The 213,956-nt window shown below is 44.5% G+C and overlaps 1 protein-coding gene across 5 annotated transcripts; it reads left to right on the forward strand.

Moving 5' to 3' along the window:
* The first annotated feature begins 70,762 nt into the window (after positions 1–70,762).
* On the forward strand, positions 70,763–202,809 carry SLC8A3 (solute carrier family 8 member A3). 5 transcript variants are annotated; one of them, XM_027568794.1, is made up of 8 exons: positions 70,763–70,862; positions 88,851–90,696; positions 183,695–183,801; positions 191,227–191,244; positions 195,193–195,317; positions 195,861–195,960; positions 197,662–197,937; positions 200,329–202,569. In XM_027568794.1, exons 2-8 carry the CDS (start codon positions 88,913–88,915, stop codon positions 200,703–200,705), a joined length of 2,787 nt encoding a protein of 928 aa, XP_027424595.1. In that variant the 5' UTR covers positions 70,763–70,862; positions 88,851–88,912; the 3' UTR covers positions 200,706–202,569. The 5 variants fall into 5 exon arrangements, 4 of the variants coding, with proteins under 4 accessions (XP_027424595.1, XP_027424593.1, XP_027424592.1 ...); XM_027568792.1 differs by lacking the exon at positions 183,695–183,801 and adding an exon at positions 186,310–186,413 and having other exon boundaries at positions 200,329–200,705; XR_003515529.1 differs by lacking the exons at positions 70,763–70,862; positions 183,695–183,801 and adding exons at positions 186,310–186,413; positions 202,612–202,809 and having other exon boundaries at positions 88,913–90,696; positions 200,329–202,099.
* Positions 202,810–213,956: the final 11,147 nt, after the last annotated feature.

The following is a 213,956-nucleotide window of genomic DNA, read 5'->3' on the forward strand; positions in this document are numbered from 1 at the left end:
ATGTTGCCAAAAAATTATAAATCTACCCGCCTCTTGCCCAATCAAGATCACTATTTTCAGTGGGTTAGTTTTAGCAAAAGGGAAACCATGCTGATTATCTAGTGATGATAAATCGTAATAGAAATAGAGATCTGAGAGAACAATTGGATTTCATGGGCCAAGAAAAATAATAGACCTCCACTTAAACATCGCTCCATGTGCAAAAAGTAACTCAAAATGGATCTAATTTAAATGTAAAACTTAAAACTTTTGGGAAAAGAAGGCAGAAAGTCTTCAGGACTTAGTGTATAGTTCTTAAAAAATAGTTCTTAACAAAAACATTCATAAAAGAAAAACTTGGTAAATTGGATCTCATCAAAATTAAAAACTTTTGTTTTCCAAAGACCCCATTAAAAAATGAAAATACAATCCAGACTGAGAGAAAATATTTGCAAACCACATTTCTGCTAAAAGATACATATCTAGAATATATAAAGAATTCTGAAAACTCAATAATAAAAAAGCAAACAGTCCAATTAGAAAATGGTCAAAAGACACAAAGTGACATTTCACTGAAGAGGGTATATGAATATGGCAAATAAGCACATGAAGAGAATGGTTGACATCACTAGCCATCAGGGAAATACAAATTTGGACTACACTGAGAAATCACTACACCCTTATTAGAACAGCTGAAATAAGTGACAATTCCAAATGTTGGTAAGGATGTGGAGAAACTAGATCTCTCACACATTTGCTGGTATAATGTAAAATGGTACAACTGGTCTAGAAAATTGGTAGTTTCTTTAAAAACAGCATACGGGCCTTCAGTTTCTGGTCCAACATGTAGGAACCTTGGAAGTCACACCTCCCATCCTAACAAAAAGAAAAAGCTGAAAACCTGAAAATCAACAACTATTCTTTGATCCATGAGAGAATTGAAGACACGGGACAAAAGCACCACCTGAAAACCTGAGATAGACAAATACAGAGGATCACAGGTTACCTGAAGGAGAAACTACCCCAAAGCCACTGCTGGAGCCAGCATCAGGTAGGAATGCTTGAAGGGTAATTGACTAATTACTGGAGACTGAGCATGGACTAGCTTGAGTTAAAAACTCCTGGAGACCAGGCCAGGGGCACATTTTTGTGAGCTTAGTTCCTGGAGCCCCACCAGTTTCTCACTCTGAATATTAGAGAAAAATCTTGTGGTTTCAGCAGGAGGGAGGAGAAATTAACCATTCTGAAATATATCCTCTAAATTTTGTTCTCCTTAACAAAAAGCCTGGCCTCAAAGGAAACTTTGCTAGAGACTAATCACACTGGATTTTACCAGAGCTTAACCAGCTCTCGGGAAGTGAACTACCCAGCTTCAGTCCCTTCTAGCCTCCTGTTTCATGTAAATGAGGTGGGGTGTGGGGAGGAAGACTTGAGAGGTAGTAGTGAAAGTCATGTGGGACCATGATCACTAAAAGACTGAGACCTAATCATAAAACTATAGAATGTTCCCTCTCCCTTCACATTACTACCACTAAAGGCTGTTTAGTGTGGGGAGTTCCTTTTACCCAATTCAGCTGGGTATTATGTCCAACTTCGAACAAAGAAATTACAAGGCATACTAAAATACAACAAGCACAGCTTTAAAAGACTAAGCATCAAAATCAGATTCATATATGGCAAGGAAGTTGGACTTATCAGACTGAGAGTTTAAAATAACTATAATTAATATGTTTAGAGCTCTGTTGGAAAAAGTATACAACATGAAAGAACAGATGGGTAATATAAGCAGAGAGATGGAAATTTTAAGAATCAAAAGGAAATTATAGAAATCAGAAAAAGTGTAACAATTGCCTTTGATGGGGTCATCAGTAGAGTGGACATGACTGAGGAAAGAGCACGAGAGGAAAATGATACCAGATGGTAATTTAAATCCACAAGAAAAGACAAGGAGCACCAATAAAGGCATTAAGGTAATTATTTTTTAAAAATTACAATTACATTTTCCCCCTTTCTTAATTCATTTAAGAACAAATAAAACACTTCTATAAAATGTATTTTGAGGTCTACATATGGAAATATATTAGACAATAATAGAGCAAAAGAAGGGGTTGGGAATGCACCTTTATTGGAGCAAGGAAATAACACCAGATGGTAATTGCCACAGGAAGCAAAGAAGAGAACAAAACATGATAAATAAGAAGGTTAATATTTAAAAGTTTATAAATAATTTAAAAACTTCTTTAGAGGTCCTTGGGTGGCTCATTTGGTTAAGGGTCCAACTCTTGATTTCGGTTCAGGTCATGATCGCATGGTTGTGAGATTGAGCCCCGTGTCGGGCTCTGCGCTCAGCCAGGAGTTTGCTGGAGATTCTCTCTCTCCCTCTGCCACCACCCCCGAACTTGTGCACATGCACATGCACGTGTTCTCTCTCTCAGTCTCTCTCTCAAATAAATGAATATTAAAAAAAAAAAACTTCTTTAAAACACAGAAGAGCATAAATCAATAATCATAAAATGTTGGGCTTGTGACATGCCTAGATGTAATATGTATAACAATAATAGTACAAAAAAGTGGGGAAGGATCAAGCCAAATAGGAAGAAAGTTTGTATATCTTAGATTAAGTTAGAATAAATCTGAAGTAGATTTGGGTAAATAATATATATTGTGAGCCCTAGAGTAAGCTTTAAGAAAATCACTCAAAAAATGTAGTTAAAAACATGGGGCCCCTGGGTGGCTCAGTCGCTGGGCATCTGCCTTTAGCTCAGATCATGGTCCTGTGGTCCTGGGATCGGGCCCCGCGGACCTGGAATTGGGCCCCACCGTCCTGGGATCAGGCCCTGCGTTGGGCTCCCTTCTTGGTGGGGAGCCTGTTTGTCCCTCTGCCTGTGCTCGCTCTCTTTCTTTGCCAAATTATTTATTTGTCATTTATTTATTTATTTATTTATCATTATTATTTAATAATGATAAAATGTATTAAAAATCACAAAAGGAATTAAATGGTACACTAGGAAATATCCTCTTAATACAAAAGAAGGCAGTTAAGGACTAGAGAAAAATACAAAAGACGTAGAAAATACAAATAGCAGATGGAAGTCCTACTTACCAGTTTACATTAAATATAAAAGAATTATATTCACTCATTAAAAAGCAGAGTTTGACAGAATGGATAAAAACTACAATCCAACTATATGCTGTCTATAAGAGGTTCACTTTAGATTCAAAGACACTAAGTTCAAAGTATAAGGATGGAAAAATTGACACCATGCAAATGGTAACCAAAGAGAGCTGCTTTGGCTATCTAATATCAGATAAAGTGTACTTTGAGGCAAAAAATTATTACAAGAGACAGGAACGTTTTAAAATGATAAATGGTCAGTAGTCAAGAAAACATAACTGTTATAAAACATATATATAACTAACAACACAGCCCAACAATACAAAAAGCAAAAACGTAGAAAAAGGCAATTTTATAATAATAGTAGGAGACTTCAATACCCCACTTTTAATAATAGAACAAGTAGGCAAAAGATCATCTACCTAAGTAAACAGAAGACTTGAACAACACTGTAAAGCAACTGGACCTGACATCTGTGGGTTACTTTACCCAACAACAGCAGAAGACACATTCTTCTCAAGTGCACATGGAACATTCTCCAGGGTAGATCTTATGCAAGGCCATAAAACAAGTCTCAATAAATTTAAAAGGATTTCAACCATACTAATTTCAAACATGTTCTAGGACGGTAAGAAATCAACTATAGAGGAAATTTTGGAAATTTACAAGCATGTGAAAATAAAATTAATTGAACGTCCAACTGATCGGAGAAGAAATCAAAAGTATAGTAAATACTTTGAGGTGAATCAAAATGAAGATACAACATACCAAAACTAAGGGATGTATCAAAACAGTACTTAGTTGGGAATGTGTAGCTATAAATACCTCTATTGAGAAAAGATTTCAAGTTAGTGACTTAACCTTTCACCTTAATGCACTTGAAAAAGAAGAGCAAACAAGACCTAAAGCAGACAGAAGAAAGTAAAGATTAGAACAGAAGTAAATGAAGGAGAACAGAAACACAATAGAGAAATCAGTGAAACTGAAAGTTCTTTTTTTTTTTTTTCTTAAAGATCAACAAAATTGGGGCACCTGGGTGGCTCAGTTGGTTAAGTGACTGCCTTCAGCTCAGGTCGTGATCCCGGGGTCCTGGGATCGAGCCCCACATTGGGCTCCCTGCTTGGCTGGAAGCCTGCTTCTCCCTCTCCCTCTCCCCCGCTTGTGTTCCCTCTCATGCTCTCTCTCTGTCAATTAAGTAAATATTTTTAAAAAATCAACAAAATAGACAAGCCTTTGGCTAGATTGACTAAGAAAAGAAAAAGACAAATCAGGAATGAAAGAGGGGACATTACTAGCAAACTTCAAGCAATTAAAATGAACTATAATGGAATGCTATAAATTCTATGCCAATAAGTTATGTAATTTAGATTAAATAAATTCCTAGAAGGACAAACTACCAAAATTGATTCAAGAAGGAATATAAATCTGAATAGACCTATAACAAGAAATTATACCCACACACATACACAAAAAGCCCAGATGCAGATGGCTTTGTTGTGAATTCTACAAAAGATTCAAAAGAAGAATTAATATCAATTCTTTACAAACTTTTCCAAAAAAGTAGAAAAGAATGGAACACTTACCAACTCATTCTATGAGGCTAGTATTATCCTGATACAAAAACCAGGCAAAACATAAGAAAATTACAGATCAATACCTCCTATGAATGTAGATGCAAAAATCCTTAACAAAATACTAGCAAACTGAATCCAATAACATATAGAGAGGGTTATACATCATGATCAAGTGAGATTTAGCTCAGGTATGCAAGATTGATTTAACATTCAAAAATTATTATATAATATACTACATCAGTAGAATTAAGAACAAAAACCACATAATCATATGGATGCAGAAAAACACTTGACAGAATTCAACACTTCTTCAAGATGAAAACACTCAACAAACCAGGAATAGGAAGAAACATGGTTCAACTTGACAAAAGTCATCTATAAAACAAAAAACCAAAAAACACCTCACAGCTATCAAACTTAAAAGGCAAAGAATGAGTGCTTTCTTCCTCAGGTCAGAAAAAAAGCAAGAAATGTCTGCTCTTACCACTGCTATTTGACATTGAATGTGGAGGTTTTCGCCCAGATGATTAGGAGGGCACAACACGAAATAATCCAGATTGGAAAGGAAGAAGGAAAACCAACAACCTTTGTAGATGACATGATCTTGTACAGACTATATTGTAAGAAATCCACTAATAACTACAATAAATGAATTTGGCACTTGAAGGGGAGTGCTGTTAGGATTTGGTAAGACTAAGCCTCTAAGGCAGGGAATATTTCTTTTTAATCCTGCCTGATCTCTCTTCTCTCCACAACAGCAAGGACAGTGCTTTATGAACTGACCTTATGTCTTTCCTGGTCTTTCCAAGTCCTTGGTAAGGAATGAACATACCAATTTAAGACATTGAAGTCTTGTGCCTTTGGGAATCCATTTGAGCATTTCAATTTACAATTCAGTTGATGGTTATGTTCTATCATTGTCCTTGAGTTCCCTATCAGAGGGAAAACTCAGTTTTCTGATACAAAGTATTAGTAATCTTTGTAAAATTTACTAAAGATTTCATAGAGAAGAGAGAAATCCCCTTATTAAATTTCTCTTTCCCACCAAGTCCATCATGGGCACCCCATCCTTTACTCACTTGGCCATTTCCTTATGTAAGGCCCAGCCTTGATGGATCCTGTTTTTCTGTTTCTGGATCTTCTCTTGCTCTTAACTCCTTTCCTTCTCTCTGTCCCCCACACTCATTACTTTCATATGCACAGTAAGTTAGCTTTTCCCCAGCTCCTGCAAACCTGCACACCCACCCCCCAATCCTCTGCAAATAAGCTCTTTTCCGTCACAATGAGGAACCATAGTGAGGAACATTACACTCTACAAATTAAATATACACTTATTATCTTGGGAAAATTATTTAACTATTTGGCTCAGTTTCCTCATGTGGAAAATGGGAATAACAGTAGCGATGTAATAGAGTTAATGTGAGTTAATTATGTAAAGTTTAGAACAATGGCATAGAGAAAGTACTCAGTAGATGTTAGCTATTATTATCAAATAATTAGGTAAGAATTATTAGTGACAACAAAATTCTTATCAAAATGTCACATCTAGGGGCACCTGGGTGGTTCATTCGGTTGAGCATCTGACTCTTGGTTTCAGCTTGGGTCGTGATCTCGTAGTTGTGGGATCCAGCCCGGTGTCAGGCTCTTGAGGTTGGCTTGGAGTCTGCTTTGGATTCTCTCTCCCTCTCCCTCCTGTTCTCTCTCTCTGAAATAAATAAATAAAATCTTTAAAAAATGTCATATCTAAAATAGTATTTTAATGACATTGCCCAGCCATCTATTAATAGCAATTAATCGTGTGTGGAAAGCTCTGTCTGCATGATCTTATATGTCTCTTCTGCAAACGGCAAAGTTCAGTGGGAAAACACACAAATTGATAAACCTGAATTGGAATCTTGTCAGTTTGTCAGATTATAAGCCGTGTAATCATACACAGATTACATAACCCACTTCAGTCTCAGTTAACTCACTTGTGAATTGGGAGTTTTGTAGTTGTCTGTGTCAGTTAACCAAGGTGACTAGGTATGCCAGGCACTCAGTAGCGAACGAGGCAAAGAAGATAGGTGATAAAGGAGTGGCCGTTATTATCATTGACTAGTAGATGAAAAATAATTTGCTTACCGATGATAGACATTCCATCCTGTCTTTGCTTCAGATAATTCATTAAAAACTTTTTCCTGTTTGTTTTCAGCCTTTTCATCCTTAAATAGTGTTTAACCTGCTGGATGTCTCAAATAATGGTGGGGGAACGTAGACAAGAGATTTCTGCAGTGGGATTTTTTATTTCCTCTAGACTGTGAGAGTGGAGACTAGACTGAGGACAAAAAGGTTGAGAGGCATAACCGGTCTGTGATGCTCCCAACAGAAAGCCTTAGGGTCACTGCCTAACACCACCAGAGGGCGTGCGAAGACCACACAAGACTGAATTTGCCCCCCGCCCCCCCCCCCCCCCCCCAGGTGAAGGCCAGCTCTAGTGTAGGCCTGCACTCTCTACAGGGGGTCATATAATCATGAATCCTGACTTGTTCTGTCTCTGCATTCTCCCTTTAGATACTGTGGGGCCAGGAAATTCCAGGCTGTGTGAATTGCCTTGGCAACCTCAGCTACTGCATCCCCTTTGTGCAGAGCTGCTTCCCCAAAGACTGACTGATGCCTTTAGCCCAGCAGAACCATGTAAACCCTGTACTCCACAACAAGGACACAACAAACCACAGATGAGAAAATCTTCCACATCTGGTGCTTTGAGGAGCTGCCAACCAGCTGGGCTCTACTCTCTTTCTTCATCTATTTCCTCTGCCTTCATGCTTCGGGCTCAGCTTTCTCCTATTTTTTCTCACCTCCCTTTTCCTTGCCAACGTGGATTAACCATAAGAAACCAGGGCTCCTGAGCATCAGCTGCCTCTAGGCAGTAATAATCAGTTCTTCCTGCTGGTCCATTGAACCTGCCTCTCCACAAACATACTGACACACACATACACATACACACATGTGCACACAGCCAGGTGTGCCAGCTGATCCCCACATGGTGGGAGCCTGAGTGGGAAGGTTCCATCTGGGACAGTGGCCCTGGAAGGTAGCTCTTGAGGCCTGCCCTCACCATAAGTTGCCAGTCTGTATCATATCACCAGGGGGCATGTTTCCTCCTATGCTGTGAAGGGATGATGTCCTTGCAAATGCATTTTCCTTGACCTGGAAAGTCTCTTTTGGGTGAATCAGAGTTTTCCTGAGGCATTGGGAGAACAAGAAACAGTGCTAGGTGAATACATGCTAAAAAATGTTTATTGAATGAAGAATGTTGAACAGGCTCCACTTGGTGTAGTTCAGGCTCCTCTAGTGGGAAGTACAGAGCCAGAAGCTTTAATCAGCTTTGGCCCACTCTAGCTGCTTTTTTTTCCAAACCAGGGAAGAAACTGCCTTTGAACAAAGTATGCCTCAGAACTCCTTAACAGTACCAACTTGATCAAGGCACCAGCATAGAAGACTTTTATTAAAATAGTCTACATCATCATTAATTCAATGAACATTTATTAAACACTTGCCATACACTAGGGACTTGTATGGATGTTGGAGATTCAAACAGTAAGACTCTTCTCTTCATGTTGCTTATATCCTTATATACATTGACCCTTGAACACCATGGGTTTGAACTGTATGGGTCCATTTACGTGCTGATTTTTTTTCAGTGTAGTACTGTAAATATTTTATGATTTTCTTAACATTTTTTTATTGTAAAAATACAGTATATAACATATAACATACAAAATATGTTAATTGACTTTATGTCATTGGTAAGGCTTCCAGTTAACAGTAAGCTATTAAGGGTTTTTTTGGGGGGGCAGTCAAAAGTTACATGCAGATTTTTGACTACATGGGGTCAGTACTCCTAGCGCCTGTGTTGTTCAAAGGTCAACTGTATAGTGAAGGTACTGACTCTCTCCATTAAAGATAATAGACTGTGATAGGTGCTTTGTGATATATATGAGTCATAGGTTCTGAAGAGGGATTAATTCAACACTGCCTGCAGAGTCTGGAGGCTTCATAAACCTGGTTTCCCTGGAGGTGCATTTTGTACTTGTGAAAGTTCACAGAATACTCAGAGAATGGTGTCTCCCTCTAGATGGAGTATGGAGTGAATACTAGGGTATACAGGCAGGAAGGCAGCCTTTGACCTCAAAGTTATAGTACAAAAGGCTTGAGATTGCATGCTAAGAAAATCAGGATGAATGCTGTAGGCAAGGGCAGGAGAATCCCCACTCTCTTTTATATCTTTTCGGTAACTTCCAGCAATGTCAAAGATGGACTTGAAAATCACAGTAGCTTATTTCCTCTCCCCTACCCCATATTTGACCCTGTAGTCCACTCATGCGGACATTAGTGTTATTGGAGCAGCCTAAAAGCATTGGAGACTGCTTAGGAACACTTTAGTAGGTGGAAAAATAATAGGGGATTAAACCAGGGACGTTTCAGTGGCAAGAGAGGCAAGTACAGATGGAAAGGTTTCAGGGATAGCATGGGAAATGTTACTCCATGTCACCTTCACTCTATACTATCATGTCATCTCAAATAGTACTTGATAGGTGAGGCTTTCTCTGACTCCTCCTGGCAAATGGTACATGTGGGGGCTGTGCCCTAAACTGTCAAATGCACACATTCATTTGTATGCCCGTTTAACTGCCAGCTTTAATCTGTTTTCATCTCTGTGTTCCTTTAGCCTTTCAATGATCCACAAAAAGGTGTGCTGGAGGGTTACTGAATGAGTAGAAAATAGATTGATAAATGACTGGATTACAGGCCATCTGGCAGCAAAAGCACTGCTATTAAAGGTCCAATGATAAGATATTACACTGATTACCATTCGACCTAACCATTCATAGCACTTAAAAAAAAATATATATATATATTTTATTAAGCTGGCAAGCTCCCCATCCCACAAATAGCCACAGAGCCTAGAGTACTGGCTTCAAAATAATTTTTTTTCTTAGATGATTTTATCGAGTATCTATGTGCAAGGGAGTGTTCTAAAAAGACGTTAGTCCAGAACATGGGGGTTTCCATATCAGATGACGGCGAACCCAATTCAAGTCTCTAAATCACGAGTACTGGCCGACGCGCCGGAACCAAAGCGTTGACGCTTGAGTTTCCGGGCGGAGGCGCCAGTATGTTGCGAGGGGCCGATTGCTTCCGCCTGGCGGAAGGCTATCAGGAGAGGACCGCGAACGCCGGGACTGCGAAAAAGCGAGGAGTGTATGACGTCCTCGTCGCCAGGGAGCTTGAGCTGCTGAGATTCGGGAGGCCACGCTAGCTCTGTTGGGGCGACCAAGCGAGTTGGAGAGTTCAGTCGTGTTTGTACACGCGCCGATGCGAGTCCCCTTGTTGATGATGGAGAGGTGAGAGCAGAGAGACCTGAGGAAGAAGTGTGAGGGCGGGATTCTGGAAGGGGCGGGATCGTGATGCGGAGAATCTGTGATTCGCGGGGCTGAAGGCAGGGACCCTGGCGCTCAAGGAATGGCCGGTGGATTGGGAGTCTTCAGGCAGTCCTCGTCGAGGGTGATCCTTGCGGGAGGTAACAAAATGATCCTACGTCAGAGCCAGATTCTAACCCAAGTGTGGAGCCTGCGTACTGCGGTCCCTGGGACGAAATGTAGTTCCTTAATTGTGCGATTTTCGGAATCTCGGTGCGTCAGTTTCTTAGTTTGTAAAATGGACTTAATTCCTATTTCACATAGTTGACTTAAGGATATATAAAGAGTTCAGCACAATGTCTGCCAAATGGTAGGGACTCCAAAGTAGTTACCGCCGTGTTACTCTGTTTACTTACAGCTCTTTTTACGTACCTTAGTATATTACTGCTCACATGATACTCGTTTGTGTTCTCTACGTGTGTTCCCTTCTACACTGATTGCCCTGAGAGTGAGGACTTTGTTCCATTGCTCAAGGGAGTACAAGTTGACTTTGGTGTAACAATGGAAGGATTAGGTCTTGGAACCAGTTAGACCTCAGTTGGAATCCAGACACCTCCTTTGATTTGCTTAGTGACCTTGTACAGGTTGTTTGCTTTTGCAATCCTCAGTCTGGTCCATAAACACAATAATTTGGATAAAGCTTTGGACTGGGAGGTAGGCCTTCCAATCTGAGTGAAGTCCAATTATACTAACGAGGCCACAGACAAAGGCCACTTAATTGTAAACACAAAGTGGTCTGTGTTTGGGAGGGATTATAAAATTTATCTCTGGTGGCCTGTGATATATACTAATTGCCCTGTTGGCCCAGTTGGAGTCAGACAGAAAATACTGGATTCAGTGCTCTTAAACCCAGCAAAATTACTGGAATGAACTCAAGTAATGCATCCTCTTTCCTTGTAGCAATGTTATGTAAAAACAGCATGTTGTTATATATATCCCATAATTACTATAACATCTTCAAGGTGGATTATATCTTCTGATAAATATTACTAATCTTTATAGAATAGCATTCAGAAGAAGGTTTTAAAGTAACACGGATACACTTAATTTTCTCCGCAGATAATGCTCTTGAAAAAATAATGAATTTGATGCTTCAGATTCTCTGTCTGTTCCCTCAGTTTCCCTTGCTGATAGCATCAGTGACCCACTACTTTCTAAATCTAATATTTTTTCATCTTTATCCACCCTGACTGTTCTATAGTATATGCTACCAAAGCTGACTTCCTGCTTTTTGGAAACCATGTTGTCTGTTGTAAACCCATTGTGCTTGTTTGCTTCTCCACCCCCCCTCCTCTTCCTCTTCCTCCTCCTCCTTTTTTGTTAGTCCTTTCTCATTTTCCTTCATGATTTTTTTTTTTTGGTCTGTCCATTAATCTGTATTTTTCAGTACTCCCTCCTACATACTTCTAATTCTACATGTCCAAAACCACACTTGAGTTATTTTTCAAGCTTTGTTCTTCATTCTACAATATAATATATAATATATGATATTCACCTCTATATATATTCCTCTTCCTCAGCCCCCACTACCAGAATTCACTAAAATCTTAGTTTGTCTCTTAAATGTCTCTATTCTATCACCTAATAATTTTTTCTACTACTTTGCTTTAGTCCTCAGTCATATCTTATATTCCTACTCATATTCTCATATTTCCTACTCATTGGGCAGGAATTATGAATGCCCTGGGACTAGGATTATCTTGAGGCTTCGTCATGCACATACTTAGCTTCTAGCCTAGAATGGCTGTCATGGTATCTACTCATGGCCCCTCCGGGTGGCCCCTCCGTGCTTCTCATAGCATAGAACATTCTCCTAAGGGAGTTTTCTGAAAGAGAATATCTGGAGACTGAGTTCCAAGTCAACCAGGTAGAAACTACTTCTACTACTACCACTACTATTACTTCTTTCTTCTTCTTATCTATCTAGACTTGGAAGTAACCCAGGTTCATTATTGTTGCATTCTGTTAGTTACATGCAAACCACTAAGGCCAGCTGAGCCCAGGTTCAAGGGGAAGGGAATTAGACTCCATCTCTTGATGGCAGAATGGCAATGTCACCTGGCATAAGAGAATGTGGAATGGAAGATATCTTCAGAAAATATCATCTGTCAGATATATGTAATCCACGTGTATATATTTGTGTGTATACCTCTATATATACACAGCAGTAGTTTTCCCCCCAAAGAACAACAATATTAGTAAATTGGTTTAAACTTGTTTTCTGTTATTTTATGGTAATCAGTGTATATCAGTGTTGCTTCTTTCTTAGCTCCCTATTACTTTTGTAGTAGTGTACATGGCTGCTATACACAAAAACATAGCTTTAGACCAGGTAGCCACTGTGCAGGCAAAATGATGGTTGCCACTATAAATACTTGGAATGGTGGGTCTACCCAGCTTTTTACCTTTAGTAAGTCAACCTTCATAAAGAGGAAAGTGGTGGGGCTTCTCAGCCCTCATCACTAGTCACAGAATAGAGAACAGGTGTCTTCTTTCTCCCTGTAATTTCAACATGATTCATGTAATTTCAATTTACTGGGGTTTCCCTAGAGCCCATTAGCATATTACCAATCCTTTTTTATAGTGCCTTATTTCCGGGATTTCAATGAATAACCACTCCCATGTGCTTTTCACTGTTGGAGGAACATTCCTGTCACGTGTTTAAAATTATATTGATTGGTAGTGAGGTGCAATTTTGAATTTAACACAGGGACTTTGGAATTGCTATGGTCGTCTCCTAATGTGGGCCTACCAGGGCCAGAGAGAGAAAGGTGCCTCAGTCTGGTTAACCTCAGTTTGCCATACGTGGTTAGGTTAAGAGAAGGTTTCAGCAATGAATGACATTTCTCATTTTGTCTACCTCCTAGGTAACCCTACTTGTGACTGGCAGTTGCAATTCCAGACATACACGTGTCTCTTAGTATCCTCTCGGCACACAGTGCTTCCCAGACTCTGTCCCACTTCCACATTTTTTGGTAATATCTGTGTGTCATTTTACTATCTGTATTAGTTTTCTACTGTTGTGTAACAAATTACCATAAACTTAGTGACTTGAAACAGTACAGATTTATTATTTTACAGCTCTGGAGGTCAGAAGTCTGACAAGAGTGTCACTGGGCTAAGATCAGGGTGTTCTCAGGGCTGCACTCCTTTCTGGAGGCTCTCAGGGAAAATCTGTTTTCTTGCCTTTTCCTGCTTCTAAAGTCCATCTCCATTCCTTGGCTTGTGGCCCCTTCCTCCATCTTCAAAGCTGGCAATGGAGGGTGGTGCCCTTCTCACATCTCATCATATCACTCTGACCTTTTCTTCTGCTGCCCTTTCCCACTTTTAAGGATGGTGACTCCATTGTGATCACCCGGATAATCTACCTATTAAGGTAAACTATTCGCTACCTTCATTCTATCTGCAACTGTAATTCCTTTTTGCTCTGTAAGATAATATATTCAATTCAGGGCGCCTGGGTGGCTCAGTCGTTAGGCGTCTGCCTTCGGCTCAGGTCATGATCCCGGGGTCCTGGGATCGAGCCCCGCATCGGGCTCCTTGCTCTGTGGGAGGCCTGCTTCTCCCTCTCCCACTCCTGCCTGCTTGTGTTCCTTCTCTCACTGTGTCTCTCTCTCTCAAATAAATAAATAAATAAATAAAATCTTTAAAAAAAAAAAAGATAATATATTCAGTTCCAGTGATTAGAATGTGGACATCTTTGGGAGTGGTGGGGGATTATCCTGCTTACCACAAGGAGATTTTATTATTTTGGAGAAGTCCTATCTGAGTATGATAGGAAAAATGTAGAAATATCTCACAAATAACAATCATCATCATCATCATAATCTTTCATTAAAAAAATAAGACGTCTTAAATATGTTTGAAAAGCAAATGATAAGCTTATGCATATATATCAACTCACTAAAATAGTTAATGATATAAAACGATACACAAGTTACTACTTAAACACAAATTCTTCTCAAACTTAATAATATCCAAAGAAATATGAGTCAGTGAGAATTTAAATAGTATTTTCTGCTTGTTGGATTGTCAAAGATTAAAACACTAATGTGCAGTTAGTAAAATGATTAGTGAAAATATGCACAAATATGCACACTCATTCATTGTTGGTATTAATAAGTTTGATGTGAATTTATAAATTTATCAAAATTTAAAATGGGTATCCCTTTGACCTAACATTTCCACCTCTGTGAAGTAAATATTCACATGTTCTTTACAATGTTATTTGTAATTTTGAAGAAAAGAAAAAAGGAGGTAGTTTATATGTTTAAACGAAAGCTTTGACATTTATGTATTTATATATGTTAGAAAGATGTCCATCGCTTTAAAAATGTATGAGTAGAGGACTTCTCGTTCTGGCCAAGATGGAGTATCCCCTAGTACTCCCTCTTAACTGAAATCCCTGGACATAATACAACAAATACAGGAAGATTCTAAACAGGGGAAAAGAAGATGACAGACTGCCTAGGAATCTCATAAAATGCAGTTAAGAAATGAGATGAAGTAGTCATCTGGCTTTGGGATATTGCATACAGATCTTTTGGTAAATAACAAAATATATTAAAAAAAATTATGGCAAAGTCAGACCTTCCTAGGCCTCTCCAGAGTTACTCCTTAACTTTTGGAATTGATGCCCTGTGGGCAGGATGGCTAAAACCAGATGACAGTCCCTAAGAAGTCCCATGCTTCTGAAGAAACACTCTTATAAAAGCTATTTCTAAGTAGGTAACAAATCTCTAGTTGTACTTGAAAGGCATTGACATAGAAGTTGTTGGGACCTTTGGCTCACATAGCAGCTTCTGAGGAAATCCTTCTGAAAAGCAGTGAAATTTAAATTGCTCAGAACATGATGACAGGGAAGGAATTTGGGGATTCTGGAAAAGAGGAGTGTGTGAAACAGATCATAGTCTTCTTGAGCAGGGCATGCCAAGGCAAAGAAGAGGAGGGGTGGGGTGATTACAGTGGAATCTATGTTTCTGGATCCTTTTATTCATTTGTATCATCTACTCAGTCTTTGGAAATGTATTAATTCACTTTGGAATGACCCTGGGAATCAAGAAAACTACTCTCCAGTTCTGCAGGATTTCTATTTCAGTTTTTGAAATACTGAAAATAGATTGAATTTCCTTATCAATTCCTTTACAAAACCAGTTTTCTTCAAAACATCATGTCCTTGTTGTGCCTTCTCTTCCTCAGCTTTCCCCAGTCTTTATTTCCGTCCCTTTTCCTGTGGGTCTTCCTGTTCAGCAGCAACAATACCACTGCTTTACTGAGAAGCAGATGTGGTGTTGGTGCCCAGGATCCAGTGTTGGTGGTATCCGTCATATAAGCTGCTGTGTCTGGGCCTGTCAGTGGCAGTGGCCATGTCTACCCTGGACCCATCTGTGGAGCTAGGTATGCTCTGGCTTCATGGTTACTAGACTTGGCTCTCTGGCTTTCCCAGATTGTGTGAGCAGCTTAGATCACTTAGAATCTGTTTCATACTAGAAAGCAATAACCTAGACTGATGTAAACATTTATAAAGCGTCTGCTTGCTGACAGGATCTGGTGCTACAAAATGACCAAGATACGGTCCTTTTCCTCAAGGAATTTGCAGTGGAGTTGGCGCAAACTGACAACTAAAGAGAGAACTACAGGACCTCTAGTATCAATAGTGATAGACCAGGTGATTCAGATCAAACTCTGAGAAAACCAGAAAATCTAAAATTTACAACAAAAAAAATCTACTTGAAGGCATAAAAGATATAACAAGATAGAGAATAATTAGCAGGCTGAGAATGGAGAGAAAAAAGGAATCTAGAGAGCTGAGCATGGAATTTGGTGTTGTTTTTCCCCAGGAAGTGTTTCTGCTGTAGGCTGAATGTTTGTTATCTCTCCCCAGATTCATGTTGAAACCTAATCCTCATGATGGGATCAGTGTCCATCATGGGACCAGATGATTAGGTCATGACAATGGAACCCTCATGAATGAGATCAGTGCCCTTATAAAAGAGGCCCCACAGAGCTCTCTCCCCCTTCCTGCCATGTGAGGTTACAGCCAGAAGACTGAACAAGGAAGTGGGCTTTTACACTGAATTTCTCCAGACCTTGATCTTGGACTTTAGCTTCCGAAATTGTGAGAAATAAATGTCTGTTGCATATAAGCCACCTAGGGTATCATATTCTTTATAGCAGCCTGAATGGACTAAGTCAGTTTCTAATTTTAGAAGTGGTAGCTGAGGTGCTAAGAGATTATGCAGTACTTATGACATTGTTGGAGGTATAATAATAAAAAAGTTGGGATCCAGGGCCCACCAAAAGGGGTACCTAGTAGACTATCATGGCTTTGGATTGGACAGTTAGAGAGCTTCACTGACTGATACTTGGAGAAACATCCTAGAGTCCATTCACCTTGAAAATAGGTTGGCAGTTCCTTAAAATTTTAAACACAGAGTTGCCATATGACTAACAGCTCATATACCCAAGAGAAATTAAAACATATATCCACATAGAAACTTCTACACAGGTATTCATAGTAAGTAGTATTATTTATAATAACTAAAAGTGGAAATAATCCAAAGTATATAAGCTGATGAATGGATAAACAAGTGGTATATCCATACAATGGAATATTATTCAGCAATAAAAAAGAATGTAGTACTCATGCATGCTACAGCGTGGATGAACCTTGAAAACATGCTAAATGAAAAAAATGCAGTCACAAAATGCCATGTATTATATGATTTCTCTTTGTATGGAATGTCTAGAAAGTGCACATCTATGGAGACCAAGTAGTTGAGTGGTTGCCTAGAGTTGGGCAGAGAATGGAGAGTGAGTACTAATTGGTATGAAGTTTCTTTTTGGAGTGATGAGAATGTCCTAAATTTAGATAGTGGTAAGGGTTACAGAGCTCTATGAATATACTAAAAACTCTTGAATTGTACACTACAAGCAGGTGAATTTTATGGTATTCTCAGAAGCTCTGTTTAAATTTTTTTTTTTTTAAGATTTTATTTATTTATTTGACAGAGAGAGAGGGAGACACAGCGAGAGAGGGAACACAAGCAGAGAGAGTGGGAGAGGGAGAAGCAGGCTTCCCACTGAGCAGGGAGTCTGATGCGGGGCTCGATCCCAGGACCTTGGGATCATGACCTGAGCCGAAGGCAGACGCTTAACGACTGAGCCACCCAGGCACCCCTCAGAAGCTCTGTTTAAAAAAAAACAAAACATTATCTCAGTCCCTGAATTTGGATGAAGGTATTTTGGATTGCTGTTGCCTCTAGGCACTGGCAGAAAAAAAAAAGTGAAATTCTCTCTGGAGAATGAAAACAATGTCTTAGGCCACAAGTTAATTAAATTTGCAAATGTAATGTTAAACAGAATTTTAAAAGAAATAACCAAGCACACAAAGAGACAACATAAACAAGAACCAGTAGAAACAACAAGTACTAGGTTCATGGGGACTCAAGCTATTGAAGTTACCAGCCAAAGACTTAGAAAACTGTGCTTAATAGATTTAAGATAATAAAAGACAAGATTTTTAATTTTGGCAAAGAACTGGAAACTAGGAAAGACTAGTAAATTTGAAAAGGAACCAAAAGATATTCTAATATGAAAAATATAACAAATATTTAAAACTCAGGTAAAATAATAAGAAACAAAGCACAGCTGAACAGAAAATTACCAAACTGAAAGAAAGTTCTGGAAAAAAATATCCAGAATAAAACATGGAGACATGAAATGATGAAAAATAGTGATGAGAAGGTAAAATACAAAGAAGATACCATGACAAGGTCTAACCTACATACAATCAAAGTCCTAGAAAGCAGGTATGAAGTGAATGGGGCAGAAGCAACGTTTGAACAAACTAATGGTTGAGAATTTGCCAAATCTCATGAAAGATATCAAACTGCAAATTCAAGAATTGTTACAAACTACATGTAGAATAGTAATAGCAATAATAGTAATAAATGCACATTATAAAAAATTTGCTGAAAACCAATGAAAAGGAAAATAACTATAAAAACAGCAATGGGGGGTTGCCTGGGTGACTCAGGCGGTTAAGCATTTGCCCTTGGCTCAGGTCATGATCTCAGGGTCCGGGATGGAGCTCCACATAGGACTCCTGCTCAGTGGGGAATCTGCTTTTCCCTCTCTCTCTGTCCCCTCCCCTACTCATGCTCTCTCCCACTTTCGAATAAATAAAATCTTAAAAAAAAAAACCAGCAAGGGGGAGTATTTTTATTGTCTAGCATATTAATAATAAAAATGGAGGGGAAATTTTTTATTCTGATGCAAGTTTATCTATAAAAAGCCTGCAAAATATGTCGGGCTTAATTAATGGTGAAATGTTGAAGTCATTCCCTTTGAGATTAGATCAAGGATTACCACACTATCCCCACAATTACCACTTATATTCAACAATGTACTGGAAGTCCTAGCCAATCTAGTAAGGCAAAAAGATGAAAATAATTGGTGACAGATTGGGAAGAAAATTTAAAACGTCATTATTTGAACGTGATTGAAGAATCCAAAAAGCTCCACAGATGAGTTTTCAGAATTAATGAGTTTAACAACTTTGTAATTTAAGATCTGTAGACAAGAATCAATTGTATTTCTATAAAGCAAGGTAAAAAATTGAAAGTTAATTTTAGAAACAATATCATTTATAATATTTTACATATTGCAACCCCAATATTTTGCATCAAATAAAAGGTATTCAAGAATTCTTCACAGAAAATTAGAAAATTAAAAAGAAAATTAGAAAACATTGAGGTTAAAAGTGACCTAAAATAAAAAAAAAAATGGGATGCCTGGGTGGCTTAGTCAGTCCAGCGTCTGCCTTCAGCTCAGGTCATAATCCCAGGGTCCTGGGATCGAGCCCCACATTGCACTCCCTGCTCCGCGGGAAGCCTGCTTCTCCCTTTGCCTGCTCTGCCTGCTGCTCCCCCGGCTTGTGCTCTCGCTCTCTCTCTGACAAATAAATAAAATTTTAAAAAGTGACCTAAAATAAAGGTAATGATATATACCATTTCATGGATTATAGGATTCAAAATCATACAGATGTCATTTCAATCCAACATGATCTATAAATTTAATACACTCCAGTGACAATTCCAACAACTGTTTTGTGAAATTTGAGAAGATGATTCTAAAGTTTATGTTGGAAATTCAAAGGCCCAAGATTTGCCCAAGACAGGTTAAGGTATATGTGCAAGGATAGATGAATAGACAAGGTAAAAAATAAAGATTAAGGAAAAAAGACCCATACATCTCAATACCTGAGTTATGAAAAAAAAATTAAAAACATAGAGCATGATGTAAAGGAAGATTTAGATATATAGCTAGGACAAAGAAATATGCACATGCCCCAAAAATGGAATCTTGATTCTTATCCCATACCACATGAAATCGGTATTCCATTAGCTGTATGTCTCCATGTAAGAGATTTTAAAAATCTTAGGTAATATTAGATAATACATTAATTCAGAGCAGAAAAATAATTATTAAATAGGAAATAAAATAATTTACTATAAAAGAAAAAACTTTTTTAAAGATGTATTTATTTGAGAGGGGGTGGTGGGGCAGAGAGTCTTAAGTAGCTCAGCACAGAGCCTGACAAAGGCCTCAGTCTCACAACCCCGAGATCACGACCTGAGCCAAAACCAAGAGTTGGATGCTCAACTGACTTCGCCACCCAGACGCCCCTAAAGGAAAATATTGATAAATTGGACAATATTAAAATGAGGAACTTAGGTTCATCAAAAGATAACACTAAGAAAGAGAAAAGACAATCTTTAAACTGGAAGGACTTTATTGCCACACATAAAGTCATTAAAGGGCTTGTGTCCAGAACTATAAAATGAACTTCTTAAGAATCAAAAGTAAAAGGAGAAAGGCTTCACAAAGGAGGATATCCAAACTGTCAATACAAATGTGAAAAGGGCCCAGCCTCATTAATCAGAGAAAGAAATGCAAATTAAAACCACAGTGAGATACCACTGCATGTCTAGCAGAATGGCTAAAATATTTTTAAAAAGAAGAAAATAGTAGGAATTGGCAAGGATGTGGAATACCTAGAAATCTCACACGCTCCTGGTGGGGTATAAATTGGCACAATTAATTTAAAAACAAGTGTATGCCTGTGCATCAAAATACATGCATAAGATTGTTCATAGCCACATAATAGCATGAGTCATAGCAGTAAAAAAATCAACCAAAAAGTCCATTATCAGTAGAAGGAAAACACGTGAGAAATGGTGAGGTGCTGACTGAGGCAGGGTAGAGACAGAGCAGAACAGAGAGGGGGAGAGAGAAGCATGATTTGAAAAGGAAACTAACCATAGGAAGACAGATTAGAAGGAGCAATGAGAAAGAGGCAGAAACCTCAGTGAGTGATCCCAAGATCTCAGAGTTGTGCTGGTTGCCAGTGGGGTGGGGCCGGGGGGTGGGGGGACAGAAGACAGAAGGGGTTGATCTCCTTTTGTTCGTTTAACAAACATTACTGAGCACCATTTATATCCTAAGCACTCTGCTAGAATTTCAAAATACAAATATAAGAGTGCAGTCAGCTGAGTCTTCATTTGAGCTTTACAATAGCCTTTTGAATCCAGACAGTCATTTACATTTGACAGATGGGCTTTTGTGGCTCCGAAATGTCCTTATAGTTAATGGTGAATTTGGGACTCAACTCATGCCTTTTTGCCTCAGTGCTTTTTCTTCAGCCAAATGAGGTGAGATGTGGATGGGAACAGTGTGTGAGGCCTCAGAGGAACACATTTCTCCACCCCAGAGGTACTTGCAACAACCAGAGACTCAAAGCACGTGAACAAGCTTATGTTCAGTGTAGCCAAGCCAGGGTTACAGGGTGACCAGCCAGCTCTCCTCTTCCATGGGCTTCTGTAGCAACAACCATCAACTTTTACTACTCTTCCTGGCCTGGTTCATTCAAGCCTTGATTCAAGCGTTTCCCATGTATTATTTGGGTGGCTACTAAATAGTGGACACTGAGCAACTTATCAGAACCACCACACACAAACACAAACCCAGACACATTCTGTAGCCTCAGGGAGCTCTCAAAACTCTCAACCTGGTAGATTAAGGCAGAGCTATAAGCCAGTGAGGGGAATGGAGGGTTTGGGAGCTTTGAGAGATGTAAGGGCATGGCATTGGGAGCACAGAGGAGGAAGTGGTCAATTCTGTTGGGATTTAATCTTGAAAAGCGGTAGTGTTGCTTTTAGGACAATTAAGCAGATACTCAGGAAAGATAATAGCTCTAAGCCACAGAGCCAACAGTCTGTTGTGTTTTAGGAAACTTTCTGAGATCTTGCTGTTCATGTGGTTATATTAGTAAGCAGCTGATTATGTTGATATATAAGGCAAAATCAATATTCTTAAGGTGGCAGTATGAAGAGGATAGAAGACAAATGAGTATATGCTTCAAAGGAAGCTAGGTAGAAATCAGAGTAAAAACAAAACCCATATAGGTTTTATCCTGAATGGCATCATACATGGAAATCAAGGGAAAAAAAGATTTTCAAGAAGAGAATGTTCACCTGCATCAGATGCTTGAGACTTTATGTGAGAAGAGACTAGAGGACTGGTTATTGTGTTTGGCCACATGAAAGTCACTTCAGAGGAGGATTGGGGATAAAGCTGAATTGGAATGGATGGAAGAGAGAATGGGAAGTAAGGAAGTGGGAACAGGTAATGTGGAAAACTTCCAAGAAGTATTTTGCAGTTAAGGGAGGTAGAGAATGGAGTGGAAGCTAGAGAGAAGACTAAATTGGTTAAGGTCATATTATGGAGAATGTTTTTCACATTGGCGGTGGAAACCCTTGAAGATTTCAGAATCATAAAATTCATTGAATGGGTGGCGTGGAAGGGGCAGTAATAACTTGGAGAGGGCGAAGTTGATAGACCAGTGAGCAGAGAGTCCAGGAATAAGGGGGTAGGGATATGAACCTGGGTGGTGGCCACCAGGATGGAAATTAACAAACCGAATGAGGGAATTTTAAGATTTTTATTTGAGAGAAAGAGCGTGCACGTGCTTGAGCTGGGGGAGGAACAGAGGAAGAGGCAAAAGCAGACTCTGTGCTGAGTGTAGAGCGCAATGCAGGGCTTGATGTGGGGTTCAAAACCAAGAGTTGGACGCTTAACTAGCTGAGTCACCCAGGCGCCCCATAACTGAGGGCTGTTTTAGAATAGTGATCTTTCCTGAAAGATGTTCAACAAAATGCCCAAGTCACTTACTTAGAGACAAAAGTATGGAGCTGAAAGGAATCTGAAAGGAATCTAATCTTATAGAAAAGGAACCTAACACCCAGGAAAGGAGTTAAAGCATATATCTTACATGGAAAGAAATTATATTACATGTACCCACATATGTTTATATATTTATGCATTGAGAACATAAAATGTACCTGAGGACACCCGGTTAGGGGTCCTGGGTAAGATCATCTGAGTAGTTTGCTCCTTGGTTTTCAGCCCCATCCAGCAAATGGTAGGACCTTAGGCTTTCCTCATTCATGTCTCTTAGGTGTTCCCAAAAGGGCAGGGCCATGGTACACATTAACAGAAGTTCTGGAGGACATCAGTTTAGGCTGCTGGGCTCATGGGGTGTTTGCTCTGCACTTCTGTTCTGTGGCCATCTTGGGTCTGTCACCTCTCACCCTCTCCTGTGCACATGTGTGGTCCTCAGTCGGCCAACTCTCCCAACATTCCTGTGGTGGTGGCTTGTCCTCCAATTCTGGTTACGATTTGGGCACCTGTCCTCCATATTGCTGCCACTGGAGCCAGGTTGGCTCCTAGCTGCTGCTAAGACCTTGGACAAATTAACTTCTCTGTGGCTTTTGATACCCACTTGGAAAATGGTACAAATATTACCTCTTACCTTATAGGTTTTCCTTGAGTATTATTAAATAAATTAAGTACTGTAAAACACTTAAATATATTAGTATTTAGAGAGCTTAGAACACCACTTGGTACATAAGTATTTTTACAATATTATAATTATACTCACCTGATACTATGGATCAAACTAAATGTTGTGCTCAGGCTCTCTTAAGAATTTTCTTAAGCATGGGTATTTCCTTCTTCTGTGAGCATTTATCATGCAATAGGATACAGTTTCTAATGGTTCTCATGTATTCTTTAATACTGAAGTATGTTGAAAGCAGCCCGATGAATTATTTTATCATTTGAGCCATCAATCTGGCTGTAGCTTTTCTGTAAATCCAGATTTTCACACCTTAGACTGCAAAAGTAATACAAGAAACTGTGAGCCCCTAAAGAGCACAGATTAAATCTTTTCCATCTTCATGTCTGCAGCAGTACCCAGTAGGTGTCTCAAAAATTGATGTACACTTATAATTCATTGTCTGTCTTTTCAGTAGGAATGAAATACTTTCTTTGGGGAGAAGTCTTCAAGCTTGGTACTTATTTGCAGTTAGTCAGTGTAAGGTTGCAAAATTTCTTCTCTACCATGGTGGTAAAGCAAATGATTCCTTTTGGGCTCAGCTCAGGTGCCAGAGAGACCCAGCTGATATTTATACTACTGCATAATCCCAGGAACTTTTAAACATCATGAACAATTCTCATTTTTTTCACTCTACAGGACTTGATATCTAACTTTATGTTACTGTAATAATTCCTCTTGATATTGAGTTTCTTCTGTGGAATAGTAAAGAATTTGAATTTTCTACCAACCATAGTTACTCCTCTAGTGGTGTAATCCTCGGAGAAGAATGGGAGAAGTGGTATCTAAAAGGGAGAAGTAACATTCTTTTCTCTGCAGACATAGTACTTCAATCACGGCAGATATCCCTTTTGTTTTCTTACACAGTTTTGTTTAAAATATTTTTGTAATGAAGAGTGCGACTCTATTTTTTGATGTTTAACTGACATCTTCTAAGCCTCATCTCTCCCTCTTGGCCGTCTGTCCCACATATGGGCAAGCTGATAAGAAAGCCTGAGTGATCTTTCCTTTGTGCCTGTGGAACTTCAAACCATGAGGAACTTCAAACCCTTGCTGTAATCACCTTCCCTAGTCACCCTAAAAACCTCACACCAGTCTTTTCCTGCTCTCTCAAGCCATTTTTGAGCCTGCTTGGGAGCTACCCTGTTCTCCCCAGAAAGCCTTATTATATGATTAATAAATCTTTTCATACCTTCCTGGTGTCTCTGTGCACATTTAAGTCAGATTTGAATAGGGGTCCATCCAGACCCAACAATGTATGTGCAACAATTTTACTAAATGTTTAATGCATACAAAAGAATGTTTTTATGTTTAAAGTATAAAAGCAGCAAATTTTAAAAAAGTTCTAGACCTAGGGGCGCCTGGGTGGCTCAGTTGGTTGGGCGACTGCCTTCAGCTCAGGTCATGATCCTGGAATCCCGGGATCGAGTCCTGCATTGGGCTCCCTGCTCAGCGGGGAGTCTGCTTCTCCCTCTGACCCTCTCCTCTCTCGTGCTCTCTCTATCTCAGTCTCTCTCTCAAATAAATAAATAAAATCTTTAAAAAAAAAAGTTCTAGACCTATCACCCAACCTAAGAAATAGAATGTTACCATTAAATTTTGAAGTGCTTTTCCCTGATTTCAGGCCTCACCCTGCATAAACCAGTTCCCTACCCTAACTCATCAAGGCGTTTTGGATATTTGATTATCACTCCCCTTATTTTATTTTTGCATTTTAACTACAGATATACGTATTCCCAAGTTATATATTGTCTTGTATTATGTGTTTATTTACTTAATATAGATGAAATCATGCACTATAAACTATTTGGGTAGTTTTTCTTGTTGATATTATGTTTGGAAGTTTGGATTCACACAGCTGCATGAATTTGTATTCTCTACTGTATTATATGTCCATAGTGTGAACAAATTACAAATAATTTATGGATTCTTCCCTTATCTTTTGATCTTATGTATAATATTGCATGTAAACCTTCTTGTACATAAGCTCTGGTGAAAATGTGCAAGGGTTTCTCCAGCATGTATGCCTAGGAGTGGAATTTCTTCATCATACCATATCCACAATTTAACTCTATTTGATGATGACAGATTGATTTCCAATTTCATATCTAACTATTTGGATAAACAATTTTTATGGCACCATTTATTGAAAGGCTCTTAACCCACTGATCCGATCCATGTTATCACTTCTGTCATAAATCAAGTTTGCATGTATGAGTTCTCTGTTCTGATATATCAATCTGTTTTTATATGTTTCCAGACAGGTACAATTTGGCCTTATGAAGATAGTTATAAGCCTTGATATCTAATAGAACAAGATTCCTACTTTATTCTTTTTCTTCAGGAGTGTCCTAACTATTCTTGGGCCTTTGTTCTTCCATAGAAGTTTTGGAAACAGCTTCTTGAGTCACCAACCAAGAAAACAAAAAAACACCCAAAACTTCTTAGACTTTTAACTGGGATTGAATTGAATCTATAAATCAGTTTGAGGAGAAGGGACATCTTTGCAGTGTTGGGTCTATGTATATATAAACATAGCATAACTACCCATTTATAGAAGTCCTTCAAGAAAGTATGACCATTTTCCTCAAGAAGGTCCTACACATTTTTGGTAAGAGTTATTCCTAACTACCTCATTTTTATATACTATTGTAAATGTAAATCTTTTTTCTCAGGTTTTATATTTTAAAAGCTATGTTTTGATGGTGTATTTAAAGGACTTGTATGTCTTGATTTTGATTCCAAATACAGTAACTGCACAACATTGTCATTCCAGTAATTTATCTATAAATTATTGTTTTTTTTCTCTACATCTTTGAATAATAACAGTTCTGATTCTTCCTCTCCAATCCTTGTAACTTTTAACTCTTTCTCTTGCCTTTCACTGGCTAGAACCTCCTGTACAGTGTGGCTACCTAGTGCTGGGAATGAGACTGCAGAATGGCTATAAATGGACATGAGGGTTTTTTAGGGTAATGGAAATGTTCTAAAATCAGGTTGTGATGATGGTTGTACAACTATAAATATAATAAAATTAATTTAATTATATACTTAAAATGGGTGAATTTTATGGTGTGCAAATTATATCTCAGTGAGGCTGCGTAAAAAAAACAAAACAACAATAAAAGCAGCTGATGTTCCATGACAGTAATCTGACTGACCGGCATCTGAACCTAGACCATTTGGTGTCAAGGTCCTGACTGATTAGTCCCTGCATATGAGGCTGCTCTGATGCTTGCATAGCAGGTAGGATAGTAAAGGGGCAGGAGACACGTGCAAACAAGTCACTGAATGCCTGCCATCTACCCAGACTGCAGTGCAGGTACCAACCGGCCACAGTCATTGGCCACCACAGTACTGAGGTCATGGACTCGAGTGCAGTAGCCATGGTGGCACAGATGAAGGCTCTGCGTGGGCACAAGAGCATGGCATCCCTCATCAAAACTGACCTTGCTGCTGCTTCCACCCTCCCTGTCAACCACAGACACTGACGCCGAGCCCTTTTAGTGTGTGACTCTTTGAGGAGACCAACCAGTCACTTAGTGGCACGTGATTACATCAGACCCCTTCATGATGGGGCAGCAATTCATTCTGATTTGTTTTCTAAGTGTGCATTTACTTTTCCTGCCTGTATCAACTTGGTCAGTACTTCTATTCAAGGACTCACAGGATATCTGATTTACTGACATGGGATCTCCCACCTGTCACTTCAGATCAAAGGACCCAATTTATGAAAAAAGAAGTTCTGCAGTGGGTAGATGCCTGTGGGATTAACTGGTCCTGCTACATCCCACATCATCCATAAGCTGCTAGCCTGATAGAGCAATGAAATGGTCTCAGAAACACAGCTGAAGCAACAGTTTGGAGGTGATATCCTACAAAGGTATTCCTTCAGGATGCCGCATATAGATTAAAGCAGAGGTTGGCAAACTGGTTCCAAGGCCAAATCAGGCTTGCTGCTGTTTTACAAACATAATATTATTGGAATACAACCACACACATCATTTATGTATTGTTTGTGGCTCCCGTCATGCTACATCAGCAGAATTAAGTAGTTGTGTCAAAGACTGTATGGTCCACAAAGTCTAAAATAGTTACTGTCTGGCACTTTACAGAAAACGTTTGCCACTTTTTCCTTAAACCACTGATGATTGTATGGTTCTGTGTTACTGCTGGGAACCAAGGAGTGGGAAGGATGGCTCTGTTCCAGCAACCCACTTGGGAAGCTTTGGCTTCCAGTTTTGGAAACTTCAGGCTCTTTAGTTGAAGAACTAGAGGTCTTGGTTTCTAGAAAGGGGACACTTCACTAGGGGAAACATTAATAGTTCCACTAAACTTAAGGCTGTGGCGGCCATTGATCATTTTGTGCTCATTGTACTGGTAGACTGGCAAGAAGAGAAAAGAGTTACCATACTTGAAGGGGTAATTGACTTTGATAACCATGAGGAGGTGGGGTTGCTGCTATGTAATGGTAGTAGGGAAGAATATATTTGGCACACATGTGAACTACTGGGTTATCTCCTGGTAATCCGAACCTCAGTTTTCACTGTAAATTGGCAAATAGAGCTCAACTGTGGCCAGACAACAGCAGGGTAACCAAAATCTCAGACTCCTCAGGTGACAGACAGTACATGCAAGCCACCCAGACCAGCAGAAGTGCCGGCACAAGGTGAGGGGAATATAGGCTGGGTAGTAAAGAAAGGAAATGATCGGTGTCAGTTCTGACCTCAGAACCAACTGTGGCCGTGGAGGCTGTAGTTTATCGCACTAACTTCTCTTTTAAGTTTTCGTAGAAATTGTGACTAATCAGAATCCTGAAGTTGCAGAAGAATGGAGTGAACCTAATGTGTAAAGCAAGTGACCTGAATTGTGCACGGGGGTAGAGCACAGCAGACAATGTTGGTGCTCTGTCCAGATCTCCTTTTGTTGGCTCGGTGTACTCATTCTTCTCCAACTGCCGCAAGTGATGCTACTGATGCACCCGCACCATTTTCAAGAGGCTTGCCTCCGGGAGATTGGAGCAGCATCATCAGGAGATAGCTGGAAGTTACGCACTACTTATCCCCCTAGCAGCCTGTAAGGCAGTGACTGCCTAATGCGTGAGATGGAGGTGCAAAAACCTCATTCCCCTGCTCTGAGGTGGGAAAGACCGTGGTGTGGTGTATGCGTCAGAGCTCCTGGAGATTTGGGGCTGAGGCTAGACCCAGCTAAAACCACAGTCTTGCTTTGCTTCTGCCATTGGTCTCTTCTGTTGCCCCTCATTCCCTTACAGATTTTTTTTTTCTTTTTTCTTCTACAGTTTTGAGTTTGAACCTTAAAAGATGCTGTTGATACGTGGATTGGTCTAAAACAGGCCGCCTGGGGTTGTGTTTGGGCCAAGATTTCTCATGTAATTATGTAATGTCTCTCTTAATAAAAAACTTGATTATATCTTTTCTGCTTTGTAAAGTTTGTTCTGTATTTTTCCCCTAATGTCTAAGGTTGCAATGCTTTTAGTTCATTAATTTTGAGCCTTTTGTGTGTACTTAGAAATATACAATTACCCATTTTCTTCAAAGTAAGACTTTAGCAGCCAGCATCTCACAAGTATTGAATATGACATTCTTTATCATTCAGTTCAGAGAATTTTCTGATTTCCATTATGACTTTTGACCCACAAATTTTTAAATTTTCAAACACATGGAAGTATTTTCTACTTGTCTATTATTGATTTGTAACTTAATTTTATGGTTGTCAAGTATGTGTTCTGTATGATACTGATTTTTAAAAATTTACTGACAGTTTTATGCACTATCATAAATATTGTGTGCTTGGAAAGAATGTACATTCTGCAGCTGTTGAGCACAGTATTTTATACACATGTGCACACACACACATAGACATATATGCTTTTCATTAAACTTGTTAATTGTGTTGCTCAGATTCTTTATATTCTTATTTTTTGGTCTATTTAATTTACTATGAGAAATTAGTTAAAATCTTCCTCTGTGATAGTGAAATTGTCTATATGTTTTGAGACTATGTTACTAAGTACATAAAGTCTAGGATTGTTACATTTTCCTGATGAATCGAAACTTTTATCATTATATAGTGATCATCTTTATCTCTAGAAATGCTTTTTTGCTTTAAAGTCTATTTTGTATGGTATTAGTATCGCTATACCAGATTTCTTTAATATTTTCCTAGTCTAGTTTTCCCATGCTTTGACTTTCACACTTTTTCTGTCCTTTGTGTCCAAAGAGCAGAGAATTGGATTAGTTTTTTTTGCCTTTTTATTTTTATTTAAATTCAATTAATTAACATATAATGTATTATTAGTTTCAGAGGTAGAGGTCAGTCATTCATCAGTCTCATATAACACCCAGTGCTCCTTACATCACGTGCCCTCCTTAATGTCCATCACCCAGTTACCCCATACCCCCAGCCACCTCCCCTCCAGCAGCCTTAAGTGTGTTTCCTGTGATTAAGAGTCTCTCTTATGGTTTGTCTCCCTCTCTGATTTCGTCTTGTTTTATTTTTTCCTCTTTGAGAATTGGATTATTTTTAATCCAGTCTGACAGTCATTGACTTCAAATTGAATAGTTTAGACAATTTCCATTTATTTGGGTCAGTTTTATATTTGGTATAGTAGATAACATAGTCAGTGACCCTTCCTAACCCCCTCCTTACAAGCCTTGTCTCTTCTAAGCCTATCCCTATTGAAGTATTATAACCCCATTGACATCTAAGTCTATTAAGAGACTTGGCCTTAATGATGATGATTTTTTTTAACCAATTAAAAGTGAGTAGAAATAAATGTACTACTTCTGAATAGTAGCTTGTAGAGTCACAATGTTATTCTGAGTTTTTCTGTGTTCACCATACCTGTAGGTTCCAGACTGAAGCCATTCCTTCAGTCTTGGTTCCAGAGTGACTATCGAAGGCCAAAGATTGGCATGCAGTATGCGTGAGAAACAGATTCCATAAGTCACTGAGATTTGGGGATTACTTATTAATGCAGGATAACCTTACAAGATCTGATGCTTGAACAAAACAGAGTAAAAAATCTGCTATAACATTCACTCCCCCAAAACTTAACTACTAATAGCCTACTGTTGACCAGAAGCATTATCAATAACATAAGCAGGTGATTAACATATATTTTATATGTTATATGTATTTATTTCTTGAAGCTAGAGAAAAATGTTATTAGAAAATCATAAGGAAGAGAAAATACATTTACAGTACTGTGCTGTAAGAAATCTGTAGATAAGTGGACACATGCCATTCAGACCCATGTTGTTTTAGGGTCAACTGCACATTTAAATTTATTTCTACCCTATTATTTGCTGTCCTTTATTGCTCTCTCTCCGTATTCCCTTTTGTCTTCCATTGTACTTTCTTCATGATTGATCTTTAATTTTTTCATTCCTTTTCTCCCCTAAGAGTTTAGAATTATAGTCTATATTCTTTTATTTTCCTATATATTTTAACTTGTATACCAGTGTCCATTAGGATAGACTATATTATGGACTTGGAATAAACCCAGATTCTTAGTGCCTTAGAACTATAAAGGTTTCCATGCTCCCTCTGCACTATAGGCTGATGGAAGATTGACCATTTGAGAGCATCAGTGATAGTAGCAAGATCAGAGAATGGACAGTTTGTGGTCGTGCTTAAATACATCTGCCTTGGATCACTTCCCATAGATCACTGGACAAGAGTTACATGACCACACCCAAATTAGGGGGACCAGGGAAGTGCAATCCTCTTATGTGAGTAGAAGGAAAGGAAAACTTGAAATACTGGTGAGAAGATATAATGTTGACCATAGTTTGCCTTTCTGCTTACCAAATGTTTGGGTCATTCTTTCTCTCATGTAAATTAAGCTTACTCCCACCTCAAAGGAGAGCCGCCCCAAATTCCCATTTAGTCAGAAAGTTTAGCTCAGGACCAGGTTTCCTCTATATTGTAGGGTAGCATGGATACACAACAATCTCTGCAACAGATCTGGATGTGCTTACTCTTGATACAAACCCTTTGAGCCAAAAAGAAAAATTGGGTTTGTTACATGTTCCCAGTATACAGTGATGAAACAGGCGTGGTATAAATAGAAAAGTACTTCCATTTGGAAAAGACTGTGATACATAGCAATCACTGGTCCATAGCAGTTTTGAAATTCTGGTGGGCACATATGGTTAAAGCCCTCCATCTTTGGGGTGGGAAGAAAGTGAAGGGACTTCTTTCCCCATTGTTCTCTGTGGCCCTGACTCTACCTTCTGGAAATTTCTTCCTTTTGTATTATTCTTCTTGGCCCCATTTGAAATAGAGGGCAGTAGAATCTCCTTGTGGGCCATGCAGTTTTCTCAGCCTTTTGTTACCCTACTTCCTCTGGCAATAAAACGCCTCAAAACTTAATAGAGTTTATTTCAGTCAGCTGTATGTGCCAATATCCATATCTGCATTTCTTTATCAGTGCGCTTTCTTAGAGTGTTATATTTCTCATATCTGACATATATTCCCATGTCCCCACCCCCTTTAATATCAGATAACTTGAGTCTATTGGATGTCACTGGGAAGAACACATACTTTTGCTATTTACTCTGAGTGATTTTATCTAAATGAACAATTTGCTGGATATCACACCCTTAATTTGCTTTTTGCCCTGAAGGTCTTAATCCATCCAGTGGTTTTCACAAAGTTATAATGAACACTGATTTGACCTTTGCTTCAAGGCTGAGTTATAATTAGCCTTTGTTGCTCAAAGATTTTCTTACATTTAGCTTTGACATTTTAGGGTGGTGAGGAAGTTTTCTTCTCCATCTCTGAAAGTCCATGAGTTTTCACATTCTCTCTACTCCCTTTTATTCCTGTTTGTAAACATACAAATTATTTCCTGAACCCAGGAAATGGCCAAATGCAGCTAATTACCAACACTCACTCGTAAAGTTTGTTTTCCAACTTCTTCCCTTAGAGCCACATATAACTTTATTAGGTACATGGTAGGTCTCCCAACTTAGGGCAGATGACTTTTTACCAAACATTTTGATACTACATGTTGCTCACCTTCAATACACATTTCCCCACTGCTTTCAGTACTAGTGCTTGTTTCTTTTGGGATAAAGTATATTGTTATATGAACAACCCTAAATTCCCAGAAAGAACCAAGACTTCATCCTCACTCATGGCCCACAGGCTATTGAGGGTTCAACAGGAATAGTCTAGTCACTGGTCACAGCAGCAAGGGACGAGAGAATGGATACTCAAACTAACTTATAAATACTTCCTGGAAGTGATACTTTGTCCATATTTCATTGATCAAAGCTAGTTTCATGGCCAAGGCTAACTTCCAGTAGGCAAGGAGGTACAGGCCCCCAACATTCCCCAAAGGAGAGGAGAATCATAAATACTGAGGAGTAGCATTACTGTCTGCAACAAAATAAAAGTTATCTTAAGCCTCTTCTAAAATAATATAAGGGCATTAGAAAACTTTAAATCTGATTTTCCAAACATATATTTCCCAGGATATTTATTTTTTTAAAAAATGTTCTCCCAAATTAGATATTATTTTAATGCTGTTTTCTCCAGTCAGTATTTATTTAGATTCATTCATATATTTACCACTTTATTCTCCCATATCACATTTTATTAGATTCAGTTTCTTTTTGTGTGTGTGACATACTTTATAGAGTCCTTCAACTGAGTCTGTTAGTAGCAAATTATTTTTGTTTGTCTGAAAAGTTTTATTTCATCCCTTTTCTTCTAAGTGAGAATTCTCTTGCATACTCAGTACTAGGTTTTCTCAGATTTTGAAGGTGTGATTTCCCTGTCTTATGGCCAGTACCACTGTTGTTGAGAATTCAGCTGTTTGTAAAACTGCCAGTACTTTGTATCTACTCGCCTTTCTTTCTAGCTTCTTTTATGTTCTTCTTTTCTTTTCCCTCCTGTAAATGCAGTACAGTGTGTCTCAGTGTGGAAGTCTAATTTATCCAGTGTGAGATTTGGAAATCTTAATCTGAGCTTTCTTATCTTTCATCAGTCTGGAAATTTTTCAGCCTGCATCTCTAGAAGTATTCCTTTACCAATTCTGTCTGGAAACTCTGATTAGATATAAGATAGGTCTTCTTACTCTAATGTCTAGGGGTTTTTCACCTACCTTCTAGTATTTATCTTTTTGTCTTTTACTCTACTTTGGTCTTGGATACTTTCTATTACTTTCTTGTTAGGACATCTATATGCATATAAAAAGTTGGGAGGATTAAAAAAAACTATCCAGGTGTTTAATTTAGTTTGCAATGTGAGCGTGGAACTGGATATATAGTTTACCATACTGTCAAGTATGGAATTGAATTTTCCATTTTTTTTGCTTGCTTTCTTATTTATTCTGTTACTTTTATTTATTTTTATTCTTTTTTTTTTTAATTCTGTTACTTTTAAACAGATACTCTAGAAAGACCATTAGAGAACTGGTGTTTGTTTATGACCCTTTAAACTACAATGACCTATCACTGATTGCCATCCCATATATAGAATCTTCAGCATTTTCTATTCCAGGCAGTTACTTTAGCCCTTTCCTACTTTGTTTTTACTTCTTACTTGAATCCAGAGTATATTCAGGTTCTGACCTTTATCTTTATATCTCATTTTAAACCCAAAGTTGACCTTTTAGACTTGAACACAAATTTAGCCTTCTGAGTTTTTGTATCTTAGAATTTGCCTTTTGTTCACATCCTTGCCCTTTCTACTTTTTTACTGTCATAACTGAATTATTACACTGGACCAGATCCTACACTAAGCATCCTATGCTATTAGCCACCTGACTTGTGCCCTGGAAAAGTATGTCCCCACTCGAAAAAGAACAGAAAGGAAAAGATAACCTCAGTTCCACCTGTGACCACTCTTCTGACAGTGATCAAACTTTGGTACTTAAGCCAAATATACTCTAAGATTTTGTGTTTTACTAGTGGCTGTGTTGGTATTAATATGATGGCATATGTTATTATGTACCAGGTATTGATTTGTTGACCTCATGTTTAGCAAGTGTTCTCTGCTATTCCTAGATAGCTTGTTCATAGGTTATTTTTATGCACACAGATTTTCCAGGCTTTAGAGTTGCAGTTCATTTCAGTGCTTCAAACATGGCATCTAGTTCCAAGGAAACATCTTCCCTTTGTGTGCACATTTTCATCTCAAATAAAGTACTGTGGACAGAGGAATGCATGGTTCTCAGAGAGGCTCGTGGCATGTGAAAACTCCCAAAGCCAGGAAGGGGTTTGGCTCTATGCAGGTTAAAAACCCCAGTGGAAAGAAGTCATGGTGCTCTTACCAGAATAAGAAAAGATGGATGCAGAGGGGAAAAAAACAAAAAAACAACCGGAGATGTTTACTACCATTTATTACTGTGGGTTGGACAAACTGACTACGAAAGGATTTCCACTCCTTGACCTTTCTTTTCCTATGCCTTTGAATAACTGATTGTATCTCTTAATCCTCTCCCTTGCTCTGTGGGTTAGACAAGCAGCTTGGACCTTGAGTACCTTGAAGGGTAGCCATGGCATCTGTTCCCTATAAACCTAGCAGAGTTTCCACTTCTTCCCAAGCCCAGTTCCATTCCTCGGAGTTTTCCATTCTCTAGATCACCACAAGGTATAGGAGGCCTAAGCAATGATGAGTATAAAGAAGAGAGACTTAAGGAGGGCACTTGAAGTAATGAGCACTGGGTGTTGTATGCAACTGATGAATCACTGAATTCTACCTCTGAAACTAATAATACAGTATGTGTTAAATAAATTGAGTGTAAATGATTTAAAAGAAGAAGAAGATGAAGAGAGACTAGGTGAATTAGCCAGTTGATTAGTCCAAGACAACCTTGGCTCAATTTACCAATCCTACCACATGGGGGCAATAGGAAGCAAGAAAGAAGGAGTTATGCTAAGACCTTTTAATACACCATGCCTACCAATCAGTAACTGCCCCAAACAGAATCCCAGAATTTGACAAAATATTAGCAACTCCCCCTCAGGATTGGGGAAGAGCAAGAAGGGAGTGTGAAAGAAGGGAATAAAGATTTTTTTTCTAATTCAGTATACATTTTCCCAGTTATTTTTCTAAGCATAGGGGATACTGTTGTTTAGTAATTGTTTTTTTTTTACTTAAGAGTATAATTTTCATGTCCTTAAATATCTGATAGCACATAATTTTTTTTTCTGATAGCACATAATTTTTAATCACTGGATAAGTTTCCAGTCAAAGGACATAATATATCTAACCAAACCACTATTTTTGGATAGTTAAGGTATTTCCAGATTTTCTATATTATAAATAATGATGGTATAATTAATTTATATAGGGTTAAATCATTATCAAAAATTATAGTTATTTCCTCTGTACAAATTATGTAGATGAAAGTGCTGGATTAAAATGAATATAGATTTTTGAGGCTAAATATCGCTAAATTCTTTAGGAAGTGTGTACCAATCTATACTCCACAAATAGCGTACTAGTTATTTATTTCTGTCTTTACCGTGCTGACACTTGGTGACTTTTTAAATCTTTGTCAAGTTGATTCTCTGTTTATTCATATTTCTTAAATTGTAATGAGGTGAATATTAGCATTATAACATTTTATTTACATAGTTATTGTTTTTTAAATTTATTTTTTTTGAATTTCCCATGAGTATCTTTGATCTAGACATACTTAGCTTTTCCGTCATTTTGGTCTGGTCTGGTTATATGGCACCCCTGTCAATTCCCAGGACAAGAAACCATTAGCAAAAAAAAGGAATTTGTATCATTGTGTTTTTGAAAAAGCACTAAATTTCTTATGCTGCAGTTTGTTTAGGTTCTCTTTTTCTCTCCCACATCATTAACCTCCTCCATTCTCCACCCCACCATCAGTTTCCCCATCACGGGGCTGCTCCTTTAAAGAGTTTGTGGAGACATGGAGATCCGCCCCGTTCAGAGTCCTCACAACAGGAAATTGAGCCCAGCACTCTGCTACCTGATAAAGCGTCCTTTTCTGACCTTTCCTGGTCTTCTGGTTTGTGATACACACAGGCTTTCATTCAGTTTCCTGCGCAGCCTGTTCTGATGAATTCACCACAGAGTCACTTTCACTATCACTGGATCCATCATATTAAAGTAGTCCTTCAGAGCTGGGTGAGGCAGTGAGGAGGAAGAGAAGAGAAAGAAGAATGAGCAGAAAAGAGAGGAGGGTAAGGCGGGAATCCTGATGCTTGATGGGAAAAATTTAACTGGACTGCCCTGGAAATAGACTCCACTTATTTTTCGATCTCTTCTATCTAGTCTATTTGACAGCTGCAGTAGATTATTATCATTATTATTATTATTAATTTTAGGATTTCTTCCTCTTTATGACAGTTATTTTTAGGAATGATCATGAAATGAAGTAAATAATAATAATGGCCAGGAAAAAATGTAAATGGTGAACATTTTCTTTTATTGAACGTCATATATCATGTCAGTAAAAATAAAAGTAAAAATTCCATTTCAAAAAAGGGAAAAAGAGAGTGGAAATTTTCTTTTATTGAACTTCCCATATGTCATCATACAATTGAAAAAGTTTTAAAGGGTGAAATATATAGGGCAGTACAAAAGACAAAGAGTAGTAGGTTAACACTTGTTAAATGCATATATACATATACACACACACACATATGTATGTATTTGAAAAAATATAGTAAAACTTATGCCCGCATATTGGATAATCATAGTAATGAGTAACAACATTACAGTTTCTGTTTGAGCCTTAACTTCTGCAGATTTGTCAATGGCTTTATCGGAATTCATTTTCACATGCTCATGTTTAATGGACAGTTTAGCAAGACCTGTTATTAACTTTTTATTAATTTTAACTTCAAAAGTTTTAACATGAAGCCAGATAAACTAGTTAAGAGAAGTTTTAAACAAAAGGTTAAGCAGAGATTCATAAGAATCAAATTTCATAGCAAAATCCAAAAACCAAAACTGCCTGTGTCTTTATTTCTTCAGGATCAGTTCTAGTAACTTTGAGATATCTCTATAATCTAAAATTTTAAGTGCAAATAAAAACTTCATCTTGTCACATAGAGTGACAGAATTGAAGTAATGGGTCTGTGTCTTTATAATCACTGTGCTATCATTATTTGAATTTTTTGTTTAAACACTAGAATGTGTGGTATCATATGAATTGGAGACACAAACTGCACCCAAACTTAGTTTGAATGATTATGAACTTTTACAAACTTACTCTTAAAATGATTCCAGGTGGCTAAGTCTGAATGCCTAGGGCCAGAGCACTCATTATTAACTTCCATGTTTAGAATGTAGTGTTTGCAAAAGAATAAGCAACAAATGTGCTCACTTGAAGGTTATATATATATATAATTAAAAACTTGGCAGTAGTCATGGCAATTGTTTAGAACCTAGTCCAACAGAAAAAGTATTTGAGGAGGAGTATTTATCACTGACTTCGTTTAGAATTATAAATTTATAGTAATAATAAAAAGTGGGCAAACTTTTACTCAGTTGTTTTTTAACTCTCTCCAGATACTATATTCCTTTATTACCTGCATCTGAGGCAGACCTGTAGCCCCGACCATGGTACAAAAACTAGAGCAAATTCTCATAAGCCCAGCAAAAAATAACACAAAAGTGCTACTATTTAGTGATTGGTCACTTACTATACTTCAAAGGCTATGCTTTCCAAATACTATTTCTAAATCCCTATGCTAACTATGAGATTAAGTGTCTTGATTATATACACTTTACCAGCAAGACAACTGAGGCATAAAGAGGTTAAGTAACATGGCTAAGATTACACAGCAGCTGAAAAATAACCCAGTGAGCCATGACTAGAACCCAGATCTGTCTGATGCCAAAGTCTGTAGTCTTAATGACTCCATGTCTACTAGAAAAGCAACTTCGACTTCTCTTATCTGCCGCAGGATTTTCATGTTTGTAGTAATGAGTAGTCTCTTGTGACAGCTGGTTGGGGAAAGAAGGAAGCAAGAACAAAAATGGGGTCAGAAAGGTATAACTTAAACCAGTGTGAAGAATACCAGACTTGGAGTCACAGTACCTTTATTTGATTTACCTAATGATCTATGAAACCAATAGTATTGTTAGTATTTTTGCAGGATGTGGTTCACAGTAACAGCACAGTATTTCTTTAAAATACATATTCTTACAGCTTACTGCAGACCTGGTGAATTAGATTCTTGAGTTGGAACTTAGGAATATGAAATACATCGAATTTTAAGTTAAAAAGTCCACAAGAAACTGAGTACCTGGGGGAAAGATGTGACAAACAAGATATGGCAAACAAGCTCTTACAAATCAATAAAATGATTAACATCCCAGTAAAAATAGGCATTTAGATAAAGATGAGATACAAATAAGCAAGTAATACATGAAAAGATGCTCAGACTAGGACTGTTGAAGGTATGCCTCAGTCAGTGTGTGGAGAAACAACTCTCAAACTGATAGTTGCTGTATAAATCGGATAGTTACAGTATAAATTCCCAAATTGGAAAGCTAGCAATTCTGCTTCAAAAGAAAATAATAAGAAGGTTTTCCATTTTGGACAGTTTGGCCAAGTAGACATGGAATAACCCTTTTAGACTGAAATAATTAAAATAATAAATTTTTTAAAAAAATTTTTAACAGTAGATGTGGGGAGACCATTGAGAAGCCATAAAAAAGAAAAGAAAAACTCTGGTTTCTGGTCCAGCATGTGAGGAGCTTGGAAGTTTCATTTTGTCCCAACAACAAGGAGAAAGCTGAACAAACTGAAAAATTAACAACTTTTCTTAGATCCATTAGAGAAGTGAGAGGTTGTGTATGGGGGTGGGGGGCAGAAACAGAAGGTATGTGGGAACTCTCTGTACTGGATGCTCAATTTTGCTGTGAACCTAAAACTACTCTCAAAGTCTATTAAAAAAATTTTTTTTTAAAGATTTTATTTATTTGACAGAGACACAGCGAGAGAGGGAACACAAGCTGGGGGAGTGGGAGAGGGAGAAACAGGCTCCCTGCCAAGCAGGAAGCCTGATGTCGGGCTTGATCCCAGGACCCTGGGATCATGACCTGAGCTGAAGGCAGACACTCAACGACAGAGCCACCCAGGCACCCCCTATTAAAAAATTTTTGTTTAAAGCTTTTCTGAGTTGAGACAAATGAAAGGATTCACAGAGGCCAAAAATAATGCTAGAAGGAACTCCCAAGAATTAAGAGAGAACCCAGGTCTGCTTTCCCCCTAATGGTTTCTCCTAATCCCTGGAGGTTTTGATCTTTGGGGGCTTGAATGCCTGTATTATGCAAGGAACAGGAGGTAAAGTCTTGGGCCTCAGAAGTCTAACAGAGGATCTCTTCATAAAGCCAGACCCCAAGGGGAAAATGAGAAACAAACCTGCTACAAAAAGGAGGGAGAGGATAATTACTTGTCTCAAACTTGTAACAAAGGAGAGGTGGGTAATCTCCCATGAAAAAGTTATAATAACAGGCATACCCAAAGTAGGTTTGAGGCCAAATTCATACAATCTATGTGACCCCTAGAAATCTCTAAAAACTTTCAATAGAGAATTTAAGGTTATCCAGATTGGTATAGTGCCCTTAGGCAACTAGTAGAAGCAAAAACAAATCTTTGTAGGAATGCAACTTCAACCAAATCCCAAAGCATTCCCAAAGATTCTAAACTGAATGAATGAATGAATGAATGAATGAACAAATGAACAAATAAATAGCTCTAGGGAAAACAGATCATAGGGCAGAAAGAAGCCCCCATAAGTGACAGCCAAAGAAACAACAGTAGTATTAGGCCCCTAAAGACTTAAAATATTCAAGTTGTCATATATAGATGATAAACATGCTTAATATATTTAAAGAAATTTTTTAAAGCTTAAAATATATTCAAAGAATAAAAGAATTTGAAGAGGGACCACTAAGATTTGGAAAACAACCAGCAAGAATTTCTAGAAATGAAAAACATGATAATTAGACTGATAAAACTCAGTATAGTTAAAACAGTTTAGAGAAATTAGTGTACTGAAAGATACATTCAAAGAAATTGCCCAAAATTCAAATTATCCAGAAAATGGAAAAATGAAATATTAGGCGAGGAGGCTAGAACTACAGGTTCTAACAAGTATCTATTCAGAATCTAATACAGAGGGACGCCTGGGTGGCTCAGTCAGTTAAGCATCTGCCTTCATCTCAGGTCATGATCCCAGGGTCCTGGGATCGAGCCCTGCATTGGGCTCCTTGCTCAGCAGGGAGTCTGCTACTCCCTCTCCCTCTGCTGCTCCCTCTGCTTCTGCTCGCTCTCTCTCCCTCTCTGTCAAATAAAAAAATAAATCTTAAGAGAAAAAAAGGAAAAAGATAATCTTTAAAACAAGCAGAAGCAACTCAAAATATTTGAGCTCATGGATGTATATCAAACATTGCACTCTAAATTTGGAGAATTAAAATTCCTTTCAAATTCACGAAACTTCTATGAGAATTAACCATACTATCACATTCTCCAACCACAATACAATTTAGTTAGAAATTTTTTAATATGGCAAAAACATTTAGATATTTTAGAATATATATACATACTTCTAAACAACTCATTAGTCTATATTTAGATATTTTAGAATATATATACATACTTCTAAACAACTCATTAGTCAAAGAAGAAGTCCAGAGAGTAATAAAAATATTTAGAAATAAATTATAATAGAATATTAAGTGCAATAAAGGTCTTACTCCATTGGTAATGTTTGCCAACAATTTTCAGGTCCCACCGCTCCTTCCCAGGCTGTCCTGCTGCTGGGCAAGCAGATAAGAAAGCTTGGATGTTCCCTCCCTCCTCTGGTACTAGTAAGACATTGAAGCCACATAAGCTCCAGTCGACATGAGGGAGCTCTTACCTCAATGCCACTCCTTAACTACCATAAAATCCCAAGCCAGTTGCCCCTTCCTGCTCTCTCAAGCCATCTTTGGAGCTACTTTGAAGCTTGCCTTACTCCTCAGAAAACCTCATTATGTGAATAATGAATCTTTTCATACTCTCTCAGTATGTACATGTGTGGTGTCATCAGTCTCAACATCAAAGCCAAATTTTGGGTGAATCCTGCATCCCTCCTCTGTAGGGGACTACATGTTTATATATCAAAGCTTTCTCTGTAAGTACTGCTGGGCTTACAGGGATATTTATAGTCTTAAAAGATATATATATTGGAAAAGAAGGAAGGTTGAAAATTCATAAGCTAAGTATCCAATTTAAGAAGTTAGGAAAAGAATTGAGAACAAACCCAAAGAAAGGCAGAGAAGAAGAAATTAATAAATGAATATAAAATTGAAAGACATCAAAGATAAAAACTGGTTATTCAAAAAGACTTATAAAATTGGTAACTTTTGGAATGCCTGGCTGGCTCAGTTGGAAGAGCATGTGACTTTTGATCTCAGGGTTGTGAGTTTAAGCCCCATGTTGGGTGTGGAGATTACTTAAAATCTTCTTTTTAAAAAAAGGTAACTCCCATCCAAGTACTAACTAGGCCCAACCCTGCTTAGCTTCCGAGATCAGACAAGATCGGGTGCGTTCAGGGTGGTATGGCCGTAGACATAAGATGAAACCAGAGAGGGAGGCAAACCATAAGAGACTTCTTTTTTTTTTTTTTTAAAGATTTTATTTATTCATTTGAGACACAGAGAAAGCATGAGTAGGGAGAGAGGCAGAGGGAGAAGCAGGCTCCCCGCTGAGCCAGGAGCCTGATGTGGGGTTCCATCCCAGGACCCCGGGATCACAACCTGAGCCGAAGGCAGACGCCCAACCATCTGAGCCACCCAGACACCCCACCATAAGAGACTTCTTAAGCATAGGAAAGAAACGAGGCTTGCTGGAAGGGAGGTGGGGGGGGATGGGGTAACTAGGTGGTGGGCATGAAGGAGGGCACTTGATGGAATGAGCACTGGGTGTTGTATGCAACTGATGAATCACTGAACTCTACCTCTGAAACTAATAATACACTATATTGTTAATTAATTGAACTTAAAATTAAAAAAAAGGAAACCCCCCCAAAAAATTAAAAAAAAATTTTATAAAAGGTAACTCTTTAGCAAAGATTACCAGGGGAAAAAAGAGAATAAACAAAATAAATAAAAAATATTACAACTACAGAGATCAAAAAGACAACAAAATGAAAACTTTTTCATAGCACATTTGAAAACTTAGATGAAATTGGGGTACCTGGGTGGCTCAGTCGGTTAAGCGTCTGCCTTAGGCTCAGGTCATGATCCCAGGGTCCTGGGATCGAGTCCTGTATCCGGCTCCGTGCTCAACGGGGAGCCTGCTTCTCTCTCTCTCTGTCCGCCACTCCCCCTGCTTGTGCTCTCTCTCTCTCTCGTCAAATACATAAAATCTTTAAAAGAAAAAGAAAATAAAAAACTTAGATGAAATTAATAAAGTCCTAGAAAATTGAACTTGCCCAAACTGACTTTAGAATAAATAGGAAGACTGAATAGTCTACAAATGATAAGAAAACTGAATGAGTAGATAATTTCCAGTTCATGTAAGATGGTGTAGATTTGTTTCTCCCTGCTCCTTCCCACTTAGTACAACTATATACCCTGGAAATAACCCAAAAGGTAACCAAAGGAGAACTCTAAAAGGTTGTAAAAAGGAGCAAACTGGTTTGGAATCTCAATACCCAGCAGCAGGGCATTTTACATATACCTCCCTTAACAAAAGAAGGCAACTCAGACCCAGTTGATTCCCAACACCCAACTTAGCAACAAAAAGTAGGCTAGGTTGGCTCATTCACCACTTCCCATGCCCCCCTCTACCAGTATCAAACATGGAAACACCATCAAGTGAGCCTGGTGCCACTGGGAAGGAGCCCTGTAGTGGTTAGGAATAGCACTTGTCTGGGCCTGAGATTCACTTCCCCCACCAAGAAATCCTGGGACAGCTGAGCGGCACTGGACCCTTGACCCCCATCACAATATGCATCCCAAGCAGGAAAGCCTCTATCTTTGTGGGCCTGAGACTCCCCTCTCCCAGTCAGAGAAACTGGAGAGGCCACATACCCTGAACAGGAGAGACACTATTAACAGTAGCAGGGCATGGCAAGCCTTTTTTCCTCCATCAGCCTGAGATTTCCCTTCTCCATCCAGAGCCACTAGGGTGGCCAGGAAGGAGGGTGGGAGGAGAAGTGATCAGCGAGAGGTATCCTGCCACAACAAACTTTCCAGCCAGGGAAGCTTCTTTGTCCATGCAGACCTAAGACTCCCTTCTCCTTGCTGGGGGACACTAGATGGTACAGGCTGCAGAAATCCTTCTGTTTTCTCAGGCAGCAACGGCAGGAACAAGTTGGGAACCCAACTGTCACCTGAAAAGCAAGTAGACCAAAATAATACCATAAGGGCTCTGAAAATTAAAGTGTCATTGGAACTACAACCCACAAAAGTTGGGTAGAACTTGCACGCTAAACCTAAACAAGGTAAATGCCTGCTAAAATAAAGTATTTAAATAGGGACCAGGAATTTTTTTTTTTTAACATAACGGACAAAATGTCCAGGTGTAATTGAAAATCACGCATCATACCAAGAACCAAGAAAATCACAACTTCAGTGAGAAAAGACGATCATCTAATATCAATACATAAATGAATCAGATGTTGGAATTATCTGACAAGGACTTTTTTTTTTTTAAGATTTTCATTTATTTATTTGCCAAAGCGAGAGCGAGCACAAGCAGGGGGAGCAGCAGGCAGAGGGAGAAGCAGGCTCCCTGCTGAGTAAGGAGCCCGATGCGGGACTCGATCCCAGGACCCTGGGATCATGACCTGAGCCGAAGGCAGACACTTAACCTACTGAGCCACCCAGGCGCCCCATGACAAGGACTTTTTTTTTTAAGATCTTATTTATTGGGGTGCCTGGCTCCAGTCGAGCCCCACATCAGGCTCACTTCTTAGCACGGAGTCTGCCTCTCTTTCTCCCTCTATCCCTCCTCCCGGATGCTCGCTCTCTCCTCCCCTTTTTAAAAAAAAGATTTTATTTATTTCAGAGGGGGAACACAAGCAGGGGGAGTGGCAGGGGGAGAGGGAGAAGCAGGCTCCCCACTGAACAGGGAGGCCGATGTGGGGCTTGGTGCGGGGCTTGATCCCAGGACCCCAGGATCAGGACCTGAGCCAAAGGTAGACGCTTAACTGACTGAGCCACCCAGGCGCCTCTCTGATAAGAATTTTTAAAGAGGCCATTATAAAATGCTTTAACAATCATTACAAATTCTCTTCAAACAAGAAAAAAATCTGAGCAAAGAAATAGAAGTTATTAAAAAAGAAACATTGAAATTATAGAACTGAAAAATGCAATAAAAGAATTCTTTTATATTGCTGGATTAAATAGTAGAATGGAGATGACGATAGAAGTAGTGAACTTTAGCACAAATCAATAGAATTTACCCAGTGTGACAAGAAGTAAGATAGGCTAGGGGGAAAAGAAGACTAGAGCTTCAGAGACTCAGGGACCTCTGAGACAGTGCAAACATTCAAATTATCAGAGGCCCAGAAGAAGAGGAGAGAGAGTGGGACTGAAAGAGTATTCAAAGAAATAATAGCTGAAAACGTCCCAAATTTGGCAAAAGACACAAACCTACATATTCAAGAAGCTGAGTGAATCCCAAACACATAATTCAACTTCTGGAAACTGAATAAAAAGAAAAAAAAATCTTGAAAACAGAAGTTGTTACCAGAATCCAAGTTCAACTGCCCATCACTTGAAAAGCTAATACTCAAGAGACGAATTTTGATTGGAAAGGAATATGAGCTCTATTCAGGAGGCCGCCACCTAGGGAGAAGGTGGACTCTTGTCCAAAGGCCAACTTAAAGGTTTCTGCCTGGCTCAGGGGTTTTTAAAGGAGTTTAGGACAGTTAATCAGTAAAGGGAGTGCAGTGATCCATAACATTTCTTGATTATGTACAGACTCAATGGTGCCAGCTACAGGCGTTATCTCAGTGCTTGGAGGTTGTGCAGGGGGGTCTGGTTCCTTGGTGCCTGGGGTGGGAGGGCATTGTGCGAGAGAATTTGGTGATCTGCAGAAGGGCTCTGTTTGAGGAAAGAATGCATGATCTACAGATAAACAAAGAAAGGTTTAGTTAATCACAGGGGCTAAGGGTGCCTGCTTGGAAACTATAGGTTGGCCAGAGGGGCTAAGGCGACTTCAAAATGATGTGCTACCTATAAAGAATACTAATTCCAATGGCAGCAGTTGTTTCATGAAAAACATGCAGGCCCAGAAGGCTGTGAAACTACCCTTCAGAAATGAAGAGGAAATAAAGACACACTTGAAGGAAGGAAAAATAAGAATTTGTCTCTGGCAGACCTACCCTTAAAGGTTAGCTAAAGGAACTTCTTCAAAGAGATAAGAAATAATAAAAGAGGACTCTTGGAGCATCATGAAGGAATAAAGAATGATGAAAAGAATAGAAATATGGGTACACACAGTAGACTGTCCTTCTCTTCATGAGTTTTAGAAATCATATTTGAAGATTTTATTTATTTATTTGACAGAGAGAGGAGAGAGCACAAGCAGGGGGAGGAGCAGGCAGAGGGAGAGGGAGAAGCAGGCTCCCTGCTCTGCTCCTCTGCAGGGAGCCTGATGCAAGGCTTGATCCCAGGACCCTGGGATCATGACCTGAGCCGAAGGCAGATGCTTAACTGAGCCACCCAGGCGTCCCTAGAAATCACATGTGATGACCAAAACAAAAATTATAACACCATCTGATACTCAAGACAATGATATTTAAAAGTGGAGAATGTAAAGAGACCTAAATAGAAGTAAAGTTTCCAAACTTCACTTGAAATGCTCAAATATCACTACTAGTAGAGCATAGGTCACATATTTATAATACTTAGAGCAACCAGTATGAAAAGGATACAAAGAGACACAAACACTATAAATAAGATAGAATCCTAAAAAAAATGTTCAAATAACCCACAGAAAGGCAAGAAAAGGAAACGAATGAGAACTAGAGGAAGCAGAAACAAATAATAAAATTGCAGACTTAAGCATTAACAATAATCACCTTAAATGTAAATGGTCTAAATACACCAATGAAAAGACAGAGATAAGTGGGGTGGAAAAATAAACATGACTCAAAAATATGCTGTGTACAAGAAATTCACTTCAAATTCAATGAAATAGGTAGGTTGCAAATAAAAGGATTGAAAAAGATTTATCTTGCAAACATTGATCTAAAACCAGGAGTGGCTACATTAATATCTGATCAAGTAGATTTTGAAGCAAAGAATATTACTAGAGACAAAGAGGAATATTACACAATGATAAAGGATCAGTCCACTGGGAAGATATGTTAGTTCCCTAAGACTGCTGTAACAAAGTACCACAAACTGGGTGGGTTAAAATAATACAAATTTTGGGTGCCTGGGTGACTCAGTAGGTTAAGCATCTGCCTTCGGCTCAGGTCATGATCCCAGGATGGGGGGATCAAGCCTTGCATTGGGCTCCCTGCTCGGGAGGGAACCTGCTTTTCCCTCTCCCACTCCCCCTGCTTATGCTCTCTCTCTCTCTCTCTCTCTGTCAAATACATAAATAAATAAATCTTTAAAAAATGTATAAATTTATTATCTCACAGTTCTGTAGGGTAGAAGTCTGAAATTAAGATGTTGGCAAGGCCATGCTCCCTCTGAAACTTGTAGAGGAGAATCCTTCTCTTTGTCTTCTAGCTTCTGGTGTTTGCCAGCAATCTTTGGCATTCCTTGGCTTGTAGATGTATTACTCCAATTTCTGCCTCTGTCATCACATGGCTCTCTCCCCCTGTGTCTGTCTGTATCCAATTTTTTTCTTTTATAAAGCCCTCCCTAATCCAGTATGACCTCATTATAACCTGATTACATCTATTTCTATGTGAGGTCACATTCACAGATACCAGAGTTTATGACTTCAACATACCTTTTGGGGGACACAATTCAACTCTTAACAGAAGATATAATTATCTTAAATATGTATGGACTCAACAACAGGGCTTCAAATTACATGAAGCAAAAACTGATCCAGCTGAAAGGAGAAATAGACCAACCACAATTACAGCAAGGGACTTAAACAGCCCCTCTCAGAAACTGATAGAACAACTACACAGAAAATCAACAAGATCCTATTGAATGATTGTGTTGAATTCTACCTAGCAATCAAGAAATAGATAATCCCATCTTAAACCAACTCTTCCAGAAACTTACAAAAGAGAGAATACTCTTCAATTTATTTTTAGAAACTGGTATAATCATAATTAAACCCATGAAAGAGAATACAAGAAAGAAAATTATAGGTAGGGCTCAATAATGAATACGGATTTAAAATTTTTAAATAAAATATCCACAAACTGAATTTAGCAACATATGAAAAAGATACTACATTATGACTAAGTTTAATTTATTCTGGTAACCAATATTGGTTCAACATTTGAAAATCAATTGATATAATTCACTACATTAACAGATTAAGAAGACCATATATCCAGGTCAAGTTATACAGTTACTACGTTAAATTTCAACACTTATTCATGACTTAAAAAAAACCTTGTTAGCAAACTAAAAATAGGGGCACCTAGGTGGCTCAGTTTGTTAAGCATCTGCCTTCGGCTCAGGTCATGATCCCAGAGTCCCATGATTGAGCCCTACATCGGGCTCCCTGCTCAGCAGGGTATCTGCTTCTCCTTCTGCCCCTCAACCTGCTTGTGCTCAATCTCTCTCTCTCTCTCAAATAAATAAAAATCTTTTAAAAAATTTTAAAAAATAGGGGTGCCTGGGTGGCTCAGTCATTGGGCATCTGCCTTTGGCTCATCAAGCTATAATCATCAAGACAGTATGGTACTGGCACAAGAACAGACACACAGATCAATGGAACAGAATAGAGAGCCCAGAAATTGACCCTAACTCTATGGTCAACTAATCTTCAACAAAGCAGGAAAGAATGTCCAATGGAAAAAAGACAGTCTCTTCAACAAATGCTTTTGGGAAAATTGGACAGCCACATGCAGAAGAATGAAACTGGACCATTTCCTTACACCACACACAAAAATAGACTCCAAATGGATGAAAGACCTAAATGTGAGACAGGAGTCCATCAAAATCCTAAAGGAGAACACAGGCAGCAACCTCTTCCACCTCAGCCACAGCAACTTCTTCCTAGACACATCGCCAAAGGCAAGGGAAGCAAGGGCAAAAATGAACTATTGGGACTTCATCAAGATAAAAAGCTTTTGCACAGCAAAAGAAACAGTCAACAAAACCAAAAGACAACGGACAGAATGGGAGAAGATATTTGCAAATGATACATCAGATAAAGGGCTAGTATCCAAAATCTATAAAGAACTTATCAAACTCAACACCCAAAGAACAAATAATCCGATCAAGAAATGGGCAGAAGACATGAACAGACATTTTTCCAAAGAAGACATCCAAATGGCCAGCAGACACATGAAAAAGTGCTCAACATTGCTCGGCATCAGGGAAATCCAAATCTAAAACCTCAATGAGATACCACCTCACACCAGTCAGAATGGCTAAAATTAACAAGTCAGGAAACGACAGATGTTGGCGAGCATGCGGAGAAAGGGGAACCCTCCTACACTGTTGGTGGGAATGCAAGCTGGTGCAGCCACTCTGGAAAACAGTATGGAAACTCTTCAAAAAGTTGAAAATAGAGCTACCATACGACCCAACAATTGCACTACTGGGAATTTACCCCAAAGAATCAAATGTAGGGATCCAAAGGGGTACGTGCACCCCAATGTTTATAGCAGCAATGTCCACAATAGCCAAACTATCCACTGACAGATGAATGGATAAAGAAGATGTGGTATATATACACAATGGGATATTATGCAGCCATCAAAAGGAATGAGATCTTGCCATTTGCAATGACATGGATGGAACTGCAGGGTATTATGCTGAGTGAAATAAGTCAATCAGAGAAAGACATGTATCATATGATCTCACTGATATGAGGAATTCTTAATCTCAGGAAAGAAACTGAGTGTTGCTGGAGTGGTGGGGGGTGGGAGGGATGGGGTGGCTGGGTGATAGACACTGGGGAGGGTATGTGCTATGGTGAGTGCTGTGAATTGTGTAGGACTGTTGAATCACAGATCTGTACCTCTGAAACAAATAATACATTATATGTTAAAAAGAAGAAGAAGATAGTAGGAAGGGAAAAATGAAGGGGGGGTTCGGAGGGGGAGACGAACCATGAGAGACGATGGACTCTGAGAAACAAACTGAGGGTTCTAGAGGGGAGGGGATGGGGGGATTTGTTAGCCTGGTGATGGGTGTTAAAGAGGGCACATATTGAATGGAGCACTGGGTGTTATACGCAAACAATGAATCATGGAACACTACATCAAAAACTAATGATGTAATGTATGGTGATTAACATAACATAATAAAATAAAATTAAAAAGAAAAAAGTTAATACAGAATGATGTATAATTTCAAATAAACACCTCTTTTCCAAATTTTTTTGTTAAAGTAATAAAACATAATTATGCTAATTATGATTATATATCATATATAATAAAGTTATTATATGCATTTATAATATAATACATACTATATATTACATATATTTTAGTCTGATATGGCTGATAAAGTCCCAGGTTGGCACTTTAAAAAGTTGGTCACCCCATTTAATCCCCCAAACCCTAGAGATAATACTGTTTTCCCCTCCAACTTATGAATGAGATAAACGGAGGCTCAGAGACATAAATTAATTTGCCTAAAATGACAACATAATAAATGGTGGAGTTTTTTTCCTTCCTCCCATCTAAGTTTCATCTACTCAGCTCTCTCCTTTTTGGGGGATGATTGAACATGGAAATGTCCCTTCACTTTAATACAGGGTTCAGAAATTACTGGTCCATGGTAATATGAGCGTGCACGTACACACATGTGCACATATGTGTGTGTTTTGGCCAGGAGTGTACTCTAAAATTAGGAATCCAGGTTTCTGTTTTCTCTTGAGAACTTGGATGATGTGGAAACACTGGGTCCACCTTCCTCCACAGTAGCAGTGGCTAACCAGTAGCTGTCTGTCCAGGCAGGACATTCATCTCCAATTTGCCCCATTCCCCTTCTCCCTTTTGCTTATGTCCAGCCAGCTTCATTCAAGGACACTACACTCACTTCAAAGAGGCAGCAGACCATAATGTAAGAGTCTGACTCTGCAGCCAGACGGGGGTTCAAATTCCGTCTCTGTTACTCACCTGCTCTTTAGCTTTGAACAAGTTCCTTAACCTCTCTATGTATACGTTTCTTCAGTCTATAAAATTACACGAACAATAGTGTCTTCTCCATAAGGTTTTTTGAGGATTTAAAGTGATAATTCAAGTAAAACCCTTAGAACACTCTTCAGCATGCGTGTTTTCTATTATTGTCATTACGGCTTGTCACCCTGTAACCACTTCAGTTTGCATCCCCTGCTGGAGGGGAAACTTCATCCCTCCACCCTCAGAGGTGTGGCCCCAGCCAGACAATGAGAACAGATCACAATAGTCCAGCAGCTGTGCTTTCTGGGTTATTGTGTCCTAAGTAATTCCACACATGGACATCAATCATCCGGCCCACGATGAGCTAAACCACGGCCAGTGGTTTAGTTTTTATAGTCTCTATTTTATAGTCTATTTATAGTCTCTATTTTATTACTTTTTATAGTCTCTATTTTAAAGGGAAGATCCTGTCTCCTGTCCTTCCTGCAGTTTTCCATTTCCCAGCTCTAGATATCCTGCACACGATTAACCAAAAAGGAACAAGCAACACTTGGCAAGGCAGTGCTCGCTAAATTCACACAGGTAGGCAACAGCATTTTTCCCACCTTCACCTTGAACCCTACCCCAAAGAAGTTAGAGTCTCAGAGACAGCTCTGATGCAAACACACTCGAGAGGGCCTATTACCAAACACAAGACTGGCCACTCCATCTAATCATCTGAATCATGTTAAAGGTGGTACCCCCCGAATCCCCCCAAAGATGTGAAATCAACTCTCTAACCTCTTTGAGTACTGAAAAAAGGCTGGCAGTTTATAAAGATTCCTAAAGAATTTTAAAGGTCTGGCTTTAAATAATATCTAGATATAAACTTAGATTGTAAATATAATTTTAACAAAATAGATTCTACTCTCTATAATATCTTAGCATCTGTTCTTTCATGTAGCACTATACTACTAATATATTTGGTGTCAACACATTTACTTTTACAATGCTATTTTTATTGGTTTTATGGTATTCAGCTGTACGAATGTAATCAATTCCCTATACTCAGACATCTGGATTGTTTCCTCGTTTTCGCTAAGACAACAATGAGGTGATAAACACCCTTGTGAATTAAATTTAGACAGCAGCTTCATTTGTTTAACTGGGGAATTTTTCCTAGATGTGGTACCCCTAAGTACTGCCCACTTTTAGAAATAAATCCATTTGTCAGGGGAAAAAAATGTTAAAACATCCTAATTTGTATATTCCATCTATTTCTTATTAGACCCTAACTGACAGAGAAGCTATTAGTTATCAACATCTACTATGTGTTCTGTACTTTACATTCTTTACCTAAATTTGTGATGGGTATTATTATCCTTATTTAGGAAATGAGGCTCAAAGGAGTAAAGTAATATGTCCAAGTTCACAACTAGTTACTAGCAGAAAATTTGAATTCTTGTTAGTCTGACTTCAAAGTTGAGGAAATTTCCTTAACACCATATTCCTGAAGAGATTCCATAATTCAATTTTTGTACAGACCCAACAACATTTTAGATGCTGTGAGGAAGATGACCATTTAAAACTGTCAGTGAATGAATTTGCAAAATGAATAACCACTCACTAAAAACAGATGGAAACTAAGATGTTTTGTTATAAAGTAGCTGAAATCAAGAGGTATTTCTAATTTCCTTTGATCCTGAATACACATTACTTTGTACCATTGGCTCTGGGATAAATTCATGCTCAAGCTAAATCTCATGCTGTTCCTTCGTGCCCACCAAACTGTCTGAGAGGTCTGTATTTGTGTGTCTGATTCCCGGTTTGCGTACTATGTAGGTTAACTTTTCTCCATTAGGTGTTGTAAAAAACATACATACTAATACCAACATGTTTTAGGCTTAACAGAAAACACGTTTAAAAAGTATGCCACGTTAACTGTACTCAAGGATTGTGGAATATAGGTTCTGGATGATTCCTTTTTGCCCACTCCCTCATCTTAATCTGTCCATCTTCCGGAAAGATCAGTTTCCACAAGTTGAAAGAAAAATGCATCTTATTCACCCAACTGGTCAACTCCTGACATTGAATTTGTTGGTTTGTAGTTTAGCAGTTACTACAATATTGACATGGCCTTTCAGAAAAGTTGAGCCTCTCATGCCTTGGCCATCCTTGGCATGTATCAATTAGGATAGGTTCACCTGCAAGAAAGAGTGCCTTAAACCATAAGAAATTTTCTTGCTTCTTAAAGATTCCCAAAGTGGGCAATTCTAGGGTTGACTAGCAACTCAAAAATGTCATCAGGGATCCAGTTCCTTTTCACACTTCAGCATCAGCATCCTGAGCCTGGTGGCTTTTCACCCTCATGCTGTCACCTCATTGTCACCAGATGGCTAAGCTACCACAGCTCTAGGCATTAGGTCTTCATACTACATTCAAAGATAAGAAAAAGGAAGCAAAGGAAAAATACCTTTCCTATTTGTCAGGAAGGAAGTCTTTTTCCAGATTTTTTTCCTATGCCCATCATGGGAACTGGATCACATGGCCATCTCAAGCAGCAAGGGAGGCTGAAAAGTGAGTATTTGGCAAAGGGGTTTAAGATTCCCATGACTGGCTTAGACCAGTCACAATTTATATTTATTCAGCCTTTTTATTTCTACCTTTTCAGGGCTTTTTTGGCTCTTTCCCTCTTACTGTGGTCAAGGCTGAAGAAGGAGGAAATGACTGTTGGACAGGCAGCTAAGAGTGCCTGCTCCTCATGTGATAATGGTTCCTCATGTGACCCTCTGCAGTCTGATAAGTAAGCAAGGACAATAAAGTTACATACATGCTATGATTAGGGCTGGTCAAGAAGTGGGTTGGGCTTACGTTTGGCTCCTGCTTTAGCTTTGCCACAGTAAGAATGAAAAAGATAACAAAGACACCCAAATTGCAAGAATACAAAAGCTGATTAAAATTTTCCATAGGCTGAACTCATGACAAATACCATTAAGAGGCTCATGTGGGCCTAAAAGCAGGAGGCAGATGAAGTTGTGGTTCCAAGTCGGGCAGAGAACAGTTCTCTGATAGTGTCTTCACCGAAGACAGCTCTCCTTATCACTTGCGACTACGTATGGGCCAAGTTCCCTGGTTAGAAAGGCCCACTTACTAGGGCAAATTCAGGATATGTGCCATGATATGGGTGGTCAAAAATTTTTTTAAATGCCATTTGGGTGGGTGTGTGTGTACATTCCTCAGCAATGTATCAGGCATAGCCCCAAGTCTGACTGACAGCTACACACCAAAGAAAATCATCTGCTCTAACAACCGGTCCCTGTGCCTCTGAGTCTCTCCTGTTCTCTTCCTATGACATCCTCTTATGAATTGGGGAGGAAAACCGGGAAACGACCAAGGTTGTAACATTACGGTGTTTACCTCAGAAAACAACCGCATGGGATAGAATTTTGGCTTTTGCCCACCCCAGCCTCTCTCTGCCTCATTTCCCTTGGTATGGCTGGAGACCGTCAGTGGGAAAGCGATTGCTAACTAATGCTAAATTTAAAATTAGGATACAAAACTGTAGCTACCAAACGACCTCAGGTAGACCCAAATATATATTAACTGTATAGTTACATAAAATTAAAAACCTTAATAATAGATATCTCTAGGTGGTGACATGTGGGTGATTTTCCCTCGTACTTTTCTGCATGTGTAATTTCCCAACTGCAAATATTGTCCTTATAATCAGGTAAATAGCATTGCGTTTCTTCTCTCTCTTTTTTAAATCAGCATCCCAGAGGAAGATGCTGTTACAACAGCTGGTGCAGTCGCCATCTTGAGAAGGAGCAAACCTTTCAAGAGCTGTTTTCTTCACATCAAGAAGTGCAAAGGGAGAATAATCGATAGAACAAGACCAGAAGTTTTGTGACGACTTCTCCGGGAAGAGACGGCCCCGGGTGCTTGGGGCCTCTTCTGTCTGTCTCCCTGCCGCTCCCGGCTCTCTGCAGAATTTAGCAGATTAATCACTGTGCTCCATCCCAGACTCCGTTATTTTTAGCTCTGTTGACTTCTCAAGTGTAGGCAAACCACCATGCAATAGGCTAAGCACCTGGCAGGTGGGCGCCGGAGCCCCAGAGGGAAACAGTCCTGCGGCGGGAAGAGGCCGGCCCACCCCCCAGGGGAAGCATGGCCCGGTAGCTCAGGGAGGCAGTATTCAGGGAAGATCAAGCTAACGGCCCCGGGGTCTCCAGGCGGCCTGGCTCCAGGGGCCCGGACGCCCCCTCCCGCTTCCTTCAGCCGGCGCCCGGCTGGCCGGCCACGCCTTGGAAGTCGCTGCTCTTGGAGCGCCCGCCGCCGAGGAGCCCAGCGACGACATGGCGGCCAACGCGTCCCCGCCACAGCCACCCTCCAGCCTGGCCCCTGGCTTGAGTCTTCGTCACACCGCTTATTTTCATCCGAAGTTTGCTAAGAAGGCGCTGATGATGCCCCTGCGGGCTCTGATGGAAGCACACGGAGGGGAGAACCTGGGCCTGTGGGCCGGCGGCCGCGTGGCCATGGCCTTCAGTCAGTAAGTGCGCCACGAGTGACGGAACGGACGAACCCTCGCGCTCGCGCTCGCCCTCGCCTCAGCTGTGAAGGTGCTGTTGTGGCAGCTGGACCGCCGCTCGCTCACGTCCCGGATGACTGCCTCTGGCTTTGGTCACGCCGGCCCGGCGCCGCGGCCGCCGCACTTTCACGCCGCCGTCCGGTGCTTGTCCTCAGCCTGTCCTCGCGGGATCGCCTCAGAGCCTCAGCCGTTCTCGGGGTGTCTCCACTGTGCTCTTTATATTTAAAAAAAAATTTTTTTTTTTGGCCAGCTTTATTGAGGTGGAATCCACAAATAGAAATTGTACATATTTACATTGTACAATGTGATTTTTTAAGGTGTACGATGTGATGACTCAATATACGATTATGTTTTTCAGTGGTGAGAACACTTAAGATCTACTCTCAGCAAATTTCAAGCATACAATACAGTATTATTTACTGTAGTCACTAGGCTGGACGTTAGATCTGCAGAACTTACGCTTCCTATAACTGAGTTTGTACCCTTTGACCGACATTTCCCTCTATCCCCCCGCTCCCAGCAACCACCACTCTACTCCCTGGTTCTGTGGGGTCCACTTTTTAGGATTCTGCATATAAGTGAGATCATACAGTATTTGCCAGCACTTAGAGTAATGCCTTCCAGGTTCATCTACGTAGTGGCAAATGGCAGGAATTCCTTCCCTTTCGCTCTTTATCATAACAGAAACATGTTCTTTCCCATCTGGACCTAGCTTCTGAACCTCAGAGACCATAACTAGTGTCCAAAGGCAGTGCCCGGGAAAAGCCCACAATGGCAACCTCATGGCTGCAGGAGTTCTTGTGAAGCCCAGTTCATCTCTGACACTTAGTTTGGCAACGTGACAACTTTTTCTCCCCTAACAAAATGGAACAGGTAGTTCTGAATTAAACCCCCTTACCAACTGTGGACCTTTGGCTACCATCTCATGATCCTAAAGTTACAAACATGCCAAGGACAGCTGAACAGAAATTACAGAAAGTTCTCCCATTCTTAATGACATTGCTGAGCTGCTAAATTACCCTGAGATCACTTTCTTTGGGGCTTCTTATGGCTTAAACTGCTGTTGGGTGGGTACTCTATTACTTATGGAGGGAAAAAATCCTAACAGGGTGTGGGATTGACCAAGGGTTTCTTTAAGGATGGAAGATACTTGCACATCTAAATCCTTTTATTTTTTCTTTTGTTCCATTATTATTGTTATATTGTTATTTACAAACAGATAATTCTTTATCAGATTACCAGTGTACATTTGGGTTTGCCTATAATTTCTCTTCATATCAGTTCTATCAAAATCAGGAAGAGGAAAAAAATGCCTATTATTTCTTCTGTTTTCCACATTGTTTTATAAGTTTTAGCCAATACAATAAGGAAATAAAATGAAACAATTACTATAAATATTGGTAAATAGTAAAATTTTCAGATTAGAAGATTGTTTTCCTAGAAAAACTAAGAAATTCTACCTTAGGCCTCAGTTTCCTCATCTGTAAAACTGATATAATAGTATCTAGCTTTTAGAAATATTGAGGATTAAATGAACTAATACACATAAAAACCTTAAAATAATGCCTAGCCCATTGGTAGTTCTTGTTATTGTTATTAAAATCATTGAATAAGGTGGAGCGCCTGGGTGACTTAGTCAGTTAAGCGTCCAAGACTCTTGATTTCAGCTGAGGTCATGATCTCAGGGTCATGAGATGGAGCCCCACTTGAGATTCCCTCCTTCCCTCTCCTCTGCCCCCCCCAACTAGCACACACTGTCTCTCAAAAAAAAAAAAATTGAATAAGGTAACTGGACACAAAATTAAAATACAAAAATTAGTAGTTTTACTTTTAATCAACAGAAATTTGAATGTCAGGAGGGAGGAAATCCCATTTTTAATAAAAAACCAAACTGTAAAATGTCTAGAAGTAAAATTGACAAGAAAGGCAAAAGACCTAAATAACTAACTATAAAATCTTATTAAAATGTGAAAAAAAGATATCTAAGTGGAGTGACAACTAAATGATAGAGGGATGTCTGGGTAGCTCAGTCGGTTAAGCGTCTGATTCTTGATTTCCTTGATTTCCGCTGGGGTCATGACCTCAGGGTTGTGGGATTGAGCCCCCCATTGAGCCCCACATCTGGCTCCCGGCTCAGTGGGGAGTCTGCTTCTCTCCTTCTCCCTCTCCCTCTGCTCCTCTGCCCCTCTCCTCGCCCATGGTTGCAGGCTCACATGCTCTCTCTCTCTCTCAAATAAAAGATAGTTTATTTAACATAAATAAATAAGTAAAAAAATGATGGGCTTGGCACAATAATAGACAAAGAGATCAATGAAACAGAATCCAAAATTGATTCCACTAGATATGAGTCTCAATATTTGACCAAGTGGAAAGGGGTAGTTTATTTAATAAATTACACTGATAGAATTGGCATCTGAAGGAAAATAGGTTAGACCCGTGCAGCATACCGTGTTCGAAAAAATTCTAGATAAATTAAAAATCTAAATGTAGAATATAACATTTTAGGAAATCAACTTTAGGAAAACATTTGTAGTGGGGAAGTCTAAAAAACAGAAGGTCTAGAAGTCATAACAAAAACGTGGGCATTTTATGCATGTAAAAATTAAAACTTTCACATAAGAAAAGATACCATAAATAACATTTTAAAAGGCAAACAGGCTTTGGGAAAGTATTTGCAACATATGTGACAAAAGAGGGGTTTATATCATTTATTATATTGAGTATTCTTACAAATTTGATAACAGTAGGAAAACAGGCAAAGGATAGACGCAAGAATTTTCAAAGGGGTATATGCACATGGCCAATAAACATATTTTTTAAATTCTTTAAATATCTTGGAGTAAAATTAAATACATATTTCACATAGTAGATGGGCAAAAATTGAGAAAGTAGTAATGTATTTATGTGGTTAAAAAAATAGAAACCACTTGAATCTAGCAACAGGAGAATGATTTAATAAATATGACATATATATAGTATGGAATATTATGCACTTATTTTTCTAAATACATTTTTTATGCATTGATGGAATTCTAAGTAAAAAGCAAATTGCAGATTCGTGTATGCGTGATACCATTTTTTTTTTTAAGATTTTATTTATTTATTTGACAGACAGACACAGCGAGAGCGGGAACACAAGCAGGGGGAATGGGAGAGGGAGAAGCAGGCTTCCCGCCGAGGAGGGAGCCCGATGCAGGGCTCGATCCCAGGACCCTGGGATCATGACCTGAGCCGAAGGCAGACGCTTAACGACTGAGCCACCCAGGCGCCCTGCGTGATACCATTTTTATAAAACAAACCCAAACTAATTGTCTTTAGCAACCTCTATATTGGTATATGTGAGTATAAAAAAAGAATGGAGGGATACTCAGCAGACCTTAACATTAGTTACTTCAATAAAGGAGACAGATTGGGAAAGGGGATTTATTAAACTGTTCCTTGTATATGTCTGTATTATGTAATTTTTTGGAGCAAGCATATATTTCTTTTGTGTTAAAGAAAACAACTAAGCAATCTGCACTTCTAGCTATGGTTGATGATAACAGAGCTATCAAGGCAGTAAGGACTTGAAGCATTAAAAAACCAGAGGAGGGGCACCTCGGTGGCTCAGTCGTTAAGCGTCTGCCTTCGGCTCAGGTCATGATCCCAGGGTCCTGGGATCGAGCCCCGCATCGGGCTCCCAGCTCAGCGGGAAGCCTGCTTCTCCCTCTCCCACTCCCCCTGCTTGTGTTCCCTCTCTCGCTGTGTCTCTCTCTCTGTCAAATAAATAAATAAAATCTTAAAAAAAAAAAAAAAACAGAGGAAAGGAAGGCATTGAGAAGTGAGCTGAAATTCTCTAGTGCATTATTCCTCGAAGCACCTGCAGACCCATAAACTCTGGTCTACTGAAAAGCTAAGCAGAACATAGCAACTAAAAGATGGAGATATTAAGTAGAATTTTGAGCAGTCTAATCTATATGGAGACAAAAAATTTGGGATTGTGGCTCACCATGGAGGTGAGCCTTGGGAAACAGAGGTGACCAGAAATAGACCACTGCTGCAACAGCATGGAACAGTCTCAAATAAACTCACATGCAGACAAGATTAGGATAATTCATCTCTATCCTAAAAGCCTACCCAAACGAAAAGTAATTCCCTCTAAAAAAGCTAATATTATCTAGAGACTCAAATTGTACACTCAAAATGTGTACGATTCTTCATACATAATGCTAGCATTCAGTCCAAAAAAAAAAAAACCAAAACCCAACACCAGGCATTCCCAGAAACAAGAAAAACAAGGGGGGGGGGGCGGGGAGAGGGAGGGAGAGACAGAAAGTGAGGGAGGGAGGGAGAGAATGGGAGGGGGAGGGGAGGGGAGGAGGGAGGAAGGAAGGAGAACAGATCTAGAAATAGACCTACAGGAGATCTAGATTTTGGAGGTATCACATCCAGACTGGAAGAGAGCCGTGATCAATAGATAGTAAGATGGCAATTTTCAACAAAAACCTGGAATCTACTAAAAAAAGAGCAGATGGAAATTAGTGATCTGAAAGGTCAGTATAAAATACCTACACTAAATCATAGAGATGAAAAAGAAGAGGAAAATTCAGACAAGGGCATATAAGAAATGTGGGGCATACTAACACAGTTGAACATTCCTGTAATTGGGGTTCTAAAAGAAGAGGAGACAGACAACAGGACAGAAATATTATTTAAAAGTATAATTACTACAACGTTTCCAAAATCACTTAAGGACATTAAGTGATATGTTCAAGAATTTCTATAAGGGGCGCCGGGGAGGCTCAACTGGTTAAGCATCCGACTCTTGATCTCAGCTCAGGTTTTGATCTCAGGGTCGTGAACTTAAGCCCTGTGTTGGGCTCCACGTCCCCATTATCGTAACTTGTGGTTAGAAAAGAAGGTGTAAGTGTCTAGGGGGAGAGGGCAAAGAGAATGCTTTAATACTGACATGCTATTCTTAAAAAAAAAAAAAAAAAAAGAATCTCTATAAATTCCTAGTAAGATAAACTCAATGAAAGCCATACCTAGGCACATAATAATAAAACTCATAGGAACCAAAGGCAGAGACAAATTTAAGAGTAACAGAGCAAGCAGATCCATTAGCTGCTAAAGAGCAGCAACAAACTGACAACTGACTTCTCAACTGCCTAATTTATATTAAATTAATAAAGCATGGGTACATGTTGTAACCTCTAGGCCAGGGATTAGCAAAATTTTCTGTAAAAGGCTGGATGGTAACTATCGCCCGCCTTACAGGTCATAACAGTCTCGGTGGCCCCCACTCTGCCCTGCTGTCCTCGAGCAAAGCAATTGTAGACAGTACATAAACAAACAGGCCTGTGTTCCAAAAAACTTATACCTGCAAGACAGGTCACAGGCCCGGTTTGGCCCACAGGCCATAGATTGCCAACCCCTGCTCTGGGATAATCATTTAAAAAGGAGGAGAAGAGTGTGTAACTAGCTCTACACATTCTCCCTAGGTGTTCTCATCCGTTCCTAGGGCCTCAGTGACCACCTGTGTGCTCCCAAATCTTGGTTGTCCAGCCAACCCTGACTCTGAAGCTTCAGAGGCGTCTCTAACCACCTCTGAGATTTCCTATTTGAACATCCTGCAGGTTCATCAGGTGCAAAATGACACCTTCCTCCTTGCTCTCCCAACGTGTTTTCCCTTTCATATTTCCTAAGCCGGTGCTGCCCTCCATCTGGTTTCTCAGGCCAGACACTTGGAAATCGTACTTAGACCCCCCTTCTCCATCATCTGTTAATCAATCAGCAAACGAGGCCTACCTATTCCACCATGGAAATACTTTCTCTCCAACAACTCACAGTCTAGTAATAAAACCTTCACAAATAAATGTAGAAATTATGTAAGAGGTAAAAGGATGTGTTGCTGGATATTAGATGAGGTGCTTATCGCTTCTTAAGAAGATCGCTAGGGGCTCCTGGGTGGCTCAGTCATTGGGCATCTGCCTTCAGCTCGGGTCATGATCCCAGCGTCCTGGGATCGAATCCCGCATTGGGCTCTCTGCTCCGCGGGAAGCCTGCTTCTCCCTCTCCCACTCCCCCTGCTTGTGTTCCCGCTCTCGCTGTCTCTCTCTCTCTCTGTCAAATAAATAAATAAAATCTTAAAAAAAAAAAAAAGAAGGTTGCTAAATATCCAGGAAATTATTGTAACCGATGGCTAGAAAAGAAGGTGTAAGTGTCTGGCAGAGAGGGCAAAGAGAATGCTTTAATACTGACAAGCTATTCTTTTTATTCCACGCCAGCTGTCGTCCACCTGCCACTGGTAGAAACAGCGTCCAAGAGCAGCGCTTTCCACCTGGCTGATGCTTCCCACAGACATTTAGGGAGGCCCATTTGGGATGGAAGAACACAGCAAAAAAGAGAGAAACTTCAGAGGCATGAAAATCGGGGGCTCCTCTTAAAGAGACCTGTTCTTCTGCTTAGAAGATGAACTAAGTTCTTCTATCCCCTTGACTATTCTCAAGGTCATGATGCATTGGGAGGGAAGAGAGAAGTTGTGAAAGCCGAACTGAGACCAAGAAACCTGGATGAATAGGGATCCTCATGACCAAGAACACTATATGGTTCTATGAGAAGACAAATTTGTGAAAAACATCAGACAAAGACATTACAAGAATGGAAAATTGCAGACCGATCTCTACCATGAATATAGATACAGAAATCCTTAACAAATTGTAAGCAAACCAAATCTAATAATATACATAAAAGGATAGTACATCACAACCAAATACCTTTATTTCAGACATGTAAAGTTGGTTTAACATTAGCAAATGAGTCCATAGGGGCACCTGGGTTGGCTCAGTCAGTTAAGCGTATGACTCCTGATTTTGGCTCAGGTCATGATCTCAGTCAGGGTCATGGGATCCAGCCCTTTGTCAGGCTGGATCAGTGGGGAGTCTGCTCTCTACTCCGGATTCTCTTTCTTCCTCTCCCTCTGCCCCTCCCCCCATCTGCGTGTGTGTGTGTGTGTGTGTGTGTGTGTGTGTGTGTGCACACACTCTCTCTCTCAAAATAAATAAATAAATAAATAAATAAAATCTTTAAAAAAAAGAAAATGAGTCCATATAATTTACCACTTTAACAGATTCAGGAAAATTTTCATACAATCATCTCAATAGATGTAAAGAAAACATTAGATAACATTCAATGCAAGTTTATGATTTTTCAAAAAACTTTAAGAAACTAGGAATTGAAGGGAACTTCCTTAATATCATAAAGATTTTCTATGAAGAACATATCAAACCTCATATTTAATGGGAAAATATTGAAACCATTTCCATTAAGATAAAGAAAAAAGAAAAACAGAGATTCCCACTATGTCCACTTCTATTTACCATTGTATTCGATATCTTAGCCAGTGCAAAAATGAAAGATTTGAAAGGAAGAAATCTGTAAACATGATTATGTATAAGGAAAATGAGTAAAAAGGCAAAATCTACAACTATGAGAACTAAAAATTTTAGCGCTGTCACTGTATACAAAGTACACAAAAATCTGTTGTGTTTTATTTCCTGTAAAAACAATTTAACATAAGGGCGCCTGGGTGGCTGGGTTGGTTAAGCAACTGCCTTTGGCTCAAGGCATGATCCCGGGGTCCTGGGATCGAGTCCTGCATCGGGCTCCCCCTGCTCTGTGGGGAGCCTGCTTCTTCCTCTGCCTCTGCCTGCCACTCCCCCTGCTTGTGCTCTCTCTCTCTCTCCCTGTCAAATAAATGAATAAAATCTTAAAAAAAAAACAATTTAACATAAAATTTTGTTTAACAACAAATTTTTATTTAACAACAAAATGAGAACAATACCACTTACTTGGTATCAAAAAACCTAAATACCTAGGAATAAATCTAAAGAAATATGTGTGAGACCAATACATTGAAAATTTTAGAACACTACTGGGAGAATTTAAAGATGACCTAAAGAAATAGATAGTCCATGTCCATGGGTCAAATGACTCAATATTATAAAGATGGCAATTCTCTTTAAATTGATCTGTAGATGCAGCGCCATCTTAATACTCCAGCAGGCATTTTTTTGTGAAAACTGATGAACTGATTCTGAAATTTATATGTAGTTGCAAAGGGCCAAGAATAACCAAGATATTCATAAAAGAACAAAGCAAAAACACTCACTGCACTAAATATCAAGATTTCCAAGCTACAGCAATTAAGACATATGTGAATAAAAGAATAGAAAAAGAAACCAATAAAACCAACTAGAGAGTCCATAAACAGACCCAATACAATACAGAAACACTTGGTTTGTAACAAAAGGTGATGCTGCAGGGGAAATGATCTCTTTTCAACAAATTGTACTGGGTCATCTGTATGTCCATATGGAAAAAAATGGAATTCCATCCCTTCTTCACATTAAATAAAAAAAGGTAATTCTACAGACCTATAAATACAGAGAACAAACGGTGGTTGCTAGAGGGAAGGGCAGTGGGTGGGCGGATGGACAAAAATAGGTGAGGAAGAACGGGAGGTGCAGGCTTCCAGTTATGGAATGAATAAGTCACGGGAATAAAAGACACAGCACGGGGAACATAGTCAATGATAATGTAATAGCATTGTATGGTGACAGATGGCAGCTACCCTGGTGGTGAACATAGCATAACATATAGAGAAGTTGAATCACTATGTTGTACACCTGAAACTAATGTAACATTGTATGTCAAATATACTAAAATAAAAACATAAAAAAATAAAATTCTAGAAGAATTATAGATCTAAATTTGAAACATAAAAATAAGAATTCTAGAAGATAACACAGAAAAATATCTTGATGGCCTTGGATAGACTAAGGATTGTAGAGCACTTAGGATAAAGAAAAAAGATAAATGTGCTACATTAAAACTAAAAAATTTTATTCATCAAAGACACAATTAAGAGAATGAAAAGGCAAGCCACAGACTGGGAGGAGATAGTTGCAACACATGCAATGACAGAGGACTCGTATCCAGAATATGTAAAGAACACTCACATGGTCAATAAGAAAAATAAGAAAAAGACAGACAACCCTCTAGAAGAATAAGCAACAGACTTGATTGGACACTTAACAAGAGAGGATATCCAAAGGGGAATACATATAGGAAAAGTTCCCACTTCACAGTCACTAGGAAAATGTAAATGTAAATGAAAGCCACAATTAGATACACACCCACCAGCAGGGCTCAAATTAAATAGATTGATAATACTCAGTACTGCCAACAATGTGATGCAACAATGCTGGGAGGGGAAGGTGTCATTGGTACAACCAACTGAAAACTATCATTATCAATTAAAGCTGCATATTCACATGCCTCACGAGCCAGCAAGTCCATCCCGAGGTACAGACCCAAGAGAAGCGAGTACATATGTGAACCAAAACACATGCATGCAAATGTTCATAGCAGCATTATTCAAAATAGTAAAAAAAAAAAATAACTGGAAACAACTTAGACGTCAATCATGAGCAGAATAAAAAATTAAATTGTGGCGTATGCACCCAATGGAAACACTACAGCAAAGAAAAGCAACAAACTGCTGCTACACACACTTTGGATAAACCTTACAAACACACTGTGAGCAGACACAATAGTACATTTTATGCTTCCATTTATACAAAGTTCAAAAATCACATAAAACTCAGGTAGCGGTTCGGAAGTCAGGAGAGCAGGTATCTTTGAAGAGAAGGAGGATGTGTCTGGTACCTGGGACACTAGTAATACTTACTGTTCTGGGTGATGATGATTCAATGAAATATAATCACTTTGTGAAAATTCTTTGAGCTTATACTTATGACTTGTGCACTTTTCTGTATGTGTGCTCTACTTCGATAGACAATTTTAATAAAGGAAAAATAGAAAAATAATTAAGTGAAAAATTTCGGAAATACAAATTATAAGAAGGTTAAGAATTATATGGACGCCTGGGTGACTCAGTCGATTAAGCGTCCGACTCTTGGTTTCGGCTCAGGTCATGATCACAGGGTCCTGGGATGGAGCCCCGTGTCAGGCTCCGGGCTCAGCTCCGAGTCTGCTTGAGATTTGCTTTCTCTTTCTAAAATAAATAAATAAATCTTAAGAAAAAAAAGAATTCTATAACCCATAGGGAAGAATTATGTCTTACTAAACTACCCTATTATCAAACATTCCTTGTGAAACTTCTCTCTCTCCTCCAGAGCTGCTCCAGAGCTTACTTTAAGCTTCAGCTTGATGGTCTGCTTCTGCCTCTCCTCAACTGCTCTCAGATTTTATAGTCCCAGGGCCCTGGAAGGCCGGCACCTGGGTACAGCGATGCCTGTGACAAGCTGAGCTAAAGGCAGCAGGGGCAGGCAGGGCTGCTCCTGGTGAAGTGCTTGAGGCCCCACGTCTGGAGAGGCACCAACTTGTGCAGCCCTGGGGCATAATGGTAAATAATGGGGCCTAACAAAGAAGAAACCATGAAGAAACCACGTGGAGGGCTCTCCATATTCACCCCATCTGCCCTATTGTGCTATCAGCCTCTGGAGAAAGAAGGGCATTACCTGCTCTTGTCTGGGTGACCTCATGGGAGTGACTTCTCCCACTTGAGGTTTCTTCTTCTTCAGATGAAGGGATGCTATGCACCTCCCAACGTGGACTGAGGTCTAAATAACATAATTTTTCCTGAACAGGTCTGGCATACTCCTGCTTAGGAGTCTCGGAGTTTGCCGTTCTGGAACCTTCTTCCCTCAAGCTCCCTCCCCCTCCTCCTTTGAGTGCTCACTCAACTGCCTCTTTGTCATTGAAGTTTCCAGGACAAACTCCCCAACTCTCTTCAATTAAAAAGCCTAAGGATTTCCCCTCCCTCCCTTGGCAACCCCTTACCCTTCTCCTCTGCTTTATTATTTCTCCACAGCCCCATGTATTTTGTTCATTCATGTTTATCATCTGTCTCTTCCTCTAGAATGTAGGTTCTATGAAGGCAGGGATTTTACCCTCATTGTCTGTAGCTGTGTCCCCAGCACTTAGAATTGGGCCTGGCACATAGAAGGTGTTCCACAAACACTTAAAGAGTGAAGTAACACACATAAAAGGGCACAGCACCCTGTCACAGCAGGCTTTCAGTAAAACCTGGTTTCCTTCCTTTTTGTTAAATTCCAAAATCCAGGTTGTTTCAAGGTTCCAAATAACCTGAAGGAACTCCTTGAAGTTGGAAGAGAGCAAACCCTCATAGAATCAGCCAGAATGCTCGGATTCTGTATGAGTCTGCTCTGGCCGCCATAACAAAATACCACAGACTGGGTGGCTCAAGCAACGGAAATTTATTTCCTCACAGGCTGGAGGCTAGAAGTCCAAGATCAAGGTGTCAGAAGGTTTGATTTCTTCTGAAGCCTCTCTCCTTGGCCTGCAGATGGCTGCCTCCTAGGTGTGTCTTCACATGGTCTTCCTGCTGTCTACCTGTGTCCTCGTCATTTTCTTATAAGAACACCAGTCATGGGCGCCTGGGTGGCTCAGTTGGTTAAGCGACTGCCTTCGGCTCAGGTCATGATCCTGGAGTCCCGCATCGGGCTCCCCGCTCAGCGGGGAGTCTGCTTCTCCCTCTGACCCTCTTCCTTCTCGTGCTCTGTATCTCTCATTCTCTCTCTCTCTCAAATAAATAAATAAAATCTTAAAAAAAAAAAAAAGAACACCAGTCATTTGATTAGGGCCCACCCTAATGACCTCATCTAACTCAATTATCTCTTGGCCCTCACATTCTGAAGTACAGGAGGTTACCATTTCAACCTACGCATTTGGGGGTAGGGGGTCCCAATGCAGCCCGTAACAGACTCCAACCGGTCCTTGCGGCATGAGCTCTGTGATTGGCTTGAATCCCCCCACTTCTCTGGCCTCGGTGTCCTCCTAACTTGGAAACGAAGTCTGCGGGTCTTGCTCCTGCTGCTGACAACAAATAGCCTGCGTGCTGGCTCTCCTGTGATCTCCTTGAGTCCGACCACAACCAGAAATTAGGGAATAAACAATGGCAGAAACTGAAGGCACACTGTCATCAGAATCACTGTTGTTGTTGTTGTTGTTTTTAAAGCCTGCATGCATGTAGTAGAGAAGGGAAAAAAGTGGGACTCTGTCCAGTGTTCAGAGGAGACGGTTGCAGAGCTTCCAGTGGGAGGCAAGCAGGGTAAGGGGGAGAAAGAGCGAATTAACATACATTTCAGAATTACTCTGTATCAGAAACTGTAATCTCAGGGAACCCTCACACCAACCGCAGGAGTGGATTCTACTGTTGTTACTATTTTTTCTTCCACGCTACTGGTGAGGACACAGAGGCTCGGAATGCAGAACTGGGTCTGGTTCTTACAGCCCGCCCAGAAGTCGGATAACCCCCGCCAGCCACTCTGCCTCTAGCAGTGGTTGAATGGGCTGAGCTGCTCCCCTCCCCTCCCACCTTCCTGCCTGGCCACACCCTGCTACAGGTGAGAAGAAGATGAAGCACCTGTCAGTTTTGGGTAGTTCTTAGAAAAAGGACAAGACCAATTCTGTGTGTACTGTCACTGTTGTTGTTTTAGTGAATGGGTAATGGTCCTTGAAGAAATAGCAAGAGCTATAAATAGACACAAAGAAGAAAATTCTAGAAAAAGCAAACCTAATCTACAGTGACAGAAAGCAGATCAATGGTTGCTTGAGGGGAGGAGGGATAACTGCAAAGGGGCTAGGAAACTTTGAGGGCAGATGTACACGTTCTGTATCTTGATTGTGGTTGTTATGCTTGTGTGTACTACTGTCAAAACCCATCAACCTGTACACTTAAAACAGGTGAATTTTAGGGGCGCCTGGGTGGCTCAGTCATTAAGTGTCTGCCTTCGGCTCAGGTCATGATCCCAGGGTCCTGGGATCGAGCCCCGCATCGGTCTCCCTGCTCAGCGGGAAGCCTGCTTCTCCCTCTCCCATTCCCCCTGCTTGTGTTCCTACTCTCACTATCTCTCTGTGTGTCAAATAAATAAATAAAACCTTTAACAAAAAAAAGAGATGAATTTTATTGTATGTAAATTATGCCTCAGTAAAGTTGATTTCAACAGATCTCTCTGTCAAATAAATAAAATCTTTAAAAAAAGAGGTGAATTTTATTGTATATAGATTACGCTTCAATAAAGTTGATTTCAACAGAAAAATAAATCACTAGGAATCCCACCACCCAAAGATAACTACCATTAGCATTTTGGTGTTTTTATGCTACTAGGACACATACACACACACACAGAGTGTCACATTCTATGTTTTGTTTTTTCTTCTCTCTCAATAATATATCACGCAACCTTTCCATGTCAATACATGGAATGCTGCACCAGCATTTTTTAAAATAATTTTTTATTGCTATGTTAATCACCATACATTACATCACTAGTTTTTGATGTAGTGTTCCATGATTCATTGTTTGTGCATAATGCACCAGCATTTTTATAGTGGTAGAATAAACCATTATGTCATGTAACACAATCTACTCAACCAATTCTGTTTGAAAATTAAGATGTTTCTAATTTCTTGCTATTATAAACACTACCAGGACTATCTTTGTAACTAAGTATTTGAGCACATTCTTAATTATTGCCATAGAATAAATTTCTACCTGTAAAATTACTGAGTCAAAACAGGTTCATATTTTTTAAGGAATTTGATATATCTTTCAAAAGTGCCCTTCCTAAAAGTGATACCAATTTATGCACCCACCAGCCATCTCTTGGTCTTGACTATAGACCAATCAGCCTTGTGGGTCTCCATGGAAACAGATACAAGGAAAGTCCCACCAATGACATATCCTGAAATCCCAAACTTTAGAAGTTATTGAAATCTTACAGATTCAGTGTTTCGGCCCTAACCTTAACTGAACTCAAGGGCCATGAAGGTTCAGGGGTCTGAGATCACGAGGCTCAGTTAGGAGCACATTCAAGGACTCAAACTCAGGATGGAAACCACCACATGATTTGCTGAAGGAGCACTGAGTCAAGGGATCAGGAAAGAACTCACATCATCCCAGGCTCAGACGTTTTCTAATTCCCATACCCACCTGTCTCTTCGCACCAAACCTGGTTCCAGAACAGTCCCTCAGGGATCCTGGAAGTTGCACATACGGTTGTGATTATCAGAGAAATTCCAGTTGGTTCCACCTTCTTCCGGTCCTTGGTTCTGCTTCTTGTGGCCTTGGGATGGTTCTTAAGCTTCTCCAAGGCTCAGTTTCCTCAACAGGAATGTGGAGTTAGTAATTGTACTTAGCTCATAGAGTTTTATGAGGATGACATGAAATAATACAATCAAATTCATTAGCAAGTCTGCCTGCCCTAAGGAGGTGCTGATCCTTGCTAAGCATTATTCTTCCTTGTTGGCCCCTCAGACCTGCTTCAGACAACAGAGAGGCCTGAGAGGAACAACTTCCCACCCTTGTGATTCTGCCCCAGAATCCATAGTGGTGCCTCTACAAAGGACCAGGCAGCCACCATGCTCATTTTAGATCTGCCTAATGCCATCAATAAACTAGATGAAACCTCATTCTTAGGGGAGGCCTGCCCACCCCTCATGCCTCCAGGACCACGCCTGACAAATATAGAAGAAATTACAGGCATCTGATTTCAGGCTACGTGTGTACACTTTGTCTGAGCCAAGCCCCAAACCCTAGTTCTGCTGCTGCATCAAAAGACCATCTCTCCTCCAGGCTCCAGGCCCAGAGTAAGCAGCAATTTGGGAGGCAGCCCCCTCTTATTTTTAGCCTTAAAAACCCAAAAGCCAACATACCAGCGCTCACCCAAGCGTCTCTCTCAAGCTGTTGTTTGATTTGGGTTGAGAAAATGACAGACTGAGTCCTGCACCAAGAACAGAAGAAAAAAAGAGGGGAAAAAGGGAGTTTTATTTTCCCTCCCCTGCCAACCTCCATCCCCCTCAACTCCTCCCTTAGGCCTGGGTGGACCCTGCCTGGGTAATCGTCCCCTGCTATATTTAAAAACCACAGATGTGTTGGTGGAGACTTAATTTCGGAATTGCAGGCGGCGTCTCCCGAGGACAAGAGGAAAGCCGGTGCTGCGCGCCCGCCTGGCCGCCCTCCCCGCCCGCCGCCCGGAGCCCCGGACTCCGCGGAATCCAGGTCAGGACGCGCCGCCGTCTCGGGACCGCCGCCGGCCGGGAGGAGCCGGGCGGCAGGCTCCCGCGATTGGGTGGGTGGCCGCGGGCGAGGGCTCCCGCCCGCAGTGGGCCCCCGGGGCCCGGGGGCCGCGAGGCGCAGGTCCACTTCCCCGAGGCTGCTCGGGACGCTATCTGAAAATCCCCCCTCGGCGCGCGAGGATAAATATGCGCGGCTTGTCATTCGGTGCGGCTCCCTGGCTCCCAGCTGATAGGGTGACGTTCGTTTGGGAGGCTTGGAGATTGGCTTTTTGATTTGGCTTCTTGCTGCAGCTTAATGGGCAAAGCTCGCGGCTCGCCCAGAAACCAGCCCCTCCGCGCGTCCCCTCCGCGCGGCGAGGCCGACACGTCCCCCGCGGTGACGGCGTGCCAGGCGGAGAGCCGGCGCGCGCCCAGCCCCGGGAAAGCCCCGGCGACGCGGCCGCGAGCCGGGGTCCCTCCGAGCCGCCAGGGCGAGCCGGGCCGCCCGCCTTTCTGCCCCTCCCGGCAGGGATCCCCCCGCTGCCGGCGGCCGGGACTCCGGGCCTCCCCGGGATCAGTCCCGAGCCCGCGCCCCGGCCCGGGCTCCTCCGGGGGTCCTCGGGAGGGTCTCCCCGCTCCTGCCTAGGCCCCCTGCTCTGGCCGCAGCCCGCGCGTCCCCCTGAAGGCTGCGAGCCCACGAGCCCCGCGGGCGGCGGCGGCGGCGGCGGCCGACTGACATGCCCCGGACGCGGCTGCGGCCGGCGGGCAGCCCGCGGGGGCGATGAGCCGCTGCGGCCGCTGAGCAGCCGGGCGGCGGGGCGTCGCGCACCTTCCTCTCCCCCCTCACTTGGCCACTCCGCTCGGGAGACTGGGAGAAAACGGTGAGTAATGGGGTGAACCTCCTGCCCTTCCCCCTCAGCGGGCGGCCGAGGCTGGGGGCTTGGGATGCCCCCGGGAGGGTTCCAGCTTGTGAATGCTGGTGTTAAGTTATTTCTCAAGATCGTTCATACGAACTGCCTTCCTGTGGGTTTAGTGCCTCAAGAGGTGGGGGGAGGGTGCCTCGGAAAGTGAACGTTTTGTCTGCGGAGCTGGGGGGGGCATGGTGGCAGAGTGTCTGGGGGGATCGGGGAGGGGGGCAGAACGAGACGCCGGGGCGTGTGTGTGCGCTGGGGCGGCGGGTGCGCACCGGGGAGACTGAACGCTGCGGCGCGGACCGGCTGCATGTGTGCCTGTGTGCCTGTGTGCCTGTGTGCTGGCGGGGCCGGGGCGTGCGGTGCTCGCGGGGCTGTGAGTGCCCGCCGGGGTCGGGGGCTAGGAGCGTAGCGCGTTTCCCCGCGGCGCGCGCCCGCGTGCACGCACGCACGCGCGCGCCCAACCTCGGGACTCCGTCGCCGGGGGTCGAGAACTGCAGCCCCGGCACACCGACCCGCCGCGGCCAAGGGGGCGGGGAGAGGCAGGGTTTCTCCGGTACTGGGCCCTCCCGACCGCGGGGGTCTGGGCGGGCCGCGGCCAGGTGGAGAGAAGGGAGGTGTGTAACTACCCACCCCCGCCACCCTCCCCAACACACACACGCGCGCGCACACACACACGCACACACGCACCCAGAGGCCCTCATTTGGAGGCTAGTTCTGCTCTGCAGACTCTGCCTGACCTGCCCCGAGGACCCGAGCCACTGGGAGAGATGAAGAAAGCGATTTGCTCGGGGCGGGGTGGGGGGGGGGGAGGCAGGGAAGCAGTTTTCGTCTTTATTCATTGAGTTTTATTTTTAACGGTGGAGGGAGTGCGGGGGGCTGGTTAAATAGAACAAACGCCTTTAATGCAGTGCCATAAATTTACCCGCCGGCTGCCCGCCTCTCTCTCTCTCTCTCTCTCTCCCCCTCTCCCTCCCTCCCTCCGTCTCTCACTCACTCATCTTTTCTGGCGACAAAAACCCTGACCGTTTGCTGGTTCAGTCTCCTGGGCAGAGGGTTGAAATCGGGGCGGGTTCTCAGAAAGGCAGGCTGCAGTCGGCAGCGACGCTCCGAGCTCCGAGCTCCAGGGTGGTCGAGAAACACCCCGAATCGAGGGAGTTGTGGGTACGTGATGGGCACGGAGCCGGCCTACCGGTGGGGGCACCGAAAGGGAAGCCTCTGGGCCTCTGGCGACCCAGTGACTTGCAGCCGCCTGTGATTAATCTTCCACAGCTGTTGTGCCCCATCCACTTGAGCTGAGCTCTTGTTTACCTCGATTTTCAAATATAGCTGCTGCGCCATGCTCTTCCTGAAATAGGGGATCCGTGCACTCTATAGGGGCGCTGGCCTCCAGCTGGCCCTTCTTTTTAGCGGGCTCGCAAGTTGGAGAGGAATGTGCCTTTTCATGCCTTGAAGTTCCTCACATGGGGATGGTTGCTCCCAGAGCTTAGGGTGCTTGGTGTGGGTTGATCACCCTAGCTTCTCATTGCCACCTGCAATTCCTATCTGCAGTCCCCACACACGCGTCCACTCCCTAGCCCCTTTCTTTAAATAAAATATGGATATTGGGTTGAGAAGAAGCAGATGGAGCCTACAGAACTGAACTTGAAGTCGTTCTTGAACTTAATGGAGATGGAAAGGCTATTCATGCAGTTTTCTGTACTTGGAATGCTTTATTGTTCTTCCAACACCCCTAAACTCCAACTCCATTCTTGTCTAATGTACTCCTATTCTCCCTCCAGCTCTTAGGTCACTGGTCACTTCCTCAAGGACGCCTTCCATACCCTCTCTGACTGGGCCAGAACCTCTATACACTCATAACCTGAGCCTATTATTTTGAAGTAACTTAAAGATGCACATTCAATTTACTTATGTGATTGAGTAATGCTAGTCACACCTTTAGACAGTAAGCTGCAGGAAGGGAGAGAACACAACTGTTGTTTATTCACGCTGTATCCGCACGGCCTAGCACTGTGCCTGGCATGGAGTAGGCAGTCAGTAAATGCTGGATGAAGAATGAACTCAGAGGGCCAAGTTTTCCCTCTCTCTGCTCCTGCTTCTGTGACCCCTACTTCGGCATCTCTTGTCCTGCCTTCTGTGGCTTCCTGGCCAGAGAAGAGAGAACAGGGTTATCAAACTGACCCTGTAAAAAAACATCTCCTTCCTTTAGGCTCCTTCCTGGGCTGGAACCCTGAAGCTGAAGGAGTGTGCTCGTGCCCTATGCCTGCCCCATCCCTGCCCCGTCCCTGTGCCAGGTGGCCCCTTGTACAGTCTCTGGGCATATTTGCCCGGATTGTCCCTGGGTAGTGATGGGGGGCATTGTTCCTTGGCCTGAATGGTCCAGTCACTGCTCACAATCTAGATTTGGGGGAATGTGTCCCGCATCTTGGCTTCTCTATAAGCTACCAAGTTCGGGTAAGAAGAGAGGGTAACCCTCTTTTCACTCAGCCTGGTTGTTTTGCCTAGAGGCTCAAATATTTGGTGAGGCTCGGCCATATATTGGACTCTAAAAGAAAAAGCATTCATTTATTCATTCAATCAGCTATTTATTCAATAAATATTCAACAACGGCCTACTCTGCCAGGCAATTGCTAGGTACAGAGGCAAATAAAATAGGACGGTCCTTTTCCTCATAAACATCCATTCGTTCCAGCAGGGATAATCAGCGAGTGATTCCTTTCAGTGGAGGCTAAATCTGGGGTACAGTGGAAGCATGTAGGGAGATCACCTCTCTACAGGGAATTCAGGAGGACTTCTAGGGAGAGCAAATCCCAGAAAGAAAGGATGGGTAGGGGTTGGCTTTGGTGAAAGCAGGGAGGGGCTGGGGAGAAAGTGTTAGGACAGAAAGGATCCACATGCAAAGGCCTAACGTGGATAAGGCCAATGATTGAAGACAGAGGGTGCAAGTTTGGAGGACTCTAGGGGCCAAACCTTGAAGGGCTTGTACTCCATGCTAAGAATTTTCACTGTTGCCAGGGGGGCGCTTAGGAAGGTTGTTTGCACTGAAGTGCACGGTCAGGTTTGCATTTGAGAAGGTATGCTGAGACTGGAAGCTGGGGGCGGGGGCGGGGGGGGGTGGAGCTGGAAGGCTGTGGGAGAAGCCCAGGGTATCCTCTGGGTGGCCTGTGAGGGAGGGGTGCGGGTTCCTCTTTCTCTTTTAGCGTACCAACCAGAGCTGCTCTTCTAGGAAGATGTTCCACCATTTTCTTCAATGAGATTGGCTTGTGTTTGGTTGTCCGTGTTTTGAATGGGCGCTCTAAGCCCAACAGTAGACAGGGTGCCTCCGGGAAAAGGAAAAGTGGCTCCAGAGGGTGTAAGACACACCTCCTGGCCTCCTGAGCTGCAGAGCAAGGTGAACCCCCAAAGATTTGAGATCTCTGAGGACTGGGGAAGATCTCAAGAAGGAGCCTGGAAGGTTAAGAACGGATTTAGATCCATATCTGGATCTAGTAGAGACTGGGTGATAGTTGGGTGATAGTTGGGCAGAAGGTAGAGAAGAGACTACTGAGACTAGAGACTACTGAGCAAGACATTGAGGTAGGAAGAATCACAGGTGTTTTTATATGTGTATGTGTAGTTTTTGATAATACGGAGAGTGAATAAAGGCTAATTCCGGAATCAAGTATTTGGACATGGTATACAGAATCACGTCTATGAAGGCAACAGCTCTATTTCATCCTGGATGAAATTTACTGCTTTGATACTTGGAATGACAAATAATGCTTTCCTGGTTGTATGGCAGGAGCGCTGGGTCGTGTGGGGGCCTGGATCCGGCAGTGAGACTGGAAACTGTAATCCTGCCCTGGCTTCCCCGTGGTAATTTCCTAATCACTTGAGAGGAGAGGATCTCAGGGTCATGCACTGCTATGCTCGTCCTAGAGAATGAAGCCAAACAGTGTGCACTTGGTCAGCATTCTTCCTTTGCACCCTGGTCTCCCCACTTTGTTCCTCGTGCTTCCCTGGTCTCAGAGTAAAAAAGATCTCCCTTCCCCTCCTGCACAGGGCCCAGGGGCCAGCCCTGCTCTGCCTTCATTATCCCGCCTTGCATGCTTTCTCCTCCAGCCCTGACGCCCCTCCCTCCAGCTGTCAGCATGCTCAGCAAGCCCTGGGCTTCTGAGCCCCTTGTCCAGCTCCTACCCTTTCACGTTCCCTTTCCATGCAGCTTTTACCCAACTCTTGACCTTTTAGAGTAAACAGCTATCTCCGTTTTGTCACCACTCATTCATTTGTTTAGCCCCATACTTTCCCACTTTTCTCTACCTTCTGCCCAACTATCACCCACCTAGGACTTCTCATTCTCCCGAAAGGAATAACTGATTTCTGATCTCCACCCCGCCGCCAGATAAGATGGACTCTTAGCTCCCGAAGACTTTCCCCTCTTGGCTCCCACCACGCTGAGCTCTCCAGGTGGTCCCCCTTCCACCTCCTCTCCAGGAGTCTCTCTCCTCCCATTGTCCCCTTCTCCACTGCGCCTTGGCAGTCTCCCTCGTGGTTTGTGCTGTGGCCGAAGCCCCTCTGTCGCTGTAGCTCTCTATCCCTCGTGTCTTGTTTCCAGACCCTTGCGCGGTATCTCCGACAAGATGTTGCCTCAGCTCCTCGAACTGAGTTTCTACTAAACTGACGTCGTCTTTGTCCTTAGGAGCTACTTCTCTTGACTTCCCACTTTCTGTTGATGGCACCAGCCAACTTCCAGTCACCCTAGCTCAAAATCCCCAAGTTTCTCATAGTCTCCTCTGCCTTATCCCTGAATATTGCTAATGTCCATTGAGTCCATCCCCACCTTCTCTGCCCCTACCACCAGCACCTGAGTATATTTGATAACCTCCTACAAAATCGTACTGACAACAGTAATAGTTGCTGTTAGAGCAGCCAACATTTGTGCCTTTACCACCTGTGAGCTCCTCCTTGGTTGCACAGTGCTTTACATTGATTTTCCCATTCAGTCCTTACCATACCCCTAACAAGTAGTTGCTATTATTGTCATGCTCTATACATTAGCTTTCTAACATCTTCCCAGCTTCAACCTCCTGGTCCTTCAATTCATGTTAAGACTGGTACAACGTCCCCCTCCTAAACACATCCTACACGGAAACCCTGAAGGACCGCCCACCTGCCTGCACCTCCGTGGCTTGGTTCACCGCTGCGCATTGAGGGTCCCGTCTTCCAGGTCCAGTGTGGGCACTGCAGTGAACTTCTCCTTTCTTCTTCTGTGCCTTTGCTCACGGTTTACCTTTCACTGAGAATCCTACCTGTTCTTCAGTGTTCAACTCAAATGCTTCTTCCTGACGGGAGCTTCACTGAAGAGCCGTCCCTTCCTCTGAATTTTGATCACATGGTATCTGTTTTTCATGAGGCCCTTAGACTTACTGAAATGTAGTTTTTGCTTGTGGCTAGCCACCCCTCTTGGACCAAGTGCTTTTTATCTCTCCCACTCTCTGTCACATGATGCCTGAGACACAGTGGGTGTTCAGTGAGAAATGAAGGAGTGAATAAATGTATAACCTACCTCACTTTTGAGGTGGGTGAAACAAGGTCAAGAAAGGGGATCTGTACCATTTATCATAAAAGAGGCCAGTGGTGGAGTCAAAAATCAAACTAGGAGCAGGCAATGTGGTATAACAGAAGAAGCACTGAGCTGCAGAAGTTTATGTTTTAGTTCTTATCTGACGACTGCAGGCAAGACCCACTTCTGCTCTGTGTGCCTTGAACTCCTTATCCATCAGAAAGAGTTATGTTGGATGCGTTGACTTTTAAGCTATCCCCCTGGCCTGACAATTCTGTATTCTGTGAGTCTCGTTCCACACCCTATAGATTGCCTCTTACTGAGAATACTTTTAGTGCTGACAGTATCTTTCATTTCAGAATCTTCCAGCTGCTAGTTGAAGCCCCCGGTGTGTTTGTTATCACACTGGGTTTCTAGAGAGCAGCATGGCCAGCCAACTCAACTCTCTGGACGTGTGGCCTACATGGTGCCCTGAGCCGGTTGAGTGCCCTGATGGCCCTAGGCTGGCACTCCTTTCTGGAGTCACCTCCCGCTACCACACTCCAGAGCATTCGCAGAATAATGAGTAGTGCTCTAGACCCCAAATGCTCCAGCTGGTCTAGGCTCAGCTCCCGCACTGCCCCCTTTCCTTTTCTATCCAGGATGGCTGTATTTGGAGCCATGTAGACTCTGTTGAGAGTCTATGTGGGACTCCTCTGCTCAGCAGCTTTCCAGAGGCTTCCCCTCACGCCACACCAGCGTTCTCTCTCCCCTATGAGACTGGAAGAATCATGTTGAGTCTGTGCCTTCCAGCCGCTCAGGAGGAACTAATGGGGGAGTCATCTTCTAGGGGAATTGTTAGAGGAGTGGGGAGAGTGTGCAGCTGCCCCCAGTCCTCAGAGTCTGCCCCTGGCACCCTCTTGTCGCAGGAGGGCCCAGAGCACCCTAGAGCTGATTGTGCAAGAGAGCCCCCAGTCGTGGCTCAGAGAGATGACTTTGACTGCTTGCCAGAGCCCCTTTGTTCTCCATTCAGGCAATGATATGATTTAATTCCACATTTCAACATTAGAAAATTAAGAGAAATTAAGTGGCATTAAAATAAATCAGGCTCCTGGAGAATGAGCCGAGGAAAAGGAACATAAAGCCAGCTAATCACCAGCTTCCCCTTGAAAGGTAGGCAACAGGGCAGAGAGATGGCAGCCCTCTCTCTGTGGGTGACCCCAAAAGATAAAACCCAGGTGGCTTTCTCTGGGGAATAGGGAGGGGCAGGAGCTGTATGCCCTCAGGCTGCCCTGGGCTTCTCACTGCCTTGACCCAGCCCTGGCAGGGGATGTGTTCTCTGGGTCGGTTCTGAAAGGACGCTCCTTCAGGCTTGGTGGAAGGAGACCTCTGGCAGCCCGAGGACCAAGGTTTGGTTCTGGCTCCATTAGTAATTGGCAGAGAGATCCTTGGCATTGAACTGAGCCACACGGTTTCTTCAGCTGTAGGAGCATCCTCACAAAAGGATTACATGAGTCCAGGTGAGTGAGGACGGAGGCCTTTGTAAACTGTTGGCAGGCAGTGTTGCTTAAGATTTGTTAAATGAAAGATGCACTCTAAATGTTGCTTGTATTATGCCACACACTGTCGGGTAAGGTGCCACTGAGGGGGCCAGGGCACAGAGAAGGAATCGTGTTTAGAAACAGCCTCAGGACTGCTGTCCAAACGCTGTATGCTCTTCTTCCTTTGGAGGAAGCAAACAGACTGCTTTCTGAGGTCAGTGGCTTTAACCATTTACCTCTCTCCCCGCCAGCTTCCCAGGAAGTTTGAAGTCCCCTCACTGGTGACTCTTTCCCATATTACTTAATCCTTCAGGGGCTGCATTGATCCACTCTGCCAGGCACCAGTCAAGGCCCCCAAAATACTATGAGCAGGAAGGTGAACCAGAAGGACAGGTTTCCAGCTACCATGGGGTTTATCGTCTATGATAAACCAGTAGGCAGACAAACAGAAACAATGACGATTTCGGCAAGTGATATGTGCTGTAAAGAAAAGGAATGGCAGTGGGCCGGAGAGTGCTGGTGGGGAGGCTGGGATCACCTTCAGAGAAGACGAGGGGGAAAGCCTCTGAGAAGCTAGCATCTGAGACCTGAATGAAATGAGAAAGTGACTTCTGGGGATCTTTAGGGTAAGGGGGGTCCAAGCAGAGAGAACAGTAAATGCAAAGGTCCTAGGGCAGGTCCGTGCTTGGTGTGTTCTAGAAACTTCAGAGAACGCCACCTTGGCTAGAGTGGAGTATGTAGGCAGCAAAACAGAGTGGGGGGCGTGAAGGGCAATAAGTTAGAAGTTGAAGTCAGTAAGGGGGTGAGGAATTCTGCAGGAAGAGGAGGTTGCCAAGGCTGGCAGGGTCTGATTTAGATTTTTAAATCTAAATTTTTGGCTGTCTTATGGAAAGTAGACTAACAAGAGAAGGCGCAAGATTGGTAACTATTGCAGGAGTCCAGGCATGAGATATAATATTGAATCTCCAGTAGCTAGAACAGGCTGTGTCACCTAATTGCCACTCAGTACATTTGAGGACGCTTCCGGACAGAAGTGAAACCTACACTAGTAAGTGCTGGGCACCTAGTAAGTGCTCGACAAATACTTTTTTCATGAATCAATGAGCAGAATCGGGCTTTCTTGTAGTCACTCTAGGATCTGAGTTCCTCTCAATATTTTGGATCTTTTACAAATATTTTTAATTGTTTTAGCAAGCATTATTTCGGGGGAACGGTATGTTCATGAGTTCATTTTCTTCTCTGGAAAATGCATGCTCCTTTGAGATAGACATGGGGAATCCAACTCCACCGCCTCTGTGATGCTCTCAGCCCGTGCAGATAAATCCCCAAACCCTTTGCTCACCTCTAGATACGGATCTGGTGTGCTTTTCTATGCACAGGTCCACGGCAGGGACCAGACCTGCTTCCTGACCGCGTCTCCAGAGCTTACCACAGTCTGGACGATTGAATCAACAGATAGCTATCCCGCTGACTGGAGTGGGGAGCATTTTCCTGCTCTGGATGAATTCCGGGCCTTCCTGCGCTCTTCCCGGAGAGCCCAGAACCCTCGCTGGCTTCATTTGTTACAGGATATGTCCCTAATGTGAAACACGTATCTAAGTTCAGCGGGTTTTGTGGATTCCTTGCCTTTGGGCCTGGAGACCTCCAAGGCAGGAGGAACTTTGCAGGGCCAGTGGGCGAGCCAGTGTGTCTGACGCGGTTCGGTCCTTGCTGTGCTTCTTCGTTCTTCTTTCACCGTCCTCCCCCGTTTTCAGTTGGTCTCCCCTGATGCTACTTCCAAAAGAACTCGCAAATCCACACCTTCGAGCGCAGGCCCACTCTCACCGTGTCTGTTCCGGTTCTGGTCCCGGTGCCCTCAGATGCCAGAGAGCCTCTGGACCCATCTTCCTGCCTCCGGTCTTGCCCTGCTCTCCTTCACTCACCTGGCTTCCCCATGGTCGTCCCGTGAGGTCTCCGATCCAAAGGAAAAACACCAGTCTTCTCCCTTCCGTGATTAAAACACTGCCAGGGGCTCCCAGTTGTCCCCAGGATAATGCTCTCAGTCCTTGGCTGGGGTATACAAGGCCTTTTACGAACTATTCCTCACTTACCCCTGCAGCTTCTGCCCAGTGCCCTGTCCTTCAGCCATGCTGCTCCCCCTTCTTGAAGCAGACACCGCTTGTTCAGGCTGCCATGCTCGTGAGCGTAGGCTTTCTGTTCTTTGTCTGAGAGGCCCTGACATCCCCCCGGTGAACTCCTGTGCCTTCTTCAAATCCTACACGGCCTGGTTCATGAAGTCGGCCCTGACGATTGCAGACAGTGCGAGGCCTGCCTTCCTCTGTGCTCTCTTGGCACATCACACACGCTTCCACATCTAGTACTTGTTTTGTTGTAATTATTTGGTTTTCTGTCACTGTTCTCCAGTGAAGTGGGTGCTCCTCAGAGGGGATTATTTTTTGTTCATACTACCCAAACTTGGAAAACCTTGCTCACAGCATCCCTGACAGATGGGATACTCCATTTGAACACTGCCAAGCGTGGGAGAAATCACTGGATATTATGCCTTCTATTTTTACCCATTTATTCAATGTATCCATTCAGTAAATATATACTGAGTCACTACTATATGCCAGGCCCTGAGATAGACACTGGACATACAGAAATACCGAACAGATACAAATTCCTACCCTCTAGGAACTTTTAATTGTTTTTTTTTTTTTGAGTGTGCAGAAAAATGAAGCAGGTACAAATCAGAGTAACTTCCTCACCATAATTCTGTGAACGTCAGCTTGTGACGCATAGACTGGGTTTCATTCAAATGCAGGCATGCACGAATGAATGAACACATGAACGAACAGACTAAGAGACCATAAGGAAAAGTCTCGACAAGTCAACCTAAGCTCTCGTCACTAGAAGGGAAAATAACTAGAAACCTGTCCTGCTGAAAAATGGATGAGTAGCATCATTTTCCTATGAAAATAAGGGAACTCTGGATCTTTTACATTTCCTTAGTAAAAGTATAAACCAAGCAGACAGCAGGTTTAGGGAGAGACAAAGGGAAAATCTACTTGCATGGGTACACATGTCCTTGGCAGGGTATGAAAGCGAGAGTCCAGGAACATGGGCTATTTGTCCAGTATGTGGTCCTAGCTCCATTCCTGCCTCCAGCTTGGGGGATGACTTAGAGGTAGTTGTAGATTCGGTAGTGGGAGAGGCAGAACGTAAGTGGGCAAAGCTTCTCCCTCTCTGGCCCACTCTCATTGTCTGTGACTCCCTAGATCTGTCAGGGACTTGCAGGGGCCAAAAAATCCTCTGGCTTCCACAGAGTCTGGTGAACCTTAGAGTCATAGAATCAATGACCTTTGAGTTCATAGAATTTTAGAGGCAGAGAGGATATCAGAGGTCAGGTCGAACCTCTTAGCCCTATCAAGAAAGTTTCACTGAGTGTGACCCCTTGTCCTAAAAAATAAAAATAAAAAAAATAAAGCCACCCAATGCTGAATTGAGATCCCTCAGGGAGTTTCCATAAGGGTGTAGAAGACGGACGTGTGAATATATAAGCCCAGGTCAGTGTAAAGTGCTTCAGTGGTGGTCAGAGGGTTAGAGGAACAGGAGAGTGAATGAGGCATTTTGAAGGTGGAGGAAGAGGGCATTGTCAGGGGAGGCTTTCCAGAGGAGGTAGAGGTTTCTGGGGCCCTGGGTTCTCGACGTAAGTGTTCCAGATTCCTTCCCTACTCTTCCACCCACCCTTTCATCCCTTGAGGCTGGGAGAGCAGATTTTGGCAGTTGACATACCAAATTTCATAGCCCGGCTATGCTCTTTGTTCATCTAGTGGCCTTTGGGTGGGTTATTAATCTTTGAGCCCAAGTCCCCTCATTTCTAACACAGACAATAATATTTGTCTCATTGTGGGGTGCTTAGGTATTAAATAGCGGCCATAAAAGTGCTGAATGCAATGCTAGCCAGAGAGTAGGTATTGATGAATAGATACGATTATTGTTTTTGTTGTCATTTTAAAAAATGGTTTATATAAAGCCCAAGGAGACTAAGGCTGCCGCTCCCCTACGCAAGAACGGTAAAATGCCATATCACGTACCACTGCAAGATTCTCTATATTATAAAGCCATGCTGCATTGCAGCCACTGCCCACAGGGTTTGAAGCAACTGTGCAGGGACCAACCCGAGATCTTAGAGCAGCACCAGAAAAAGATATGACTTCCCGTGACATCACTGTAATCAGTGATTCCTGTAATTACTTATTTGTCTCAATCCCTTATCAGAAGATAAACTCTGTCAGGTTGAGGATGTGGCGTAGCTCATTCATGGTCGAACTCCCAATCACTATCATAGCGCTTGGCCTGGGATGGGCATCCAAAGAGCCGTTGTTTAAAAAATGGATTTGATCCAATGTGCGTTTGGCAACTCCAGAAGGTAGACTCTCCTTGGCTTTTTCTTGGGCCCCATTTTCCTACCATCGTCCCTTAACGTACCCTCTTCTGCTCAGAGGGCTCTGTGGGAGTCTGAATTCTGTGCCTGTTTCTCACACTGCTCTGGGCCAAGTTAACTTGAATGTGTCCCTTCAGTTCCTTGTCTTTGGAGAGACAGGCCTGTCTGCAAATCAGAGCATCTTTGTCTCAAAGGACGGATGGAGATCGTCCAACCCGACGTGAGTTTTCTGGACGAGGAAGCCAATCCCCTGAGAGGTTCGTGGACCCTTTAAATTCTTACAGCTCATGAAACAAGTTCTTACCTCCTGCTTTCAAATTTGGGGCTCTCTCACTGCCCCAGGCTGCCTCAGAGTACAGAGAGCCACCAAGCTGGTGATGAGAACTGCACACCCAGACAGGCTCACCCCGTCCTTCCTGGACCCTTGCTCAAAGGGGGCCCCAAGCCCTCGGCATGTACCAAGCCAGTGGTTGACACCAGATGTCCCAGAGCCGGGCTGTCAGTACTCAAAGGCTTCGCTTTCTACTTACTGCGATTTCAGGCAAATTACTTAATCTTTATGAGTTCAAATGAGCTTATCTGTAAAACAGAGCATGATGATAATAGCACCTCCTTCATTCACTATCAAGATGCAAAGAGATAATGATGCACAAAATCCAGCATCATTATGTTTTCCTCCTTGGATGCAAGTTCCTGTTGTGACAGTCAAACCACCTAAGCCGCCGAGGTCACCTCTCTCCCAGTCTAGAGAGAGAGCTCCTGCGTGTCTGGGGAGCACTGCCACAGGGAGGGCTCAGCACTGACTCTCATCCCTCTAGGGAAGTGCAGGAGAAGATGCCATGCTCTTGCACTCCGCTGACACGTGGCATCCGGGGCAGCCTGGCTGCTCTTAAAACTTGAATGTAAATTGGCTGTGACGCCTGTGCAGGGACCCAGATTTAGAAGCAGAGCAGGACACCTCTACCCAGGCTGGAGACAGGCCTGGAGCAGTGTTCCCATTGGAGAAAGTGGAGGGCGTAGCAGGAGGGAGAATTTGCTCAGTCTGGCCTGGTGGCACTGTTTTATTAATGATCTGGACGAGCAGAGGAACAGTGACTTTAATTAAATTTGCCAGTGATATTAAAAGATGTCAGGAGCCACTGCTGAGGACACAGACACCTTGCAGATGGCCCTGGGGGTGTTTGGAAAATAATCCAGGAAAGGGATGAGAAGCCGCGGGCTGAGCTGGGGCATTGGTTCAGGGAGGAGGAACGTGACATGGGGACTGAGGGTCACCATATACAGAAATACCCCAGGCCCATCCTCTTTACCTGTGCTTGTTCTGTTTCCGACAGGAGTCTAACTGATCTTCCTGCTCCGGTCCCGTTCCTCTCACAGCCATCTTAAACCCTTTAGCCAGATTGGTTTTTCTGAAGTACAGATCAGACCATGTCATTCTCCTGTTTAAAAATCCTATCTTTGGCTTCTCACTGCCCTTCAGATGAAATCCATCTTCTTAGCCTGGCATATAAGACTTGCCATGAACGGAGTCCTCCCTACATGTCCAGTCTTGTGGACACTCATCTTCGTGCCTCCTGCCTCACACCGAATTCCTTGTAATCCCAAGCACACAGCAGGCTTTTCCGTGTCTCCATGTCTTTGCTTGGGCTATCCTCTTTGACTCAAGTGTCGGTCTGCCTTCCTTTCCCCTCCCTTTCCTTCCCTTTCCTCCCTTCCTTTTTCTTCCTCCCTCCCACCTCCCTTCCTTCCTTCCTTCCTGCCTGCCTGCCTTCCTTCCTTCCTTCCTTCCTTCCTTCCTTCCTTCCTTCTTCTTCTTGACTAAAACTCACTCATGCTTGAAGACTCATTTCAAGGATCACTTCCTTCAGAACTCCTCCCTGAATCCCCAGGCTGGCTCAGTGCCCTCCTTATGTTCCCACAGCATTCTGCCTGTACCTTTACTTCCTCTAGTAAAAGTGCCTATCCATGCAGTAAAAGTGCCTGCCTGTACCTTTACTTCCTATAGTAAAAGTGCCTACCCATGCCAATCCACCTCTGCTGGATTGTACCATTGAGGGCAAAGCCTGTGTCTTACTTTTCATTTTGCCCATCGATGTCCAGTACCTAGCCTGGCAAACCATTGGCTTTTGCGAATTTTGTCAAACTGAACTGATGGGAAGGAGAATATTCAGGTGGGAGACTGCATCAGGCAGCCAGGACACCCCAGTAAGCCTGGAGACTAGGCAGCTCTACCAAATGGTTAGTTTCTCCTGTCAGGGTGGATGGGTTAGTCATATTGCTTCTAAATCAACAGGAAACTGGAAGCTGACACAGGGCCATGGACATTCTACAATAAAGTGGGACATCTTAGTAAAATGGAGTGGTTAAAACCATAAATTTTGTATCATCTGCATGTGAGTTCTGGCTCTCCTACTTCCTTGCTTTATACTTTGATTAAATGACTTAATTAAGACTTAGTTTCCCAAAATGCAAAACAGGAATAAAAATAGTACTAATTTCATAGTATCAATATGAAAATTAAGTGAGGAAGTATTTAACATTATGCAGACACTAAGCACTTACATGTGTTAGTGACTATTATTAATATCTTCATTATTTGGTGTGGTTTTGGGGTTCTCAAGCTGAGTCACATCCCTGAGTATGCCTTAGGGCTGATTAAGAACCACAGAAGATCATGCGGTCTCTGAGGAGCTGGGGTAGATCCCCAGTAGGTTGGGATCTGCCTCAGTTGTGTCTGGGGCTGGGGTAACAGCACAGAAAAGTGACCATTGGCTGGGTCATCAGCAGTGTCCACTCTCACCCTAACATCTCAGTTAGAAACCATTGCCTGGCAGGGCCAGAAGGAACACCTGGGAATTCAAAGGCCATTTCCCACCTTCAATTCCAAGAACTTAGGCACTTCCTAGCCACCTTCGTCCCTTGTTTTCTTTCCTCTTTTCCTTCAGTTCGTTTGTTTTCTCTGTGTCTTTCTAAAGTGGCCCCCGATTCTGACCACACGACAGCATATTCCCCACAAAAACCTGTTGTCACGGGTGTCTGCAAGACCTAGGAGAGCAAAGACCACGATCTTCCTAATTCTTCTGCTGGGTAAGATAAGTGAGTGTCCTTGTCCTCTGTTGATCAGGACAACTCTACTACCGACATGTTTCATGTCCGTTGACTTCAGAAAGCCAGCCCTCTCCCCTAACCTGTGGATAGTGCACCCCCTTCAGGTTGACTGTCCCACGCAGCTGCCACCTCCTGTCACCATGTTGGCTCTTGATCAAAGAGCTGCTCCATTGTGCCCACCTTCTGTGTCCTACTGCATGGGGCTTATCAGAATCCACAAAATAGAGGGTTTTCAGAGGTCAAGGCAAGGTGCCAAGGTCCTTCTCTGTCCACATTTCTCTGGAATGGGTGAGTGCCAAACCTGTGAAGGGGGGGGTTCTCTGTGTACATTGCAGATTGTGAGAGACTTTTCAACCTTTGAACATGGATACTGAAGATCTTCAGCTGCCCCACTCTTCTGCCTTCAACCTCATCACCTCTTCTTTTCTGAGTGAGATCAAAGCCCCGAGCACCTACTGTGATGAACCCCAGTACTTGGACTAAGGGGAATATGGGCCTCAGCACTTGGCTGCTGATCTGGGGAATATGAAACCAAGTTAATCCGTGGAGATCTTCAGAAGGGAGGCCTTCATGCTTACAGTATGCACCAGGGTGTACCATGTTCTGAAGGGAATTTCTCTTTGAGTACTAGCCTTGGTGATTTCAAGAGGTCATACATAGCCTCTAAAATCTAGGCAGGACTTGTCTATGAGATCTCTCTATTTTTTTTCTGAAGCAAATGGCTGTAATTCGGATCATAAAGTGGCTTTAAAGAAGGCTGATGTCTGAGTGTATTGGTCAGCTCAGGCGGCCATAACAATGCCATAGACTGGGTAGCTTAAGCAATAGAAATTTATTTTCTCACAGTTCTGGAGACTGGAATGTCCAGGATCAAGGTGCTGGCCAATTCATTTTCTGGTGAGAGCTCTCTTCCTCGCTTGCCAATGGCCACTTTCTCACCACGTGGTGGGGAGACAGTGCCTTCTCTCTTCCTCTTCTTATAAAGCCATCAATCCTATCAGAGTAGGACCCACTCTTATACCCTCATTTAACTTTAATTATCTCCTAAAAGCCCTATCTCCCAATATAGTCACACCGGGGCCTAAGGGTTCAACAGATGAATTGGGGGGAGGGGACACAATTCAGTTGATAGTACTGAAGAAGCTTCCGTAGTGGCTAACTTTATTTATTCCAAAAACATACATTTACTGAGCACTTACTACTGAGGATACCACGATAAACAGAATAAACATAGTCTTTGCCTTGATTTCATTCATAGTTTAATGGCTGAGCTAGACATTAATTATATAATCCCACTAATAAACATGTAATTTCAAAGTTTTAAAAATGCCATGAAGGAAAATTAGAGTGTGATGAGAGGACATAACAGAGAAAGTTGACCATCTTAAGGAGTGAGGATAATTTTTTCTGGGACAGTGACACTTAAGCTGAGATCTAAAGCATTGTTAAGAGAGTGGGTACCAATAAGAAAGAGCCATTTCAGGCATACGTGGATGGTGTCATGTGCAAAGGTCCTGAGGTGGAAAATAACTTGGTTATTTCCAGGGCCTGATATGAAGGCCATTGTTGCTGAAATGTGGTAAGAGGGAGAGAGGCAGAAGATAAAAGGAGAGAGGAGGACGAAGGTAGCCTATATGAAACTTTGTAGGTCACCATAAAGAGTCTTTATATTAAGAATAAGAGGAATCGGGGCACCTGGGTGGCTCAGTTCGTTAAGCATCTGCCTTCGGCTCGGGTCATGATCCCAGGGTCCTGGGATGAGCCCCGCATAGCATCGGGCTCCTTGTTCAGCGGGGAGCCTGCTTCTCCCTCTCCCTCTGCCTGCCCCTCCACCTGCTTGTACTCTTTCTGTGCCAAATAAATAAATAAAATCTTAAAAAAAAAAAAAAGAATAAGAGGAATCTACTGAAGGGCTTTAAATAAGGAAGTGATAGTGTAGGTTTGGGATTTTTGGAAAAGGTGACTGTTGCTGTATAAGGAAATGGAGCAGGGAAGGGCAACAATTGGAGTGGGGAGTTCAGTGAGGAGGTCACTGCTGTAGATTCATGAAGTGAGGTGTAATGGCGGCTTTGACAGTGCTGGTAGAGGCGGGGGGGAGAGTCTAGGCGTCGGTGCTGGATAGACAAGGGACAGGAGCCCGAGGAAGGCCTGCAGGTGAACACCCGTTGCCGAGCATGAGTAACCTAGTGGATGGAGGTGCCATTTTCTGAGATGGGAAGCAGTGGAGACGGGACAGGACCTGGAACCCTGTAAGGTGCTGTACGGATGAAATTAGTGTTCTTCTGTTACTGAAGGAACCCCACCGGGCTGTACCAGAGATGGAAAATGGGCAAATAGCTTTTTGTTTTTCAAAGCTATGGCATGGTTATTTGCATTCTCGTTGCATCTGAATGAGGCAGTGAGTGGAAAGTTGAATCCATAGCTTCTGCTGAATTTCTTCCCGTTCTCCTGAATTCATGCTCACCTCTTTGTGGTTCAAGGCCAGCAGATGGGGCTGCATTTCACCCCCAAATCTTGTCTACAGTTAAAAAAAATGTATTCGAGAGCCACTTGCCATGTTTTATTAATAGTGATTTCTATCACTTGGCCCTTTCAGTGTCTGGGTTTGGAATTTGAGTGGCTGGCTGATTTTCATCTCCCTGTAACTGAATGTCTCAATTGTCCCGTAAGCACGTTTTGCTGGAGGGCTGAGGCGGCCATGGACTGGGGCTGGAGCACAGCTTATAGGGGCCTCAGTTTAGCGATCCTACAGGTAGCATCCACTGCACTGTCCACCCTCTTGACTTCCCTAGAAATGTCGGAATTACAGCTTGCCTGTAGAAGTTTTGCATTTGGGGAAGGAGTTTTTCCCAGGTGGGCGCAATTGCATGCAGAGCAATGTGTTCTATTTCGGGGGAGCAGCCCACGAGAAAAGTTCAACTCCCATCTATACTCTTGCATGCGTATGTGCAGAATTCTTGAGTATGAAAACAGTGGGGGTAAAGAAACCTGAAAATCCTAGAAACACTACAAGGGATGAAGATTCAAGTCATGCTTGGCCTATTTTCTGTTGACTCTTGAGAACTCTCACAGATAACAGCGGGGTTTGGAGACAGGACTGGAAGGGCATCACTTATGTTTTCATTACCAATATTCCCAGCTCTTTTAAGCCATTCTTCAGCCGAGTCTCCACCAGATGGTCCTGCGGACAGAGCCGCTAGTTGTGCCTCCCATTGACATCTTTTTTTCCAAGTGAGAGACTGCCCCATATGTTAGTGCAATATGTCGCTGAAGGTGAAACATCAATTTGTATTGGTGGGAACCTGCCATTTGCTGTCCCCCTTTTTTCTCATGCCTTTCCCTGCCTCTCTGGTCTTTTCTAGGTCTCTGGCCTGTCAGGAGGACCATTGGTGCTGCAGTGGAAGCCAGCGGCTAAATCTCGTGTATGGCGTGGTTAAGGTTGCAGCCTCTCACCTCTGCCTTCCTCCATTTTGGGCTGATTACTTTTGTGCTCTTCCTGAATGGTCTTCGGGCAGAGGCTGGTGGCTCAGGGGAGGTGCCCAGCACAGGGCAGAACAATGAGTCCTGTTCAGAGTCATCGGACTGCAAGGAGGGTGTCATCCTACCAATCTGGTATCCAGAGAACCCTTCCCTTGGGGACAAGATTGCCAGGGTCATTGTCTATTTTGTGGCCCTGATATACATGTTCCTTGGGGTGTCCATCATTGCTGACCGCTTTATGGCATCTATTGAAGTCATTACTTCTCAAGAGAGAGAGGTGACTATCAAAAAGCCCAATGGAGAGACCAGCACAACGACAATTCGGATCTGGAACGAAACTGTCTCCAACCTGACCCTGATGGCTTTGGGTTCCTCTGCTCCTGAGATCCTTCTCTCTTTAATTGAGGTGTGTGGTCATGGGTTCATTGCTGGTGATCTGGGACCTTCTACCATCGTAGGTAGTGCAGCCTTTAACATGTTCATCATCATTGGCATCTGTGTCTACGTGATCCCCGATGGAGAGACTCGCAAGATCAAGCACCTACGAGTCTTCCTCATCACTGCTGCTTGGAGCATCTTTGCTTACATCTGGCTCTATATGATCCTGGCAGTCTTCTCCCCTGGTGTGGTTCAGGTTTGGGAAGGCCTTCTCACTCTCTCCTTCTTTCCAGTGTGTGTCCTTCTGGCCTGGGTGGCAGATAGGCGACTGCTCTTTTACAAATACATGCACAAAAAGTACCGCACAGACAAACACCGAGCGATCATCATAGAGACAGAGGGCGACCACCCCAAGGGCATTGAGATGGATGGGAAAATGATGAATTCCCACTTCCTGGATGGGAACCTGGTGCCCCTGGAAGGGAAGGAAGTAGATGAGTCCCGCAGGGAGATGATCCGGATTCTCAAGGATCTGAAGCAAAAACACCCAGAGAAGGACTTAGATCAACTAGTAGAGATGGCCAATTACTATGCTCTTTCCCATCAACAGAAGAGTCGTGCCTTCTACCGGATCCAGGCTACCCGTATGATGACCGGCGCAGGCAATATCCTGAAGAAGCATGCAGCAGAACAAGCCAAAAAGGCCTCCAGCATAAACGAGGTGCACACCAATGAGCCTGAGGACTTTGTCTCAAAGGTCTTCTTTGACCCGTGCTCTTACCAGTGCCTGGAGAACTGCGGGGCTGTACTCCTGACAGTGGTGAGGAAAGGGGGGGACATGTCCAAGACCGTGTATGTGGACTACAAAACAGAGGATGGTTCTGCCAATGCAGGGGCTGACTATGAGTTCACAGAGGGCACTGTGGTTCTGAAGCCAGGAGAGACCCAGAAGGAGTTCTCGGTGGGCATCATCGATGATGATATTTTTGAGGAGGATGAACACTTCTTTGTGAGGCTGAGCAACGTCCGCATAGAGGAGGGGCAGCCAGAGGAGGGGTTGCCTCCAATAGTACTCAATAATCTTCCATTGCCTCGGGCCATCCTGGTATCCCCTTATGTGGCCACAGTCACCATCTTGGATGATGACCATGCAGGCATCTTCACTTTTGAATGTGACACTATTCATGTCAGCGAGAGTATTGGTGTCCTGGAGGTCAAGGTTCTGCGGACATCAGGTGCCCGGGGCACAGTAATTGTCCCCTTTAGGACAGTAGAGGGGACAGCCAAGGGTGGTGGTGAGGATTTTGAAGACGCATACGGGGAGCTGGAGTTCAAGAATGATGAAACAGTGTAAGTAACCTTTCCATATTCTATCTCCCTCCATCCCTTGCCATCTCTTTCTGTCCTTACAATTCTTCCTCATGCCTCGTTAATGTCAAACTTGGGTCCCCGCACAGGTGTACAGGATCAGCAGGCACCCCCTGGCAGGTTCTGCTTCCAAACCTCCCTTCCGTTTTCTCACTTTAAATGGTCTCTGGGCAGGGAATCCTGTGGCAGGATCTAAGGACACAGAACATTCTGTCCACTGGAACTCAAAATGATGGCCGGTGGAGGTGTGGGGTGGCAGAAGATTTGATGTCAGATTTTGGAGAATTCTTGTGCTTAAGCAGGGACTAGGAGACTGGTTGGGTCTCTCCTTCCTCCTCGCCTCATGCCAAAGGCTCATAGGAGCCTCGAGGCTGATCCTTTCCATCCTGAGGTAGTGCCAGCCCAATCAGGGCAACCTTGGGGAAGAAAGTGGCATCGGCTTTTTTTCCCCCGGGGCCATATTGCGGTTGTAATTTATAACCAGATTCCAGGCATTTCTCCTTCAATTTGGAAACTGCGAGCTTGGTTGAAACTTGGCAATCTCTGTAAATGCCTGTAGGCTATTTTATGGTATGAGACTTGCCCAGGCTAGGTGAGATGAGTCAGTGTAGCTTGGGTACTGGAGGCATCTTGCGAAAGCAGAACTCCCAGAGCAGTGGCCACCGGTCTTTGGTCCCAGGTGTGAGCTCCAAAATCTGGCGCCTCTTAGGAATTGCGGGAGAAAATACGTCTTCGTTGTGGTCATCTCTTTTCACGGTCTAGAATTTTCCTAGAATACTTCTCAGGTTAGTGGCCCATTTAGCCCTTCAGACATGGTGGGTATTGCACTTCCATGACCTTGATCACTGTAAGGGCTCTTCCCATTGAACCTTCTTGTACTAGGTGTTCTGGGGTTTGTTTTGGTTTGGTTTGGTTTGGTTTTTCTCAGATGGATAGCTTTGAAGAAGAAACAGAATGACTTTCCCCAGGATTTGCAGCTTATGGGAGGCCAGACTTTCCAGGGTGGCCGAGGAGGGGGAAACTTGTCTCTGAATTCCTGCTCATGTCCACAAGCAAAAAGCAGTAGCAGGAGGGGGAAAGAAGGACAAAGGGGGCATCTAGGAAGGGGGGATGCCAAACTGCTCCAAGACCCTCCTAAGGACACTTTGAGTGGGAAGTGAAAACGTATAACATGTAGGAGAGTGAAGCACGGAGCATACGGAGAGGGGAGCCCATAGGACCGAGGGAGAGGGGTCATAGAAGCGCTTCCTCCAGGCCCAGGCAAGGCACAGGGCTCCAAAGGGGTTGGATGGTGCTGCCCGCAGAGCTGAGTGAGCCACCCAGAGGACTAGGCTCTTGTGCTCCCTCAATGCCTCCCTAATAATGTGACTCTGGGCAAGACTCTCGGTCTCGGCTCGAGAACTAAACTATCTCATCCACAAAGTGGGAGCAACCGTACTTTTCTTGCCTGGAGGCAGGGCCGGATCTTTTTGCAGTTCCTCCCCTATCTCGGATTTTCTGAACCGTAGACATGGGCACTCAGCCGTAGGTCTTATTTGCACAAGCCGAAGATGGAACAAGGATATTGTCTCCTGAAGTGAAATAGCCATTGACAAATTGATTTATTAGAGCTCTGTTTAGTTATTTCGCTGGGAGGGATAATCCTTAGTTAGCCCAGGTAAAAACCTGTGTCTTCTAGAGAATACTGCCCATTTCTAGGTGCTCTGGAGAGAGGGTTTATACATACAAAGGAAGGACAGGCCCTCATTGGGAAGACAAACTCTATGCAACTTCTCATGTTTATGGCAACGTCAGTATGTTAAGAGGTTATTATTGTGCATAAGTGACATCAGGACTACAACATTGGCTATGATTTGGCGGACTAGTGGTTTCTCCAATTCAGTACTACCAAAGGCACTGAAGAGTCATTTTGGACAGATCAGAGGCTTGGCACCCAATTTCTTTGTCCCATTAACAATCAGTTGTGCACTTTATTTTTTTTTAAATTTTATTTATTTATTTGAGAGAGAGAGAGAATGAGAGATAGAAAGCACGAGAAGGAAGAGGGTCAGAGGGAGAAGCAGACTACCTGCTGAGCAGGGAGCCCGATGCGGGACTCGATCCCGGGACTCCAGGATCATGACCTGAGCCGAAGGCAGTTGCTTAACCAACTGAGCCACCCAGGCGCCCCCAATTGTGCACTTTAGATCTCTGAGTATGACTAACCCTTCCTCAAACCTATTTGTGTTTTCAGCTTGAATAATATCTTGGTGTAAATGGGCTTATGAATGATCACTTCTGATACTGGTTTTAAATGTAGCGCAAGCTCCACACATTTGCGATTCGGGTCCAGCAATTCCAGGGTTTGGGTAACAAGCTATGCTGCCACCTCTTCCTTCGCGTTATATTTTAGACTTCAGTAGACTTGAGACTACCTTTTTGGTTTTCTTCATCGCAGAAGAAGGAGTCCATAACCTGCTAGTAGTCTGTCTTCACATCACAGCCCTACCCTTGAGACTTTAGATTTTAATTTTACAACGAGAGGCAGTGTGACGTAGCAGAAAAAGCATGGGCTGTAAGTACTCTGGGTTAAGATTCTGGCTGTAGTCTGATTTAACCAGGTAGTCGGGGGAAATTTTATTAATTTATGAGATTATTTCCTCATTAGTAGAGTGGGGATAATAATATTTCTCTTGCAAGGCTGTCATGATGATTCAAGATACTGTATGCAGTGTTGTTCGTATATGGTATGTGCTTAGTAAATGAGGCCATTAATAATAATATCAATGAATTAATATTCTTCAGGAGACACTGTTGAGGTGATTGGGTTACTTGGATCTCTATGTGACCCTAATTAATAAACATGCTAGTTTTGGGGTTACCATGAAGATTCCTAATCCAAACTCCTAAAATATGAGAGCCAGAAAAGACCTTAGAATATCTTTTAGAGGAGTGTTTCTCGAATTTTAACGTGCTTCTGCACCATCCAGGAAGCTTGCTAAAACTCAGATTACAATTTCAAAGGTCAAGAGTAGGGCCCGAGATTCTGCATTTCTAACAAGCTCCTGATGCTGTTGGTCCCAGCTTAGAGTTGAAATGCTCTAAAACTCTTGGCCAAACCATGAGACCTGGGAAGGAAAGTGGCTTTTCAAATGACTTGCTTAACTGAATCAAGAAGGCTTGCGTTCCAGTTCTAGCTTGCGACTCCAACTGAGCTAGAATCCAGCTCCTATGCTGAGAGCTTGCTGGTTGTAGCACCAACCTGGAAACTGAAATTGAAACCCTCAGGGTACCTACACGGAAGCTGGGTGAGGCTCCTGGAGCAGTTCCACCTTCCAATCCTTCCCTCTCTGTGTAACTTGCTTTGCCTACCAAGCCTGGGAGCATTGGCAATGTTGCCCTCAGTATACTCCTCTCAAAACCGATTCAGGTTGAAGCCAGGCCTATGCTCTGCCAATACTATTGGGCTGTGAATTCACTCATTTGGTTTTATGCTTTACTTCTTCAAAGATGTCCTTTAGCACCATGGTAGGATAGAAAACCGTGAACTTTGAAGTCTGACAAACAGATGTGAATCTGTCACTCACCAACTGGGTAACTTGAACAAGTCATTTCACCTGTCCAAACCCCAGATACTCTCTTGGAATGGCAGGAATAGTGATATCTCTCCTGCAGGAGCATGATAAATACTACATACAAATATGAAGAAAATGCACCTTTGCAAGGTGCCTGCTCATCGAAGGTGCTTAGTCATTCAACAAACATTTATTAAATGTCTGCTACATACCAGGTACATTACTAGGGACTGGAGATAAATACATGAATAGGGACAGGATGGCATTTCAGCTCTCAAGGGTCTTCTCCACTGAAGAGGATACTAGGTATGCAGACAAATCAAAACACCTGGGAGAAGTGCTCTGGTTGAGATAAGCTCAATAAAAGAGAAATGAAAGCTCTCTGCTGTGTGTGTGACACCACTGAAGTTTCTAAAGCAACCTTTACTGAGGACATGGTAGTGAAGCAGACGGAGCGGGGGTGGGTACATGATGCCCTTAATCTCACATTACAATAAACGCTTGACATTTGAGAGAGATCCTATTGACATCATGATCTAGAAGAATACCCACCTCTGTGACTACCACTACAGTACATCCTTAGAATTATGGCCTTTGAGCCTCCTGCAAACAGTAGCAAAACCTCGTGGAGATATACAGGCGTGCTGTCGGCACATTAATCTCACTCACTAAACCCGCGTCTGCTCCATGTCCCAGGCTCATGGCGTATTTCTGCAAAATAACAGAATATTGCAGTTCATGGACCTTTGGGGTCTCTGAGAATAGTCAGAATCACCGATGTCAGATAGGCAAAGGCCGAGATCTACTATAATTAAATGGCATAGGCCTCCTTCGAAGGAGAACGGAATATTAGCTGTGCCTCATGTTAAAGCCCGAAAGTATCTGACCTCCCACTTTTATAAATTATGAAGCTGAGATTCAGAGAGGGAAAGTGACTTGTCCAATATCACACAGCAGCCAGATAGGCTAGAAAGTTAGAGCTGGCGAGGTCTTTTTAGAGCCTACTGATTTGATGTCTCCCCCTCCCAGTTTGGAGTTTCTTATTTTTATCCATCGGAACAGTATTAACTTCAGAAAGCATATAGAAATTCTCAGGTGAAAGATGCTTGGGAAGTACAAATCCAACAGTATCACATGACTAATATCTTAACTTAGAATAATAACATATTATGGACTATTTTTAATCTCTTGGTTCACCCTGAGACTGTTCAGGAAGAAAAATATTGAGTCCATAGAAATTAAAAAAAAAAAAAGACTATCTTTGCGATCTCTTCCTGAGAAAAGGTGTAACAGGCATAGATGGGATATCTTTTAGGCAGTGCTGGTAAATTGTAGACAAAACCTCGCTCCATGAAATAATGACATTCTTTCGAAATTCTGCAGGCCATTCTCTTCCAGGTGTGCTTTCTCTGTAAGATTTTCACCCCAGGGAATCTTTCTATCAAAATATGGAGTGCTCCAGGACATAATTTGCACCTTCTCCAATTTAACTAAAACACAGTAGACCTTTTCTTTTTCTTTGGCTCAGCTGGGTGTTCGGATAGTTTCTTCCCTTGCCGTTAGGGAGATTATTTGCCCCTAGAATGCCCTTCTTGTGCTTGAGAAAAGTCACATGCTGCAAGGTTAGTGAGGGTAGGAGTAGGGTGGAGGTCACGATCATGCTCCCTCAGGTGGCATCCCTCCCTTTCACTTTCCTTCTGCCTTCAGTGCCTGACTTCCAGTAACAGAGATCTCTCTCCAGCTTTAGGTAAATAGTCAGTTACCAGGACCCATGGCTTCGTGGAACTCACAGCGGGGCTATGTACGTGGCTCAGAGGGGTTCTAACGGCAGGAATCCATAGCTAAGCCAGTTGTGGAACGGAGTACTTAACAGGACAATGGAACATTTCAGATAGGGTTGCTCAACTCTAGTGCTTTCCCTTCTGGGCCCACAGGAGTTATGAAAGGCTATGTGGCTTTCTTAGCAGAAGCTTTGGATGTTGTGCCCAGGAAGGACCTACATCCTGATCATTTTTTTCGTTGTAATTACTGAAATGGTCAAAGATGATGTCAAAGAAGGTCATATTCCAATTCTGGGATCCGTAAAGCACCCCAAGTCTACTTAAACTTGACATGTCTACAAAAATCTGCACAAGTCCGACCCTTCCTGGTTAATTTGTTTTAGGGGCTGAGGTGCAGTATCTCCTGGCAACCTTGATCGGTCAGCATTCCCTCTGCCCGACTTGATTGGAGCTCCTATGCAGCAGAGCATCCGGTGTGCCCACCCCTGCTCTTCTCACGGTGGCTTGCCCTCCGGTTGGAGACAGCTCAGTGGTGCAGGGTTGGAGAGTCTACCAGGGAGAACATTAGGTTGGTTTGAGGTGAAAGGAGCATTGGGATTAGAGATGATCACATGACTGGCCAGTCAGGAAATGAAGCAGTCTTATCCTCAAAGGCTTTCCTTCTTGGAGAGGAGCTAGTTGGGCTTCAGGCAATAATAATAAAGGAACACTGATGGAGATCCTGCCACAAGCCTTGCTTATTTGTTTTGATTCTTCTGGTTCTTCAGGTCAAAGTTTCCTTGTTCGTTCACAAGAATGATAGAAAGGGACAAAGCCAGGTGGATGAGTGAGGAGGACTTTCTTGTTGTCCAGCCTTTTATCAACTTCTCAGGTGTGTCTGGGTGGTACATGAGCGCTAATTTCTTCTCTACCTTGGGCTGTGACGCCGTCAGTTCCATGAGGAAGGTGGTAGAGTTTAGAGCTATGGTTTTCTGCTTAATCGAGATCTTGTTTTCTTGTTTTTTAAAAGAGAAACCAAGTTGTGCTTCCAGAAACAATAGAAAACCCTGGCATAGAGTCAGTCGTATATAACGGACAGTTGGAGGGAGAGAACTCCTTGATCTGCAAATAGAGTAAAATCCCCATGTTTCAATTCTGCACAAGTCCAGAAGCATTTTGCAGGATTCAAATGCTTTGAGGGTTTTGCTAAATGACCACGAAGGAAAGCACTAGGTAAACATTCTCAGGTGGCATGATAGTTACCATTCATAGGAATTATATTCCAATCCCTGCCACCTACCAGGTACCCAAGTAGGAAATTACCTGGATACACAGAAATGAAGACAAAGTTGGAGGTGGAACTTATTCTTTATGGAGAAATATATTTTTCTGAAAAAGGAATCACCTCTTGGTATGTGTATACATTTGAATTTAGCTATGGATGCGGCACCATCCTGACCGCCCTCCAGCTAAGAGTTGGCATGCATGGACGTAACCTGGTTAACCTGTCCGTGCGTGACCCCAGTCCGGTTACCACTTGGTGGTTGGGGTTCATGACCCAGTTACATATGATACAGACAATGCTCTATTGTGAGTTCTTTAGTTGGTGCTTTCAAAATAGGACATCTTGATAATAACTCAATACTCAGAAGACGGGTGCAAAACAAATTATAGATTATAGATGACTAATACTACTTCTTCTCCCTAGTAGTCTGTCTCTTTCTGGAGCCATTGACCTTGATTTTTCTACCTTTGGGTGTTGCCTTGTGAGGCCCAGATGATTTCTCTTTGTGAACGCCATTACGGCCTGACCCTCTCTGTCTGAGTTGTGGTGATCTGGGGGTGTGCTTGCCACCACCGCTGGGGCTAACCATGGCCCTGGTTGCAAATCTCCATATGTGTTTGCCTTCTGTCCTCGCTCACACCTTACTTTCTGTTTGAATACTCATTTTCTCACACTCACTGTCTCTTCTAAATGTCCTGAGCTGCAGCTTTTCTTACTCTACTCTGCACGCTCCATGCACTGTCGCCACAAGAGCTGTGGTTTCCACCCTTGCCACACTCAGTACCTTCCGCTCTGCCTCCCTGAGTCTGTGTCCTTGTTTATTCTTATCCTGGTCCCTGCATCTTTTCCCTCACCCTGCTGGCATCTGTACTGAGGTTGCCTTGTGTCTCCGGTCTGATCTACGACTTCTTCGAGTGATCAAAAACGAGCTGGGAGTATCCCTTAAGCGAGCCTGTCATTTGGACAGAGAGAATGAACTTCACGATAATCCCCAGAAGACTGATGTCCCCGGGAAGCAAACCACTCACAGTGGTGCTCTTTCCCCCTTCACCACAGAGTCTTTGCCTGACTGTGTGTTAAGACGGGAAGGTTGTATTGTAGGGATCAGCACCGACTAGAACGCTGTCAGGCGAGGGAACCCTCGAGACCACCCTCTCTTTCTGATGCTCTCCCTGATGGCCCACGTGGTCTCTGTCTCCGGAGTCTCTGCTTCTCTCCGTGGCCTTCTCCCTTATTGCTTCCAGCTTGCAAGCGAGACCTCACAGACCAACTGTCTGAGTTCATGGCTCCTCTTCCCATTTAGCTCTCAGCATCTCCCTGGAAAGATCTTCTACCTCAAATTCTCAAGAGAGGGAACCTTACAGGTCCATTTCCACGCCCCCCCCCCAAGTTGGCCATGTCAAAGTCCACCGGCCAGATATGTCTTGGTTGCCCTGAGTCAAGTCAAGCCAAGATCCCCTTATCCCAACAGTTAATCTGTCAGAACCAGATGGTGGGGTGGAAAAATGAAGTTGCCATGAGGATTCTGTGGTAAGCTACCTAAGCAGTTGTGTCTGTCAGTGGTGGCAGTGTCACCTAGAAGAAAGCACCAGCTGAGACAGTCATCTGTCACCTCCAAACTGGCATCTAGAAGGTCTGCAGAGAGAGCACTGATTTCACTGTGATCAGGGCTCAGGCTGTAGGCTGGAGAAGGGGAGAAGTAGCCTCCTCTGGAGGCCCCAGCCCCATCCAGTTCATCCAGCTGACCACAGACCCAGCAGCTGAGATTAAACTGGCCTCTGCCCAGGTCAACAGAAAACATTCGATGCTTGGTGGCACACATCTCAAGACTACCAGGGTCACTTCTCCCCCCCTCCCCCACCTCCTGGTCTGTCCTCTCCAGGAGACTAGCATCAGAAGACGAGCCGCTGTCATTTTTGACTGTGCTGTTTGGGTACCGAGTCACTTTCAAAGCCTCCTCTTGGGTTTGGGTTTCCAGACCGGCCTGTGTTCCAGACCAGGACAGAAAGCTTTCCTTCCTCCCATGCTCGCCAGGAAGAGTGAGAGCCTTTCCTTCGCCACCCCTCCCCTGTTGGCCTTAGCCGGAGCCAGCAGGCACGCCCCCCCTTTGTCTTTGGAGCTGTAACTTGATGGGCTTCCAGGAGCTCCCCGGAAGCCAGAGTATTCCTGTCTCCAGGTGGCAAAGTGTGTGACTCTGTCAGCCGCCTGTGTCCCCGGGGGGAAGGGCGAGGTGTAAGCTAGGACTCCTCTCATGTCAGCTGCAGTCAGTTCAGAGTGGCTGCCCATGGGGCCATCTTGGAAAGGACTTTTGAGGCTGGTATCTGGGCTCACCTGTGGCTACGAGAGGGAACATATCTGCCACTTCTAGTCTCAGGAACTATCATGGGAGGAACTTCAGGGGATAAAGAAACTCAGTCTCCATTTCGGTGAAGTGCGTAGTGTGAAGTTGCCACTCTAACACGGGGCCAATCCTAACGGGAAGAAATCCTTGAATCACCCTCTTCTTTATCCTATATAACACAGAACTTTCTTCTGTTCCCCGGATGAATCCATAAGTTCCTGTTGGACACACGAAGCGGATGATTTCCTTGTCAGACTGGAATCTTCCAGAGCCCCTGCTAAGCTAATGGGTTTCATAAGCTAGACCAGTGGTCCCAGCCAGCTCCCTTTCACAGGCCATTTTAATTATCTGCCCTTCCTCATGGAACCAATGTTTTAGAAGATCTGCTAAAAATTAGTTAGATTTTCATTTTTTTTCATAAAACATAGCAAAAGATAACTTGTGTTACTACAATGAGTTAATCTAATTCTGGCCAAAGCAAAGAGGAATGACATTTTAATTAACCCATGTGGACTGCTGGAAGAAAATACACTTTCTAGTTTGGGGGTTGGGGAGTGAGTAGAATGAACATAGCCAAGGGCTGACTTTCAGAGGAACTATCTGACGTGAGATGCTCTAAAACTATGAGGCACTAATTGTTTAAAGTTATTTTGATGAAGGAGACCCCATGGGGAGATCAGGATACTGGAGAATATATCTGAATATATCAGACTATCGGGCACAGTATTGGTTACCTAGGCTTCACCATTGTTCAGACCCGGGGGAAAGACTATTATTGGTTTTTTTTCCCCCTTACATAATAAAACTTTGAATATTTACATGAACATACTAAAAAAATAAGGATTTTGTTATACCTTAGGATTAATGTTATCATTTTCTTCAGATTAGGTAACAGAGTCTAAGAAATATTAAGTGATTTGCCCTAGAACACAGAGCTTTTAAGGGCAGGTATCAAAACCCAGATCTTCTGATTCTAAATCGCACATTCTTTCTACTATGTTCTATACTTTAGCATCAGAGTAAGGTCATGACGCTGACAGCAGCAGGCTTTCTTCTCCTCATATGGAAGAAGCTAAGGGAGCATCCCCCATCTCTTCCTTAGCAGCAAGGGTTGGCTTCTTTCCTTTCAATTCAGGGGCACCTGGGCTCGGGGCCATTGGCAAGGGCCAAATAAACTCCTTAAGGCCCAGCTCAGAAATCCGGATTCATCCCCCTTGACTGCTGGCTCAGACCCACCTGCACCCAAGCTGGTGCACAGAGGACTCTTGTTTGTGCCACTTCACCCTCAGGAACTACCCCCAGATGATGCTTTGGCCTGCTGCCCGCAGACGAGGGTAAGGCTTGCGCAGGACTGTTCAGATCCAGGGGGCTCCTCTGAGGCTGTGTCTATCCACTGCAGCTGTTGGAGGGCATCTAGGAGCAGGGCTTACAGAGAGCAGGAGGAGCTCCAGCCTGTGGGCCTATGAGAGCCTTGATCAGTGAGACCGGAAGCTGCCGGAGCGTGCAAGCAGGACACGGGTCCATCCCTCAGGGCGCCGTCCCTAGACACTGGACACTGTTAGGCTCGTCCTGTGAGCTGACACGATGAGAAGAGACCCTGTCCTGGTCCTCACGAAGTTCCCAGTCTGACAGGAAGAGAAGTGTCTTGGAAGAGTTGCATATGTGGAGTTTAAGAAACAAAACGAATGAGCAAAGGGGGAGAAAAGGAGAGAGAGGGAGAGAGGTAAACCAAGAAACAGACTCTTAATATAGAAAACAAACTGAGGGCTACCAGAGGGAAGGGGGGTGGGGGGATGGGGATTAAGGAGTGTTTTTGTGGTGATGAGCGCTGGGTGTTGTACGGAAGTGTTGAATCACTGTATTGTACGCCTGAAACCAATATTACCCTGAATGTTAACTAACTAGAATTTAAATAAAAACTTAAAGAAAGACTTGCTGCAGGAGAGGGGGCCTCTTCAGGCCATGGCCGCACAGAGGTATTGCCACCCGCCTTTGTTGGGATTCAGTTAGGAGGCTTTGGGGTGACCTCCTCCTGCAGTCACCCCAGAAGATCTTGTGGAGAAGAATGGCTAATTGGCTTGGCTTGTGGGGCACCCACAGATAAAAGTACAGGTTGTCCTCGGGAGTAAATGGCACCCAGGCAGGCCCTGTCCTCAGACCAGAGCAGCGCCTCGTTCTTCCCCATGCCTGTCACTCGTAGAGACACCAAAAAATGTCTGTTGAATGAATGAATGAGTGAATGAGTGAATGAATGAATGAACAGAGTGAATTCCTGACATGTCCTCTGTCTCTGTAGCACTTCCAGTTTGCAGCAAGCCCAGGGGGGCAAGGGACTGGAACGCATCTCTCAGGCATGAAGACTAGGGATGCCCCGCCCTCCAGGCATGCCTCCTCTCCTCTCCCAGTTTCAGTGTCCTATCTGGGCCTTGTAATGACAGACCCCTGCCACCGCACAGGGAGCTGCCCTGCTCAGCTGCCCAGAAACTTTCACTGGGAGGGAACTAATCTACTTAGCCCAGATTGGATGCAGTTCTGCACAGTACTTCCCCAAAGGCCTTAGAAAGAGTCCCCACCAGCAGAAAGGAGGGAACCCGAGGGTTTACCCCACCCTGTTCAGCTCTTTGCCATGAACCCCCCTGCCCAGGATTGTTGTTGGCTGAGTGGAAGGCTGAGAACCCCATTCTCCTCTCATGGTCAGAGCCCCTGGGTGTCCCTCAGCCCTCCTAGGGGTTAGAAGGGAGAGGAAAGGAGATTGAAGGCATTTGCCTGTTTTCCATGTTAGCTTGTGGGGGCAGGTGTTAGGTCGACTGAGTTACCTGGTATTTTGCCTGGATGATTCAAATGTCGCATTTTGTGGGGGAGGAGAAAACCTGTTGTTTTGAGCTGTGGGAGAATTGCCTTAGCTCTGTGGGTGACTTTTCTTTGCTCCTTTGGGCTCGATTTCTGTGAAATGTTTTTGATGGGGAGGTGCCTCGGTCTGATGTGGACAATGCTCAGGGTGGTCTCAGCCTTCTACCTCCTGCCTGCATCTTGAGCCCTCCTCTTAAGGAACCCAAATCCTTTCCTTGCCATTACATGGGCTCTGCCAAAAATGCCATTGGCAACCTGTACTGGGTTGAAAAGAGTCCATCCACCCAGGTTCATGTCCACGCACCCAGATTCATGTCCACCCAGAACCTCAGAATGTGACCTCATACTCAATTAGGGTGGGCCCCAGCTCCTATGACTGGCATCCTTATAAGAAGGCCATATGACAACAGAGACAAAGATGCAGAGGGATGCAGCTACAAGCCACGGGGTGCCAAGGATTGCCAGCAAACACCAGAAGCTAGGAGAGAAGCATGGAATAGTTTCTCCCGTAGAGACTCCGAGGAAGGAATCAACCCTGCTTACCTTGAGTTCAGACTCCTAGCTTTCAGACCTGTGAAAGAACAAATTTTTATTGATTGAAGTTGCCAAGTTTGTGGTAATTTGTTATAGCAGCCGCAGGAAGCTAATATCCAAGCCCTGCATAATGCCTACTCTAGACTTCAGTGAGTGAGGGACCTCACGCTCACGGTCAAAGGATAGGTGCACCACCAGTGAGGTTAACTGTCCTCAGGACGCTGACCCACAGCTCCCCAGGGCAGAGGAAGCCAGAGCTCATTTAACAGCTTTTTTTTTAAGATTTTATTTATTTATTTGACAGAGAGAGAGAGAGAGCACAAGTAGGCAGAGTTGCAGGCAGAGGGAGAGGGAGAAGCAGGCTCTCCACTGAGCAGGGAGCCGGACGCGGGGCTGGATCCCAGGACCCCAGGATCATGACCTGAGCCGAAGGCAGCCGCTTAACCGACTTGAGCCACCAGGTGCCCCTTAACAGCTTTGTTATATATGAACTGTCATTGTTAACCCTTCAAATTCCTGTTTGCAAATTATATGAGGGTCCAGAAAAAAAAAATGCCCACTTTCTCTAAGCCATTTACCCAAATCAGTTTAGTGCCTTTATTACAGCTGTTCTAATGGCCTCCTCTTTTGTCTTCCAGTCTCCTTGGTCCTGGGGTATTGGTAGTTCTTGGTAATTGCCCAGAGGCTCCAGCTGATGCTGCATGAACTACATGCCCATTTCTCCCTTTCCATCCTTCCAATGGTTAAACTCTGGGCCACTGACAACAGTGCCCCACTGTGTGGTTAAGAGTCTGCCATCTCATGACTGGGAGGCAACAGAAAGGCCTGTTCTCCAGATCCTCTCTCCCTTTGGTGTTCCCTGGTGCCTTGCAGCTGGCCCTGAGATGCAGATGTGTTACCTGCTTGTCCTGAAATGCAGATATGCTACCTTCTTCCTTCTGTGAAGTGAGGCAGGCCTGGCCGGGACATGACAGCCTGAGAGCAAGGGAGCCATGCCTGTCTGTGATGAAAGGAGGACAGCCCTCACAAGTGAGTAGGGGGCGCGCTGAATGAGCATCAGGGAGCTGGAGGACAGCATTTTGCTTGATTGCCAAGGAGATTGCCAATGACAGAAGTGTGAGAGCAACAATGTGGGTAGAAGCCCATATACACATGAGAGGGTAATAGAGCAGGGTGATTAAGTGCATCCACCAGGTGTCACACAGACCACGTTGGGAGTCCCCACTTGCCTACTTACTGGTGATGTGAGCTAGGGCTAGTTACCTAACCTTTCCCTTCACTTCACTCATATGTATAATGTGGATAATAATAGTACCTCCCTCATAGGGTTGGTGTGAGGATTAAAAACGACTGTCAAACATTTAACACGGTGCCTAGTCTGAATCACTCATCAGGCATATTGTGCTAGTTATTAGTTAAGTAATGAATAGAATCGTGGCTGTGTCGCCGCTATTCTGACCTATGTGGGCCAACATTTTGCTTAGCTTTCCCCATCAGTCATTATATTCCTTCTCTGCGTCCAAGGTGAGCTTTTAGGAAGACAGTTGATCTAAAGATAGAAAGACAAAGAGTCTTGTCTAGAGGAAGGTGGAGGGAAATATCATTATCCAGGCTTTCTTTGACGATGTTAAGGAACATGACAGGCTGCTCTCCAAGGAGACAGCAGCCTCAGGCTGGGGTGAGGGGTGACCTTGGGGCTGATTCCTCTGCATCCTGTTGTGGACTTTATGGGACTTGTTTGGGAGATGAAGCAAAGGAAAGAAGGAACGTGGAGAGAGAAGGAGAATACAAGGAGAGGAGAAGCTGAGAGGATAATTACGTGTGAAATCACTTTCCAGTGGGACTCTGGGGCTGCGACAACACAATGATGATAACACTGGCTCCCGAGGGCTCTTGGGTGTCTCTGAGCAGTGTGTGGGCAGTGTTGAGGCCCGTCTTACTCAACTTGCCCTCTAGGCCCCATGCTATACCATCTCCCCAGAGCTTGTTGCTGATCAGGAAGCTTAAACCGAACAATCACTGTTCCAGAGTGGAGTCGTGTGATGAAAACTACAAGCCCATGGGGCCTGGACTCCTTCAGATGGAGAATCCTGCCCCTGATGGCCAAGTGATATGAAGCCAGATAAACAACACTCCCATGGTGCTGTCCAAGGTGCTGCCCTCCCGCCATGCCTCCTGGAAGAGGAAGTTCACTGACCAAAGAGTTAAATCTTTTCCAGCCTGATTCTGGCTTTCCCAATGAAGGCCTCGTACATTTCCTTTTATCCTTGTATTCGGAAATGACTCACGCTTGCCTCTATCTTATGTAAGCAAGGCAATTTTCTGTCACCTAATGAAGTGCCAGATAAGAATATTGCCGTTTATTTAGTATTTGCCATGTGCCAGCTATTATACTAGGTGTGTGACATGTATTATTTATGATCCCTACACCAGTCCTACATTGGTAGAACCCCATCCCAACCCTGACCACTCTGTGTTTCCTTATGCATGGCACAGGATATTACTAAATTGAAGTCAGATATTTGAAGATTAAGCTTGGGTTTTATGGATGTTCATCCTTCCCACAGTTGTGCAGAGTCTTTCAACTAAAATTTCCCATGGCTGGGGCCTGGATGTGATCACTGACATTGCTCCTCTTGGCTCTGAATGCCTTGTTGTTTGATTCCTGCCTTGACACGATGCCCCATTCACATCTCTTCCAGCTCGAGAAGACCTTCCCTGCAGAACTCTTGGTTTCTTCCCAGCTTCTGGTCTCTGACCTGGCACTTCCTAACTGCTGGTTAAATCTTGTCCTTACATATACTTGTTGAAGCATATGTAATTGCATTCATGTATGTCAAACACAATCATTTTGGCCACTTCACGTGGCTCATCCAACACTAGGGATCCAGTGTTCTTAGCTTGTCTCTGTATGAACGTTGCTACCTCTAAATTCCCACAAGCTATTTCCTGAGCAAGAGGAGATAAAATGCTTGCCCATTCCCATCCTTCATCTCCCAACACTTGGAGGTTCCCCACTTTTTAAATGGTCACCATTACTGCCACCACCCAAGGCTGAAGAGACTCCCTTTGTGTTAGGGCTTCGACCTCAGCCATGGTGTCTGAATGTCTTTCATATCCCCTTCTGCTAATGCCCTCCCCCATGCCAACCAAGCAAGGAAGCTGACAAACAAAAGCCAAACCAAATGTGGTATTATACAGTATAAAGGACAAGAACATCAGCTTTGGAGTCAAGTGGACTTATGTTTGAACCCTGATTCTGCCACTCTTTAACTGTGTGCATAAGCTTTCTATTGCTGCATAACGAATTACCACAAACAACACTGATTTATTATCTCTCAGTTTCCATGGATCAAAACTCTAGAAACAATGTAGCTGAAGTCAAGGTGTGGCTGAAACTGTGATCTTGTCTTGGGGTCCTTTTCCAAGTTCAAGTGGTCATTGGCAGAATTAATTTCCTTGTATGGCTTGCTTCTTCAAGACAGCTAGAAAGAGACTCTCACCTCTTTTAAAGGGCTCTCCCGATTGGTCAGGCCCACCCTGACTCATTTCCCTTGAAGTCAAGGCCTTATAAGTCAACTGACTAGGGACGCTAATTATATCTGCAAAATCCTTTCACCCATGCCTTACGATATAATCATGGCACATAACCTTTACCATGTTCACAGATCCCACTCCCACTTGAGGGATTATACAGGGCATGTATGGAGGGAGGGAAAGAATCTAAGGGCCACTTTAGGATTCTGCCTACCATGCTCTGTGACTTCAGGTCAATTGCCTAATCTCTCTAAGATTCCATTTTCTTATTGGAAAAAAAAAAAAAAGGATGATAAAACCAGCCATATGGAGTCATTACAAAGACTAAATGACATATAATATGTTGTAAACAGTGGCAGACAGTAGACACAAGCAGGATTTCCTTCCTTTTGTTGTTCATCTGTCCTGTAGTCTTTGTGATTTGAAATACTGTAGAAAACCATTCCAAGGAATCAGAATGATGCCAGAAAGTATAGCTGATTCTTTTTATTTGCAGTAGTTCTATTCCATAGAGTTGTTGCAAACACTGAATTAGTGAACACTGAAGCATGGCGTGGCAGGGAAATACACTTGGTTCCTGAGAGCCTCCCTCTGGTCACAACGTTTTCATTAACTGGCGACACTTTAAGTGTGTTTCTGTTTAAGGACACCTTATTTAATGTAGACTATTGATTAGTTAGCATTTAACAGCACCGTAGCTCATGCTTGAATGAAGCTCATCTAACATACAGATTTTCTCCATAAGGCATGTTGCAACCTTCTTGCCCTTAGGAACACAAGGCAGCACTTTGGCACTATGCTTGGGGGCCAATTTTATTTATTTATTTTTTAAATTTTTGTGTATTTTTCTTAAGTAAACTCTAGGCCCAACGTGGGGCTCGAACTTGTGACCCTGAGATCAAGGTTGCATGCTCTACTGACTGAGCCAGCCAGGTGTCCTGTTTGGGGGTCATTTTAAACAGCAAAATATAAAAAAAAACCCACCCAAATGTGGAAAATGTGGCACTAAATAGACCGCAAAAGACACTTGTTTACAGAATGAGATGAAACAAGAAGGCAGAGCATCACCTTGGTCGACCACCTGGGAGCAGGTGGTCGGGTGACCCAGATTTTATAAATGTGCATATATATATATATATATCAGGAGGGTTATTTTTTCATGGCTAGATCCAGGCATAGGAGCCAAGGCCAGAAACAAACATCCTTTCCCCCCTTTCACTTGCTGGGCCTCTTTGGAGAGCATTCATCCCCTCAACACATTTCACAGCTCTTCTGGGGTACCATTAAAAGAGGGAAACTGAGTCACTACTGATTTAAAGAAAAAACCATTTGCCTGTCACCTGGTACTAAGGGGTGAAATGTGCTTGTGTAGCCTTGTGAAGACAAGGACTGGCCCCTGGGCTTTGCTGCAGAGCCAGATTCCTGCCAGAGGTGCTTTGGCTTGAACTTCTGGACATGGCATTGTGGATGCTACAGATCTTGCACTGCCCAGAATGGGGAGGCATCCACAGTGGCCATTACATTTCCAAGAAGGTTGAAGCGGTGATGCCCAAGTGGCTAGGGCTGGTGTGGTCAGCCAAATACAGTGTCTTCTCTCTTTCTTTTCCACATGGTGAAGGATTGCAAGCAGCCTCAACTGGTGGTAGCTTTGAGACACAGGCACAGCGTTGCAGAGGAAACCTTATACCACGCCTCTACTTTGGACACTTGGGACATGCTGTCTTTCAGTTCTGCCTGCCTTCCTTCCTTACACTCATCTGCTTTAACACCAGCTTCGCTGAGTGCTTGTCTTTTCATCTCTTCATCGGTGACATTGAAACCCTTCCCTTCTTCCTACCCTAACTGTGGCTCATTAGACCCTGGCAGCAACAGCTGTATATGCTGGGCAGCAACCCCTGTGGGGCCAAAAATGGGGCTGGGGATTCAGTGTTGGGCAGCAGGGTGGTACAGTGGTTTTCTGGGGCAGGGGAGCTCATTTCTTCCTTTTGTCCTTCTTCTGTTCCCCCTTCCCTACCCCTTACCCCTTTTACTGAACCAAAGGAAAACAGAAAATGATCTGTTTGGCAACTTGGCTATTTTTGGGTACCAAGCCTGCCATCTGTGGGGAGCCCTTCTGTATCATCAGTCGGCAAAAGAGCAGAGCAGAGCCCTCCCTGTGTTCTGCAGCTGATACAGCAGAGCTGCATCCCTACTGAGGGGGCCAGGCTATCTATTTCCTTCATTAAGAAATTAAATAGCAGACCTGATTCTATATTTAGAAATAGCACTTAGGTGCAACTGTGGGTGTGCACGCAATAATCAAGATGGCTGGTACCACCGCCCTTCTTCTGTAGGGACTTTTTGGATTTCATAATGGGGATGTACGAAATCCAGAGTGAGTTGAACTGAAGGTTTAGAGGCTTTGTGCGAAATTGGTACCTAAGGGCTTTGGAAGTGGATGAGGGATTCTTCCCGGATACTTCTCATTCAATCTGGAAGCCAAATAATCCAGCATTGAGAAAAAGCAAAAGAGAAATTGAAATGGGATTTAATCTGAGAACTTCCGTGCCTCATATGAACCACATCTTACAATAAGAATTATGCTTTTCCATTCCATGCCCAGTCAGCGAATATGATTAGTGGGTACCTAGTAAGTTTAGGGCACAGGGCTAAAAGGGGTTACCAAATGTCTTCATTTAACAAAGTCCTGCTGAGCTCCTAAACTGCAACAGCGCTGGGCCTGGTGAAGAGTAATGTCAGAGAGTGTCAGGCCTTAAAGAGCTTTCCGTTTGTCCAGAGACAGCAAACAAGTGAGCCAACAAAATGATTTACCATTTTAGAGATAGTCCCTAAATTCACAGAACTTACACTCTTGTTAGGAAGGCAAAATATAAACCTATGAGCATTAAAAAAAAAAAAGAAAAACCACCATTGAAGACAGTAACAGAAGAATGCAATTGACAACTGAATTATACAGACTCTAATGACTATAAAAATTCACTAAAAGAGATCATTATGAGCTGGAGACAATCCAAGAAACTTCCTTTTGGAAGTAGGTTTTGAGCCACACCTTGAAGGGTGAATCACTTTTGTTTTTTGCTTCCTATAAAAAGTCTTAGTGTCTCACAGAGGTGAATGGTAGGAGAGGCTGTGGCCCCTGGAGGAGAAAGATTTCTCTAAAGATTTTTCTGATATCAGGTGTGAATGTATTCTTTCAACCAACCTTGTTCCAGTTCATCCTCTGTGCTCCATCACGTGGCAGGAATGCGGGGACAATCCAGACACAGCCTCTGTCCGGTCGGCTGGGGAGCAGACTTATAGACAGTGACAACACAAGGAGATGAGTCCTATAGGAGGCAAGTGATGCTGGTGTGGGGGGAACTTCCAAGAAGAAATAACTAACTGTGGGGGGAGAGGGAGGGGGATGGGTGTGGGGGAAGAAGTCACAGAAGGTAAGTAAGCGCCTGGGTGCTGGGGAATGTGTACATAGCTAAGAGCCATGTTACCTTTCAGCACCCAGATAGTAGGGGATAGGGCTGCTGGCTCTCTGGGGGCAGAGAGAGGTGTGGGCTTCTAGAACAGCAGCTGCAAAACCACCAAGTTACTGTTGCTATCAGAACTCACTCAGATCAGCTCTGCAGTCCAGAATCCAAACACTTTCCCACGCATGAATTCAGTCCTTTCCTGTGGCTGAGTGGTTCTAAGCTTGGCTCCTCATTAGAATTACCCAGAGAGTTTAAAAAATACTGAGAGTGGGCGGGGGGTACCTGGGTGACTCAGTTGGTTAAGCATCTGACTCGTGGTTTTGGCTCAGGGTCCTGAGATCGAGCCTTGTGTTGGGCTCTGTGCTCACCGAGGAGTCTGCTTGTCCCTCTCCCTCCTCTGCCCCCTCCCAAATAAATAATTAAATGAATGAATGAATGAATAAATAAATAAATAAATAAATAAATAAATAAACAAAATAAAATCTTAAAAAAAATACTGATAGCTGGATGCTACCTCCAGAAATTCTGATTTCATTGGGCTGAAGTGGGGCCTGGGCATCAGTATATTTTAAAAAGCATCCCAGATGGTTATAATATGTAGCTAGGATTAAGAATTCCTGCCCTAGATTACCTGTCTGCACTCCAGAGGTGCTCCCAGACCCATCCCTTCATGAGTGGATAGGTTTTTTTGCAGTAGGAGATGGAGAGAGTTCTGTGCCAAGGCTCTGGAGCCAAGCACACCCAGGCTCAAGACTTTATGCTCCTACTTAGTGGCCACCACTTAGGCAAATAGCTAAATTGCCTTAAGTTTACAAATTCTTAATTTATAAAACAAGGACAATGATAGTACCTCCTCACAGGATTATTGTGAGGTTTTTGTGGAATAATTCCCCAGCTCATAAATAAGCACTCACACAGGTTCCATGGGCTAGACCCAAAACACTTAATGTTTGAAACCAGAGGGAAGAGCCCAGATGTAAGGAATTTATGCCACTAAGTGGCATAAATTCTATGGCCACTGTTCAGGAGTAAAAACCTGTCTCCAACAGCTCTTATCTGGGGGATGTGTGAGCTGCAGAGGGAAGAATGAGCCCCATGGGGTTACCTCGGGGTAACCAGGAACGAGAACAGAATGAAGCTCAGGAAAACACTTGAATGTCACTCATATCTGTGCTCAGTGGTGAATAACGAAATGAGTGCAGTTACTAGACCAACCCTTTGTTGGTGAGGCAAAGGCAATGAGTTAATTTTGCACCCACTGAAGGATAATTCTAGAACTGTGATTTCTTTTTTAGCCGGAGAACCTGGAGTATATTTGATCCAAAACAATGCATAGGATAGAGTCTTGCCCTCTCCAAGACTAGATGGGGAAAAAGGTCAAATTCGAGAAAGAACAAAAAAACCCTCCACTGAAATAATAACATTTAGATAACTGCTTTTGACTGAGGGTTTTGGAGAGTAGGTTCCACCCATAAATGAATAGATTTCTATCCAGCCAACCATCAGAAGGCAATACTGGGCTTCAGTGTGTTTCTCAAGAGAAGAGCATTCCTGTTTGGTCTTTGAGAAATATCAACCAGTCTATTGCAAGATTAATTGGGTCCAAGAATGTAGCCTTACACTAATTCTAGCAAAAAATTATCCTTATTTTACCTTATTTTACACACAGTTGGGAATAGTTGACGGAAGCTAAATCATATTTTGGGGAACCCTGTGCTCAATGAAGAATCTTTCCAATAAACTACTGATCAATTGCACTACCACCCTCATCCATCCCACTGGACTTTTACTTGAATATAAATGATCAGTCAGAGCTTCTGAGGGTATCTAGCTCCTTTCCTGGACTCTGCAGGAACAGGGTACAGCATCTCTCGAGAACGCCCTGGCTGATTGTTCAGGAGAGATTGGAAGCCTGTCTGCTCCAGGGGTAACATGAATCAGGTGAAAAGTCACCTTATCCATCAGACCTACTTCTTAAATGGGGTTTCTGACTCAGCCCAGCTCAGGTTGCTTGCCATTCCGACTTCTCTCTCTGGCTCAAATGGGGCTGCATTGGCCATTAGGTGCTGGGCTGGGCTCTGTGGAGCTGGATTCTATGGCAGGACTCTTGTCACTGGTGAGAGGGAGGCCCTTGGGGCCACTGGGATGCATCTACAGACCCTGGGAGTAGCAGCTAGATGGGCACCTTTTCAGAGAGAAGACTGGATTGTAAGGTGAAAGAGGTCAGCCAGGGAGAAAGAGAGAGAACCGATCTAAGAAAGGTACGGAGTCCCTGGGAGTCTTGGCAGAGGAGATCAGGGATGCCTCTCTAGGAGGTAATACTTCTGTATTATAGCATTTAGGTTTTGGTGGTATGCATCAATTGATTTATGATCAGTTGAAAGTTGACAGTATTTCCTTAGTGTCATATCCAAAGCCTCACCTTTCCTCCTATGAAGTCTGGGGAGAACTTGTCCTGTTGACAAGTACAAGTGGTTAGAGGAGGGCCCCATGAAATCTTATCCTATGGAAGAGCTCCACACACTGAAACAAACAAAGGCTACATTTATGAACTGCTGCTCTGGAGTCTTGTTTCTGTTCCAGGCATTGGACCTGACTGAGCTCTGGAGCCAGCGGGATCAAATCCCCATACTGTCATTTATTAGCTACATGCACTTTGGCAAGTCACCTAATTTGTTAGCACTAGAGCACGGGGATTAAGACCGTGCTTTGGAGGCAATCTTCCAGGATTTGAATCTTGGATCTTTCATTTTCTAGCTATGTGACTTTAAGCAATCTAGGTAAGCTATCTATGCCTATATTTTTCTACCTACAAAATGAGTATATCAGCATCTATCATATAGACTTGCAGTAAGGTCTACCAGGGCTAATACATGTTGAACACACCTTGAACAGTGTCTGTGCTTACTGTAAGCTCTTAATAACTCTTAATTAAGCCAACTAACTAACCCAGCCACAAACAAAACCCTATTTGCCAGGGTTGATGGAAGGAGTCCCCAAGAGAATGCATTTGAAGCATAGTGCCAGGCCTGACCTCAAGTGCTCATTAACTCAGTTTTTCTTTCCAGTATCATCATCACCATCCTCTTTCTCTTCCCTAGGCCTTAGTTTCCCCCAGCTGTGTAACTGGTGACTGCTTCAGCAGAAGCACGGATTGACCTGAGGTAGGATGTAGCCCTTACAGTGTGTATGGCCGGATGCTCTAGAGCATACAGAGAAGTGTGGATTTGGTTTCGCCCTTAAGTAGCTTATGGTCTAATTAGGGAGAGATGGAATCCGACGGAAAGGAAACCAAAAACACGCAAAGCAGGTCGTGGGAAGTGCCACGTGCTGCAAATAAAGGGCTCCTTCGAGAAGGTCTATCGCCATGGGCGATCAAGGGAGAAGGGTAAACCTTGAGCTAGGCTTTCAAGGAAATGGCTGAAAGAATTAGTGAAGCAACGTACATTACCTACCATGCAGAAGTGTTCCCATCAAATCCTCATAGTCCCTTGATGGTAGGTGCTCCGCCTCAGCCCAGACTCATGAGGTCATCTGTCCAGAATCCTGAGGGGTGAGGCGGCGGTGCCAGGACACAAATCCGGCCTTGCTCCGAATCCGTGCTCTAAAAGCCCCCACAGCTTCTGCCTGCAGACGCGTCCGGAGCTCAGTGCACAGGGAGGAATGGGGGAGGCACTGCTCTGCAAAAGTGAAGAGCAGATTCCCACTCCTGTGTCACTTCTGGCAAGTTATTTTACCTTCTCAACTCTCAGTTCCTCATCTGTTCAGTAAGGATTGCAGGTCACACTGTATATGACCGCCGTAAGGATGCAGTGATACAACATACGTGTAACTCGTTTGTTAGGCAGGCTGGGCTTAGAAGGTATATGGGGCGGTTTTATTGTTCTCCACTCACTGTCTCCCAAAGCCTCTCATTGACTGCCCTCCGTCTCTGGGGCATATGCCTCAAACTGATCGATGTCCTGAACAGAATCCATGATTTCCTGGCAACCTCTATGGTTAAAACTATTCTGTCCATCCAGCTGAAAGCACCAATCTCTGACTTCTGCCATGGTGCTTGGGGGTACCGTTGGGGATGCGTGGCCCGCCTCTGGCACACCTCCATCCTGGCCCACTTCTAGACTCCAACTCCTCTGATATTTTGTCAGGGAGGGGCAAGAGGAGAAAAGTCTGGGGTTGTCACTCCCTCTACTGGCATAGCCTAGAATGACTGTGGACCCTCTGAGAGAGGCAATTATAATTCCCTTCGGCAGACCTGTTCCTCTAACCCCTCTCGTTTGACCCAGAAGCTGCCCGGGCCAGCCTCGTAGCTCCTGCCTGCCCTTTACCTTTATGTTCTTCTCTGGGTAGCCATGGAATCTCTGAGCTCCTCTTTGCTACCCTCTGAGACCCAGAGGTCCCTGGAGGAAGGGGAGGGACATTAGGACATTGCACTACTGTCCCTCCTCACCCGGCTGGCTCCAGCCGTCTAGCAGGCCTCCTGCCAGCAAGAAGCAGCAGACACGAACCCTGTGTTTTCAGAAGCTCCCAAACTCTTGGGGTTTCACCCTGGCTCCCTTAAAGACTCCCCCAGTACTCTGCTGTGCTCATTCTGATGGCGGCAACAGGATGGGTGTGCAGACTGTTGTCCGGGAGTGGAATACCAGTGTCCCTTCTTGGAAGCACCCCTCATGTTTCTACGCAGTTTTCTCGGCACCCCCTTCCCTTGGCTCAGTGGGGCTGAGAGGAAGGTCTCCTCTCCTTTCTTTCATGAAAGGAGCGGGAGAGGCTGAAAATCCCACTCCTCCACACCTCAAGCACCCCTCCTTCTCTCCTTCTCTGTGTTATGGACTGGGCAGGGGGGTTGCTGGAGCAAGGGGAGGGGGAAGGAGAAGGGGCAGGCAGAGCCAGTTCAGTGGCCTTTTGTAAAGTCCTGAGGGAGGTGTCTGGCTCAGCTGTGGGCTCTCTGTCTCTAAGTCTGGGGAGACTTAAGGCCTTTCTGCCTCAGCTCTGCATTCCAACTGCCAGTGTTGGGATAGCAGGGAAAGTTCCGTCCAACATCCTGTTAAATATGGAATGCATATTAGCACCGTGCCTGGCACTGGGCAGGTGTTTTCTAAGTGGTAGCCAGTGCGAGGTTTACTGTATTATTTTCCTCTTTGCTTAACCTCCAAGGTGGCTATTTATTTGTCCGCATGTGGCAGGACAAGCAGAGCCCTGAGACTGTGGTGCCCTCTGCTCTGTGTCCTTATTCTACCCGGGAGTCTGGGAGGCAAAGCCGAGACATACTCATTTGCAAGTGTTTACTGAAGCCTGCTCTATGCAGAGCACTGCGTTAAGCCAGAGAGACCACTTCTTCCGAACTCCAGAGCAGGGCACATCGTTGGGTAACTGCAAGTTTGGGAATCAAGGAAAGAGATGGTTATTGTAGGCAGAGCTCCAAGCCCCTACCTTTCAGGAGCTTACAATCGGTGCAATGATGGGAGAGGTTGGAACCAAGATTCAATCTGCTTGATTTATTTTTTTTGAAGATTTTATTTACTTATTTGAGAGAAGAGAGAGAGAGAGAGAGCATGAGCAGGGGCAGGGAGAGGGGCAGAGGGAGAAGGAGAAGCAGACTCCGCATGGGGCGGTGAGCCTGATGTGGGGCTTGAAACCAGGACCCTGAGATCATGACCTGAGCTGAAGGCAGACGCCTAACTGACTGAGCCACCGAGGTGCCCTGACAATCTGCTTGACTTAGATGGGCAGTACAGTGTGCAGAATTACGTGCTCAGAGCAGGAAGAAACCACTGGTTCAAAGAAGCTGCTTTTTATGGCTGGTGGGAAGCATGTGCGATCATTCATTCTTCCCTTCCTCCGGTCAACAAAGATGTCTAAGTCCTCCTACTCCAGGTGCTGAAGATGCAACAGTGAACAAAGCAGGTAAAATCCTGGCCCTGTGGAGTTTACATTCTAGAGATCGAAAGCCCCTTTCTCATCAGCAGCTGCTGTCTTTCTTTGAGAAACCACAGGCTGTTCTCGCGGCCCGGAACTCATTGCCCCACAGCATCACACGGGCCGCCAGGAAGCTCTGCAGTCCCAGGCTCCATCCAGGCGAGGGGCTGCGGCTCATGGCAGTGTGAGCAGGGACACCCCCTTCCCTACTGCCTCCCCTCTCTCGAAAGCAAGATCCCAGGGAACATCTGCCACCCATGGCCCCTCCCCGAAGAGCCCCAGGAAAGGCGTAGTGGGGGATTGCGAGGCATGATGGACTGAGGCACTGTGGACGTGATTCTTTGCCCAGCATGGAGAATGAGGACAGGCAATGCTAAGTCATTGGTCCTTCTCCCCCGCGGAGGTGAACTGAAGATCCCATTTCCCCCAGAGGGTGAAAGCAATGAGGTGCTGAGTGATTTCCAAACTGGGGGGAAGAAAAAAGAAAAAAAGAAAAAAAAAGTCACCGCCAGCTTTCAGACCAGACACACCGGTGGGTTGTTTTGTGGAGCAGATTGTTGTGTTTGGCATCCAACCCTGCAAGTGGACTGAAGGCAAGGAATGTATGTGAAAACTTCAACCACCTCTGAGCAGGTGGTACAAATAAGCATCCTTGCGTTTCCCGAGGCAGGAATCATGGGTGTGCCTTGATGCCAGCTACCTCCATAAGCACAAAGCTGAATTTTCACAAATTATGCCTTAGGAAATTGTTGCTCATTTTACCAATTAAGTTACCTCAGGATTCCTTTTGAGTGGCCAGCTCCCTCAGTACTTTAAAAATATGACTTGGTTTATAAAAACTTGATATAGAAACAGATTTTCATGATATTCTTAGCATGAGAATAAAAAAAAAAAAAAGCATGAGTTTCAAGTCTTAGAGGCCTGGTTTCCAACTCTACTCCTAATTCCAGCAACGACATGCAGTCACCTACACTGCTGAGCCCAGCTGCTTCACAGGGGGCGCTCCTTGCTTCAATAAAGGGAGCTATGACAGGATGTGCCCTAAATATAGCATTCCTTCATTCAAAACGTATTTATTGAGCACCTTCCGTGTGCCAAGCACTGTGTGAGAAGGATGTATTGGTGAACAAACTCTTTCAAGACAGTAAGCTGTCTTTAAACGAGCTCGGCTTAAAACAGCAATCCCATTTGGACGGTCCGTGCCCGAATGCAGCTGATGTTCTAGTGGAAGAGTAAGGTAAGCCAATAGCTAAACCTGTGGAATAACTTGAGGTTGAGATGGACACTGGGAAGGGAAGAAGCAGGGTGCTTTGAACTCATGGAGATTGGATGGTCTGGAAGGGCCTCTCTGAAGCGGTGACGTTTAAAGCAAAACCAGAAAGAGAAGAGAATGCCAATGACACGAAGAGATGGAAGGGAAATGTCCCCGGCAAAGGACTAGTACACTCAAAGGTCCTAGAGGTGGTATGGGCTTCCTGTGTTCTAGAACTTGAAGAAAAAGCCAGGGTGGCTGGAGTAAGGGTGAGAGGGCATCACCTGGTTCCGTGAAGTGGGCAGAACGCAGGTTCTTAGGAGCCTTGTGTATCGGCTTTCTAGGGCTGCTGTAGCAAGTCCCATAAACCCGATACCTTTAAACAACTGAAATTTGCGGTCTCACCGTTGTGGAAGCCAGCCGTCTGAAGTTGAGTCGTGCTCCCACCGTAGGGGATCATTCTTTGCCTCCTCCTCGCTTCTGGTGGGTTGCTGGCAATCTTTGGCGTCCCTTGCCTTGTAACCGTGTCACTCCAAACTGCCTTCATCACCAGGCGGCATTTTCCCCGTGCGTCTCTGTCTTCCCATGGCCATCTTCTTATAAGGACACCAGTCATATTGGATTAGGGTCCCAACCTACTCCACTCTGACCTCATCTTAACCTGACTAATTAGATCTGCAGCGACCCTGCTTCCACATTCTGCGGTACTAGAGGCTAGGACTTCAACACAGAAATCTTGGTGGGACACAATTCAGCCCGTATCACCATGGTGAGAAGTTTGAATTCTATTCCACAGGCCAGTCCGGAGTGGTCTCGAGCAGGTGGATGACGTGATGTGGTGTGTGCTGCGTGGGGATAAGCTGCTGCTGTGGTGGAAGGGTGGTGAGGCTAGAGGTTGGTGGCTAGTGAGTGACTTGTTGTAAGGGTTGTTCTGGGTGAGAGGTGAAGATGGCAGGGACCAAGGGGATGGCAGCGGAGGTGGGACCCTGGACATCAGAGAACAGGAAGAGTGACAAAACGTGCCTATCTATGGGTTGGATGTGGGATGAGGAAAAGGAGGGTCATGGGGATGGTGTTCAGGCTTTTTACTTCAGTTGCAAGGGGGTGATGGTATTGTTCACTTTCCTCGGGCGAACTTGGAGAGGGCCGGAAGTGATTTGGTTGGGGAATCACAGAATGGGAAAAATGCAGGAATGAAAATTAGAAACGCCCACCCACTCCCAGTCGCCATCATCTTGCTTCTGTCTAAAATACCATAAGTAAAAAATCCTTCTTTTGTCAGAAAGCTCAATCCCTTGTTAAAATGCAAACATCCCTGGGAGGAAACACAGTCGGCCAGAGCACCTTCCCCAGAAGCACCTACTGACTGGGAGATGAGACAAGGCAGCAAGTAAGATAGCAGAGAGAACGGGAAAGAAAGGGCAAAGTAGATCCAAGGCGAAGTGCTCTGATGTCACGGTTGCTCCGTAGACTAGCTGTAGGAGCGCGTGCTTAATTTAATTCCATCTCAGTGTTGGAACTGAACCAAAAGCAAAGACCCAAAAATGCCAGCAAAATGGGGTTAGGCAGTTGCAAGTTCCCTTCACAGGGACCGACTAGAAGAAAGGGGGTGGGTTGTGGAGGGGCGGGGGTGGGAGCAGTGAGAGAAGTACATAAAACTGAGGACAGGACAGGGCTTGGAGTAAAAAGTGGGCTAAACGCCAGCCTTTTAAAAGAGAACTGTTCCCTGAGCTTGACCTTGTATGTCCATGGCCTTCGCTTGCCTGATCATTTTCAATAGCCCCGCTTCTTCCGCATTCCCGGCAAGAGTGCGCCCAAGCCCCAGCAGCTTTGCTTCTTCCAGAGCTGTTTTCCTCACAACATCCCCTTAAGCTTGTATTCACTTGCCCTTTTTGGTTTGAATTCCTGACAGTGTAATGAGATTTGGGCATTTGGGATGATAACCATCTGAAGTGGCATCCTGGCTTTGGTACTTGGCATGGTGGACCCCACTGGTTCCCAACCTTTGACGTGCTGCCCCCCGTCCTGGGTTCTCCCACCCATGTATGGACTTCACCAAAAGACACGCTCAGTGTCCGCTCCTCTCCAACCTCTTGGCACTTTGCTCTGACTGGGATATTACCACCCAAGAGCATATGAGGGCGTTTGCCTTTGCCAGAAGGAGTCCCTAGCCCTTTTGTTGCTTTTTCTGGGTGATGATGGAGGAAGGGGTACCTGCGGGTCAACCATCTGAGAACATGGCATCAGGACCCCTTGTCCAGCCTGTAGAGTGGAGGCTAGTCTGCCTGAGCTGGGAGCACAAGGGAGTTTTAAGCATCACTCAACATCCTATTTTGTTGTTTCTTTCTTCTTTCCCTTTAAGACCCCATTGTTTTGAGCTTGAACAAATGGCAAAGGCAACCATCAAAGGCACCAAGCCAACCTTGCCTCAGTTTTATTGCCATGCTGGTGGGGAAGGAAGCTCCCCCCACCCCCATAACTTCAAAAGACATCTGTTTGGTTTGGGAGATTGGGGGGGGGGGGCGTGGGCATAGCTCAAGGAAGGAAGGATTTCCTAACTCATGTTTTCGTGGTTTTATTGAGTGTCAAACCTGGCAGTAAATTTAAAATCAGAAGACAGCAGTCAGTGATTAGCAGAGAGGCCAAGGGTGTTGCCAGGGACAGGTAGCAGAGAGAGGTGAATTGCTGGCTGGCCTCACGAAAAGGATTTGGAGGTCTTGTTCTGTCGTGTGGTGAATCCCTAGATGCCCAAGGATGGGCTATGTTTACCTGAACTCCTACATCTACCGTCTCCTCTCCCCTCCCTTGGGACTAAAAAACAGCACACACTTGCTCGCAGAGGCCAGGGATTCAGCAGCAAAGCAAAGAGCTGAATTTATCTGGGCAATCTAGATACCGCTCTCTGAACACCACATTGCCCAGGGTCACCACCTCCAAAGGCCGCCCTGAGATGTAACTGGAGAATGGGACAAAGAGCTTCCTGTTTCCTCCACATTTGCCTCCCAAGCTACTTGGAGCAACAGGTGAAAGTCGCCAGCGCTCCACTCACTTGCCCAGGCCAGACCCAGGCAATGCTGCTCCTGTGGCTGGAAATCTGAGCACCTCAATTCTAGTCTCAGCTTGGCCGTGGATTCTCTGTGCTTGGCAAACTGACTTCTTCATCTGTAAAATGAGTTAGCTCTTCTTGTTTTTTTGTTTTTGTTTTTAGCACTAACACACTGGGATTCTCACTAATAAACTCAAATAGTGTCTAGTGCAAGGGGGTGTCCTCTAAACATAACACGAAGGCTGCAGCATTTACCAGGTTTGCGGCTTTCTCTGACTGGAGGCATTTCATTTCAGTTTGGTTTCGTCTTTCTCATTCCAGTCCAGCAAGACGTGATTGCCATAAGGGGAACTCACCAAAACAAGATGAGTTAATTCTTCCATTTTAAACTCATTTCAACTCAACAGGTGCCCTGGAAAGAGCCAAAGGATCCAGGTTCTAGCTCAAGCTCTGCCATTAACCACATGTTAGCCATTCTGGACTCTAGCTCTTCCACTGTATGGTGAATGGGCAACTGGATGATGGCAAATCACTCCCTCCCCACTGGGGATGAGAATTGGCTCACTTGGGAACTTTCCCAGGAGGCTGTGTGGGGACCTCATGGCCCTCCTCCTCTTTAAAGCCAGCCCTTGGCCCCAGCCTCTCCTTTCTCGCCTGGGACCTTGTATAATGGGTGGTCTTTCTGTTTCTTCCATTGTTCTCTGACTTAACTTACCACTTCTGAACTGTCACCATCACCTTTACTTTCTACTGTCCCTGAACATCAGCCTGATTTTCACACAGACACAGTGCCTTCCTAAACAATTGCAGGCTCTGTCACATTTTGTAACGGACACATTTCCCGTCATCAAGTGCAAGCGTCTAGGAAACTCATGATTTCTCCCAGTTTCAGCAAGAGAAGTGCACAGCCCTTGAATTACCCAATTTGATGATGTGAGGGTCAGTGTCTGAATTTGCCTATCCATTCCTATCACTTCTCTTCTATTTTTTAGAAAACCTCTCCTATGACCCTGTGTCCTCCTTTAGCTCCATTTATTGAGCACCTACTGTATGTCCTATGGTCTAGCTTTTATTGTGTTCCCCTTACTGATAAAGAAACAGGCTTAGGGGTGAAATGATCTACTCCAGGTCACACAATGGAATGGAAGCTGAGCATCTAACTAAGCCTTGTATGACTCTAAAGCATTGCAGAAACTCCACCCTCTTTCTCCTCTCCTGCATCACTTCAGCTCCTTCCCTCTCCCACCTCCAGTTCCCATCCGGACCTCTCAGATGACTCGCCATCTCAGTGTCCCCCTGTCTCTTCACCCCTCGGCCCTGTGCAGTGTGACTTCTCTGAGATCATCCAAGGCTTCTCTGCTGTATTTGATAGTGCTGATTGCTGGCCTTCCGGAAGCTCCGTACCCCCACGCACTCCAGAATGGAGCACACTCTCCTAGAGCTTCTGTCCTATCTCCGTCTCTTTCACTGGTACCTTTTTCTCCATCACACCCCATATATATATGTATATATTGGTGCTCCTCAGGGTCCCACCTTTGCTTCCTTGTGGTATGGTCTTGATCTCTTTCTTCCACTCAGGTTGTGTCCAAAATTTCTGGACTGATGAGACCAAAATCTACATCTTTAGCCATGTATCCCATGGCCTGCTGGACCTCTCTGCCTGAATGCCCCACCTGCGTGCTGCATGGTCATATTCCCCAGGGAGCCACCTCTTCCTCAACTGCTAACACCATCCCTCACCTGGGATTCTTTCAAGCCACGCTCACTTTGCTCTGTGTCCAGTCCAACCCCACGCCCTTCTTCCTAACAACTTTTTCTCACAGACAAGTCTCGGGATGGGCCCCAGGAATCCATGCCTTCTTTTTTCCATCTGCCTGTCACTACCTCTACAGGTAAAGGCCTTTGTCATCTTTATCCTTTACAATGCCATAGCTGTCATCTTTATCCTTTACAATGCCATAGCTTCCTCAACGGTCTGTGCCTAGCCTATCCTCCAAGTCCATCCTCCACATGGTCACCAAAGTAAACCTTGCTCCTGAAACCCTTTAGTGGCCCCCAACTAAAGTCACTAATAGAATGAGACACAGCCTTCTCATCCTAAAGAGCGGTACTGTCTGTGACCTGGCCATGTCTACCTTGCCTGCCTCATCTCTCTTCACTCTGCTTTAGGCTTTATGTTTTAGCACCACATCACAGCCTCTGGTCCCTGTCCATAACTGGGTGTTTCTTTTTTTTTTTTTAAGATTTACTTATTTGAGAGAGAGAGAGCATGCATGCGTGTGTGTGTGTGAGCAGTGGAGGGGGGAGGGGCAGAGGGAGAAGGAGAGAGAGAATCTCAAGCAGACTCCCCACTGAGCATGGCGCCCGAGGCAGGGCTCAATCTCATGACCCTGAGATCGGGACCTGAGCTGAAACCAAGAATCAGATGCTTAACTGACTGAGCCCCCCAGGTGCCCCCATAACTGGCTGTTTCTCATCTCTGTGCCTTTGGGCTGGTCCATCTGCCTTGAATGCCCTCTCCCTTTTCTTGCCCAGAAAATCTTACCTACTCTATAAAACTCAGCTGTAGGTCATCTCCTCTGGGAAGTGTTTACACACACACACACACACACATACACATGCGCGCGCGCACACACACACACACACACACACACACACACCCCAGGCTGCTTTGGGTATCCTTTTTGGTCTTCCCTAAAATACTTTGTACAAACCTCCACCTTCCCTCTCACACTCCTGCACAACTGTCTCTTCATGTGTCTGTATCCCAGCCAGAGTGTGAGGACAATGACTCATTCACCCAGGTGCTTGACCCAATGCCTGGAACTCAGCAGGCACTGAGTAAATGCTTAGAGGATAAATGAGTGGATGTACCAAGTGCAGAGCAAATCTTTAACTTAGATGTCTGGACATTGTTTCCTTTTCCTCTCTCCTCTTTTAACCTTTGTCTCTCTTTCCCATTAAGCCAAAATGCTTAAGAAGACCAGACCGTACAATCTTGAGAGCCAGCCTAGAGATGGAGAGTACTTTAAAACACATTAGGGCATGGTAAAATATGTCACCTGTTTTTTGTTATATGTGAGTGACATTTCTGGATCTTAGGTTTTCCCAAACTCATATATACACAGATGAAAGACAGCTTTTTAAAGGTGAGATTAGCCAAGGGGCATTATAATAATAATAATTATAATGATAATTATTTTTAAAGATAACCTTTATAGGTAGTGGTTCCATGTGCCAGGCACTCTTACCAAGCAAGTTACATAGTTAACATAATTTGTTTAATCCTCTGAATGACCAGATGAGTGAGGTCCCTTTGCTCTCCCATTGTGCAGATAAGGCAACTGAGGTACAGAGAAATTACGTAGCTTGCCCAAAGAAACGTAACCGCTAAGTGGCACATGCAGATATTCAGAAATTTGGATAGCATTAAGCCCTAGTGGAACCTGTTCTGCAGGCTAGGTTTTCACAAGCCAACTAGTCTCACTTCATTCAGAACTGCATTGCACCTTGAGAAGGAAGAAAGGAAAAGAACAGATAAGAATTGATACTTTTGGAGCACCTATGATGCGTCAAGAAGTGCCTGAGGGGTTTTATAAAGATTGCCTTACTTGGCACAACAGCCTGACAAAAGAGGTGTTCTTATTTTACAGATGGAAAAACTGAGGCTCAGAAAGGCTAGGCTACCTGTCTGAGATTGCCGAGGAAGTGGCAGAGCCAGACTGGGATGCAGGCCTGTTTGATGGCATTGACATTGCTCCCCAGTCGGGCCTCAGGGCAGGCAGGGCCAATGTTGGGGAGCAGAATGGGGGATGAGCTACCTGGTACCACGAAATGTAGTTCCGGGCATGAGCCCCTGAGATGGTGGCACATTGGTCAGGCTAGTCTTGAGTGTACTGCAGTAACAAAAATCCATCATACCATACAGTGTATCTCTTGTTCTCCAGACATGAAGCCCAAGGTGGGACCTCTTGCCGTCCTTCAGCTAATGGCTACTCCATTTGGAAAGGATAGAGAGAGAGGGGGAGTCACACAGGCTCTTAACTGCCTTCACCTTGAAACGACACATTTCACTTTCAATGATACTCCATCTGCCCAAACTGGTTACATGGCCCAATACAACTGGGAAATTTGGCAAGGGCGTGGCTGCCCAGGGAGCCCTAGCTTTGCTACAGTGCCTCGTGGCGTCTGCCTCCTATCCCCAAGGGCTGTTAAAAGATGTTGATGGTGTGAGCATGGAGATCTCCTGGCTTGCCTCTAAACCAGTCCAACACAGTTCTCAGAGCTCCTTCCTCCTGTGTGGAAGGAAGACTGGTAAGTCCCAAAGGGGCAAATTAGCAGTTCAATGCCCTTTGGACCCTGTGCCCTTTGGCTCTAGGTCTTGGGAAATTCAGCTTTATCCTTTTGCCCTCACAGGAGAGAGGGTGCATGCCACGAAACCTGCTGGGAAATGCACTGCCATGTCTTCATGGGCCAAGAGACAGGAGAGAATAGGCTTGCCGATGGAGCCCGGGAGTGCAGGGAGGGTGGGGGGCCTCAGGCACCCTCCCTCCACAGCAGAGAGCGCCCCTCTTTTTATTAAGGCATAGTGCCTCTTTCAAAAATAATTTACAGTACAGAACCAAGCCTGCTGTGCGGCATTACGATTTGTCATTAAAACTCCATTCCTCTTGCCAGAGCAAATGAGCCATTTACAGCCAGGGCGCCAAGATGGGCTGTTGTTATGTTTTCTGCCTTTGTTATTATGAATTTTCATAGCTCTTCGCAGACAAGCCCCTGAGGATCCCCAGAGGACTTGCCTTGCCATTTAGGTCAATTAGCCAGGCTTGCGGGTGGTTTCCTGGGTATAGCTATCATCACCCTTGCAGAGGACTGCGGGAAACCAGACTTGGGTTCCCCCAGCATGGATGGTGATCCTGAGAAGTATCACTTGTACACACACACACGTGAGTTCACACATGCACACACTCTGGATGTGCATACACAGCCCAAAGGCAAACACAGGAACCCAGCACCTCCACCTTCCCAGTCATCAGCACCTCCGCAGAGGGTGGGCACATGTGGGTCAGCAGGTAAACCTCAGGTGAGTTGAGTATCATTAAGGAAGTTTATTACACTTCCTCTGAAATATGTGTGTAGACAAGCTCAGTAAGTGACCTTCAAATGCCTTCAGATGTGAAGCTCTTTCCCAGGGTCTTTCCGGTCTCAGAATTCCAGCCCCAGATGCTGTTCCGGGTTGTCTGACCCAGACGAAGCAGAGGACAGTCAAATAAGAAAGTCAGTCAAGTATTCTTCGGGGGAGAGTGGGTAAGGAGAGCCCGTGGGTGACTAGAGGAGGAAGGACTTCCTACTACTGAGGAAGAGGAAATTTGTCCAGAGGTCTGAGGGCAATAGCTTTTGTGTTATTTATCTCTACATCCCCCCTTCTGTACACATACCACACTGGCAGGTACCTAGGAGGTGCTTGATAAATATCTCTGACATTGAATTATGCACAAAAGATTTGATTCTGCCCTCAAGTACTTTACTGTTCAGTTTACAGAAGGCACATGCACTCCTATCTTTGCCTTTTGAAGTCTGGCCTATCTTGCAAATTGCTCCCCAAATTCTTTTCTCTAATTAAGACCACTGAGTCAGTGCCAACCACTCCCTCTCCCTAACAAATCAGGTTTACTCGAATTTACTTAAGTAGCTCCTCCACTGGCCTGTGAACTTCTTGGCTCAAGGAGGATATTTGTTTTATCCCTATTTCTCCCACAATGTCTAGCACAGTGGCTTGAGTATAATGCTCAGTAAATGCATTAAAACATTAATGAAGCTGACTAAATGCTTTTAAAGTTTTCTAAACTGTGCTTTTCTTCTCTGTAAAATAAGGATGATGAATAATAATAATAATAATACCGACATAGGATTCCCGGGAGGATTAAAGGAGATGATGTATATGAAGCTCTTAGCATAGGCACCTGACTCACAGTGACACAGAGTTACTATGAAATGGTAGCCTTTAGGGGAAGTTTTATCAGCATTATTTACCCTTCCTATAAAAGAGCCCAAATCAGAATTGTCAGATTCCAGAACACCATGTTTTCTGTAGGCACTTCCCTAGGAGTATAAGTAAGTATATTCAGGTTCACCCCACACTCTGTTGAATTCTCTTCCTCCCCTTACAGGCATTGAGTGTGGCCTGTGCAGTCTTGAGCAGGGTATCATCTGAGATGAGTTTGAGTATAGGGGGGAGTTCTACTCAGGTCTACCCTGTATAGGAAAATGTGCCTTCCCAAAGTCTGTCTGGCCCACTGTAGAGGAGTCATGCATGGGCATTTAGGCCCAGAGCCCAAACCAATAATGGGGACCCACTTTATTCACGCAGCCAGATCCTACTAGCACCACAATGATGACTGTGCCCATAACTACAACAGAGACTAAAGTGATGATAACCCTGACAAATGCCACGGCACCCTAAGTTCAGACTCCTTAGTGCTCTGTATGAACTCTTAAATGGGAAAGGAAAACTCTTATACCAACACCTATCATGAGAGATAGATAGTAAGAGCTAACATGGAAGTACAAGGTACAATGATGTGGGAGAAGGATTTTAACAGCCTGAGGCCTGGCCCTTGACTGGGAGAAATAAAACATGTTAACAGAGGTCACCCAATAACTGCCTCAGGTTTTTCATGGGGTTTGCTTTTGTGCTGCTGCTTCTAACATCTTCATATCAAAGTCTTAATAACCAGCATGTCATCAGTTTAACTTTAAACTGTTAAAGGCACCACTCTGAGAATGTGCAGGATGGGAGGTGGCTTCATTAAAGAAGTGAGTCCTAGGGGTGCCTGGGGGGCTCAGTCAATTAAGTGTATGACTCTTGGGTTCAGCTCAGGTCATGATCTCAGGGTCATGAATTTGAGCCTTGCATCAGGCTCCATGTTCAGTGCAGAGTCCGCCTGAGATTCTTTCTCTCTCCCTCTCCCTCCTCCTCTGCTCCTCCCCCCACTCAACCTCTCTCTCTCTCTCTCTCTCTCTCAAATAAATAAATAAATAAATAAATAAATAAATAAATAAAATCTTAAAAAAAAAAAAAAAAGGAAGTGAGAAGTGAGTCCTAAAGAAGAAGTAGGGTTTTGTCAAGGTAATATGGGAGGAAGGACATTTTTGGTCAAGAGAAGGAATTGCAGGGCCTATGGAAGAAGGCACAAGATGGAGTGGAGTATGACCAAATCGTAGAGACCCTTGATGACAGGCGGAAGGGTTTGAACATTACTCCCTACACAGTAAAGTGACCATAGGGGTCCATTTGAGTAAAAGAATGACATGACAGATCTGTGTTCTTGAAGGGTGAGTCTGGCAGCGATATGGAGGACAGGTAAGGGGTAGATGGGGAGGATTCAGAAGGAGGACCACCAATTAAAGAACTATCACAGTAATGCAGGCGCAGGATGATGGGGGCCTGAGTTGTGTCCATTGAAACAGACAGGAGGAGATGGGTAGGAAGGTATTCTATGACAAGAAGCAATAGATTTGGAGACCAAATGGCACTGTGGAGGGAGAATAAGGAGGTAGAGTCAAAGGTGACTGCCCAGTTCCAATCCAGCATGACAGAATGGATAGGATTGCCCTTCAGTAAGTTGGACAATCTGGGGAATAAGCTTGTGAGGTATTTGGAGTTCCACTTGTGGTGTGTTGTGTTTTAGATGGTAATGGGACACCCAGGTGAAAATGGTTTAGGCAAATGGAAATAGGGTCCTGGCATTCAGGAGAGGTTCAGTGCAAGGGACACAGATTATAGAGGGTCATGAGAGTAGAGGTGAGATTGAAGACTTGGGGGTAAACGGGATCACCGAAGGGGAGAGCTTAGAAAGAAAGAAGTCCAAAGGTTAACTCTGTCATGTCCTTTCTCCTCATGGTACCCTTTGGACCTGGGCACCAACCATTAGAGTGCCATGATGCTTGACACCATCTAGTGGGTGACCATGAGCAAGTCCCTTCTCTAGAAAGGCCTGAGTCCTCATCTGTAAAATCAGAGGTCGGACAGGATGGTTCATGTTCTGTGAAGCCATATTTGGAGAGAATGTAACAACAAATCGGCTGCTACCAGAAAAGGACATTCTGAGGCAGAACTAAGCAAAGAAAGCCTAACACAGGGAAGACATTTTCTGGTGCTGGTCCCAGGGAAGTAGGACTCAGCGTAACTCATTGCCATCACAATCAGCAGCTTTCAGCTGCTACTGATCACACTCACAGGAAGAGAAACAATTATAGTTGAGAGTTAACCTTTGGGAGATGGCCAAAGAACACCAGTCTGCAAGACCCATCAATCAAGTGCTATTGGGCAGGTTCAGAAAGTCTGCCTGTCTCACCACCCAGTGCCCAGATGTCTGACCTTTACCAGGTCCCCATTCACCATTTTCTCCGAGAACCTAGTCTCCACACTGTCCAGACTCCCATTTTCAAGGAATAGAATGTTTGGTTCTCAATTGTAGGTGCCCAGGCTACAATTTAGTCCCCAACCCCAATCCTTTCTGCCTCCTTAATCTAATTTGCATGTAAATTACTTGAGAATGAATCTGGGGGCCATTACTAGGGGAGTAGAAGGCAGAGATGATGGGAAGTGTGGAAGATGTTTCTTGCTACTTCCTGCTGTGTTCAGCAATTAGGAGGTATTCTGGGAGCCCCTCCCCGTTGCCAGGAATTAGTCATAATGTGAATAAACTTGATAGTAGGTTTGGGATGATACCAGCACTCTAAGGTCAAAGAGACCTGGCTGGAAATTGTGGGAGGAATATGAATCTTTCCCTTCCCTGGGTGCCATCTGAACACCGTTTTTCTAGGGCCCGGTTCTAAATTGTGTGTGTGTGTGTGTGTGTGTGTGTGTGTGTGTGTGTGTGTAAGAATTTTCTTTCCTCAGTTATAGTCTAAGTTCCTCAGGACAAAATTGTGTGCTTCTTTGTATTCTCTACACAGCTCCTTGCATGGTTCTAAACAATAATCGAGATTCAAGTCCTTAATTTAGGCAGCTCTAAATTTTCGACATAGGAAGTCTCAGAGGCAATAACTTGGTTGCAAGAGAAGTTTAGGAAGTTTCTTAAAGTACTTTTCATAGATGTGAGAAAATGTCAATTGTGCACATCTAAGAATGTGTGAGGTTCAAGGGCCCCCAAGTTACTTATCATCATTATTTTATTGGTTGGTTGGTTGATTGATTTAAGAAGCAATGTTTCCAATGTCTAGAGCAGGCTGGAAAAATGGAGAAAAAAGAGTATGCATTAGGCTTTCCATTTTTTCTGATTCTAGGAACATCTGATTGGGGCCTTTAGGTCCCCAGTATGAGAGCTGGACTCTGCTGGTAGAGAAACTCTTTAGGAAGTGGAAGAGAAAATTGCGAGAACTTGAACACACCTTAGATATAATGCAGTAGAACTACTTTATTTTCTAACAGACGAAATGGAGACCCAGTGAAGTACAGTGATTTGTTCATGATCACATGCTATTCAGGAAAATCAGGACTTCTGAGTTCCACTGCCCTTCCCTTAAACCAGTGGTTCTCAACCTTGGGGAGCTTTAAAAAACTACTAGTGCTGAATCCTTCCCAGACTAATTAAATCAGAACCTATTACAGGGGACACCTGGGTGGCTCAGTCGGTTGAACATCTGACTCTTGGTTTCGGCTCGGGTCATAATCTCATGGGTTGTGGGATCGAGCTCAGCATAGGGCTCTTTGCTCAGCAGAGAGTCTGCTTGAGATTCTCTCCCTCTGCCCCTCCCCCCAACTCATGCTTTCTTCCTCTCCCTCTAACTAAATAGATTTTTTTAAAAATCTTAAAAAAAGAAAAAAAGAACCAATGGGCATGAGTCCCAGACGTCTCAGTACGTTTTTATAGCTCCCCAGGGGGGAGAACCGCTGCTCTATCCTATGGGGCTGCTGCACTATTGTAACTCAAAATGAGTTCAGAAAAATTTATGGATCAATTTAAAAATATTTACTGAGTATCTACTGCGTGAAAAGTACTATTAAGTGGCTATAGGGTAATTAGATTGGGGAAGAAAAGTAAGTTTATGGCCTAGATGAGCTTCACACTAATAGAAAGGACGAGGGATACAAATGGAATGCCACATTCTTCCACCTCTCCTTCCCATCCTTTTGACAGTGGCAGATATTGCTAATTGATTTTGGCACCCTTTTTCTCTGACCCAAATATGTTGTAATAAGCCTCTTCAACCCAGGGCTCTAGGCAGACATCACCTTTTGATCTCTTGGCATCTGAGAAGAAACCCATTGTTATTTTTGGACAAGTCTATGTATATGGCTAGAGTTGAATGGCTGATTTAGGGGAATAGTAAGAGTTACAGCAAGGATTATAGGTTCAGGAGATAGAGAAGGGTCTTGTCTGTCAGGCAGTGATTTTGAACTTGATTTTGTAGGCAATCCAGAGCTATGGAGGTTTTTGCACTAGAGACAGTTGGTAAGATTAACCTGGTTACTGTGAAGGACCAAGAGATGGAGTTAGACCAGTTAGAAAGCTATTGCATGGTTGAGTCCTCAGGAGATGTATGGGGCAGCCAGGGCCAGAACGTGAGGGGTCACAGTGGAAATGGAGGGAAAGGGACAACTTGAGAGACACTGAAAGAGAAGACGTGACAGGGCTCCATGATTGACGGACTGAGGTGGCAGAGAAGAGCGCGAGAGGAGTCAGACAAGTACCAGGTGACTGGGGACATGATGTTGCTGTCACTGCAGAGAGGCTGGAGTGGCCAGGAGACTTAGTGGAGTGGTCATCAGCGGGAGTGTCCTGACGTTTTACCCTGGGAGAAACTTGTTCTGAAGTGGCATCGGCACACCTGGATTCAAATTCCTTGTGCCTCCGTTGGTCTACCGACTGATATGGCAATGGGGTAGGTAGGCCTTTCAATTTGTCTCAGTTGTTTCTTCTGTAAAATGGGGGTGATGATATTAGTAGTCCTATCACAGGGTTATTTAATCGAGGATTAAATGAGACAAGTGTGGCAGGGCTTTGTAAACAGTGATACATCATGAGCAATTGATTAATTATGGATTCTTCTGGCTCATCCACATGCATGTATGCTGGCCCAGGGGGCCCTGAGTCTGGGAAGGAGGCCAGACCCGGAGGTGGAGACTTGAAAATAAATTTTCTGTGGGAAAGATAATTGAAGTTAGGCAGTGTTTAAGACCTCTGAATTAGATGTCAGAAAGAGAGGTGGAGATTACATAGAATATTGAATAACCCCACTTTTAAAAATATTTTATAGTATTTTCATCATAAAAAGTAAACCTCCACATAGTCTCCTACCACCAGATACCGCCTGTTGTAGTTCTTTCCATGTTTTCTCTTGTCCACATAAACAAATATTAATAAAGGCGAATAAAAAAAGGAGAGAATGAAGAAGACATTAAAGAAAAAGTTGAAAGAAGAAAAAGTTGACTAACCACGGAGGGTAGTCATAATACATTTCTTTTTTAGAGAAATGGAGATAGAAATCACAGATTCCTACAATTGGGAAAACTGTAAAGGTTATCTATTCTAAACCTTTTTTTTTTCTTCTGCAAAGTCTACATTTATTGAATATGCGTTATGCTCCAGGTTCTTGGCTAAATGCTATCCATGCAATGTATAATATTCCCAGGAATCCTACAGATAGGTGGTATTACCACCCAGTTTACAGATGAGGAGGCTGAGACTCTGAGGCTTACTGTCCTGACTGAGGTCACAGAGCCAGGCCTGTCTGACATTCGAGCACATGCGTTTAGCTGCTCTGCCACCAGAGCCACCCCCCACTCCCCCCCACCCCCGCTGCCCTTGGCCAGGGAAGCTGGAGCTCTTCCTAAGGGCTGGGTGGGAGGTGTGTTCCCCAGGGGGTGTCTGAGTCATAAACAGCTAGCCGTGGGCTGAGAAATGAGTCTTCCGTGAAACAGAGCAAACGAAAATATGGGTCAGGAGACTATGATCATTGTCAGCCATTGTGGGAATGTGTGGTGTGGGAGTGGGAGTCACAAAGGATTCCAAAGTCACACAGGAGGCTTGTGACTGCTCACAGTCTCCATTTATGCCCCCCTCCCCTGGCCCCATCAAATCTTCTCTGATATGGCTCTCTTTCTGGTTATCCCTGGCTTCCTCAGACGACAGCCACCCTGTCACCCTGTCCTGGTGGGACAGGGATACAACTGTACCAGTGGAGATGAGGAGGCCTCTTCTCCTCAGTAACTTTGAGTCTTTAAACAGAGAACCCTACTCCATAATCATTTGAAGTGGCCTTGGGTCCTGGCCACTTTTCTTGCCAGCGGGCAATGCGAGGTAAAAAGATGCCCTAGGGCCAGAGGCTGGGGAACCACTCCCAGCTCCTGCCCCGCACAATCAGGAGCACTAACAGGATTGCTGTCTCGAAAAACCGGCCTTCCTGCCTCATTGGCAAGAAAGCCCTCTCCCCAGCTCTGCTCCAAGGCAACCTCCTGCAGAGCATCCCTAGCATTGCTGAGCTGTTCCCATGGCAACAGAGGAAGGGGCTTTTTGTTTTCCTCAGAAGGTTGAATCTTTTCAACCAGAAGGGGGCTGTTGGCTCTGGCTCACAATCGACACTCCACCCCCTACCCTTGTTTGGCTGCATGACTAATTTTGCAGTTCTGGAGTTTTGAACATAATCGAAAGGGGCATAATATGTGAAAACTGAGGCTGGAAGGCTTAAGGAGGTAGCTGGTCCAGAGTTTTGTCTAGCAACCATACATCAGAACTGTGGACATCTGCTAAGGAAATCCAGAGGTTTTCCGAGTGAGGAGTCTGGATCGCATGGCACTGGGAGACACTCACCTGGACCCCCATGGGCATAGAGCGGGGATGCTTTTTCAAATTTCCCCTCATTTCCAAGGCCATGACTCAAGATGATGGGCAAAGAGAACGCGAACCTGACCTCATCTTCAGGTAAATGACCTCAGATGAACTCTTTCATCTCTCTAGGCCTTAGTTTTGCTTTAGGAGGCAGTATGAGATAAGAGGCTCCTCTTGGGGTCTAAAATGCAGTGCTTTTGAGTTGCTAGGGGGAAAAAAGAGAGAGACTTTTCTGAATTGTTGCCATGTTGCAGATTCTGGGCTGTTCCAGAATGAACACCTTTCTTAGGGTACTTGCCTCTGAATAGCCCTTTTCCCTTCTGCCCCTATTTTATATCAAGGTAGTAAATGAAGCCTGTGAGCAGCCATACGGGCAGAGAACGCTGCATTAAGGCCACCCCCGTCACGCCCGACCCCATGGCAGCCTTATCTCTTCCAGACTGTGAACATTTTGAGGTCAGAAACCATATCTCAAAGATCTTTGTACATCCAGCACCCAGCACAGAGTTCAATAAATGTTTCTTGAACGGATGAACTTGTAAAAATCCCAGATCGTTAAAGCTGAAAGGATCCTTTGTCCTTCCGTCCCTCATTTGTACAGATGAGGAAACTAAGGCTAAATCACGTGGCTGGTTATAAGCCAGCTAACGGAGAAGGGAAGACCGGACTGTCTGAATCCCCCGCTACTGTTGCCCTTCCTGCAGTGTGTCTAATTCTTTTACCAGCCTGGCAAGGGGTTTTATGGGAGCATATGCCAGGGCGGAGATCATTTAGAATCCTCTTATCACTCATCAGGAAGCCTATGTCAGCCCTCAGGGAGGACAGAGCGAGACCGGACTCTACCTCTTTGCCCTCTGCTGCATAGTAACAGGAGAATGCAGACCTTTGTGAGGATTAGTGTAAGCAGGGGTGTTGCAAACGCACACCTTTCCCACCTTTAAACTCAGAAGTTATAGGCAAGAGTCACACTGGTCAAACACTCCAGTTCTCCTCTCATTTTCTGGACATATGTCTACTCTAGTAATAATAGCAGTAGCACATTAGTCAGGATGCTTCATGCTAGCTGTTCTAACAAGCCCCAGACCTCATTGGCTTACACAGTAAAAGCTGATTTTTCACTCATGCAAAGTCTAATGTCCTAGACACGCCGTTCGCCTCCAAGCCAATACTCGGGGATGTAGGCAGCTTCCATCTTGCAGCTGCACCATTTTGGGGCTGCAGAGCTGTTCTGGCATAATCCAACCCTAGAGGAGGGCAGACTTCCTGCCACCTGGCCCAGCAGTGGCACACATCACTTCTACCTGCACTCCTCTGGGGGTCACTCAGTCATGTGGCCCTCCCAAGAGGCAAGAGGGGCTGGGAAATATAAGTGCAGGGTGTCAGCCATGTTCCAGCAACAGCTCTACACCATGGAAGGGGAGCCCGAGTCTTTACTTGTCTCTCCCACAGCTAGCTAGCATTTATACAACACTTACTATTTGCCAAGCATTGTGCTAAGTATTATTTCATTTAATCTTTACAACAACCCATAAAGGTATCATCATCCTCAGCATACACTGAAAAACTGATGGTAAAGGTGCAACATAACTAGTGCAAGCTTACACAGTAGTGGGTGGCAAGCCCAAAATTCAAGCCATAACTCCCGAGCTTCCCATTCATAACGGCTACATTCCACCGTTTGAGCTTCTGATCTGAGAATCCCCATTAGCAATTTCCCTGTCCCATCTACACCTTGGTTTCGCCCTCCCTAAAGTTAAACTGGAGGAGATTGGGAGCAGCCTGCCAGCTAGGACATTGTAGAGTTCTTGGGGTGAGTGGATCGGATGTGTGTGTGTCTTAGCTTGGACGGCTATAGCAAGATACCCTAGACTGGATGGTTCAAACAACAGACATTTTTTCTCATATTTCTGCAGGCCGGGAAGCCCAAGATGGGGTGCTGACAGATTTGAGGTCTGGAGGGGGCATGCTTCCAGAGGCATAGACAGCTGCCTTCTCTCTATTTCCTTGCACGGTGGAGAGAGAAAGCTGTGGTGTCTCTTCTTATATGGGCACTGGTCTCACTGTGGATGTTCCACTCTCGTGACCTCATCTGAACCCAACTCACCACCCCCTCCCCAAAAACACACTTCCTAATACCATCACTTTGCGGGGTGTTAGGACTTCAACATGCATTTGCAGGGGGAACACAATCTGGTCCATTGCAATGAGGTCCCCAGGGTTGCTTGACTATAGCGAGGCCCTTCCAAAGGTTCCCTAATTCCCTAGAGAAACATGAAGACTTACAGTGTCCATATAGGGGAAAGCAGGTCAAATTATTCCAATTTACACTAGTGAAGAAATCAATATACAGAAAAAGAGTGCTTTTGCCCCTAAGGTCTGAGTGACTTAGGGGTATCCTCGGAAATAGGACTTTTTATCGAGTGCTCTTGCCACTAGAGCAGAAGGAAAAACACTGCTTCTGTGCCCAAATTACTGATTGCCTAAAAGCAAAAGATGTCACATGGAAACAAATAATTCCCAACAAAACACTTGCACTTAATTGAAAGAGTGAAGCTGCAGGACTTTTCTGAGCAACGTCCTATAGGATCCCTGCATTGACGTCTCTTGAAAGCTTGAGATACATGAATGGCCCAGCATTTCTTTCCCTTAGAGATTTCATTTGGTAGGAGATTAAGTCCAAACTCATTTCAGGTCCAAATACTTAAGGAAAGGATCATCTCTGAATGGCTACATACAGCAAAGCTGTATTTTACTGTTTGCGGAGGAGACCAGTTGTGTATTTGTGTTTGTGTGTGTGTGTTGTGTGTGTGTACACATTCATGTGTTCTTGCTACCTGCATCATCTTGTTGCCTCCCACCCAGCCTCCTAGGTCCCAACCCAGGTTCCTCTTGAGAGCCCCAAACTTGAGGGTAGGAGAAGCTTCGAGGGCTCTTATGATGTCTTTTTTTTTTTTTTTTTTGGTGACGTGATAGACAAATTGTTAAGGAACAGGCATCCCTTCTTGAGAATGAATTGTTCCTCTCGAAGGGTGATCCCACAAGAAGATAAATAAAGACTTGCACTTAGAGCTTACTGGTGGCCAGAGCTGAGGGGATTGAGCTCTAGGCAGGGAGGAACTCAAGAGCAGCTTTGGAAGATCCCAGAACTTGTTTTGGTAGGTTCCTCTGCAGTAAGTAGTTCTTGTCCATCCTTGTTCCAGAATAAAAGAAGAATGTGAGGACTCTGAATGTGAGTGGAATGTGAGTGAATGTGAGCAGGGTAGTAAGCATGGAGCACTCGTGATTTGCCTGTTGTAGCCTTCAGGGCTTCAGGCTGGGGGGATGCTGGGGAATGACTAACACTGATGTCTTCCCTATGGCTCCTCCATCTTAAAGGACAGCATGTATGCAGGGACTCAGACATTTTGTTGGCTTGGAGAAGTTTCTCTTCAATGCCTTGTTTTAAACTGTACCCAGGATTTGTTTGTAAGTCACACTTACTCTTCATTTTGCAACCACCTGACATTTTCATATTCTCTCATAATGCCCTTTCCCTCCTGCTGGAGTTCTGATGGCTTTTCTTCTAGTCTCCCTTCTCCTCATGTTGAGGCTTCGTAGTAATAATAACAGTTTTAAGTGAGCAGTACCTACTATGTGCCAGGGATTGTGTTAAGTGCTTCACATGAATTAATTCATCTACTCCTCATAAGAACTTTATAAAGGAAGAGCCATTATTGTACCTATTTTGCAGATGGGGAAACTGGGGCACTGGGATTCAAATCAAAAGAATCCCTTCTTTGGGGCACCTGGGTGGCTCAGTTAGTTAAGGATCCAACTCTTGATTTCGGCTCAGGTCACGATCTCAGGGTTGTGGGATCAAGACCCACGTCGGGCTCCATGCTGGGCATGGAGTCTGTTTAAGATTCTCTCTCTCCCTCTTTCCCCCTCCGCCACTCATGCTCTTTCTCTCTCAAAAAAAAAAAAAGAATCCCTTCTTTTAACCAGCTCACTACCCCGGGCAAGTAGCTAGCAATGAAAATGCTGGTATCTGGATTACTTTTGGCAAAAGTTCACTTTTTAGCACCTTATTAGAGGAAGGGGCTCCTTTCTCTAATTTTGGAGGGAGAGGAGTGGGAAAGAAGAGATTATACAACCTGAAGCTTGGTATCAGGAAAGCCCACTGGACATGGAGTGAAGTGCCTTGGTGTCTAGACCCAACTCTGCCTCTGCCTTGCTGAGTGTTTCCTGGATGTCACTTTATCTGACGGGGTCACGAGTCCTTCATCTGAGTAAAAAAGGGCAGAGGTATATGGAGAAGAAGATCTTTGAGTGTTCTTAGAGCACAGGCATCTTCAGAATCAGTGGCTCTATCTTTCAAGTTATCTCTGTGTACGGAATTCCTGGTCATATCCCACAGGGAACCAGACCTCGTTCATCAGCCCCACCTGGAGTCTTCGAAGTCCACTTCCTATCAGCCCTGCCTGGCCATGACACATAGAGAGAGGCTGAGAGAAGGAAGTTTCATCTCTTGGACTCTGAAGCATCCCCAAACGCACACGCACGCACACACACGTGCACATGCTCCAGCCCAGGTGAGGAGTCTGTAGGTCTGAGCAATCCTCATTGCATCCACAGACCGAGAAGGGATTTGGCTTTCGGCTCAGGAAGCACAGCCCCACCATAGTCATCTGGGTTTTAGTTGGTATGATAATACGTTCAGTTGAGGGCTTATATAATTGCAGACTGATGATTTCCAGGCCAATTTTAAGTCAAAGCTATTTTTAATGGAATTGCCAAAGGATGGTAGAGATGGGGGGCAGGGAGAAGAGATGTTTAGAGAATGCTTTTTCAAGCCAATAAGTCTCCCAAAATTTTAGCCTTTGCATTAATGGACCTGATTTTTTGGGGGGACGGGGATTAGAGAATACCCATTCAATCATAGCAATTCAATCATAGCAGATATATGTGAGAGCTGGGTTCACTTCTCTGCACCTACATTTTTCTTCCTGATGCTGTTGCAAATAGTGGAAAGGTGACTGGTGTCAAGGGATCTGAGTCCATTCCCAGCTCAGCTAAAAACCCTTAATGTGTCCTTGAGCTAGTTCCTTCCCCTATCACTTTCTTCCTCTGAAAAACGAGAAGGTTGAACTAAATGATCCTCATGCCCCTTTCAGCCCTCAAATCCTAGATGATCCTTAGATGTCAACAGTGCTAATACCCTACAACTGTGAAATGTCATCTGGTCCACAAAGGGTTAGGTTCTTCCTTCTTAAATTCTTTCCCTCCCCCAGGACTTCTCAGTTACCTTTGTTGATACAACCTCACCTGTTGATACAACCTCACCTGTCCTATCAAGGGGAACCTAGGGGTCTATTTACAAACTTCCTTGGGAAAAAATGTATCAAAAGTTCAGGGGAAAAAAAGCCAGAAGGAGAACCAGTGAATCACTGACATGGTCATTAGTAAAAGTTTATTGTGCATACACCAAAAAGACAGTTTGCTAACTAGGAGCCCTCCAACCAAAACATGGAATGAGGCTCAGGGGTATATTAAAAGGCAGCTTATATGTTATGGAGGCAGTGAGCATTTCTTCTCCACAGTGATTGATTAATATTGGAATTTTCTTGAATGGAAGGGAATTGGTTAATGGTTACCTCAGATCAATTTTGGGGAACAAGCTAAATTTCACTTGCAAGGAGTGACCCAGGTCAAGTTAGCCTCACTTGTCTTGCAAAATAAGCTAAATTAAGCTTTGCTTGTGTGACTAAACTGGTTTTCTCTGCTCAAGAAATTTTTACATCTGGCCTCCGATTGTGTTCGATTTTAACAAATGTAAAAGACTTCTCTGGGTTATGAGCACCATCTAGGAAGGGTAGAGTTTGAGTTATTCCAGTGCCAGGAATTCATGAGACTTACTGCCAAGTCTTCGGAGAGGAAAATGCCACCAACACCTAGCAACATCAGAAAAAAAACAAATGTTCAACTCTGCCACAGTCAGGTTAGGCTGCTGAATTCTGGTTTGACCTTAAACTTGCTATAACTGAACAAGATGGACAACTGACCTAATGGCATGCTTTAAAATGTGTTTCTTCCCTTAGCACAGAGGTGGATTTTTGAACCAGTTTTAAGCAATCCTGGTTGTTTGTGCATGTTGATTTAGCCTGTGGTTATAGTGCTGACAATTTAGTAATTTGCCTCATTTTTAATCTCCTGTTCCCTTTGGCAGGATCATTTTCTCTGTGTTGAGGGATTAACATTGAGGTAAGAATGTCTAAATAACAGTCCTTTCTGGAATATAAATGACTTTATATATACCATACTATAAAACGAAGAAGTAGGAAGGATTCTTAGCTCTCTTAAAGTCAGCCGATGCCAGAGGCTCTCCCCGCTACACTAGCTGGGCCAGTCACGGCTTCAGGAGTGCAGTTCTAGTCACTACATTTTAAGATGTCCCGATGCTCGAGTCCCGCTGGGCCCCAAAACCAGTGTACTCAGTTGAAAAGTGTTCCCCAGAAGTTCATGTCTACCTTAAAATGTAACCTTATTTAGAAATAGGGTCTTTGCAGCTGTAATAAGGTGAGATTATACCGGAGTAGGGTAGGTCCTACATCCAATCTGACTTACGTCCTTATAAGAAGAGAAGGGACACAGACAGACAGGGGATGAAATCACGTGATGACAGATGCAGAGATTGGGGTGATGCATCTGCAAGCCAAGAAACGCTGAGCACTGCTGGCCACAACCCCCAGACGCTGGGAAGAGTCAAAGAAGTCTACTTCAGAGGGATCATGCCCCACCTGATCTAGTAAACTTCTGGCCTCCAGAACCATGAGATAATAAATTTCTTTTGGTTCAAGCCAGCAGTGTGTGGAACTTTATTACGGCAGCCTTAGGATACTGATATATCCAGGCTGGAGAGGCCATGTGAGAACAGACTGACAGAGCCAGAAACCCCCAGCCTTGGATTGTCCGCTGACCATTTCCTTAAGAATCATCTGTGTGCCGGTCATGGTGCTGCATGGTAAGAGTTGCAGGGGTAATAAAAACAAAGTCCTTCCCCTTGAGGACTTCCTAGCCCACTGGGAAAGGCTGGTTTAAGTAACAAATAACTAGATACATAAATTGCAATTTGTGAAAAGTTCTATAAGGAAAATAAAAGTGTGCTAAGATGACAATTAATGACGCTTTATATTGAGAAGACCTCTCGAAAGCAGCATGTAAAGTGTAGAGGTTACACAGGCAGAGATTGAGGAAAGAGCAACCCAGGTGGAGGAGACATCACATGCAAAGGTCCCAAGGCGGAGGAGAGCCTGGACAAGAAGTAGAAATGGGGGGAGGCCAGTATAGCAGGACAGTGATTTAGGTACAGAGCTAGGCAGGGCCCCCTAGATCACAGTGAGCGGTTCAGATTTTCTCCTCAATGCACTAGGAAACCGGGGGAAGTTATAAGGTAGTTTTGCATTCTAAAATAATATGATTGCTATTTACAAGGTAATTAATCTAAGGATGGCAGCTTCTTAAATAAACTCTTGTATACTTGGACTATGCCAGCATAAGCACCAGCTGTTCTAATTCAGAGTGGGTCCTCCTGCCAAACACTGTGTGGGACAGAGCTCTGATTCATAAAGGGGGCATTTCTCTGGGAAGAACCCAGCGAGCTGCCTAGAGAAGGAGACGAGGCGACAAGGGAAGACAATCTATTGGGATAGGGATTTGTAAGGATGAAAAGAAAAACAGAGGTGCTGAGCCCTCTCCCCTAATCCACAACCTTCAGTTGGGTCACACAGAGGAGCCTGTCTTCACTGTTTCCATGTGATGGCTGGAGAGAACTTGGAAGCAAATCTCAGAAATAACTCAGGCTGCTCATTCAGTTGTTCAGTGAATTATTATTGAGTGCCTATTACATGCCAGGCTGTGCCAGGCACTGGGGAGATGACAATGAACCAGAGAGGCAAAGCTCTTGCCATCAGAGAGCCTACATAGCAGTGGATATGAGGGAGTGGAAAGTCATTGTAAGCACATCTAAGAGAAGAAAGGCTAAGGGCAAACACATCCATTGACGCCAAACATCTATCAGAGGCAAGGGAGAGAGGACTTTTAAGACCTGACCTGAATGATGCAAAGGAGGTTTTTGGGAAAGGAAAATAGAGAGGAACGTCAAGGGAAATTATCTGGGTGGCAAAATTTGTGTGCTATGGTCCCTCATCCTCTCTCCAGTCCGTTTCTACCCAAACCCCAAATCTGTAAGGATTGCCAGGAGAAGCTCCTGCTGGAGTCATTTCTGGAATAAGCAAATGGACAGAAATGACGACTTCTGTCCCGAGTTTGTAGACGTCCCCATCCTCCATCGCAATTGTAGAAAGCAGTTTATATAAAAGGATGTGCTGTGGCCTTCTGCGCTGTTGTGAGAATGTTAGGACCCCACTGAATGGCACTGGCATGAATTAGTCTACTGCGGTATCTCTACAAATCAAAAGGCTGACTTCTACTGGAGACGTCCCAAGGCTTTATGCACGGGGCAAGCCAAGTATTTCCCCACACTGAAACTGAAAATGCCTTGGAGTGCCCTTGCTGATAAGATCTGATATATAGATGCAAGCTATATAGATACAAGATGTATAGATACAAGACATGTAGATACAAGCACTCAGTGGCTGCTGCAACATTTATTACAACCTGAGCATGAAACAGGCTCTTCTATTCAAGGGCTCTGATAAAATTTGTCAGCCACAGTAGTACGAGCTACCTGGCTGGCTCCACTGTGACCAATGGGTTATCTTATGTCCTATTTCTATACCACTTTTAGTCTGAGGAGGAAGCAAGAAGCTGCTCAGCAAATGCTGTCCCTTTTCAGTCAGGAGGGCATGGTTATTTGGTTTTCTATAGGAAGAGATATAAAACAATCCAATTAAATTTTTTTCTGCTGACGTCAGCACAACTGGTCCCAACTTCAACTTTCTAGTCCCAGCTTCTACCTACTCTTTGTTGTGCTTCCTCCTCCAAACTCAACTATGTGGCATCTTGAACTTGTCAACTTTGTTCAGTCTGGTCCTTTTACCAGGAATGCTGCAGGGAATTTTCTCATCCTTTAGGACCCAGCTGACATCTGTATTTCTGAAAATTCTTGCTCTCCTACTGGAAATCTTTCTTCTGGGCTCTCATAGGTCAAGTCCTGTGCTTTGCACTGGGGATTCGAAGTCAAGTAACTTAGCGTCTGGGTCCTCAAATCCTCATAATCTGGCAAGGAAGCAGACACAAGGAGATATACCATGTGCAACTTCCTGTAACAGAGGTAGAAAAGAAATACCAAATAAGGAATTGAATCAAATCGAACTTGGGGATCTTCCGTCATTATGAAATTCCCAGTTTGCTCTAGTGAGGTCATGATCTCACCCCAGCACAATCCAAGGCATATTGGCCACATTTCTATGAAGTAATCACCATTCTCATTACAATCAGCAGCAACCTAACCACCATCATAATCATAAAATTACTAAAACAGAGTTAACGATATAGGAACTTTCCAAATCAACAATGTATGGGATGGTTATTTGTGTTGTAAAGATGATTCTTTATTTTCTAAAGGCATCTCTAAATACTGAAATCCCTGCTATGATAAAACTTGAGTTCAATTTACAGGTATTGAATACAGCCCATTTTTTCCATGAATATTTCTTTATTTCATAAAAGAAAATTAAAAATGCATGTGAGAGTATTAGCACAAAGGAGTTGCAAAATAAATTTTATTTAGTCAGATGTGAAATAAGACACACATGCGTTAAGAATAGAAATAGTGATGGTCACTGTCATCTCTACAATTGATATCTCTCTTTCAATGTTCCTGTTCTTTGTAGTATTAAAAGTAGCAATTAATTATTGCATACATTACCAACTGTTCACATGCATGAGAGGTTTTCTTCTTGTACTCCAGATAACCTAATTTTCTTAGAACAATTTTAAGTTTGATCTCTTTTTTTTTTAAAGATTTTATTTATTTGACAGAGAGAGACACAGCGAGAGAGGGAACAAGCAGAGGGAGAGGGAGAGGGAGAAACAGGCCTCCCGCCAAGCAGGAGCCCGATGTGGGGCTCGATCCTAGGACCCTGGGATCATGACCTGAGCCGAAGGCAGACGCTTAAGGACTGAGCCACCCAGGCGCCCTTGATCTCTTTTCTATCAATTTGTCCTTAGTGGAAATGAGTAACCCACTATTCCGTTACATTGATCTATCATTTTGCCAGTACCACACTGGCTTAATTACTGTGGCATTTTAGTAAGAAGTGTGAATCTACCAATTTTATTCTTCTTGTTCAAAGATCATTTTAGGTCCTTTGGCATCTCCATATACATGTTAGAATCAGCTTATTAATTTTTATTTAAAAATATTTGTGATTATAATTGGAAATGTGGTGTTGAATGTATAGATCCATTTCAGAGGAATTAAAATCTTAAAAATATTGAGGCTTCTAATCTATGAACATGATGTGTATCTACCTTTGTTTAGATCTTTAATTTCCCTCAGGAATGTTTTCTGGTTTTCAGTGTAAATGTATTACATATATTTTCTCAAATTTATTTCAAAGTATTTTTGCTTTTGAAGCTATGTTGAATGAAAATTTTAATTTTTAAAAAAAATTTCATTTTCCAATTTTTTGCTGCTAGTGTATAGAAATATAATTGAGTTTTGTCTATTAGCCTTCTATCCTATGGCCTTTCTAAATTCACTTGTTAGCACCTAATAGTTGTTTTATATTTTTCCTAGGGCTTTTTATATAAACAATTATGTTGTCTGCAAATAATTTTACTTCTTTCCTATCTTCATGCCTTTTGTTTGTTTTTTCTTGTTTATTGCCCTGGGCAGAACTTTTAGTATAATGTTGAATAGGAGTGTTAAGAATGGACATCCTAACTTTGTTCCCAATCTTCTTCAATATGATGTCTTCTCTAAGTTTTTCCATAAATTCCTTTCATTAAATTGAAGATTTTTCCTTCTGTTTCTGTTAACTGATAATTTATTTTAACCACTTAGATTTTTAAAAATTTTGTCAATTTTTTTCCTGTATCCAGTGAGATGATTATATTGTTGTGCTTTAAAGCTGTTAATGTGGTTTAATTACACTGATCAATTTTCAAATGTACACCAACCTTATATTATGGGCATAAGTCATATTTGGTTATTGATATATTATCCCTTTTATATGGATAACATATAATGGACTCAGTCTAATACTATTTTGTTAAGGGTTTTCTTGTATCTATATTCATGGTGGATACTGGTCTGCTGTATTCCTATAAAGTTTTATAGGGGATTAGGATGTCAAGGTTATGCAAGCCTTAAAAAATGAGTCAAGAAGTACTCTTCCTCTTTATTTCCTGAAAGAATTTGTATAGCACTTGAATTATTTTTTCCTTAGATGGTTGATAGAATATAACAGTGAAATAATTTGGGCTTAGTTTCCTTGTGGGAAGGGTTTGGATAAAGAATACAGTTTCTCTGATACATAGTACTTAGGTTTTCTATATCATCTTGTGACAGTTTTTTAAAATTGTTTTTCAAAGAATTTGTCCATGTCATCTAAGTTGTTAAATTTTTAAAATTATTCCCGTATTATCTTTAGATTGTCTGTAGGGTCTTAATGATGTCCCCTCATTTAGCATCAAGAATTCTTGCTAGAGGCTTAACAATTTTATTAATCTTTTCAGAGAACTACCTTTGGCTTTGTTCATTTCTGTATTGTTTGTCTATTTTACATTATACTGATTTCTGTTCTTATCTTTATTATTTTCTTCTTCCTACTTACTTTGGGTTTAATTTGTTCATCCTTTACTAGTTTCTTGAGATGAAAGCTTACATCTTTGGTTTTGAATCTTTCTTTTCTAATAAGTACCTTTAAACTTTTTTTTAAAGATTTTTATATATTTATTTGACAGAGAGAGAGACAGCAAGAGAGGGAACACAAGCAGGGGGAGTGGGAGAGGGAGAAGCAGGCTTCCTGCCGAGCAGGGAGCCTGATGTGGGGCTCAATCCCAGGACCTTGGGATCATGACCTGAGCCGAAGGCAGATGCTTAATGACTGAGCCACCCAGGTGCCCCTGAACTTTTTTTTAAAGTACATTTAAACTTGGAAAATTTCGTCTCACAAATTTTGATATTGTGTTTTCATTATCATTAAATTCAACACATTCTAATTTTATTTATGATCTTCTTTGACCCACAGGCTATTTAGAAGCATTCCATTAATTTCCAACTATTTGGGAGCTTTCACAGATATCTTATTATTATTGATACCTAATTTATTTCTGCTGTGGTCAATGTACATATTCTATATTCATATTCTTTTGAAATTTGTTGGGAATTGGTTTCTGGCCTAGCGGATGTTTTATTTTGGTGAACATTTCATGTGCACTTGAAAAGAAAGTGTATTCCATTTTTATTGGGTGTAGAATTCTATAAATGACAGTGGGATGATTGATAGTCTATAGATCATCTATATGTTTTTTTAGAATATTTTTTAAGATTTTATTTATTTATTTGAGAGAGAGAGAAAGAGATAGCAAGAGAGAGCACAAGTGGGGAGGAGAGGGAGAAGCAGGGTCCCCGCTCAGCAGGGAGTCCCATGTGGGGCTCGATCCCAGGACCCTGAGATCATGACCTGAGCCAAAGCCAGCTGCTTAACCAACTGAGCCACCCAGGCACCCCTAGATCATCTATATTCTTACAGAATTTTGTTTGTTTCCTGAATTACTGAGATAAGGATGTCAAAAATCTACATCTGTGATTGTGGATTTGGCCATTCCTCTCCTTAGGGCTATCAGTTTTATTTCATGTAATTTGAAATTTTGTTATTAGACAAATATGCATTTATGATTGTTGTATCTCTTGATGAATTGACTCTTTATGATTTATGAAATGTCCTTCTTTATCTCTGGTAATATTCCTTGTCTTGAAATCTTTGCCTGATATTAATATGGTCACTTCATCTTTCCTATGCTTATTATTTGCATAGTTTATATTTTCTATTATTTTACTTTCAAACTACTTCTGTCTTTATATTTATAGTACTTGTCCTGGGTGCTGGGTGGCTCAGTCACTTAAGTGCTTGCCTTCTGCTTAGGTCATAATCATAGGGTTCTGGGATTGAGCCCCACATCAGGCTCTGGGCTCAGCGGGGAGTCTGCTTCTCCCTTTCCCTCTGCCTCTCCCCCCACTTGTGTGCTCTCTCTCTCTCAAATAAATAAATAAAATCTTTAAAAAAATAATAAAGTGCTTGCCCTATAGACAGTATATAGTTATTGTCTCTTGATTATTTTTACTGCTGACAATTTCTGCCTTTTTATTTAATATGCTTATTAATATGATTGGATTTAAGTCTATCATTTTGTTATTTGTCCTCTCATCTTTTTTGTTGTTGTTCCTCATTTATTGCCTTATTTTAAGTTAACATTTTTTAAGTATTCCATTTTAATTCCTCTGTTGACTTTAAAGCAATAATTCTGTGCATTATTTTTTATTGGTTGTTCCAGGGATAACAATATGCATCTTTAACTTATCATAGTCAACTTAAGAGTTATTATTACACTACTTTACCTAAAATATAAAAATTTTGCAGCAGTCTATGCCCATCTACATCCCTCCATCCTTTGTGCTATTGTTGTGATATAATTATAGCTACATACATTATAAAACCCACAATATGGTGTTGTAACTTTTGCTTTAAACCCTCATGTGAGTTGTGAACATTTTATGCATAGAAAAAAATATAGTATTTTGTTCTTACCTACCATATTTGCCATTTTTACTGTTTTTCACTCTTATCTGTAGACGTATTTCCATTTGGTGTCATTTCTTTCCATCTGAAAAACTTGCATTAGTATTTCTAATGCAGGACCACTGGCAACATATTCTGTTTTCATTTATCTTAAAATGCCTTTATTTTGCCTTCATTTCTGAAATATATTTTTATTGGGCATAGAAATCTAGGTTGTCAGTTTCTTCCCCTTCCCTTGGGTTCCTCTATTTTCTGACCTCTTTATGAAAAGAAGTTATTCATTCTTTTCTTTTCTTTTTTTTTTTAAGATTTCATTTATTTATTTGACAGAGAGAGACACAGCAAGAGAGGGAACGCAAGCAGGGGGAGTGGGAGAGGGAGAAGCAGGCCTCCTGCGGAGCAGGAAGCCCAATGCGGGGCTCGATCCCAGGACACTGGGATCATGACCTGAGCCGAAGGCAGACGCTTAACGACTGAGCCACCCAGGCGCCCCTGCTTCCTATATATAATATGTTGCTTTTCTTTGGCTGCTATCAGATTTTTTTCTTTATCTGTGGTTATCAGTGCCTTGATTATGATGTGCCTATGTGTTGTTGCTTTTTGCATTCATTTTACTTGGTGTTCACTGGTGTCCACTGAACCACTAGGCTCTGTAAATTAATTTTTTCAGTAAATTTGGGAAACTTTAAACCATTATTTTATGGGGTTTTTTCTTCCCTATTCTCTATCCTGTCTTCCTGGGACTCCAATTACATATAAGTTATACTGCTTGATGTTGTCCCACAGGTCATTGAAGTTCTGCCTTTCTTTCCTTCCTTCCTTCCTTCCTTCCTTCCTTCCTTCCTTCCTTCCTTCCTTCTTTCTTCCCTCCCTCCCTCCCTCCTTCCTTCCTTCCAGTTTTTCCTCTCTGTTCTTCAGATTGGACAATTAACCTTGCTCTATCTTGAAGTTCACTTATCCTTTCTAATGACATTTCTAATCTGATATTAAGGCCATCCAGATCTAGAATTTCTGCTATGTTCTTTTTTATAGTTTCCATTTCTCTGCTAAGATTCTTCATATGTTCACTCATTATGATTCATTTTCATTTAAGTTCTTAAATATATTTGTAATAGCTGTTCTCAAGTCCTTGTCAAGTAATTGAACATCTGGGTTATCTTGGGGTCATTTTCTATTGAGGGATTTTTTTTCCTGTTTATTGGTCACATTTTCCTGTTTCTTCACATGTCTAATAATCATTTATTGTATGCTGGACATTGAAATGGAATATTGTAAACAGTTTGAGTAATGCCATCTGCCTTTAAAGGGTATTGAGTTTTGTTTGGAAAATAGTTATGTTGCTGTAACTTTTGTTCCTCTCAAGTTTGGTCTTATTCTTTGTTAGGATGGGACAATTTTAGTTTTAAATTTAGCCCAAGGGCATGGCCCTTGATCTATGGTATGGTCCTTACTTCTACCACACTTACTCCTAATGCCTCAGATGCTCAGTAAGGTCTTACTGCTCTGGCTGGGCTGGAATTATTGTGTTTCCCAGCATGGCCTGATCCCTGTTTTCATTACTCAGCTCTCAGGCCTGCAGGAGGAGATCTCTTCAGGGCCTTGTGGAATCTTGCATACCTTGTGCAACCCAACTCTCAGCCAGGGACCTGCAGAGAACCTCCATGCAGACTTCTGGGTCCTCCCCCTTTGTATAGCTCCCTCTTTCCAGGCACTTTGCCCTGAAGAATTTCAGCCACCTCAGTAACCCAGAACTCTAATCTCTACCTCCTTAGCTGAGCTAAACTACCACTGTATTTGGGCTCCATCTTGTTGCTCCACAACAGGAGACTATTTCCAAGAAGGAAGGCTGAACAACTGTGGTGTGATTGTGGCACTTGGTTCGTGTATTTTCTTTCTCTCAAGGATCACAGTTCTGTACTCTACTGCTTATTATTCAATATGTAAAAACAGTTTCTTCAAATATCTTGTCCAGTTTTATGGTGATTTTCAATGGGAGTCAAGTTTAGTACCAGTTACTCCGTCATGGCCAGAGGCACAAGTTTAACTTGAATCTTATTTTAAATACAAATTGGGCCTTGTCACTTCCTGCTCAAAACCCACTGATAGCTTTCCATTGCTCTTAGGATACATTTGTGAGCCATGACATCATCTTCAAGGCCCCACATGATGTGGACTCTGCCTACTTCTTCAGTTTCTTATTGCACCACCTTCCCCCGCCCTGCCCCTGCCAATACACTACCCTCTTGTTAGTCTTTGAAATTCTACCCCAGACACTTCTCGCATGTTGTTCTTTCCACCTAAAAATGCTCTATCATCAGGATGCCTGCATTGCTCAGTTGGTTAAGCGTCTGTCTTCGGCTCAGGTCATGATCTCAGGGTCCTGGGTTCGAGCCCCACGTCTGGCTCCCTGCTCAGAGGGGAATCTGCTTCTCCTTCTCCCTCTGCCCCTCCTCACTCATGCTCTCTCTCTCTCTCAAATGAATAAATAACATCTTTTAAAAAAAGTGTCTAACTCATTCTGGAAGGGCCCTCTTCTTAGTCTTTGAAATTCTACCCTGTCTGGGGTAGAATTTCAAAGTTGTTCTTTCCACCTTAAAAATGCTCTATCATCAGAGTGCCTGGGTGGCTCAGTTGGTTGAGCGACTCTGATTTCAGCTCAGGTGGTGATCTCGGGGGTCATGAGATTGAGCCCTACATTGGGCTCCACACATGATAGGGAGTCTTCTTGGGATTCTCTCTCTCCCTCTCCCTCTGCCTTCCCCTCCCCTGATCCCCATAAAATAAATAAATAAATCTTTTAAAAAAATGCTTTACCATCTCCTTGCCTCAGTCACTGCAACTTAACCTCAGATTTCATCTAAGAAGTGTCATTTCCTGAGGATGGCCATTTCTGACCCAGCTAGTCTAGGTTACATCCCTTGTTATATGCTCTTGTTTCACCCTGTATTTTTCCTTCAAAGCACTTATTAAAATTGTAACTATGTGGTTATTTGTTTGATGTCTGTCTGTGCCTCTATAATGTATAATCCAGCAGCACAGAGATCCTGTGTCTTTTATTTATTCCACATCCCCAGTATTTATTAGTGCCTGGCACCCAGCAGGTATTTAATATATACTTGTTGAGTAAATGACTCCACCTCTGTCTTTGAGATCTTCTACTCATTTTGTCATTGATAATAAATATAATACCTTACATTCGTATAGTCTTTTTTTAACTTTTCAAGGAGGGAGTTCCTGCATGACACCTCTGAGCCTCATAAAACCTAAGAAGGAAGGTTTGTGACTGTTACCGGATAAAGATTTTGAGATGCGGAAAATCCAGGTAATATGCTAAGCTCATACTGCCAGAGGCAGAAACCTGACTAGAACAGTCTCTTGGCATCTAATCAGGAATTCTTTCGTAAGACCCCTTGGTCTCCCATTCTTCTTGGGTTCTTTCTAACCATACAGGGGAAAATGTGTACACAGTATAATCCTCTTTTTGAAATAGGTTTTTAATTTTTCAGATTGGAATGATGTTGGCTTTTTAGGCCCTTCAAAGACATCAGTGAGGACAAAGGATGCTCTATGTAGGTTTACAGTAATTTTGCTCCTATCCATTCCCACACTGAGCAGTTTCTCCATTTCCATTCTTGACTTGTCGGGCTCTTTGTCATCCAGTTACAATTTAAAGTTGCTTGGGCCTTTTTGTTACAAATATATATTTCAAATATTTTAATGCCTCTTTTAAAAAAAGTGAATAAAGACTGTGCCAAAAGTCAACCATTGATCTAGAAAGGATACAGTCATTTGTGAGTTGTCCCAGGTAGAAGTGAATGTGTTGAGCTCTACACCCTCCATCTAGCTACTTTCTCTTTCCAGTGTGGATATTCACCGGACAACTGGCTGGGAACACCATCTGAATTTTTGACCACACAAAGCTGAATGGCTGATCTGGGTTTAACCTTGACCTTATCAGCTCTACCTTCTCAGCACCACTTTGGCTCAGCAGCTCTGTTATTTGTTCCAGGGGATGATTGAATGCAGTGCTAATGTTTCTTTCGGGGTTTTGAACTCATTTATCTATTCAGTCTCTTACAAAAGATGAAGAGGAGAAAAAGGTAGGCCAGAGAAGTCTTGCACTATTAATGATTCTCTGATTTCTCACTGCATTTTCTTTGCCACTTTTCTCCTATTCCACAATTCCTAAGACCATAGGTAGGTCAGCACATGGTTCTCAACATGATGACAATGGCTTTAGTAGGTCTTGGGCAATAGTGGGACGGGACTTAGAGCATGGCCTGTGAGGTAGTGATTGGGTGAGCCGTAAGTTCTGGCCTTAAATGCACATCGACAGAGCCTTTGTCAAACTCCTTGTGGCCCAGGATCCCTGTGTATATGGAACACCTTAGAACTCCGGGAACTCTAATTCCTGAACCAATCATGAGGATACACATCTGATACTTAGTGCACACCAAGGGAGCACTATAAACATTCATGCAACCAACATTGTGCTAGGCTGGTACCTTCATTCTCTATAAGACAAGTACTTTTGGCCTGTTTTACAACTGGGAAAACTGAGAGGCAAAGAGACAAAATTCATAAATTCATTGAGCCAGCCCATAGAGGACCTGGGATTTGAACCTAAATCTGTCTGATTCCATAGTCTTTGCTCTTAACCAGGGATTGGCAAACTGTTTCTGAAAAGTGTAGATGGTAAATATCTTAGCCTTTGCAGGGATTATATGGCCTCTGTCACGTATTCTTCTTTCTTTCTTTTGTAGTCCTTTAAAAAATAAAAGCGATTCTGAAATCTCAAGCCACACAAAAACAGGTCATGGGCCAAATTTGGCCCAGGTTTGGGCTGTAGCCATAGTTTGCTGACCCTTGCTTTTAATCAGTGCACACACCGCTTCTCAGCATGTGAAAACTCAGTGTTTCCAGTAGAAAACAGCGAGAAAATGGTAAGGGCCTGGGAGACGTAGCAGGATTAGAGTGGGTGCGACCCCTGCTCTGGAGATGAAGACAGGGGTCATGTAACCACCTGGCAGCTGTGCCATGGAAGGATTGAGCTTTCTCTTTGAGATTCTTTCAGGAGCTTCATGCCTCCAGCACAGAGAACTGCAGGCTGGAGGGACATGCCTCCTCTTGGGAGAAGGACATGTGCATGGCATAAACTGTCTTCACATCTGACCTTTCTCCACTTTTCCCCTTTGTATTTTCTTGGTTATAATCCAAGCACTATCAGAAACCCTAGAGTCAGCAGCTTTTATTTTTATGTCTTAATTTATGTTTTTTTTTCAGCTGCCAAGTGTTTGACTACTTAAGGGACTCCCGTGATAAATATTTATCTCCTTCCCGGAAGAAGCTGAGGTTCCCTTTGCTGAGCTCACACAGTGTGGCTCTTCCAGGGCTGCTCACCAGGACAGCTGACCATCTCCAGCGGGTGCAGTCCCCAGCTGTGGGTTGAACCCCTTCCGGAAAAGGCTGCTGGGCCAAGAAGCTTCTCTGGACTCCCCACAGTCCTGTCTAACCAACATCTCAGCCCTCCTCACAACAATCTTCCCTGCCCACCCCCTTTCCCTGGCGCAGACACATTCTTCTGCCTGGCAAAAGGAACCTTGTTTCCATGGAAGCCTCATTAAATCTGCATCTTGCTCAGTTTGGGTTTGATCACGGCTGCCAGAGGTATTTTTAGACCATGCAGTTGTGTAATGAGATAGGGATCGAGGGAGGGAGAAGGGAACAGTATGGACAGAGAGAAGATTAAAAAGACAACAAAAAAACAAAAACCAGGAAGGGAAGGAGAACCTCAGAAGGAGAGGGTTTCACCATAGGTGGGAAGGATGGAACACTCCTCTTGAGTGGCTGGGGCTTCTGCTCCTGGTGAGCCCCATCCCACTGGGAGCCTGTGGGTGCTTGCCATGACAGCTGTCCTGGTCACATGTCAAGGGAACCTCTGGTCTCCCTTTCCAGGAGCTCAGCTGGCCACAGCCAGGGTGTTACTTGAACCAGAGGGTGTGATTGACTGAGATGCTGCTCACGGGCTTCCCCTCCCAGAGAGTGGATGGGGCAGGGAAAGAATAGTAGCAGAGCCAAGGGCAGGTGCCCTTGGGATCTGTCATGTAGAATGGCCCCAGAGCTATAGCTGGGCAAAGAGAGCATCTTAGCTCATTGCAGGCTTCCACCCAAAGACAAGATTTGGGGGTCAGAGAGGGCATACAGTGTGATGGGTACTAGAACCTTATATCAGGTCCACCCCTTGGCTACTGAAGTTCTCAGAACTTTTGCTTCTGCTCTTCAGCCAGACTCTGCCATCAGCCATCCCTCTGTACTTGACAGAGCTCTTGATAACGGTGTTGGTTGTTTACATTGGAGTTTGTTGAGTGTGTGTGTGTGTGTGTGTGTGTGTGTGTGTGTGGTGTGCATGTGCATATCCATGTGTAGCATAGAGAGATAAAAACCACGGGCAGAGATGGTAGCTGATGTTTATTGGGCCCTCACTATGGCTACATGAGGTTTTAGGCATTGTATACGTGCTAACTCAATTTTCCTTTCCCTAATTCTAAGGACTAGACACTTACCATCCCTATTCTATAAACAGGGAAGCTGCGGCACAGAGAAGTAGAGAAACTTATTCAAGTTCATCCAGCTAATTAGTGGCAGAGCCAGGCTTTGTACCCAAGCCACCTGATTTGATAGTCTGCAGTCCTAAATCAGTAAAGTGTCAATGGCCTGTCATACATTTTCAACAACTCTCTGTGCACAGAACCATTTATAGTAACTTTGTATCGATGAGCTAGAAGGAGTCTGTTGATGTGCTGCTGGGATTTCATTCATCCTCATGGAGGTGGTTTTTTTTTTTCCCAAAGGTTTTCTGAGGGCGGTATCCAAATTCATAAAAAGCTTTACGATCAAGATTTCCGTGAGTTTCATTCTGACTCTCCTGCATTGCCATTCTTCCCGAATTTCCGAGCAGATGTTGCGTTGTCTCTCTTGAGCCCTCCTGGCTCCCTAATGTTGCTTGTGTAACTGTGCCCTGCCTTCTTACTCCAGAAGTGGAAGGTTTCTCTCTTCTTCGTCTGGCCCCACCGTCCTGCTTCTCCTGTCTGAGGACAGCATTTCATTTCCCTTTCCTCGCCAGGTGCTTCCCCAAGGGAGAGCTCTGAGGGCCTTCCTTGAACTTGACAGGCTGTTTCTCTCCTGAGCCAGCCAGTCCCTTAGAGCGTCTCTTTTTCAATGTGCCCTTCTTGGAGGTCTTAGTTCTCTCTGCAATAAGTTACCAGCTTCCCTACACATCCCTCATAAAACCAAAGTGGAAAAGGCGAAACCAAACCCCATTCACGTCCCCACTTGCCATAGCCTCTCCTCCAAGTGCTTTCTCTGTTCTTTTTAGGACTTGAAAATCACAGGGGACATGTATTGAGGATTTATTTCTTATACTCCTCAATCTTTACAATATCCTTACAAGCCGAGTACCGTGAATATCCTCCGTCTTACAGATGAGTAAGCTGGGGCACAAGAGATAGAGTCACTTGCTCAAGATCACACAGCCAGCAGGGAGTTGGAACTGTGATGCAAAACAGGGCCAGCTGACTCCAGAACCTATGCTTTTAATCACCACTCCGTATTGCTTCCCACTTGAAAATGTCCAAAGGAAAGTTTGAGATAGATCATCTTCTTGCACAATAGAGCAGTGGCCAACTGTCCAGGACCTGCATTGGCGTGATTGTTCATTCTCAGTGGCTGGCATTCAACAATAGCCTCTGAAGTCCAGGGTCTTGCCTGGGTGCTGTGACAACAGGGCACCATGAGGAACAGCAAAGGACTATCATTTCATCAGTGATGTAGCCCTTTAAGGGCAAGGTAGGAAGAACACACGCATATTATCCTTGTCACTCACTTTTGGTTATAAGAAGCAGGAACCCACCAAAGCTAGCTTACGTTAAAAAAAAAATGTCGAATGCATATAGATAAAGGAATCTTGCAGAACTCAAGTTGGGGCAGATGGCCTTCTGAGGTACTGGGGTGTTGCCGGTGCCTCCCTCTCTTTTCCCTGGAACTCCATGGGTTCTCACCTGCTTCTCCCCGTCTCACCTCGTTCCTCTCCCTGTCTGCAGACTATCTCATTGCTTCGTCTTGCACATGGAAAAACCTGCATCTGCACTCCCGAATTTACATACCCTCAGTTCAAGCAGCCACGGTATCCTTAAAACTCCACATTCCAGAGGGAAAGCTTGGGTCAGGGGCCCAGCTGAAGGGCAGAGAAGTGGAGAAAAAGACACGGCGGCCAGGCCTCTGAGCAGCTGGGAGGCTGGCCAGGAAGCTGTGGAGATGGTCTAAGTGGGGTTTAAAAGGCAAGGCAGCAGTAAGTCACATCCTTTTCCCAGATGGAGAACCTGAGGTGCAGAACGAGCCTGGCTGGGGATGCAGATCTCTGGCCTCTGTATCAGTGCCTGGCCCCCCAGACGTGGTATCTGATCCTGACAGGATGTATGGTTTCTCTGCTTGGTCCTGCAGCCTCCACAGAGCACTGGCTGGCCCGGGAGGGGGGCGGGGGGGGGGGGGCGCTGGGGCCTCTCAGGACAGACTCAGTTCAAAAACCCCAGGGGAAAAGCATCCTAAGCAAAGTTCTGGAAGAGCTCAGACTCTGGAATCGGGACACCTGGATCTTGGGACCAAATCTTTGCTGATCTCTTATGTGGTGGTGCACTTGTGGAACTAACATCCAGGGTTTCTATATTTGAATACACGTCTCCAGAGCCTCCGTTCTTTCTACCATGTGACAAGCCTTCATAAACCCCCCAATGGCCCTATGAGATGGGTGCTTTCAGATCCATACTATAGACAAGCAGCTGGGGCCCAGAGGGTCAGCAGCTAGTTCAAGGTCACACAGCTGAGTCACACATAGCTCTGATTCCTAAGAGCCACTTGTGATACTCTGCTGTCTGCTTCATTTCCTCATCTGTCAGCTGGGAATGATAATGCCCATCTCACATGGATATTGTAGAGGAAAAACAGATAAAAGAAGAGAAAGTGTTCTGAAAAATGTAAGCGCCTCTGCAGATGGGAATTATTTTTGTTGTTGTCGCACACTGCCAGCCCCCAGGGCTTTGCTTAGCTGTACCTAGCTCAGATCTCTGCCCCGCCAACAGCAGCAGGGGACAGTCTGTCTTCATCCTGAGCAAGGCTGACAAAGTGAGCCCTACTCCCCCCACCAACCTCCCCATGCCCGGAAGGAGCATAGCTCAGACTGTCTCTTCCCTTATTGCCAGGGGAATGCAGAACCTAGAATTTGGGTCTCAGCAGGCGAGGGAGGTAAAGAGATGGATTTTTCCTGCAAAAAAAATGTATTTTTGAGTTATTTTTACTTGTGGCTTCAGGTTTGCATGCAAGTTTCTGCAAGAGATAGAAGATCTCCCAATGATGGGGACTATTTTATAATTGAGGGATGGAAAAAGAAACATCAGTTACCGAGCACCTATGTGACTGTTGGTCCTTCTTGCAATGTAATATGGGCTTCATTATCTCCATTTTACAGCCTGTGTAAAGTACTCACAGTGGTGGCAGGACTAGGATTTGAATCCAGGTCTCCAAAGCCTGTGTCTTTCTACCACTGCCTCCTAACAGAGGGGAGGCCATGGAATAGGTGTCAGAGATGTCCCTTTCCAGTCAAGCAGACTGGGAAGCTGCTGGGAGCTACTTATGCAGAGATCAGCAAGAAGGAAGCAGAGTTGGAGCTGGATGGGGCTCCTGGGCAGCTTGCCCATGCTGGCCCACACCGTCTGGCCAGCTGTCATCACCAGGTCTTAGACCAGGCTGGCTCTGTTCTACAGAGGCAGCCTGGACATTGCATAAGCTGTGGAATTCTGTGAGGAAATAGTCTGTCAGATTTCACTGAGGTTCAGCCCAACTCGTTAGCCAGGGCAGATACCTAGGGGCATGTTCCAAGGGATGGAACAGGTTGGCAGGAGACTCAGGATCCATTTTCATAGCCAAAGGCTGAGAGGCTTTCTGAGCAGTGGCAGAGTGGAGAGTGTCTAGAAGCTTTGTTTGACAACTGAGCCAGGAGGAGAGGAAAGAGAGAAAGTGGATGTTGGACATGGGGTGGCTCACCTCAGCTCCTTGCTCTTGAAGCAGTGATCCTGCCATAGGCCATGTGTTTATCAAAGCAGACCTGTCAGCCCTATAGTGGCCTCTGTTCAGAGAAGGGCCCGAAATGACTCCCCTAGAAAGGACTTGACAAAAACAAAATGCCACCATATGCGTTTTCTCATTTCATCCTCGCAATAGTCCCATGAGGTATGTGAGGCAAGTCCCTCTATCTGGCACAGGGGGAAAGCAAGGCCCAGAGAATTGAAGTTGCTTTCCCAGAGCCACACAGTTGGTAAACAATGTCCATCTCAGCTGTCTTCTCTCCCACCATTCAAATGGAAAGCCAACTGGGCAGCCGCGTAGCCCGTTATTGTTTATGTATGCATGCAGTCTTCCTCAGTTGGTCTTTCAGGGCTGTATCCTAGAAAAGCTAATTATTCTTAGTTAGACAATAAATAAGCAAGCAGTCAGCATTTCTTTAGGACATTGATCAGATACCAACAGAAAAAACTTAGACCCAAATAGATGCTTAGAATGTGTATGGTGTCATCACGGTATAGCTCTAAGGTGTGACCTTCATACACCTACCATAATATGACTTGTGTTCACTCCTGCCTCAGTCCTTGATTTCACGTGACAACAAACACGATATCAGGCTTTCAATTAACAACAGCTAAGTTTATGGCGCCCCTTTTGAATGCCAAGCCCTGAGTCAGCAACTGGAGGAAGAGACATGAAGAAGTCAGTCAACATTACTTGAGAGGATTCTTTGGTCGCAAATAGTGGAAACCCAACTTGCATTCACTTTGGAGGAAGGGAGATTCATTGGATCACATACGCAAAACATGAGAATGGTAGTCTCAGGGATGACCACAACCAGGCATTCAGATGCCTCCAGGATTCTTTCTTTCTTCTCCGTCCATGCCAGCTTTCTTCATTCAGACTGGCTCCCGTCACTGGGCTGGAGACAGCTGCAAAAAGCCATCAGGATCACATCTTTAGCTTAAATGTTGGGGGCAGACTGTCCCTCTTGTGTCAGAAATCACGCAGACCATTCACTCTTCCAGGGAAGTGGGATATATGAGAAGATGGCGGCTTCCATTTCAACCACATGGTTAGAATTAGAAGAATGAACATACCCCAAAGCAGAGGGTTAAAAGAAGGAGGTTGATACTCTAGGTGACAAATAATACCCAATCCCTGACTTTAAGGAGCTCTCAGTCTAGTGGGAAGTGTGGGCATGGACAAGTAAGTCAATAGCTATGACACAGTGTCCTAAGCTCTATGACATAAGAGCCTTGAGAGCCAGAGGAGGGGCATCCATGTGGGTCTCCATTAGAGTGAGGAGGGACATCAGGAAAGCTGAGGGACACTTGATGATGGGGAATCATCCAGATGTACAAAGGAGGAAGAGAATTCTAGCCAGAAATAAACATAGTAGCAAAAATCCAGAAAGGGAGGGTGGTAAAGCCCTGATGTTAAGGATTGAAGAATAAGGCTCTTTGAAAATATTTGTGGAATTAGGACAACAAGAACTCTGAAAAGATATGGTTAGAGTAGAATCAAATAACAACCTGAACAAAGTATATGGGCTGGAAGATACTGGAAAGTAAGCAATGCGGCAACAAATGCTGGCTTGAAAACTATCTAACATGATTCTGTTTAAATGACTTTCCTTTGGGAAGACAGAGAAAAGTCTCAAACCATCCCCATAACTAATGAGCTTCCCTGTACATATAAAACCTTAGTAAATGCAGTTATAAGGGTGATGGTGAGATAGACAAACCAGATCATGATGCAGTTTGTAACTAGTGGTTACTAAGCTGCTGTATCCTTCAGGTGTGCTTTTAAACATATTTTCAAAAATTAAAGGTCAGTTAAGATAAAAAAAATATTGAAGGAGGGAGATTATGTCGTCTCAGGTTGAAAAGGAACATAGGAGATGTTGACTCAAATGATCAAAAGCACCAAGCTGCCCCCTTAGGATTCAAGAGAATCGTGTGCGACTCAGAAATCAGATATGTGCAGAGCAATATGGAATGAGATAGACACCAGACATTTAGAAGATTGGCACTGATCTAGGATTTTCAGGCTCCAGCCTCAAGAAAATGAAATGAGATCTAATGAAGGCGAGTAGAAGTCAAGGGAGTGTAAGATTAGAGAAAGTGAGGAGCTAGAGATTTGTGGGAAGCAAGGGGTGGGGGGAGCGGCAGAAAGGGCAGGCAGCTCCTTTCCTGCTCCCTCTCCCCTCCCTCTTGCTAAAAAGTGCATTTGCTTTAGCTGAAATGACTGTAAGGCAAATTTTTGTTTTAAAAAAAGGAGATATTTTGTGCTGACTTTCATCATCAAATCAGAGTTCTGTTGCCATAAAATAAAACCTCATAATAGAATGAGTAGAAAGCTTGATACCCTGCAGAAGAAAAGATGGCAGCTCACTCAATGCCATGCTGGGCATGATTGTTCACAAGCCATGCGTCTCCTGCTGAGAGTTGTAGCTACCGCCCAGCCGTTCACATTTTCATTGCAGCTGTTTTCTGCCCATTCTGAAGTTACTGAAATCCCTCACGCATCAAACTGAGCTTTAGCCCTTAGTCTAAGAGTTATTAGTCTGGAGCCCAGGGGCCTTTAGGAGATCAATGCTGGTTTTTCATAGGGTGTTGTGAACCCCCTGAAATTGTATACAGAATATAGTGTTGGAGTGTGTACATTTTTCTGGTAAAAAGCATCTAAATTATCAGAGCAGTTCATGAACCCCAAAGGGCTAAGACCCATTCCTAGAACAAAGAAAATTTTTGCTACACATAGATACTTCCAGAATTGACCAGGGCAACTCATAAGACTGGGATTATTAAGTATGGGCAGTTCCATACTTCAACAGCAGGTCTACTTCCAGCTGTACAAACTCATCAAGGACATATTGGAGTAATTCTACATGGAGCAAAAATTTAGTACAGTGAATGTATTTAGAATAAGGACCACTATATACAAGTTCTTTCAAAAGACCAAAGACTCTATCCTGGATAGGAAAGTACATTCTCAGATTCATGAAGTGCTCGTGTATTTATATTTCAAACATAAAAAATAATTGTGATTTCACTAAATAAAACCTTTATACTTCATTAGGAAAATGTTAGCTGATTTGGAGTCCTTGGGGTAAAATGTAGTCCTGGTAAAGTGCCAGGGCACTGTTCTTTCACCTACTAACAGGACTGAGCTTTTGGGATTGACAGGTAGGCATAAGGATGTGCCCATGTTATGTGATATGTTTAAGGACTCACAAGTAGTCACTGGAAATGAAGAAGAAAGTTCAGAATACAGATTTTGTGTGGACAACCAACTTAAAGGAGGCAAGAGGGAGAGTGAGCAAGGATATGTCTGGTAAGATGTGGATGGATCAATAGCCAGTCAATGTGTTGATCAAAGAAATTATCTTTGGGGGGAAAACAGTAGAAGCCAATTGAAAAATAAGCATCATGCCTCATAAAGCAGCCTACAGAAGTCACAATGGCCTGATTGTGTGATGAGGCAATTAACAGCTGGAGTTAGCAAAATATGCTCCAAAAAGAGAAATAGTCATTAGGAGGAGGAAAAAAAAACAAAAACAAAACAAAAAACAGCAGATCTTCGAAGTCAGAAACAATGGAGACAATTATTCAGAAAATTAAGAGTTAAAAACCTCGCTTTAGACCTGAATTATCTGGATAATTGGAAAAACTTCCTACATGAAGAAGTCTCTGTCAGCTGCTGTTTTCTCTCAATTCTATATTGAAGATACCATCTATGCAGATGGCTTCAGAGATGTCTTCTGTGTGTATAAAGCCCAAATCTGTGACTCTTGGACCCTTTTCCTTTATGGCTACCCATAATCTCCCAGTCAACATGCCCACATTAAAAGCCTCATTTTCATTCACCAAAACCAACTCCTTCTCCTTTTCTGGAAGTTCCGTCTTTCTGCCCGTGTGCCATCATCCCCACCTCCGTCACCCAGTATGAAACCTTAAATTTATCTTTTATTTGCCTGACCTCTCATTTCTGTATTCCAAGTGTTTTTCTCATGCATCTTTTCTTCAATCATTCATTTGTTTATTTGTTTATTTCACAAGCATCTGTGAGCTCCTGCTATGTTCTGGAACCTGTGCTTAGTGCTGGGAATAGTCTGTAAACGAGAAATTTGAGCTGAGCGTGAGAAGTGTCGTCACAGAGCAAGCACAAGGTGCTTTGGGACGACGACATGAGAGACCCACCAATCCAGTCTAGGGAGGTTGGGAAAAGAGTCTCGGAAAGGGTGATGTCTGAGATTAGCAGGATATGTGGGAACTGGGGAAAAAAGAGGGCAAGTAGCCTCAGTCCAGAAACGGGCCTTTTACAGCATGCCAAAAAGTTTGGAGAACAGTGAAGAACCATTAAAAAGAGAAGGGGGGAGGGTGCCTAATGAGATTTGCAGCTTGACCAGATGGCTATAGCCGTGTTATAAGAATGAAACTGAGTGGGTCTGAATCGGGTCACAGAGATGGGTGAGGAGACTGTTGGGGGGAATCCAGGCCAGAGGTGGCTAGTGAATAAGTTTTAGAGGAGAACGGCAAGAAGGAATGGTACTCACGAGCTATAAGAAGGTCGAAACAGCAGGATCTGGTGCCTGACTGGAAGTGAGGGTAGTCCAGAGAGGGAGCCAGGTTGCAGGAATGAACGCATGGTGGTGTGATCCATTGGCATGGAGATGAAAGGAGGAGAGATGGCTTTGGTAAAGAAGATGGTAAGTTCCGATTTGGGATGTGTGAACTTGTGTGTGTTACTTCAAAGATGGAGCAATTCTAGGGGATGAGAAAACTCAAGGTATAGGCTTGAGAATGGGTGGCTGAAGTGGAGGTGAAGGTCGTTAAAGATGTCACAGTCAGTGGATCGAGGGGCAAAGATTAGTCATCTTTTGGGACCACTGACATCGCCCAGGATGCTGGTGGGAAGAGTGTGAGCCAGGTACCAAGGTCTTCAATGTTAAGGCAAGTGATCCACATGTCAGCAGACCGGGGCAGGAAACAGCAGGAAAGGGGTCTGTAGCCTGCTAGGGAAAGGGACCATTACGTGAGGGTGGCAGATGATGTAGCTCTGAGCGGTTTCCAGATGATGTAGCTCTGAGCGGTTGTGCCTCTCAGCCAACCCTTGGTAAAGAAATAGCAGTATCCAGAGGAGGTGGTAGGTACTGGCATTCCCAGAAAACTTGCCCAGAGGGATTCTATGCCCCAGGGACTCCTGTCTAGATGAGGGGCTTTGTTAGTTCTCAAAACATCACCAACCAGATGTATAAGACATTACCCACTGGCTCCACAACCCTTCTGCTCTGGCCACATGGCCTGCCCATGGTCTGCTGAATACACTTTGCATTTTCCTCTTTGAATGCCGCACAGTTTGTAAGTTTTTTCTTCACTTCACCTACCTGAACCTTATGTATTCCTAATGATCAGCTCCATCCCAGCTTTTCCAAGAACATTTTAATACCTACCAAGTAATTATTTTCTCCACTGACTGAACACTTCCTATAGTACCTGTTCTATAACTACCAAATACTACATGTATTGCAAACTCTTGGTGGGCACAAAATCTGACTTATACTTTGTCAGTTTCCAGCCCACTTCCCTGCAAATATAGATGAACTATGAATATTTGGAACACTGGTTAGTTAATTTCCCACTTGGAAACTACATGGGTTGCAAAGTTCTGGCCCTTGTGTTTCCTGTGTATAAAGTAGGGATGACAGGCAGTACATGGAGCAAAAGCATTGGTGCTGAATTATTTTTTTTTTTTTTTTGCCTTTTAGCTCTTGTAACAATTGTTTTGAATTTGTTTGATTTGCCTCAAGAGCCAAAATTGTGAATGGCAGCTCAAGTGATTTTTCTGTACATCCAGAAAATGGAATTGAGTATTTGATAGACAGTAACTCCTTAAGACGGGAAAGGGAGGAGACTGTAGCACTCAAGATATGTTTTACAGCAGAGCTATAAAAAAAAAAAGTGAAGAAAAATGAGATCAAGTGGCAAGTGTCTGAGCCTGTTGGACACAGGCCCCTGGGGCCAATGATGGACAGTGTTTATATGACTGCTGGGCCATCGATAGATAATAGAGATAGATAAGGGGCATTCTTAGGAAGGTGGTTCTTCAGAAGGCCATCTGCCTGTCTGCCGGCTCCTTATTCTTCGTGCAACCGTTTTCCTTTTCTCATTTTTATGATGGTTCTCTTGGTAATACTCTAGCTTGGACTTTGGCCAGGACATGTGGAGATAGGAATGATCCTGAATTCTTTTTCCCTTTGGGTAATTGTAATGACTTTAAAAACTTGTTAGATGGCTAGCGATCCTTGGAGAATTTTTGTTTTCTTAAATAATCATTGAAGACGGTGAGGCCTGTGCATTGGACAGTGGGCGCCTGTGGAAGGTGACAGCAACAGCCCCCAGACTCCCGTCACTCGGGACTTTTGGAACCACGGGGGGCTCCGGCCCTCCTGACTGAGCACTGGCTCCGTGTAGTAGGGGGTCTGCGTGTTGCATTCTGATTCATTCTCAGCAAGATGGATACAAACACATTCCCAGAGTGAGGGCTTGGTGTGGCTAGTCTTAAGCCAAGGGAACTAGAAGATCTTATCTTACTGTTCTTGAAACTCCAGAATCTCGGGGCGGGGGGGGGGGGGGGCGGGGGGGACACACATTCAGTCCATAAGAGGGCAGAGTGCTAGTCCCTGCCTCGTTCAGTTGTAATGAGGGGTAAGTGAGATGTGTTGAAAGCACTTAGCATGGTGTCTGGCACGTAAGGAGCACTTGATAAATGTTGGTTGAAAAGAAGCCAGAGAGACCCGAAGGTGATAGCGGATGACAGAGGCCACTATCCCCTTCTCTCTCACTGGAAAGCAACTTTTTTTTTTTTTAAGATTTTATTTATTTATTTGACAGAGAGAGACACAGCGAGAGAGGGAACACAAGCAGGGGGTGTGGGAGAGGGAGAAGCAGGCTTCCCGCTGAGCAGGGAGCCAGATGTGGGGCTGGATCCCAGGACCCTGCGATCATGACCCGAGCCGAAGGCAGATGCTTAATGACTGAGCCACCCAGGCGCCCCTGGACAGCAACTCTTATTATCTCATTTGAAAAGCAGTATAGTATGGGGACTGGGGAGCTAGGCTATCTCAGTCCAAATTCTCTGTCATTTATCAGCTGTGTGACCTTAGGCAAGTGACTTAACCACCCTGTGCCTCAGTTTTATCATCTCTGAAAGAGGATAATGGATAAAATAATAGTCCCTACCCTGCTGGATTATGGAGATTTGTTAAGTTAGTACATGTAAGACACTTGAAACAATGCCTGGAACCTATTAAATGATATGTAAGTAATAGGTGTTATTATGGAGTGATGTGTGGCTTTGGACCTATAGGAACTTCCAAGTCCTTCCTAGTTTCATAAGTCAGACTGAGTTTGCAGTGTAAATATCTGCTTACATTTCTGCCTTCCCCCATTGGACTGTGAATTCTCAAAGAGTAGGCAAACTTTTTTATTTATCTCTGAGTAGCTTGCCATCTCTATTATGATGCCTGACTGGGTGCCAAACACAATACTGGGCATATTGTAGGGATTTGGTCAATGTGGGTCAGTGAGGGTGGGGAGCTGGGCAGCTTAAAGATGTCTCAGGGGCATCACACTAAATAGTCACCTACACAAACTACAAACATTGTTATGCAGGAGAAATCAGGTCAACATTTCACCTTCAGTGTCAATACCAAAAAAAGCCTAAGGAGGAAGGAAAGAGAAAATTATAATCTGCTTTTTGTGTTTTATTATTGTTATTATTATTACCATGTGGTTTTGTGTATGTGTTGTATGCTTCATTTCGTGCGTGGGGAATGGAGTGCCAATCCACTCTCTTTCCCAAGACTAGAGCTGGGGCAAAATTTCCACGGACAGGGGAGTCTGTACACTGTGAATATGGCCAGGCCTCCTTCTAGGTCACTGTTTCTCAAAGTTTGTAATCTGCTTTGTGCCATGCTCCTTGAGGGAAAAAACAATGTCTTACTCGTGTTTGTAACTCCTTCAGCCCCTAATGCCTATCACACGCTTTGCCCGTAAGATGCTCAATAGCCATGTATAAATGGATTGAGTTTCTGGACTCCATGAGGGCACTCACTCCTCCGCTCCCTGCCCCCCCCGACCCCACACAGTTTGTCTAGTCACGTCTTCCCTTCCATCGTTCACCTTATAAAACACGTGAGCACCTCCCAGGCATCTTCTTCCTCCATCCTTGTACTGACATGTCCACTGCTCTTCATCTCCCATTTCAAACATTTCAAACGCCATTTGGGAAACAGAACTCTAGAAATCTGGAGCCCGAAGTCACTTTAGACCCTGCAATCCAGTTTTCTGGCCTGAGGCAGGTCCCTAATGTCTCTCCCCAACTCCATTTCTTGTCTTCCTCAGTGAATATTTTCTGAGTCCCAATTAGGCATTAGCAATTCCAGAAAATATTTCATGTTCCACTCTCTTAATGCCACACTCCTGGACACCACATTCCCTCTGGAGACTGAACACTGGAGAGAGATGGAAAAGTACTTTGAAAATGTGTGCATGTGAGGAAAATGCTAAGTGTTCTCTCTGATGGCTTCAGTGACAAGTTTGCTTCTTTAGAAACTTGACTAGACAGAGTGTGAGGAAAAAATGAAAAGGCAGAAATGTGTTAAGCTTGGCTGAATAATGGCCAGCAGGGTGAAAAAAATAAGATAACCACCCACCCACAGGATTTCTATCCTCCAGCCCAAAAAGGTTGGCAACAAGCATTGAATCTACTCTTAATGGAGGGCCTGCTTGAGAAGTAACTTTACAGCCACTTGTAGGAAACAGGATAGGGAAGTTTGCAAAATAGAGAAGACGCCTAAGCATGTGCGATACCACCTCCATCTTGGAAAACAGCCAAGATGATACAATCTTATTCAGGATCATTTAATTAAAACAAATTCAGCAATTAATGTCAGTATTGCTGTCAACAATCACAACAGCAGTGGATAGATATTGAGCAATTTGTGCTAAGCAACTTGCAGGAGGATGTATCACTTAATCCTCATGCCATCCTCTTACAGATGAGAAAAATGAGGCTTTGAAAGGTGATTTTCCCAATGTTACCCAGTTATAAGTGCCAGGGCTGTGACTCAAACACAGATCAGTTTAACAGCAACATCTCTGCTTTTCTCTCCTTTGTAGTAATATGCCCAGTCCATTGAAGTGGATCATCTTAGTACACTGCTTTTGTTACCTTCAGAATGCCCAGGTATGGATTGGGTAAACCTTGGCCTTGTTATCTGAAGATGTGAGCTTAATCCAAGCAGTGCTGTTTACCAGCTGTGTGGCCTTGGGTAAATCCCTTCATTCCTCTAGGTCTCAATTGCCATACCCCTCAAATATGAGTGATTGTAACTACATGGACCTCACTAGGTCGTTGTGAGGATAAAATGAAATAACTCTGTAAACAGCAGTGTCCACGGCAAATGCAAAGAATTACTGGCACTCCCTCTCCTTCAGGTATTGGAAGTTGGTGCTAGGCAGCTAGGAATGCAAAATATGGTCAGTTGTCTGCTGTCTGGTGTTATCATTAATTTTGGCTCCTCTCCTTCTCTTCCTTCTCCAAAACTTAAGACATTTGCCAGCTGCCTTTCCAATAGGATTTTGTTTTCCTTTGGTGGAGAGGAAATGAACCCAAACTAACCCCGTAATTCCATTTTCAGCAATAAGTAGAGTGGGGTCCCTGATAATTGCCCTGCCTACCCCACAGGATAGTGGGGAAGCAGTTGAATGGTCATGCATGAAAGAGCATTTTGTCAACTGTAAAGGGCTATCCGGAGAGAAGATATCTCAATCAGAGGGCTCCATGCCTGCGGGATGGATTCTTGGAAAATGCGTAACTGTACATATGTGGCCAGAATCTGAGGGACATGCTGGGGAGAGGAGCCAGGTCAGTTTCCAAAATGGCACAGTAGAAACCAGTCATGTTGAATCTGAATCTCAGAACACTTTAGAACTAGAACCAGCCAACTTTCTTTGGACCACGAGCTGGGATAATGAGTTAAGGCTGGGTCACGTCTCCTCCCTGTCCTTATCTCCTTTCCTGCATATTTATTCCCCCTTAGACCCAGGACAAATGACAAGTGGAAGAGATTAGGATCCCAGGGAATAATGCAAATGGGAAAAGAAAGAATGTATTCAAGGGTGTTTCCTCCTATCTTCAAATTGCACAGAAGGCTGGTGAATTCAGGCCGTCCATTCTTACCTCCCTTTGTACCCATAATTCCTTGGCCTCCTTCAGTTTTGGTTTCCCTTGTTTCAACTTCCTGTTCCTGCATGAATGCTCAGTGGCTCAAATTAACCTCACTGTGCCAAGTGCTGGAGAAAAAGAGAGGTGTATAGCATGGCCATGCCCCCATAGAGCTCATAGGACAATAAAGACGGGAGAAGACAGAGGTTGTGGGTATTGGGTGCCAAGTGGTTCCTACAAACTGGAAATGGGACCAGGTTTGAAGAGGGAGTAGCCCACAGGGGAAGTCACGGGGGAAGGTTTCTGGAGCAGATGGGACAGCGGCTGTGCCTTAGAGGCAGGATTTACATAATAAATGTATTGTAGTCCTTTGTTGTTGGCGGTTTTTTAAATACATTTTTTAAAAAGACTTTAAAAATGCAGCCTGCTGAAAGATCAGGAAGCAGAAAGGGAAAAAACTGGGTAAATAACCTTCTTGGAGATATTCCTTCACTTTCCCAGTACTGGATTGCTCCAAAACATCAGCTAAGTAGGGATCATCCCCCCAAAATTGGGAAAAAATGGAAATAATTTGAGATTGAAAAAACCATCATCATGAGAACTAGTTGGACTTCATACACTTACTTTATGGGTTCGTTTTGGGTAAGAATATTCACAGGCCTTGGCATCAGACCACTGGGATCAAATCCTGGTTCTGTCACTTACTAGCTGAGTAACCTTGGGCAAAATTACCTAACTTCTAATAGTCTTAGTTTCCTTACCTGCAAACTAGAAATTCTAATAGTACCTGGGATCCTGGGATGGATTAAATGAGTTATTTGTGTAAAGCAGTGTCTGGCCCAGAGGAAGCTATAACTTATAGAGAAGGCGGGATGGGGGGCATCATTAGGTCTTCAGCACACAGGGGAGCTAAAAACCTTAGTTTAATCTTGACTGCCCCCTTCAACCCGTCATCAGGACTTCCTTCCTTTGTCGTATAGTTCTCCCAACCCTTCAATGATGGGAAATCAATGAGTGGGCTTTCATGCCCCTGTATATTTTTCCAGACTTTGTGCTTGGCCAGTAAGTCTATTTTCAGTCCAACTCTCACATGCTCCTTTGGGACTTTTCACCTGATAAACATTCCTCCTGTGCTCTTGAGTATGGTATCCACTCTCTCAACCCCTACCCAGAGCTTCCTTGCATGTATATCTGCTCTGTTAGGCATGATGATGACCTCACCAAGGTCAGACAATGGCTGTGATTTCATCTGGACCCTGATGACCATTTGTAGGCTAGAGCCCAGGGCTTAGCAACTGGCTGAGGCCCAGAGGGCAGTTGAAAAGCAAAAAACAGTCCAGCCTGATTGCTTTGAGATGCCTGACCTTAGGCTGCTCTAAATGAGCTTGAGGAATCAAATAGGAAAAGAGAAAGATATCATACTGTTATGTCCCTTCTCCCAATTTTTTGACTCGAGAGTTTGCTAGTTTACCTCCAGTTAAATTAGTGTTTATCAGAATCTCCTGGGATCTACTGAATCAGAATCTGGGATTGGGACCTGGGAAGCAGCACTTTTACAGCTACCCCAGATGTTTGTAATATGGGTACTTTGACGACTACACTTTGAGAAGGGTTGCTTGCTTAAAACTTTCTCTCCCTGCGTGTGAGGCTGGAAGGAGAGGTTGTCCTCCACTTCAACTACAGCACCTCTGCTTTTGCCTGCTGTGCTTGGTTATACTTCACCGTAGGCTTCCTTCTTCACACAAGTTTTCTTCAGCTTTAAAAAATTGTTTTTGAAAGCCATTGGTATGGAGAGAAGATTGGATTTGGAGTGCAGGTGGCCTGGGTTCAAATCCCTGCTCTGCCATTTACCAGCTGTGCGACTTGGGCAAGTTGCCAACCTCTCTGTGTCATCTCCTCATGTAAAGATAATCCTACTTCACCAGGCCATTTGTAGGATCCAGTGAAATGATGTGTGAGTAGTAGCTTTAGGAAAACTGGCTTATTCTACAGTGCAAGTATTTATCATCAGCTTGGAGCCTGCCATGTTCACATTCAAATCCAGTGAGTACATGGAGTTTTGCTTATGGATAGAGGAGCCTTCTCTTCCTTTCTGCCCTTGCATGACTTTGGTTCCCCCTACGGACTGAATCCATGACAATCCTGGGCTGTAATGTGGTTCCACTGAATTCTGTTGTTTCTTCCTCCAAGTCCTCAGACTGAGTGGGACAAGAGTTTCCCCCACATTCAGCAGCAAGAAAGGGGACTTTCTTCTTGGGAAGGAGTCTGGTCTGAGCATCCTCCAAACTCCAACATTATGATGCCGAGCCCCATTTTCTGTCTCTGGACTTAATTAATAAAGAAACCATTCGAGGAAGGCTCCAGGAGCTAAGGCTGTGCCTGGGCAGCAGAATGAACAATTTTCAACGGTCATTCTTCTTTATCTCCCCTTTTCTTAAGAACCTTTACTGGGCATTGCCTCCTCCTATCTCCTTGGGGCACCTCCTGATGATGGAATGCACAGGTAAGGGTTCTTAGAGAGCCAGCTCGCTGGGAGCAGTCCCCAGCCAGATCCACCCATCTTCATGGCTGAGCTCCATCTTTCCTTTCAGGCTGTCCTCCCCCTTCCCTCTCTGCCATCACCATAGCAACACAGTGGTGTAAAAGATAAAAGAGCTAAGGCATCTAAATATAGTCTGAGTCTCAACACTTCCAGCATGGAGCCTAAAACCTAGGGGGTGACAGCTAGAAGCATCCAAAGGATGAGTGGCAGCCAGGAGGGAGGATGAGTCAAAGGAGGGGTCGAGGATAGAAGAGAAAGGCAGGGAACAGTGATTTACTGAGCCCGCTGCCTGTGTCTTCTCATTTAGGCTGCACACTACCTGATGTGGATGCTATCATCTCTGTGTTGCTGCTGAAGACACAGACGCTCAAAGAGCTTAGGAAGTTGGCCAAGGTCACACAGCTGTAAGCCTTAGAGCTAAGAATTTAACTCAAGTGTCTGGGACCCCAGAGTTTATGTGTTTTTCCCGCCATATCACAAATACAGATGTAGGTGAGAGAGCTTGCTGGGGATACTGGACTTTTGGGGAAGGTCATATAACCAAGATGAGGGCAGAGCTCCACTAAATTATTGGATGAGATTACACTTAGTGTGATGGAAACCGGGAGGAGAGGGAAGATATATGACTTCTACCCAAGCAGCCCCTAGGTGTTCCTTGAGGGCCGAGGGGAACCAGAGGGAGTGCTGGTGAGACAGCTTTTTCCAGGTGCATGATGACACGGAGTGGGAGTGGAGGCCTTTATCATGCCCTAAAATGGAACTTAAACCGGTAAAACAAAGGGCATGATTAGAAGCTGTAAACCACAGAATGCTTACTGTGACTCACACCATCACTCATTCCCTCATTCAGTCATTCCACAAATATTTTTATTATGCACCGGACATACGGACACAAGTAAAACGAGTACAGCCTTAGCCCTCCTGGAGCTCAGGACAGTGGGGAAGACAAATAAGGAAATAATTACACACTCGATTGATTTTCTTTACCACTGTGACGTGGACAATGAGTATATAACAGAAGAACATCACCTCCACTGATGGTATCAGTGGAAGGGAAATACAGAAGCTCTTACAAGTGAAGAAAACCCACTTGCTCAGTTTTAAAGGTGATGTGCATTTTCAGGGTGAACAGGGAGGCTGTCCTGGTAGCTTAGCCTTGACCACGGGCCTATGTGGTCAGCGTACCCTGTAGACCCCATTCCCTGCCTTGTACCTTCATTATAATCATGAAGTCCATACAAACAAGGTTTTAAAAACTCAACGAACTAGACCCAGATGCAGTCTGACGGCAAGGAAGTGTATTGTGTCTTCTTCCTACAGCTCTTAGTATCACAGGAGTGAAATCGAGTGTGTGGTGTGTAGACAAGATGAGTCAAGCTATGGTATTGGCTCCTGAGGGTTCATGGGAGCTGCACTGGGAAGTGCCTGTGAATTAAGCAGGGGCAGGAGGGGAGGCAGAAGGCATCAAAGTGAATTTCTATGGATCCAAAGCGTTTCCAAACTCCCTGCAAGGCAGCCAATCTGGGGGCTGCTGTATGAATGAGTTAGAATTAGATAATACAGTGTGTGGGGAGCCCTTTAGCTCTTCAGAGAAATGCTGTCTAAATACATAGGGTTCGCATCACAGATAATGATACAGTACTCTATTTATGGCGCTCTGCTCCCTACCTGTCTGCTCTTGCCCAGGGATGTGGTACAGATGAATGGGCAAGGTCTGGAGAATGTGCTTCAAAATCCTTGATTAAAGGCCCTCCAGGCAGATGTAGTTTTAAATGTATTACATTACTGTCACTGTCGGTGTGTTTTCTTTTATCACCCCGGAGTGTCGCGGCCTTCTGTTCCAGGTGAACAACTCTGCCTGAATGTGGCATGCCCTGAATGGCATTGGGAAGGCAGCAACCCACGGATGGGCAGTATACACAAACAGGTTTTTAACTGAGGGTTCCAGAAGTGCTCTGGGCTGGCGCCTGTCAGCTGGCCCGAGCCTCTCAGTGAACCCAGGTTTTCCACCGCGAGGGCAGAAGTGTGGGCATGTCGCACTCAAAATGAGTATTGACTACAAACCTTCTGGCCCCGGACGGGGTTGAGAGGTGGCAGCTGGAGGAAGAGCAGGTATGTAATGGAAGGGAAACAGACTCTCTTCCACCGCCAAGCCCGGTTAGGCCACCCAGCCAGGCCCACGGAGGGAGGGAGCGGGGTTGGGAGAAGTCACTGAAGTGGGGGCAGGGTGGAAAAGGAACTTGAGAAATGGGCACTGATTGGGACTACAAAGTCAGATTCTTGCATCTCTGGTAAAAGGAAAGGGTGGGGATGGGGGCGTTGTCCGTCAAGAAGAACAGCCAGGACCAGGCTCGGTGGAAGTGAATACGAATGCCGCCTCCACTTACTTGACCTCTCGTGGAGAACTTCTCCAAGGTTGAGGAGTCTTCAGTACGCAAACTGGTACCATTGCTTCCTCCACACAAACCTCCATGGCGATCAAACAGGACCCTGGAGGGTGTCTTTTCATGAAAGATGGGATGGGATGAAAATAGGCAAATGAGCAGCCTCATCAGCCCCCCTTCTGCACTCCTACCCCAGGGGAGAACAAAGAGCAGTGTTGGATAGTGGGCAGGGTGACCCTCTGAAAGTCATGCGCTAACACTGGGGCAGCAGGTGCCACGGAAGGATGATCTCCATTGGCGAACGGACTTCCTAAGACAGGCTAAGGTCACTATGCGGTGCTGTGAAATGAGGAGCGGTGTCGAGGAGATGCAACACCTCTCCAGGCATACCCTTGTCTGTAGTTGTTCCTTAGGCCAACCATGGAGCTCAGAAAATGCCCTGCCTGGTCCCACACCAGCCCTTGCCAAACTCCCAACCAGCCATCTCGCCCTCTTCTGACCTGATGCTGGAGACTAGGGAAGGAGGAATCCTTCTACTGGCGGCTCTGGCTATTACTTAAACAAGTAGACCATCACCGAATTACGTCACATTGTGGACTGCTTATTTCATGACAGTTCCCATGCTCCAAGTTTTACTTCATTGTCTCAATCCTCTCAAAAACCTTATGAGGCAGGTTTTATTATTACATCCATTCCAGACAAGGAAACTGAGACTCGTAGAGATGAAGTAATTTGCTGCAAGTCCTAAAACTCTTACACCCAGAGTTCAGATATCTCTGACCATAGGGCCCATGCTCTGAACCACTAATGACAGAATGAATAATGATGTTCATGGCACCAGTCGCCAGAAGCAACACTTCAATGAAGCCATGAGTGAAGTATTGAAGTGACAGCAGAGCCAAGTTCTAGCCAAGGTGACTCCTTTCGGGCATGTGTTGAAGGCTGGGAAGGAAGTTTGGAATTGTTTGGGAAGGGAAAGGAAAGGGATTAAAGTGACCTTTTCATAAAAGTAGCCCAGGGGCGCCTGGGTGGCTCAGTCGGTTAAGCATCTGACTCTTGATTTGGATCAGGTCATGATCTCAGGGTCATGAGATGAACCCCGTGTCAGCTGTGCGCTGGGCGTGCAGCCTGCTTGAGAGTCTCTTTCCCTCTCCCTCAGCCCCTCCCTCCCTTAAAAAAAAAAAAAAAAAAAAAAAGAGTAGCCCAGTAACTGGGCTCTAAAGGGAGTTGGGTTTTATGGGCAAGAATGGAGTCAGGGAGACCAGCCACAGCTCTGCCCCAGCACTCAGACCAGTATAAGGCTCTGCAGTCAGTCCCTGGTTAGAATCCTGGCTCCCCCACTTAGACTACTGTTCATTCAGTCCCTGAACAAACATAGTGGGTACCATCTCTGTGCCAGAGATAGTTCAGGTGCTGGTAAATGAGATAGTCACGGTTTCTGCCCTCATGGAGCTTGTATTAGGTTGGGGGAAACAGACAATGCACAGATAAACAAGTAAACAAGTTAAAACAAACCAGGGAGATTTGATGGACAATAGCTGGAGTCCAATCACATTGAGTGGACAAGGAAGTTAACAGGTAAGCTGAGACATTTTTAAAGGGCCTGGTCTTAAGAATATCTAGAGGAGGAAAGCTCCAGGCAGAGGAAAGAGCTATGAGAAAGGACCCAAGACAGGAATGAGGTTGATGGATTTGAGAAAACAGAAGGCAGATACAGCTAGGACAGAGTATCCACTGCCTGCCTCCATCTGGAGGAAGCGTGGTAGAAGGTAAGGGGTGGGGAAGCCAAGCTGAGTTTTTGTAGGCAGGGTCAGGTTCTCAGTGTGGTTTTGGAGCCCGAAGCCCAGCAGTTAGTGGCCTGGGAACCTATTTTTAAATGCAAATTCCTGGGCCCCACCCAGACCTCCCGAATCAGAAACTCTGGGGATAGAGCCCTCCGGACGATTTTGAGTGAGCTAATGTTTCAGAACTCCTGGGCTAGATTATGCAATTTTAATTTTACTCTTAAGTACAAGGGGAACTTACTCAGTGGCATGTTATGATTTTCTTTAAAAATTTTTTAAAAGTTTGTTTTGGCTGTAGAGAGGAAAATGGCCTGCAAGAGGCACGGAAGCAGGGAAAGATGGGTTGGGTGGCTATTGTAAGGGTCCCAGCCACATGTGACAATGGTCTGAGTAGGGCGGTATGGCAGAAAGGAGAGGTGGACCGGAACTGACAAGGTCAGGGAGGCAGAAACGAGGGCCACAGAGAGCTGGCCGCCTCTGTCCAGAGCACAGTTCAAAGGCAATGTTCTCGGGGAAGACATTCCCCACCCTCCCCCAGTCCCTCCCTATTGTCTAAAAATAAGGAGCATTGCGGAGATCCGGACTGTCCCACAGGGCAGGTGCTTCCTCCGCTGCAGAAGGACAGGTGAGGGAGAGCCGTGAGGAAGGGATGGACTCTGTGAGGCTGAGGAAGTTGGCTGGCTTCCTGGAAGGCTAAAGTTGTTAGCTCTGGAGAGTGAAGTAGGAGCCCTAGTGACAGCTCGCTCGATCTCTCTCTCTCAAACACACACACACACACTTACTGAATTGAATGAGACCTGCAGTGTCCAAAAGCGAGGTTGTGTTTTTCTGCTCATATCATTACCCACAAAAATCCCAAGAGAGAGATAAGGCCTCTTGCCCTCCTTATATAAGCTCAAGAGAGAGTGGATGGCCAAGAGGAAGGCAGTAAGTTAAGCCACAGAGCTCAGACTCCAGTCTTTTGCTTCCTGACATTCTCTCTGTCACACGGGAAGGCACCAGATGACCACCAGAGTGGATTAGGGTTAGGGAAAGGTGAGTCAAGGTTGGGCCCTGTCTTTATTTAAAATTGTGATATTTTGTTCATTCATCCTAGATTATTGTATTAATTCTGACTTTTAAAAATATTGCATTAAAATATTGCTTATCTGAATTACTGAGTTGTTTGGTGTACCCTTAAATTTTGCACCTGTGCATCACTTGCCCTGGTCCTGGCCCTGGATCCATTACTCTGTATTCTATATCAGCTTCTTCCATTGACCATCAACAGCTTTAAACACAAAGCAAATAGGATTTTTATTCCCCTCACCCTTGTGAAAACCTCAGCTTCTACCTCTAGACTCTATTCTCCAAGAAGTTTGCTTACTATGCTCCTGACAAGGTCACCAGGTCCTGTGAAACGAGCAGTAGGCTAGGTTGTCCCATTAGAAGGGACAGGGTGCTCAGTACTCCTGCAGCTGAGATGGGGCTAGGACTCAGGTGCTCTGCTCCAACCCCTGACAGCCTGGGCCCTGTTTTATCTCTTAGGTGGTACAAAACAAGAATTTGCCATTTGGCTGGTAGAAGAAGGCAAGAACTGGAAAACAGTCCATTCAGAAGTCTTACAGGTAGAAATTGTTGACAACTCCTTTGGGACCCACAACACAATACGCTGAAATGGTGACAATGGCTGACGGTGACCCACATGCTGTTTTCGCATCCAGAGCCGCGGTCCATCACCCAATGCCGGGGGGGCGGCATGCCTGTTGACTTGTGTGTGAACAGAACCCACGGCAGTTGTGCTAGGCTGCAGCTCTGCCGTGGTTTAGTCCCTGATTGATTCAGTCAAGAAAACGTCTGTAGAATAAACTAATCTTAGTCTCTAATTGAAGGATTTTCTCCATGCAGCCCAGGGACAGGAATCTTCCCTGAACTTGCTATTCACTGGGATCTCTAGAAATTATCTGCAAGCGGTATGGGCTTTATAAGTGTTCTCGTGGACAGGAAATTAAGGTGGAAGTACGGAGCTTTGACAATGTTTGACACGGGTCCCTAGGAGCCAGTCCCTCTCTCTTCCTAATTATTAGAAGGTTTTCCTTGTACCTGAAGTTTCATGTCCATACAATATAGTTTTTTCTTCTTTCTGCTTAGATCACATTTTTTTAAAAAAATGAGATACCCAGGGGCACCTGGGTGGCTCAGTCGGTTGAGCGTCCGACTCTTGACTTGGCTTAGGTCATGGTCTCAGGATCGTGGGATCGAGCCCTGTGTCAGGCTCTGTGCTCAGCGCAGAGTCGGCTTGAGACTCTCTCCTTCTCCCTCTGCTCCTCCCCCCTCCCCAACTTGGGGGGGGGGGAGGAGCAGACGCGTGCTCTCTCTATAGTAAATAAATAAAATCTAAAGAGAAAAAAAAAATGAGATGCCCACCAGAGAGGGAAAACAAGACAGAGAGACCCAACATGTCCAAAGCCGTGAATCAGATAACCAGCCACTTGGTCTCTTCAGTGCTGGGAGCACACTGTTAAATAAAGTGATTTTATAGATTATTCTCATTGCTTTTCCAGGAAGGGGATTTATCAACTCCAGGGTACAGCAGCCATAGGTCCCCAGACCATTGGTAGGTTGGTTGGTTGGTTTGTTTTACTTCCCCTCTTGGCTTAGAAACAAGTGGGAGAGAATTGGAGCTGTGAATCACCCTCCCTTTCCCAGACCCCACTCAGTTACAGAGAGGCAGGGCAAACGTGAGGCCCATATAGGGCTAGAAATAACTGAGTCACATGTAGAGCCTAAACCTGCCCAGCTCCACTGCTCTAGGGACTGGAAACTGAATTCCCCTTTGAGAATAACTGGGCAAGGCCCTTAAGGAGATGACTTTCACGGCCAGATTCTCCTGCTAACCTAGAGTGAAGCTTCCCAACCCTCACTCCGCCCCATCATACCCCCACTCACACCCATACACATGATCAGGAGTATGAAGCCCTCCCCACCGTAGGGCAGCAAAGAGGGAGAGGGATCTGTATCACAGCTTAAAGAGATGAGAGCACTCTTGTCCTGGCAGAGAAGTTGTAATTAGACGATGCGTGAGCACATTAATTTTCCATGTGTGTGAGCACGCACGTACAAACACATACCGCTATCTTGGCATGGTGGCTGAGAGAAATAGTCAAGCTTGGGAGCCTCCTTGAGGTTGGTGGTATGTTCAAACCAAGACTGATTTGAGCTGCCTGAGGCATATATGTTGATTCTTTGTATCGAGATAATAAATTTCCTAGAGCTTACTGTTACTACTGTATGGAAATTCCACACAAGCAGAGGGAACCAGCAAAAGGGAGGTTTTTCTGTACATGCTCACATCACAAAACTATAAGCTTCCTGAGCAGCAGGAACAAACTTCTGATAGAGAACGAGTGGGTGGGCTACCGGGGTGGTGAGTTGCGGAATTTCTTGGTCCTTGTCTTCTCCAAGGAAAGAATTTAGTCGAGAGACTCGATAGAGTTAAAGTAGGAAAGGTTTTTTATTTAGCAAAAGGGGACGGTACAGTACAGAGAGGAGAGGAGTGGGTGACAGAGGATGGAGGGAGGGAGGCAGCGTGCTGAGCTTCTCATTGTTATTTTCTGGGGGTTTGGTTTTGTCTCCTCCCTGCCATCCTGTTATCATCGCTCTGCCCAGGAATGCCCCTCGGTTTCTTCCCCTCTAACCTTTTGTGCAAGTTTATGTAAGTCATCTGCCCATGAGCTGCCTAAGCACAACCCATAGGGTTGGTGGGGGGGGGGGCAAACCACAATGCAAACGGTATTATAATGATATTATAAGAGCCTCAGGGTTACTAGCAGATAAGGTGCGCATGCTCCAAAGCTGGGGTAGTCTCTGTAGCCCCTATCTGCTGCTTCTCAGGAGGTGCTAAACTGCAAAAAGGGCTGGTCTAAAGGAGCTGGGGCAGTCTCTGGGCGGAGACGGGGCAGTGGCGGGGGTGGGGGTCCCCCTTCGTTACCCTCCTTTCTCCCCTCCTGCTCCTGTCTATGTAAGTGCCTACTCTAACAGGTGAAGGATGGGTGGATGGATGAATCAGGGGCCATGTATCCAGTAAGCACTGAAGAGGAACCAAAGAAGGAGATGTAGGCAAGACATATTCTGAGCCCTTGAAATATAGCCTAGTTCAGGAGGCAAGATAATGATGTATGAAGGCAGTATGTACTGCATCCGGCAGTACCTGATTAGCTTAGTGCAGCAGTCAGAAGGTCAGGAACCCAGCATGGGCTGGATATGCAGGAACATCCTCCAGACCTAGGTGGTACCTAGGTTCTATTTGAATGGAGTAAGGGGGAGCTGGACAGGTAGAGAGGGCAGACTATCCCAAACCCCTTAGCATGGCTTATAGGGCCCTTTATGTCCTTGACCCTGCCTTCTCTCCAGACTCATCTATTTCCCCTTCCCCCTCTCTTGGTGCTCTAGCCAAACTGAACTCATTTCATCACCTTGAAGCCACCATGTATTTTTTTTCATCACCAAGCCTTTGCACAGGGCATCCCCTCTCTCTGGAAGACTCTTTCTCCTCCTTGTGGCCAAACCAACTTGACTCATCATTCATGCCTCTGCTGAAATATCCCTTCCTCTGGTGAGGCTTCCCTGATCTTATTCTAGACCGTGTGCCTCCTCAGCTCCGTTCTCCCCCTATCATCACACTTCCCACACTTTACTGTAATTACTTGATGAATTATCTGCCTCCCCACTACAGAGAAGACTCTTTGAAGTCAGAAATTCTTGCTTGAGAATCATGTCTGCCATGCATTAAGTGCTTAATAAATCCTTGCTGAATGAAGTATTTTATTATGCAGTTTAATGCAGTTTCATTATGCAGTATTATCACTATGAAGGAATGGATGGATGGATGAATGGATGGGTTGATGGAGTGATGGATGCGGAGAGGAAGGGAGAGAGAGGGAAGAAGGAAGGTCTCCAGGGTGAGCAGAAGTATGGCATGTTTTGAGCATAATGAGGAGAATTGAAGTGTAGAGTTTGTGTGGGCAAGTGTGAAAAGATAAAGTTGAAGAGATGGATGGATGGGTGGATGGATGGATGGATGGGTGGATGGATGGACATTACAAAGAGCTTCCAATTCCTGGGATGAAGGGTTCAGTCTTTATCCTAGGAAAGAATGGAGAGAATAAAAATTTGTAATTTAAAATATTTTCTACTTTGTAGAGCTGCCCTGCAAATCATGACAGCCTTCAAAAAGAAAGGTGCCTATTTTAGAAGACTGCTTTTCTAAGAAATAAAAATCCCCTCACTTTGTCCTGACCTTTGGGAAACAGAGTGAGTGGCCCCTTTGGGGTTTTTGGTACCACTTTGCCTCTGACCCTATCCTGAAGCCTAGATCTGTAATCATACAGTCATGTGAGCTGCACTTTTCCCTTCAGCCACAGGTAAGAAGCTCTTCAGGTATTGGGAAAGTGGATATTTGGGAGAGCAAATGAGTCAGTCATGAGCTACAGTGCCCAGTTATGAGCCAGACACTCCAGAGTGGACAGAATGACCACCAAGTCCTCAAACATGTGTGGGTTTGTGCCCGTGGACAGACCCCGCAGTCAGGTCTTAACTGACAGTGGAGACAAAATGTTCCTACATTTTGCTTAGGGGAAGCCATATCTTTGTGGGTGCAGCTATTCATAACTGAAGAAGCTGCAAACAGCAGAGAACTTATCAGAAGGGTCCAGAATAGATGCCAAAGCAGCAAAGATCACGTGCATGCTCCTTCAAGCACACCCAAACACCCCTCCCTCCCAATTTGTGCCTCCCTGCCTGTTCATCCTCCTACCCACCTGACCACTCACCCCACCCAAGTTGTAGAGAGTTCTTCAGTGAAATCCATCTCTCTGCCTCAGCCTGTCCCATATTCCTGTTGGTTCTGGTATGTGTGTGGAATAGTGAGTAAATCACACAGGAGTCTCCCAAGCAGGGCTGCTGTTTACAGTTGGGCATGTTGTGCACTGCATAAAGACCCTTGAGTGGAAAGCTAAAAGTCCAGCCAGTTCTCTCCACGCCAAGCCCAGCATCCTGATGCATTGCTGTGCAAACTGGAGAAAGGCACCCTGTCCTTGCCAAGCTGTGCATCTCCAGGGCTGTATCTTTTCTCAACTTTGCACAAAGGTGCTATGTAGCCTAGCGGTGGCCCTGCCATCAGGACAAAGTATTCTGATTACAAAATAGATACGGCAAGACAGTTTCAAAAGATCAGTTGGCTCAGTTCCTAAATTTGTAAAATAAACAAGCCTCGCATATTAGTTGTCTATTGCTGTGTAACAAATTGTCATAAACTTAGAGGCTTAACACAATATCCATTTACTATCTCACAGTTCTGTAGCTCCGAAGTTCAGGTCTGGTGTGGCTAAGTTCTCTGTGCAGGGTCTTACCAGGCTGAAATCAAGGCTGGATCAGGCTCCTATCTGGAAGCTGTGAGGAAATGTCAGCTTTCAAGGTCATTCAGGTGTTTGGCAGAATCCAATTTCTTGTGGCTTAAAACCTGAAGGTCCCATTCCTTGCTGTCTGTCATTCAGGGACCCCTCTGCTGCTAGAGACTGCCCGCATTCCTGCTCACATGACACCTTCCATCTTTAAGTCAGAAACAGTGTGTTGAGTCCTTCTCAGGGTTCGAATCTCCAGCTTCCCCTTCTTCTTGGGCCCGAGGAAGCTGTCTGCTTTTAAGGGTCCAAGTCCTCTCTCACCCACCCACATTCCTTTTAAAAGCCAATCTTTGAGTCTTTTTCCCAAAGGCTTGTTTGGAGAAACACATTCATACCTTACTTTATCAGATAGTTACCCATTTTGAGGAAACACTAGCATGGGTAAAATCATTTGTAAATCAGTCAGAACCACCTTTTGTCATTCTAACCTCTCTTAAACATTTTGGTAAATCTCCTGCTGTCAGTGGTGTGCGGGAACTGGCTCTTACTAGTTCGTGAGAGCAGATTGTTAAACGTTTAGGAATTTTACAAGTTGCTCATTAAAACTTAGTAGCTTGAAATTGACTACAGTGGGAGTATTTACACTACGAAATGCGTATACCCCAAATCAGAGTTCCTTTTTTTTCCCCCGGAGAGCTGGTTTACCAGTATACCACTGGGTGTAGACCTTTACAGTCATCTACTTGACTTTATGCAGCATGCAGGAACCCTTTCCATGGCCGTTTTCATGCATGCTCAGCAGCCTACTTTTTAATACCACCAGGAACTGGGCAGCCACTCCCTTGTAAGCCAGTTCCTCTTACTGTTGTCATGGTTTGTGGTCGAGTAGAAGTCTACCTCCCTCCCAAAGGCCTCAGTGCTTTGGAAGCAGCATTTGTGACGGCGCCTGGACCATGGAGTGGTGTCATCTTCTGCAAATGACAACTGTCCTGTGGATCCACATATCAGATCTCACTTAGAAGCACAGTCTTTGGAGCTACACTGAGTTCACCTCCCAACTCTGCCACTTATTTAGCTATGACCTTGGCCAAGTCTCTTAACTTTTCTGGGCTTCCAGTTCCTCATCTACAAATTGGGACAAAACTAGTATCTACCTCACTGGTTATGGTGACCATTCAGGGAGATAACACACGCAGAGAGAACAGCACCTTGCCTCACCTGTTCCCAACTCACTGGTTTGTTGGAAGGATGAAATTACTTAATATACCTAAAGTGCCTGAATAGCACAGAGCCTGGTACAAGGTAAGCACTATATAAATATTAGCAAATTAATTTGAGACATGGTTTGTAGACCCTTCACCATACCAGTCACCCTACTCTGGGTGCACTCCAATGTCCCCCTCAAAATGCAGGGTCAGAGTGGACCTACTAACTCCAGCCTTTGGCTGAAATGCTAGCCTTTGATTCCAGGCTCCTTCTCCCTTACTTGAGCTGGCATTCAAACAGCTGTCTGATTTTCCCTAAGTCATTTTTTTAAAAAATTTTTATTTATTTATTTGACAGAGAGAGACAGTGAGAGAGGGAACACAAGCAGGGGGAGGGGCAGAGGGAGAAGCAGGCTTCCCACTGAGCAGGGAGCCTGATGCGGGGCTCGATCCCAGGACCCTGGGATCATGACCTGAGCCGAAGGCAGGCGCTTAACGACTGAGCCACCCAGGTGCCCCTGATTTTCCCTAAGTTTTTAATAGAATCAGAGAGACTTGTCCAAGGAGTCTTGAGCGCTAGACCAACAGCATGGGTACATCCTGGCTGCTTGTTAGAAATGCAGGATCTCAGGCACACCCCAGACCCACTGAATCAGAATCTGCATTTTAGCAAGACCCCAGGGAGAGACATATGCACATCAAAGTTTGAGGAGCAGTGTTTGGGGACCCTATGGAGACCTATTTTCAAGAGGAAACCATTTAGGGCATCCTAAACCTTTTCATGAGACAAGGAACCTCTCCCCTAGACCTTGGCAAGGGCGCCGGGAGTGTCAGTGTCGGGCTGTCAGGGTGTGGTTGGGGGGGGGAGGGGCTTTGTGCCCTGAATTGGGCCAGAAACCTGCCAGGGGAAGAGATGGGGGTCTGCTGGTGCCTAATAAAGAATACTACAAGAACCCAACACAGAGATGTGAGGCTTCGGAAAGCTCCCACAGAAAGGCTAACGGCTCCACTGTGGGCTCTGTCCTGCAGGCCCGGGTCAAGGGAGCTTTGTGAGCATTAGCTGGCCTGGAGCAGCTGGGATAAATTTAGAAACGATGACAAAGAACCCTTCTTGATATGGTGAAGAGTCATTTAGTAGAAATCCAAAGGGAAGAAGTCACCAAGTTAGAGATTATTTAGAGATTACTTCTAGCAAGGGAGGTGCAAAAGGTTAAGAAGCCACCTACTCACAACACAGTGCAGAGGCAGATCCACTTATTACCTTAATTTCTTACCTGCTGCCTGCAATTTCTTGAAAAGAAAAAGAAGAAGAAGAAGAAAGAAAAGGAAGGACTGAAGGAAGGAAGGAAAGAAAAATGGAAATCAGTACTACTAAAATTGGTTTATATTTTTCATTGTTTAACAAAGCACCTTTTCACATAAAAATAGTATAATTGCGCTAGTCCCAAGGTCATTGTAGGATATGTAAGGTAACTGGGACTCAGAGTGCCCTAGAATTCACGTGATCCCCTCCGTGCACCCCTGTGGCTGCAGGGCTTATTTGGAGGTAGCTTGTAGCTTCTGAAGCCCTTCGCGAGTTACCGGAATGTGTGACTTGAGCCGCGTGGCCCTCCTGGCTTCCCCGTGGTAGTCGCTGCCACAGAGAAAGGGAAAAGTCCTTCTATGTCCAGGCAAGATTCCCACAGGCCAACAGGCCCCTCCATCCATGTCCTTTGTATAACATAAGCCTTTCAGACCAACACCCGCTGATTTCGAAAGTCAAAAAAATTAAAAAAAATTTTCCCTGTCCCCAAAGCAAGAAGGATAAGGAAGCAAACATCACAGAGGACCTAAATGACTGAGCCATCATATGTATATTATTTCATTGCTCTCACAACCGCCCTGGGATGGTGTAAGCATTATTTAACCTGTCTGTGTATCAGTTACATTATTTGTCCGAGGGCAAATGGCATACCCAAGATTAGAACCCAGAACCATTGACTTTCCAGCTTTCAAGTCTGACCATGCCACGAAGCCACACGAAGCCTAAGAGGAGACCAGGAAGACTGGATGGGGGCCTGGGGCAGCCCCTCCCCTTGGTGCCCCCCGTGGGGGCACACTTTGACCTTTCTGGATCTTTTCACTGTTTCCTTCTCTTCCTGTTCCTTCTCCTGGCTGGCTTGCCCCCACCCCAATCTGCTCCTTGCTTATGATACTTATTTTTCCATCCACAGCAAAGCAATTCACATCAAGGTAATTGATGATGAGGCGTATGAGAAAAACAAGAATTACTTCATTGAGATGGTGGGCCCCCGCACGGTGGATATGAGTTTTCAGAAAGGTGTAGTGCCCTGTCCTACCCGCTAACGTTAACATTCTTCTCTCCTCTCTTCTTCTGGTTCTGTTTGTCTTCTCTTCCCCATTCTTCTGCCGCTCTAGTCCACGTCCCCTTGTTTTCTTTCTTGTTCTCTCGTTTCCTTTCTTTCCACCTCTCCCTCTCCTCTCTCTGATCCCAGCTCTGCCCTAACACCTGCCAGCCTGTCACATGGTACCCGTAAGAGGGATGTTCAAGAGTCAATGCTAATTTCTGTGGGATGGAGAAATGGATATGGGAAAAACACAGGGTAGGGGAGAGAGAGAGAGAGAGAGAGAGAGAGAGAGAGAGTCAGCCAGAGCGCAGAGTATCGTATATGGGTTCTCTGCTTCTCCTGGATGGCTTCATACACAGGAAAGAAAAAGATCACACAGCACAGTGCCAGGTAGGAGGCAGCCCTGGGAAACTGGCCTGTGCTCCGCACAGACTCCCATGGGGCAGGTATTCTCAGGGCTAAGCTTAGAGTCCCCAGACATTGGCAATCAATGTATTTGGATTTGGGTTCTATTTATGGTTCATCCCATTCCCCAGAGCAGGCCTTAGGAGCCCTCTTTTCTGCCATATTCCTGTTATCAAGGTGTGTTTCTCTTCTGACTTTGATTGAGCTGAAAATACAGGTTTGAGTTTGAGGTCTAGGTCACAGACCTACCTGCTGGACTCTGTTTTCCCTGCAAAGAACATCTAGGTGTGGTGGCAGAGGATTAGAATGGCGGGAGAAGGGCTTCTGAGTTGAGTGGAGGCTTTCCCACGAGATCACAGGATTTCTCAGAGCAGACGGAGCCTTTGCCTTCAACTTAAATGACCCACACACCCCAGACTTCCGATAGGCAAGTCAGAACATTCTCTTCTGGACAGACCACTGTGTCGAGGGGAGCCGCCAGTATTCGGGGGCAATGTTCCTTCCCTGGCAGGGCCATCAATCGGGTCCCTCCAGCCAGGCCCTTGGTCACAGGGCACCCATTCCTAACCCACAGCAGAGTCCCTGCAAGAGAAAGACTACCAGGCTCACAGCTCCTGGGTAGCCCCAGGTTTCCATATCTAGGGCCTAGAGAGAAGTTCCTAGAAAATTCTTCTTGACAGTCATTTAGCCTTGTCTTTTTTCTCCTGAGCAAAGTATGTAAAGGTGTCCAAAAATGGTGCCAAGAAAGGGTAACCAAAAGTGTACTTGTGAAACACACACAAAACACAAATGCACAGCAAATCTTGTGTCCACCAAACCACCTCAGGTCAGTCTGCCACTTTGCAGATAGCAAAGCTGAGCGTGTCTTCAGAATAGAAGAGGAACATCAGAGGCTCTGATTAGACACTTTAGGTTATTGTTTGTTAGCACCGCTTTGCCCTTTAGAGAGCATTTAGGTCCCAGGCCAAAGACAAAGCTAGCAGAAAACAAAAATCATGGCTCACTACCGGGACCTGCCAACCCCACCATGGTTCCATGAAGGACTAAGAGGGGGATGATCCAGGCCCCCACAGCAACTTCTCCAGTGACAATTGGCCTGAGCCAGCCTCAGATGCCAGTCTCTGGAGGGGAGTGATTTTCAAGGAAACTTTGCTTCCCTGGATGATTTGTTTTTAAAACACTGTGCTTTGTTGAGATGCCCAGAAATGAACAAAGACCTCCTTCACCATTTCCCCCAGTCCCCAGCTAATCAGCATTTAAGGAAGCCAGCTTTGGGACATATCAGTCCTATATGATAGAAGTACAGAGGTGATTTAGAATTTGATGACATATAATTTTCTTTACATATTCCTAGGCGTACATCCGCTGTAAACATTAAAGGAGTCCTGTGTCATACTGTGGTTAATACATACTTATTTTAGTTTCCAACGCCAAAGCCCTGAGATCAAGAATGACAAAGATATTAGAATTCTGCCTTCCTTTCTCTCTCTCTCTCGTTTCCCTTCCTGATAAATACTTTACTTTTAAAGTTTTCTTTATGAGGCTCACATAAGAAGTGAGTGTAGACACAGGAAGGGAAATGAGCCCCTAGCTAGGTACTATTGGCATATTTCCTGTTGGAGAAGGGCCCTGGATCATTCCTAATGGGCCGGTAGTTTACCTGCTTCCCGAAGAAATGCCAGTTACCATGTGACACCCAGTGGAATGTGCTGCCCAACTCACTTCCTACTAACCATCGGCAGGATCTAAACTGACTGCTCCCCACCAGCCCCCCCCTTGTCCTTCCCCCTTCCCTCCTGTCCTCCCGGAACCCTCCCTTTGCCCACTTTTCCTGGCCTCCTGGCTCCCTTTCCTTCACACCCATAAGGAAACTACGACCAAGGAGACAGGAAAAGCTGAGACCGTTTTTTTATATGAGAAAAATACAATCCACCATAGTCCTGTCAAATGCCACCATGGCGGGACCGGGCTGCATGCGCCAGGAGTGATGGGGAATGATTTTAAAGGCTGTGCTCCAAGTGACCAACCAATCTACCGACCCAGTCGACACACTCTCTCTCTTGTTGTCCCTACAGGAAAACCATAAGGGTTAAAATAGTAGATGAGGAGGAATACGAAAGGCAAGAGAATTTCTTCATTGTCCTTGGTGAACCGAAATGGATGGAACGTGGAATATCAGGTGTGAGATTCTTTAAAAAACAAAACAAAATAAAACAACAACAAAAAGAAAGAGAAAAATTTAAACTGAAAAGCAACGGCAACAAAAAGCAACTCTGTTTTTTCTCCCCCCATTTTCTTCCCTTTTCCTTTTTCCTCTTTTTGACCAATGGACTTTTTTATTCTTTTCCCTCCTGTATTCTCGCTCTCACCCTGTTTCGGTGTCATCTCTGCCTTCTTAGCCTAAGCTGATTCCCCAATCCTCCTTTCTCACCTTCTGGACAGCGCTGCAGCCTCAACTTCTCATTACCCTACTGAATTACTTCCTTCCACCTTGTGCTCCAGTGATCCGATCACCACTGTCCCTTGCACTCTCCCCCACAGCCCCCACACATACATGGACCCTGTAAATGTGGAAACTCCTTGGTGGGTGGGGAGGAGAAGAAAAAGAAAGGAATGTGATGCCATGCATGTCTGTACCCCTTCCCTGCCTTCTTGCCCTCCCACCCCTCACCCTCGAGCCTGGATTGAATGGGGGAAGGGTCTGGGGTGGGGGCCGGGGCCCATGTTGCAATGACGCTTTGACAATTTTCTGCTGCATTCCCCAACCATCCTTGAGTGCTTGGCAGGTTATTCACTTGCAGAGTGGTTCATAGGTCCCTCTGCCCTTCATGGAGGTAAGTGTTTTATCTGACTATTTCACAGCTGGGGAGACCATAGTATGAAAAGGTATACCAAATGTCAGAGGCCACAGCTTCTGAGACCTCTCTGAGACAGAGCTGGAGTCTGAGGTAGTCATATGATCTGGAGTCCTGAACTATTCTTCCTCCCCTTGACATCCAGCCCATCTCATTCTACCTTTATTCCAAGCCCAAAGGAGGGAACTTTATTCAGGTTGCTTTAGGACCATGCAATCCCTAAAGCGGAAAATTGGGAGTCTGCAAAAGGAAGGAAATAATTCCAGATATGGGAATCTCCCCAGCCAGAGGGCCCTGGAAAAGGACTGACATTGGGCGGGCCCAGAGTATTGACTTACGGCTTACGGGTTTTCTGATAGGAGAAGGGCCTCTAAATGGTGTAGTTGGTGTTGATCCCTGAGAAACAACACAGTTCACAGAAGCCTGCCTTTGCTTGGCATCTGCAAGTAGACATATCACCCAGATCCCAAGATAACCCTCATCCCACACCACAGGAGTGGCCTCATCTCCTCCCTTCCTCAAGACATGCATCTTGGGATACCTGCTAGGGTTCCATTCCTAAGGGACTGATTATGTGGCGACCAAGGAAGATGTAAGGAAAGATTTCTTCCCTTGAAGAAAAATGAGTGGAAACCACTACTTCGAAAGTGTTGGAGGAATATATGCGGGAATGGAAAAGGTGCTCTTGGGAAATATCAAGAGAAGGACATTCACACTCCCCTTCAGGAGAGATATGCTTCTGGGAGCCTCATGGAGAATGGAACAGTGAGACCCATTTGTTTGTCAAAAAAGGGTGATTATTCTGCAACTACTTCACATTCACATGAAAAAGAGCAGCATAAAGTCTTTCATTCAAGGACAGATCTAAAAGATTCAGCAACTATCCTAAAGTCTTATCGACAGGTATGACTGATCAGTTCTCAATGTCTTCTGGGGACTCTCTCTGCAGATCTGACCAGTTCTGTGTCCACCCAGGTCTGGACATGCCTAGTGTTCCAGAAGCAAAAGCCCTCTCCATCTTCCATTACTCATCCTCTCCTTGCCACCTGATAGGATGTCGCCACGAGCCTGACCGCCAGAGTGTGGGGGAAAAAGTCTCTAGTTCTATTGTTTAGATTGTGTTTCTGCCAAACCACCGAGAATATTCTCAGAAGTTGTCTCAACACCTGCCCTACCTCATTCCCACCTCCTTTGTGCATTTACTCTTCCTCTTAATGATTGATTGGATGCAGCAGACACCTAAGGCCATTGTAAACTAGCTTTATCAATTTCCATAGTCTCTGCCACGTAGGTGCAAATGAAAGCAGCACAAAAGATCATTCAGGGTAGATGGAAAGAAGGCAGTGGCTCCAGACAAAAAGAATGGGTTAAAAGTCCATCCGTGACTTTATTCCACCAGTAAAGAGGCCTCCCTTTTTTTTTCTGCCCCCCCAATAAAACCTGATCAACAGCAGGACAGGGAGTGACCTAGGATACACCTTGCATTCTTCAAGAGACTTGACCAAATGCAAATGCCTTTGGCTACTCCCCCCGCCACCTTTTTTTTTTTTTTTTTTTGCCCTGAACTCTGTCCAAGGAGATGTCAGCAAAGTCCTAGTGGAGCCTCGTCCTAGGGAGTGAGTATGTGAGAAGGCGAGGATCCTCCAGGTCTTCCCAGTGACCAAGATGCCAAGTTGGAAGGTGCCAATAGGAAATATGTGCATTTCCTGACCTCCTGGTCTATTGTGTGTTTTCAGTTTCTTCACATCTTCCCATATTTTGGCATTAGACCATAAGGTGAAAGGTCATACAGCCTGAGTGTCTAGACTCAGAATCAAATGAAAACCCATCCTGATTTTCAGAATCCCCCACTGTTCTCAGAGTGAGAAGCTGTCTCTTCATGATCACTGCTGCATGGGAGAGTCTTAGGCATTCAGAACAGCATAGACTTTGCATGGTCAAAATGACAATTGCGTTACCGAAAAAAAAAAAGGACTGTATTTGAAATAGCAGATTCTATTCTTGGCAAACAAAACAGACTTTAGAGGTGAGATTAAATGCTCTGGATAAGCTAGAGGAGGGAAAAGGGAGGATGAATAGGAAACATGGTTGCTCTGGTGTAGAGTAAGTGCTCTAGTCCAGAAGTAGACATTGGAGGGCAACACCGAGCAGCATGGTCAAGGCTGTTGGGGCTGGACAGTTGGAGCCTCATGTGGAAAGGAAAGCACTCTCCCCCTGTCTGTGGCCCCTCTTACCACATCAGTGGGCTCACCCTGACAGGCTGCCCAGATGCTTCCAGTTACTCACAGAGCTATGCTATTTCCTGTATGTCCCTGGGGTATCCGAGCAGGGATAAATGATGCTCACCTGACCCTGGGGATCAATACAGGGGAAAACTCAGCTGCAGATTCTCTCATCAGCAGCAGCAGGAAAAACACCCTGGAGGTATTATGTCACTCAGAATTGGCCTATCTGGATCTCGCTGACCCATCTATAACTGTTAAGTGGAAAGTCTCAAATTCATATAGACAATGGCCAGATAATGGTACGATTCCAGCTGACTGCAAGCCCTCTCACTGTGATAGAGATGATCCTGGGTTGGGAGGGACTTCTGAGTGAAAACCAGGACAGCAGGGACCCTTTTGGAAGAGCTACCCCTTGTCTGGCCTACCTGGGCTCACTGATGTGTTCGGGTTTCTGGTTTCCCCTGGAGCTTGAGGGCCAGGAAGGGTTCTGCTTCTGTACAGATCCATAGAAGGAGCAGAATGAACAAGCTCTCTCGCTATCTGTCTGTCTACCTATCCATCTCAATGTAGCAAGGAGATTCACTCAATTACCCCTTGGAATTCCATACGGGAGAAACCAGAAAAAGTTGACTGCTGTTTGCTCTGCTTATATACCATAAAAATTCTCAGTCCACGTGTCTTCAGTGGTTGTGACTGTGAGATGGTGGATCACTGGCCCAAGTTGCATTCCTAGAGATTTTTAGAAGAAACAATTCACAGACACCACCCCCGCTCCTTCCTCGGCACCGTCAGTCACCAGCTGTACCAGGAGGATGTGGTGGGATGTTACCAGACTTTTATTTGACAAGAGCCAGGGAGTGTGGGGCCGTACTGAGACACCACTGAGAGGAAAATGTGGTATGTCACAAGAATTTTTTAGCATAAGTCCAAATTCGGGAGCTAGGAATGCCCTGCGTTAGGTACGTCTAACTCAGCTTCCCAGTCCATGTAGGGGCCTTATCATTTGTCATCTCCCATCTACAAATAGCTTTCTGTATGACAGTTTCTCTGGTCCAGAATACCTGGACCCTAGTTAACCTGTCCTTTCTGGAACAAAAACACCACCATCCAGAGATACAGCCCCACAGGATCTACAAAAAATACAATTGCCAAAATAGGTGGCAAAAAACAAACCTCAATTGAACCCCTACTACTTGTGGTGACTTTGCTAGGCACAGGTAATACAAAATGGTACTACCCTAACCTCTAGGCTGTATCTATAAAAAGATAAACCATTCAAAGAAAACATTTTGCAGAACTCAAAGTTCCAGCCAACGTGGTAGCTAGGAAGCTATTTGTGGCCATGGAAGTTTTATGGGCACTGGGAAGCTAAGCCCGATCTGGTTATAAGGTCAGGAATGGAAGACACAGGACTGAGTACTGTTCCACTGTTGTAGGCCACTGCTCAGGACCCTGAATTCCTACTCAAGCCCCAGGGTCATATGCCCCCCTGATAAGGCAGCAACACTCTACAGTTTTCATGGTAACTGGATCCTCATTCCTTTACAGAATGGATATGATAACCTGATTTCTTAGAAGATCACGAATGACCAACTCTGTCTCTGCTCCGCTCACATGGATTCCCCATCCTCATTCCTCTTCCCCTTGCCCCCAGACCTGTAGGAAAGGTGTGGGGAAAGTCAGGCTGCAGGGCTCTGCTGCTCAGCAGTCCCTCCAGTGGCTTATACTTCTTGCTGCTGCTGTGCATGCCCTAAATGCTGCCTTTTGCATGTGGCTGCAAAGCTCTCACCCACTAAGCTCACTGCTTTCCTTATCCTGCTGCAACCACAAAGCCTGGGGATACTTTCAAGATGGGACCTTAATGCTCTTTCCTTTTCTTTCTTCCCCTTGTCTGGTACCCATTTGCAAACAGCGCTCCTGTTGTCTCCAGGTAAGAGGTGTCTTGCCCCCTCTTTTCTACTTCTCGCCAGTGCCATTATTTAGTTTAAGACCAATGTCCTTTGATTTAATAGGAACTGCGGGCTCAAGCTAACCTGACAAGTTCTCCTAAGGACTGAGAGGTTTATTTCCCCACTTGAAGTAATTGTGAGGAAGTAGACAATTCTTTGAGCACCACTTCTGTCAGCGGATGTGGGTAAAGGCAGAGCTGGTCCTCTCTGGGACCAGGAAGAGAGTTGAAACTTACCAAACAGACAGTGGGTCATAGACTTCTCCTGAGTTTTAGTTCATCTGTCATCTCATGTTGTAGGGCAAGAAAGGATGAGAGTCTGGGCTGAATCTCCTAATGGGATCATGATGGGATTTGAAAGAAAATACTTTGATCTTGAAGGCACCAGGGGAAAATAATCAGGAGCTGCTGTGAGAACATGAAAAGCAATTTTTGAAAAATCTGGAATTTTACTGATCCTAGAGATCTTCCATCTCATTACAGCTGAGACCTAAGTTGCTAGAACTTTTGTTCATTTGTCATTGAAGTCACATGTGTCACGAACATGAAGAAGAATTAGGATATTATGGGTGGTGGGGACAATTATCTGGCTGGAAATAGAAATTTGGGAGAATTTATTTTGGATGTATTCTCATGCAGAATCTAGGTTCTGTTGTAGGATGTACACCTTCTTTGAGAGTATGCTTGCATCAGTGGAATGAAATCATAAACAACATCCAACTTTGTGAGCAGAAAGGAAAGCATTTCCAGCATATCAGCAATACTATAACTCTCAGTGCAGGCAGAGTGAGCTATACAAGATGTCTCAATATAAGTTAAAATAACACTTTAAATTCATCAGCTCTTTGAACATATAACAAATTTTAGGAGCATTTGAGAGGCAAAACGTCTTACAGAATTCACTGGTATTCAAAATTACATATAGGCTGAACCCTGGTTTTGAGAAGGGGCAATATATATATTAAGAACTCCTCCTTGGAGCCTTTAAACAACAACAGTAAAAATAGGTAAAGCCTACATTTTTTTCTTTCTGAAAAAAAAAAAAAGGGACTCCAGCTTCCTTGGCCATTTGCTTCCTCTTTGTACCAACAGGATAAGAACTACCTCTGACCCCATACATTCCACTATTCCCCCAGGGTATTAATGCCATAGCATTAGGAATTCCTTCTCTACTTCACTTACCTTCTTGCCTGAAGAGGTATTTGGGCTTCCAACTCTTGCTTCTACCCACCCCCACCACCAGCCACACGCATATATACACAAAACAAAGATTGTGATTTAATTTGGGCTTTCTTGTACTTTTAACATATTTGCAAAAATACCAATAAAAGCTGAAATAGGAAAAGAAGGTATCATTTTCTAAATCTTTCAGTCTGTAGACTTTTAATCTAGGGGCCCATGGGTAGACTTTAAATTCACTGGAAATTTCTAATTCTTGTTTGGATTTTCCTGAGCAGACAGGCAGACATGATTAACAATGCCTGGCGGTGAAAGACAGAGAGTAAATATGTTCATTCTGAGCTACACCACCAAGTTCAGGGACCTGGGAGTGAGCGCACTAGCTGCGTTGCCCCGTTTCTTTCTGAGGATGCCTGTAGAGCATTCCCAGCAATCTATTCTTGTCTGGCCTGGCAAGCTCTTTGTTCTTCCAATATTTGCTCAATCTTTCATCCTATTCATATTCTCTCTCTTTCTCTCTCTCTGCACCCCTCCCCCCTTTTCTGAGGTCTGAGAGTTTCTTCAGTCAGTCCAAATATCAAAATCACCTATCATTTATTCCCTTCGCTTGAAATTCTGAGGAGTTACATAAACAAGCTATCACAATCATTGTGGACTTTTAGATTTGAGACTTTTCACTCTCTCAAGAAATTAATTTGAATGTAAAAGAATGATCATTACCAAAGATAGAAAAAGGCAGGAATTTCTACCAAACCAAGACACTAAATCAGAGTTGATTTAAAGGCATGTGAATCAATCACTTAACCGCTATATATGGAGTACCTCTGTGGGGCTGTGGGAGATCCAAAGATAGAGGATTGGTATTTGTCAAAGAGATTTTTGCAAAAAGCTAGATGGAAAAACTGACTGTCACCACAGGGGTGGACAGGTCAGTAGGTAGATCAATATCCTGCCAGGTGGATATAGTGCCAGACTGATAGCTGGACAAGGGGTTAGACAGGTACATTTATATGTCACTGGAGAGCTCATTATACTGGTATAAAGTTCTTTAGGCACATGTAAAGTATGACACGGGGGCATCGGGGAGGGAGGAGTAGAATAATACTCTCATTGCTAGGATAGCCATTATGATAGGGTGCCAAAACCTACAAGCAGAGGAAAAAAGTACCCTTGCTTTTAAAGAATCGATGAGTCTTTTTCTAAAGGCTTTTTCTCAGAGTGGCTTGCAGTCTGGCTTCTAGGATCACTGACTTTATAGCCAGAACCCTAGGTGTACCCGGATTTACCTTCATAATTAACTAATAAGACTCAGAATCAATGGCTTGAATAAAGTTAGGCTGCTAAAGGGTGTCTGCTTACTTAGAAATAGACAGGACTTTGATCCTTGAGAAATAATTGCTTCTGAAAGCTGTCACCAACACTAGCAGGAGGACAGCACCAGGGACAGCTCCCAAACGTTTTGGGATTGCCCTCTGTATTTGGTGCGCGAAGCACTGAGTGAAACAGCCAGCTCAGGAATCCTCCGCATACTTTCTTCCCGTCTTCATTCAGGACAACTAAGAAAATCCTTATATAAAACAGCCTCTCTGGTAACTTACACTCTTGGCTTATCGTCTTTCCAGTGAATTCCTTTCCTTGCAACTTCAAGAGCTCGAGTCTCACCTGTCCCTACACTTCACCGGTTCCCAAGTTAGAGAGAAAAGAAGACCTCCTTGGCCTCTGACCCACTTTGTCCTTGAGATTATCCAAGGACTAAAGGATTCCCATAGGAGATTCACTGTGTGGAATGAAAGCAATTAAGGAACTGAATAAAAGAATTAATTGCATGTAAGAATGTGGACTTGGAAGGAAAGATGTTTAAATGATCTCTGAAAGAAACAGGCTGCCAAGAGCAATTTTCTAATCAAAGGGGAATAAAAAGATTCAATCTCTATTTCACTTTAATCCAGAAAACATGTCTTCATGGTGAAGTGGTCTTAAAATGGACTCACCAGTTGAAATGGAAAAATTTCCCCACCATTCAACCTGAGAAGGGACCTCTGGTAAATGAGTCAAGATGCTGAGGGACACAGGGAATGCCTCAAAAAAAAAGTAAAGGAAGAGCTTCCTTTTGGTTTTGATTGAACGAGTATTTCTGTTCCAGAAGAAATGTGCCTGGTTCCTACAGAAATCCTGGGGATCTTTCATTGGAAAATCAGGAAATCTTGCAAGTTTCTCACTGTGGGGATAACATTCACTTGTATGGAGTGTAGATATTCCTCCTTTCTCCTCTATAGAGGGCACAGTCCGAACGGTGTTGGAAACAGATGTTAATGGGGGGGACCAGTAGACATATCCTTTGGATTAACTTGTGGTTCTGACCTCCAAGAACTTTTATATCAAGTAGTTGAACAGTCCAGCCCGACAATTCAAAGTTGTTAAATGCTTTTGTGCCCAACTCTCCAATATCTCACCAGATGACTTGGGGACTTCAGTAGGTGCTACTTCTTGGAAGGTCTTTGGGTCAGCTTGCTCACCCAGTTACAAAATGGAAATAGGAATGCTTGTTCCAGGCCCTCAGGGGACCCTCCCAGGGTCTGACGGTCATAAAACGTTTAGCACATTATAGAAAGGGGCACTAAAAAATACCTGAAGTCCTTACTCTCGAGAGAAGTTTGCTTTGTGCCCACTGCCCCTGCCTTATACTCTGAGCTTTAGACTCCTAGGGAGTGGTGAATGTGCTAAAGCTAGTCTGATTTTGTTTTGTTGCAGAGGTGACAGACAGAAAGCTGACTGTGGAGGAAGAGGAAGCCAAGAGGATAGCAGAAATGGGAAAGCCAGTACTGGGCGAACACCCCAAACTAGAGGTCATCATTGAAGAGTCCTTTGAGTTCAAGGTCAGGCCATAAATGAGATCTAATGGAATAATAGAGTAATGCGGTGGGAGGTAGAAGTTTTGTTACAGTTTCACCACTGAATAGTGAAGCTGAAACTGAACAAATCACTTACCCACCCAGTGTCAGTGTCCCCATTTGTAACATGGAACTAATAGTGCTGGCCATTTAGATCCTAGGAATATTGGGAGGAAACATAACAAATGGAATAAATGGGCTATAAAGCCCCTCAATGTATTATCACTATTGTTTAACTGTATTTTAAAAACAAAGATTCTAAAATTTACTACTCTGGAGCAAGGTTTATTGGCATCATTACCGTTATGCTCTATTTTATTGCTCTTAGTATCCAATATCCACCATCACAACCAAAGAAAAGAGAAATAGAAAGACTGACCCAGAAGATATCATCCAAGGCCATTACTCCCAGGACCCATGTGGATACACCTGGAATGCAAGACATCTTTCATTCCCTTGAAACACCAGACTCCTCAACAATTCTGAGCGTTCTAACCTCATGATTCCAAGTTTTTATCTCCCTGACAGAATACGGTGGACAAACTGATCAAGAAGACAAACCTGGCCATGGTTGTGGGGACCCATTCCTGGAGGGACCAATTCATGGAGGCCATCACTGTCAGTGCAGGTAAGAGGCACCGGCCTTGCTGAGAGAAGCAGGCGACGCCAGAGAAGGGAGAACACAGCCCCATCAGCAGCTGCCAATTTCTGGGCAGGCCCTGCGTCCCAGCTCTAGTCCTTGCTCTTGGACTGTTTTACCAGGTCACTTTGGAAAAGAATCATGGGGTAGCTAGAAGAGCATGGCTATCACTGGTTTCAAATCCTGGCCGCCCCCGTGTGACCTGGGACAATTTACCCCCCCTCCACCTCAATTTCCTCATTCAAAAAGGGAACCATTTCGACCGTTCTCAGCAAAGCAGAATGGTAGAGCCTGGTACCAAACAGGAACTCATTAAATTCTGGTTTCCATCATTCCTTCCTCTCACTTTTTTGGGCCTCCTTTTCTGTAAACTGGGGGACTATTCTGATTAGAGATGTGGGGGTCCACAGTTTGTACAATCTCTGCACTAACACTGACAAACCTCCACCCTGGGTGATTCAAGACCTCTCCTTGGCCATTCCCTGACAGGCTCCCTCAGTGGTGGCCCAGAACACAGCCAGGGCCCCAGATGAGGTCTCTCCACCACCACCCATAGTGCCTCTTGGCACCGCGGAGCCCTCCCCGTACTGCCCAGCTCCACTGGCCTTGTCTGCTTTCATGAGGCTTTGCTGTCATAGCAACCACAGGGTCCCGTGCCTGAGGCCCGGGAGCCAGGGCAGAAGTACCGCCGGCAAGAGAGGGTGGCCGCGGCAGCTGCTGCCCCACATCTCACATCGCCCGCCTCAGATCGCCCCAGGTCCCCCTTTGATGACCTTACTTTGACCCTAAAGGGACAATAAACAGAATATAGGCGACCCTATAGGCGAACCCCCTCCTTTCTCAAGCGAGGGAACAGAGGCTCAGATATAAGAGGTGATTTTCCTCAGCTTACCAATCCTCTTCCCGGCAAAGCTGCACCCGGAACTCAAGCGCCCTAACTCCTGCTCTTTAAAACCCTAGCCTCCCCTGATCGTGTCAAACATAACAGAGGTGGCCCTGGACGAGGTACCAGGGGGCCTCAGCACACCCTCTCCTCCCGGACTGCCGAGCGGGCAACTTGGCCCCCATTTCCTGGTAAGGACAATGGGGCCCAGCCCTGCTCTGTCCCACGGGCTATCGGGAGGATGGCGCCAGGTCTCTAGTATGCCCACATGATCTGGAAGGACAGCCGCACCCCCCCCCACCGCCCCGGGACAGATAGCAACCAGAACCGGGAGGTTATTGCTGCAGGCATGTCAGGAACATTAGGGAGGCGCTCCGCCCTCGTCCAGTGAAGAGCGGACACGCGGCTGATTTCGCTTTTCTTCACCCAGGCAACTGGACGCAGCCTGCTTCCCCCTCCTCTCTGCTTCATAGCCTTGTCCTTCCCGTGTTTCCCGCCCGCCCCCCCCCCCCCCCCCCGCCGCCGGCCTCTCTCTTTCTCCCTTCTTTCCCTGTTCCCCCCGTCCTCTCCCTCCCACCCTCCCGGGTGCCCTGCGTTCACATTAACCAGTGGGGCACCCCCACTCGGTTCCCCTTTCCCCCACCGTCGTCTGGCGCCCAGGCCCTGGCCCACGCCACTGCCCGGGAGAGGGCTGCAGTCTCCTGCCAGCTAATAATGCTTGCCGCGTGCGTTGACTTGACTTGTTGCTGAACGGGGGGGTCTAACCTCGCTGCCCTTCCCCGGGGCCTGTTTTGTCTGGTCGGCAGCCGGGGACGAGGATGAGGATGAGTCCGGGGAGGAGCGGCTGCCGTCCTGCTTTGACTACGTCATGCACTTCCTGACGGTCTTCTGGAAGGTGCTGTTTGCCTGCGTGCCCCCCACAGAGTACTGCCATGGCTGGGCCTGCTTCGTCGTGTCCATTCTCATCATTGGCACGCTCACGGCCATAATCGGGGACCTGGCCTCCCACTTTGGCTGCACCATTGGCCTCAAGGACTCCGTCACCGCTGTCGTTTTTGTGGCATTTGGCACCTCTGTGCCAGGTAAGAGTGAGGGGGGCCTGGGTTCGCAAAGAGGTTATTACCAGGTCCAAGGGACCCCTCCACTTTACCTCAGTATCTTCCTTACTCTCTCGAATCTGAGCTTCACAGAGCCTCTGCCCTGAAGGTGCACAGGAGCCAAAGGGATTAATGAAAACGATTACTAGCGAGAGCTAACATTTCCTGAACGCTTTTGATGTGTGGGGCACTGTGTGTGCTACGCAGTTTACAGGTTCCCTCTCTGTAATGCTCACCAAAACCCTAGGTAAGCGGGATCGTTATTACCCCCACATGGCAAACGAGAAAACTGAGGCCCACAGAGCTAAGTCAACCGCCCACGTGAGTGGCCCACTTTCTTAACCTCCACATGATATGAAGGCCACAAACAATGTAATTCAAAGACTATAGATACTGTTCTCCCACTTGTCTCTGGCAGCCGCCGAGACTAAAGATTAGCCCACTTGAAGATGTCACAATAGAAATGTTCACAAGCATTCTTGGCTTCCTCACTTAGAAGGACACCTGTGAGTACAAATTGTCTCCTGGCGGGACAGGAGAGGAAGCTTAGTGAGCTCTTGTCCTTTCCTGTGATGAATTACATATTCTTTTCTTTTCTTATAAACATCCGAAGCCGAACAAGAGCAGGCATGAATTTATTCATTCATCAGACAGATATTTACCGAGCCCGAGGCAGTCCTGTGCTAGTCGTTGAGGCTGTCATGGGATGCGGGCAGGCGCACTCCCCGCTCTGAGCGGAGTTCAGCAGCTACTGGCAGAAATTGCACTCAACTCCTGTAATTAAAATCATCTCAGTAAGTTCAGTGACAAGAGAGTAGAGGTGCTGTGTAAGCATAGAACAGGGGGACCTGGGCTGGACTGGGTCGTGGATGGCTTCCAAGAGAGGCTTATATAAGCTGGGCTGGAATGACAAGCAGTTAGCTCGCAGAGGGCTGTGTTAGCTCAGGCTCCTGACTTAGTTCAGCTGGGTGTCCAGGACATCTGAGCCTGAGCTCCTGCCAGGGAGCCTTCTCGCTAACCATAGCAAGGAAGAGCGAGCATCCTCCACCAGGAGGGTTAGGCTGAGTCCCATTAGACAGGACTCTGCTGGCTGGACCCAGGGAAACCCTTCCTGGACTAAGAGAATAAATCCTAGAGGGTAACTGAATTGACATGACACTCCAGGAAAACCGCGTCCTCAAACCCCAGCACAGAGCAGTGGGATTATTTGTACATTGGTGGTGCAAGAGGCTTGGCTCTCATGGAAATGTGTCAGGTGGTAGGAAGTTAGACGGATGATCCACGGAAGGCTTTGTGGGGGAGATGCCCTGTGATCTCTGTTCTCCAGGCCTCAAGGGACTGGAACTATCAGAGGGGAAGGAGCAGAACTACCACAGGGGAAAAAGGAACGCACGTGGGAAGAAATTGCAGAGGATCAGAGGCGGAAAAGCAAGGTCATAGGCAAGAACAGGCAAGAGGTTTTCTCTGGGAGATCCGAGAAAATTGGCAACAAGGAGGCGAGGCAGGACAAGCGGGCAAGGAGAGAGCTTGGGACACTTCCAAGTCCTTGCAGTTGGCCCAGGGAGTGGCTGGCAGCATTAGGGGCTTCACAAAGGTTACGCGGTGGTGCACCCAGCTGATTTCATGGCTTTGCCCGAAATTCTTTGGGGTGGTGCTATGCAAAGGGCCCTTCCATGAGGGTTTTAGGGCCATATGCCTTGTTAACTGCCCGTGTGACCTTGGGTAGATTCCTTGACCCTTATTTTCCTTTACCTGTGAAATCAAAGGGTGGCTTGATGTCCCTGACAGCCCTTCCAATGCCTACAATCCACGCCAACATCTAAAGTCAAGCAGCTTGCAGGGCCCTGTGTCCCATATACTAACTACAGAGGCAGAGCCCTGTCTTCCTTGAGCGCATACCTCATGGTTCCCTGGCGTGTCCTCTGTCCCCGTAAATCCAGCCCCTAACACAATGCCAAGTCCCAGGGCATTGCCCATGACTGTGTTACGTGAGCTGATACCCCACGTGATGGTTACAATCAGGCATTTACCTTCAGCAGCTTCCCAGGATGCTGAGGTTCCCTGGGCAGATCATCATGGGATAGCAAACTCCCCTTATTGAAAAAAATAATCCAAAGGGAACAGCAAACCTCCTGAGTAAATATCAGGAACAACAGGCCCTTATTCAGGCCCCAGCAGATGAGGAACCTGAAGCCCGGAGGAGTGAGGTGACCTGTCCAAGGTCACACAACCCGTTCATGGCAGAGCCCCTGCCTCTCCTTCCTGAGCTTGGCCTGGGGCCCCAGCTGCCTTTTGGACACATGGGGGGAGGGGGTGGAGGGAGGAGCCTCCGCGTCTCAGGCTCCCTGCAGCTCCCACCGTCTCTCCCTTTTCCAGACATGTTTGCCAGCAAAGCCGCCGCCATCCAAGATACGTATTCTGATGCCTCCATCGGCAACGTCACAGGCAGCAACGCCATCAACGTCTTCCTGGGCATCGGTCTGGCCTGGTCCGTGGCCGCCATCTACTGGGCCCTGCAGGGACAGGCGTTCTACGTGTCCGCCGGCACGCTGGCCTTCTCGGTCACCCTCTTCACCATCTTCGCGTTCGTGTGCATCAGCGTGCTCCTGTACCGCCGGCGGCCGCACCTGGGCGGGGAGCTGGGCGGCCCTCGCGGCTGCAAGCTGGCCACGACGTGGCTCTTCGTGAGCCTGTGGCTCCTGTACATACTCTTTGCCACGCTGGAGGCCTACTGCTACATCAGGGGCTTCTGAGCCACGGCGCGGGGCCTCCGCAGCACACGCCTCGGACTTCTCCTAAGGGAAGGGCGCTTTGCCACCGCGACCTCGCCGGGGAGCAGCCCGCGGAGGCGGCGGCAGGACTCGAGCCCCAGGAGCCCCACCCCCGACCCAGCCCCCCTCCCCCCCCCGCAGTGGGACTGAAAGGGCAGAGTCTTAACCAATCAGAGTGGAGGAAACACCCACTTTACGAAGTATTTAATTCAATACAAACCACGACAGCAACAAATCCACCTCCTCCGCATCTTCCCACCCATGTCCCTGACCCACAGGGGGCTCAGACCCTTCCGCCGCCTTCCCATTATTCCTTTGCTCCCTCTGCTGCCCTGGGGGCCGGGCTCCCGCTGTCCGTCGGGTTGGCCACCTCCGCACCCTCTGCCGCAGCTGGCGAGGGCGGAAGTGAGTCCAACCCCCCTTCCCCCCCCAGGCCGCCGTCATCGTGGCCATTACTGTGCTCGCTTTCCCATCAGGTGTCCTCATTGTTGGTTTTGTCTTTTCTTTCTGAAGTCAGTTAACAAAGGTGCTGTGAGGGAACCCAAGGCGGGAGCGGACAGGTAGAGGCAGGACGCTCAGCCGCACCCTCTCCCCCTCTCCCCTCTCCTCCCTCCCCTCCCTCCTTCCCGCCTCCCCCTCTGCCCCTCTCCCCTCTCCCTCTCCTCTCTCCCTTCCCTCCTTCCCCCCTCTCCCCTTCTGCCCCTCTTCCCGTCTTCCCTCTCCCCCTCTTCCCCCACCCCCTCTCCCGGGTAACAGCTGTCTCTTGGCTCCAGCCCGTCCTCCACCCCCCACCCCACTCTGCTTTTCTTCTCAGTGGGAGAGGGATGTTGTTCGGGTGGTAGTGTGTTTGCACACCCACGAGGAGCGCTGAAGAACCGGGGCTGGCGCTGGGGCAGGAGGAGCTTTATATGCTTATGTCGAAATCCACTTTAAAACAAAAGGTCATGGTTCCCTTCTGTGCCCTTTCCAGTTTATTCCGTCTGTCCGGCTGTGGCCGTGTCTATACGTTTATCCTTCTGCAGGAAGACCCTCCACATGGGAGATAGGGGACAGAAATGGATTGGTACCTGATGACAAAGGGCAGCTGGGGAGACAAAAGGCATAGATGGCTTCTTGAGTATCTTTGGCTTCAGATCCGAGGCCGAGGAGAAGAGCTGTCCACCTCATGAGATCTTGGAGGGAAACGATTGTATTTAAAATGTCAGTGCTTCGGAGAAATGTCAGCTTCACCAACCCCTCACTTTCTAATGCGCCACACTAAGAGGTCTGACTGTATTTCTTGAGGTAATGCAAAAACTGAGAGGTTGATACGAAAACCAGGGGCTCCTTCCACCTCTCCTGGACCCTCAGGTCACGTTCGAAAGCATTTTCACAAGGTACGAACTGGAATTTCTCATCTCTCCCACATTCCTGCTTGTTTTTAAACCTCATGAAGCTCTTTTTCCAGCCTGTGGGCTATTTCTTGCCCCAGTAAAGAAGAATCTTAGTTGCTATCATCCCACGGAGACTGGGTTTATAGAAAAAGAGATTGCCATGGCCTACAGACCTTTTCCCAACAAATTTGGAAAGGCCCTGGCTTTAAAACACACACGCTTGTGCGCACACACGCACACACACAAATACACAGTCCTCACAAAACTGCCCACAGATCTTTAGGCTTTCTGCATTGACATAAATACATTTTTTAAGGGAAAAAAGAGAAATTAAAAAACACCTGTTTAATTTTAAACACATTTTTTTAAGAAAAAAATAACTAAAAAAGAAACAGTGCTCATGTCATAAGCTATGTTGACAGTTGCCAGTGGAAATGTTGGGTTGGTTAAAAAAAAAATAAAAGCTATACTTATAGCTCTCTAAATACAGCTTTGCTTCTTCCATGTTTCTTCAGGAAAAGGTCCAGGGGGCCATCTGGGGTTTCCTCTGGAGCAGATGCGGTTAAGGTGAAAGTGTCGTCTCCTATTTGTATCTCCTGTCTGCATCTGCGTCCCCTCAGATGCCAGTGTTCCAGACCCAGTATTTTTAAAGCAAAAAGAATACTTCAGGGAAATGCCACCCGTCAAAAGCTGGACGTTGGGATGCTGGAAGACCGAAGCAGCAGAGCTGCGGTGATTAGGGGAAAGAGGCTTTTGTATCAGAAAGACACGGTGGGGCAGGAGGCCCGCCAGGCAAACAAGGCCCTGTATCTCTTACCAGTAGGCACATCCGTTTGTTCGTTGACTCATCATCCATGCAACAAGTCGATTTTGAACATCGTTGGTGCATTGAGCTACATTCTGGTGATACAAGGAAGACCTCAAGCAACTCACAGTCCAGAGGGGGAGGTAACACTTTCTTGACCAAGGCTCTTTTGGTTCCAAGAAATAGAAACCCATTAACCTAGCCCAAGAAGTAGAGGGGGGCAATGCGGCAAAGGCCTGGTGGGGAGTTCCTGTGGAACCCCAGACAGAAGGCACAGCTGGCTACAGGAGCCTGCAAGTCTGCTCTCCCTCTCCCCCAAACGGCATAGTGCCCCCAGTCCTCCCAGTCTCCCCTCAGACCTGGCCCCTTCCTCTCCCTCCCAGGATGCTCCCTCCACTCTGCTTGTCCGACACGTGGCTGAGCACATGGCTCTGCACGGCCACCAGCCCTGCCACCATGGCAAGACTGCATAGCACCATTCCCACAACTGCCTGGGACGTCCCTCTTCTCTGAGTGAATTCTCAATGGAGAGAATGTGACCAATCTCCCATCCCCAAAGGGCCATTCCCGAAAGGCAGAATCCTCTGTTGGAGGCTGTGTCATGGTGGCTGGGGTACCTGTGGATTGGTAGCTTTGTCTGAACTCCCAGTCTGAACAACTCAGGAGAGGAGAGGGGTGACATTATATGTACTATTGCCCGTCCCAAAAAGCCAAGTGTTGGGAAGGAGCCTATGAAGCATATGAACCACCAAGGTACAAATAAAATTTACAGTTCTATGTCATGAGTGCTCTAAGAATGCCATAAAGAGGTACCACGGGAAACACTAACTCATCCTGGAAGCATCGGGAAAAACAGAGCATGTAACATTTAAGTAGGATCTTGAAGGAAGAATCTTTTGATGAAGGGGCTTGGTAAGAGCGCTGAAACAGGATATGGTGTCGTCCTGGAATCACGATGGTTGGTGTGGTGGGGTATAGAGTTCAAGGGGACACAGAACAACACAAAAAGGAGGCAAGGAGAAGGGTTGGGCTAACAGGCTCATTTAGTTCTTTGCCAGACGCTAAGACGAAAATGAAAAAAATGCCCTTTTGCTGATTACATGGTAGATGCCAGGTCATGAAAGCCATTTGGACCTATAATTCATTCCCCCTTTTTGAGTCATTTCTGGATTATCTAGATGTTAGGCTTTGTTAAGGGAGAAGCTGGGATAAACCAGAGGGAACAGGAAAAAGGGTTGAGAAGGAGAGCCTGGGAACCTGAAGACCTGGGTGCTGCTCTGGAGGCCGCCATTACTTAGTTCTGTGGACCCGCACTGCTCCATCTCTGCTCTGACTCAGTTTCCTGAACTACAAATAAGCTCTTGAATGGCTTTGGAGGCCTATTACTTCTATCTTCCACTCTGGCATTCTGGAATACATATACGAAAGTGACATGTGCACGTGCATGCTTGTATGCGTGCCTGTGCGCGTGTGCGCGTGTGTGTGTGTGCACATGTGTGTGTGTGACATCAAACTGCCTATCAACCTACCTGACAGGGCGTCGCAGATGTCCTTTGGGAATTCCTTGGCCCTGCAGCCTGTGTGTTAGTGTGAAAAAAGACATTGCTAGCCTTTCGCACATGTTCATTTTCAGTACTTCTTACTGACTGAGCCACACATTCTCATTCCCTTGATTCATTTATTACCGAGGCTAATATTAGCTGCTATAATAAATAAACCCCAGGATCACAGAGGCTTTGCAAGATGAAAGTTTGTCCCTCACTCTTGCAATAATCCAGTGAGGATGTTCTCAGGTAGCAGGCAGCTTTCTTCCACACGAGGGTTCAGGAACTCCATTTCCTTCCATTTTGCAGTTCTGCCACTCTCTGAGGCCTTGGAGTGCTCTTCATTCAGTGGCAGACGGGAAGAAAATTAAAGAAGGCACACGCGCTTCTCACCGCCTTGGCTCTGAAGGGATATGCATTACTTTTGCTTATGTTCCATTAGTAAGTGCTAATCGCTTTATCCCACCCAAAGGAAAAAGAGACTGAAAATTACGGACCTGGCTGGGCAGACACTTCCCAGTGTCCACTCTATTTTACAAGAAAAGGAACTTTTTATGAGTGTGTGCTTCTGCCAAACCCCTCTGTGATTAAAGATAGATATTTTTAATATCAATGACCAAGAGCAATCTGACCTATGTCTATGTGAGGTTTTAGGTGTTATAAAAAGCCTTGTATATACATGTATTTGAGTTGGAGAAGAATCACAGAGGTAGATATTATTCTTATTTTATCACTGAAGTCCTGAGTGGCTAAATTATTGCCAGGACCACGTAGATCTGAGGCAGGACACAAGCACAAGTCTTCTGACTCCAAATCTAAGCTCTGCCCAGAATATCATGGCCTCTGACGACCTACACCAGAACAAAAGATGAGGCCCCCAGGAGGCAGATCTAGCCAGTGAAGGAGCCCCTCGGAAGCAGCCAGGGGCCGGGAGGGAAGGCAGAAGAAACCAGCCAGCAACTGGCCCTCTCATCCCCCGTCAGTTTCCTCCTCCACCAGCCCCCCCATGTCTCCATCCTTTGCTGAGCAAGGAGCTTCCTCTAGAGGCAGCTGAATGGACTGATGTCCCAGTAAGAGCCAAACTGGTAGAAATTGCCAAAGGGGAAATTACACAATGGTAAAGTGAGCTGGGTTGAGGAGTCTAACTACCATTAATGATGGAGAATTCCCTGGTCCCAGGGAGAAGGTGATTCAAAAGACATCTTCTTGGGTAAGAGTATCCCAAAAAGATTCCTGGAAACTGCCCTAGTAGGTAAATCATGTGACATTTATGACATTATCAGAAGAGAACAGGGGATCAAACTGTCTTTATAAGAAATGAGATTAGCCTTTACTCATAAACTCAAAGGGAATTCATCATTCTTTCTTGAATATCTGGAAAGGAGGTGACCCAAGGGAAACTCTTCTGGTGCCTCAAAATCCTTAGATTCTGATTTCTAGTCTTAGTCCTTTATACTGTGTCTCAGGTTCTTCCTGACCCCATCAGCACAGCTGGTTGTCACTCCACTTCTCCCCAATCCCCTTTATTAGAACTGCACATTACATGAATGGGGTTGCTCTACATTGTGTGGTAACTATTTGTTCTTCTGCTATGATCAGCGCCTCTGGCTTGGATCCTTGTTCAATCAATTTCTCTTTCCATGACCATAGGGCAGCAGTTAAAACCTGTTGGCCAGGAAGCTTGAAGTGTTTGATCAGTGAAGTGTTTTTTTTTTAATGGAATAATTGTTAATGTTTTGAAATGAAAATATTTTGTGTAAAAATGTGGACTTTGATTTCTTTGGCCATACAGTATGGGCATTCCCATGTGACAACAATCCAAAGGAGCTGATAAGTGACCACCTCGTATAGAGAGGGTTTATATTCTCAGTTCACTAGAGCCCCTACCCAGCCCACCTCTCTCATTCACATGACCTACCTGGCCCCTGTAACCATTTGCCCATGTGACACCTGCTGTGGGGTCAAGATTTGCATTTTGGCTTTTCACGTATTGGTGCTACCATTTCTACCATTTTGATGGTAGACTCTCAGCCAGCATCTCATCTGGATGAGGTTCTTCACTTGGTGGGATGATTCAAAGCTTCATTCCCATAAAATCTGAATTTTGGTGCATTGCTCTAGTTTTTTAATGACCAGTTCTTTCAGGCAAGGGACTATGAAGAGGCACTCCCAATGAATCCCCAGATTCCAAACATAGTCCTTCTTTATCTCATTGTGTAGCAACAACCCAATTTCCCCCAAGCAATTAGGATAATCACCCCACCAGTGCAGTGATCTTCTTCTCTGTTTATTGGTTTATTGGCATAAAGTGCCCCAAATGAGTAAGGGGCAGGCTCAGCTTCCAAGCCATCAGAACCATAACTTTGTTCTCTGGTGGATGCATTTCTTCCTTGGGCATTAGGGCCTCCAAACCTACTGAGCCCAAGGTCGTTGGGACAAAAAACAAAACTCTTCAAGGGGTTTATTAGGCATAATAATGAGAAGGATCAGCTCCCCCCATCTCTACCTCTTGGTCTCCAGACCTATGTATTCAGTTTAGGGGCAGTCAGCACTATATGCTGATCTCCAGTTTAAAGCATAAGTGCACTCAGTAGAATAGTATCCCAACTTAAGGCATTATCTCCTAGCTGGTGCTATTTTTGAGCCTACAACAGGTCATTCCAATATTATGTCAAGCCAGTTGCCTTTGAGTAATGGGAAATGTGCTAAGACTAGTGCCTCTGATCAGAGACAATATTGTGAAAAATATCATGGCAATGGATAAGGCATGCTGAAGTCCACAAATGGAGATGGTAGCAGAAACCTTGTGGGTAAATCCACACCCAGAATTTGTATCCCTTCCCTGTGAAGACTAACTGCTACCTCCTCCATGATGGGAATGATCCAATGTAATCAACCTAATGCCAAGCAACTAGCTGATCGTTGTGGTATACAGTACCATATGAAGGGCTTACCAGTTACTATCAGCAGGTTGCCCATTCATCCATGGATGAGCCAGATGAACCTTGTTGATGGGACCAATGTACTCGAGCTCAACCGTGGTCTCCATCTCTGTTGCCAAGGCCATTTTATACATGGTCCACTGAACAAGTATCAGAGAGACTAGGGAAAAGGCCAGCTGAGATCCACAGCCTGAGTCAATTTATCCATTTGATTACCGAGAGCCTCCACCACCATGATTGGTTTTAGGATGGCATTCATGTAAAACACGAGTATCTTTCAAAGCCTCACTGATCCAGTCACCCATTATCCACTGCATATGAGTCAGTGTAGATCCATAGTTCAGGCCAAAGTGGACAATCACATATACTGCCTGATGTTCTGGCCCTGGGAGGATTTCCATTCACCACAGTCTTTGAGGACCACCCAAGTGGGGCTGTAGCATGGCGCTGTCTTCTTCTGGCTGGCGCTGGCACGCTATGCTGATCCATTCCCGAACTGGGTTTGTGCTTTTTCCTCATTTATTAATGGATCACAGGGACCTCCCTTTGAAACCGTAGTGTGGTTGAAGGATAGACAGCAAAGCTGCAGGTACAGGAGTCTAAGTCACCTGTTTTTGCAGCTTACTGGCACTGTCTTGACCTGACTGGCCTGGGTTCGATAGCTGTACCTTCCATTTTATAATGGAATGCTGCCTTACAAGTCTTAATTTCATAGATTTTCAGGTAAGGCACCAGTTCTCCATGGGTAATTTAAGTCACATGTCACCTGGTTTCTTCCCCACCTGTGTCCTCAAGAGAACTAATAGTATTGAGCATTTACTTAACATAGTGACTTGGGCTTGGTCCATAACCTGTCCTCCCAGTGCCTACAGGAGAGGAGGGACTACTTTAGAGTTTCCTGGGGGTACTTCCACTTGTCCATGTGCAAATTCACAGCTTTTAATTTGTCTTTTTCTCCTATGTATGATGTCTAAGGTCATACAAAGAATCAAGTGACTCCACACTTTTTATAATCACTGTTATTGCCCTGGGGCCTAGGTGCTAGAACCACTCGATCTCCCAACACCTTGCCCTCCACATTTTACCATGCTACCCTCAGTGATAATCTGAGTTATCATGATGCCACCATCTACCATGAGCTACCATTGTCCCCTTTGCCCTCATCAAGGAAGTTATCCTTGGGCTGCTCACACATGACCAACCCAAACCCAGAGTCCCATCGTATGAGTTTGTTTCCTGGGGCCACTTCCACCATCAATTCTGTATCAGTCAGAATCCCAATAGAAGCAAATGGAACATTGAAATCACAATTGTCCAAATGTGTGGACAGGGTTGGAAAACCAGGACCAGCAGCAGCGGAGCTGTTACCACCTCTTGGCACACGTTTCGGGGGAGAAGAGGTTTTTGGAACTGAGAAGGAGAGTCATGTAGATAAGCCTCTTAGAGGGGAGCAGTTTCAGTCGAAAAACACAACCAGCCCAAGTCAACTGCATCAGAAGAACCAGGAGAATAATTGCCATGTCTTCCTTCCCTTCCTACTCCCCATCTTCATTTCCTGCTGGACTCCTGGTTATCCAGAGGGGAAAGGAGCTCCAATGACGCAGTTCATACAAGCCAGCCTCCCGTGGCAGAGCAGACAGTGGGTGGAGAAGGGGAAAGAATACAACTAGAGAGTCAGGCAGGCAATTTCTGGCGTACCATAGAGAGTTCTTGCAATGATTTTATGAGAGAACGAACCTAGCAAAGTGCCTGACGGATAGTAAGCACTCACAGGTGAAAACACCGAGGAGGCCCAGAGAGGTGATGTTAACTGCTCAAGGACACACAGCTAGTTCATAACAAAGTCAGGTGGGGACTCCCATACTTGAAGCTCTCTCCCCTGCCCCTTCTTGCCCTGATAGTCCACATGGCTTTGCTACTGACATTAAGTTGTCCCTTCACCCTTAGCTTCTCCTCAAGGAGTTAACTCCCTGTAATACAGCCCCTCATTACATCTTTTTTGCAATGGAAGGCACATCTCACCATGCTATTTCTACCAGATTTCACTGCCTCAGCAAATATATCTCATTAACCTCCTCCGTAAACATCTTACATTTTAGATACTGACGTTATGTACTACTCACCATTGCAGTAGACACACTCCTTTTTCCATGGATAATGGGACTTTTCCATTCCTGTACATCATACCCCTCTTTAGATTATCATATTAAGTGCTTTTAAGAATACTAAGTTAAGGGTCACAAAAAATGGATTCTAATTCTGGCTCTTCCACAAGCTGGGTGTCTGACCTGGAGGAGGCCACTTCACTTACTTGGTCTTGCATTTTTCATGCATAAACATTAGAGCAGGTGATTTTCCAGGTTCCTTCCAGCACCAAAGTTCACTGATGATGCAGATGAAGAGGGGGAGGAGGAGGGATCATAGAGAATAAGCCCCAGCTTTGTACCGGGCTCTGTGCCCTGTACTTGACCTCATGATCTCACTGAATCACCATGGCCACCCTGTGAGAAAGGATTATTATCCCCATTTTACAGGTGAAGGAACTGAGACTCAGAGCAGACAAGCGATTTGCTCAGAGTCACCCAAATACTACTTAGCAGCACCAGAATGTATACTGGAATCCATCCGATTCTAGAAACCAAACTCTAAACCAATGATTCCCAAAGTATAGTTCCAGATGAGCAACAACAACATCACCTGGGAATTTATTATAAATGCAAATTCTCAGGCTCCACCCTGACTCTTGACCACTGGGGACGGGTCCCAGCAAACTGTGGTTAACAAGCCCTCCAAGTGAATCTGGTGCCTGTTTAAAAGTGAAGTCCGATGTTCCAAACCATTATGCTCTACTCTCCCCCCTTCTAATCCTCTCATCATATACATCTCATTACATGGTCAAATAGGCAGATAGCAATACTGCTCTGTAAACACAGCCTCTGTGTCTTCCTGTTCGTGTCTCCAATTTTACCTTCAAACGTGCTGATTGCATAATTCTTCCCATGTAAACATCTCAGTATCTCTCATACACCCTTTAAATGCTTTACTATAATTGCCCTCATTCAGGTTTGCAAGATATTCTAAGCCTTAAGGTGGTGGCTCCAGTCTAGCAGAAGGAGCAGACATGAGTGATTATACCCAGGCAGGGATATGTGCTAGGGTGGAGGTAGGAGGTAGCACCATTAGATTCTAAAGCAGCACATAATGAACAAAGAAGGTGGGGATTTTTCCATACAGAAGTGATGCTCGGGTAGAGTTTCAAACATGAACAAGAAGAATAGTTATTGTTGTTGTGGGGATATTTTTGTTTGACTCTTAGTTCTTTTTTTTTTTTTAAATCAGACAAAAAGAAAATCTTTTCACCAACTCAAAGATTTTAGTTGACTGCCCCCCCGCCATGATATGTTAAGAAAAGACCTTAAAATAGAGACTCCAGTTTTAACCAACTCCCCTCTGAAAGCTCAGGGCTGTGCTGAGGTAACAACGGGGTGGTTTGGGAGCATTCAGGAAGAAGCATTGAGAATCGTGTGGGGTGGACCAAGTTTTGAAGGATGAGGCATCATCGGCCATAAAGACAGATGAGCACCCATTCCAGGCAGTTTAGCAGTGCTGTGGGGAGAAGCCATTGAGAGCAGAGAGTGGTTCATTTGTGAAGATCTGGATTCAAGTCCTGCTCTCATATGACTAGCAGAGTGACCTTGACTACGTCTTGTGTTTTTCACTCAGTTACATAATTAAGATACTACTTTAGAGTTGGGGGGAGGATAAAATACATAACTGCTGTAATTTATGCATCACACCATATAGTGGATTTGTGATTATTGATGTTGTTATTGGCATTGCTGTTGTTCTGGGAGGAGACCTGAAATGTGAAAGCTTTGAGTAGCAGGTGGGACAGTGCATTGTCACTTATACGACTTGCAGAGTGCACGGGATGTGGAAACAGCAGGGTTAACCGGATGCACACCAGGACAGCATGGCAATAGCACAACAAGGGGATTGTCTGTTTTTGCAGGAAAGTGTACATGGGAGGAGGGGCTGAAGATCACGACCAGACCAAGAAGTTTAGTTTCTTGGACTAAACTGAGGCAACTGGATTTATCCCAGAAGCTATTGTATTAGCCACCATAACAAAAGACCACAGGCGGGTGGCTAAACAACAGAAATTTATCTTCTCCCAGTACTATAAGCTAGACAATTCACAGTCAAGGTGCCATCAGGGTTGGTTTCTGGTTTGGCTTCTCTTCCTGGCTTGCAAATGGCCACTTTCTCCTTGCGTCTAAGTAAGCTTTTCTCTGCACAGACACATTCTCTGGTGTCTCCTCCTCTTTTTTTTTTTTTTTTTTTTTTTGAAGATTTTATTTATTTATTTGACAGAGAAAGAGAGAGAACACAAGCAGGGGTAGCAGGAGAGGGAGAAGCAGGCTCCCCGCGGAGCAGGGAGCCCAACATGGGGCTCAATCCCTGGACCCTGGGATCATGACCTGAGCCGAAGGCAGACGCTTCACTGACTGAGCCGCCCAGGCGTCCCATCTCCTCCTCTTCTTATAAGGACACCCGTCCTATTGGATCACCATTCTGACCTCATTTACCCTTAAGTACCTCTTTTAAGGGACCATCTCCAAATACAGAGTGGAAGGTAGGGCTTCAGTACATGAATGTTGGGGGACATGATTCCCTGCCCCCCCCCCCCCGCCACCGAGGGACTCTAAGAAGGAGAGTACCACAGCCCCATTTGCCTTTCACTTAACTCCGTCCCAGCGGTCTGCATTGTGGGTGGTTGAGGTGGGGTGCGGGTAGAGACCAGAGGCCGTCCACAGCTATGGACTCTTGCAGGGAGCTGATGGAATGGTGGCTGCGCGGGTGGAAAGCAGAGCAAAGAGAATTAGGAGGGGGCCTTACAGGACACGGTGACTACCAGGGGGGACATGGAGGGAAGGACGGTGAAGGGAGGAGGCACGGAGGGCTCTGGGCTTCCAGGCTTGGGGAGGGGCTGGCTGGTGTGCCCAGCACTGACGAGGGGTGCGTGGGGATGATGGGTCCAGTTTTAGGGATGCTGAGTTGTCGGGCTGGGGGGCACCCAAGGGGACACGTCCAGGAGCCCAGACTCTGTAGACACCCGGGCTGGGGTCTCAGTAGCAGATTTCGAGTGCAGTCGCAAGCCTCCTGAGCATCTGTTCTGGACTGAAAATGGCCCACACACTGCCCTGCAAACCTTCTAGTCACACATGTGAAAACCTCAAACACCAACAGCCCTGCAGAGCCGTGTTAGCCTATTTCTAGTTTGTTTTTCCAGTTTGAGGTGCCTCCTTCCTCCCACCCCTCTTCCTCCACCCCCACCACGGCTTTTACCCCCCCTCCCATGCTTCCCCCCCCCCCCCCCGGGGCCATGAGCCTCCCTCAGCCTCTCCTCTGATCACTTCCTGCCTTTCTTCTCCCTCCCCCTGCCCCCCTCCACCTGCATTTATCTCCCCGCTAAACATGCACATCCCAGCTCTTCATTTTCTTCTTCCTTTCCTGCTAATCGGCCCCATCATGTGGTTCCCCTCCAAGGGGGCCTTCCCACACCTGGCCCATTTGCTGAAGGTGTATTTGCCCCGTCTCCCTTTGGGGCACTAGCCCCTCTTCCCTCGGGGCCTTCAGCCTGTCTGGACCCCTCCCTCTCCTTGTGCGTCTCCCCCTTTCCTGAATCACAGCAGCCTTCCATGCAAGGCCGGCTGAGCTGTGCGCAGTAGGGCCAGAAAGAATCTAGGTCTGTGAGCGCAAAGGGAGCCACCCAAAGCCAAACGTGGTGGCTCCATGGCTAAACCACAGAAGCCGATCTTCTGACTCTCAGTCCAAGACTCGTCCTGAGACACCCGGCAATTGACATCACAGGTGTCTAGGGCCACACAGACCCCTACTCTCTCCCCTCAGCCGGGCTCTTGCTGTGGCCCCCGGGGCCTCCTCACCATCCCCTGCCAACGCCCCACCGCCCTCCCCGACACCCTCCCTGAGGATAGTGCCGCAGAGCTTCCCCGCCCTCGGGCAGCCAGCCTGTGGTCCTGCTCTGCTCTCAGCACCGCCCTGGTCCCCAGTAGGCCCCTTCCACGCCCAGGCAAGGGTTTTGAAGGGACTTGTGTTCAGGGAGATCAGCTCAACATCCTGGAGTCAGCTCTGCTCAGCCCAGCGTGGCTCCGGATCTCAAGAAGGCAGAGCTCCCACCTTTAACAGGGAGATGGTAAGCTGTGGGAAAGAATTGCTAAACACTGGGCAGTGCGGAGCATGGGGGAAACTGCAAAGACTGGGGTTTCCACTTGCAGTTACAGGTCACATCTCTGAAAAGACCCCCCCCTTGAAGAAATCCCACTTCCAACTTTTGCCAGCGTGGCAGGGGTTACTGGTGGGAAGTTAGACCGTGTTTTTATACAACACAGAGGGCTGGGTGAGGAGTGAAGACGAGTGTGTCCCCAGCGGTCCTACCTGGCCCTGGGGTAGATGCCCCAAGGACAGACCCATCTGCGGCAGCAGGCCCAGCAGGGTTCTCAGATGGTGGGCACCGCGGGGGCCCCCGGTCCTGGGGCTGGAGATAC

Source organism: Zalophus californianus, chromosome 6 (assembly GCF_009762305.2).
Source record: "Zalophus californianus isolate mZalCal1 chromosome 6, mZalCal1.pri.v2, whole genome shotgun sequence".
Classification (NCBI taxonomy): Eukaryota; Metazoa; Chordata; class Mammalia; order Carnivora; family Otariidae; genus Zalophus; species Zalophus californianus.

Coding starts and splice junctions, on each gene's coding strand:
- SLC8A3 (XM_027568794.1), top strand. CDS start 88,913: ATGGCGTGGTTAAGGTTGCAGCCTCTCACCTCTGCCTTCCTCCATTTT. Junction 90,697..183,694: donor TTCAAGAATGATGAAACAGT/GTAAGTAACCTT, acceptor TTCCATCCACAG/CAAAGCAATTCACATCAAGG. Junction 195,961..197,661: donor GGCCATCACTGTCAGTGCAG/GTAAGAGGCACC, acceptor TCTGGTCGGCAG/CCGGGGACGAGGATGAGGAT.